The following is a 243,793-nucleotide window of genomic DNA, read 5'->3' as shown; positions in this document are numbered from 1 at the left end:
AGGCGAGCAATGGAGCATACGATCCATCGCTCAGGGGTACTGCACAAGTTTTTGCAATCGTACAACACTGTAAACTCAGAGATTGCTATATAGGATCATACAAAGTAGGTCATTTTAGTTTTAAGCCTTTTCATGAGCTCCCCAATGGCCATGTGACATTATTTTCATGGCACGATGATACCACGTTGCATACCACGACGCCTTTCTGACCCCTTAAGAAATACATACTCTTGATCAGCATCGCTTGCAGATATTACTAAACCCAAGTTGGCTTATTTCTTATTTCTACTTATATGTTGCCATGTGTTGGCCCACCATTTATATTTCCTTGATTCTTTTCAAGCCTCAAGGAAAGGGTCGCGGTGGGAACCAGCAGTAGTTGCAGGTCTGATTACCATGTTGTATGACCTGTCTTTTCTCGAACCTTTTTCCTCCCACCAGCTTTGAGCCACTGAGCCACTGAGTCGCTGAGTCGCTGAGTCGCTGAGCAGTTGGCCACGATTGATCGAGTGGCTTTGGGCCGCGATTCGGAGTTGGTCGAGAGTGGCGGCGCGTTGGCTTCTTGCAATTTCTCGGCCAGGCGTCTCGATCAGTTGGCGGTTTGCATTTGCGCGTTGCGGACGTCTCGCTTTTACTCGCCCGCCCCGATCTCCCTCTCTCTCAAACACTCTCCTTAAGTCTCGTTCCGGAATCGGAATATATATACTTCGATCCGTACACGTAGCGGAATAAAGATGTTGCGGCAGTGTCTGGTGGCCGTGCTGCTAGTTATAGCTGGTGCTAATGGTAAGTTTGGGGCTCGACGACGACCAATCCACCTGGAATTTGTATAATTTCCGCATTCGCCATATATAAGTACAAACATGTATAGATGTATATATGTTTCTGTTTCTGTTTTTCTTTTTTTTTGCAATTTTTGTTACTGTGCTTCGTGCTGCGAGTGAAAGAAATCGGCGAGTTCGAGTTTAGTGCTTTAAATGAAAAAAATGAATAACTGACTGCATCGCTTGGGAGCTTCGCTTCCTGTACGAATTAGGTAACACCGCCAGTGGTTTTCCCACTGGTTTTCACCCTGTCGGCACGCAAGGTCAGCTGTCCTGTCGGGAAACTGGTTGGCGGCTGCTTGGCTGGCTGGGCATCCAGTTTAAGACTCCAAACGACTCCACTCTTCCCAGTTGCGTAATAAAAAGTCTGTCCACTGACAGACGACAACTGTCGAACTGACCTCCAACTTGATTAGCGGCAACTTTGCAGCTCTCTCTTGGCTAGTCGCTTATGCTAATTAGCAATTCAGCAAGTAAGCCAGCCATCGGCATACATTTACATACACAGTCAGAAAAAATACCCCTAGTGCTGAAGCTCTGAGGACCAACTTAAATGAACATCTGAAGAACCGTTCGAACATAGATAGCCATGAATGGAATTTCCGTTGGATTGGCTCTCATTATACCCGTAACTCGTAGAGGGTATACTAGATTCGTTTTTCGCCGTGTAGCTCGCATATCGGAAATATCTGCGAGATGAACTTCATGAATATGCAGATCCCGACGAGTCTTTCCGCACTGATTTCATGGCCAACTTTTGCTTTCATTTCTGTCTCGCACTCTTAAATAAATATTTTTCCTATAGACCAGTCCGTTCATTTTGGCATTACAGCATCGGCGATCATTCGTTAAGTTTCTTCTTTCGATTTCACTTTCTTCAGTGCTCAGCGGTCGGTAAAAAACTTGTTTCGAAATTCAGTGTATATTGGTTGCATTATGTAAACGCCGATGTAAACTTTATGAAATAAGCCGTAAAAACAACGGAATTGGAAATGCCAATCGATTTAGTTTTTTCCACTTTTTGGAAGCTCCGAGCAGATGCTGAGCTTTATTTATGCAACTTGATTGTGACATTGATTTTACTTTTTTTCCTTTATTTGTTGGCCGTTGCCAAGCGCGTTGCATAATTGCTTTTGGTGTGTGATGAAAAATCTGCCAAAAAGCTTATCTAAAAAACAAAATATACTTTCATTTTATCAGCACACTATTGCACAAGTGGAAAAATATATATTACCGCACTTTTGTGCATCGTTTTTCCTGCTATGGCGAAATCCTTTACAAAGAAATGTTTACAACATAATAAAAGTTTTTTAATATAGAAAATGATTTTATTTATAACGCTTTCTATGAGATGCGCATTTGTTAAATGGATGAAGTATTGCTTTTCGTTTTGGGGCTTGGCTTCACAGTTCATCTCCTATTAAGCCGCAGCGGTTTTAAAAACACCACTCCGATAAGTTCAAAATTGCGATATGCCATTTTTGCCAAACAATTTAATAAGCTTCAAGAACGCTGAGACTTAAAAGGCCAAATCTCATTATCCTAAAGAAAAAGCCAATTGGGAGAAAAAGGAATTTATCACTCTGGAGTAAGACGCGCATTTTTCATTTAAGTTATCTGTCAATCTCTTTCTCTTGCGAAGGAAGTAAAGATTGCATTTCATTAAATTTTTTTTTGGCCGCTCACTCAAGAAACGAAATAAACATAATTTAAAAATACATTAAAACGAATGGGTGGGTGGGCGTGGTCTCGGTTGCGGTTAAAAGGGGGGAAGGATGGAGGGCATCGGGCACATGAGCCATTGAAACGCAAATTTGTTGACAAAGGCAAGTGGCTTTGGCCATTACACACTCGAAAAGTGAGCACCGAGGTTTTCCACTCGTCGTCCCTTTCGCACGACGCTGTTGACGTCTCTTTCGCGCTGAGCTAACCAAATCGGCATTATTTACAATTTAAGTGTTGTAAATTCAGGAAAGCAGCAACTGAAACACACGCACACAGCGCGAAAAAAAATGGCAAATGTTGCAAAAGGAAGTGACAAAAACATTTAAGCTGCTTAACACACACACAGACATACTCACACAAACACACACAGAGAATGGACACAGGCACATGGACAGGCGTGAAAAATGAGGCGCAAAGCAGCCACAGAAATGCGTGAAAAATTACTTGGAAATACCAACGGATAAACAACAACAAATAACAATTGAAAGCGTTTCACCAAATAAAATATAAAAACAATTGCAAAAGAAAGGGACAGCCGCTGGAGCGGTGCGAAAGAGACGGAGCGAGGCTGAATGTAAAATGTGTTAAGTGAATCTGCACATCAACAACTGAATGGCACTGTGTCAGCGAAACGAAAACTGGATTAAAGCTCCACTTTCAGGAAAGAAATAATGAACACCGTTGAAGGAAATCCAAGCACTGTTTTTAACCATCCACCTTTCATTGACTTTATTGCAAACACAGAACAAATGTCCATGAATCTGTGTATTCACAAATTAAAATCAACCCAAAGGTAAAGCTGGGCACATTTTAAAAATTTTCCGAACTCCCAATTGTTTTCAGAAACGACTATTTAAACTAATCGTTGTCAGAAAAACTCCTTTCCATAAAATATAGTATATAAAAATATAATAAAATGTAATTTCTCAATGTCGCCATAGTATAAACAACTGAGATGAAAACTAGTAAAAAACTAATTACCGACTGCCATCTATTTGTATGACTCTATTTTCTTGCTTACACCACTTTAATAATTTATTCTTTTCAAAAACGACGGTGGTGAATTGAATGTATGTAGAATAGGACCATAGAAAATGGTAATTGCTTATAATTATTGTAATGTAGAATAACCATTACATTTAATACACAATTGCCAAAAGAAGCAGAACAAACTTTTCACATTGACTTCAAATTATTTTGTATACAAATTGAATTAAATTTGCAAACCGTTCGATATTTACCCTTCTCGCTTTAAGCATTCGCATAAATTTTAAATAAATTATGACCAGAGGGAAAAAAAACCACACAGCAACAACAATGCCAAGGAAAAATCCACGAAAAATAAAAAAATAATAACAGAAAAATGAAACAAGAAAACGAAAAATAATTGCATGATGTGCATAAAATAAAGATTTTTCCAGCTCTTCACCAGGTTTTCCCCGTGTTTGTACTTTAATTTTATTTATTTTCTCGGCCACATTTAATTTCTCCAAAGCGACACCAAGGGGGGGGTGAGTGGAAAATGTATCCTTTTGAACGTTACGGTGCTCGGCTTACTTTTAATTATTATTTTCCGCATTGGCAATTTCTTAATTAAGGGCAAGGAAAAAAAACGATTTCCATGTAATTGGCCTTGTGACTTTTAAATATGAGTGCAATAAATTTATTATTATTATTTTTTCGCCTTTTTCCCTGCAAATGGTTGCAAAGGTCGAATGACACTCGTATTTGTTGAACTTTATCGTCTGGAAAAGTATTTCTAGACGAAAATGTCATAAAAGGCGTGCTTATCATATATGTATATGCCATTTGTTGGCTTTTTAAGTCTTTGCACGAAGCATTTTGTCTGTAGAGTCTTATTAAATAGTGTTATTTTTACTATTAACCAGTTAACACGAAGTGGATGAATAGATACTGGGGGTATGGTAAAATCCCTTTTTTCTTCTAAATGCTGAATCCTTTTAAAGAGATTATGCAATCAAAGAGACAGCTTCCAGATGTATTTGTTCCGCTTCCCCCGACGAAGGATGCGCAATTGCCGCTTTCGGGGGCAATTGGCTGCAAGTAGTTTCGTTTTGCTCAACTTTTAAGTAGCTCCCCCACAGAGTTGAATTGTTCCATTCAGGAATTCAAGAGTTCAAGAATCCCCACTGCCCGTGCTGAAGTAGGAGCTGAGGGGCGGAGCAAAATGGGAGGAGGAGGAGAGGGGCATTAAGCCGCTTAGCAGAGGTCGCATCATTAGCCATGACTTCTGGCCTCCTGCCGGGGAGTGGGCAAGGTTTATGGACATGGATGTGGGCATGGACCGGTTAATAAATATTAATTAGCCATAATAATTATATGAAAATATTTCTGCCTACACTTCTCCACTGGCGTATTATTTTTGCTAGTTTTTTAACACAATATTTTCATTTGATTTAATTCTGGCATTGCTTTGTTATTGTTTATTTTACACATTCCATTTAAATTAACTGCCAATTTTGTTGCTTTTTACGCCGCATTGTGGCCGCTGCTGTTGTTGGATAAATATACACATAAATAACCATAAATTGACCAAACACCAACCCTCAAATATATTAGCAAAATATTTCCATGTTTTTTATTGGAGCATAAAAGCTGCTTTTGTTTGTGCAAATTTAAGTGGTCCCTTTTAAAGTTACTCTCTCATTGTTAATTGTTATCAAAAATCGCACAGAAATAAAAGCAGGTCTGCAGTGCAGGTCTGAATAAAAGCGAAACATTTATGCGAAAAACAAATACCGAATATCCCATTCAACTGCAACATTCAGCAAAAGTTCAAACGGTTGCAAAGCAGGTGCGGTTTTTTAGGCCCAGCCCAATATTACAAATATTTCCAGAGCTTTTTAGTCGCCATGTGGCTCCGACTTCGAAAGCCTACAATAATTCGGGGATGAGGCTAGAGGGCCCCCTATCGCCTGTGTCCTACTTCCAACTGCCCCGAGTATCTACGCCTGAGTATATACATACATACATATGAATTATGTATGTATGTGTACATTATTTGCACTTGCTCACAGCCAACTGGAGGCAACTGTACTTACTTATGAATTGAATCGAACAAATCATTCATCTGAAATCTGCATGGAAAAGAAAATAATAGCAAAATGAGTTTACGCATAATAAAAGCATATAAATCTAATTATTCACGCAAATTTGCTCAAGACCATTTCCCAAACCAATTATCTTCCCGATGGCCTTTTTTGAATTTTAATGAGCTGTGGATGTGGAGGCTTGGATAAAAACAGAAAAACAAGAAGGAACGCTTCAATTGAGTTCCCCGACTATCAGATACCCGTTACTCAGCTAGTGGACGTTCATACAAGATCAGAAATTACTTTTTGGGTCCGGAATATTCCTTCACAGCGATGCACGTTTTTGACTAAATTAACAATACAATACCAATGATATGAATATAGATATACGCCGTAACAAAGCATACCCACTTCATATATTTAAACATTGGAATGCTGACAAGTAAACTTGTTTCACATGCTCAATAAATCTGTTATTTATATTTTCACTGAAGTCCTCTCTTTTCTGAATAAGCCATAATAATAACAAAAAGCAACAACAAGTTCGCATCCGTAGAATTTAATTTCGTTATTTTCGGTTTTTTGGGCTAAGTTATCAATTAATTGCCATTTTCGATATAGCAACAATGAAAAATCATAAAACTGACAAATAATTATAATTATAATAGGAAATATACGCAGACACGCCGCGTGTACGTAATGCAATTGTGTCCAATAAAAGTTTTCATTTAATTAATATTTAGCCTCAAAATGGATATGTTTTATGAATAATTTAAGCAGCAGTCAACCCGGAAAGTGGGCGTCATTATAATCGTCGCTAGATCTCATCGAGTTCCCCTCAAAATAAAGCAAACATTTTGGTCGAAACACGGATTTGGGAAATGAGAACTGTGTTGAACTTCGGCTATTTGTTGGTTTAGGCCTCTGTTAATCTAATGCTGTTGGTCAATTTGTTTTCATTATAGTTCAACTTGTGCCGAACCACAGCTAAATAGGCGTCGGAATTTAAGATTCAAATTGAAAATATTTTTAATTATTTATTTTTTCTCGCTTCTCTTTTTTGCGCATTCGCTTGTCACTTGATCAGAACGCAAATCGACATTTAATTATAACTTATCTGTTATCCCACCCCAAATTGTGGTTTTTTTATACGCCACGCCGCCAAGCCTTTTGAGCTTAGATTTGGCTCATTAAAAAAATGGAAATACATATGTATATATGTATGGAGGTATATTTATGCTGTAAACTCATCATAAATATGCATTAAGCGATTATTATTTGTATTTATCCTGCCGGCCATTCCTACGTGGACATATAAATCTGATGTGTTACATGGAAGTGTACATACTACTTTATGTCTATTATACAATTAATTGCCGGATATTAAATTCCACGCGCAACTGTATAAAGAAGTTTATTCTAGTGGTTTACTGATTCCTCTAATTATACAAAACAGCTTAATGCGCTACGTTGTAACAAGCGCATCCTTTTCGTTTCGTTTCGTTTTATTTTATTTTTTTTTCTTTTCATTTTTTCGAACTCGTTCAGGCCAGGGAAAGGAGAAGGAGGAGTTCCAGTGCCCCTCACACATTGCCAATGGTAACTACGCTGATCCGGCGACATGTCGTCGTTTTTACCAGGTAAGTTCTGCAGCCTCTAATCCCAGATTTTCAAAATTTATTACATTGTAATCCATTTAATGGCACCTACCTCTTTGCACACCCCATTCCAGTGCGTCGATGGATATCCGTATTTGAACCGCTGTCCATCCGGACTTTTCTTCGATGATGTGCAGAAGTTCTGCACTTTCAAGGATGAGGCCAAGTGCGGTCCTCTACCAACAAGTAAGTGATTAGGAAAGTCTGAAAATTGCAGTCAGAACGGGAAAGAAAGTGCAACATAAATCAGGGCAAACACAGAAAATGGGGTAAAAACTGTAAGTGCACTCTAAGTGTGGCCACCATTCCTTTGGCCAGGTTTTTCCCTCCATCTGTCTGTCTGGGCTGCTAAACGATTTGGAGTTTTGAGAGGGACACAAAAACTCCGGACCGAAAAATGCGGCTGGAAAAATAGAAGCGAACTTTATGCCGAAACAATCGCCAAGTTGCACACAAACTATTGGAAGCTCAAAAAAGAATTTGGAATAATATTAAAATAAACATGCTGAATTCATTTTCTGAATTTCTAAACAAACCTTCTAAACAAACCATACATTTTCATATTAGAAGCCCCGTACAATTGTATTCAAATTGTGCCTAAGTGGATTAAGATTCCAAGCCCAATTTTGAAATTTATTTGAACACAAGAATAAATCTTTTGTGCATGTTACATGGTAAACGGTAATTGTTCTGCATTTAAAATTGTATAAAAATATAAACCCTAAATGGTAAACCCGAAGTTCAGTTGTGCACAAATGACAACTGCATTCTTTAGCTCTTTTGGCTACAGTAAAAAGATAGTTTGCGTACCAGTCAGGCAAAAGTTCAAAATGATGTCAGTTCACGATATTTGCAGTTGTCTGTATTTTTGCTCAGTATTCAGGCACACAAAGACAAAAAGGATGACATTTTCAAGCCGGAAGTTGTGCATTAGGAAGCAATTTTGAGTAAATGTCGCATAATTTATTTATGGTTGCAAATTCGGGTGTGTGCATGTGTGTATCTATCTACGGATTGTGTGGCCCGCAACCAAACTGTAACGTAACCGAAATCCGAATCGAAATATACCCCATTACAAATCCAATGAGCAAATGGTGACCACCACTCCGGGGACACAATTCCAAACATTGTCCGCTCTATTGACTTGCCTAACGACGGTGCCCAACAGGCCACCTTGCCGCAGGGAAAAGGGCGGCTGGGAAATGGGGCGACAGCGGCAGCAAAGGGGCGTGGCGGAGGTTAAGCCATTGCCAAGATGAATGCCAAGTACTTTGGCACAGCACCCGACCACCCACAACATTGAGTGCACCTCAAATGGGGCACAAACGCGACCGCTTAAGAATAACCAAGTCTATCTTTCGTTGTCGTTTTATCCTTACACTCGGGGTCATTAGAATGGAACTTGCCATTTAAAACTGAATACTAAGTGACTTGTTGCATTTTTTTGAGACGGCTGGACTGCTTCTCTCTAATTCTTCAGAGGAGTCAAAGAAATATTAATAATTGTTCCAGTCGTATGTAGCATTAAAGCCCAAAAGAATTGTGCCAAACTATTGTGTCTATGTAAACTTACTGGTCAATGGATCCGTTGGTGATTCAATGGTCACAGTTTAGGTTACCCATTTAATTTATTTTCGGTGAAAGCCGTGGAAAGATCTATGATCTTGGCCACATCTATATCTGAGTGTGTGGGCCATTAAAGCTTACATTTACGATTTAGTTTTCAGTTTTACGACAGCCTCAGCTTCAGTCTCGGACTTTTGCATCGCCTCCGTTCACCTCCAGAGCTTGAAACCATTTTCCCCCCCTTTGTTTTTTAATTTTTTTTTTGCATACACTTGGACTTTTTGTGTTGGCCGAATGCAACAGGATTTTTGTTCAATGCCGTGGCGAGCTTAGTTGTATAAGTGTCACATGAAGAGGTGATCTATTAGTTTATACAGAGTCGATGAACTTAGGGTCAGTTTCTTTGATTTTCGGAAACATATATGCATGCAAAGCAAAAACTAAAATATTTAATGGTCTACATCGAAGTTTTGAATTTTCTGGAAGTGTAACCAACGGAAAGGACAAAAATTCAACAGAAACGAGCTCAGAATTTAATGCATTAAGCAGCACAGTGTCGCAATAAGATTTTTATACCCGAAACTCGCAAAGCAAAAAGAGTTTAAATGGGTTCATGTTGAAGTTTGCGTTTTTGACGCTTCAAGGCTTATACCGCATATACATATGTATATTTATTCTTGATCAGGATCACTAGTCGAATCGATCTGGCCATGTCTGTCTGTCCGTCCCTCTGTCCGTATGAACGTCGAAGTGTCAAACAAATTTTCCCCCTCCTGAAGAGACATAATAAAATATTTTCCTTAATTATTCGAACTTCCTTAAGCTTATTTACTTGGTTACTGATAGACCTCTTGTCTAAGCTTAGTTTTGTGTGATTACAATATATTTAATTTTGTATATAAGAGCTTCTGCTCATACCAGATCTTATACAATTTTTAGACCACTTCAGTTATAGGGACAAAAGATATGCCGGTCTTTTAAAAACATTTCGATATCAAATGACTCATTTCTTACGTACGGAATCTGAAAAAATATAGCCAAATACTTAGTTAGTGTGTTTTTAAGCTAACCAATTTTTATGATAAACTTAACAGTCCACTCGCATGTTGCCCACTGTGCCCGACAGAAAGTGGTGGTGAGGAGGAGCTTAGAAGGTTAAGAGTGTTTGACAGGGCCTTGGAAAAGGGTGATAGGGGGTGGGTGGCCGGAGAAGGGGGTTGAGGCACACAGTCACAGCGGCACACACACAGACACACACACGGACACACACACGGACACACACTCTGCCATATGCATAGTGACATATCGCTCACATGCAAACACGCACTTTTGCAGTAGTCGCCATTCCGGTTGCAACTGCGACTACGACGGCTTTTTTGGATACGGATGCGGATACGGAAAAGGGGGCATAATGGCCGGAGGGCCTGGGGTCCACGGGTACGGAAGCTGATCCCGGTCCGTCCGTCCGTCTGTCCGTTCCTCGTTGGTCGGAAGGCAACCGCTTGGAAGAAAGCTGCGACAGCTAAAGCGTTTGGGGATTTGCGTAATACCGACTGGAATGTTGTCTCATATAAATAGCTCTGTGTGTGTGTCGTTTACGTTATTACTTTTCTTCGCACACACACACACACACACACAGATGGACCCGGAGACTTCGAGGCGAAATATTGCAGCAGAGATTAGGTCAAAGCTCTGTGCATAAAAATTTGTTCCAGCGTTTTATTTTTGCAGGGATATATATATATCTGTATATGTATATGTATATGTATATAAAAAGTCATGCAGTCCGAGCCATACAACTGCATACACAGATATAAATATATCTATGTGTTTTTCTGTGGCAATCCAATTCTCCGCGAGGTTTTTCTAACCCCCAAGATAACACTAACTCAATATCCAAATTTCATCTCACTCCAATGTCGTTCTATAAACGAGAAGGTATGGACAAGAACGTAATAGGAGTTTGATAATGAAATAAAAACAATAAAGAACGCCCAAGTTCCTCGAGTATCAGATACCCGAGACGTACTCAAACTAACTCTCTTACGTTGGTAAATAATGTATCAATTTAAATTATAAATTGTAACATATAAATAAGCTAGAAAGAGTAAAATATAAATGCTTTGAATACAAAGATAAACTGGGATAACTGACGCTCTTCTTAAATCAATGTTAAGTTCAACTTATTAATCTGGCAAATGAAGACATTCCATTAAATATTTTCCAATCCAAACCTTGGACACGTTCAGCCAACCAAATCTGCACCCATTTGGGTATTTGGACTTTTGGGCAATTGTGCATGTGCATATGGCCTCGGGCTTATAATTTAAAGCTCTTTCATCGAAATGAGTGGCGCAAACTAACAGATTGCCTATAATCTTCGGGCACTTTAATTTTGCAGCCATCTGCCAACTGCCTAAGCCATCCGAGGATTAAGAACTCTGCCAGCCGAAAGACTTCCTCTCCGACATCCGTAGCTCCTCGGTCCACCGAGCACTTGCCTGAAATCTCAACTGACGAATTGCGTATACGCAACGAGATTCAACTGAATTTAAAATTGTGACAGCCAGTTGTCCCCAAAATAAATAAGCAAAAAGCGGCATGTGTGCGCCCTGAAATATATGTATGCAATACATTGTGCATATAAATGCGAATTCATTTCATTTCATTTCGATTTGATTTGATTTGATCAAACACAAAATTCGAAACACGAATTAAAATATTTAAGCCACTTTTTAAAGGGAAGTGTTGTGTGTTTGGTTTGCAAGGGTTAGAACGCTTGACAGGCAGCGTGTCCAAGGAAATGACAAGCTGATTTTCCACCCACATCCATACGCAGCTGAGCTGATAAAATGCAAAGAAAAATGTTTTGCACTGAATAGTTTTCAATTTCATAATTCAGTGAGCACGCTCAATGACAGCATTTCAATGTTGCTTACACAACAACAAGAGCAGTGGAAGCCGCCCACACGACTAAGAAATAAGGGTTGCGAAAAATAGTATCAAAAACTATGTCGGAAATGCGGTGCTCCGTCGAGAAAGCTGTTCCCATAACTCAATAAATATATTTTAGAACAGTTTCTACACACTGTCTCCCTCAATATTCATTTAAACAAAAAGGAACGCATTATAAGTGATCAATGAACATTTTCCTTTTCCTTTAGGCTTACCAGCACTTTGTAAATATTTCATTTGCCCAATGAGTCCACCGTAACACGTGTTCACTGTACAACTGTACAACAAAAAGCGAGGCGAACTGAAACAACTGCATCTGCTGGATGGAGTAGCAGTAGCCGAATATTACGTATACGCATCGTGTGCGAAGATGTGAATCGTTGTCCGTCCACCGACGACAAAATGCATAAGACAAAGTTACTAAAAGTGTTTATTACATTTTATTCAATAACTCAGCACAAGTTTGGAGCGAGACGGCACTAGTCGGTGTGACAGAGTCAGACAGAGACAGAGACAGAGAGAGGGACAGAATTCTTGAAGTTTCTTTTTGAAATAATAAAATTTTATGCATTTACTTTTTGTTGGTAAGGCAGGGCAGGATGGTTGGCAAAGAGTTTGGTTTCCAGCCCCAGAGAATTTATGTTGATTGCAGTCCGGTCCTCTGTGAGTCCTGTGAATGAGTCTCTGTGTATGTGTGTCCGTGTGTGTCTGTGTGTGTATGCGTTTGTCCTGGCCAATTAATTGCCAAGCATTTCATTTTCATTGCCGTTATTTATGATGTGACCACAAATATTTTTCAAAAGGCATTGATATGCCACAAGCATTTATTTTGTTTTCCTTTCCGGGTTTACTTTTATTTATTTGGCCATTCGGCCAGCAAGTTGATCACGAATGCTATGTTAATATTTAAAAAAAATTGAACGAAACCCATTCATATATATTGTGTTCTAGTTTTAGTTTTTTATTTCAACTTTTTAAACAGATTGAACTTTTAGCTGAGCCACAAAACCGGCAAGCACTTCAAAATCTAAATCAATGCCAGACTCAGGAGACTTTCCCACTACATACAATTCCGTTGTTTTTGTTGCTGGATTAAGCTTTTCATTTGCATAATTGATACATTGAAGCTAAATAATTAAATCGCAGTTAAGCACTGTCGAAGGGCTTAATCGAAACAAAAGCTTCAGGTTCCTTTCAAGTCAGCACAGTTTACTCTCTTCACCTTACAGTGAAATATACTTCAAGGAAAAACTATAACAGCATGGATTTGATTAATGATATGGAGCTGGGAATTATTTCCACAAACCGAATTGGGCTTATTTGCGAATATCTAAGGACTTAATACAATTGAATGATTTGTTTACTAGTTGTAGTAGGTTTGCAGTGAATAGGGGAAGCACACTTTGCACGAATTCCACAGAGGATGTGCACTTTCAGGTAATTTAATATTTCGCCTTGCACACGTCTTACGGACAATATTTGGCAGGGGGCTCTAGGCTCTAATATAGCCGTGGCGGCGGAGGTGAGTTCCTCCTCCATTTGTGACCTCCACCATGGCACTCCACTTCCGTGGGAAATCCCTTGACCCCCGCACGTCAGGCTCCGAGTCAAGCTCGAAAATCAAATCAAATCAACGCCTCCGGCATGAGTTTCGATGGCGCATCCATGGCGAGTGCTAATTCGGTTAGTGCATCTGCCGGATGCTCCGGATATGCATTTAATATTTGCCAAGGAGCAGAGTGCCCGACTTGACCTCACCTTTTGTTTTGCGAACTTTAAGCGAATTTGTTTACTCGATCGCAAAAACAAAACAAACCAAAACAAAACCAAAACAAAACAAAAGCAAGCAACACAAGCCCCAACAACTTATTGCCACTGAGGATGGGGATGAGGCTCTGTGGAGGGAAAAAAGCAATTGAACTCGATTGAGTTTCGGCTCGACTCGCAATCACATACAGATGCCAAGCTCAGCTTCAGCTTCAGCTTCGGCTCCATCTCCAGCGCCGCCCACATATGCAAATAGCTTTCGAGAGAGGAGCGAGCCCAGGATTTGGCTTAAGGTTATTTGACTTTAACCCCGGCCCCCTCTTTTCCTTTCCTTCTCTCGCCCGCCGTTGTTAACTTTCTTTTAACTTGTTTCTTGCACACACTCGCCTTGGATTGCCTGCTTATTGACATTTCGTCCGGCATTGTGTCGGCTGACTTGTTGACTTTTAACTGGAAGGACTGGGACTGGCATTGGAATTGGATCCGCATAACGAAATAGATTTTAAATAATTTTCAAACTGATTTGCACCCCTTTCAGCGCCCGCCCCTGCCACAGAGGCCCCGGCAGACACCGCACAACGGTGCAACACGGAGAACTGCGCCCTGCCCTACTGCTTCTGCTCCAAGGACGGCACCCAGATCCCCGGCGACCTGGAGCCCGAAAAGGTAAGTAAGGGGATGTGGGATGTGGGAAGTGGGTGGGTGCGGTTACACCGCTGAGCACTCGGGCGTTGGCAGGGTATTATGGGTATGGTAGAGCCCAAGCTGCTTTCAAGCAGATGAGGTAAAATCGAAGACTTATACCAGAAGTGGGACAGACTGGAAGTCTGACGATCGCTTGCTAATTACTAATGCGCCTCAGCTCTTCCTTCCTAAATGCAGCTCGTAGTTCCATTATTACATTCTATCAAATATTCCCACAAACACCTGGTAATCTGCTAAACTGGCCGAGAAGAGGACTTCGCCTAGTCGAATGTGGCAGGTTCAAAGTCGGCTACTTGTTGGCCTTCCATTTTTCCATTTTGCATTTAAGTGTTAATTTGCAGGGCGATAAATTTCGAGAGCATTGACAGCTTTTATTTTTACGACACAGAACTGGGGCTATGGCAGCTGTGGATCGCACCGCTTTGGATGGGATATTTGTAGGATTCCTGATTCAGGACTCCAGGGCTCCAGGACTCCAGCTCGTCCTCTGGATTTCAGTGCTCCGTGTCCTGTGACTATAAATCTATGTATTTGCATTCGGTTTGCTCTTATCGTCGCTTTGCATAAGGAAATTGTGCTCTTGTACTTTTTGCCATCTGTTGTTTTTGCTGTTGTCCCTTCCTTATTGTTGCCAGTTATTGTTTTTGTTGCTGCTGCTGGTGTTTCTGTTGTTGCTGTTGCTGTTGCTGCTGCTGTTCCTGTTGATTCGAATATCCTGTTTAATAACTACGCTTTGTTTATTTGGCCAAGAGTTATGCGCTCATGGTGTAAATAGCAATGCGAACAGCAAGCCGGAAAACTCATAAAATTTCCCCACAAAATGTATACATTTATATTTAAAGAGTTGTAAAGAGCCTTGCTGTCCTTTCTTACAAACAGGTCCTCTATTACATGAATTCTTCTTTTCAATAGAGTTGCTTTAAGTCCGCTGACTGCACTAGCACTACTGCTCATAAGCCTCATTTATTTGTTAAACATTTCCTCTGATGTGCTCTGGCCTCTGTTCAAAGTAAAAATCGGTTAATGCACATACATATGGCCCCCTTTCGCCCTCTGACTTGTGGCCTATCTGCCGGCAAATTGACAGTCAGTGTGCTGTGTGCTGTGCACATTAGTTGTGCTTCCTCTTGCGTAATAATAAAAAGATGTTCAGAAAACTGTGTATGCCACCAAAACGGCAAACGGCGAATACACTATGAAAAATTTGCAATCATTGATCTCAAGAAACTTTACCTTAATACATTTTTATCTTTTTTCCAAAATTCTAAGCTGGCTTATCGCATTTGTTTTTAAAGCTGAAGTTGTAGCTCTTTAAATTTAGTTTATATTGAGCAAAAGAATAAAAGATGGATAGCTGTCTACAAATATGCGTAAATTTTATTTATCATAATGGAAAATGCTAACATACCTCTGAAAATGCTATTCGTGAACAGAAACTTTTAAGTTGTTCACAATTATGTTAGGAATGGCCTTTAGCTTGTCGTGACGATGTGAATACATGTTTTTTATATAGAGTCGATAAGAGTATCATATAAAGAATACCATATAAAGAGTATCGGTTGGCGGGAAAAGGAAAAACGGACATGCATACGCTGAAAGCAAAGCGGATATTTATGTGGCGGGACACACATACTAGCAGATACGCAAATCGCAGACTAACAAACAAATCCTCACACACACACAATCTCGCTGGACTATGGGAAATTTTACCCTTTTTTATGGCCAAAAGTCATTTTCTGAAAGTAGGAATATTACAATAATATTAAATGTACGCATTCATAATCAACTAATCTTTAGTGCTGCATACTAGAAATTTTTATAGATGGCACCACAACAAAGAAATCAGCTGTTGCACGTACAAAAAATAACAATTTGCTACGTTTAGTTTTTCTTCTGTTACAACAGTTCTAATAGCTTTGGAACCAAAGCGTTAATTTACATTCTGTACAAAGTATTTTATTCAGTGGGCTTTCTTTTAAGTGTTTGCTACTTCAATAGAAAAAAAAATTAGTGCTGTACCCGTAATTTAATAAAAATGTTAGTTGCCCTACATAAGCATTTTTTTATAATGACCTAACTTTACATAGATATTTAAAGTGAGTAGCTTATTTAATTCTTGTTTAGATTATTGTAATTTAAAATTACACTTTTTACGATTTTGGAAGGAAAAGGATTTTAGGACTTAACCCTACTTTTCCAAATTCTGAGTAATCTCATGCTAAACGGGAGTTAAACAAGGCGGTTTCTGAATTGTTTTGTTATTTTTATTGGTATAGTACTATTTTTGTTAACTTCTGTAAAATAATTTAGTATACAAACACTGCCACAAAATCATTTGTTGTTTGCTTAGATTAGAAAAAGCATACAACATTAGAGGCAGCCTTTACGAAAATAAATAATATAAATATATGGGGGTACGCATAAATATTGTCTAGTGCAAATTAAGGCAAAAAAAATCTAAATATCTTTCTTCGTTTTGAATTTATAAATTACAAAAATAGAAGGGGCGGTGCCACGCTCACAATTTTTGGTAGCATTAAAGATATGGACTATTGTAACCCCATACAAAAAAACAATCTAAATATCTCTCCCCGTTCTGCAGTTATTAATTTAGGCCAGAAAAAGTGGTCAAATTTCCCATAGTGCGCTGTTGCACCACGCACACACACGCAGATAGACAAATACACGCATTCGAATACATACAAGACAAGTGAGCCACTTAATTTCGAAATTGAAATGTTTGTTTGTCCTTGCCATCCGTTTTGTCCTGTTTGTGGGTGTATGGTTGTCTGTGTGTCTGTGTGTGTGTGTGTCTGTGTGTGTGTGAGTGTGTTTGTCGGTGCTTATTTAAGTGTTATTAGCGCTTACATGTGTTCGCAGTAACGCAGCCCCAAAATAATTCCATTTGCTAACTGAATCTTTATCTATGTGTGTGTGCCAGTTTGTGCCTGTGTGTGCGTCGTTTGTGAGTGCGCGGGCATAATTATAATTAATATCATCTCAATTAACCGCAAACAAGCGGTTAATTTGTGCATGCCAAAAAGTTCCTTTGATTTCGGTTCGCACAGGACACATACGCCGCGTGGGCCACGCCTTCTCAGCCGTATCCATTCGGTTGTACCTCCTTACTGTCGTTCTCCCCATTTCCAAAATCACTTACTCCGCCCTTTTGGGTCTTTTTCCGGTCTATAATAATCCATTTCACGGGCAAAGGGGTACGGATTGCGGAAAATTGGGCGAAAAGGTCAACAACACAACCTCCAAATACCCAGGACTTTATTTGAGAATATCAAATGTATGCCCGTGACTATACATTTCAAGTAATCGCGATAGAAATATTTTATTTACGCTTTTCATTCACTCTTCTGTTATAATTCAAATAATCAGTGCAGATTTAAGAGTTTTTTTTTGTATTGTTCAACGAAATTGTTTATTTGGAATAGCGTACTATTACCCTTGTTGGACAACTTAATATAATCTGAGTTACTTAAAACGAATTTTTTTGATATCCAAGTTATTTACAAAGATTACATTTGGTAGTTCTTAAAGGAAATGGAATAATAAGAAATGGTAAAGAATTGAAATATGAATATATGTAGCAGGTTTTATGTCAAGTCCCGGTTAATCAGGTCTTGAGGGTGGTGAGATTTATGGATGCAAAATCCATTACACTTTCCCATAAATCAAGGTAATGCGCCTAAAATGGGGCTAAGGCAAGGCGTTAAGTAAACCGCTCTTGCTCAATTTGAATGCGGATCGAATTTGATTTGGGAAAATGAAAAAGAGATGAAAAGATGGCACAGTGTCAACAAAAAGATTGTGGATGCCCCGATGTCTGGATAAGTGGTGAGTAGTGAGTAGTGAGTGGAGCTGATGGCGAACGGATAATGGCGAATGGCGAAAGGCGAATGGCGAATGGGTGTTGCAATCAATGAGCCGCACAATTGTCGCTGCGATTGAGCAACTGAGCTATGCAAATTTGCAGGGTCCCCCGATCTCCACCAAGCACTTGGCAATCCTCGACGACTGAGAAAGCTGCTGGACCGCCCTGCCCGCCCACTCCTCGCTTATATCCTTGCGTGTTCCCTGCTCCTGCTCCTGCTCCTGCGCCTGCTGCTGCTGCTTTCCAGCTCTTCGGATGCCATATTTGCTGAAAGACTAAAGTGCAAACTTGAGTCGCATTAGGCAAAAATTATCAACGCACACAGAAGTGCAAATGGAAAAATTCCAGCACTTTCGTCTTCTATTTGTCCAGACCACATAGTTGCACTATTCCCAGCTTTAAAATGCGTGTCCCGAAAATAGGGCACAAGCCCCTTAACTGACAGCCGAATATAATGGTTACTATTTTGCCTAAATTTAAATTAAAGAAAAAGACTCAAACCTTCAGATGCAGTAGTTTTGAGTAGTCGGCAACATTTATTCAGCCAAAAGTCAAGCCAATTTCTCGGCCACAAATTCGAGGACACGGAATGCAATTGGGACTGGGACGCTAGGTAATCGGCGATTGAGCAATATGGCAATCGCATAAAGTTCAATCGGCCCACAATTGCACAATGAAGCGCACACTTTCCCTCACTTTGTGGACGAAAACTTGGTCCGAGGCTGAAATTTATGATTTTCTTAAGCTCCTTCCTCGCTCTCCTGTCGCGCCTCACATTCATTATATTTGCAATAATATTTTTACTTCATAATTCAGCGAGAAGGGGAAAAGTTTTGCAGTTGATTTTCACTCATTTTGCGGAAACGCGCCTTTGAAATATGCCTTTCAATAAAGCCGGCGACCAAGCGAAAGGCAATAAGATGACGTTGAAGGATAATGGAAAAGTGCGGAGGGGAGCGGAGGGCTGAAAGGAGGACCCAGGAGGGAGAGGAGGAAGAGCTGTCAAATCGAAGCGCGAATTTCCATTTCAATTTCAATTTCAATTCAATGCCGACTTGTCATCTAAGCCGCACTTAAACTGACCGCCGAGTGTTTCACGCCCCTGCATAATTTAGCCAGCTCAGTTCGGTTAGGTGTTAGGAGGATCATCATCGCCATCATGGCCATCATGGCCATCATGGTTATCATGGCGCAGTCATACTCATAGTCATCTTCTCCATCGCCACCGCATTAATATTGAATTTGTACAATAATCCTTTTTATGTGTCCTACAATGAGCGCTAAGTGCGTTCCAGCTGCCGTGCCAACCGCCTTTGTGGCGAGATCTCGGACCAAAGGCGAAATGCATTTTCGATATTGCTGCAGCCACAAATTTATTCCCCTTTCCATGCTCGCCAAACAAACCCACGATACCGAAGTTTCCTTGCGAGTAAATTGCTCTCACCGTGGCCGTTAAACTTTCGTTTTGGGACCCACTTTAATTCAAGGTGAATAACACCGAATTTGGCAGATGAGGAAGTAAGAAGTGGATTAAAGTACGCTCTGGGGGTTGATCTTTCCTTTTTAAAGGAGTTCCATCCTAAGACCGAGTATAACATAACAGATGAATACTCATGGTGGGACAGCCCATCTATGATTTCCTATGAATTTCTTTTCTAGAGCATCTGAGAGTTCGAAAGGGAGTTCCCCGCTGCTTTCCCTGTTTTTGTGGGGCGTCATTTCTTTAGCATTATTACTGCCTCAAGGAGTGCTTTCCTCGCTCATTCTTTTCGGACTGCACTCCGGTGCCGGTCTTTGATTATGGAATTGCACTCAAAGTGTTGCAAGTGCAACAAAAGCACCCAAATCTACAATTGCAGGGTTTTCGGTCAGGCTCTGGCTTGGGCTTGGGCTTGGGCTGGGTTTTGGTTTTAGTTTTGGTTTTGGTTGATTCCCATTTCGGTGTCCATATTTTTGGGTGGCAATTTTGTAATGGAATTTGCTGTGCGGATGTTGCGTCTGGGTGTTATTGATAGTCGAGCATTATTTGAAATTAATTTGGTTTCGTGAATTGGTTTCCAGTTGCCGGTTGCCGGTTGCAAGTGGCAAGTGGCAAGTGGTAAGTGGCATGTTGCTAGTTTCTAGTTGCTAGTTGCTCTCCTCTCCGCCAGTTGCCCACATGCCCACTAATTATGTTTAATGCTCAAGCTGCAAGTTGGCCCAAAGCCGAAAGTGGGGCTTAGTGGGGTGCTTAGGTGGCTGGGGTGGCACGATGGTTCACGGGGTTCGGGGTGTTTGGGGAGCTGGTTGAGCTGGGGGCTGGGGGTGGTTGGGAATTGCGCAACCAGGCGCAGCGCAGACAGGAAAAACAAACGCAAAATGCGAAACCTTCAATTAGAGCTGCTGCTGCGGCTTCCAATGCCATCGTATGCCCGGCTGATTTTGAGGTCGGCAATCCTCTAATTGGGCACAAATGCCCACCCACTTGCTCATACGAGTATTTGCCCCTCATCACACATACCCCTTCACCCCTTCACCCTGCCCTGCGGCTGCGGCTGCAAGTGCTTATAATTATTTGGAGACAGAGGAAGAGTCAAATCGCATAATTAAGGGATTTGCCTTCGGCGAAAGGCATGGAATTGGTGGGCCGCATTCTTCCCGTATCCCAGATTCCGTAAGCGGTTTTACCCAATATCACTTGGCCATGTGAAAAGCACTTGACAGCTAATGTGGGACTAGTTAACTGAATGCACATTTTATTGAAAACTTCAACTGAAACGATTATTTTGATTATTTCGATTATTTCTGTTCGCAGATCCCCCAAATCATCATGCTGACCTTCGATGGCGCCGTGAATTTAAACAACTACCAGCACTACCTGAAGATATTCGACGGCAAGCGCAAGAATCCCAACGGCTGTCTGATTCGGGGCACTTTCTTCATGTCGCACGAGTACAGGTGAGTTGTCAGCTCAGGTGGCAAATTGTAGTTTAATAAGCCAGCTGGCTGAGCTGACACTTGACAATTGATGTGTGCTGTTGCCTTTGCTTTGCTGTTTCCCTTGCTGCTTCTCGTTTTTGTTCACTTTCCCATTCTCGTTTCTCGTTTCGTTCGGGGTGACAGCAATTTTCCAAATGCACATTATTTTGGCATTACAATATTACGCATACGCCTGCTATGGAAGCAGCCGAATGCGTCTTCTCGAGCTGTTTTCAAAGTTCTCGGGGCCAGAAAGTCAAGTGAGTCGAGCGAGAGTCTCTGTTTGGCAGATAAAGTTTTTGTTCAGAATACTTGTCACATACTTGCCATGCCCCCAATCTCCCAGCCTCCCATCCCCCACACCCACACTCATATTGAATACACGCACACGCACACGCACACAAGCACACTTGTCAGTCAAGTCAGTAGGGTCCGCTCTGCTCTACTAATTGTTGTTGATAAATTGGGGCTGACAAAGTTATGTCAACTGCAAAATGAATTTTCGCCAAAATATATGAACTACATTTTGACAGACTTATAAAAACGGCAGTACACACCACTATGGGAAATTTTACCCTTTTTTCTGGCAAAAACCCATTTTCTGAAATTCGGAATATTACAATTATATTAAATGTACTACCAATATTTAGTGCTGCATACTAGAAATTTTTATAGATGGAGCCACAACAAAGAAATTGCGCGTACAAAAAACAACAATTTGCTACGTTTAGTTTTTCTTCAGTTACAAAAGTTATAATATCTTTGGAACCAAAGTTATTTTCTATTATTTAAAAAGTATTTTAATCAGTGGGCTTTCTTTTAAGTATTTGCCAACTTCAATAGAAAAAAAACTAACGCTGCACCCGTAATTTAATCAAAAAGTAAGTTGCCCTAAATAAGCATTTTTTTATAATGACCTAACTTTGAATAGAGATTTAAAGTGAGTCCAGCAGAGTCCATCAATAAAATGTACCTCATGTTGTAGCTTATTTGAATCTTGCTTGTAATTTAAAGCTACACTTTTTACGATTTTGGGAGAAATTATGGATTTTAAGACCTAACCCTACTTTTCCAAATTCTGAGTAATCTCATGCTAAACGGGAGTTAAACAAGGCGGTTTCTGAATTGTTTCGTTATTTTTATTAGTACTATTGTTGTTAACTTCTGTAAAATAATTTAGTATGTTTGTATACTGGCACAAAATCATTTGTTGTTTGCTAAGATTAGAAAAAGCATACAAAATTAGAGAAAGCCTTTACGAAAAGAAATATTTAATATAAATATAAGGGGGACGCATAAATATGGTCTAGTGAAAATTAAGGCAAAAAAAAATCGAAATATCTTTCTTCGTTTTGAAGTTATAAATTACAAAAAATAGAAGGGGCGGTGCCACGCCCACAATTTTTGGTACCATTAAAGATATGGACTTGTGTAACCCCATACAAAAAACACAAACTAAATATCTCTCCCCGTTCTGGAGTTATTAATTTTGGGCCAGAAAAAGTGGTCAAATTTCCCATAGTGCACACGCACGCACTCGCACACATTCACACTGGCAACAAAGTAAAAGCCCAACAACAAAATGAAGTGAAAGAAAATGATGGAGGGAATGCAGCAGTTGCACAAGTGTACAGCATAGGCCAAGGCATTAGCAACGAAAAGTAAAATAAAAACGATGAGTGCAATGTGAGCTTATAAATTATTTAAAAATTTCGAATAAGAACTTAAGGGTTATGTCGAGTTAGTAAAGCGTATTTAATGAAGCATTTAATAATAACTATTAACTTATTATTTGCGCATATACTTCAAAGTCCATCAGATAATTACTCTTCGCTTTTTGGCGTTTTACTGAAACGAAAAAAATCATGAAAGGGCTTCGGTCAGTACAACTATTATTTTGATCACTTATGCGCTCCGGAGCACACACATACTTATGAGGTGGCTGTCGTAGATAAAGCCAGCTGCAGGAGCAGCAGGAGCAGCAGGATATATGGTAGTATTTCAGAAGAAGAAGATGAACCGAGAGCAAAGGCAGTCGCAGTCAGCATGCATGGGCAGAAATTATGAGAATGTTGAACGGTGGAGGAAATCAACGGAAAAGTGCAGCACAAATTCTCTGGACGGGTGTTGTTAACAAAATAAAGCCATTTCATGCTGCATTCTATCACTTATTGAAAATAAAATATTTGCCTCCAGAATTCTGCAGAAGCAAGGAAACCTACACAATGTTGCACATTGAAATTGGAGAAAATCATTTTGAGCACTTCTTGGGCTAATTAAGATTCTGAAACTTCAAATGCCCACAATGCGAATGTGATAAATTATATTTGGCACTGAGTCGGGACAGAATGTGTTCAAAATGTGCACCGCATTCGGGACATAAAAGCTGTTTAATCCTTGTCTAGGGATTTCTAAACTCTACCAAACACGTTATGCAACTAATTCAGACCTATACATTTGAGGATAATTTTTTGTTCACTTAGAACCTAGCATTTTGATTCTTTTAATGGCAGAAATCGCATTCTCGTTGCCATAGTGCCGCATTCTGGCGGTTGCTGAAAAAAGGGAAAACTAAGTGAGCAGCGACAGTCAAAAAATTTGCGAGCCGAGCGTGAACGGCAAAAATCTTGAGTGAAGTTTAAAAGCTTTTTTCTACTTTGCCACAACACAGGGTGGCAGCGGTGAGGGGAGGGGAGGGGAGGGGCTTTTCCCAGAATTCGGGGGAAGCCCCGGGGAAGGCAGTTTTGAAGTTGAATTGAAATGCGCTGAATGGCAGTAATTGCCTGAATATGTTACACATGCACACACATGAGTGCGCTAATCGGACGAGTGGGTTTGTGTGTGCGAGCACATACATACATACATACGAATATACGCATAGTATATAAGCAGGATACTTTCCTTTTTTCGGCGAATCATTTTTCTGCCAGCGAAATGGAGGGAAATGGAGGAGCGACACAGACACACTTTTCATCTTTTTCCCCCGGCTCCAGACCATAAATAGTGGTAAACTGCAACTGCCTGCAACTTGCGACTTGCTACTTGCTACTTGCTACTTGCTGCTTGCTACTTGCGACTTTACACACAAGAACAAGCCAAAAGAATCTGCCTGCTCGGCAGTGCGGAAATGATTAAATGCGCTCGCAAACTCTTCAGCTTTTAGCTTATTTTGTTAAGATTTTTATTTTCAATTCGCATCGCTGACTGCCGCAAAGTATGCAGCGAATATTCCTTTTTTGTTTACGGCCGCCGAGGCAATTAGTTTTGTCAGTTTCCCCAGAAATCGAGTTTTTCGGCAGTGAGAAAAATGCATATTCTCTGTCATCGGGCTGTGCGGTTCCTTTGCCATTTTCCTTTTTCCCCTCTTGCGTTTCGCCTTTCCATTTTTCCTTTTGCCTCGCGCCAGACTCACACATGAATCATATTTTCCGCAGATTTTTTTGCGTGCGGTTTTGCGGTCAGCAATTGATTTAATTCCGCCGAGAGTGCAGCGGCGGAGAAGTGACACTCGAATGTCGAATCTTATGTCTGCAAATTAAAGCGCCAAGTGCGGATTGTTATTGCGATAATTGCAGCGATGAAATAAAGCCTGGGTCCAGACCCGATCCAAAGGCTCGTTTCTGCTTAAAAATACTATTTGGCGAGTGATATAATATTTCATCTAATATTTTAGGTTATTTTTCAACGGAGAAAACAAAACTATGCAAATTTAGACACTCCGACTAAAAAAATGGATAATATTTGTGTTTATTATGTTTGCATTTTAATAAATAATACTAAAGACAAGAGAGCACGCTTTAGTCGAATGCCTCGACTATCAGATAGTTGTTACTCAGTTAGTATGAGTGCTGCGGCTATGTTCAAAGGGCACAGAACGATTCAGCCATAAATAAATAAAAAAAAAAGATAAAAAGATGGAAATTGACAAGAAAAGTAGAAAACTCAAATGGCATTGGAGGTGAGGCCACCGACCGACAAACCCCGTCGAAATGTACAATATTTATTGCCAGCTCGAGGCAATCCCAATATTCTATTTGCATTCTTTCTATTTACTTAAATTGCCTTCGCAGCACTATTAGTATTTACTCCTTGGGCACTGTGACTCACTTCCTAATTGCTCGACATCGCACTGAGAAAGCGGACGCAGTAGTGGTGTGGAGTTCAGGACTCCGGGTTTCGGATTCGGTTCTTGGGACCCCAAATCTCCGGTCTTCGAGGAGCTTGTGGCCCAGCTGCTTAGAATATTCATTTCAATTGACATTGCCAGCACGTTCGCCACGGCAACTGGGAACTGTTAACTGCTAACTGGGAGCTAGAAGTGCAGAGCGAGAAAAGTAACAAAATTGGGCATTGGGGTTAAAAAATGTGCAAGTAAAATGTATTACTTATATGTACATATGTACATATGTACATATATTCGGTACTGCCTAAAATCAAAAACATCAAATATTTTCAAGAGCATTCGGAACACGTTCTTACACGTTCAGTTAATCAGCAAGAAAGATGTCCCAGCGTTTCCTCCAGTGCAGCCAGTGCTAACTGGAAACGGCTAGCGACCTGGTTAGCGTTTTGCAGGGGAGTTTCGACAGTTTTCGGGGAGCACTCACTGCTCAGTATTTGCTATTTATACGCTAAAATGTCACTGATAACGAACTTTCTTGCCATCGAATGCTGCTCCTTCTGCTGCGGCTAAGAAAACAATCAGACAATTGCCACAGGACTTTGCACACTTTTCCGACTGCAGACCAACTCAGACGCACACTCGCACACTCGCACACACGCACACACACATGGGGGCTGAGACAATAGTTGTTCATTTGTATTTGGCTTCGGCAAACTGCAAAAACCAAGGAAAAAATTAAGAACAATGTTTAAGGAAACTTTTTGCGCAGCATTTTAATTGCACGCAAAAACTTTTAACTAACTAACAAGCCGAAAACTAGGCAACACCTCACTGAACACACTCACACACACACTCGCATTGAAATCACAAAGAAAGCGGTGAAAGTTGCGGGAGCAGAAGATGGAGGGGGATGGGAATAGGAAGGGGGAAAGAAAGCGGGGAAAGGAAAAAGGAAAGGGGAGGAGAGGAGAGCAGAGGAGAGGGGCAAAAGCCAGACTAAAGCCAACTAAACAAAAGCAACTTGGGCCAAAATCTAATTTTCAAACATTTACGTTTTAATTCTCCTTGTTAACACTACACTAGCATTTCGGGAATAAAATTCAGCGCAGTTGCACACAAAAAAGTGGACATGTTAAATACTAAATTTAGTTTATTCTGCAAGCCTCTTTGATAATACAAATTAGTGCAGAAAAAAGCCAATTCTCATTAAAGCACACAAGTATACATTAATAAGCTATGAGAAATCACAGGGTTTGATTTAAAATTTAATTTGTAATATTAACCTTATATTAATATATGTATGTATATGTAACGCTTCAGTCCGCTTCACTGCAATTTTTTGGTGTAGAAAGAACGTCGGGTGCGCAAAAACCCACTGAATAAACATGAGCAAGACTCTTCCCGCAAAAACCAAAAGATTGAAATCGAGTCCGCGTTATGTTCAGTCATAGCTGAGGGATAAACTTTTATTGCCGGCAATGTGGGCGTGGCCACCTGGCAGCCGCCCAGCCAACTTGCAGCAGCAGCTGGTTTAACTATGTAATTATTTATTTTAAATCGTTTTCCCTCTCATCTTTCCACATCAACCGAACGGAGAATTGCCCGGGAAAACTGACAGCGAACGCGAGAAAAGCAGTCAAGTGTTGGCACACGGAGGGCGTGGCTTTCAGATGGAGTTGAAACGCTTCTCTGCCATCCAGGATGGACATTAAGACTGGGACAAGAGATTGGCCAATTGAGATGTCTTGCGTCTTCGCTTAGCTCTCAGAAAAGCAACTCTCTAGAGGCAACTTTACAAATGAAATCATAATTAGGAACACGAAAATGTAAACACTTGATTCGTTTTTGTTTTATTCTCGGATGAACAAACTTATTCACGCTCCACACATTTCTTGGATCAACTAAGAAAAACGCAGGCTATCGCAAATCCAACTAAAGGCCAGGTGAAATATGCCGAGCAGTATTTTTTTTTCGCTCTACGTTTGACACTAGTTTTTGGGAAATTTTACCACTTTTTCTAGCCTAAATTAATAACTCCAGAACGGGGGAGATATTTAGTTTGTGTTTTTTGTATGGGGTTACACAAGTCCATATCTTTAATGGCGTGGCACCGCCCCTTCTATTTTTTGTAATTTATAACTTCAAAACGAAGAAAGATATTTCGATTTTTTTTTGCCTTAATTTTCACTAGACCATATTTATGCGTCCCCTTATATTTATATTATTTTCTCTAATTTTGTATGCTTTTTCTAATCTTAGCAAACAACAAATGATTTTGTGGCAGTATACAAACATACTAAATTATTTACAAAAGTTAACAACAATAGTACTAATAAAAATAACAAAACAATTATTGTAATATTCCGACTTTCAGAAAATGGTTTTTGGCTAGAAAAAGGGGTCAAATATTCCATAGTGCATTCCATTAACTATTGGATTCATTGGCATCGAAATGAAATCGATTAACGGCGATGTGGATGGCACTCAATCAAAAGCGTTTCCTTGCTGCATATTTAATGCTGTCATGTGCCTAATCCCGATTGCCTGCTGCCACATATCGATTAAGTGGCATTTATAATGGAATCAATAAAACACAAGTTTCAGCCGCAAGCCCAACTCGGCCAAGATATTGTGCCAGATTCAAGTTACCCACTCGCTCACTCGCATCTCCGGAATGCACTGTGCAAAATATACAAAAAGCACTATGAAACTATATTATCATATAGCCAAGTGTTAAAGCATAATTGCTGTTTTATTATTGCCAAAGCAAAGAAACTAAAATATATACATCATAGGCTTCTGATGATTTGTGGTGTTCATGTTCTGTGAAAGTTCTAAAGTACAAACGTCAGCTTCGAAATGCTCGAAAAATCTGGCAGTGCAAGGACATATTTGCACAAGGACAAATAATTGCCTTTCGTGCGTCCGAGCCGATGTGCCCTTTGATATTGCATTTCATCAATTGTTTGCCATCGTTTGACCTCAACAACCACACACGCACATGTGCAAAGGACATGCTGTTGAGAGCCGTTGGCAATTACGAAAGGTGAACTTTGACACGCGTAATCAACACCTTGGCCATTCGTTGTGGCATCGACCCGAAAGCAGCCAAGCTAAGCAACTTTGATGTCCTGACTCACCATAGACCATCACCATACTTGCCGCAGGAGCTGGAAGCTCGCTCTCATTTTCATTCCGGTCCCGTTTCAGCGACTTAATATTAATAACATCAAGCGGCGGCTGTTCATCTAACGGCTAACCGAACTGCCACGCCTACTTGGCGTCGCCGCCCTTGACAGTGACCATATTGTAACTGGGAGCTGGGAAACAAAGTGGGGCTCTAACATTAAATGACATTTACCTAGATTATATTTATTATTCAAGTCCTTGTTTTTGTGGCTCACACAAAATAGGATATATCACTATCATTCAGCTCAAAACGCTGGTCGCTGCACAAAAGTGTGCTACTATTTAATTCCAGTACCTCTAGACACATTAACAACAGCGCTTAAATGGCCACGCAAATTAATAAGGGCTGTAGTTTTAAAGCCCATTACTGGTATTTAAATAAGATGTGTATGAACTGCCCACGTTCCCTGAGCACATTGCTCCGAGCAATAAGCCATTTTTAATTCGGCCCACTGTGGCAAACTGCGGCAAACTGTGGGCCCTCTAGTAGGGAGTATGCTCCCCAACTTGTACCTCGACTTCGGCCAGCTGCTTGGGAAATTTCATATGCCTAGCGACGGCGGGCGCAGCGTCGCGGTTTTGCCTGATGTTGATGCTAATGTTGACGTGGCCCTGCCCTTGATGCCAACAACAAGAGCAGCAAAAACATAAGCAGCCTGCTGAAGCAGTCGTCGAAAGCCCACAACAACACGGCAAGCGACAGCGAGCCAACATCCTTAGCTTTAAACTTTCTAAATGACCCGAACAACTTTTGAGCAGCTGTCTGGGGAGGTTTGCAAGTTTTAAGTTGCCATCAAAAAGGCAGCGTAGAACTGAGCCGGCAGAGAACAGCAGAAGTTTGATGGGGGTGTAAATAACTTTCATGTATGCAAATTTCACTTTAATTTGCTTCAACTGTTCGCGACACCGTTTAGTCCTCTGGCCTAGTTAATGCTTCCTTGCAATTCCTTGCAATTGCAGAACAGGATACGTCGATCCCCAAGTTCCCATTTGGCACTGGGTCATTGAGGGGCATTAGTAAATGGAACTTGGCTGCAAGAAGGAAAGTTTCGAGCATCGAAATCCATATACTCGTATTCCTGGCGGTGGCAAGAAATACTAGTCTTTCTCACTTGAATAGAACTCTTGCTAAAAACCAAAAACAAAACAATTCCTTAGCTTGCCGATTATAGCTTAAATAGTACTTCAATGTTGAGGAAAGTTCACTCATGCTGATACCGCTCTTATCGATCGGTAACTATGTACTTAGGATGCCTTTATTTGATGCAAATTAAAATCAATTTGGAGAGCGCCATCTAATCGTATTTCCCTCAGCCCAAACATATCGTTACGTTGTATACCCTGCTGCTGGAAATCGATGCGTTCCGGGGATTTCCGGCAAGTTCAGTGAAGTGGGCATCCAAGTTCCCATCCTTCCTTCCTTGGTTCTTTGGTCCTGGCAATTGGTTTAGATCACTGAGCTGTGCAACGAACGTTCGCTCTCCGTGTTTGCAATTTGGTAGGAAAATATCCGTAACGTTAATATGTAGATGCTGTTCGCTGGCTAATGGTTTCTGCATATGTGTGTGTGTGAGTGTGTGTGTGTATGAGTGTGTGAGTTTGCCTCTGCATCTGTGTGTGACATGTGCACGTGTATTTCTGCGTCAGTATCTGTGTGGGTGTGGTCGCTTTTGGTCGCTTTTCTTGTTTTTCTTACTGCAAATTGTTGATGAAGGCCCAGCCGTTGTTGTTCTTGTTATTGCCGGCATTGTTGTTTGTTGCCAGCTTTGCTGTTGTCGACAATGATGATGAGACTTAAACCAACTCCGGGAACGGGAACGGGAACGGTAAGGGGAACGGTACGGGGAGCGGCTACGGGCAAGGAAACGAATACTGAAAGGGTCCTGGTCCGGGAACTCGGCTCTCGGACTCAGGGATGTCCAGTCCACGTTACGAGATTTGGCTGAAGGCGCTACAAATGAGGACAGGATCGCAAAGTGTATTCGCCAAACGAAATGCATTATTTGTCCATAACCATTTACGCTTTCATCTCACTAAATATTCAAATTTCACATTTCTAGTAAAACATTATAAATGCAAAGAAACCTTCGTTTTAAAGCATTAGTTACCTTCAACTGATAACTGAATTAACTACACAATTACGATAAGTCCATTTCATGTACTAGATTGCTTGAGAACCAGAAGTCAACGACTGTCCGTCCGTGTGAAAAGCGAATTCTCGGAAACTGTTAACAACATTCAGATACTCGTAACGCCTAAAGTTTCAAAACATGGCCACGCTCAAAGCAATACCTAAGCTATTTTCATTTCTTATTAAGTTTCCTTCCTATAGTTTCATATTTATAGTTTTACCTTTGCTATAAATGGGACATCAACTTATTTCGAAGAGGGCCAAAAACTTAGGGCTTTGGCCAGAAACTAGCCAGATGGGCAAATCAGCTCGGACCCTGGCACAGACTGCATCCGAAGAGATTCAAATGAACGACGATGATGATGATGATGACTATGTCGTTGATGTGAAATAAAGATAACGACAACGTTGACAATGACTATGACAACAACCCAATGACACTTTAACAGCTCTTGCAGGTGCTTTGCCTTGCCGTGCGAGTGTGTGCGTGTGCTGTGTGTGTGCTGTGTGTGTGGGGGTTGGTTCGGCTGTCCATCCGTACACATGTGCACGTGTGTGCGGCTGCCCGTATCCTTTTGCAAGCTCCTATGCTGTTGGGGTACATTAACTTTCGGGCCAGATCTTGGGAAGATTGGCGGAACTGAGGGCGGGCAGCCAGATATTAAGACTGGAGTGTTAGGAATTCGGGAAAAATAATCGTGTGGTGGACTTTCAGCTCAAGGAGAAATTCAACTTATTTTTACAGGCCATCTTGAATGATGAATCGAACAGTGTTATAATTTCAGTCGCCTGAATAAAAGCTCTGTAAGCCCAAATATAAATCGAGACAATGTGTGGCTTACCTGTTTTTTCGGTTAATTCTCTTTTTCCGTGTCATAGTCTCTGTTGGCGATAGCACACATGCACATCTGAATTTTTGTGTGTGCGGAAAATACACTACATGTGCACTAGACCTTGCTCCAGTCTGCTGATTTTTCCCTTTCCGCCACCACCGTACAGTAGTACTTCGCTAGACTCGCTAAACACATTTGCATACGAAGGACAAAGGATAATAAGCTCATTCTACCTTATATATATCTACTTAACTTGATTCGTATATACGTAAACTGTTGAAAAGTGTACCCTAACAAAGTTTGGATTGTTCGTATCCAGAGATACCTATGTATACTACTCCTCTCCGGAGATTTCGTGTATGTTTATACGTCGGAGTGTTATTCTGCATTCGCCCTCTGTATTTGGCTTTCTGTTTTTATTAGTTCGCTCTTGTAATCACTAGAGCCACCCACTACACTACCCGCACCCATTCTTCCGCCCGGGGATTTCCCCCCCGTTTTCCAACTGTTATTGCTTAACTGGTGTTGATAATAACGATGATCACGGAAAAGCAAAAGACGCAAGAGACAGGGAAGTCAGCAAGGCAGCCATAATTTTTCCATGTGAACAGAGTCGCCCCCATTTCCCCATTTTCCCGATTTTCCCTTTCTGCATTTTGCATTCTGCTTCCTTTTTCTTGGTTTTCCTTTTTGGCTCTTGTCTGTTTTTGCTTTCTTTTTTCTTTGGCAATTTTCTTTATGAGTGTGTAGAACGCTGTCGAAGAGCTTTATTGAAATCATGGTGGAGGGGGCAGGGGGAACTTATTGTTTTTATGCCTTTACCAAAGTAAGGCCAGCTCGTTAGCCCTGGTGGTGTCACACACACATACATGCAGCACACACTTATTCGACACACAGATACTCCCCCACACATACACAATATGTTCGCCATGCAAATGAAGTTCGTTTTTGGTGCTGGGCGTAGGAAAAACAACAGAAATCTTATTGCTATGAAAAAATTGCCATAGACAAAAAAGCCATGGCCAAGAGAACCTGTAGATTTGGCTTTTAAAAGCACATTAAAAGAAATTGCTCGACTTTGAGACGAGCCCAAATTGAAGAAAAATACGTGTGTGCGTGTGGACCGGATTCGGAACCGAGGATGGGTTATATAGTATTGGGAATAAGTTTCCAGGCTTACAGATATATAATAGATGGTAAATAGAAGTGTAAAAATTATCAAAGAAAACTTCGAAAAATATACACACTTTTTCATTAACTTTGCCATAGCTCTAGTCTCGATATTCATTACTTTGCTTCATTTGCTTCACAGTGAACTCACTAAGGTCCTTCCACCTCTGTATTATTTATTTTAATTCTAATCGATCTGTCAAATCCCTCAGTTTAATTGCAGAAAAAACACGTTTCTCTTTTCCTATATTTGGCTTTTCCTAAGACTTTCCCGCCGCCCTCCCACACAAGTATGTCTGTGTTTAATCTTACAATTTCTAATCGTTCAGATTACATGTGTTTCTGCCTTTTTAAATGCAAATTGAACTTGTTAGCAAACGCAAATTCAAGCACAGAGATGGGGGCTCGGGAATATTCGGTTTTTGCTAGCTGCAAAATTCAAGAGGCGTTGGGATTTTTTAAACGGGTTTGGGTAAAAAGCGTTTGTGAACGCTGGGTGTGGGTTCTTGTGGCTTCTTTTTTTCAAGAAGCTTTCCGCGTGGGTAGATGGCATAAACAATGGCTGCACTTCGTCTTCGGCCACTCGCGACAAGGCCAAAGGAAAATTCATCAAATGTGACTGAGTGTGACGCACTTCCACCACAGACTTGGTCCACTTTAAAGGACCACCCTCAGCCCAGTTTATGCCCAGCCCAGCCACTCAGCCTTGTTTGTCAGTTTTTCTTTGTGGAGTCATTTGACTATTTTTGCTCTGGCTCGGTGGCTCTGTTAATTGCTGCCGACATTTGTCACCTCCACCTCCTTGTCAGCCTCCTCTTGGCCTTCGGCTACCCAGTTGTAACCACTTCTCATGTGCCGCCTGGGAAGCAATTGGGGGCAGTTTCAAGAAGGCTGAAGGATAATTTTGGAAATGACAAGGTAACCAACCGTTATCCGCCGCAAGTGCATCTTTAGTCAGGTTGCTTTTGCAGTAAATAAAACTACTGGGTTATTTTAATGCATTTTTAAAATTGCAAACCTCGCAAATGTTTTATATGGCGATTTGGTCACACTGGAGTTTTGTTGTGTGTATTTTTGTTTCATTGTACAACATCAAACTATACTTGAAAGCCAAAAAATAATGAATAGAAGGTGACTTGGTTTTAAAAATGACAGAACGAACATCCCCCGCGGAATAAATATTTCGAACAGTGCTTGTCACACCCACCACCTGTGTGTCGCACTGTTGGTTAGCAACACTGTTTGTTCGAATGGTTGGCCTTCTTCGGGTTTCGTTCTCCCCTCTGAGCCCGGTATTTCGTATTTCACACATTTTTTCAGTCCTTCTCATTTGGCCTTGGCTTCAAGTGGGGCCGCCCCTCCGTTTGCTTCTAGTTCTTCGTCCAGCTGTTTGTCTAACAATTGAAATGTCATGCAATAAATCTACTCCACACATACGCACCGCAGGATGCACCCACGCACACACACTAACACTCGCACACACTAACACTGGCACACACTCACACTCGCACACACTCACACATCCTGAGGCCCAGGCTTTTCAACAACTTTTCACATTTCTACATTTTTGCATGAACTTTTTGACGATGTCAGATAGTTTTGTGCCCGTGCGCTATTGTTTGAAAGTGCAGCAGAGGCTGAAGGATGGCAAAGGGGGTGGGGGGTGCAGTGGTGGAGGTGGTGGAGGTGTACATGCAGGTCGCCCCAATGCAGTGGGCGTGGCTGCAACGCCTACGGTGCATCAAGTGCGTCAGCAGTACATAGGGCGAAATAGGCCGACAGATCACAGGCATAGCCATGTTCCATTACAAAATTCATTATTAAATTATTTGCACGCTATTGTCATTAGTCATTTTTGTGATTACAACAGTAATGAATGAATAAATTACAATTGAGCAAGCAATAGGAGCAGCAACTATTGAACTGCGGTGGCAACTCATACGACATACCACTAAATATATGTACATTTCATACCCTTTGCATTTTCTCTCAGTGCACAAGTTACAACAAAAATGCATCGCATTCATTATGATTTTTACTTCTCGTTTTCGTTTTTCAATGGGCAGAAGGGGTTTGTTCGGGCTGTTTGGACCAAAAGTTTGACTTTAGGGCGTAATTTCATTGCAAAATATTTGCAGACACACATGCAGGGCGAGAAGAGGCACTGCGAGTGAAATGTTTAATAAATATATACGTACATTCATGCATTCATGCAACTTTCTTGCTTATTGTTGCTGCTGCTGCTGCATGAAACGAGTTAACAGATGAAAAAAGAAGTGCTCACAGAAATAAAAAGACAATGAAAAAACAGTTACATTCATAATTTTATTTCCATTTTTATTTATATCACTTTTTGTCCATCGCTTTCTGCTGCTCGTAACTATTTGTGCTTTACAAGCACCACCGACAACTATGCATTACTTGTTAGCTGTATCTCCGAACTTTGCTCTGCCCCCTTTTTGGATTCCCCCTTTTGGCTCCCTTTTTGGATCCTTTGTTTGGCAACCTTTGGAGGAATAAATTTCACTCATATATTTTAGTACTTCTGCAATGTGTGCTACATTCCTTTGGGACCTAACATTTTCCAAGTGGTTTGCAAGCTTTTTTTAAACAAATTTATCAACAGTTTCCCCAGCATCGACCATCGGTGACGATCGGGGGGTTCAGATTTCAAATTTCCGATTACATTGAAAGTGGTAATAAGTCCAAAGTTACTATTCTTTCCCTGCACAAACACACATGTTTTGTTAGGGCATTTTCGATTCGTAGGCTGGTTTCCAACACCTCCTGAGTTCTATCTGTTTTTTAAGCATCCAGCAAAAATGCTCTTCCCCTTTCCTTTCCCATTGCATTTTAGTTTTGCCGTTGGGAAATTCTTCTAATTGGCAAAAACCAGGAGTTTGAGAGATTCAGTGTGTATGTTTGTCAGTTAGTTTCGAATTTTCACTTTTCCTGATATGTGTTGCTGTGCTGTTCTTTGTGTTTAACCATCGAGTGTGAAAATGATTTGCTAGAAGTGGAATAGAAGAACCACTCGAACTGGTTATTCCTGAGTTAATAACGTACAAAATAAAACGAAGAACTTTTTTTCCGTATTTAAGAGCTATTATCATGCTGGTTATTGTTGCACTTAAATGCACGATTTACTGAAAAGTCCATTAAAATTTAAATCCCTCTAGTGACTATGCACTCCATTAACCTTTAATGTAGTCTTATTATATCCGTTAATGGGTATGATAGATTCGTTAAAAAATCATGTAAAACGTAGAGGGAAGCGTTGACGACCCTCTAATTAGTATTTTGTTAAGCTTATTAGCTTGATATCTAATAGTCGCGGACTATGACGACTATAGCGTTCACTCATGTCTTCTATTATGAATATTCATATCTCTTATTTTATAAACAAATTTACGGACATTGGCTATGCATTCTTCCTATACGCAACGAATTACTTTGGCGTAACAGAAAATACAGCAAAAGACTCTTATTACAGCACACTTATGGCCAATTAATTTTCCTTACTGACTGCCGATTTCCCCCAATGCCATTGCAGCAACTACCAGCAGATCCAGCACCTGGGATACTATGGCCACGAAATCGGAACGGAGAGCATCTCGCAGCAGCAAGGACTGCAGGACAAGGGCTACGAGGAGTGGGTGGGCGAGATGATTGGCATGCGTGAAATCCTGCGACACTTCTCCAATGTGTCCGTCAACGATGTGGTCGGCATGCGAGCTCCGTTCCTCAAACCTGGCCGCAACACCCAATACAAGGTGAGTTTGAGTTGTTATTGCCAAGGGTGGCAGGTGGGTGGCAACTGGGAGGCAGGTGGGTGGCAACTGGGAGGCAGGTGGGTGGCAGGTGGGCGGCAGGTGGGTGGCAGCTGGGTGGCAGGTGAGTCAACCCAGCACAAAAGAAATGCAAACAATGAGAACATCAATTGGCATGCAATTGTCGAGTGCGATTTCTTGAAATCACAACCAGAGGGTGTGGGACTCGGATGGAGCTCCACAGATCGCAAACGGAATCGCGAAAATCGAAAAGTGATTCATTTAAAGCTGCAGTGTCAGTTTCTGCCAACGCAGCCAAACGGAATGGGAAAACGTAACCAATTTGTTCGGCGGCGAACGGAATGCAATCTGAGTTTTCAGTTAAAATTTTCTTTATACAATTTTGAAAACTTAAATTTTGATATTATCCAGTGCTATGTTTGACATCAAATGGTAACTTTTGAAATAAGTACTAACCTTACCACATTACTTGTCTTTACATTTTCGAAAAGTTTGTAGAGAATTATATACACGTCACTTCTATGTACCTTTGTATGTAAAAGATAAAAGAAAGCGTTTCCTACACTATCAAATGTCTTCCTACTGAATCAGGATTACCAGATGAGTCGTCAATTAACCCCTGCAAGTGTATAACAGAAGAGAAACGTTCGCTGCGTCACGAAAATCTACATGCCATGTTCAAACACTATAGCTTTTATATGTAGTTACTGAGATGTCGACGTTTATGCGGACGGACGGACAGACGGACGGACGGACATGGCACTATGGGAAATTTGATACCTTTTTCTGGTTGTAAGCCAATTTCTGAAAGTCGTAATATTACAATAATATTAAGTGTACGCATTCATAATCGACCAATCTTTAGTGCTGCATACTAAAAATTTTTATAAATGGCGCCACAACAAAGAAATAAGCTGTTAAAAACAGCTGTTCTGCGTACAAAAAACAACAATTTTCTACGTTTTTCTTCAGTTACAAAAGTTCTAATATCTTTGGAACCAAAGCGTTAATTTTTATTCTGTACAAAGTATTTTAATCAGTGTAGTCTAGTACAAATTAATGCAAAAGTTCTGAAGTTATAAATTACAAAAAAATAGAAGGGCGGTGCCACGCCCACAATTCTTGGTACCATTAAAGATATGGACTAGAATAAAGACTCGCTTGATCCTGCTTAAAAATATATGTATGCACATATATACTTTATAGTGTTGAAAACGTTCCCTTCTACCTGGTCCATTCTTTTTAACGAATTAGGTAAGCCATTTTAATCGAGAGTATCGGGTATAAATTATAATTCATTTATGAGGACATGTATTGCTTTTAAATTAGCACCTTTGTTTTGCAACAACAGCCCGGTATGTGATATCTTTTTTATTCAAAATGCCGTGGTATTGGCCTTAAATTGAAATCGAGTTTGAAGCTTTAACAGCCTATACGGAACTTTAACACATTTTGACTCCGACGAGTCATGCCTGGTTGACATGACATAACATCAATGTCACAACACATTATGCGACATCTATCCATCCAGGAATCCAGGCATGCCAGCCCACCTCTCTAATCTCGATCAGGCTCGTTGGCACATTCACGCATTTAAAATCATATCCATGGCAAATCTCTTTATGCAGATAATGGGCCCAAATGAAAGAGTGTGAGTGGCATGACCGCCCACCAGAGCTGTATTGTATCGCACTTATGGATTTTGTCTGTGTGAGGCGATGGGATAACGCAGATAGGTTCGTCATCTGTTGCTTTGGTAATTCCATAATTTTTGTACGTACAAACAGAATGATTTTTTCCAAATTGGCTCCTATCAATTTAAATATACTTTTCCGTACCGAAAGCAGAGCACACATTCTTTACATCCTAAAAAGGGAATGTCTATTTTAGGCACCCATTGAAGAAAGAAAATTCTTTGATTTGAAATAAAATCTCCGCCTTCGTTGAAGTCCAAATCGAGCCAATCACCCCGATCTTTTTTCGCATATATTATATATGTATTCGCCTAATTTCTATATGATAAAAAACAAGAAATTTCGGATTCTGATGAAAGAAAATCCGAATTATATGAAATGCTTAATATTGTTTGATAAAATACTAGACAAAATTTTCCAAAAGTCTACTTTTAAATCGCCAACAATGCATATCCAACAGTTAGTTAGGTTTGGTAATTTTTAAACAAAGCGTAAAGACTGCGAGCTCTCCAATTTCAGGGAACAAGCGTGCTCAAGGATTCCGGGGAGTTGAAAATCTACTAAGATTTTTTAAAGGCGGTTTAGTCGAGGGGGAATGGAAGTAAAAATGACCAATATGTCTATAATTTTTATAATATGGCTACGCATCGAACGACACCTCAATACTCCCAGCCGAATATATCCACAATCTAGATAAGGCCAAAAAGATGGATAGATTACAAAGCATATATTACTAATCTATTCCCAGGCAAAATGAGTTTTTCAACAAATATATATATGTACACATTAGCATACTTGTCTGATATACGACAAAAGGCAATAACAGGTCCTTAATCTCAGATATGTGCTCGTAATCTCGTAATCTATCCATGCCTGGATTTTTCGGTCCCCATGAAGTAATTTTGTCAAGTAACACAAATATTATTGAAGTCGGATTTTAAGTGATAGGTATTGAATAGATCGTCACGTAAGCACGGCTTTTGGTCAAGTTATTGAGCTAAATTTGTATCACACTAACAAATCTCATTTCGCAAGAACTCCATTGTGGCGAGACAAAAGTGTCGTCTATCTACTCCACCTTCAACTAAAAAAATGTATTTTTCACCACCAGGTACTAGAGGACTTTGGGTACATCTACGACAGTTCGATCACTGTTCCGCCGGTGCCCGTGCCAGTTTGGCCGTACACCCTCGACTACAAGATCTCGCACGAGTGCAAGAGCGGCACTTGTCCGTCGCGCACCTTCCCCGGCGTCTGGGAGGTTCCCCTGAACACCCACTACGTTGAGGGATACGAGGGCGGTCACTGCCCCTATCTGGACCAGTGCGTCCTGCACAACCTAGACGAGGAGGAGGTCTTCCAGTGGCTGCAGGAGGACTTCTCGCGCTACTACGAGCAGAACAAGGCCCCATACATGATGCCCTTCCACACTAACTGGTTCCAGACCAAGCCGCTGGAGAACGGCCTCCACAAGTTCCTCGACTGGGCCCTCGACCTGTGAGTAACTAATAATATTAAGAGTAAGATTATTAAGATAATAAAAATAGTTCAGAGCAAGTGTTAGAGTTTGCAAACATCCTTATGACCTCAGAGCAAGTCCTAGTCGTTCTAGGCATGTTTGTCCGCAGGCGTGTCCGTATATGTCCGTATTGACGTAGCACCACTTTCATTGGATGTCTGACGGTATCTTATAGTCAAGTAACTCCAATATAGCTCTCTCTCTACTGCTTTTAATTGGATTACTTATGTAAAGCTCAATCTTTGGCTGAATCAATATGTGAATGAACATTTACTAGCTTGTCGTTCCTTGCAATTTTATGCAAGGACACACTCCAATGCTTAAGTGTGCTTTTTACTATAATTTGTAAAAAAAATAACAATATAAACTAGATCTCGTATCGTTATAGAATTGCAAAGTATTAAACCAACTAAATCAAGACCTTACCCTCTCCACCCTTGAAAACCAATCACACACATATTTATTCAAACATTTAATCGTCAATATCAAAATAAATTGTAATTAGTTGAAACTGAAGGCAAGTCTCTCTTTTCCGGATTTCAATGCTTTATCTTATGATTTTGTATATATTTTCAGGGATATTCCTTCTTGATTTCTATATTTTTCCCTACCATTTTTTTTTTTTGTATTTTTACCTCGTTAGAGGTGCTGTGCGGGGTGATTTAACCAATTCTGCTATATGCGCACACTGCTCTCATTTTTTCATAAATTTTTTTTTCAGCTTTTTCCGTTTTTGGCTTTATATATAGTATATTTTTGTTGTTGGTGTTTTCATAATTGAAAGCCAACTTTGGAACCGGCTCCCTCCCTCATGCCGTCTCCTTCTATTCTCACACTCGCACAGACAAACACACATGGGCAGCTGGCGTTTCCTGCCGATTGCCGCTGGCAAGTTTTATATTCAATTAAAAAAAGCCAAGAGAGATGACCGAGATGAGAGCCGGGAGACGGAATAAAGAGAAGCGGGAGAAAGCAGGGAGAAAGTGGGCCGCAAAAAGCCGAGGCAGGAAGCAGCAGCAGCAGCAGCAGCAGCAGCAGCAAAATTGGCAATTGCTATAAAAATTGCTTGTAGAAGCGGCGGCACATATTGCCTGTCCGTCGACAGGTTGAGCAGGGTTCCACGACGCCCACAATCCCTTCACAAACAACACCCCCGTGCGCAGAGTACACTGAGGAAAAGGGGATCTACTCCTGATAGCTTAAAATATAATAAATGCCAAATTATATGCATATGCATAACCCCTATATAATTATAATGAAATATAAATTTCGCCTGATCTCAAATTAAATACAAATTGCCTGATTTCCGGAAAGAAAAGATACTTGTTGAATTTACAAACACTCACAAAAGTGTCTACGAGTATGCAGTAAAAATAAGTAGTATTTCAACTCAAAATACCTTGCTGCATACTTTTAAACACTTCATAGTGATTGATATATCCGTGGTAGTAAATAACTATTGTGCCTCGGCATTTTTGTCCTGTGCATATCGCCAATCCTGCTGGCAGTCACTCAACCATATGCACAACTCTCAGCGGAATCTCAGGCCCTGCTTTCTCCCACATTCCCATTTTCCCACTATCCCACTTTCTCCCATTCCGGCGTCCTTTTGGCCAACCCACAATGGCGACGCTGTGGTCAGCATTTAAAAAAATCATCAGCAGAACACGAGCAGTAGCTTGGATAAGGATAAGAAGGGAAAAAATCGCACGTTTTAATGAGAAAAGTTTAATTTTGTTAAAGTTTCATTTTGAAAATATCAGTGCAGGCGCAGGCCAATGAAAAGGGATACTCGTATACGGAGCGAAAGAGAACGTGGACTACGGGCAACAAGAAAAACAACAAAAAAGGGAAAACAGGACCACGGTATTAGGGGTCGTGGCTAACTAAAAACAATGTTAAAGTGAGCAAAAACAACACTAGTCAGCCTTCACCAAGAAGGCCAAGACGAGCAGAAAGAGACGGCAAGCCGGGGAAAGTGGCAGTAGACTTGTTTAATGATAGAATCGCACTTTGTCATCGACATCAGGTCGGGGATGTGCATGTGTATGTGTGTATAGGAGTGTGTGTGTGTTATCAGCCATCTTTGTTTGCGTGGAGCAGGTTACATGCTGGGCATCTTCGGATAAACTATTTTTTTCAAAACAAGCCTTGGTGTTATGTCAGCTTAAAAGATTTAATTAGCTTTCGTTGCGATTTGGCTATTTAAAACACGTGTTATCCGACATAGAGGCATTACAAATTGCCCGCAAGTGAGTACCAATTAAAAGTTTTCAATAAGCTGCCAAGCACATAAGGCTTAAATAATAAGCACATTAAATTATAAGGCGTATTAAAGACGTATATCTAAAAGTCATACTTTCATTAACCTTTAATAGGTTTTTAAGAATAGTATTGTGGAAACCCACATCAATTAACAACTAGTGTACCAAACTCGAAATGCTTTATGTCGCTGGAAAAATTGTTTCAGCAATCCACATAAAATCTACAAAATTACGATCGTTTGAGTGCTTGCATTTATATGGAAACCGCTGGCAAGAGAATTTCAGGGCGGTAACCTAAGTGAAACTTTTTAGTCTTGCCGTTTTCAAACCTAAGAAATTTCAACTTCATTTTCGCCAAACGGCGGCACGCATCGCGGTCCATCCGCCCACCCTTTCGGTTCACCTGTTTCACACCTCATGCATTAGTTTACGGCAAACTGAGAGGGGGAAGTTAAAACTATAAAGATCTGACCGGGACGATGGATGGGAGGGTGGGTCTACACCGGGGGCAACGGGGGAATCGGGGGACGCGGGGAAAACTGAAAGAGCAGCTGCTGCGAAACTATTTCTAGCACAATTGTACGAAGTTTTTAATTAGTGTGAATGACTTTCAACATTGCGTTGCCGTTAGGACCAGGCTCAAACTGAACCTGAAGCTGGATCTGGATCTGGATCTGAGCTGAAGCTTTGGCTTCACAGGAAATGGAAAAGTGGGCAAGTGGGAAAGTGGGAAACGGGAAAGGGATAATGGCTAAATGTTCAACCGAGAACGGAGGGCGGAGTGTACTGTTTGCATGAGATGCCTGAAAATGCGTACCCCCTCTGTCGGGCATCGCAAAAGAATTCCATAAAGTTTTCTTTGCATCAACTTAGGCTTAGGCCCCCATCACCGCCCCTTCTGCCACGCCCACTGCGGCCCATCATCATTACTCTTTTGTGTGGGCCACAGGTGTACACCGTACAGGTGCTCTGCTTTGTCGTTGGAAAAACATGTGTAAGAGGTGTTGTTCCTTTTATTCGAATATTTTAAATCTATTCTATACAAACAAATTGTATGTATTATATTCACATGTAGTATTTCAAGCACACACTATACCAAACAATATAGAAACCTAAAATAAAATAAATAGTTAATGAAGAATAATAAAACAGAACGAGGCGAGGCAGGGAGGAAAACCTCTTGCGCAGAAAACTTAACTAATTTAACATCAGCCACCCACCCAGCCTAATTGAAAAACCCAACTTGACCCTCTGATAATAATAACCATCGTTTATCTTCCGAATCCTTAGACCTGACGTCTACATCCTGACCGTCACCCAGATGCTCCAGTACATGACCGACCCCAAGGAGCTGCGCGACGTCAGCCAAATCGAGTCGTGGAAGTGCGACAAGAGCGTCTCGGTGGCCCCCAAGCCCTGCAATATCTGGCAGACGTGCGCGCTGCCCTTCAAGATCCCGGAGCAGAATCTGACGGATACGCGCTATATGGAGACCTGTCGGGAATGCCCCAATGTGTACCCCTGGCTGGGCGATGCTGGCGGTACGGGAATCGCGGGTCGGGATAACTATATCTTTGCCGGAGGCGAAAATCCAGAGGAAGAGGAAACTGCCAAGTAGAAACGAGAACTTCCACTTATTCCATCCTCTAAATTTCCCCTCCCCACCCCTTATTTTGTTTTTTTTTTATGTGCCTTGCTTCGTATTTTTGTTGAATTTTTCCCCCAAGTTGAACTACTCTCAGTAATTTCCCACACATGTGCCAGTCATCGTGATGCAATAATGAGCTGCCTTTTTTTTTATAAACATCCCTTTGTTCCCTCTTCGATTTTCCTACCACACCGCCTGTCATTCGTATTCTCCCTTTCCCCAGTAGTTCTTAAGCGAAATTGTGTCAAATTGTCCTTAGTTTTTAAGCGACTAAGTGTTAGCAAGAACATTGTTTTCTGCACGAATAAACTGACCATTTTTCTAAATGCTGTTGTGTTTTAATATTTTTGTTTTGCACACATATGTAGTATTATTACAGTAGTACTTTTACAGGTGTTTCATAAAGGTTTCATTTAAAACCATTCATATTCAAAAAACATATTACTAATTTGTAATCAACGGCTTGACACTTAAAAGGGACTGCAAAACTCCAGACGAAATTCATGTTCAATTCATTTTCGCAGCGCTCCAATAAAAATGTTTGTCCACCACTTGAAACTCGAAACTTTTTCTCCGGACGAAATTATGGCCAGCCCAAAGTTTGCAGGGCGACCGGGAGGACGCCCTAAGCTACGACTCCGGCAATCCCCCAATGAGCCGTTCAGGTGGCTCATAAATGCTAACTGACAATCGATAACTGCCGGGCATAAATCACAGCGGAATCGACGGTCCCGCTGGCGCCATCTGGGGGTCGCGTTAGCCGAGCGCCGAAAGTGTGACCGAGTCCGCTGAAAAACGGAAAATAGAGCGACCACACACAATTCAACTTGCAAATTGCATTTATGCATTATTCAGCGGATCTGCAAGCAGCAGCCAAAAGCGCAATTTGCAACTTTTGCCAACCATATCAACTATGTATTTAAAACAGAAATTAGACACGACACCGGCAATAACAAAAACAGAGAGCTCCACACGTCGAGGACACGGCACTATCAAAGGCAGCGTTACGCACTCGAAAAAATTTCGGAAGTACTTTTCAGTATTTGAATGTGTTATTACTTAAACACGGCTCTCAAGTTACTAAATGCACCCAGCGGAGTTTTGAGCTCAAAGTTTATCCAAATACCTCAAGACTCATGTAAATGCTTTCGAAAGTTGGTTTTCAATAAGTTTTTGAGTGTAGTAGGCAGCCAAACTGCGCTGACAATGCGCGCCCAAAGGGCGCTGGAAAAATCACAAAACTTTTACAATTTCAACGGGTAAAAAATTGGCATAGCGTCAAAGGGAACACGCGCGACGCATGTACATATGTATGTATGTTTATATGTAAATACATGTGCACGGCGGCGCGGGGGCGTAGGCGTGGCTCGTTCACAAAGGGCTGAGGGTGTCGGTCCAGGACAACGCAGGAGGACGAATTTCTTGGAGCTGGAGCGCGACCAGCAATATTTGCCGTCATTGTCGCCGTCGCAAACCGCGGAGCCAGTGTTGAGAACTGCAAAGTGAGTGAAGCACTTAAAACACGTGAGTGGGTGCAAAGTCATAAGATTGCTTATGGATTACAAATTATAGTAATCGTAATATTCAGAAGTATAGTGTGGATAACTACTATGTTTGCAACCTTAAGATACAGAAATTCAGCGTAAATATACTGTTTTTTTTAAATCGAAGAAATTGAAGCAACTTTGCCCCTCGCCAACACTGTTCTTTAAAACAGTTCCTTAACACTGGAAACGCAGACGGAATGGAATTGAGAAGGTGTGACAGAGAAACTAAATTGTAAAGGCACAGGGAGAAGGAGCAGAAAGAGTAAGATATATGTGTAGGTACGAGTATGTAGGCAGTTACATATGAGTGTTTGTTACCTCTGTCCGCCGTGGCGCTCTTTTCCTGCTCGTTTTGCAAAAGTTTTGTTTTTCCGAACAAAGCTACAAACACAAGTAAACATGCGCACAAACACACTCTCGCACACACACCCACAGACAAGGAAACAGGACATGAAAGCGCATTCATTGCTGCTGTTTGCCCGCAGTTGTGCGTGTTTGTGTGTGTGTGTGTTTGTGTGTGTTTGTGTGTGTACGAATCTGTGTGCTCGTGCGCTTCTAGCAACTTCTACCCCAAAATGAATGAATAAAGTTAGTCAGACAAATTGCATTTCCCGAAAATATTATCCCAAAGAAGTAATTGAAAATTTGTTGGTCGTATTTATGCGCCCGTTCCCCACAAAAATGAATGTGTGACTAAGGATCGCCGGAATTATATGGAATTGGCTAAACATTGGTAAATTGATCCGAGGTAAAGGATGACATTTATAATTTTGAGAATTTATACAAGCAAACAAAACAGGTCCCAGCTGCTCAAAATATGAAACTTTTACTATTGTAAAGTGTAAGTCAACTCAGCTCTTTTATTAATTGCATATTTTCTGCAAAATTGCAAAAATCTGAAAAATAAACGGGTATACTAGATTCGTTAAAAAGTTTGTATCTGGTAGAAGGAAGCGTTTTCGACACTATCAAGCGTACATATACATTGTATATTCTTAATCAGGATCACTAACCGAATCGATCTAGCCATGTCCATCTTTCCGTTCGTTTGTTTGTCCGTATAACCGTCAACATCCCGGGAACTATATAAAATAAAAGCTTGATGTTAGACATGCAGATTCTTGAAACGTATACGCAGGCACTATTGTTTCAGAAGATTGTCACGCCCACTCCCACCCTAAATAATAAATCTAATCCAAAAAATTAAAACTTTTGTTTATAGATTCGTTTTTGCATAGTTACATTGATGGGCTATTCGTTAAGATCAATATGAACAGAATTGAACTAATTTCATTTTTTGGAGCCGTAGCTGGAACAGTGTTTTGCAGTTTGTGAGCGATAAGAGACGTGGCGAACGTGCACTGCGTATGAGTCACTACAATCTACATCCGTTTTGTAAACATTTTTTCTTATAGCTCATGAGGTCCCGACGTTCATACGGACAAACAAATGGACAGACGGATAGGCGACCATGAACAGATCGAGTCGGCTATCAATTCTGATCAGGAATAATTATTATACTTTATGGGGTCGCGACCTGGTACATACTTTGCAGCGAATTAAGCATGCCCTTTTGCTAACTGGTATAAACATTAAAGAATTTAATTCAGTGCGTAAATATGGCTTATTGAATTTTCAGCCTGCATTTCTACTACTTCAGTAGTAGTAAATTGTTACACGTTTAATTTTCCAAAAACATCCTAACATTTAATGCATACTTCATTTAACTTTAGCGCATTTACATTTTAGTGACTGCAGCTGTAAAAGCAACGTTTAAAGTTATTCATCCTGACGTGGACTTATTTCCATGACTCATTCTAAGTGGGTTCTTACAACTTTTCCGATCATATGTTTCACCAAGTGTTTGATTTAAAGCGAAGTGCAACTTTGGCAGGCACTGTGGGTGAGCGGAAGTGTTGCCTTCTACACGTACGCACATTTCGCAAACTGCACTAAATTAAGGTAACTTCATGCGGTTCTTCTGCTACCCACTTTAAGCCCAATTTTCACCCTGTAAGCCCCGTTCCTGTTCTCCTTCGTGACCACGTTCACTCTCTGTTTAAAGTGTTGGCCCGGCTAAGCCAAAAAACTAACTTACACCTAACTAAATGACAAAGTTTTGCCAGAACACCCCCCAAACACACATATGCAATTGGGCAAGGGGGTGTAAGTCGGATAAAAGGAAGCGAGGTATAAAAGGTGGCTGGGAGTGCGGGCCGACAGGAACCAAGAGTTGGTTAGACTGCGGACCGGTAATATAAGGTAAACATTTCTTTCTATGCATATGCGAGCAGCCTGAACAAGTGCCTCCGTGTGAGTGTGTGAGTGAGCTACCACACGGACGGCAAAAGGCACGCGCTTTCCCCACTCACCCACACTCACATGCATGCTGCAGCAGCGGAAATACTACACTGCAAGAACACAGTCGCAAGTTCGAGTATTACGGATATTATATTAAGCTCATAAAAACCATACAATAATATTTGTATGCATGTACTTTTGGACCCGCTCGACGTGTCAAACATTTTATAGCTGATTTACAAGAGCCATTAAAGAGTAACCTAGATATATCATTATATCTTATGTTTGCCTTTTGTTATTGCTGTGTTTTTTTCGGTGATTTTTAATATATTTCAATAGTAATAGAGTCCTTTTCTTTGTAATGCTTTCGGAATTGATTTTTTATACTTCTGCATTAGTTTCTGCACTAGCTTGAGCAATTGAATTTCAAGTTTGTTGTGTTATAATTAAGAAAAGAGAAATTTTCAAAATATAACTCATACGACATGAGTGCCAGTTCAAATTTGTGGAACTTTTTAACTCATTAATATATTTTCAATAGAGCAAAAAGGGAAAAGCAATAAACAATTATATAATTAGGAAGAGTTATATTCAGTAAATAAGAAACATATCCAATTCTTTTTGTACAGATCTCGACCAACGGGTCGTATGAGGGATACCATTTAAGAGATAAGGACCTACATCGGTTTTTTTTGCATTTAATGTGCTTTCAATTCTGTGGGTGAATTTCCAGAAAAATTAAACTCCCCAATATGCACCTCCAAATATTTCCAGCGTAGGGCTTGTTGAGGTGCAGAATGCTGGGAATCCTTCTCCATTTTTTCTGGTGGCTACTACTTTAGCCGCATAAACGAATGCTGAGAACGGTGCTGCACGTGTGTGAGTGTGTGAGTGTGCGAGTGTCGGTGTATTGTATCTGTGTTTGTGAAGGGGCGTGGCTGGCCGCCCACGGACGTGGCAGTTACCGTTACAGTTACCATTACCGTTGCCACTCTCACTGTTGCTGTTTTTGCTGCTTGTTTGGTGTCAGCTAACCGGATGGCCATGTTTTGGTTTTTTGTTATTTGCGCGGCACACATACACACACATGCACGCCAACCCAAACACACATGAACACACACACACACACATGCATACTGAGTTGTAGCAGGCATTTTTACACATTTACAAGTTGCCACTTTATATTGCATAATATTACCAAGTCCCTACATGGGCCACCTGACTTTTTGCAGACCTCCCCCGCCCCACAACTATTTCTTTGCCGTGTGTGTGGTGTGTGTGTGGTGTGTGTGTGGTGTGTGTCAAGTAATTCAATAATTACGCTCTTGACATCATATTCGTGTGGCATTTTCCGGCTGTGTGTCTGCGTGCGTGAGCGGCTTGAGAGTTGTGGCTGGAAAAGTCACACGCCGCTTAACAATTAACTTACCGCCTTTTGTTACGCCCACTTTACAAATACACACCCAGCACACAGGCACGTGACATTGTGGTTGAGCTGGAAAAAAGGTGAGAGCAAGCAAAGGAAAGTGGAGGGAAAGTGCGGCAACTTACATTTGTCACTTTGCAGCAGCTGCGCAATTTACGTAGCAATTAAATTGGGTTTTCAACTCAAGGTTTCTTAAGGCAAAATGCAGTGGCTGACAAGAGGATTTAAAATTAGCATAATTATACATAATATTAGGTTTCGCACGGATTCCAATTTCTCAGACCTATTCAAAACTCAGCTTCGAAAGAACTTATCGAAATCGAATTTCACCCCGTTCTTAATTTGAATTCGATATGATTTGATATGAATTCGCAACTTATTGTTTGAAATACTTTGCGATAACTTCACACGTAAATTATATATTAATCACATTGCGTACTAATTACAGTGTAAGTAAAAAACGTCGACATAACTTCTCAGTACTTTCAATAAAATAAAGCAAGTGAGCATGGCGTTTTTCATCACTATCACGTTGGAAACTCTGCAGCATTGCCAAAAGCTGACTGTCTTTTGAATATTTTGAATAATATTGGCTAGGGCTACCCTAATCATACACATGTATAAAAAAATCGATTGCACCGAGAATATATATATGTGTGTACATATCATATATGATATCTTTATATACTCTCTGCAGGACAAGTATGGCAAGTACTTGCGAATTTTAATCAATAATAATAACTATTTAATCAACAGTAGGGCTTTAAGTCTTGGCAAATTCTGGCGAAGCTGGCTTTTAAGAAATACTGATAAGCAGTAACTTGCCTTCAAAATATTAACATATAGGCCAAAGCCTACAAAAGTAGTTTACTCGAATAGATAACGTGATAACCCATGAGCTAACTACCACAGCTAGGTGCTGCGCTTTGGATAAGCAAGATGACTCGGCCATTGTTATTCAAACAATTGCCAACGTAAATCTATGTGTCCTTCCATAAATATAAAAAAATGCTCGGTCAGTTGAGGGCATCTTTAACGAAATAAATTCTAGGGCTATTTGAAAGTAGTAGGGCTATTCTGAAATAGTGTTTGTGCTGCTCATAAGAATTTAAAAAAGTGCGACGTAACAAACTTCAGATAATCGTGTCTTGAGGTTCCTTAATTAAATAAATGTTTTTAAATCAATAATGTTTCTAATGATACTCATTCCATTGGTGACGAAAGCTGCATACTCTTCCATTATGTATGTAGATCATTTCTTGTTAGTGTTCCATGATAACAATTTTGGAAGAATAAAAAATGTAGAACTTGGAAAAAATGCATCTAACAACTTGTGTAATAATAACAATCTTAATTTTAATTAAAACAAGTCAATTACTCATTTCAATTAAAGAAGACTTTTCCCAGCATAATCCATTATACAGCCATCAGATTTGGCAAACCGAGGCTTATATACTTTTGCAGTAGTTATATATTTTACAAAAAAACCACGGTACACCAAACAACAAAAATAAGATATATTTTCTTTTAATTATTATTATTATTAATTATTATTATTTTTATTTATTATTAATATTCTAACGGTAGCTATAAGATATATTTGTCAGATTTTAATTAAATTAAAACCCACATCACACACTTATTATCACACACCTCATTAAAACAAATGTAGTGGGAATAAAGTGTGCTTAATTTCAATAGGCCATTTAAATCTTTTATTTAAAATTTCCTTTGCAGCAACTAAATTTAAATAGATGACCTGGTTGCTTGGCCGAAAATCTGCAACCACTCTGGAAAATAAAGTCCGTTTATACAAAGCTATACTAAATCCCGAGTGGACTTATGGCATAGAGCTCTGGGGTACTGCCAGCAACTCAAATATTGAGATTCTACAACGCTACCAATCACAAATATTAAGACAAATTGTTAATGCTCTATTTATATCTCAAATGCAAGTATCCATAAAGACTTAGGAATCCCTTATATTAAAGAAGAAATAGCAAAACATAGTAAAAAATATATAGACAGACTAAGAATCCATGAAAATAACTTAGCCTTAAGATTGGCAAATAATAATAACAACGTCAGAAGACTTAAATAATTTCACGTGCTAGATCTCCCTGACAGGCATTAAGTATTAAAACATGTTTTGCATAGAGTATGTAGTAGGGCTTAACGGATAACTACTGCCTCTGTTAATTTAAGATTAATTATAAAATTTACTTACTGTCATACTTGTTTAAGACAGATTATAAATAAAAAAAAGAGAAAAAAAATATATATAAATCCTTTGAACGTAGTAGCGGATAAGGCTTCTATTTCGTGGTAGAATACAAAATAGTGAATCATTTTGGTATTTTCGCAAAGACGTAACAAAAAACACGTCAACAAGAGATCCTATGAAACGAGAAACATTGAATACGTTGGCGAAAGTAAAAGTAGGGGATTTTAAATTCCTTTAAAATATTCATGTATAAAAAAGCTTATGACGGATTTTATACTACATATATAAGCAGTAAAAGTGTTAGTGCATTCAACAATAGAATATAAACTCTTATCAACCAATAAACAGATACCACGTAATATGAGAAAAGTTTCATCCAATTTCCACCTGCCTTTAAGCATTGACCTTTTCAAGTCATTTAATGCTCATACATTTAATGCTCGTACTAAGAAAGTTCGATTAAGGAAGGTATTATATTTGAAAGGCCAATTCCGAGTCCTTTGATATCTGCCAAATGAAAGCCTGTTCTATTATCGACCTGTCAGTCATTCGCAGTTCGCTGGCAACCACAAATAGGTGGGCGATACCCAGCTGAACTCGATGAACGTACTTCAGAAACCTCTCATAATCCTATTCCTGTACCAAGCATCTTTCTATGAAACCGACGAGGGTATATTCGTCCGGCAGGACTCAGAGATTATACTTTTAATATGGAACAATCAGGGCGATATCAAGCTCTAGTTACCGGAAAGCTCCTATATAGAAGGCAGTAGAAGGCTGGATTTTGGATTGGGAAGAACTGACTCTCTTTAGCTGTTTTGACTCAAAGATTTTGAAGGCGGCTCAAGAGTGCTTGGTGGAACAACAATTTTGTAAAATGCAGCAAAAGCAAGAAAGTCCATAGCACAGACACGAGAAAGTGCCAAAGCCGAAGTCCGAAAGTTCAGTTTTTGTAGTTTTCTTATTGTTGCGATAATCAGTTGGACCGACGTAAACAAATAACCAATGTATGGAAATCCTGGTTATTAAGAAATATATTTGAGTGTCAAATAGTGGAATTAGGTCCAGAAAGAAGTGGGTCTTAAGTTTATTGCACGCCAGTTGAACGGCGTTCCAAAAATTTATATTTTAAAATAGTTGGCGCTCTCGTGTTAAATGGACTAAGCCACTTAAGCTAGCTTTCGTCAACTCATCGTCAATCATCAGCCTTGAGTTCACTTGTATACCCTTACTTGTGGAAAGAGAAGATTTGGCATGCAGATTGTAAAGAGGATTACCATTCCCACACTTTTGAAAAATTGTTTAATTGTGAGTGGTGGGTGGTAGACTGAGGCTGGCGTGTGGCTGCTGAAAAGGCGCGTGTTGAGCAACAGAATATCGATTAACATGGCTTTAATGGCATCGTCCTTGTCTGCCGTCAGTGTTGCGAATTTTAATATCTACTTTTTTTTTTTGATTTTGTTAGACACAAAAAACACTTTGAATGAAACTTTTCTTTTGTATGGTTTGAAATTGTGAGAACTGGCTTCTTTAAATGGTAAGTAAGCAAAAAACAGGAGGATATACATATTTACGGATGCTTTACATTGGCGACCCCACTATAGCAAAAGTTTGAAATCCATCCAATGAAAGAACCATGTTCAGCTTTTTCCAATCCGGGCCAAGCTGAAGCGGCGAACTTTTTCACATTTTTGAGACAAGTCCGTACCCGTGGCCCCCCCACTTCCGGCGTAAATATGCCAACATCTGGGCCCAGACTTCGTAGGCCCCTTAAATCGTGAATCGTGAGCGAGTTTGGCGGCATTAATTGTGACAGATTGGCGCCATCATCCCCCCAATCGCAGTCACTTTAAGCCTTAAAGTCTGAAATGAGATATTAATGCATTTAAGTTCGGTGCCTTGGGGGGATTGTAATTGACTGGAAATGGCCGGCATCTGCAGCGTACCGCCAGTTGTCGGATAAGCGCTATTTAATTGATTTGAACTTTGGCAAACCCAAGAATGTGCAGTAAGCCTGCCAATTCCATCTATTCCATTTAAATAATTAATGTGAATTGCCCAATTAAATTGCAATTCGTAATTGTACTTGCATAAGACTCCCTCTATAAAATCTATAACTCGACTAATTTTAATTATTATTATCTAGTATTCCAACGCTGTTGAAGTCGCTTTTTACCGTAGACTTCATAATTATTGAGTATACAAATCCATTCTTGAACTCCAGTTAAAATCTATGATCGAGTTCCTAACCTATAGCTACTATTGCGAAAATGTTTTGAACGCCAGAATTTAGTTAAAATGTAGGTTAAGGAATATCAGCATAACCAAAAAATATATTTAATATTTAGACATGACATATACGGACGGACAGACAGACGGACATGGCCTAATTTCTTATTTATGTATATTCCTTGATCATTTTATGCGCCAAATTTTAAAATAATACAAACAAAAAATATTAGAAATTTAAGCTGAAATTTATGCGATTGAAAAATCTCCAGCCATTCTACTGCTTACACTTAATCGATAGCAACACGTCGCTCATTTAGTGTCAGAAAGTTCCTGGAGTTACATGTACAAAGTGAATTAAGTAAAATAAGTGAAGAATAAAGTGTAAATGGATAGTGAAAATGTAGACACATCAGATAGTGAGCTTACAACGGCATTAGAGGAAATGGGCACGGTGTGTTTTCTTTTCTGCAGGGTAAGTACAAATCTCTGTCCCGTCAGTTAACTAAGGACAACGCTAAGAATAAAAAAAACTAGGAGAAATAGTTTTCACGTCTTTATTTCTTTGATGTCAGCTTAAGACTAAATTTTAGTGATAAAAACCTTTCTTGTGCTGCCCATTTGTTATAGCCGTTACTCGTAGAGTAAAAGGGAAGCCTTTCCGACTTTATAAAGTATATATAATATATGCCTAATCAGGATCAATAGCCGAGTCGATCTGGCCATGTCCATCTGTCCGTCCGTCTGTCCGTCTGTCTGTCCGTCCCTATGAACGCTGAGATCTCAGGAACTACAAAAGCTAGAAAGTTGAGATTAAGCATACAGACTCCAGAGTAATAGACGCAGCGAAAGTTTGTCGATTCATGTTGCCACGCCCACTCTTACGCCCACAAACCGCCCAAAACTGCCACGCCCATACTTTTGAAAAATGTTTTGATATTTTTTCATTTTTGTATTGGTCTTGTAAATTTCTATCGATTTGTCAAAAAACTTTTTCCCACGCCCACAAACCGCCCGAAGCTGCCACGCCCACACTTTTGAAAAATGTTTAGATATTTTTTCATTTTTGTATTAGTCTTGTAAATTTCTATCGATTTGTCAAAAAACTTTTTGCCACGCCCACTCTAACGCCCAAAAACCCCCAAAAACTGTCAGTGTTAAAGACTCTCCTTCCCACTTCTACTAGCTGAGTAACGGGTATCAAATAGTCGGGGAACTCGACTATAGCGTTCTCTCTTGTTTTAATATTTATTTTAAGTATTTCTCATACTTAAAGCTGTACATTTATCGTTCTTAAATTAGTACTTTATCGTCCTTAATCCCATCAAATGTTAGAACTTGGATCCAGAACGTTCGTTCGAGTTCGAGTTTACCGTACTTTTGATGCGGTTCGTTCTTAATTTGATATCGAAAAGCGTTAATTTTTCCCTGAGTGCAGTTTCGGATTTGGTTTATATTAAAACACCAAAAAAAAGCGAAATATTGCAGGAACACTACGATTGATCGATTTGATTTTCAGCGGTAATCCGAACGATGCGAGTGCCCCAAAACAAACACGAAGTAATAATAATAATTGAAGAAAATACCCAAATGAAAGTGGAAATGGAAAACAAACTATCGATTGCCGAATCACAAACCAAAATGCTTTAAAAAAATGATTTTTCACAGAACGGCGCATGCAATTAAGGCGTTCGAAATCGAAAGTCATTGTGTAAGCAGGCGGAAATATAAAAAATATTCGTTTCATATGCGATTATATACACAACGGAGTGTAAAACCAAATATATTTAAAAGTCTTCCCCTTCGAAAAAACCATTAGCCGATCAGAGCGATTCCTGGTATAATAAAATTTACCCAATAGTTTTAAAATGCAAATCTTATTGTGGCTATCGATTACTGCGGTCGAAGAGCAGAACAAAACAATTTCTGTGCATTTAACTTGTTCGCCTACATACATACGTACAAACACACAAATGTACTTCTAGCTCTGGATTTGGTTCAATTTAAATTTTGCTTTTTGACAAATTGCCATGTATGTACATACATATGTATGTATGTGGTGCGCCGTGGGTGAGTTCTATTATTTATTGCCAATGCGAAGCGTTGGTGAAGCGCGCAATCAACTCTTAACTGAATTCCGAAGATCCAAAAATTTTGAAAAATATTTAATACACACATGTATGCAGTTAATTTGAAATATTCAAAGACTGCATACTGATACTGGATACTTGGTGCAATAAATAAAAGCCAAGTAACTGGTATATGTTGGTTTTAAATCATATATTATGCAATTTACGTATAGTGAGAGAGGTGCTTCTAATAATTTTTTTGTATAAGTTGGTGTACGTGTAAACTTTAGTACAATTAACCGTTTTAGACATATTGTAGTAAAAAACTGGTTCCCTATCTAACTACTTTCAAGCTGTGCCGCACGTCGAATCTTTGCCTACAGTAAAAAACAATAGAGAATATCAAAAGAAATTGGCAAAAAAAAATAATAAATTTATTATAAAAAAATAAAAAAAGAATAGAATATGTATGCTTAATCAAACATTCTAGCTTTGATAGTTGCTGAGATCTCGACGTTTATACGGACGGGCATGACCAGATTGAGTCGGCTATTGATCCTGATCAAGAATGTATGTATGCATGTATATACATACCTCATGTGGTCAGAAACGTTTTCTTCTACCTTTTACAGACTTTTTAAGGAATATAGTATACCCTTTACTCCATAACGGGTATAAAAATTAAAATGACAGGCTTTGCGAATGTCAACGCGAAATGTTTATGCATCATTGATTTCAGCAACAACACAATCCAGCAACAGAAACAGCAATCACCTAACAATGACCTTTCCCAACTACTAAAATTTTCTCCCCTGCAACGAAAACCACAAAGGAGGATTAAGTGTACCTGCTAATGACAGGATATTCGTGCTATTGCCATTCAATTTATATTAATTTAAGCAAAAACACTTTTATCCACCAGCAATTCTGGCAACATTTAATTAGGATTTTAAAGTAGTTATGCATGGAGCAGCTATGATGGGGTAGATGAAGATAATTAGAAAACATAAATCCCATATTTAGTCTAAATGTAAAAAAAAAAACATATGGGAATAAATAGGGATAGAACCCTAATTTTAAGATTAATTGATTCTGTTTTTCCTAAACCGAACTTGATTTAAGCCAAATACTCCGGTTAATTTCTAATTGATGTGAACCATTTTGGTTCGGAGTGGTTCAGCTCCGGAGCGGTTCACAGTCCTGACTTTAATTTAAGTCGTTAGTCTGTGGACCAAATATTAATTCAGTTGTGCATCTTCGAAGGCTTTCGTCTCGGGTTTCACTCATCCGCCTTCTGTTTATAGTTGCATGGCTCCATGGTAGTGTACGTACACAAGTGTCGCCACTCCCCCGCCCACCATACCTAACCCCCCACCCCTTGCATGGACATCCTGGAGCCTAGAGCCTGGAACCTACCCGAGACCACACTTATCCCCTTGATGTCGGTGTGCGTGACTCAATGCCTGTTTGTAGTCTGATGCAGATTGGCCGACTGCGAAACGTCAACGGAACTTTAACGCATTGCAAGTGACCCATCCAAACGCCCGCCCGCCTGCCACGCCCACAAGCCCCCAGTGTTGAAAGGATACAAAAAAATAAGCTAAAAATCGAAATAATGTAATGCCTTAGTCAGAAATTAGAAAATCATAGTTACAATCGCTTTGAATAAATAACTCTTTCTCTAAAACTGATTTGGTCTACGATTATTAATTCTTAGAGCCTCTTACTTTGGTATAGCCAAAGAAACCCTATTCTCTGCACGCAAATGGCATATAGCTCTTCTATTAACATTTGTCATGTATTCCCTTGCCGAAAAGTGTAAGCTTGAGTGCACATAATAACTGCGGACTTGTTGAAGTATTATATTATTATGGCCAAATCAACGTGCCAATTACAGTGTAGCTAGATAATGGGCGCACTAATTTAACGAGCATACATATCATTTTTGACTAAGATACACAAAGACCATAAAAGCCGGGGTTTCGAGTCCAATGGCAGACATTTGGTATCAAGATGCGCTTCTTTCTGCTGTTCTTGTTGGCACTCAGCTGCTGCCCGACGGTAAGTTTGAAATTGAAAAGAACTATTTAATATTTAAATTGTGTAAAGTACAAATGTAAGCCATACTTCCCAGCGACTGGCCAAAGCGGAATTCAGCTTAGATCAGTTTCACAACTCCTCAAGTTACCCAGACCGCGACCACCGCTCGGCAATCGGCAAATTACTTTATTAGTTTGCCTCAGGGGACATCCATTTCCCTATAATCGATCTATATAAAGCATTCCATTGTTATTGCCGTTGGCGATGAAGATTGGAGATTGGACTTCTGGAAGGTTCGATAGATGGCTAGTAAATGTCCAACTGGGCAGTACTTCGACGTGAAAAGCGCAGTTGGACAGAGCGTCGCCCCGGGCAATGCAAATATATGCACATGTTGACATAAGTACATGCAAGCCGACGACGGCCACCAAATGACGAGGCCAATGGAGTTGATAGAGCCAGCTAAGAAGCCCTTGTTCGCCGCCCATCCCCCATGCCACGCCCACACTGATATGACCTCCCCCCTCAGTCCGCTGAATTAACACCAGGCAGTCCCAATTTGGAGGTCCCCAAACACGAACAACAATAACCACTGGCCGCCCACTCTTTTCACTTGGCGTTTATGCGGAAATACTCGTATCAACAAATGATTTCCTTAATGTGGTTTATATGTTTCAATTAATTATATTAGGTCATTATGTATAACATCCCATTGAAGAAAAGGATGATTTACTGAGCAGCCCATGACAACCCATAGTTGTCCTAGAAGCATTTTTCAAAGTTAGATATATACACCAAACTGAATTACAGCACATTTGTATATTAGCCTCTACCCAAGGTATCATGATCCTTAAAGAACTATAAATTTTAGATACTCTGCGCGCCGTGTAAACATATGCAAAATCAAGACAAAACTGGCGGTTGGGATGTGCAGGAAGCCTTTGAGCCTTGAGGTCGCTGTAAATGCGTGACGCGTGAAAATTCGTGATCAAATGCAGGCCAACTGACATGGGGAGCGACTGCATCCTCCGCATCCTCCGCATCCTTCGCAACCATCGCCACCTGCTCCCCGCCAGATGCTGCTTAAATATGCACAAAGACTCAAGCATGGCCAAAAGCCCAATCCCAACAAGATGTGCCAGGTCCGTGTGTGTGAGTGTGCTGGTGTTGGTGTTGGTGTGCTGGTGTGCTGGTGTTGTTGTACTAGTGTTGGTGGGTTGGTGTGGGTGCTGTTGGTGGGACCTGGGGCGTGGCTCAGTTGGCTGTGAACTGATTAAGCAGCCGAGGAGAAGGCCAAGGACCAAGGACCAAGGCGCCAGCACCCAGGACCAAAGACCAAGGCCCGCGACTCGGGGCATTCATATGGTAACAAGCGATTCACACCACTTGAATTGCAATTAAAAGTCACAGACTGAATCTTTTGCCTGCCCGGAATGAGACCTGTCATGTGGCGGCTGCATTTAAAAGGCTCTCTCGTGGCATTAGGGACTATTACCTCAAAAATCACTTGCAACGAATGGGATAGACCGTTAAAAATATGTTTAATAAAGCGTTATTGTCACCATCAATGGTTACATGCGTCTTGTGTAATGGTGCATCTAGCGCACTGCAACTGTAATATCCACAGCATTTTCCATTTCTTAAGATTGCAAATCAAAATTTCGCAAAAACTTATTCGCTGATACCAATTTCAAGGTTCCAAGTAATTAATCTTCTCGGTAGTTATTTGAGTTTATGCACCTTTTGTGTGTAGGAAATGAGTGCAATACCATGAGCCTTTGAATATTTTATGTTGGATTTGTCGACTGTGAGATCAGTAGAGATTAGTAGGGAAGTGAGAACCGTGAGCCATTGGAAGAGGTGCCAGTGCTCGTAGGTCGCCACTTTCTAAGTCCCTCCTGGAGTCTTCCGCTCGTCCTGTTCATCTGCTGGCACCTCATCCTGTCCCTCTTCTAGCTCCTCCCCCTGCCACTCATCGTGGCCCTCCTCCTGCGCCCCGTCCTCCTCCACCTTGCGCTTCTTGGCAATCGGCAGCTCCCCGCGGTCGTAGTCCTCAATGCGCTGTTCCAGCCTGTCGACCTCTAGCCACATCTGGCTGGCCGAGTTCCAGCGCGGCGGAGGGTCGCCGTTAATCTGGCCCAGCAGCATTTCCAGACGGTTGCGATCCCACAAGTTGGCCTCTTCGCGGCGATTGCTCACCACAGACTTCAGGTAGTTTATCTGCCGTTCGCCGGAGTTGGGGGTGATGACCCGATCCCCCGGGTCGGCGGTCCCGTCGGCCACCGCCTGGCAGGCCTTCTCATTTGGACCGGGCACAAACGATGGCAGTTCATCCGGCTGCCCCTCTACTGTTTCGGGAGAGGCCACTGGCAGTGTCTGTGGATTGCCCGCCGGCATCAGGAGGGTGGCCAAGTGCGGGTCCAGAGGCGTGACCTTGTTCTGGCCCTTCTTGCGTTTCGGTGGACCCGCAGCCTGGACATCGGTTTGGGTGGCAACCGAGCTGCTGTTGCTGATCTCAATCTCCTGCTCCACTGGCGCCGCACTGCGCGATGCAATCCTCGAGATGCGCTTCCTTGGGGCCATCGCTGTGGATATTGCAAGATGCATACGCTTCTGAGAAAATTAGGTTAAAATAGAGGCACAATCTGACAGGGTTTCCCTGATATTTTCCAGCTGACACTGGAAAAGAAAACGAAAACCCTACTAAAACCAATCGGATGGAAACATTTGCACTCGTCTTGAAATGTGTACCCAAATCGCATAGCTTTAAACTATGCAAACTCAAGCAGTATTTTACACAATAAACATTCTGTTCTTTCTTGCTAAGATACATTATACATTACTCGTTCCGGCAATTAGTAGCTCTGCTCATCGATTTTAAAATGTAATTGTGTGTACAAAAAAAAAAACCATTTTAAACAAAAAAATAACAATAATAATTTAAAATAAGGGGAAACGTTTAAGTCAAGTCCTTTGACTATCAGCTACCCGTGCTAGCCTTTTGCAATAATAACTATCAATGTATTATGTAGGTATAGAATACCGACATATGTAAATACATGTGTAACAAAAAAGTCCATATAACAACACCATAATAATAACATCAATGATATTTAAAACACTACACCCAAGTAAAGATTAAATACCAGCTAACTGTTTTCGATTTTTGAACTACAGAAGCTGAATTGCTTTAATTACATGCGAATGATATAAATAAAGCAAATTAGGCATAGTAGACTATACAAATATCTATTTTGACTTGAAAGATGAGAGTATTAACCTTGCAAAACAACAGCTTAATTTACCCATTATGTGCCTCCACTTTGACTGGATTTTGCAGAAAATCGATATTAAACTGATAAGTAATTATACCCGTTACTCGTAGAGTAAAAGTACTAAATTCGTTGAAAAGTATGTAATAGGCAGAAGGAAGCGTTTCCAACCATATAAAGTATATATATTCTTGATCAGGATCAATAGCCGAGTCGATTTAGCCATGTCCGTCTGTCCGTCCGTCTGTCCGTCTGTCTGTCCGTCCGTATGAACGCTGTGATTTCAGGAACTACAAAAGCTAGAAAGTTGAGATTAAGCATACAGACTCCAGAAACATAGACGCAGCGCAAGTTTTTCGATTCATGTTGCCACGCCCACTCTAACGCCCACAAACCGCCCATTACTGCCACTCCAACACTTTTGAAAAATGTTTTGATATTTTTTCATTTTCGTATTGGTCTTGTAAATTTCTATCGATTTGCCAAAAAACTTTCTGCCACGCCCACTGTAACGCCTACAAACCGCCGAAAACTGTGTTTAAGACTCTCCTCCCTTCCACTAGCTGAGTAACGGGTATCAGATAGTCGGGGAACTCGACTATAGCGTTCTCTCTTGTTTTGATTCAAATACTTATTTAACATAATCGACACAATTCAGGGACACAAGTAAAAGGGTATACTAGATTCGGTGAGATTAAGCATACAGACTCCAGAGTAATAGACGCAGCGCAAGTTTGTCGATAACGCCCACAAACCGCCCACAAACCGCCCACAAACCTCCTACGAACCGCCGACAAACCGCCCACAAACCGCCCACAAACCTCCCACAAACCGCCCAAAACTGCCACGCCCACACTTTTGAAAAAAAAAAAATTTGATATTTTTTCATTTTTGTATTGGTCTTGTTCTCTCTTGTTTTCCTTTTTATTTCTGTTGTAGGCGACTACTGCGTACAGTCAAGCTTGCCAATATCTCGATTTATAATTACGAGTATTTCAGTGCAACTTTATTTAAATTGGCAATATACCATTTGTATAAAAACAGTTTTTGTGGATAAAGATAAAATTGTATTTCAAGTTTAGGCAAGCAAAACAAATCTAATCACAAAAGGAAATTAAGTGGCGCTTTTGAGAATTTTAAATGTGCACTTAAGTAAGTTTAATTGTTTAACCCAGGATACAACTTGTATTTCCTCTTGTCTTGAAACGCAGGACGGAAACTGAAAGCTATCGCTGATCAAAGGCGGGCAGTGGCATAAAGAAAGAGATTGAAATTGAGCGGAAATTAGAAAAAATCCTCTCTTTGATTACACGTTCAATTATACAATAATATACACAACAACAATTGGAAATTGTGTGTGCTAAAGGTCAGTTTCAGTGGAGATAGTAGCGCCATCTGTCGGGTAAACTGAGTTTGGAAAAATCCCAAATGTATTTCAATAATTCCTCTTTAGCAACCCCTACATTTCCAATAGAAAGGAAACCGCGCAACCGTTTCCTAGGTGAACATCGTACGACCGACCACAGCAATCGAATGAAAATTAGCCAAGTTTGCAGGGAGACACTGCGAGAAAATCCATAACATGACAGTAATCTGGGCTTATCTAACTAAAAATTAAAATAAGGGATTAAACATTCTAAGAACTAAAACATTTTTAAATCTAAGCGTATATCTTTGTTTTTATTTTCACGTTTATGTATATCTGTTTTTGAGACTAATATGCTTATTTATATTTTTTGTAAAATGTCTCTCTTGTTTTTATTACAATTCCTCACATAAGAATTAAATATGAAAATCTTCCAAATTATATTGTTGACAATAATTGTAATTTTATGTTAATAATCTATTTTAAAAACACATCAATGCTTAAAATTAAAACTTCGCTATCATATTTTCTCACAGTGCACTTTCCGTAACCTGGCAACCTTCAATTTGGAATTCGATGGCCCAAACAAAGGCGCCAACGACCACAACAAATGACGGTGTGGAAAATGCAATTGTCAGCGCAGCCGGCGCGTCGAAAGCAGGTGAACTCGTCGGAATCCAGGAATGTCCTTCAAGGATGTGCGTGGTGCGTACTGACTCCCTCCTCCACCTGCCTTCTCCTAACACGGGCATGCTGACTCTCTTCCAGATTTGGGGGAACATCTTAAGCTATTGGGGTTCCCACGTGTGTTTCCCCTCCAATCCCTGGCCAATCAGCATGGCAGCCTGGCCAGTTTTCACATAGTTGCCGAGCTCCTTCAATGGCTAGCAGGTCTGATGGAACCGGGAGCCACTTTGCCCGGCGGCGTGGAATCGGAGGAGCAGCGGGTTCTCCTCGTCCGTTCGGCGACCGAGTTTTTTGTGACCAAGGCGGCCATTCGTCTTAATCCCCGGAAACTGTATGCAGCTGCTGCGGTTACCGCGGCAGAGCTACAGAAGGTAACCCGACTCTTGACATCCCCGGGACAAAACGAAGCGGACAACGACGAGGACGACCAAAGAGACCAGTATAGGAGCCTAAATCCCGTCGATATTGGCGACAAAACGGAGGAGTTGCGTAAGGCTCGCGAACTGGCCACAGACTTAACTCAGCGAGGCACAACCATATGCGAGATGCTTTCGAAGGAACTGCTCCATAAGGAATCGCGGATGTCCCAAGCCCAACGACCCCTGGAGCTGCTCAATGTGGAGAGGACCCTGAAGAACGCCATTCAAGCTAGCCAGGTTCGCCTCCAATCGAGCAGAGCCCAACTGGAGACCGCCAAGGTGGAGCTCAATGCCCTGGGCTCCAAGCTGCAGCGGCGTCGAGCGGAGCTCGAGCGAACGCGCCAAAGACTAGAGGCACTGCATCGCATTCGACCGGCGCACATGGCCGAGTTTGAGGACTCCGAAAAGGAGTTGCAGGAGCTCTTCCAGCGCTACTTCCTCAGGCTGCATGTACGCGATGCTCTAAAGTCCCAACTGGAGCTGCGTACCAAACGTGCCACACCTGTCGCCTCACCCATCCTGCAAAAGCCCGCAGAAAACTCCATGCCCTTCATCCCGGAGGGACTCATCGAGGACGATGACGACGACGACGACGACGATCTGGATGACGAAGATGAGGGCGACGATGGCGTCGAAGCGGTTTCCGGCCTCGACATGATGGTCAATGGCAGAAGTGTCTTCGGCCTAGACTCGGAGATATCCGACATACGGGACGAGGACAAGCTGATGCAACAGAACAGCCTGGTCTCGGCGCAGGGAAAACGTCCGGGTACTGCCACCTCCAGGATTAGACCCACAACGGGCAGAAGCAGAAAGGCAGTTGGAGGTAAGGAAGTTCTAATTTCGCAAACGAGTGTACAAGTGTGAAACAATGCTTCGCACAATGCGCTGTTAAATGCAGCTGAAAACCCAAATAAGCAATTCCCTCATATTTTACCTGCTCGAATAACGCATATCCTAGGAAGAGGCACCGCCGGCGCCGAAGGAGGTGGTGACGCCAGGGCAGCCCGGGGCTCCAGGAGAGCGGCTGCGGCTGGAGGAGACGCAGGTGGCACCCATCGAAACGGCCGCAACGGACCCGGCAGCAGTATGCTCAACTCCCGGGACGATGACAGCAGCTTCGGGAGCTCCGAAAGCGAACTGGACGTGGGCGAGATCATGGGCAGGAGCGGGATGAGTGGCATGAGCGCCATTAGCGGGATTAGTGGGATGAGCAACATTGCCTTGGGAGCCGGCGATGACGATTGTGAGTCATGTAGCTACGTCCTTTACCTATAACCAAACTTTACCTCATTGATTTACCCCCAGTTGATCTGAACTCGATCGATGACATTAGCATTTCAAAGTTGACTGGCGAACTGCCGCTGCGACCGAAGACCGCCAACAAAGCGGAGAACCACAGCGACGAGGACTTTTAGGGAGAACTATTTATGAACACTTCTATACTAATTCTATAAACTCAGCCAAAGGGCACACAGGATGTCAGAACTAAATAAAATATTCCCATCCTGCAACTGAAAGATTTCTCTTCACGCAACTAGTTCGGTTAACCAACAGAAAAGTCAAAAATGGCTTATCCCAGGTCATCCTCAAAACTGCTGTCCTGCTAAGTAAGTTAAGTGTACATACGTCTTCAGCTGCCTGATCTTTCATTAAGATTACTACAATTTAAGCTTGTTTATGTTGTTACGAGCTTCTCAGTTAATAATTCAATGCACGAGCCGTCAAACATAATTTTCGATTCGTGTGTTAACTACAAATCGTTTAATACCCAAAATTGGGTTTTAAAGGTCATGGTCATCTCAATAGTCGAATTCGTTTGTTTAATATATTTTTATTCGATTCATATTTATGTGTCTTAAAGGCTAAACGCATATGTAAGTACATTGATAGAGTTGAGATATGGGTAGGACTAAAAAACGGGTAATTTATCTGACAACGCCTCACTGTGATGGGACGTCGTCGTCGCTCCGTGGATAGAATATATACAAAAGGCTGGGAAACTAGGTCCTTTAAAGCGGAAGCTCTTCCCGTCACATCACCACATCCCGGCAGACGATCTTCGTTTTGGAGGATGCCCTCTGACCGCCGTACAAGTCCGAGGAGGCGGACGACGAATAGTCGACGTGACTGCCCGCCTGGGACTGTTCCTGCCTGGCCAAGAAGCTATCGGCTATGGCTCGATCAAGACCCGTGTACTGGAAATTAGGAGCACCGTCCAGGACATCAGCCTCAGATTTGCGACGCTGCCGGCGATTGGCATCAGACTTTCCCGCCCGCCGCCGCCTTCGCTGTCCATTGATCTCCGCCGACTTGGTGCTCTTGTGCGTCCGGTACGTCCCGCTTACGCTGACCGGGTGGGCGTAGAGCACAGATTCGGGCCCGGGTCGCATGTAGGGTAGGGTCATCCCACGGTAGTGCGGCGGCAGTGGAGGCACAGGAAGCAGAAGTCCTGCGCCCGGCGGCGGAGGTGGCAAGCGTGTTGGTGGTGGTGGTGCCATCTGAATATAATTATTTCAACAAAAATCGATTTTTAAATTTTCAGTAAATGTATTATTTAAAACGGCATTATTTCAAAGCTATCTATTTCGCCTTGTGTATGAATAGTTAGGAAAATCTGACAAAAACTTAAATCTGAGTTTAAACACCTCCGAAATATTCAATTGGCACAGCCAGAGCTTTGTTTATACTTTTAGAAAACAAATTACTAACCAAGCACTAGCTGAGTACTAGCAACAACATATTTCTAGTTCTAGTGCTACCTATAATTTCGACGGTAATTCAAAATAGCATAATAGCATAAACTAAACTAACTCCTAACATAAATTTAGCTGGGCTAGAGCTGCAGATTACTGGAAACCCATTTACTTTATAGGCTCGAACAAGCCAGCCCACTGCCGCTCCACGCTCTTCAAATGGTCTAGTATACCCCCTACCCTCTGAGTCACGGATTTGGAATCTCAGGATTCAGCTTACCCCAGTGCCGGCGGTGGAGGGAATGAGCATGATCTGCCGCGATGGAGGCGTAAGTTTGCGGACTGTGGGCGGAAGGCTTCCCATCTGGGTGGCATACATCCACATGGCCGCCAGCTTCTCGGTGTTCATCTGCAGGAAATGAAGTCGCATTAAGAAAGGACCCACTTTATTCAACAGAATCCCGCCCACCTTTTCACTGCCATTCAGAGACATCGCCTTGATGTACTGGTCCACCTTTTGCTGGTCCAGAGCGATTCCCGATGCATTCGACTTGATAATCACGTCGCGGAGCTCACTGTGTTCCGTTCTGCAATAAAGTGGAGAAGTGTATTATTCCCTCTAGAATTTTAACTAAGTTACAATAAGTACTTAATTATGCATATTATATTATATTATATATTATGCATTAGGCACTCATTAAAACATTGATGTGGGTTCGCGTTTCATGACGCCAATTTGAAAACCAGCACTCTCCAAGACTCTCCAAGACACTTGACGTCCTCATTGTTCCTTCGAAGCGATAAATATTTTGCGTCATTTATAGCTTTTTTATTTTTCGAAATTAAGGAAAGTTAACAAGATTTACCGCTTTTAAAAATATTACCAGATTTTAGTTACATGGTGAATTTTGGTATTTTTAACTTTACATCTTTGGTATTTTGAAAACGCGCGTGCAAGGCCACACTGTGCGCCAATCGATTTACTTTGTAAAAAAAACACACCATAAATCCGCAAAGTTGTCGCCGAATAGCGCAAAACTCGCGTTTTCCGTAGCCCAGTGCACAAGATCGGAGACCGCACGTCGCCGTATATGTAAAGCAGCAGCCAATATAGCCGATAAGCCGAGTTTTCCAAAGATCAAAGGGAATCAAGTGGAAGAAGAAGCAGCACAACAACAACGCAAGCTCGCCACGTCAGTGGGAGTGAGCGAGAGCGCAAAACACTAGCGCACGGGAGTAAACGAGAGATCGATAGACAAAAAGAACGAAAATGTTTAGTAACTTTAAGGAGCGTATTATTTCGGCCATAGCGCCCGACTTGCCCCCCCTGCCGGGCAGCGGGGAGCGGGCCATTGGCGCTGGAAGCGGGCACCATCACAGCTCGCCGCACCAGCGACTCCGGTTCGGCGGCTCCGGCGGACACCCAATGCCGGACAAGTTCCCCTATGCCCGGCCGCCCTTTCTGCAGCTTCTCACGCCGGACGAACTGCGCGCCTCGGCGGACCACAATGTGCGTCCCATCATCGTGCCGCGTGACATCAACCTCCTGCCCTGGGGCACCGGATACGCCGAGTGCGTCAATTCCGGCAAATCCGAGTGGAACGAGGACCAGGGCGCCTTCTGCCGGTAAGTGGAGCAGTCGATGGTTATATTGATCCCCACATGGTTCTATTGATTTTACTAGGATTTTGATCTGCACCACCAGAGTGCCCATCACACTAGATTAAGATTACCTATCTTTGTCTACAGCATTTATTTATCTCCGAGAATCCATCTTACCTACCCATTTCACATTTGCAGTTATGCATATCTTAAGAGAGAGATTTCTTAATCAAGCAGACCTCAATTCTTACTGTGATCCTACTGAACTGAAAGACACTTCTCTTGCCTCCAAATATGTAGAAATGTAATTCTTAGGACATTCTTGTTTCTACTTACTGAAATTTGTTTCCAGGCTCTTCAGGATTTTCTTTTGCTCTTTACTCATTTTTCTGTGTATATTTCGTGTCTGTTTGCTTACTGGTCTCGCTTTCTAGACAAACAATATTTAATGAAATATAAATTTAGGTTGTAGATATTTGCTGAGGGTTGCGCCACTAGAACTGAACTCGTGATTTTATTCTTGGAGATAGAGGTATTGTTTTAAATGTTTTCTCAGACGCGAGTGTCACATGTCCGCAAAACCAACTAAGAGAATTGTTTACGCATGTTGAAGATAGTGCTTAGAATTAGTGTATGCCACTTTTTGGGCAGTATACATGTTCAAAATCAATAAGGTGCCGCATGTGAAACATATGTACATAACTTGTTTAGCACAGTCACCAACAATTAAGTACAGAATTATGTTAAGCTACATTCATATTTCAATGAATGCTGAATAATTTACCATGTAACTAAGCTCCTGTGCTTTTTCCCTTACGCAGGCAAGTTCTTTCGGATCCGGAGCATAAACACCCAGATCTCCCGTACACATACTTCGGCATTTTCGACGGACACGCCGGATATGGAGCCGCACTAGCTGCCTCGCATCAGTTTCATCACATCCTGCACGAGAAGCTAGTGGACTGCCTGGAGCTGCTCCTTCCACGGGATGCGGACGCCACAAATGGTGGCGGGGATGGCACCAAGCTGAATCCCACATTCCCGCACCCCATTTACTTCCAGCGCCGGGTGACCAAGGACGAGCTGATCATCGGGGCGCTGGAGAGTGCCTTCTTCAACATGGACTCGCTGATAGCGCAGGACAGTGATCGTTATCGAGATGCCGGCGGTTGCACCGCATGCGTTTCATTGTTTATCGATGGCAAGATGTATGTGGCGAATGCCGGAGACTCCAGAGCTGTGCTCTGCCAGCGGCGTGCCACTCCTGAGAGGCCACAAACAAATACTGACTCTGGAATCGAGCCGGATCCCTTGGAAGCTAGCTGTTATCCAGTGCCGTTCTCGGCAGACCACACGCCTGAAACTGAGCGCGAACGTCTGCTGAATGTCGCCAGATTGAAACCGCACCTCATGGGGAACCATTATGTGGCCATGGAGTACGCAAAGCGGCCGCACGTCAAGGACATGGGGCAGCGCATTCTCTGCCGACAGGGCACCATGCGTGGCTGGACATACAAGACCCTGACCATGGGAGATCTCTGCATGCCGGTGGTCAACGGCGAGGGCAAAAGAAGTCGTTTGCTGGGTACGCTAGGAGTCACGCGCGGCTTTGGCGACCACGAGCTTTTGGCTATCAACACAGGTATTCAGATAAAACCATTCCTCACGCCTCACCCCGATGTCAGGCAGCGAGATCTCACACAGGTGGTTTCCATTCCGGATGAGGACAACCGGGATGGCGACTACGGCGTGCTCGTCATGGCCACCGATGGCCTGTGGGATGTGTCCGAAAATGAGTCCGTTTCTCGCACCGTCTTCCAGACGCTCTCAAAATATCCAACGGAAAAACATCGCTATACGATGGTCGCCCAGGAGCTGGTGGCCCGTGCCCGTGGCAAAATCAATGACTCCGGGCATTGGCGACTAGCGGATAGCAAGGCTGCAGCCACTGTTGATGACATCTCGGTGATTGTGATCCCGGTTTGCCAGTATTACAAGGAGCACGTGGAGTGGACGCAAAATTACAAACGAGATCTCGAACATCGTCGCCGCCAGGCTCAGGCCAATATGGCCCAGGAAGCAGTCAACGTGCTCAATGGCGTAATTGCCGAGGAAGCTCACGTAGTCGAAGAGGAAGAGGAAGGCGAGGTGGTTGTTCATGAGCCCAGGACCTCTCACAAGCATGCGGAAGCTCCAAGGCGGGTGGACGGGACGGTCGATGACACCCTGGTGGTAGAGCTGACCCCTTCGCTGGAGCAAGTTCATCTTAAGGACCCGGATACAGCAGGTGAGCAAGACGTCCCAAGCTAACCCTTAAATAATAGTTCTTCAAAAGTCATTAAGGAATCAATCTTAGAAATGAACTCAATCACAGTTGATCACCCGCTATCACTCGCTATTATAGTCTAGTTTCTTTTACGTTTATCAAGAACTAACGTTGACTGAACATTTCTGTATTAAAACTGCAATAAACGAAGAGTTTTGTCTGAGAATTACAATAATCATCATTTTTGTATATAAAAATTTGTACCCTAATGAAAGCAACGCCTAACCAATTCTACTTTTTAGCAGCCGAGTCCAGCAAGGAGAAAACTAATGATAAGGACAAAGAGGCGGGCACGACGCGACAGCAGTCACAACAACAACAGAAGGGTCGCAAGGGCAAAGGCAAGCACTAGGACGAAGGTCCTGCCACACAGGCCTATACATTAGTCGTAATTAGACACAGCAATATTCGAACGGATACAGATGCGTCAGTAATAGGCCCATCTATATTTTTTTACACTCCACACACGAGGACGAACTCAAAACATTCAAAGTTTACATAATTTGCTTATGTACAACCCAAAACAAAACAAAACGGAAACACAAGTCAACTTAATTAAACTGTACAATATTTTGCTGTAATGAAGTGTATTTATTTTACTCGAAAAGATTGATAGATGAACAAAGGATGAACAAAGCCCCACAGTAACGGAGGCGATATTTTCAATTACACAAATCAAAACCTTATGATTCCAAATGAAAACATAAAAATTAATTTAAGCTGCTATAACATAAACAAAACTATTAAAATAAAATAAAAAACAAATATTGTTAACTAGAAACTGGAGAGAATTATTGGGATAACTGATAAGAAACACAGGCGATAAGAGAATGTTGACTTCAGAGGCCTTCAGAAAATATTTATATTCTTCTGTTAACGAAATTGCAGTGCACTGTATTAAATTGAGGTTTAATATGTTATGATCAGCATTAGGAATATCTTTTGACCTGAAGTTTATGTATGGTTGTATACGTTTGTGCATAAATACGTAACTTTTGGTTGCATTGTAAACAGGTAGAAAGACCTTTTAAGCCCATCCACTACCGTTTTGCGATAGGACCTTATCTATAACGATACAAATGAAGCGAAAAAAATGAAAATGATTCACTTGCTGTCTCATACGGCAATACAATAAAAATGTATTATGCGCAATCCCCATTAGATCCAAACCATTTTGAACTGTTTATTTTTATTTCTCTTTCAATAAATTTAATTCACTTTGGTTTGAAAAATTCAACTTTACAATAATTTCGAATCGGTTTAATTTAATTAGCTTATTAATTCACAATTAATAATGGAATTCGTTCATAGGGCTGTCTTAGATCTGGAAGCAGTTAAAATCTATGTACTATGAAAATATATTTACGCATTCATATATATGACTTTGATATAAATGTTCTTGGGAAAATCAGCGAGAGAGTTTGCTTTTATTGTGTGCTTAAACTGTCGGTTGTCTCTGTCTTCTTTGTGCAACCCGAACATTTTTGTTACGAACCGGTCAGAATAATAAATAAACAATTAGTTTTTATCATAGGAGGCCACTTTTGTAAAGGAGTTTTACGATTAAAGTATAAACGAATTTTAAATAAATAATTGTGCGGCAGTCCAGAAATTTTGCTGGAATAGATTTCTCAAAAGCCCGTGCACTGAAATCTTATTTCTGCCTGTAACTATTTCCTTGTTTCATAATTTGTGTATAAATCTATTCAAATATAAAGCAGGAAAATACATTCCTTTCAAATTGGTTGGTTGTCATCATTGCAAAACATAGCATAGCATAGATCATTGCTGTACAACCAACATATTCTGCAAAAGTGTGTCATAACCACTATTAGGCGAAAATGTTCTGCACTTCGCAAGAGCTCTGTGAAATAACTTCTGTTTTTTATGGCAATGTGTATATGTACATTGCTTACACTCCACAGCTAGCTAATTTAATATGTATTTTAGGATAATCATACCATTTACCCCTCTAACCCCTCTGCATAACAGCACGAAAATACGGTTTTATTCTAGGGATGTTATCTATTTTAAAAATTTGCAAGTTTAACTAACCTTGTTTAGGTGGTGTATATTTGTATATGAAGTTATTGTTTTGTTTTTTGGTAGCAGTAAGTTCAGTAGTGGCACAGCGCATTAATCCTTGTAGCACACACACACACACATACGGGAAGCACACACACACCCTCCTATGCACACACAGGCAGCCACATATAAGCCTAGAAATCGTAAGGAAATTTCAGATTTCCAGGTGGCTTACACATGCAGTTTGCAAATGAATTGGTTTCGGATTCACATGGATCTTGTACATAATTTATTCGATTTGTTTCAATTTTCGCTTGTATTTTATTTTGTTTATTTCCTTCCAACACAATTTTAACAAGTTTCCTTGGCAGAAATAAAACAAAAGTTGAATTGCAAACGAAGGTGTAAAGTTCGCTCATAAAATCATAAAATCACATTTCTGTTGTCTTTCAAGAGGAAAACAAGAGGGAACGCTATAGTCGAGTTCCCCGACTATCTGATACCCGTTACTCAGCTAGTGAAAGTGCGAAGGAGAAACTTCAACGCCGACTGTTTTTGGCGGTTTGTGGGCGTTAGAGTGGGCGTGGCAACATGAATCAACAAACTTGCGCAGCGTCTATGTCTCTGGAGTCTGTATGCTTAATCTCAACTTTCTAGCTTTTGTAGTTCCTGAGATAACAGCGTTCATACGGACGGACAGACAGACGGACAGACGGACATGGCCAGATCGACTCGGCTATTGATCCTGGTCAAGAATATATATACTTTATATGGTCGGAAACGCCTCCCTCTGCCTGTTACATACTTTTCAACGAATCTAGTATACACTTTTACTCTACGAGTAACGGGTATAACAAGTTGTTGGGCAGCAAGATCAGTTGCTTGGGAAACTAGCATAGACAAATGAATGTCTGCATAAACCCAAGTTGTTGTTTATTCGACACTATCCTATTTGTATCTGAAATTCAGTACGAGTATGAAGGAACAACTAGCTCGAATAGAGCGGTTTCGGTTCTAAATCGTCTTTCTTTATCTGGTTACAGCGCAAAAGGGAATGCTGAATGGTAAAATGTATGTTGGAAGACTTTAGCAAACGAAATGGGAAACCAATTTGATGTCACAACTGTTGCTCGGCATTTTTACGACTAAACTGTGCATTTCGGGACTTTAAGGCAAGTTAGCAGGATTTACGCTTCTTAATTACAATTAAATAACAATATGAACCCTTGCGCAGTGTTGGAAAGAACTTGGTTTAATTTTATTTTTAAGGGAATTATTGATAAAATACTCTTCTCTGATATCCTTTGCCTTATAAACCCGAAAGCATAGTCTCCGCTTTTATGTACACACTCCGTATAATATGGTAGTTATGTATGTATATCTTTTGCTTAGTTTCTTATATCATTGTGCAAATTGACATTCCAAGTAATAATTGTGGGAAACTCTTGTTGTTTGATTCTCAGCTTCTTTTTTAGACTTATTATCTTATTACACAGTTTTTTTATGTCCTTTATGTTTTTTTTTCTTTATAGTTTGGCGACAAAAGTTGTTATAATAATATAAAAGGAGTGTGGCTTTTATTCTTGTTCTTTTTTTTGTTTTGTTAATACTTTTTTCAGTTTTCTTTTTCTTGTTCATTTTAATTAATTAGTTAAACAACAATAACACGGTGATGTTGAAAAATTTAGCTACGATTAATTTAATTAAAAATATGTATGCATTTTGTTATATGTTGTAAACTTGTTTGTGCGAGAAGCTTAACTTCACTTCAGTTTCCAGTTTGGGATAAATATTGTGGCATCAGGCATCATCTGGGATGATTCTGGCGCCACCTGCACACACGTTCTCTAGGCCCTTGCTTTAGGATTTGTTATATAAATAGCTATATATATAGGTGTATATCCGTATTTGTATAGTTATATATGTATGTGTATATAGATGCCCCGCTTTATGCTTTCATATAAAATAAATAATTAACACTTGTCAAATACTTCAAGTTGGGCCGATTCCTCGACTCCTCCACACTAAACCAGACGCAGTTTGGTGCTGCGGCAGCGTTGGCGAGGATAGCCCAGCGTATTTGGATGTGAACCAAGCTTGTGCACATTGCCCTTGACAAGACGACGATGAATGGCACAGCAGCATTGGATTAGAATACTATAGAGTCGGAAAACTATTCGGATTATCTGCCTCTTGGCCTGGCGCCGCGGACACCATGGAGCCACCCAGGATTAGGAGTGCAGGTTGGCTCGATCTTTGGCCCGCCTCTTGGCCAACATGGAAAGTTCTACGGGTCCCACATTCGCCGCCTGAGGTATGGCAATAGCCCGGAATGTGGCATCAACAGCTCCTCGTAAAGCCATGGAGATGTGATTCTGTTGCTGCTGCTGGGCACCCAGCGAAAGTTGGCACCCGGGCGCCACTGCATACTCCGTAAGCTGTACGCCGCCGGCGAATTGTTCCCGCAGCCAGGCGTGCTCAAGAATTTGCGCCGCCGTTGGCCGATTCTCCGGTACTATGTGTAGCATTTGGCGCAAAAGTTCTTTGGCAGGCACACTGATCAGTGCCCAGCGACTGCTCGTGAAGTCAATGTGTCCCGATCCGATGCGCTTCAGTATCACGTCTGGGGAATCATTTGGAGTGCTGGCGAAAGGAGTCCTGCCGGATAACATGATGTACAGCAGCACACCGAGCGACCAAATGTCGCAAGCCAGATCATAGCCCTGTCTCTTCAGAACCTCAGGAGCCACGAAATTGGCCGTGTAGCAGGGCGTCATCAGGAGTCCGTTGTCCGCGCGCAGCTGCTTTGCGAAACCTAAGTGGAAATCAGTAGGTTACTCCTGCTACCAAGAAGGAATACGCGCACAGAGATATATAGCCTTGCAGAAATAAATCCCAGTTTTTATGAACTCTAACTTAAGCACCAGTTTCGCTGTGTTTTTATATCATGATACTAAATTAATAATTTCAATTTCAATTGCAATAATATTACGCTTTAACTCACGCATCAATGTACATATTCAGTTTGAAATGGATAAATCCTTAGAAGTGGAAACAGTTCAAAATAATATAGAAAATAAATAATGGCATAAGCTTCTAATTACTATAGTTAGGCTGTTAAAGGGAATCACATTTTTCACCAGCTGGAATATTAACTGCAAGGCTATAACCAAATTTGAACTAGCTGCGCTGCCCACTCACCCAAATCGCAGAGCTTCAGTGTCTCGGGAGTTTGCCGCATGCTGGCATATATCATATTCGAGGGCTTGAGATCCCGATGGACCACGCCATGCTCGTGGAGATATGCTACCGCGGATGCAATTGTCCTTAAAACAGCGCCCGCCTCACTCTCGCACATCTGACCCACGGCAAGTATGCGATCGAGTAGCTCGCCACCCTTCAGCAGCTCCATCACGAGATAGGCGGATCCCGCATCTTCGTAAACGGAGTACAGGGTGACGATATTTGGGTGGTTGCCGTACCTCAGCATAATCTCCACCTCCTCCCAACAATCGGCGGATGTGGATGTGGATGCGGCGGCCACAGCTGCCTTTTCGATTATTTTTACTGCATAATGTTTCTTGGAGGCGCGATGCTCGCACAGCCGGCAAACTGAAAAGGTTCCACGTCCCAGTTCTTGCAGCACATTATATTCCGTATGGAAGTTTCCGGGAAGGACACCGGGTAATGTTCGAGGGGCTCCCACGGGAGCAGCAGGAATAGGAGATTTACTGTGCAGCGGACTGGCACTGGTGGAGCAGCTATTCGAGCCGGCACACTGACCTTCTAGGAGGACAGGAGCCACAAAGCTGAACCCGCGGAATATCTCATGGGCAGATGCGGAGATCGGACCACCCGGCGAATCCCTGGGGGACTTTGAGGTGTACTCCACATCAAAGTAAAAGGCATCGTCTCGGCTAACCGCCGGTATAAAAGGCGGACGCACCTGCTTTCGTTCTAATCTCACCCAGTCGATGGTGGCGAAAAAGCAGTGCGCCTTGATGTCCAGAATTCCTTGGGCACCCGCACCCAAACGATTCTGGGGGTTTCTTTTGAAGAGAGCCCGCAGCAGGGACTGTGCCTCCGGCGATAGATTCTCCGGCATGCCCAGCTTACTTCTAAGGATCTGATTCATAGTCTCCTGGCGGGTTTGGCCATGAAAAGGTAAATTCCCTGTTAGCATTTCGTACATGAGCACCCCGAAACTCCACCAATCGGCGGCAAAATCGTGTCCCTTTCGGTTCACAATCTCCGGCGCCATGTATTCCACGGTTCCACAAAAGCTGTAGGTTTTTGAGCCATCCAAAGGCTGCTTGGATAGGCCGAAGTCCGTCAAGGCTATATGGCCGTGCTCGTCAAGTAGAATATTTTCCGGCTTTAGATCCCTGTAGATAATGCCCAGCGTGTGTAGGTGATTCATAGCTAGCGCCAGTTCCGCCAAATAGAACTTGACATCTTCTTCCGTAAACATAACTTCTTTCGACAGACGGGTAAACAGATCACCACCACGAAGAAAATCCAGTATCAAGTAAAGTTTTCCGGGAGTTTGGAAGGCATAGTGAAGACGTACGATAAAGGCATGGCCCACGTCCGCTAGTATTTTTCGTTCGTTGGTGCTCCTTACGCGATCTTTTACTTTAAGGGTGGCCTTTTTGAGCACCTTCATGGCGTAGAGCGTTCCGGCATCTTTGCCTATGATCTTGCGCACTAGGAACACCTTGCCAAAGCTACCTTCGCCCAGGACCCGTAGGAGTTCGAACTGCGAGGGATCGGCCTTATCGTGACCCTCCTTAATTACTTCCTTGAGCTCGAATTCGTTTTCGGTTTCATCTAGGGGCTCGGTGTCTTCCAAATCAAGTGCCCTTCGTCCAGTAGCCCCTCTTCTACTGCCTGTTTCTACGCCTCCCTGGGACTCGGAATCACTCAGCTCCATTAGTTCTGGCGGCGGGCACAGTGTTCGATGCGTCGGTCTTTCCCTGTCGGAATCCAGGACTACTGCTGGTGAGATGTGATGCTGCTCGAGGGCCGCCTGCAAAGCAGATTGCTGTTGCACCTGTTGCAGCTGCTGGCGACGCTGCGATGATTTCACAGTGGTCACCGAGGAGGTGACACCGCTGCTGCCTCCACAACTCTCTTCGTCCTCGGTGGGCGTGTGTTCCATGGGCGTGACCGCCAGGCTGCTGCAGCCGGACGAGGTAATTTGCATGCGCTGGCGTAGCTGCAGGCCCAATCCGCTGCTGCTGCTACATTGCTGCTCCGCATTGTTGTTGCTGCTGGTGGAGGACACATGTTGCTGCTGCTGCTGAGGCTGCTGGCGGAGATCCTTTTGGGAATCGGCCAGCGGCATGACTTCGATGGCTGCTAGCGTTGTGAGGCAGCTGCTCCTGGCGGTTCCTTCGTTTCCAGATCCTGCTGCACAATTTTGGCCAGTTAGAGCCCGAGTCCCACCTGCGTTTCCAACTCCTCCTGCTGCGCCTCCTCCTCCTCCACCGAGCTCTCCCTGCTTCCGATTTCTCTTTTCGTTTTTATTACTTCCGCTGCGTGGGCGTCGCTGTCGACTGCGCTGTTGCTTCTCCGGATTTCTCTGGTTTCCGTGCTGCCCTTACGGCCAACAAGCAGCGCTTTCTTAATGCGCCCTCGTTTCGTACGCCGTCTGCTTTACTATCCGCTTCGCAATCCGCACAGCTGTGTTGCTTCTTATCACTATTATTTACACATTAACAATAAAGTTTTTTTTAGAGCTGCAAAAAAATCGATGTTACCATCGATTACATCGATAGTTTTGGCTTTCTGAAAACATCGATTCACTTTTCGGTGCCGATGTTTTCAAAATGCGTATTTACCAAATATCTGTTTACACTCAAATTCATTTTTTTTGAGTTCAGAAGTCTGTATAACTCAAATAAAAGAAACTTTTAAATATTGTTTTATTTAAGAATGTGTTTGCCCGTGTGACCGTGCTTTGCAAACATACCGAACGTGTAGAAAATACCAACTCGTTATTTGCTAACGATAACTTAAGTCCCTATCTATCTAAAAACCGTTATTCTATCTTCCTATATCCTTATTTTATAGATTTTTGGAGAACATTTTCTGAAGTTTTGCTGTACAAATACGACAGTTGAATTATAAAAATCTTATGGATAACGCACGAGCAAACAATCAAAAAAAATTGTGCTCATAGACTTATTATATTGTTGTTTAAAATAATGAACTACAACATGTCATCCCAATAAATACCCAATTAAACGTTTATATATGTATAGTGGAAAAGCCTACTTACTTGGTGCAAATCTGGAGGGCGCATCGATAGACGGATACAATACTGACCACGAAATGCAGAAACAGGGCAAAAATTAGGCCGCAGGCTGCGGAAACCTCGCTGTTGGCATTGATCAGATCGAACTGGAAAGGATGAAACCATTAAAGAAACACGCCTCAATGCGAAGAGACCTGTTACTCGTACTTGTTCGCCCTTTTGCTCCGCCAGTCTGTTAAGATCCCTGGACAGTCCCACTCCGGAAATGGCCAGAGCCAAGGTGCTGCTGGCGATGCAGACCAAACTGAGGGCCAAGAAGGCTGTCTGGGTCTTGCGCATGCTCACAACTCCGAGGGAGCCCGTAACGGCGGCTATCAATCCCGTCCAGATGCCGCAACCCGCCAGGGAGAGCGCTGCCTCACGGACGATCAAAAGGGATCCCAGGGCCACCAGCGATATGGCCAGGAGCAACTGGAGAGTGCCCAACACTATTTGCAGTGGAAATGCCGAGCAGCATTCATTGCTCGCCTTCCGTTTGCGCCGATCTTTCGAAGACAGCGATGAGGAGGCACTGCCTCCGCCTTCGCTGCCTTCCTTGTACTTAATAAATTCTGGCGGACAGCGCTGTTTACGGCTGATCCTGGAGTCCAAGGTGTTGGCCCCACTCTTGGTGCCATTCACCTGCACAGAAGGAAAAGGTATTTGTTACAATATTTAATTGTGTGAGGTTTCATGTGAGCGTGGTTTCACAGAAATGGAATATTAAAGATTCTAGTTTGGACTAATAACCATTTACTGATTAAAATTAATTGATTGCATTGTGTGACCTACCTGGTTTGGGTTTCGCGGCGCTATCGCTTCCTCCAGCTGTTGCTTGAACTCTTGGTGCGAAATCAACTTGGGCTTATTCTCCTCGTCCTTGTTAGCCTTGGCTTTTTCCGCATCCAAGTCTAAGGCGGCGGATAGGAGTTTCACAGCAGGCGGCTTTTCATCGTAGACGGGACTCGAATAGATGTGACTCTGGGCATCCTGACGCGCCTGATCCTGGTCCTCCTTCTGTTTCCGATCCTCATCCCTTTGGAGCATGCCAATTTGCGAGTTGGTCAGACTTCCTGATCCCGCCATGTTTGTGGTATTCGTGCTCTGCTCGATGGTGGTCACCACCTGATGCAGTCCCTCACGATTCAGGCTGCGATCAACAATGGTGTCCATGCTGCCGGTGGTGGAATCATGCGAGTCAATAGTTCGGGCCGGCGATGCCGAGTGACGGCCACTGAAATCTCCGCCGCCAGGCTGCTGATTACTGGTCTCTATCATGGCTGCTGATTGGCCGAGATGATTGGGTTATGATGATAGGTGATGTCACTGATTCATTGACAAGCTGCAGGCAAAAGAGCAGAACATTTAATTGTTAAAACTGATATGAAAAGTTGTGTTTATTATAGCTTTAAATATTTAAAGACAAATCGTTGGGTATTGTTTTATAAACAATTTGACATAAAAACTTTTTTATAAATGGCATATTGAAAATGCAGATACACATATGTATGCAATGAATATTATTCTTTTAGAAACCCCATGATGGCTAATCTAAGAAATCGGCACTAATCCAGCTTTCATAACCCTGTCGAATGTAGCAAACTTGTACCCTGAACACTCGCCATGCCTTTGGATTAGCGAATCGACAGCGATCACCCCGCGGCATAGCAGGTTCGTTGCCAGAGTCTTTTGTTTGGCGCACACACTTTCGAAAGGCGCTCACTTATCGCTTATTTATCCGCCGATCGATTGCCTTTTGCCATTCATCGATCACTTGATTGATCTTTTCATTCGCAGTTTGGTCGCATAATTGCTGCAATAATCGTTCTCCGCCAATATTAATCCACTTATGATACCTGCTCAGAATCCGATCAGATTCGATCCAATCCGATCCGATACACACTTATCGAGTGTCAACCGGCTGGCAATGCCAGTATTCTGCCTTGGAACACCTTGACATTTGTCTGCCGCTGGTCGGTCGTCATTGTGCTTGGCTTTTGCGAACCGGTTAGCACTTTGTTGGCAATTAAACAAAACCAAAACTGAAACCGAAACCGAACCCCTAACTGAAATCAAAAGCCAAAAAAAAAAATCGAAATAGCTTGACAAAAAACTCAAAGGTACACAAAAAGTACATTCCTTAACTAATAAAAAACTATACTTTTTTTAAGCATTTCCTCCTAAAAATGTATGTTTATATTGTTTCTTAGGTATGATATAATAAAAACTGGTTATCTTATTATTATATCTTAAAAAAGTTATGTACATATATATGAAACAAAATTTGTTTTCTAGTTAGTACAGTAGGTAGTGCTACCTATAAATAAAAAAATTATAAATTGAAAAAATAGGTTATCCCTCCAAATTAGATTTTCAAAAGGTTAGGACCATTTTCCAAGATTTCCAAGCAGACGTTAAACGCTCTTAAAGACGGGGGAGTGGCATGGTTTAGTTGCGAGGGGCGTGAGGTCGCATTGTTTTGGCGGTACCATGCGGCGTATGCGCGATATCGTTTGGAGGTAAACCACTAAAATGGCATCTGATATGGCAAATTGTTTGGTGCAAGTGGCAAATTGGTTGCTAACTAGGGGAGTGGAGCAAGTACAGCCCTGCAGTATGAATCGGCTTAATTACAAAAATTCACAAAGATAAAAAGAATAGTAAAATGCATATTAACCAAATCAAACGAGTGATTACCTGACATCATTAAAGAATAAACATAAATGCTTTTCTCTTAAGTCTCAAAATAAACCACAAAAATATCTGGTTTAATCCGCACCTAACTTATACATACTTCTTTCAGAAAAGCACTTTGTTAATTTCTTCCGATTCATAGCCAATTAAAATATAATCAAATAAATATATCCTATCCTCATATCCCAAATAAAAGACACGCTGAAGACAGAAAGGCATGCTTTTTGATTCCACCTCCGCTTAGAAACTAAAACTGGGTCTCTAAATGCTTAAGGCAAATGCAAAACATGCAGGGAAGCAGTGGAAAAACACGAAGATGTGCTGTGAGCTGTAAGCCCAGGAAAGTTGATATTTAGTTTGGTATATCTCTGTTTGCTGTTGACATTTCGCCACATGCTGTGAGTGAGCAGTCTTTTTTTCCCTGTTTTCCACTGATTTTCCCCGCTTTGGCACCGACGACGACAAAGCTTTCCACTGTCCCAAGTCCGGCTGGTCATTTGTGGCACTTTTCATTTTCACTGTTGTCGCCTTGGCAGCAATTAGGCGTAATTGGCCAGACACACACCGCCATACGTGTACGGCTCACTCTTCAATTAGCACTGGAACATTTACCCGGCTGCCTTCGCTTTGGTTTCGACCAGCCGCCATTCCCCTGCAGCCTTTTAATTTGAAGTGCTGTTTTCCATTTTCCAAACGCAAATACCCCAGAAGCCATTCCCACACTCGCAAGTGCTGCCGACTTTTGAAATCCAAGCTGTTGCACTAAAATGCCGTATTTTTGGTCTAATCAAAAAAGGTATTCATTTGAATACAGCTCAAGATTGTTTTTCTGTTGGAAAATACAAATGTGGCAAAGTAGTTCCTAAAGCATAATACTTGTGGAAATAGCTGTGTTGAATAATTAAGAGAAAGTATCGCGAAAAATAGTCGTAAAAGCCAAAAAGCTTATGGCTTTTAGTATTTTAAATACTTGCTGCAATATTTAGTGGCCAACACTGTTGCCAAACAGCAGCTGTTGCTGCACTCGAAAATCGCCCAAGCGCTTAAACAAGAAAACCGCGACTGCAACATCAAAAAAAATAAAGCAAAAAAATCCAAATTTGCCGATAAATCAGCACAGCAAATGACCGAAAATAACAAAGAGATAAGGATAAACAGTGGGACTTTAACAAGCTAAATTGCGATTTAAGTTTATCTAATTGAGAATGGGTGCGGATGGATAAATAAAAAGTAAAAGTAAAGTTGGCATAATTAGCCAAGAAAAACCAGTCAAAAAATCAGGCATAAAAAAACTCTGAAGAAAATTGACACAAAATTCACAAAAGCAACTGTTGAATATACATACATATGTACATATTTAACATTTAAGCTTCAAGTACTTGTATAGAGAACTAATGAAACAGTGATGGGTTTTTACAAGGCTTAAAACTTCATTTAAAACAAAATATGTACATATGTGTTTAAAATGAATAATTTTTTTGTGGTGTAACGTGCAGGTTTGCAAAATGTGCAAATAATTTGTTTTGTCTCCAAACGTAAATCTCTCTGCTGTTTTTGGCCAAAAGGGCAAATCCAACGGAATTATGACAAGATGAAAATAGAAAATCGAAAAAAAAGAAAGGGGCTGAGGCTAGAAGGAGCTGGTGGCTTGTTAATGGCCATGATAGCCATGACGACCATGACGGCGTGAGGGAAGTGAGATGTCGATAGGTTTTCCTAAAAGCAAAATTGCACCGGTTTGGCAGCAGAAAAAACTCCACGGCTGCGGTCAGCTACGCCGTCTACAGATGTACGAGTATGTATGTACGAGTATATACCTGTATTCAATGTAAATATATCAACACTTTCACTGGCCGGCTTCCCATGTTGGCCATAATTTTGGTGGCCAATTGATTGACATACACCAATTTTCGCCCAACTATTTTTTAATGGGAGTCAGCTTGGATGGAGGATTTCCTCACATTATCGGCATTGCCTTTCCAGCGGAACCAAATAAAAATATCTTTTCGAAACCATTTCTTGCGTGCCAGCCAGCCTGAGGCAATCAATTGGATTTCCTAATTATTCACATATCGCATCGTTGTGCTTCCCATTGCTTTTTCGGCTTAAACGAAATTGAAACTTTGCAAATTCGATTAAAGTTATGACAGCTGCAGCCAAATATGGAATGTTTGCGCAGCGCTGAGCGTGGCTTAAATTATGCATTGAGGCAAACGCCAAGGAGGGGTGCACACTCGCAGTGGGATGGCAAAGATTCAGTTCGAGGAGTAAATGGCAACCCACATGAGTTTCAACATGGAGAACGTTTCTCGATTTCTGCTCAGATCGTAATGCCACACAACAAGCTGTAGACTTTAACTACAGTGTAGAACCAGTGAATCGTGTAACACAAATTGGAGAATCGCTCCATGCAGGCAGGGGAAATACATTGTTTAATAGTGATAATAATGAATTTTTAGACTTAGGTAGGTATCACTCAGGTATTACCAATAAACAAAATGATTATTTCAATTTAGTCATTGAGTAAAGTACAGTAACTTGAGTCCCAAACAGACCACCTTTTCCACTGCAGACACTTCAAGCAGCTGCGGTTCCTTAGACTGAGTTTTAAGTGCAGCTAAATGTTTTTAGATTTCGGGAGCGAACGTGGATTGCGCAAGCAACTTTAAAGCTGTGTTTGGAGCATAGCATTAGTGTGCCTTGTACCTATTCACAATGCACTATAAGACTTTTTATTTGCCAAGAAAAATGGTGGAAGATAACTGAAGTGCATGGAAATCTTTGCTTATTTTGCCATTGAAGAATTCTTTGCAAAATTCCGTACAATCAAGCTATCGCCAATTGGCTAGCCAAAGAAAATCGGTAATAGAAAAGACACCTGCAAAAATAAAAAGATAAAAACAAGCGTTTCGAGTACGAGTATGTGAAAATTCCCACAACATTGACTGACTGACTGACTGATTGACTGCCTGACTCATGGCAAATATAGACAAAGTCAAGACACGAGATGCAGTTGCAGATGACGGAGCTTCCTGCTACCCACGCAATCGTGGCTCGTTGCTGTATCCATGGTATTGTGGCTGATATTATATGATTAGATGTGATGCATGTTTGCGTCGCCGTTGCCTTAGGTAATTAAAACGCCGCCTGCCGTGACAGACGAGCGACAAAGGCAAATTAAAATATCAAAAGAGCACGTGCAACACTAACAAATAACTGTGAAATGTGACACTGCAGCAGCAGCTTGCAACACCTGAGTTGCTGTGCGTTGTATCACCAGCATCATTGTAATTATCATCGTCAGCCACAGACAACAGTCAAGGAAAACAATCTTAAGAACAATCCGATGGCAAATGGAGCAAGTACTTTAAAACGGGGGAGTGGGAGACAGCAATCAAATCAAAGCGCTGACAACTGTTTGACTAAATTGCGCTCCATTTGCTAATAAGATCAAGAACAACAGCGTCGGGAGGCATACCTCTTGCAGCAAGTTCGTTGTCTAAGTCATTCGTTTGCGGGGGTTCTTTATGTGTCCACAATCTGTGTATCTGCTGGAAAAATGAAATTGGACCAGCACGTTCTGCTTATTACATCATATAAAGTTAAGGGAACTAGTATGGGAATGGTGAAAATAAGTTGTCAAATGCTAATATCAAACTGATCGACTTACTTGCGAAAGTGAGATGAATTTAATAAATTAAATTTAAAATTAAAAGAAAACTACTTTGAAATAGAATATAATCATACCAATTGCAATTAAAATGCTATCTACTAGTTTGTTATTTCAAATTTTTGGACTTAAAACCAAAAAACTTCTTAACTCTATGATTTTAAGTGATGCCATTTTATTACGATATCTTGAGCAAACAAAGTAATTAATTATAATTAATTATTATTACAGATATCTAGTGCCTTCTACTTCATCACAGTTGGCAGTTGGCCCACTGTTAGATCTGGAATGCATGTATCTCTTATGCATGCAGCTCAAACCCTCCGCTTGAGGCCTCTTAACCCACCACACCACTCTTAACCCGTCAGTCCGCCAGTCGGTGGTATTTTTCTGGCCTGATATGAGCGGGAGTTAATTTTATGCAGGAATTCGGTCAGACAAATGAATTGGAATGAGAATAATTATCATCATGCTGATGATGGTTGCAACTTCAAGCAAAGGCTGATTGCTAGTCAATGGGCAAGAGGGGGTTAGCACAAACATGGGCTGCATTTGAAATGCAGATAAAGGTTGAAATGTCAAAGTATTTAAGTCACACGATCTGAGAGTTGAGAGTCGCTGGCCAAATGACAATTTTGCATTGTTTACCTTTTCGGTTTTGTTTTCTTTTCATTTGGATTCGGATGTTGGCCAACAATGGGTTAAGAGCAGCCTTCAAAATTGTGGTCAGTCTGCAATGCGTCGTTTTTTTGGTTTTTGTTTATTTTCCTATGGAATTTAGTACCTGACTGTTAATTTTGGCCAATGGCACCGTAGCGTATACTTAACATTTTATGTTTGATGTTCTTGGGTGTATTTCAAGGAGAGTTCAGCCAGTGACAATAAAGTGCCTAGTTTTTGTGTAGTTGATTACAAGCTGTCCGTAATCCGAATGAAATCATTATTTTTTGTCTTCTAATTGGAGGGGAATATTAATCAAGCCCAGGCTCCGCGCAATTAACAATTTTTTAAGGTATTCGTAATTGGTTTGGGTTTACTTAAAAGCTTAAAAACTGGATATAACATCATTAACGACAAGAGCGGTGCTTGCTTCACTGTTTTAAGATTTTGGGCTTTGATCGTTTGATTGGATCTTCGACACATTTTTGCCCTACAGCTCGAATTCGATTTTTGGACAATTAATCTTCGATTCGCACAATGATGAAAGCTCGCCATGTTACATAAGTAAAGAAGATAACTAACTAACTGCAGAAATCAGTATTACCAAGGCGACCTTGATACCTGTATTGAACTTGAACTAATAATGTTTTTATTTTTACAACGAGGTAGGTTTTTAGGATTAGGATTCTAAAATATCATTTTAAGTAAGTTATATATTTAGTTGCTTATGTAAAGAGAAAATTAAATACAACCAATGTATTTAAGTCAATACAAAAGAAGAGAAGACTACTGTCGTCAATAAACGCGCTGCGCTGGAAAATGCATTGGAGACTGCTGCAAATTGCTTGCATGATTCCATGATTGCAAACAATATTTGAGTCACTCGCGGTATTGAAATTTTGAATTTATAAATACCTTCATGGAAAATGTGGAAATTAAAGATTGTTAATTCCATTTGATCCCCGAACTTGCCAGAGTTCGCTGGCTGCCGTTTGTCTTGGGGCTTATTAGCAAAGTCAGGTCAAATCAAAAGACTCCGACTTTGTACTCGTATACACAATACTTATTCCATATATCCATATGGTTGGCTCGCGACGTGCCTGCCTAATCTGGTTTAAACAACAATCGTTGCACGCATTCCAATTTGCAGTCGCATTCGCACATGAGCCACGGTCTCCGCTCCCCGAACTGCGGACAATTAAGGCGGCAAGGTCGTCGTCTTTTGCCGCTGCTGGAATTAGCATTTGAAATGACTTCATAGCAAATTAAGTGCACGAACGGAAAGAGATCAAGCGGTGCGTCTGGCTTGCAAAGTCTGCAAAATGACTTACGCACTTGCCACAAACACTCGAAAACGAGTGCAACGCACGCGGCTAATAGCGGCTGGCCGACAGGCCAACTGGATAACTGGATAACAGCCATAATAATAATAATAATGGATAATAGCCATAAATTGGCTATGGCCGAGCTTATGAAATACCGTAAAGCGACCACAACACAAGATATCTCGGCGGCAATCAAAACGAATCGAATCGAATCGAAATGAAACGAAACACTTGCCCGATCGCGAGGAAATGAAGTGGCGGACCAGGCATATCATTAGATGGAACTGTCGATTTTTGGAGGTTGGGCTTAACACTCGAAGAAGTATTGCAGAAACAGCGAACCCCTACACAGCGTCCAGAAAGACTCTACAATGTACTATAAATATATAGCCTAATATAAAGTATTAAGGAAATGCATTTTTGGTGTAATATGTTCCTTACACACGATCTCTTAAGGAATGTTTAAGCTTCTAGCACGAATACTATTTGTTTTCCTTGAATAAAAAGATTGGCTGTACGACTTCAATATGAACTATTTGACATTTGAGACGCACTACACCTTTTCTGCCTGTGCACGGTGCGTCTGGTTCCCCCTTTCACTTTCAATTAGCCAGTGGGCAGCCACACGGCTTTTTTGGCCTCTTTGCAATTTTCTCGTTTTCGCTTCGCATTTATTATTATTTATAATATGCGCATTTCGAGGAAAAACTTTCGCTGCATGCAACATTTGGTGTGTGGTGTGTTGTGTGTAGTGTGCGCTGCATTTCCTGCAATTATCGCATAAGTACGCGTGCTGAGGGCGGAGAATGAAGTGGATTGTGGGGGTGTTGTAAGGGTGTTTGTAGCCGCCCCAGACGGATTATGAAACCAAGAGTACACATCCATATGGAGGTCCATGTACCAATGTACCAAGCGCCATTATGCAGAGTGAAACCTATGTGCAAATTCCAATCGAATACGGCAGGTGAGATAATCGCAGTCCCCCAAATGGGAGTCTCAAGACCCTTAATCGATGAAATCACTGGCATTACAGTGCTTGAAATTGTAATTACTGCAGATACATACTCATATGAACCTTTGTTGTAATTTTGAGATTGATATCAATTCACACAATTTAGAGAGAATATGGGGGAAACAGTTAAAAATAAATGACGGTGACAAAAAAACTGTTCATATTCAAATGCCATTTTTCTGAAAGCCAGAACTTTGCAAGCGGGTAGAACATTTCGCAGCCCAAAATCCATTTAAGTTGGGACCAAATCAATTACCCCGCATACTTGTGACTCACAAACTGCTTAATTTCAATACTTTAGCCTTTAACATTGTTTCCTCACTGCCAAAAGCCATTGCGACCCCGAACAACAATTCCCATCGAATTTGGGGCACAATCCACGACGAAATCTTAAAAACGAGTGCAGTTTCTTTGCAAAAGTCTTGTCAATTGCCTTTGCTCTTTTGATTATTGTTATTTTGTTGCTGGTCAGGCTGAATAAAACAATTACTTAGAGGATCTACTCCACAAAATAGAAAGTATTTATGAGCAGTTTTTGCTAGTTTGTTGGCTACAGAGGCAGAAAATTGACAACCTCAAGAGCGGAAGTTTGTTAGGTCTGTTAACGACTTTGCCTCGAGACTTTGAAGCACTTAATGTGCGCTGGTCAGCGGGTCGTTTAGAGCCATTAGAATGCAAAAACATCTCGAACAATTACGAAAATGTAGCGCTATACATATTTAAATGAAAATAGTTAAAGGGGCAACCTCTACATTCCTAGACTTCAAAATCTGCAGTTTGTGGCAGCTTATTCCCCCTACGTATCGATGTAAGTCAATTAGCCAAAAAGACATCTTCAACTTAACCCATCTGTACAATTCAAAGAACACGCACTTGTTGCTTTGGGAAATCGTTTGACTTTGTGCAATTTCTCAACTGCTGCACAGACACCATCTGTGGCAAGTTGCCTGGTGATTTTGATGAACTTTTTTTTCCAAATTTCCAAACGGTGGGATGCACCGCCTTTTGCACGTGCTGATAGTGTCATTTGTAATTCATTATTGTTGTTCTCTTTCGTTCGCCACTCTTTTTTTTTCAGTTTCTCTGTGCAAACTTACGCTAATTGAAGCGGCGTCCGTGGCCTTTGTGTGTATTATTTATTTATTATTGTCTATTTATTAGCTATTTTCTCCTGCTGCGCCTCTGCGTTGTGTTGTTGTCTTGTGTTGTGTTTTGATGCGATTATTGTTGCTTTATCTCAGGTTGAATGAAATCTGCCCGCTAGTTTTTCTGTTGTTTTCGCCGGCAGCGTGCTGCGTGCAATTAAAATTCAACAAATTCCATTTCACTTCAACACACAACTGCAAAAAAATACGTGGGGCGATAAAATAATCGAAGCAGGCAATAAAGCGATCGATTAATCGGCGATTCACACACGGTACCGTTACTCGAAGGCAGACGAAAGCAGAAAGAGAGCGCAAAACAGCGAGCATGCGCGTGCGTGTTTCTCGACGGCGCGTTCGTTTCTAACTGAAACCAAGTTGATCGCGCCTTCAACCGCCGCCTTTCTCAGTCGGCGTCGCTGCCCGAAAAGCTGGCAAAGCGGAGCTTTAACTTTTAGTATGCCACCACATTGTTGTTGCAGCGGCTGCCGTCCATGGCTAGGCCCTAAAATAAGTAGCTACACATGTTGTACACACACACACGTGTACGTATGTACAGTAAGAAGAAGAAGTACCGTATGGAAGAAGACTTCCACGAGGGATACCTTACTTTCTTATCCATTGCAGATGAAGGAATACATGTATTGTTAACTATATAGATCGGAAGTACTTGAATTTAAAACACCTCATGTCACGTGTTAATAAAGTCTTCCTTGAAGAGGCTACACATACGTATGTATGTATACATACATATGTATGTTTGTATATAAGATATAAACGTCGATATTCATCATAAGGGTAGGGAAAATATCAAACAAAAACTTTTGTCGAAGTAAAGATTGTATTTTCAACTTTGGTGACGAGAAATGATTTTTCGCTTGACTTTAAACCCTATATAAAATGTTCTCATTAGGCACGCTTAACTGGAAAATAGCCGAGTACAGAAGTAAATATTTTAATAAAGCGTACTGAATGAGTACATTTTTCTGAATACCGCCGCCGGAAAAATTGGAAAACAAACTTTAAATGGAATTTCTTGCAGATATTGCCATAGCCAGATTTGGCAGGAAAACCTAAGAAAAGCCACCGGCATCACTGTTCGGACAGTTTTACAACCTGTTCGCGTAAATCTGCGTTTAAAGAAGTGCCGACAAGAAACAACAAACGGTAATGAGCTTGCGCAGGCGCAGCAACAACAACGAACTTTCGAATATTGAACTTTCTGCCAGCATCTTCAACCTGGTAACCGCCGTTCAATTATAATCAATTTCAATTTGCGCCTTCAACCTGCTCTTCAACTGCAGCTGCAGACAAAAGGAAAATTTTGCTGACGTCACGGAGGCACTCTACGACAGGCGAACAAAATTGAGAGTGATTTCTGAGCGAAAAGTCAGGTAGAAAATCGGATAAGAAAATTATCACCGAAATAATGAGAACGCGGTGAAAATAGTAACCCCACCCATGGATGTACATACATAGATAGTTATATACCGATTAAGCATCGCCAATATAAATCAGTACATTAAAGACATGTCTAGTGATTTGTGACGTAAATTACTAATAAAAAATGCATTATGTATAAAACCAGTCTAGTTCAAATATTTATTCCTAGCGATTATTTATTATTTATTTAATGTACCATTCTCAAATAAAGAAATATAAGATTTCCACTCCCCTTCGATTTTAATACGCATGTTTTTGGGACACTTGCCGCGCTGCAGCTTCTTCAATATCGGAAACGTTGAATGAAAAAGAATAAAGGCAAATGCACTTCTAACACTCTGAAAATCTTCAATTCAGGTACGTACATTGATCTACATTGCTTTTCAATTAGGCCGCACATTAGGGAATGATGATTAATCGAGGCACGAAGTTTTAAACAGAGTTAATGGTGATCGTTGGTGATTGTGATCATGGCCATGTTGATTTGGCGTCTTCATTTGATGATTCTGGGCACACAACCGAAAGTGAAGTTGAAAACTTGTTCTCCGCCATTGTGGTTGCTGTAATGTGTACTTTATGCTAATTGAAATCGCATATAAAAGAATTCAATGCTGTTGCCTTGTGTTGGATTAAAAAATGAGTTTTATTGGTTTTTTTTTACACTTGCCGAGTGAAACGTGACTGGAGAATCTTTTTTGGTTTTGGCTTTGGCTTTTACATACATGTATTTTAGCCTATTGCTGTTACATAACTGCCTTCGCGTTTCTGGAATGGCAAAGAAAAATATACGAGTATACGTTTTGTAAACTGGAAAAGGCGTGTAACGGTTGCATTGCAAGTGCTTAACGGCGGCAGCAGCCCACAAGAAAGGCAACAGATCCATAAACAAAAGGCTACAAAAAATATAATACGAAATTATAGGCCATAAAAAATAAGCCAAAAGAAGAAGCGACTACCATTTGAGTGTGCAAATAAACATTTTGATCACCTTTTGGCGCGCAAAGCAGACAGACACCTCAACTGGTCTTAAGAAAAGTGTCTTATAGTAAATAGAGCGTTCAACTCGCGTTATATGAAAGACAGCAGCAACAACCAGAGTCACAGCATCGGAGTCGCAAAAGAAGATGCCCCAGGATTACCCAGATTGATGGACTACGAGAAGGATTACAAAATAAGCAAGTTATTACTGGAAACATTTTCACAAGTGTGGGCGTGGCAATGTTCTAAGGCAAACAATATTATTAAAATGTTGATATTGCAGAAGAATCCGCTTTTAGTTTTTCATCGGTCAAGATGAAATTATATCAGTGACAACATTTTTTTATTTTGTGTGTTTTAAAATTACAGCTCGTTTACTGAATTTTAAAATGTAACTGAAATATCTTACTGTATATAACTATGTAAATAAGACTTTGCTAACAGTGTTAAATTTTTATCAGTGTGTGGTATTTAAGCAGAAAAATCAAGGATCTGCTAATCAGGTTGACATCAAACCCACCAAAAATAAAAGCAAAAGTAAGCCATTTTTAAGTATCAGACGGAAAAAACGTAAAAGCCGAAAAAAGTCGACTTGACTCCCCCGTCGTTTTAAAGCTGGCGCGAAAGTGCAGTTTTAAAAACTTATTCTTCGCAAGTGGTAAAAGAAAAAGACATGAGACAAGAAATACTTAGTCAATTGCACAAAAACTCCTGGCCGGCAGCTTCATGACTGGTTTTCCACTTGTTTGCTGCTTTTTTCTGATTTTTCTTTATTTTGGCTTTTGTTACTTCTGGCACTTGCTTTATGTAAGTTACAACCTGCTACTGCTTGCTTTTTGCTTGTTGCTGCCTGCTGCAGTTTCAGTTGCAGCCACTGCTGCGACACGTTTGTGTCTTAAGTCTTTCGTTTTCTTTTCCATTTGGCGGCGTGCTCATAAATCGCTGATCACATTGCGAAAGGCAACTTTATGATAAGCAGAATAGATATCCATAAATGCATGCGCATATCGGCGGATTGAGGTGCCTATATATACACATATGTCGACGAACTTTTGGATAACTAAACAGCCAGCACTGAGGAGAATTGAGCTGTGAAAAAGTGCAGTAAATAAAATAGGAATTTATGAATGTTTGTTGAGAAAATAATAATTTGCGGAGGGCGGGTCCCAATTTATGGACCCCCAAAATAGGGCTATTCAACTAAAATTATATTCGGCCATAGAAGAATACTTTTCCAACAACACATAACTGCAGTTACTAACAAATCGCAGTGGGTTAGTGCACACCATAAGCCCACACGATCCGACGAATTCCCCCTACCTGTTAACCAGACATTCAATAAGTCTAGGGCGACTAAAAAACGAGTTCACTACTTTGATTGCCGATCGGGCCAAGCCCAAAAATGAAAACACGCAGCAAGTGTGGTACACACACTGGCACAGCTCAATCCCACACACAGGTGGAAAAAATCACACGGATATGAACATTCAGAGATACGAAAATTACACAGATACAGCGACAGTCAATGATCTTTGGGAGTTGTTCGGATTTTTTATTTGGGGGCTCCGGCGAAAGACCAAACGAAACTCGCACATTTTGCCGGCTGCTTTCACTCTCCATTGGATTTTGGAATTCTTTCAAAAAGATTTTTAAGGCGGCGAAGGGAGAGAGAGGTACATTAATTTCGAAAACGTCGCCAGTTAACGACTTTTTTCCTTCCGTTCGCATCTCGGTATCTTTCACTTGTCAGGTTGTCAGGCGGGGCGTATGCGCGATTGGCAAAGTCCATTCCTCGGCCACCTCCTCCGCCCTGCCCTTTGACCCACCACTGCCACGGTGCGTAATTAGCTTCAGGTGGGATCAAATAATGCACAGCTCCGGCTCATTGGACACATGATTAATGAGTCCCCTTTCGAAAGGCGAATCAAACAAGTGGTCAAGAGGATGGCTGTAGCTCCCTAAACACCACTCATACCTATGACTGCCAGCGAACTTTTTTTAAAAGCATTCGAAGTTGGTCAAATTGTCTTTCAATCTGCACGCGCACATCAATATTTTCCATGCAACACCTCCGTAGACAGTCGTCAGCATCATCTCCCTGCTTTGGCAACTCTGTCCATTTCAAATCGAGAAAGAAAGACAGGAGAAAAAGCATTTCTGGCTGGGTCCGAGGTGAAGTGAAAAAGAAAGTGAACAACATGTCGAACACCGGGTGACTCTTTCCCCGCCGATCTGAGATCGCGTCGATTCTGCCAGCAGCCAAGAAATGAGCCACCAAACGAGCTTAAACATTTTCTATTATGCAAATAATTGGGGGGCTGCCTCCGCCACGCTCGTTTCCATGAATATTCAGTGGTAAATAGATGAAAAAAAAATTCGAAAATTAAATTTAAAGAAATACACCAAGCAACATGGTTGCGGAATGGTGGGCCATGCCAATTTTTGCATTTGCTCGACAAATACATTCGTTAGACAACCAACTAGCTAGTGTACATTTTTTACTCACTGTACATATATTAACTGGGCGTGCAATAATGCTTATTTAATAGGGCTTACTTGGCTATGTAATATTTTGTTGGAATGTTGTGTTGCCCAAAAAGAATCACTAGATAAACCAACTTTTTAACTCATGTTGATTGTATTCCTTTACGTCTCAATGCTCATGCGGACAGATGAGCGGACAGATGAACGGACAGATGAACGGACAGATGAACGGACAGATGAACGGACAGATGAACGGACAGATGAACGGACAGATGCACGGACAGATGGACCGACGGACAGACGTACATATATAGATACATACATATATACAGACCGATGTGTTTTATAAAAATTGTTATACGTGGCTGAATAAATTGCAGTCAGTCGGCCTGTTTATTTGGCTGGGCTTTCTTGGCACTCTATTTGCATTTGCATACATTGGCGAGACCAAAAAATAAAACGTAGAAAAAGGGGTCACACTCTCTAGTCTTTTAGAACTTTCGCTGGGGGCGAAACTTTTGCGGAAAGACGCGGGCGCACCTGTATGTTTACCTTTATTTTTACCTGCCAAGCGCCACTCCCCCGAAACAGTCCCCACCCCCACAAGTGGCCCGCATACTGCGGAATACCAAGCAGCGCACAGCTAATGGCTAGCTATGCGTACACTGAGAGAAACCAATCATGTTAGCAACCGATTAAAGCTTAAGCTGCGCAAGTGAAATCGAATTAGATGCTGATCAAAAAAATATACACTAATAGGCTCGGTTACTTTTTCACTCTAAAAATCTCAAATTGCAAGTGCACACTACTTGGCTAAAATGGAAATAGGAATTGTAAAATGGTGTGTGTAGAAGGGGCACGTCAGTGTTTTCAGTGTATCACCCCTCGGCACCCGCCACTGCATAATTGCTCAGTCGGAGGTGCGCTCGCAAACTTAACCAAAAAACTAAATTGAGTGGAAACGTTTTGGTCTGCCATGATTTTGTTTTCCTATGCTAATTGCTTATTACCATACTAAAAACTAAAGTGGAGTGAAAACTGAAATCAGCACGCAGTGCGTTCTGTCAAGCAGCAACACAAAATAGAGCACTATATTTAACTAGATAAAGCGAGGGATAACTTCGACTACCTATCATGGGTATATTTCTACCACTTTTTCATAGCCATGAAGAAATATTCGAGCCTAAGTAGAAGGGGAAGAACTCGATCGTACTCCAATATTTCAAATAGAAAGTGGCAGGAACTTTTAACAATGCTGGTTAAACTTTAATTGAACTTGCTATTATGTGTTCTATATATGCTTATTATTTGTTGTGATGTAAACAAATGCTGGCGGCCCCACTGGTGGTGCTTTATTTCTCTATTCCAAACATTCGAAACGACTTCTTTTCTTGTTGGCATATTATATCAGCTCATATCAGCTAAGAAGCCAGCTCTGAAGCTCTGACCATCCGATGAAGATGCGGATTACTCAACGAGCGACAACAATCGCCCGCCTATGGGACGCTAACAATGATGATGGTAATGAAGTCGATGAAGCCGGGCTGATGGCTGATTGCTGATGGCCGATGGGTGATGGTGATGGCCTGCAGCTGTAGATGGATGCGATGATGCCATGCTAATGCGCGGGCCAAGTGAAAGTGCGATTGGCTGGCTGTCAATGACCCACATGTTCTACGGATATGGCGACGCGGTTTGGCCAGCGGTTTCACTTGTCAACCTCGATCCACATTCGGTGTGTCATTGCGAATTCTAAATTGCGCATTGCGTATGGCAAGCACGTTGGCATAAGATATACATACATTTGGCTTTTATGTGGCACCCACTGAAAGTGTGGGCCTTCGGATGAGGGCGTTTTCGGGGCATGACTCTGAGTTATGGCTCGCATCGCTTCGCATGCAAGATGTTGCAGAGAGTGCTGAATAACTGCAGAACTACTACTGAGTTATTTGCAGCACCGGAAATTGGAAATGGAGAGACATTCGGATACGGATTTTGCATTAAAACAATTTTCCTATGGACAAAAATAGAGATAAGCCTTTTATTTGTATTTTCTTGGCCCAACAACAACAAACAGTTTGATTAAGAGTAAAGAGTCCGTAAGCGAGTTAATCTATGCGATAACTCGAGTTTTACATGAGCGCGGCTCAAAGAAGCGAGTGCTTTTAGGATCTGAAGTTCGATTGAAATTTAGGCGTGCCTTGGCTTTGAGTTGCTCGGAGCGTCGTCATCGCTGGCCTGATCGATATCGGAACTATCAAAGGATAGCTTGGCGGGCGCCAAGGCCGGCAGCAGCAGAAACTCGTTGAACAGGAAGTCGGCGTCCATGGATTGCGTTTTGCAATGGTATCCGCGCACAACGCCCCGCTTGGGCGGTTCGATGAACCGCTCCTTGACAATCAGCGCTCCCGGCGAAGGAGACGGCGAGGGGGACGGCGAGGCCGAGGCGGAGCAGCATGTGTTCATCATCCGTCCGTAATGGACACGCGGTGGCTCCCGCTCTGCCGGGACTCCACTTGCACCTGCGCCTCCTCCATCGGATCCTGCAGAACATACGTTTACATTTAAATTTACGAAGTATAGGTTATTATAGTATAATTAAAGGACTCCTGGAGCGTATTAATTCTTGAAAGTATTGCTAAATTATATCAGTTGAAATGCGTTGACCGCTAAGGGATTCAGACTTTTACGATATCACATTGTCCTAAAGCTCATTTAACCTTTTTTTACTTATTCTATATTAAAAACCGCCTTGTAAACAACCCGCAATAAAGGAAAGTCTTGAATAGAAATTATAGTCGGCACAACAACTACTTAATACTTATGTGATAATAACAAGCAAAAGCACTATGTATATGGAAAAGATTAAGAATAACCGTAAGATATCGTTAAAGATTAAGTTCCATTAAATAAAATCTTCACAAGAGACTATTAATACACTTTTATAATATAATACTTTTTATGCTTTCTTACCATACCGGTTTAAAAATGCTTCCTACATATGAAAATCAATATCGGTTGGTAGTCTCATGAAAAAGATTCAGTTGAACTTAAAATACCTCTTAGCTAGATAAAATGGTGAAGAATTGGCAATCTTTTAACATACAAAAGTTACGCTATAAAATGGGCCAACAAAAAGGTTGTACATTTGAATAGATCACGTTACTGTCAAAAGGGTTCTTATTTCAGCATTGTTTTTCGTATCAAAATGACACCACCTTTTTACATTTATAAGAGGTATTTGGCTTGGTTTATATGAGTCAAAAGTTGCCTATTATTGGCACCACCTCTCTGACGCTGCGGCGATCCCCCGAGGACTCCACTGCTACCACTTTTGAGGTTTATGCAGCTCTGGGTGTGGCTCACGTTGTCGTAGTCATTGGTGGTCTGCATGGGCACACGCTTAAGGGTGTTGCTTTCGAAGGGAAAGTTCGAGTTCGATGTGGACTGCGTGAGATTCTCGAACTTGCGCAGCCGAGCATCCTGGCGCAGATGAAGCGGTCCCGCCGCCGGCAAGTTGATGGACGCGTGCAGAATTGCTCCGCCCCCAACCGACCCGCTTGACTCGGTCTTCTCCTGACACGTTGCTGGAGCCGCGTTTCCCTCGAACAAGCAAATCTGTTTCTGGATCCTTGGAGAGACGGGATCATGGGCACGGCGCACTGGTCGCGCATGCTCTGGCGAAACTTGGGTGACTCGAACGGACAGCGCAAAGCCAAATCGTGGATCGTCGCTGGAGACCTCCGGGGGACCCTCTGAATGGCTGGGGCAACAGTAGCAACTCTCGAGTCGTGGCTCGTCGGCGGGAAGCGAAGGTGTTGTGGCCGCCGACAAAGTGGCATCTTCATCATCTTCGAACCCCTTGGAGAAACACGAGAGAAGGAAACGTGAATTAGGAGTGGGAATTTTAACTGATAAGAAATATGCTAGAATTTGTAGGCTTCTAAATTTCAAAATCAAAAGGAATGCAATAAATAAAGTATTCGTTTTACTATTTTCTTAACGTGTGTGTGGTTAAAATAGGTAACCTATAAAATGATCGGAAAAATCTCCACTCACTTCCATGGACAGCGTAATGGAGCCCTTGTTAGCCACCATGCTCAGGTCCAGATCCATGCCAAAACTAACCGGTGTGATGCAGGTGCTCCCGCTGCCCTGTTTCTCGCAAACACTCAGAAAGACTCCGTCGCCCATCGTTCCCTCGCCGGACTCCAGGCTGTCCCGATTCATCGGCTGAAAGGAGGCGGGACCCGCGGCACCTTGCTCCATAATTTCCATGGTAAGGTCCAAGCTGATAGAATTGTAAATTTGATAAATAAATTTTAACAAACTTAATTGTTACCTGGGCTTTGTTTCCAATTCGGGTAGTGTTACTTCCTCCTCCTCGGCTGCCTTCAGACTGTCTCGCTGCCAAACTTTTTGTTTAAGGATGTGTGGTTCGAGATCAAGGGGTTAAGATGTTAGTTAAATAATTACATATGACAGGGAGGTAAGGAAACGAGCGAGAATAAGATGACGCATCAACAGAAGTCTTTAAACCAATTGGCAACTAAGAAATTTTTAGCGTAATTACTATACAAAAACAAAAATATAATCACAATATTAAATCAAAATATTAAGCAGTTGGATGTTATACATCTTATATTGGTAATGTGTTATAGTTTAAAATGTTAAACTTTTCGCACGATTCTAATGAATTTAAACACGCATTCTAGTAGAATTTTCGGATCTATAAGATTCAGTCTCTTGAATAGATGAGGTTTACAAACAACGAAACTATACTTATTCGCACTATTACTTCCCCTGAATTTGTAGACCTTCTTTACAAAGTAAAGAAGCATGAACTTTGATTCCATTTTATTAATGATCCCATTTCTTTAAGTGTTTTTTCTAGACGCCCAATTTATCTCCATAAAATATTTTCAAATCTTAAAACAGACAAAGGAAAAAGTACAATATTTAGAAATAGACACATGCAAAAAGAGAGAAGCGAAATAGACCAATAACACTTCAAAAACAAAAGTTAGTACTTTAAAACTTAGTGTGTACAAGAAAGAAGGAAATTGTGAAAACAGACTTATATTGGAGTACTTCTAGCAATATTTATTCCAATTCTGAACAAACGACTTAAAAACTATAGGAATTTAATACACAGTTTTCATGCATATCCATACATACATATATCCATAAATATCAAATTACATTGGTTATAATTATACACAAACTGGTAAAAGAAAGTGATAGCTGCATTTGTTTTAAATGCTGGGCTCTGTTGGAGTTTCTGCAAACGAAAGTAAAATATAAATGAATAAATTGTAAGTAAATAAAAATAATTTTATTTGATTCGCAGTTTTCCTAACTTTGTTCTAAAACAAAAAAGTATTTTTGTCATGTACAATTTTGTCTTTTATTTAAGTAAAACTAAAATGTCTGCATAGAAAATAATGTCATTTGTCATTCCTTAAAAAATTATTAACACATTTGTTCCTAAGCCTTATTTGGCATTTTATATTAAAATAAAAAAAGTGCTTAAAACAGACATTTTATTCACAACAATTCAGCGGAGAGACAGTGAGCATAGATAATTTTAAATTTTCATAACATCAGTGCAAGAATATTATTTGATAAAACTTGTAAGCTCTTACAATTTTGAACAAAAAACAACAAATTTGGTAGGCTTGAAAAGCGTAGGGATTGTATGGTATATAAAAAAGAAAGAGATCTTAGGCCGTTCAGCACTGCCACTCGATCAGGGACTTTTTTCGGCACTTACGCTCCATCTTTCCCGCCAGCGGTTCCCGCACTTCGGCGTTGCTATCGTCCAGATTAGGGCACTGGCTCTCCGAGAGAAGTCGCAGATGGGCATTCGCTGTGGATCCGGACTCGCTGCCACGCCGGTCAAATGTGGTCGTTACGGTCGTTGATATCGGCGGTTGTCTACCAATTTGCGGCTCGTGGCCGATCGCCTCCGCCTGATTTGGGGCGGTTAGAGTCATCGAGGAGACCGCTGGCAAGGTGTTCTTAGAGAAACCCCGGGGCGGAGACCCAGTCGGCGTCTTAAAGATCTGCGCCAGGATCATGTCCTGCAAGAAGCAGTCCAGCTTGCGCAGCGAAAGGGCGTTGTGCAGTGTCTCAAGCGGGCGGATTGGTGGTACATCGCCAAATCCTACAGAAAAAAGTTGTTATATTCACGCAACGAATTTGAGATATTTATATTTAAATGTTTGAAGGAGTACACAACCTTAGAACAGATCGTAAAATTAATGTATATCATAGCGAGGTACACAATAAGTAATTAAAGAAATTCAAAATCGTTAAGTAACAGGTCTACATTTTACAGAAGTTCTTTTCCTACAATATACATCTTTTTAGAAACTACGAATTTCTAGTTAAACACAACACATTTTTGGCTTACGTGTGCCAATACACTGTTAATATACTTTTCGGTGCTCCTTTTTGGGTAACCCACAAATATTTTCATTTATTTTTGATTTTTCGGAATACCAAAAGCACACGGCGTTGATGATAATACCTTTTGATGTAAGTAAAGTAAGGTTCCTAAGTTATTTTGTCGTTGTTTTTTTCCGGAAAAACTTGAAAAATCTATTCCTCCCATCCGAGTGATGAGCAGAATTTCCAAGCGTGTTCGGTTTAAACGCTAATCGCCCTATTTTATGATTGTGCCATTTATTTGGATGGCTATAGGAGGCAAAAAACTGCGAAGCTAATTTCCATAAAAAGATACTAAGAGGTGTACAAATGATGCGCCTTAATGGCCACCATCTTTACTTGTTACCAAAAGTAAATGCAGCTCTATTCATACATCTTATGTCACGGTCAAATAAAAAGGTAGAAGTAATGTCTAAACACCCATAACATGAGTGTTGTCTGTAGTAGAAAAATATTACTTTATTAACGTAGAAGACTTTCTCCCTGCCAATCACATCTTATCATACCATGTATGTGGTGTACTCACCGGATGAGGAGACCGGTATCATGTCGCGAAGATTAGGAGCGGACGAGCTGCCGCTGATGACGGCGGTGCTGAAAAGGCTATTTGCGCTGGTGGCCATCTTTTTGCTAAAACCACCGAAACCCAACATTTTCATATAGGACATCTGGCCGGCAATACTGTGTCTTTGGCGACGCGACGAGGTGGACGAGTTGGCCGATGACACCGATGCCGAGACCGACACCGAGACTTGGCTATCTGTGGCGATGGTATTGGTACAACAAGAAGGGGTCGTGGTAGTGTTGTTTGTAATTGTGGCGGTGGTGTGGTTTTCGTTCAGTGTGTTATTGACGGTGCGTGAATTTCGTTGTTGTTGATCGATGGATGTTGTGGAGTTTTTATGATTTTGGTGTTGATGTTGATGTTTGTGTTGGTGTTGGTGTTGGGTTTGGTGTTGGTGTTGGTGTTGATGTTGGTGTTGATGTTGGTGTTGATGTTGGTGTTGATGTTGATGTTGATGTACATGATGTTGGTGTGGTGCGTCGTTTGAAGTGGGATCGATCGATTGGAATTGGTTAGTAAATGGTCGATTAGAAGACATTGTTGCTGTATTATCAAACAAAGCTGCTGCTGCTCCAGTTGTTGTGGTGGTGGATGGTGTAAATGTTGTTGGGAATGTTTGGGTGGCTGTGGGTGCGAAGTCTCGTATACCTTTTGTAATATCGGTAGTAGTAGTAACTGTTGGTGTAGGCCCTGGTGTACATTTTCCAATACTTATATTTGTTTGTATATCCATTGGTGTATCTTCTGCTGTCTCTGTTGCTGTAACCGTGGTTGGATCTGTTGTTATAGCTGTTTTTGTATCAGTTCGGGTTACTGTTGCATTACTGCAGGGAGTATGTGTGGTTGTAATCCCTATTGTCTCTATTCCTATCTCGTTTAATATACCTATTTCTGAATTTATTTCGGTTTCTATCGGTGTAAGCATTGCAGAATCTGCGTTCGTTACAGTCGTTATATTGCAATTTCTGGTGCTGCTCAATTCTGTACTACTTGCTGTTCCCGTAATGAGCACAGTGGGCAGATTATATACTACTTGAGGAGCTGGCTGCAGGGCTTTTGGATCTATCTCCATTATAGACGTGACCTGCTCTTTTATGGGCTCGAAGCTGCTTACAAAACAGGCGCTATTGGAAGCTGCAGAACCCACGGATGAAACAGTGAAGCGAAATGGATTTTCCGTCACAACAGGAGCAGAAGCTGCCATGGACAGCTGACCACAGGAGCTACTAGTGGCCTTGCGTTGAGCAGAGGACGAAACAGAAGCCGAAACCTTGTCCATGTCTTGGCAGAGCCGTAAAGTAGAGGCAGTGGGCGAAGTGGTGGCATGCACCATTGGCGAAGGAGACGCCACCACGGGCCTTTGACCGAAGTCTGCGCTCATCAGGATAGCCGGTGCTGAGCTGGACAACTGAAAGTCATCATCGAAACTACTGACACTCATATCCGCCGCCGTTGACGGGTCACAACCTTGCTCCTGATTCTGGGCAGTTTCTTGCGGGGAAGACACCACCACCAATTGTGCCAAGTCCATTAGACTTTTTGAGTGCGAGTGCGTCTGGGCCGCTGAGCTACTGCAATTGCAGGAACTTAAGGGTCGCTCATTGGTAGCCATTGGCGAGATCTGTGGCAGATGTCGGAGCTGCTCGAGATCTTCGCCATCGTCGCAACTCTCCATCCGCCGCATGGTCAACACGTGAAGGCGTTTGTGCGACGAGGGACCGCATTGGGGAGTAGCTGGATGCAGCGAAAAATCTATGTCCGACAAAGGCAGCTCGTTTGTCGAAGAGTCAATTTTAAAGAAGGACAGACTATTCGTAACACGAATCTGAAAGGCCGTGCGAAGATGCGCTTTCGGATGAGCTCCTCCATCCGAGTTACTGGCAGCGCCCACTCGAGCATGAGGAATCTCCCCGAATTCAGAAGTACGAGTCCGAGAACTATCCTCATAATTAAGATTAGGATCCTGGGAAATTTCCCCGACATCAGGGAAAGCAACTACTAAATATAAAAGCAAAATTCAGTCCAAGAGCAAAAAATGAAGGGTAATTAGTTTGGCATGATTATGGGTTTGGGTTTTCGGTCCAAAGTCAGCCAAGTTTACAGTGATATATTCGAGATTTGGAGTGTCGGTGCGTTGTGTATGTAATGTTGTGTACAAATAGAAAACTCATTAGCCGAGATAATCAAAACGACGCAGATCGCGCACAGTTTGTAAAAAAGAAAGGTTTGTAAAAACACGGGGATAGAAAAAACCAGGGAAAACAAATTGTAAACCAAAAGGAGAAGATATGGAAAGGCAATAAAATCGGCAAGCCGAATGGAAAATACTCTTGCAAGAATCGTAAGACTTATGAACTTAGCAAATTAAAAGTAATTAAAATTTAAAATGAAATCATTTCACATATATAAGACCGCATCTTTCACTTGTGCTCTTATTTACATTTAAACTTTGCTATCCCAGCAATACATTTTTCCTTACTAAGGATAACGTTAGCCTAACAGTGCCTTAAAGCTATAGTTAGCTTTAGTGTTAGCCTATGAAATACATTTAAACAGCGCATTTTACCACGCGTTCTAAAAATTTTTTAAAAATCTTGTAGACCCCACAAGAGCATTCAAGTACATTGGAAGCTGGCAAACTTGGAAGCTGCGCAGGTAAAGGCCCTTAGTAGAAGCTATTAGTAGTGTATACAAATTGCAAATGGAAAACTTAAGCTTCGGAAAGTAAGTGCGTTTTTGAGTCCGGTTAGGTCCTGTGGTGGAGTCAGTGGTGGTCTGTACTTTGTGTGTTTCCATGTGGTTGTGGGGGTCGTCGTGGATGGGAGGGAAGGGGTCTGGATCTGCAAACAACGACAACGAGCAACGAACAGACACAGACAAGAAAACTCCGCAAAACCAAGCACAATTTTTCTCTTTTTCCGTATTTTCAAATTCTTGCTTTTCATGCACGGAGAGAAAAACAGAGATAGATAGACAGGACAGATAGAGGCAGACAAAACAGGCAGATATATGTATATGTATAGAGATAGAGAAACTAAGAGGAGCCAAAAATGGGATTGAACATTGTGTGACCGTAGGCAGCTGGACACCAGCATAGATTTCTAAAATGCCCTCAAAAACTTCTTTGGGGGCGCAAATCTATCCGGGTGTTCAGCTGCCCCTTTATAAATGAGTGGCAGGTGTGTGGGGGCGTGGCTCGAGTGGCTGTATGTGCGTTTTGTTGTGACTGAGACGATGTGACCAGCATTGCCAAGTACACGGGATTCCGCGGCCAGATGCTTATAGATTTTCAGTTTTTCTCGAAAACACGTTTGTTTGTTTCTTTTTCATTTGATAAGATCGAAATATATACGTATATATAACGAAAAATGCGTGTTTGATGTGTCCCATGTGTGTGTGTGTGTGTGTTATTTCGATTTCTATACAACAGAAAAAATGAAAACCGAAAAATGTTGGGCACAGCTCAAGAGAGGTAGAGATGAAAATTCTTTAAAAGTTGTTCTTGAACAATAGTGAATATGATGTAAAGTCACAACTGAATATTATTCGTTTACCATTCGAAATAGAGAAATCTAGCTAAAGGGTATATATTATCTATTCATATATATATGTATATATAAAAATTAAAATAGGAGTAAAACTCGTTTAAATATCTTGGATGGAAGGGTATGAAACAAAATTTAAGCGATTTCTGGATATTTGGGAGGGCGGGGCATTTCCTTTTTCTTTTTAGTGTTTTCTTGGGGATGTCCCAGTGGTGTTTGCTGGCTGTGCGGACGGGAGACGTGAAAACAGAAAACAAAGGAACGGCATGCAGAAACCCCACAAAAAATGTATCTTAGAAACCATAAAAGAAGACACGAAGTTATACACATTTTACATAAGAGGATGTACTTCGGAGCAGCCGAAGGCTGAAAAATCTGGCAGAGGGATTCGTCTACTTTAAGTATTTAACAAACTTGCCTTACCTACAGAACTTTGTTCTCAAAGATCACTAAAGCCAGCGTTGTAACCAAAATATAGAGAAAACTAGTTCGGAAACGAGCACACTTTTTACCCATTCTGTGAATATAAGTCCGATATAATATAAATTGTTGCAATCATCATTATTCGTTAGACGAATAGCTCCTCTGCCAAATTGTTTTGGAAAACAATGTTTAAGTAGGAAAAACCAAACCGAATCAGAGCGGATTAGTCTAAAACTGGGAATAGCCAATCGGGTGATTGTGAGATGTGTTAGACAAAAGAGGAACGCGCAATTTTTTGGGAAGCTGGAAGAAGGTGGGTTGTGAATTCCCCACCCTGAAGAAAAGGCGGCTGCGAAGGCGGCGGCGGCGGCAAGCTTTGCTCGATCGACCGTCAGGCCCTGCCCAAACATACATACCCGGTTCTTTGGCACAGACGCCAGACGTGGGACGCTGCTCAAAACTCCGGGAGCGTGGCTCGCAGTCAGGACTCACTGCCCTGATATCCGGACTGATTGGTCGAAGCTGCTGGTTTTGCTGCTGCTGCTGCGAGGCCAGCTCCTCGTTCAACCGCTTAGCTAGATCCATGGCTTCATGGCCACTGACCGTGTGATGGGCTCCGATGGGGATGGGTTTCGATTTGAACTGCTTGGACCTAAGCTCCAATCGGTTAAATCCGAAGGCAGGGGAGGCGCGTTCCGCACTGCGATCCGAACTCCTTTGGCCGGAGGTCTGAAGAGAATGGTAAAGACACATAAGATAGACTGCTTGTACAAATGTAACAACTCACCCCTCGCTTTTTGCCCTCCCGCTCCTCTCCTGAGTTCGAGTCGTTCTCCTCCTCGATCCTGGCAGGATTTGACTCGTCCGAGGATTGCATACTTACATTGCAGGCATTGTCGCCGTGCGAATGCGGCCGAAAGCCCGGACCTGGTGGTAAATTCTTTTGCACACAGCAATTTACACCCGGACTAAAGTGCAGTTCAACATGGAAACGTTCCTCAGAAGTTGGATCTTTGGTAGGGTCCTCGTAGAGCATAATGACGATCTGAGACATATAGTTGAGCTCCGATACCATCGAAATATAGTCCATAGCCCGACGCCACTGCTCATCTGTGACCACATTAAGCAAGCCCCCATAACGCAAAACTGTGAGCAGAGAGTGGACATGCGATTCGCTAGTAAAGTAGAGCCTTGTGCGGACATGCCTCTGGGGACTTGCAACACCATGGCTGTAATGTGGATTCAAACGGTTCATAAACTCGTCTTCCACTTCGTCGATGTTTCGCTGCAGATCACCCTTGATCTTTCTTAGTAATGGTGAACAGATACCTTGACCTATTGCCAGTTTCTCCTGCGGCGTCAGGCCATACTCCTGTGGTATGACTATATCAGCCAGGTTCTTCGCGTAGATATACAACTCCTCCGCCTGATCATATTGCAACGTGTGCTGATTATGCTGCAGATCGTACTTGATGCAATCATATATATCTGGAATCTTCGAGATGTCAAACAACTTGGATTTGGTGCTAAAATCCTTCTCAATTTTTTCCCAGCGACAGCGCATCAGGTCCCACGTCTCGCCGTGATATAAGATGGCGTCCTTGGTTTTCGGATCATCCTTTTTGATGCTAATAATGTGAAGAAGCTCACGGATAAGCAGGTGTACGTGGTGACAGCAGTCCACAGGATTTTTCACAAAATCCAGCGCCTGGGTGATCGATTTGCTATTGCAAGGATTAATCAGCTCGCGATCCTCCTTAGAAAACTCTCGGTCGTTTTGCATAAGCTCGTGAAGGCGACCTTTAGCCCTATTGAGATGAAACGAATTTGACAAAATTAATAATTAATAAAAAATAACAGTTTTATAATAATAAAAATTCAATGAATAAAAAATCCAAGTAATATCTGTTTAAAAAAAGGGTATACACATTCGGTACCTACTTAATCTCAGTTTTCTAACAACAAATTTGTTAATGTCAACCGCGTATCAACTTTTTTTCGCAAACAAAAAATGTATTATTTATTTATAAAAAGCCAACTTAAGATGCAATTCTAGCGTAAACTATCTGATATGAGGAATAGCATCTATGGCCATGGCCTACAGCGAAATAATATAAGATTACAAAACGATTCCGTGTCAATCAGTAGAATGTACTATAGCTAAATGTAATTAAAATTTTGTAAACCAGGTATAGATACAACAATAAACAATTGGGACCCTCTATTCATTTCGATTGCAAAGTAATTAGTCTTAGAAAAGCCAGGTAAACAATTCAGCATAAGAATACTATATCACTTATTTATGTCATCTTCGGATATAATGTGCTTAATAAAGCAATAGTTTACATATAGCTGGTGATAAGCCCAATTGAGTGGGTTGAAACAGGCTTGTAAAATGAACTTACAAGTTTTGATACTTGCTGGAGTCGCAATCATTGTCCAGCAGTCCATTTGTATTGGCGCTTTTTACCATCTGGACAAGAATAGGTGTAAGTTCTCCTTCCAAGGCCAGCAAACCCTTGGCAAAAGCGGCAGCCGTCATCTGGACACGACCCTCATCTGAGGCGTAGATCTTCAGGTCATGCCGGAATGTGGAGTGCAATCTGAAAGGAATTATATCCCAATATATTCAATTTTCTCACAGATTTCTCATGTTCTAAGTATAAAAAACAAAATTTATAATACATATAAAGAGAAAATACATTAATTTGAATAAATGAATTAAGTTGAATTAATATTTTAACCAACATCCTAATATAGATAGAATAATAATCGTTAAAAACTAGTGGTGATCTCACCTTAGCAAACCTAGACCTTGGGTGCCCGAGTAATCCGATCTTCCCTGGCCACCTGGATACATGCATCGAAAAATACGGCCCAACTCCTCCGCCTGGATGCGGCCTGCTGGCGTCAGTTCGCCGCCCCACTTAAGGATGAGAACCAGGGAGGGCTCCACCGGCTGATCCGCTGCTAGATTGGCTTCAGTTTGATTAATCGGGGAATTCGGATTCGGGGATATTCGACTGGACTTACTATCATCGGAGCTGGAGCCACGTGGACGACCCTTTGGTTGGTATTTCATTTGAACCTTTCGGTTTATGCCTGAAAAGTGACCGTACATCTCCAGAACGTTCTTCAGCTGCTCCAGCTTGCTCTCCTTTTCCTCGATCTCAGCATGCGCTTTGGTGTGAATCTCACTGAGCAGGAAGCGGGCAATGTCCAGGATCTCTTGAAGCTGCTTCGGGCGCTTAAGCTTAACGTGGCCCAGCTTGTAGCCGTCGTACTTCTCGAAGATCTCGAAAAATCTGGTTAAAAGAGATTTGTTTTTATATGGATTCCTAAGAACTAAACAGAAGTGTACTCACTTGGGATGCCGCACCTCAACCTTCATTTTTTGTTTCGGCGTGCGATCGCCATGTCTAATTACGGCCACCACGCAGCGCAGCTCCATCATTTTGCCGAAAGTGGTGGGCACAATGGGGGGATCGTCTAATTGAAAGGGCACTGACCACGGGATGTGCAGGGTAGGTGTTAGCTCCCTGAGAATCATGTTACCCAGTATCTTGGCGCAGTCATCATAGTACTTGTTCGAGTTCTTAACGAAGCTAAACCCATTAACATCGCAGACATAGCTCTTTCCATTGGCTCGCAACAAATCGAATCCACAGACGGTTTGCTTAAAGGCCAGGCACACCTTTCGTGAGATGAGCTTCTCGGAATGATTGAGGATCACTGGATAGCGGATCTCTTTCCCTTCGCTGTCGCGCTCTACTTTGCCATCCAGAGCGGGACTTTTACGGGCTTCGGCATGGGCGTAGTCCGGTCCCACGGTGTACACCTTGACATCCGTGCCTGAAAAGTATACTAAGTTGTAAAGGTGATGCTGGATTCAGTGCGTTCGACTGGCGGCCACTGGTGTGATTCGGTGTTTTTCTTTTGTTTTTTCTCTATTTACTAGATTTCTGTGAGCTTGGCGATGAGTCGCGCGTGCGGAGCGATACGCAGGACAAGGCACAATGAGCGATGCTTCGTTGAAGGATTAGATTAAGTGGGTCGGTCTACAAGAATGGAGCTAGCCAAAGCCATAACAAGAACAGACAGCCAGAGCGCATAGTGGATTAGGATAGCGATGGAAAAGGTATTGAATATTGGGTATATACTTGTTTTTTATTTGCAAAAAGGTTGTTCTACACAAATCCGGAAATTGCTAAACTTATTGAACGGTATGTTTGATCGATTTAATATAACGTGTTGAGTTTACCCAAATGGCTTTAAATAAATAAATAATTAAATAAATTAGTCAAGAAATTAAATGTAATACTCAATAGTATTAAAATTTAAATAAACATATGATTCATAAAATAGGATTTTACGATTGCAATATTAAAATTTAAATAAACGTATGATTCATAAAATAGGATTTTACGATTACATATGTATATATGTCCACATGATATGCAATTTAAAACCAATTTAGTAACCCATTTCATAAATTAAAAAACAAATATATACGTGGATATGTATCTAGATATGTTTGGCTATCTAGATACTATCCATTTCTTGTGCAGAATGGGCCGGAAGTGGAGGGGTTTTAGGTAGTACCTACAGCTGCATTAAAAATGGGAGCATAGAGAGCAAATTGCATACCATCGGTGGGCATAAAGTCCTCGTAGATAAATGATCCTGTCTTTCGCACCCTTGACTCCGGAGAATATACGCTGCTCCGACTGCCGATCTTTCGGAAAAGTCGCTGACTTCCACCGCCCGCCGACGTCGGGTAGTATATGTATATGTTGTGGTCCTCCGCCGACACAGGCTTCTCAACGAACGGCTTATTAAAGGTAATGCCATTTACCTCCACATGGTCCTCGGATTCAATGAGCTCATGGTCTGTGGGGTGGAAGTTAAAGTTGAGCCACAATTAATTTTGAGTACACTGGGCTGAGTAGCAAAAATAAATAATTTTTTGTATGCATTTATAGTACTCACGTTTGGGATCCGGTGAATCGCGATCGAGGACGGCATAGCGCGGAATCTCAATGCCCTCCTTCTCGAGAATGGCGTACACCCTCCTCCTGTCCTGAATATCGTACTGCATGTGCAGGTTATTCAGCACAAAGGGATTCCTTAGCTGGGCATACTCGATGGCTTTCTCTAGGGGAAACCCCTTCGAGTGAAACGACACCAGGCAGTCGCAGGTGGGCCAATTTTGGACAGGTTCTCGCAGGATCACGTTCTCCTCGAACGTCACCAGTTTGATGAACTCGAACTCCCCAAGCCGTGTCAGGATTTCCTTCATTGGCTTTGACTGTGTCTTCTTGGCCATTGCGCAAATGCCGACGACCACCTGCTTGCTGTTGCTGGAAGAGGTGCTCGTGTCAGAGTCCATTCCGTCATTGCTGTCTCCAAAGTCCGTGTCGCCCTTTGAACAGAAGAACAGAACAGAAATCGGTCATAAATAAGTTATTTACGGTGATTTGCGTAGGCAGGCAGCAGGCAACGGGAATGTCTGTATTCTCGCTTCTCGGATCTTTCGGGTTTTCCTTTTTTTTAAGTTTATTAACGTGTCATTTTTCCCCACTCCCACTGCGCAACTGTGTTTTTGAAAAGGAAAAAACGGACCAGCACACAAGTAAAACGTATGTAAATTATAAAAAAATCTTATTCAAATTTATCAGAAATGAGTTGTGACACTTAGTCAACCATTTTTCAGTTCATTATTATTAGACCAAGTAAAAGGTAGTTAACGGGTGTATTAGATTGGTTGCCAATTATGTAACAGGTAAGAAAACGCCCTTCTAACCCAATACAAAATACTTATTCTAAAATCACTCAATCATTTTGGCCACGCCCATTCCAAGCCCACACATTTCAAATCCCTGAAGAGACATGATAGAAACTTTAGTTGGTTGTAAATACTTATTCAGTCAACATGTAGTAAAACACCGATAGTCAAAAATGATAATGATATATATAGAGAGAATCTCTGAAGGCATTAGGTTTAATTTCGTTTATGTAGATTTGTTAAACAAATAACGATTTTCAGAACGTAATAGAGTCGTAACCTATAAATGTAACTACCGCTAGGTGGCGCTCGTGACCTATATATGTAGATATATCACAGACACCAAACTATTGTAAGTTTTACATTTACTTTTGCCCAATTGTTTAAAGATGATTCATTACATTTTGTTGTTGGGATGTGGAAGTTGGTTTATACAACAGCAAAGTATTGATTGCCAGAAAGTTTTGGCTTGGAAATGTGTTACCTAAGGGAAGATAACCTTTAGAACATGGACCATAAATAATGATCAAACAACGTATTGGAGAGTCCCTGAAATCCAATTGTTCTCTCCGTCACTTAGGAAGACATTTGAAGCCTAATGTGGTTCAGGTGCCACCCGATCCATATATCCACATATCAATTAGCGCTCAATTTGATCCCGACTTCGCAAACTTTCAACGACTCAGGGTCCGATCAATCAATATCATTGATCTAACCAATGAGACCTACATTCATACAGACATCACAGTAGCAGAAATCATCACTCTCCTCGTCGCTGCCAAGACTCGGTCCGTAATCCTCGTAATCGCTGACGTTAAAGGGTCCGTACTCCCCATCGTCGTCGTCCTGGCTTCTATAACGTGCATTTCCTGCACCAGGTTGACTGCGGACTCCGGCACTTTGACTCCGTCGCTGGCGCTGCAGCAAGCGATTCCGGCGCAGGCGATCGCGACCACCACGGCGTCTTCTGGCTATGGTTTCATTAGACGGCACTGCGTCCAAGCTGTGGCGACGATTGGTCTGCGGATCCTTAAAACCACTTTCCTCACAATCAGATCCGGGTAAAACCGCTGCTGCAGTCACCGCAGCTCCAGCGGCCGCCGCGGCTGCTTCGAGTTTTTTCTTATGTCGCTGGTGACGAGATCGGAGCTTCTTGAGACGCCACCAGTCCTTGAACCAAGTCCACTCCATTGTGTCGCCAACTCAGCTGCTTCTGGCCAAATCAGGCTGTTTTCTGAGTTGAAACTCCAAACCAATTGTTTCCCAATATATTGGAAAATTTTATTAATCTTGCGTTTTAAAAGTAAACGATAATTAGTTTTTTTATTTACGCGGGACGGTAGCTTGTTACAGTATTTGAAATGTTTTAGATTACGTTAAGTAAAAACTTTAACATTTGTGGTTCTCACTTAAGAGAAACCAGTTGAGAGCACTTTATTTATAAACATTCAAGTTGTTTATTGAGGCTTATCTACATTTTATATGTGTGGTCTGTGATATTAGCGGGATTTAGCTGCGCTCTTGCAGTCCACTGCAAGACAACACTGATGGATAGTTCGGGGAAGGTAACCGTACGTGCCAATCCGACGGATTCCCCAAAACCAGATGACCTAACCCGAGCAAATACTGAAATCGCCAACCGTCGAGGTCAGCGTATGACGACCGTTCCGTGCAACGCGGCCAACTCACTAACGGAACTGAAAAACGGGTTGCTTGGGATCGCTGGGGATCGTATCGGATTGTTTCAGGGCGTACGCCAATTCGTCTGTGCGCCCACTCACTCAGGGGAGAATCTCACCAGCCAGAGACAAAAGCGCAGACAAAAACAGAAAGAGAAGTGGTCGTACAAAGAGCAAGATAGCGAAATACACTGGGAAGAAATGAATCATTCGAACCAATTGATTCTAACTTTCAACACTATATATACCAAATTCATACGTACGTGAACTCAAATATCACTTCTTTTGGCCACTTCACTTTTGATCAAATGTCATCTGCTTTGCTTTTTTAACAAGGTTATACGAACCTGGCCAAAAGTAAATGTGAACTATATTAAAGTTACAGTTATTTGCTCGAAGCTTTTCAAAGACTCAAATCAATGTTTCAAACGATATTTATCGATATGTGAGAATCACATTTATCACTATAAAAGTGCAGTAAGTGAAAATATTTACGTAAGTTACATTTGCCCGCAGTGCATTTTCAGTAAATTCTGTATGCGTTTCTGTGGTTTAACTAATTTCGTTTTACGGCAAATAAGATGAAAGTAATTTGTTATAATTTTCAGTGCATGAAGAGACCTAGAGCGGGGGAACGACGGAGAGGCGTTCTCTTTGTACTTTGTATAATTGCTTCGACATGCTGAAGGCGTCTTGTTATCATCGTCGCTTTCATTTGTCGACGACACGACTTAACTACAACTTATATAGCGTACACGTCCGGCCGATCGACCAGTGTTAATGAAAGCGACTACAAAGACAACAAGAGCGACACAAAGAGCAGCCACGAAAATCGGTAGCCGGTAACTGCAGCCGCTGAAGCAGATAAGACCTCCAGTGATAGGGGCTCTGCGGCTCTGGAAGCACAGATCTGCCTCAGATATCCGGCCAAGCGCCAATTGGCCGAGTAAATAATTGCTCTATATATAGACCCTGCCATTCGAAACGGTGTCCCCCATCAATTATCACCTTCATGTATCTTTCTGCTGAGATCTCAGTTTTCCCGTACTTAAAGATGAAAATCAGATCAAATACAAAGATACAGGTGTAATTCATCGCGTCGTCAAAACGGCTTGACAAAAGGGGGGTTTTCAAGGCGCGTTCGAGTTGAACTATTTGTATTTTTTTTAAGTTTCGCCTATGAGCAGTGCACTGCTGTAAATTACACTTCTAAACTGGCAAACCCGAACAGCTTATATTGCATTTTTATGAAACTCTCAAGCTCGCCTTTACTATTTGTTTAAAAGAGTTAATACTAGTGCGTAACAGAAAAGCAGAAAAGCAAAATCATGCAACGCTGTGAAAATGACGGTTGGACTCTATTTCTTGGTCAGTCGATATGGCCACACCCGTCCGTCTGTATATAAATTTTCACTGCCATTTTCTTTTAATCACAGAAGATAAAATATTCATTTAAAAACATACAATATTAAATAACTGATAAAAGATGTACAGAATAACAATAGGAAATTTGCAATAATAACTATCTGCAGGTGTACAAAACTAGAAACAACAAAAGAAAACGCTATAGTCGAGTTCCCCGACTATATGATACCCGTTATTCAGCTGGAGGAAGTGCAAAGGAGAAGTTTTCATACTGACAGTTTTTGGCGGTTTGTGGGCGCTAGAGTGGACATGAATCGACAAACTTGCGCTGCGTTTATGTCTCTGGAGTCTGTATGCCTAATCTCAACTTTCTAGCTTCCTGAGATCTCGATCGGCTATTGATCCTGATCAAGAATATATCTACTTTATATGGTCGGAAACGCTTCCTTCTGCCTGTTACATACCTTTCAACGAATCTAGTATACCCTTTTCCTCTACGAGTAACGGGTATAAAAATGTTTAAATGGTCACCTCACAAGCATTTTGTTAACCCCTAGCTTGTGGAGTAAAGGGGTATACTAGATTCGTAGAAATGTATGTAACATATGTATACATATGTTCATATATCCTTGATCAGAATCAAAAGCCAGGTGGAACTGTTTTTTGATATTTTTTAATTTTTTTTGTTAGATATACTTAACATGACAATTCTCTCGATTTGCCAAATAACCTTTTGGAAGCACAGATCTACCCACTCTAGTAGCCTTTTTTTCCAATTTAAGCCATATTTATTCTTTTTCTTGAATGGAGCTAGAATTTACTCGTTGATAAGTCACTTTTTAGTATATATGTACCTACATATGTATATATGGACACCTAAGTTCCTATTTGTACATATATACATATGTATGTATATTCCCAATTTCCATATAGCCACCCAAAAGTATGAAATGGAAAAATAAAGTTTCGCCCAAGTGCAGCCCCTAAGACTGTCTATAAATCTTGGGAAATCTTTGGGAAAAACTTCACTTTGGTTGGGTGTCTTCTGGGATTCCATATGAATTTACTAATATATGCCTCTCTAAGCTATTATGCAACCAAGCAGTTTGATTCTGTTTACCTGAACACAATGGTTTAATGGGAAACCGAGGAAAGAAATGCCGCTCTAAAACCGTTCCGTTCGAAAGTCGGACCTGGACTGCGAATCTGAGGATGCAAGTGGGCCCACATCGGGGGTACCCGAGATACCAGACGGAATCCGAAGCCAAAAGCAAACAAATTGAGTAAACAAATGGCATAACCGGGTAATTAATTATTGCAGCCAAGAAACCAAAAATGTAATTAGAACTTAGCGTGCCCGCCCATTGGGCAAGCAATCAAAACGTAACGGAAACCAAAAAAAGGAGATTCTTAATAAAACAGTTAAATAGCAAGCAAAATAGTGCAACATAACGGAAACGAAAACAAGTGCAAGACCGAAGAATCACCAGATGGGAGAACGATGAGGAGCGCGGCTCCAGGGGCTCCAATTCGCTGACGTCTGTCTCTGGATTTTCGAGGGGGCGGTGGGAACAGCAGCGGATGGGCGGGAGAAAAGGGATAACAGAAAGTGAATGTGGGAGCTGCGCACAGAAATAGACAGTGCACTGAGAGAAAATCGCACTGCCTTTTAAAATGTAGTTATGATTATGATTATGATTATGCTGCTTACTGTTTAAAAAAACTCTTTAAGGGCTCAATATATTTAATTTTTGAACCTAGTCAAATGGAATTAACAATGGAATCTTCATAGTTAGCAATACAAAACATCGTGAAGTGAAACTATAATTATTAAACGATTTTAATCAAATTCAGAATATAATAACACACTAACAAAATATCTGCAAAAATTAAAGCAGTTTATATCTACATTTTTTTAGTCGAACATAAATTTAACTTTCCATGTATTTGCTAAAATAATTTCAGTTATTATGAATTATGGATTTCCTTGTTGCTCGTGTTTTTCTCTCTCAAAGATTTTGTAATTTCTTTACTTTATTTTTAAACAGTTCGGGCACGTTTGCTTATATTATCTGTGTTTTTCCGAGTGTAGAACGTAACGCACCGCCCAGATTCGGAGTGGAGTTTACGTGCGTCAGCCAGCGGCGTCCCCCCGGTGCGCCACGCCCACCGCCTCCGAATTTATCGATGCTGTTTCCCATTTATTTTTTAACTGTTAGGTTATCTTTTCGCCAAAAGGGTACACAACAGATGTAAATTATGTACATATGTTTTTTCCAAGACCACACACACACATTAGAAAAAGAGTAAAGAGTAAAAGAGAGAGTCTAAAGGAGAGCAAAAGCTTTTGGCATTGACATTGAACAGTCAGCTGTTGGGAAGAAGCACAGGAATGACAAGAATTTAGGAGAAGGGAGAGAAAGACGAGGAGGAAAAGAAAAAGCCACCACTGCAAGAAAAGTCAGGGTCAGCTCCCCCGCATGCAAAAATATACAGTCGAGGTCAGCTTGATAATAGCACGAGGTTTGAATATTTTGTCATAACGTTCTCCTACTTTTAAGACTTTTTAATAAAACAATAATATTCAAATTAAAATCACTTTGATTTTTTTTAATAAAAAAACAGTCTGTGCTAAAAAGTCAGGAAAATATAATAAATAAAATTCGACTAAATTAGGTATTTTTTAGATTTTTTTAATTGAAAGGTAATGGCGTGGCGTGGTTTGCGATTTACATAACTCATAAAATGTAATATAATAAAATCGGATGCCGTTTTAAGGAACTCAAAGATTTCATGACCATTTCCCCTCGATGCTATTATTGCGACCTTCAGTATAGACAAATGCTATGTATGTTGCGTATTTATGCACATACGCGCATATATAGCACTTATGTAAACCAGAAAACTTATGCGTTTTAGTTGGTTAGGCTAGATTTTAGTGGTAAAAACGGTGGAGCGCATACGTTGCCATCCTGTAATCCCAAGTAGAACCCGACCCGCTGCTGCGGCTGATTTTGGTGCGGATTTTGCTGCTGATGCTGCTGGGATATATCCTGGTACCCCGATTCCAACTCGGTGTAGGACATGGTTATCCTGTGCGTTGTTGTTAGTGCGGGTTATCCAAACAAAACAAAAAGCAAGCAACAACACTGGGAAACTTTTTTCGATTTTCGTTTTGTTTTTACATTTTTCACTCTCACACATACGCACGCAACTTTGCCGCGTGTTAAAAATAAGAGGGTGCGCTTTTCTTTTCGTTAACAATTCTTTTTCTCTCTGTCCTTCGATTTACGAGTTACGAAATCTTTTTGTTGCTCTGGTTTTATTATTCGTATTATTATTATTTCAATTTGGTGAGTCGTGCTTAATTCACCGCCGGCGGAAAGATAGAAGTCGGCGGGGAAGGCGCGCGGGCAGCTGGGGGAGTGGCAGGGTGGACGGGGAGTCGGCCAGTTGCGGCGGGTTAGGAGCTCAATGGTAATTAATGGTTATAAAATTAGTTTTCTCTCGCTTTTGATTCTTTTTCTGCCTTTGCTGTTTTCTTTCAGAGCCAACACACGAACACACGTCCACTCGCTTCAAAACTTTCATTTGTTTTGGCAATCCGCCTAGGGTTGTTGATAATGTATCAAAATATCAATATATCGATATCGATATTTTCTAGAATATGCATTACGATGTTTTTGCAAAATATGAAGTCTGTGACGAACGAAGCCTAATGACAGACACACATATAACACAACGAGTTTTCCTAAAATCACATTATTCCAAGTACTGGTAGCATTAATATATGAAATTTATACAAACACAACGTATTATTATAATATATATCAATATTTTTTTGAGATATTTTTTATATTATCATTATTTAGTTTTGATAAAAAAAATATCTATACGATATTTTTTTAATATCACGACATCCCTAGTTCCGCCGCAGCTTTCAAGGCGAATTCGTCTACAAAGCTGTGCGCCGTTTCGAAAGCTCGGCTACATAGAAAACCACGCGTGCTTTTGCCAATCAGCTGTACTGCAAATCAAAAAGAAATCAAAGGTATTAGAAACAAATAAAAATAGTTTAGCTGTTCAACAAAAATGGATGTACCTTAAATACTTTTAAACAGTTTACTAAACTTCTGACTAAAACTATTGAATGCCTTAGGAACATTTAGCTTCTCAAGATAGTAACTAGTATGTTTTGTTGTTACCATTGCTTATCAATCGAGGGAGTAAACTTTTATCTAGTGAATAGTTATATCTAGTGACTATACCCCTTGAATTTAAATAAAAATTCCTCACCGCCCCGACTCTTAGTAATAAGATATATTTCCTATCATTTAATTTTCCATTTCAGCTCAAATATAAATATTTTATAATATGATATTAAATAAAAATAATAAAAACGTAGATGTTTGGTAAGAAAGGGGAAGATGAATACCTAAATACAGTTAAGATGTGCCAAGATGGGACAGGAATGCTTCGTTCATCGTTTCCGTTATCAAGCAATCTAACCTACGAATTCCGACTGCGAGTCGGATCAGCGATGTTTGAGGAGCAGTTTGGTCTTGATCCGCTTGCGATCCCGGGCGATGATTTCCATGCGGTCCTTTATGCTGGTCTGGAAGAAGATCAGGTGCAGGGTGCGACTGGCGGAGCAGAGCTGTTCGCAAAAAGAGTCAAAGGAAATAAAGGAAATAGTAGTCAGGTACATTTCTAGCTTTCATATAACTCTTTCCTGAAGCACACATTCCGTCGTCTTTTACAACTTTTACAACTGGACGAGCAAGCTACCCACCTGTTGAAGCAGGCGCGCCTTGAGGCGCAAGTTTGCAGGCTCCTCTGCATCCAGGCCATGTCCACAAGTTTCCAGGTGTAGGTTCAACACGAAGATCAGGGTGTCCCTGATGGTTTGGACAATTCGCTGCACTTGCTCGGTTGCAAAAAGCCGTCGGACCAAGAATCCTCGCACAGCTGCATTAATACGTGTGGCCGCCCACTGGCGCTCTTCCTGCTCCAGGTCGACGTGTTTCTGGCGGGGATCAGAGGCGAAATTAAACAGGGAACGAAGGCACTTGCTGAGTGGGTTAGTAATTCGGTTAGCTACTGGTGCTGGAGGTTTGGTCCCTCAATTTCCTCGCAGTCTTTGTTAAGGCACTCTGATAACTGACCACCTGGTTTGTTAGGGCTTCTTGCGCTGTTTATGTTGGGCAAGAGGAAATAATGGAATGGAGTACAGGACATAGATATTATAGATAACACGGTCAAGGTTTTCACTTTACATGGAATTAAAATACAAATTTAGCTGTTAGATTATTATCAATTGAAAATGTAAACACTAGAAAGCATTTCCTGGCCATGTCTAAACAAGAAAATGCTTTCGTGAATGCTTTAGTGAAATAAATATGTAAAACGAAATTGAAATCAGGTCGTTAAAGCCTAAAGTAAAATAGATTTAAAGAGAAATTCCAATAAGAGTTGCTGCTAAATTAGTATGGCAAACATAAAAACCTTTATGATTCAGAAAGCAAATGAAATATCGCTTAAGTTCGCTTGAAACACTTACATTGCCCTGTCGCTTGGGCGGTGAGGCGCTTTTTGGTGATGCTCTTTTTGGTTGTGGGCTTCCCCTTTTCGCTGTAGTGGAGCTATTTTTCACCGGGGAACTCTTCGGTCGTCCTGCTCCACCATCAGGCTTCGCTGGTGATTTCATCACCACGTGGTCTGCAGGGGGGGTCGTTTTCCGGGGACTACTGCCAACAGTTTGCGATCGTCGCCGGACAGCTTGGCCACTTCGTTTGCTATTGGTTAAGCTGCTGTTCCTGAGGGGCAATAATCGCGGTGTGCTGGGAGCACTGACCTCCTCCAGTGGCTGCGGTTCCGAGTCGTAGTCCTGTGTTAGTTTCGGACTAAACAGCCTCTTCCGAACGGAAGAAGGAGACGCCATTTGGCACATGTCCTCCGCCATCGGCAGAAAGTCATTCACATCCTGGTAGCTGCGCGGCGTGGCATATGAAAAGGGGGACATGGTAGGCGCGGGTGAGAAACGCTGCAGGTCTCCCGTACTGGTGCTTTGCGACATGAGACCGTCTGGATTTTCGGTGCCCGAGGTAACATCGATTTCAGCACACAGTTCCTCTATAAGCTGCCGCTGCTGATTATAGAACTGGGCCTGCATGCGACGACGTTCCTCCTCCTGGTGGATGACCAATTGATTCATCCGCTCCCGATGGCCACGCAGATAGTTACGCACTCCTGCCTTCCGACTGGCTTCCAAAGCGCCGTGCTCGTCTATTGCCCGTTCTATTATACGCTCCACCTCGCGATCCCGCCTGGAGCAGCTGCTACCGGCGGCTGTGGTGCTAGTGACGATGGTCTTCGTTGTGCGGCTAGAGTTGCTATTGTTGCTATTGTTGCTATTGTTACTATTGTTGCTGTTGTTGCTGCTGATGCTTCTAGCACTACGGTTCACCCGCTTGGCCTGAGACTCGATTGTCTGCCTCTGGAAGTTGGCCAAACTCTGGCTGGGCTTCAGAGCCAGTGCCTCCCTCTGCATGTGCTCTACGAGAACCTGGGAGGGCTCCTCCAGCGTGAAACTTCTCGAGCGCTGAAAACTAGCTGGTTCTGCGGTTGGACTTCCGACCTTGTTTGCCCCTGTATCATGATGCTGCTTTCGCTGGTCTTCGGCTAACGCAGGACTTGTGCGCAAGATTCTCTTGTCTGAAACTTTGGGCAGCAGCTTACCCAGACCCGACTGCTCGAACTGCAGGATACGATCGGTAATGCGATTGTGCCGTCTTGGGGAAGTGTTGCCTACTGGGTGCACAAGCGGCTGAGGCGTGGGAGGATCCACGTGTATGGTGGGCAGCTGTATGCCCAAGACCAGAGTCTGCGGCCGAGCCTGGCCCCGTGTGCTGTCATAGATGAGGGTCTCTGTCTGCTGCAGCTGCGACAGACTTCTCCGACTGGCCATGTCGGATCCCGCCGAGTGTCTGGTCAGGCGGTACTGCTCCTCCAGCTTTTCCGCCATCTGGCGGGCCAGCTGCACCTCGCGTCTCTTAGCGCTCGTCATCTGGAACAAAGCAAGAGGGTTACGCCTGAGTACACTGAGTTACGGCCACTCCCCGGCCGAGAATTTAAATCACCAGCGGTGGCAATATGGGCTGCCCGTCCAAGCGGAACCGAAAGGAGACAGGGTCCATGGAACTGGAGCCACTGCCTTGCGAGGGGGCGCTCCAGATCGATATGGTTGTCGTGGCCGTTGGTGTGGTGGCCTCGCTCTGGCTACGACTCAGCTCAACTGCAGCCAGCAGCTGCTCCATTGCCCTGCTGAAATGGAGAAGCCACCAGAATGGGAAAAAGCAGCAATTAAAAGCCCGAAATCAACCGTGATCCATGGTCCACTTACCACGTCGCATCCATTGGTGTTTTGCTACTGGGAATTTTCGTTGGGATGTCTAAATGTCGGGAAGCTTTCTCAAGGGGCAGCTAAACCCTTTTTGTTTTGTTAAAATTTGTTCAGTGTCTGCTATGTTTCAGTTGCCATTAGAGATGACGATGGCACTCTAGAGCCCTTGACTTCCCGCCAAAAATTGGTAAACCTCTAAAGAGAGCACAATACATTAATACAATTAAGCCCCAAATCGTGAAAGCCCTGCAATTTGGTTGTAATTTTTGTTTCGAAAATCGCACTTTCGTTTTAGAGCCAGTTGAAAAGCATTTAATGCAGGGAAATACATATAATTTCAAATGGCGATTCAAAACTCACACGAAGTCCATGCAACCATGACACCAGTTATCGATATCATGCTGTCACCTCCACATTTGAAAGTCGCGTTTCTAGTAAAAATGTAACAAACTCTCAGAGTTTTAAGTAGCAAACCGTTTTAGGAATTTAGATTTGTGTTTTGGAATACATGGGGTATTCCCAAAGTCATTGAATTTCTACCTTAAGTAGTTTATTTCGTAAGATTCATTGAAAGTAAATATCTTCTGCGATTACCAAAAATTATTAAAGCACAACATATTTTATACGCTGCTCAATTGAAATGAGTTGAATCCTTGAACAGCAAATTAACGACATAAAAGTTTTTACTCTAGCGAATTATCATTATTGCTCATCGAAACTCATCTAATTAGAGTTTAAAATTAAAAATTTCTAAGTTCAGAAGACAAGTGCACAGGGCTGAACTACTACTTTAGTGGATCGATTCAACAAAATATTGAACAGCCTTGGTGCTGCTTATGTTGGTTTGTTTTGCTTTTATTGGTTTTATTGGTTTTTAACCAACTAATTTGAAACAGCTGACAAACAGCTGACCGAGCTCAACAGTTTAGTAGATGGTTATTGCAACTGGTGTGGTATTTTGTGGTATTTGCTTTTGCCGGATGGTATTTGCTATCGTTCTGCGCGCGGTCACATTCACTGAATGTGTTTTCCATTGCGCTGGTTGTTGTTGTGGCGCGATCGAATTTGTTTGGAATTTGGGAGTCAGCATAATATTTTCGAAAGTCTCTTTGGATACCACTAGTAAAAGCGAAAAGTATGCGAATTTTGTAAAAGCTTTTATATGTCTGTGCTCGTAACTTCGCTTGCATTTGTAATGTGTGTGTTGTTGTCTAGTTACAAAACGATCGAAAATCGTTTTCGCCGAGAACGTGCAGAAAACTGAGTTGTACTGAAATTATGAATTACTAGCGGTTTAGACTGCTCCAGTTTTATTCCTTCAAAATTGCGTTGTAAATGTGTGTAAAGAGTGCGTGTAGTCGTGTGTGTGTGTGTGTGTGTGAGAGTGAGATAGGGGTGTTATTTTTGTGCAAAAATAGGTTTTATCAGATTTTTCTTTGTTTTTTTAAGTGGAATACCAAGTCATTTTTACCCTTAACCGTTTTCCCGCCCCGTTTCCCTAATAAAAATACGGTAAAAGTGCAGGGAAAACAAAAACAAAATGCGCCAAGTTTCGCACATATGTGGGGTACATATGTATATGTATATACACACGCTGAGTGTGTGGTGTTGTTGTTTTTTTTTTTTTGTATCATTCTGCGACGCAATTGAAAAAGACATCGAAGGCCAAACAACTTTGCTTTTTATACGTTTTTGTATAGCTCTAGTTGTTGTTGCTGCTCTGTTGGGCGTTAGTTTTTGGCTCCGTTTTTGTTATTATTATTATTATTACAAAATTTCCAAGCGCTCCGCTCTCTGCTTCTCTCCCACATGCTTGCTATCGTCCTCTCCCACGCTGCAGTGCCATCTCACTTGCACACAGCCGGTGAGCCAAGCAGTAAACAGCAACAACAATATAACAACAACAGCGGCGACAATAAAAGCAAAACAAGGGAATAAATAATAAAGAAAAACAAGCTACTTCGGAATAAGTTGATAAAATAAGTATTTCGAATTGAGTGGTTAATCACTGATGGAAAAGTCGCAATTCCAATGCCACCTTTTCCATGCTGCACAACGCAGTTTTCTTTGTTTTTAATTGTTTTCCATTTGCGAAAAACAAGTGCGCTGGTGTGGGTGAGACAGGCCCTCAAATGCCAGAAAAACATGCAAAACAGGCAAAAACATTTTGGTAAATTGCCATGTAGCCGAAATATTGCTCATGCAACAGTTATATGTAAATATTGTTATTTTATTTTCTACGCAGCAGTCGCGGATTTTTAACAAAGAGCAAGCATACAGAAGGAACAGAGGAGGGCAAGGACAAAAGGAAAGAGAGCAAAACCCCAAACCGTTACTCTGTCCATGCGCACAGCTGACCTAGAACCTGGCCTAACGGTAGAGCGATTGTCTGGACAACAAGCGGAAATTGGCAGCCAACCAGAACCGGAAGTCGCCTAGAATAGCAGAGCGGAAAGGAAACTAGCCCGCCATCTGCGGGAGCCGAAATTCGAAATCACAGCCCACAAAGGCAATTCGCAAAGTGTTATCTTGCTGCTACGCTCACACAAAATGTTTCAAGTCCTGCCCCGTCCGTCGAGGTCCACGCTCCACTGCGGAGCGGCAGCCGTGGTCACAGTCATCCTAATGGCATGGTAAGTCGAAAGTATGAATCCCCCCAGAAAGTTGTCATTTCTTGTCCCAGCTATTCTTCAAAACTAAGACGTATAAATAACGATAGTATTTGTGTTAAACGTTGACAATTGTCGGCGGGTGTTAATTAGGCCAGTAATCCCTATAAATAGCAAGGATATATGTATGCTTTCACATTAAGGCCTATAAGTGCTTTACGCACTAAAATATTTTCATTTTAATTGGGTCGAGCGAGTCCGAATTTCTTCCCAGCCATTTCAGTCTCATTCCCATTGAAAGAAAGCTGCGCAGCAAAGTGAATAAGTAAAATATATTGTGTAAAATCGTATGGTCGGCGACACCAGCCAAGTTGTGGAGCTGTGGGAAGGAAAGAAAGAACCTCGTCGCGTGGCCAATTCCGAGCTGAAAGTTGCAATGTTTTATTTTCGGAATATATGTACATATGTGCGCACACATAAAGATTGTTCCACATATGTATAAGCGCACCGAAATGAAGCTCATGTGCATGCACATGCCATCCAAACACACCTATGGCCACAAGCGTAGAGCTCGCATTGGAAAAGCTACTGAAATTGGCATCTCAGATTGTGGTGCTTTTGCAATTGATATTTCTGAGAACTGGGTTTAGTGAATCCCAAAATATAAAGGTTTCTGTAATTTCAAAACTGGTTGATGTGCAAAGCAACTAAAAGCGATTACTACATACATTTACATTATTTATCAGACTAAGCAATATTATAACTTGTTTGTTTGCGCACTTGTTCAACTGATAAAAAGTGTACTAATTTCCGTTCATTTCGCTGATTTTAAATCAGTTCTATTGACTTAGGCTCAGTTGTTGGTTGTTGTGTGTGTGCCGGCGATCTTTTGTACGTGCTTACACCTTCGTTTTAGCTGACTGAAAGGCCCCGCCCTTCGCCCCCGTCGCGCCGTCCTTGCTTTATATAAATACTTGTGTATGTATGTATGTATATACATATATGTATAATTTTACATAAAATGTCACTCCATGCCCATGCACACCGACCACTCCTCCGCCCATTTAAAGCGTTCTGTGTGGCGCAATTAACCAAAACAGAATTACAAGAAAAACACAGCATGAATGCACGCAGCCCTTTCGTAGATACAACTCTATGCGATGGACAATGTATTCGCAAGATGCATTTGTATTCTGGAAACCCAATTCGATCGATTCATCAATAGTATTGCTATTTTTATTAAGTCGAGTTCTTGCACAGATTGCATTGGTTACTATTTCCCGTCACTGTTTGGGGAATCCTGTGCTTAAGTATTTCATATAATAACGTATGTTATTGTAGCTGCAAAACCTATCACCATGTCACCGTGCCATTGGGCGGGTGTCCACTGTGCCAGCGAGAACATTTACGGCCATGTAACGCTCTCCGCATCCGTATCTAAACGCTACAATTGCGCCATAGTGGCTTTCTGCTTTTTTAGCCTTTCCACTTGTGCCCCAATAGCTCTCAGCCACAATTAGTAAAAAAAAATATCGCTGCGATCGAAAGGCAACAATGGCAGCAGTGTCATGCCATTCCACTGCGGCACATGCACTAGATCAGTGGAGCGTCCGAGCCGAAAAAAAGCGCTGACCACTCCAAAACTGGCCGCCAACGTCCCCACGCACCGCCCGCCCTCCCATCAACATCAACATCAATCCAAAGTGCGAATTAGCAGCGAAACAGCGAGATAATTAATTAGACGCTTTTCAAGAGCAAAACAAGTCGTCAGCGTTTTGTAGGGCTGGCAAATAAAAAACAAGCAAACAAACAATAGGGCACAGCAAAGTCAAACGAAAACAAAATCACACAATAGAGTCAGGCGGAAAATGATACGATATACACTGGCAAAAATTCGCTAAGATGCTTATTTCGTTCGTTATATGCGAGGCATTATGTTGTAAAGTTCTTTTGCAAGCAGAAACTATAGAAACCATATACAGCTGCAAAAAAAAAAAATAGCAGCACTTTCCCAGTAAAACTTTGAATAAGTCTCCTATCTACAATTAAGTGTTTAAATCGAGTTGAAATACGTTTTAAGAAGATACACGCTAAATATCATAGTGTGATTTGCACACAATCTTTCTTTTTAAATCGCCAATTTTCGTACTTCAAAAGTGGTGCTTTTTATAACGTTGTTGGCTAGGCTTTTTTTCTCAGTGCATGGCAAATAAACAGCACCCGGGCCATAAATCAACCAATCGTAACACCGAAGCCAATAATACCCTCCTAGTTTGGGAGTTCATTTTGAGTTCCTGTTAGTTAGAACCGAGCGGCGCTTGAATAATTTATGAGTCAGCTGGCAGGCAATAGCCCAACTACTGCTGCCCACTACAGTGGGCCCTCTTTCCGGCGGATGGGTGGTGCGTAGTTGTATAGTTCAATAACTTGATGTGCTGAGAGGCAGAATCTAAAGATCCACAGAGGGGAAACCTGATCTATGGGGCGATCGTTGCCTTCGTCAGCTATCTGGAATTTGCTAAACGTTTGTTTTGTGTTTTCACTTTGCACAACTTGTTGGCGGCAGCAGTGCGATTCAGTAGTGTAATCGAGAATCCAAATAAAAATGGCCTTGCCATTAATTTGGTATTTAAAAATAATATAAAGGCATCAAACGATACAATCTTACATCTTAGGGTTGGTAAATAATAATGATTTACAAATACATACTTTAAATCTCCACGGGTTTAAATTTCAAGAAATGCCAGAAGTGACTGTTCAAATTAATTAAAACCAAACCAATGGGATACCACACAGAAAACACATTTTTTCAATAATAAGGCACAGAGCTATGATGTTTGGCCTTAAAGTCGCGATACGCACTGTAGAAGCGTTCTGCCGTTTAATGGAAACGAAATGTCCGAAAATACGCTGCTCGGCCGACCAGGTTTGACCAGCTTTTTGCTTCTTTTTTGGGAGAGGAACTGGGTACTGGGTACGCTTCTGCTTCCTGCTAGAACATGTTTCGCCACTCGCTGGCGGTTATTAATTATTGCCCTAAACATTTGCAAACGTAATAGACTTCATCGAGTTTTCGGGCATCTCTGGCAGTAGCTGGCGAGCCTTTGTCCCCTGTAGTTCGACTTCTTTTAAATATAGCTATAAATATATCATATATCCGCTTAAAATCAACCAACTAGACGTGCGCTGTGATCGTTCCAGGGTCCGACCGCTGGGCGTGCTATTCCTGGGACTACTTGGCTACTGGATTTACTGGACGCGCTGCAGCTTCCGCGTTGTGCCCACGGACGAGCTGCGCGGCAAGATCAACACCTGGCTGCAGAGGATCGACGACTGGCGCCATAGCAGTCCCAGCATGTTCTGCTTGGCCAGCAGCGGTTGCCTGGGCACCATCGCAGTGCTCGGCCATCTCATCTCCGGCTCCACGCTGGTCCTGACCATCCTGGTCATCTCCGCCCTCGTTTCCACCAAGTACAACTTCAAACTACTGAAGATCGAGCACAGGGGTGAGTCGTCCTCCAGAGGCCATGTTGTGGGTGGGTGTTTGTGAGGGAAAAAACTTATCCTCAGAATGCTAATTTTAATTCAGAATTCCATTTTGTTGATCGATTCGGAAATAACTGGTATCGATTAAGGCAATTTTGTTTGAATGATTTTTGGTAATTTTGTATTACCACTTCGTTTTATTGAATTCAAAGTAATCTCCTTCTCACTTCAACCAAAATCCACTTCAACCAAATGCGGCATGATTTCAAATATAACAAAATAATATTATTTTTGTGTATCACAATAGTTTGTAAATTAAAAGTGTGTTTGTTCCGCAGACTTCCAGTGGTCGGAGAAGCTGAACTACAACAACATGGAAGCCGAGGCAGAGGATGAGTTCCTGCCAGACGTGAACGAGTCGAATCTGTTCGTGCTGGAGCGGGCCAGCGATGTGGCCACCATCAGTTCGCCCACCGAAGCGAATGACGAGGATGATGACGAGCGCAGCGACGACATACCGTCGGAGCTCCTCATCCCGGATGTTATACCCGAGATTGATGAGCACTCCACGGACGAGGACGATGAACTAGCCCCACTAGCGGCGAAGAGGCAGGAGAAACCGCAGCAGCAGCAGCAACTGGCCAAGGAGAGCGGGGATATGAACTTCCGAAAAGGCCACTTCAAGCGCGACTCGTCGCTGTCCACAACCTCCTCCTCGTCGGAGGAAAGCCTGTCCAAGGGGCTGCAGTTCCCCGATCACACCACCGTAGATGCCAGTCGCAATCCTCAGTTGCGCCAGATAACCGCCGGACCGGATCCCGCCGGCGAGCTTGTGGCCCTGGCCGTGAAAACCCAGGCTCAGGCGTTGCTGGCCAACAGCGGGAAGCTCCTGCCCAGCCTTGTGTCCGGCCTGGTGCAATGGGGAGCAGGTGGAGCTGCCGCAGCCGGTCCCGTCGGTGATGAAACAGATGCAAGTCGAGATCGCGACCAGCAGCGCATTGTCACCGCCTTGGATTCGTCGGACGAAAGCGATTTTGAGATACTCGAATCGGATGATTTCAAGTAAAGATTGGATCAATCGGCGATCGGTCCGATTTGTCGTATTATAAAGCTATTATCTTAACATACATATGCATACACACATAGAACTTAACAAATCTACAGACAAACAGACAAACGGACAAGAAAACAGATGACGCCAACGATTGGAGCGGTTCTATTTTCCCTGGTGGAGATCAGTTATATATTTTGCTATACAGTAGTGCTATATATACATATATACTAAACTAATCATCCAAAACTATCCTAAAGTTAAGCCAAAAGTTTTCCCTATTTTTGATTTCCTTTATCTTGCTTTGTACATTTTTGTTTATTACTATTTTACTTTATGACTTTAGTTTGTATTTGTCCTTTATGTTTATCTACTGACTACAAGCAGAAGCAACAACGAGCGACGGCACGCAACTTGTACATATATACAGATACACTTACCTATATGTATGGTTTATATTGATGTCGCTGTAAGGGCGCTAAGTTACTTAATCTGAATCCAAATCAAAAGCCTGAAACAGCAATGAGAAAACCAAAAAAAAGTGGCAAATAAGAAACGCAAATAAAAAAACATACAACAATTTTGGTTCGGTGCTATCTTGAAACGCATTCGCCATATAACGTAACGTGCACAAATCATTTCAGCAATATACAAAATCAGAAGACGCTGGCCATCATTGTGCGTTGTAAAACATAAATTAAACATTAAATCCAGTAACACACTTTTTTGTATTCTTAATATTATTTGCGCTATGTATTTTAAGTTATAATTTATTTTGCGAAACAAAACTAAATGTGATTTTGTAAAAACAAAAGAAACTGAAATAAAAATCAAAAAGACCTCGAAATGCGATGTCGACTGTTGTCAACTGTCCAAAGAGTGGGATTCGATTTCAGACTCGATGGCGGTTTCGGTGGGCTTCTTTGACTCAGCATCCGGTTTTTCGTCCTTCTGCTCCAGATCCTGACACGGCTCATCCTTTTGCTCTGTGATTTTCGCCTTGGCTCCCTTGCGCATGGGAATCGTGGTCAGTATGGCCGCAGTCCAGTCCTGGCCGGCAGCCACCTTGGTCAGCAGCTCAAAGACTGGAAGAAATACGGTATTATTAGCAAAATGAACAATGAATTAACACACCACTTACCGTGGTAGGTGCTGAGCACGGCCCTGGTTTTCATGTCCACGTGCTCGCTCAGAGGGAGACGGGCGGTGGTTAAGCCCGCCTCCGTGGCCCTTGAGTGGCACAGGCCCTTGAAGTGATTGTGGTCCACCAGGCCCCCGATGACGTAGGTGCAGCCGGGCTGCAGCTTGTCCAGCACCCGATCCGACTCGCAGGTGAGGTAGACCAGTTGGCTGCGGTCGAAGACATCGGCGTGCCCGCGATCAAAATGGTACTGCACGTGCCAGTTCTCCCAGCCGTCGTTCTTCTTGAACGACTCGTGGATGTGACCGTTGCGCCGGATGCCAGTGAAGTGCAGTTTGCCCGGCTGTGGGCTGCGCCGATTGATGGTGTAGATGCGGAGGCACTGCTTAACGCACTTGGCGATGTCCCGCTCATGCATCAAATCGTCGTAGTCCAGATCAATGGCAACCGAGAGGACGGACTCTCCGACGTCTGTCACCTGGCGTTTCTTGAGCTCCTTGCGGGAGGGGCCCGTCCGGAGGGGCAGACCCAGCTCCTTGGACTCCCGGCGCTTCTGCTTTTTTTTCTCACGCTCCCGTTCGCGACGCAGCTTCCGGAGTTCAGCAAACTCCGCCAGCTTGCGCTGCTTCTTTAGCTGATTTTTGCTCAGGGGCGTTCCGGGCGTCGTGCCCGGGCAATTGCTCAAGCTGAGCACCGCCGGGGTCAGCGACAGGGGGACCTCCTTAGGCCCCTGTTCCGTCGTGTCCATGGAATAAGTTTGCAACTAGATTTAATAGTTCAATTTGAGTGGCATGAAAACGAATATCGCAAACAGCTGATTTGACAGTGTATTCAGCGTGCTCCGCCTAACAGCGCTGCTGTGGGTAACAGCACTCTGTTACGCTAGCAACATGATTGAAAGCCATTTTATCTAGAGTCCCGTTATTCCATTGTAATTGAGCTATTTAAAATTCTGCATAAATGTACATACAACATACATGCATACAAAAATAGTTTATATGTATTAGACAAAACAAAGATTTTGGAAATTCTGTCAATGTCTTACAATTCTCGTACAACCGTGTCGGCGATTTTGGAAAGAAACCCAGAAATCTTAGTGTTGAGATTCGTAGCTTGGATTTTTAATTTTTCAACGGTTATAAATATATATCATTTGGAGTATACCCTTAAATATACGTGTTTCTTCTTTTAGTTCAGATACAACCATTTCGGGTCCATCACCGAATTTCAAGAACTCAGCAATTCGTTAGTTGGCAAACACAAATGCGCGAAATTGTAGTGAAATTGAAGCTTTTAGCTTCTATGCCTACTATCGCCAGGCCTGTTACTTAACATCCAGTGCTTTTTCTGTTATCGAAAGCCGATAACCCGATGACTGCAGCAGGCCAGGTGAAATCAGAAGATATTTAATAAACTTCATTGAGCCGGCTCTGCGTGGGAACGTGCGTGTGAAATAGTCGGAGAAAAGCCCGAAGAATCGGGCGAAGCAACTGGTGAATCTTGAGCCGCTGCTAGCAGTAGAAGCGAACCCTCTGCGAGGTCCAGCCGTGCACGTTGCACATTGCTTAATTTCTGGACTTGATTGGCCAATCCAGTGTCAACCATGGCAACAGTTGCCTTACTGTCGCGGCAGCGGTTGCTCGCCAGCTCCTTGCGGCTATTTGGTGGCGCCCACTCGAGGTGCCTGTCGGCGATGTCCGAGATCAGGACAACCAATCTGGCTAGCGATTCATGGGTTCTCGCGAGTCGCCGAAACCTGCTCCTGCCCACCGTCTCCATCCGCTTCAACCACAAGTCGGCGAACTCGGCGGCGGCGGCACCAGCGCCCGCGGTTAACGACCCGTCCGCCGGCAACAAGGATGTGAGGGCCACCAATAGCACCACCTCCAGCGACCTCTTTGGCGAGGCGGCTAACATGGGTCTGTTCGCCAAGTTCAAGCACATGTACAAACAGTACTGGTACGTGCTCATCCCGGTGCACGTGCTCACGTCGGTGGGTTGGTTTGGAGGCTTCTACTACCTGTCCAAAAGGTGCGTACCCGAACATAGAGGCTGCTCCTTTATATTCCAATATAAATCCCTCCTATTGCAGCGGCGTCGATGTGCCCGCTTTGCTGCAGTACGTTCACTTGAGCGAGAACATCATTGAGAAGGTGCAGGGCTCGGATATGGGCCACTACGCCATCGCCTATCTCTGCTATAAAGTGGCCACGCCCCTGCGCTACGCCCTTACTCTGGGTAAGCTTAAGATTCTCTACAGATTCAAGAATCCTTGCTACGGCAACGTTGATGCAAACTACATGAGGACCTCGTCGATTCCAAAACGTTTTCATTTCACAATATCAATTGAATGTATTGCATACATAACTAAATTGCAACCTACTGAAAAAGTTATTTTTTAATATCTTTATTACAAGAGAAGATAACTAGTTCCTTTCCACTTAATATCATCCTCTTCACCGCTTTTGCAGGTTGCACCACCGTATCCATTAAGTACCTGGTGCAGCACGGCTACATCAAGCCCATGCCCACCAAGAGCGAGCTAATCAAGATGTACGAGGACAAGAAGGCCACTCGAGCCAGCGCTAAGGCAGACAAGGCAGAGAAGGACGAGAGTAAATGATCCTCGGCCACGGGCGAGGACATCTCCACTTCGGCGGTGTCGTTGCCTTTGCCGCAGTCACAAGATCCTAAACCGCCGCCACCGCTGCTGCCACTGTCTATGCCCCAAAGGATCGGCGACCAGCAGCGACCGGCCGCCGGCGAGCGGCGAGCAGTTGACCTGTTGTCTTTTTTGTTAAACTGCCGCCGTTCTTGCTGGCACTGGTGCTCAACGAACATAACTCTTGTCCGGAATCATAGTCGATCGCAGAAGCAGCAGCCGCCGCACTGAGCTACCGATGCATACACGCCCACTACCACAGTCACAGTTAAATACCCGCCATCCCAACCACCCCACCCATCCCACGTATTCAGATACAGATACTCTTGGAGTTGCTTATGTACTTTGCCCATAGTTTCTGCTGCAGTTACGAAACCGCTGGACGTCCTTAACAAGAAACCAAAACATATTTCACAAAGAAACCCAAAACACAGAGCCGCAGGACGTGGAGTTTAGAAGTAGTTATATATAGATATATTTTGTAAATGTGAGAATGTTGTCGCAAACAATAACAACCTAACTTTAAAATTAAAATAAAAATAAAGTGAAGCAGAGCCTTAGTTCTGGGTGCAACCCTAATCGCCTGAGCTGGGTTTCAAATTGTTGACAAATACAAATAATGAAATGTTATTTTTATTTATTTAATTTAGCTACGGAACTTTTAATTATGGGGCTGAATCCGATATCTGAAGGGCGATTGAAACATGTGAAAGATGCTATGACACAAAATACTTAATAATCTATTTTCGGTTTGGCTATGTGTTTGCCCAAATAATAGTATAAACACTATTCAAACTATATATATATATTTATTGCACTCGTGCCCGATGAGATGAATAAAACAGATTTCAAATTAAATTTTTGCGTTTATTTTTCCGTTTCTCTTGGTGTTTTCAATAATTTTTTTGCTTTCCTTTTTAGTTTTTCATTAACGTTAGTAAAATATCCAACAATTATAATCGTAACTAATATTTAAGCCAGAAAAAGGAGTTGCACTTTTTTACAAAGAAATAAATAATCTGTCTTGGTTACTTTTATTATCTTTCGTCCAAATTTCAGAGTGGTTTAGCTGTAGTTTGTAGTTTGTGTAGTTCTTCATGGATCAGTAGGAAACAAGTTACATTATGTACACATCCTGTTTCGCTGAGTGTGAGTGTAGGTGTTTGGGTGTATTTCTCCATATCATTTACATAAATACAATAAATAAATAAATTACATAAGATATATTATATATGTAGGTATATAAAAACAAAACAAGCAACAAAAATATATATAGCCAGTATAAGTAGGATTGCTGGGTTGTGGAAAAACGCTCGACTTAAACTACAAAATACGCACAAAATCAAACAAATAAAAAGTGTATTTCGTAAAGTGGTGGCTCCATACATAACTTTTCTTCTTTGAGACTAGTTTTGGTATCTTCTCGCAAGCCAAACAAAATAAAAACACAAAATATGGTATAACATTAAAACGAACTTCGTAACGGTCTTTTGTACCCTGGGAAAATTCCCTGTTACTGGTTGGTGTCTTATTTTGGAAATCACCCTTTACTACATGGGCTTAATGGTTTTCTTGGTTTGTTGGTTGTTTGGTTGGTAGGTGTCTTGGCCAAAGGATAACAATGGGTTTTTGGTGTTGTTGCTGGTGATCGTTTCTTTTTAAATTTTACTACTAGCAATTATCATAAGTACGTTTTCACAATTTAGATTTCAGCTTTACTTCGCGTCCCCTTTCATTCAATTGGTTGCTCGTTTATCAATTAATTAATATTACAATCCTCTTTAGTAGCTAAAAAGCCATTTCTCTTATCTACGGTGATTTTTGTGGTGCGATTGCGTTTTGGGTTTGAACCGTTTTTAGTTTGCAGTGCTTATTGCAGTTAATTTTGTTTTGTATCTTTATGAAATATATTGCACAAGACGAATTGAAAATATATATTTAGCTTCCTTTCCCACGCTCTATTTTATTTGTTTATTTTTACACACAACCACAGGACACTTTCCTTCGGCAAACCAAAACCAATGGAGTCAATCAATAAGAAAGAGATAGACTGACACGCGAAAAAGAGACAGGGAGAGTACGTCGATGCAAATTGAAAATTTAGTTTTAATAAATAACACTTAGAAAGAGAGAAATATTGAAACATTGTATCGTTGCTGCCGCTGATTGCTTTCAGTATCCTTATAAAAGAATATCCTGTCACTAGTTAGTATTTGCTTCTCTTGCGTTTATCCTGCGGCTTGAGGTTGCTTGGTTTGCCGAAAGTTGTTATTGCACAGATTCATTGTTTTTCGTCGGAGTTATATTCTTGTTCCTTTAGTTGTATAGTTTAGCCATCGAAGTTTGTTTTTATATGTACATTTACTCTCGTTTTGTATGCAATTTTCTTCAGTTTCTTCCGTTTTTGTTTTGGTTTCTGCTTTAAGTTAGGAGTTAGTTTTGTTTTGCTTTTAAGTTGAGTTAAATTAAGTAAATTGTTTGTATGCAATTCTACGAAGCGTTTCTAAGAGTTCGTTTGCTCCTCCTGTTTCCTCCTGCTCTCATCCCGCCTCATGGTCAACTTGATTTCCATCCTATCTGAAGAGTCCGCCGGGACATCTGGAACCCCATTGTTCTCGACACTGCACCTTCCGGTTGCCGTAGAGCACGGATTGGGCTTTACGTACGCTCGTAGAAAAGAATATAGGCACTGGATGAAACGAGATGGTTTTCGGACAAGGCCTCGCTGACTCTGCAAAAGTGAGGGAAAACTCAATTAACAACTTTAAAAGAAATCATTGTCGCAAAGGCAATTGGTTTAGCTGGCGGGCAAAGTGAAGTACAAAGAAAGTATAGTACATTTTCCAAATTAGTGGGTATAAATACGAGGGACATTAGACTTACATATTATCATTAAATTCGTGCCACTTGCGGGAGACTGGATGCTTGCAGAGGGCAACATAATGACCACCAGCCGTTGAGCCTGTTGGATAAATATTGATAAGTGAACCGAAATCACCGCATGTATGTGGCACTCACCCATATGATTCGATATCGCATAGAGCGAGTAATGCACATTTGAGTTGGAGTTGGCGCCATAAGACCCCATGTTTAGCTCGCTGTCTGATGTAGGAAATTCAACGATGTTGGACAGCTTGCTCCAGCGCGTCTCCGAAAAGCGTTTTAAGTCTGTAAGTAAGCGAGTATTTAGAATTTCGTCTTTTAACCTTACTAGAAAGTCATAATTTATCTTTGCCATTAAGGCAAACGAATACTAAAAGCTACGTTTAAGGACGTGAAAACTTACGTATAACCAGATATTTCGGGAAACGCTGGATGGTGAAGCTTTTGGTGCATTTTCGCCGCGTCTTGCATTTGGCGCACGTGGGCATTTCGTCGCCGTCAAGGACCTCTTCGCGAATAAAGAGGTCGAGGCAAGCCTCTAGCTTGCAGCGAGAAGAAGACGGCAACGGTACGCTCAGATCCCAGAACGGATCAAAGGTGACGCTGGTGTTGCCGCAGGTGGTGCACTTCAGTGTGCTCTTGAGCTGACCCACGAAAAGGTCGCGCACCAGAGAGTTCTCGTGCCGCGTATACCACTCCCAGGTCAGGTCCGCCTTCTTATTGTCACTACAGGTTAATCATTAATTGCGTTAGGGGACAGGTTATAGGTACCAATTAATCAAGACCCACCTGAGATTATCGTCAATGTTGAGCGTCTCACCCTTGACGCCCGAGTTGAGGGCCGAATGCAGCGAGTCAAGAAAAAAACGAAGAAACTCCTGCGCATCCTGTTGGTTGTAGTCGCTGTACATGCGGTGTTTGGTGGAGAACGCCCTCTTTAACTCCATGGGCGTTACCGTGTGCACGTTAGAGGTCCACATCTCCTGAATGAGTTTGGCAAATTCTGCAAACGCAAAGGGGGTAAAAGAATAAGAAGACTAATGTGCCAGTCGAACAACAGACTAACCGTGGAGTATCTGCTGATCCTTGGTGGATGACGAACGAGAGCCGTGGTGCGACCGCAAGAAGCGGGTCAGCTCTTGCGTGTGACTCAGGCACTGGATGACCGAGTTCATAAAGCAAGTGTTCCCGATGTTTCGCAGACCGCACAGACCTGTGGATACGCATTTCAGAAAAGGGATTTAGATTAATTTCAATGGTCAGAGGGCTAGCCGGCTAAGCCGAGGTTTCTACTCCCCAATCGGGATGCGTTGGATTGCATTCGCTAATGGTAGAAAATATTATCCTCGCCCGACGCTCAGCCTTCTGTTGACACCTCTGCAATGTGCTATTCCCTGAGATAATATTTCTTTTCAAGTTGATACGAGTTAATATAAGATTTTACTTCGAATTTCAACAGACGTTTTAAGAAAAGGGGGTTTACAGCTACTTAATTTTAGTGTTTTTCACAGTGATCAAGTAAGGCAAATAAAAACGACCTTATGTTTTCATTACTTACTTTGATTGGCAGTTTCAAAACGGAACAAAACTATTTTCCATTTTTCTATGCCAATTTGCTACGGCTAACAACAAATTTGCCAAATGAATCTAAAACATATCCTCAACGCTTCCCCTATAGAGTATTACCCACCTTCGGACTTCTCATCCCGCGATGCGGAGGCGCTCTTGTAGCCATCATCCGAATTGTGTTTCAGGGATGACGAGTTGAGCGCGGAGGAGGTGCTGATGCTGCTGCGGCTGGTGCCGCTGTCCCGATCCCAGTACCGACTTGACGTGGGAGTCATGGGCGGCAGGACGCTCCGGGCACTGCTGCTACTCCCAGTGCCGCTTCTCGCCAACGTCTGCGCAACAGAGAAAATATCGCACGTGAGTATCAATTGAGTTTTATTCAAGTGCCCAAACGCAATAGCAACCTAGTGAATGATTTTCAGCGATGGGGACATTCGATTCTTCCATTAGTTTTTGAAATTGAATTACATTCATATATTCATATTCGATCCAACAAAGCACAATTTCCGACTTGCTAATCACATTCCCATCACTGATTATCTATCGCTGCCTATTGGCTTGGGCGATAGATTGATCGTTAGTATTAAGGGTAAGGTTAAGTTAGTTAATTAAAGCAACTAGCAGGTAAACGGTAAGAGATTAAAGAAAAACAATAATAAGTCGAAGTTAGTACAGGTGTTTTCTGTGTTTCATAATGCGGATGAAGAGTGAGAAGAGACAGCGACAGCGATAATAGACCAGCATGCAAAGGATAACACAAACGAAATAGTGCCTGGCGCGAATTGAAAGCGAGAAAACGAGAGACGATAACAAAGGAAATAGTGTGTGATGAATCCAAAAGATGAATGGAGTAAATACATGTTCTAGCTACAAATTGTTTTCGTAATTTCAGTTGCTTGCTCTTGCCGAGTGCAAGAATTTCAAATATCTTAATATTTATAAGAAGAAAACGGAATGGAGACAGTAAATAAAACTAAACTGAATTGATCGGTGACCTGGCCAAGGACCGACTTACACTATCGCTGGCGGAGTTTGAAGCTGTGGCTGTGGCTGTGGAGACGGAAGACGTGGCTGGTGTGGGTGTTGCTGTGGCTGTGGCAGTGGCAGTGGCGGTGGCAACAGTAGGTGTTTCTGCTGCCGTTGCATCCTTGTTTGCCTTGCCGGTTATGGCCAGGCTATCGCACGCGATTGGCTGCCGGTTGCCGTGAGTACCCCGCACCGTTACCTTGCTCGTGGGCTGAACCATCGCCGTGGCGGCTCCTCCTCCTCCGCTGCCGCCAATAGGGCCGCCTAATCCAGAGGTTCCCGCTACCGGCGCGCTAACACTATTCATTGTGGCTGTAGTCCGATAGGCTGCTCTGGTCAGAGAACTACTATATCCGGCCGCCACGCGGATGTTGTCCAGGTCGCTGCTGTAGCGCTGCTGCAGGTTACTGCTGCTACCACCTGCCTGGGATCCGTGATTGCTACGGATAGCTCCGGACAACGGTCCGCCTCCTGAACTGGACCCTGTAGCACTGGTAGATCCTACTCCCGAGCCAGAGCCCGGAGTTTGCCTCTTCTGACCACTGAGGTTGTTGAACTTCTCTATGGAGGCCTTGATACTCAACGAATCAATGCCGTATTTTCTGGCATTGCTGCTGGTCCTGCTCTCCGCGTTCGTCTCGCCATTGGCCTGCCTATAGAGACCACCACCGAACTTCTCATAGCTGACCGCGAAGTTCGAGTGGGCCGATGCTATAATGGTGGACTTGGGTCGTTGATAGCGATGGCTGGCTGACTTGGAGCTGCTGGGTTGCGGCTGTTGTTCCTGCTGCTGAGCTTGATTTTGCTGATGCCGCAGCTGCAGCGGCGGGGTGATGGGTTTGAAGTAGCAAATGCTCTTCTTGGCTGTCGATACTCCGCCTCCAGGGCCACCAGTTGCCGGCGGATCATCGCTGTCTATGTAGCTAATGTCATCGTGTTGCTGCTCTTGGCGTAGCATGTTGTTGTTGCCGCCGTTGTTGATGTTGCTGCTGGTGCTGGTGTTGTTATTATTATTAGTGGTGTGTCCATTCATCATAGCTGCTTCAGCGGTCGTTTGGTTATTATTGAGCGGTTTCAGCTTGCCGTAGCTCCTGGTAGACGTGGAAGTTGCAGTTGCAGTTGCCGTCGTGGAGCGGACGCTGTACTTGAGCACTCCGTTGCTGGTGTTACTGGTGCTGTTCCTGCTGGTGGTGTTGGTGATGGTGGTGCTACTGGTGGTGGTTTGTTGCTGATTGCCATTGAACATGGACGTGCGTCGCATATTAACCAGCGTTGGTGCCCGGCTAGCGTTGTAGTTGTTGTTCCTGGAATCCTCACCCGCTCGACTCCGCCTGTGCAGCTGGGACGTGGTTTTCACCTTGCTCGTTGTCACATGCGCATGGGCCAACTCGCATTCGGCCTTCAGAAATGTGGGGTCCTTGTAGCTGGACACTAGGAAGAAGCGCTGATTGGCCGCTCGCACCGGATTAGTAGCTCCTACTCTTGATCCTGCCGATCCTCCTGGTGATGGCACTTCGTTTGGACTTTTTCCTGATGTGGCTACTAGCGATGATGCTGCTTTCGTTGTTGACTGTAATTTGGATGCCTGTGGAATCTTGTGGAATCCTCTGGTCTTCTTAATGTCTAACATCATTCGACGGGATGGTCACCGCACTCTCTTTCTTTCTCCCTCTCTCTCTCTCTGCTGCAGATGCTCCTCTTCTGGTAATAGTGTTGTGGCGTTAAATTATATTGCCTGCCTACGGTTGACCGGATACGAGATTTTGTGTAGTGTTTGTTTGTTTCCTCGCCGCCTGCCAGGTATAAACTACTCTCGACTAACAGGATAATCCTGTCCTGCTCGGCACTCTATCCTAATCAAATGGTATTTGGATGATCTTATGATGGTTTTATAGGGGGCTTGATTTTAGTTGGGAGTATTATTAGTTAGCCTGGCGTTTAGTTGGACTTGATTTTGAGTCTAGTTTAAGTTAGAAGGGTCGCAATCTGCAAGAGTTAAGCTAAAAATACATAAAAATGTAGACTTGATTAAATGGCGGCTTTTGTGGGCTGACTGACGAACACACAAAAGGTGGAATTGGAATAAAATGAGGTATGGTGGTGGATGGTCAATAGTTAATGCTGGGGCTGGGTTAGGGGGTAAATGGTTTCTTATTCGATCGCAAACGCCATATAATTGTTCAGGTTGTGGTGGCACATGCAATTAGTTTGGTTTTCGTTTTCGGGGGCAGCTCTTCTAGTCTCCGTTTAAGTTGTGGACAAAGTTTTTACCTTGCTGCTGTCGTTTAGCTTAAATGTGGCCGAGGTGCTCACATCGGCATTGTCCGCACTATCCTGCCCAACACCTGCATCATCGGTGGTGTCTTGATTTCGTTCGTAAATGGCATTTCTCTTGGGCGAAGTGGAGAGCAGCGATAGACCGTTAAGTTTGGCTTCCAGTCCGCCATTTGATTCAGCCGGCCTGTGCCCATTTGTTGGTGGAGGTGGTGGCGGTGGTGGTGGTGGCGTCGGTGGTGGAGCTGCAGCGCCTGCCTGCTCCACTCCCGTGCTCGGGGGGGCCTCCTCCACCTGGCTGCGACGCGTGCGGCTACTTCGGAGTGTAAAGGTGGCCGTGGGCACATCGCCACTGCTGCTGCTGCTGCTAATCGAGTACTTGCCGGAGCCCAGTTTTCCCGTGGAAGCTGTGGAAGCCAAGGAGTCCCCTCCTACATCGCTGCTGTTGCTGTATAGGCGGCTGTATCGACTGGTGCTGCTCCGTGGCCTCTCCAAGGTCACCGTACAGGTGGGCGTCGTCTCCTTAATGCTTCCGTTTTCTAGATCCGCCTCAGAATGCCCCGACCTGGAACGTGACAGTTCACAGTTGGGTTTATAGTTGGCCGGACTGTACTTTTCGTAAATGTCCAATCCGGAGGTGGCCACCAAACGGGCCAGCGATGGGGATGAGGATGAACTGGACAGCCGCTTGTTGCCATCGACGGCTTTGGTGTCTCTACCCGCACTGCTGCTGCTGCTGTTGTGGCCACCACTTCCTCCGCTGATCGGTGGCTTCTTGGCGGTATCGTGGCCACGCCGCAGACCGTATTCCTCCCTTTTGGCCGATCCGGTCAAGCTGTCGCCGTTGGTGGTAATCTTGGACGCCGATTTGCGCGACAGCTTTGGTTTTCGGTTTTGGTTTTTTGTTGGATTTTCGATTTTTGATTGGAAAGTTTGTTTTTTGCGAAACATTTACAGGTGTCAATGAATTTGTGGTGGTGGTGGTTTTTGTTTTTCGAATTGGAGTAACGGTAGGCGGTAACGTTTAACGGTAAACGGCAACGATAAAATAAAGGTTCCATGTTTGTGTTTTCAATGGCAAAAAGAATACGACAAAAACAAAATGTAAAGAAAAGAAACATCAATGATATGGTCAATGGCTGGATTATACACAAATGAAACGCAAATGATACAATCGAAACAGTAATCTCACATACATATGAGGAATCAGGTCCTGATATTGCGACTCCAAAGGCTCTTTTCTCTGATGATTATGATCGGGGAAAACCCTTTAGTTTTGAAAGTTGTAATAGCAAGCTCACTAACAGAACTTGTCGCGCGTGCTGGTTCTTGTCAACAGAGCAAGCTCATCAACTTCGGCACAACTTCATATTTCAGGTGCCAGGTTTTGGCCAAAAGTTACATATGACTAAGTGTGGAATGTGAAATGTGGAATGCCAAGGGGCGCACCTTGCGACTGATTTTGTTTTCCCTACACCCCAAAAAACGGGAGACATAGAAAGCTTCACATGTGGTGTACTCTGCGGCACACACAACTCACACTCACACACCCATGCGCCCACCCATCCACCCACACACGCACGGGCAGGCAGAGACAGACGGAGACGGAGACAGAGACAGCGCTAGCCCCATTGCATTAACCTTGCTGCGAATTCGCAAGGCGGTTGGAGGCGGACGGGGGATGGGGGATGGGGGGTGACACAATTGCTGGTGCTGCGGCCTTTCGCCGTTATATTCCCGTTATTTCGGTGTTGTCATTCGACTGTTGCTTGCTTTATTTGCCATTGGATCTGTGCCAACAAGTGGTTCGCAGCTCTGTTCAGCTCTCTTCAGTTTAGTTCAGTTCAGTTCAGCTCAGTTCGCACACACACGCACTCTGTGCCTGAGACCATTGGAATGTGGCTGTGACTGCGACTGTGAACGTGACCTGAACTGTGACTGCGACTACGAGTGAGACTGTGACTGTGACTGTGCACAGTGCACGAGCAATGACGCACTTGGGCATGTTTGCAGAGAACTAGCTGGACATGTGGAGCCCCGGCCCTGGAGCTGAATGGGTTGGTTTCATAGCAAGTCGACAGTGGTCGCTTTATTGTAGGGAACATGTGTGGAGGGAGATGAAGATTCCCAACTTCTGTTCTATTTTAATCGGATAGAAATGCACAATTGTCAAATATTTATTTACGCGATCTTATCTGCGTGTATTAAGCAGAAAATATAAATTATATATATAAACAGGAAGTGTTTTTAGAAGTTCGAAATTGAGCACCATTAGTCACTATATTACTAATCTTGGTTTAGTCCATCGACTTGAACATAAATTGTTCCCAAAAGGGGAAATAAGTACCGAAAGTCTTTACATATTCACCATCTTAAAGCTCGAATGGAAATCCAGGTATGAGGCGTTTCTTTTGCAAACAGCCGACCAATTGTCATCGCCAAGGAGCGACTACTGTACCGGTGTCCGTCGTAGCAGGTACAGAACCTGGCAGACAAAATACACACACTATTTCCCAGTGCGTGAGTGTTTGTCGACGATTATGTGGGCGTGCATGGGTGATTTTGAATGGGTGTTCGGTGTTTCGTTGTTGCAATGACAAAGTACAACACAAACAAAACAAAATAATCAGCAAAACGAAAATGCCAAAATGAAATATTCTAAATGCCACCAAAAAAGAAACTATCAGGGCTAAGGGACAAAGTAACACTAAAGGAGACGGCGGGTAAACTGGCGGGATTTCGACGGGTTTCGGAATGAGCCCGTGGGGTTCGGGGGCGGGGGCGGTGGCGGGAACAGGATCACCACAAATAGGGGCGTGGTCGCATGAACCATGAGCTATGAGTGAGTGTAGTCTGTTGTGGAGGTTTATTCTCGGGATCGAATGCATATAACCGAAAGCGGATTACCAACTAATATAATATATTTGCGCGGATAAAACTGATAGAACAGATGCAGGCATAATACACGATGCAAATGCCAATGTAAGTTCTTAAAATGGGTGAAGATCGCAAGGATTTGCAAATCGAGTTGTTAGTCTGTACATCCTGAGCTATATGTTATAGCTTTTATTAATACTGAAATTTTTAAATCATTACTTGAAGCTATAAATCTAGTTCATTGGAACCAGTTGCCATACCATATAAAGCACTAAAGTTCTCAAACTCGACTTTATTGAATGTGTGTATATAAAAGTACTTGAAGCAACCATCAAATCGAATCATATTAAGCAATTGCAATCTATATGCAATATTTTTGCATGACCTTTAGTGCAACATTTCTAAATGGCATTGCAAAAGTTCTCTTGACCGAAAATGAACAAGATAACATTAAAATAGTACACCTCATGCTACTGATTAAATGCCTTCACACCAATTTATCGAGCTTTCATATTGAAAATAGAATGAGTCTTCACCAAATATGCAGATTCAAAACGTATGATGATTTCGGGAATAGGACAGTGAGTAGAGTTATACCAGGGGCCCAGCATACAGGATACTTATTCGCATAGAGATATTACTGAAAACCGAGAGATCAGCCACCAAACTTAAGAGTAATCGATCAGGAGTGGGTGTAAATCGAGGTATATCTTATGAAGTAAAGTGTTACTCACTCCGTATCGGCTGTACGTAGGTGAATCATAGCTGGACCCGCTAAGATACGAGGAGGCGCGGTAGGCGGACGAGCTACTACCAGATCCGCCGCTCAGATACGACGATGACGCCGTGGAACCAACGCTGCTCCTCTGCACGCTGGAGCGCGGCGCATACGAGGAGCTGGAGGAGCCGCTGTTGGCTGAGTATGTCGAGTACGAGCTGGGATAGTAGCTGCTGCCGTAGCCCGACGAGTTGGAGCCGCCGGACGAGGTGGGCAGCCACTTGGACAGGCTGCTGCCGCGGTCGTAGCTGCTCGATATGCGGGAGTAACCGTTCGTGGTGACGCCTCCGCTGGTACGATCCACCGCACCGCTGCCGGTGCTGGTGCTGCTGATGTGGTGACTGCCGCTGGTGGAACTGCTGCTGGTGGTGCTACCGCTGGAGGTGCCTGCCGCCGATGTACCGTAGAGACTGCCGCTGCCCGCCGCTGACGTTGACGATCTACGCGGCGCAATTACACGCATATTAATGGCAGCAGCGGCAGTGATCTAACCCCGTGTTCAGGATGAAGTCGAGTGTGTCTTTGGTCTGGTTGCAGCACGTGGTATTGCTGAGCGGCTGATTCCTGTTTTGCTTCCGGCCTTGCTTCCGTTTCTCTGTTTTTTGTGGGCTAGTGGGACAGCGGGATTGAGTTTCATTAATGGAAAAGTTCAGCTGCGACATGCACATGTACCCACCTGCGTCACGGTATTTACATTATCCTTGCATCATATCCCTAGGTTTAGCTTAGTTTTAAACTTAATGGCTGCTTATGTGCTACATCTAAGACCCGTTCTTGTTGCTGCTAAAGTTGTAGGCAAAACTGAAAGGAACGAATTTTAGTTATCATTTAACTCAAACTGAAAAGATGGAATAGATAATCGCAGAAGGGTTGCGTTGAACAACTTTTTAGCCAAAACAATCATTTTGAGGACAACACTCTTGGTAGTGTTGTCTTAAATATTCGTTTGCCATTTTTTTACTTTTTGGCAAAGTTAAGGTTGTTAGGCGCAAGGTTATCTTCAATTCTGGGGGATGCAAAATTATCCTTCGCGAATCTTTTCAAGGGAAACTCGCCCCTCCTCCCCCTTCCCACGATTGATTTTTCGCAAGCGCAACAAACAAACACAGACGCACACAATAATCAATTAATTAAGCTCGATTTTGCACATCTCGGCCATTTGTGGCCTTCGATTTGCCCCTGATGAACAGTTAGGCGGAAAGTGGAAAACCGTTCAGCTGCTGCGTCACTTGTTTACAATTGCAAAATATCAGTAAATAGAGAAAAACCGTTTACAAGTTTGCCATAACAACAATAGTAGTGTGTCGGTGGCAAGGGCGGGGCGCGGGCGGTTGGCCTTATGCGGTAACACTTAAAACGAAGTTACGTTCATGTGTGTGCCGCCAGGCTGTCTACGCTCCCATTCGAGAAAACCGTTGCTTTTCACATACATGCACGAGAGCGTGGCTCTGCGGGCGGCATAATGTTAGTGGGAAAGGGGGTGGTGGGCCTTAACTAACATAAAATGGCCACACTTTCACGAATCGATCTTTCGTTCATAAAATGCTACAACTACACTACAGTCCATTCACACACACGCACTTGAAAAAAAAATTGAATTATCCAAGTTCACACAACCACACGCGCAGTTACTCACAGGTGTAGCTGAACTTATTTCACGGTTACCACGTTTTAGGCACTTTCTTTGGATACAAAATTCATACATCCTTTGCACGTCAAAATCGAAATAATTATGATAAAGGCAAAAACAAAATATAAAAACGAAACGAAATGAGATTCTATTTTTAAAAGGCGCACTCACACACACACGCGCGCACGCTTGGCAGTGAAATGTGAGAGAGAGAGGGGGCGAGCCAGGAGTAGTAGTAAAACAGCGCTGAGATTGTGCGAGCAAGCGAGATAGCACTTTTGGCGACACAGTACACACACACACACACACACAGGTGCCTGGCAGCGTACGAATTACGCAAAGTGAAATATCTTTCTCAAAATGGAAAGTGGAAAAGTGACGACGGCTATTGTGAATTTTTCATACGTCCACCGAGATCAAAAAATTTATAGAAGCAAATGTGTATATAAAGTATATAAATTCATACTAAAAAATGAGACTAAATGGCGAGGGGAGGGGTGGGTAAGGAGAAAATTTGACCGCAAAACGAACATCACGAGGCAAACGAGGTCGCGCTGCCCAAATCTCCGTGTCTTATTGCTTGCTCACAAATTTTGATGCCAGTCATGCGTTAGCCTCGTTTCGCGCCGCAAAAGCGCTTATTTTCGGTCGAATTTAAGCAGTTTTCAGCACAGCACAGAACTCACTTTTTAATAGTATTTTTTTTTATTTTGGCCAGTGTGACCGCATGCCAAAACGAAAGCACCGACACTAGATCTCGAAGGAAAGTTCCCGGTTGTTCGATAACTATCGATATGCCCGATACACGTATGGTGCGTGTACTTACTAACCGAGGGGCATAAAAGGTTTTGCACCAAACGTCAACAGTAATTCATTTGAGAGTGCAAAAAGAGGTCATATATAAACAGCTGGATTCCCCTCTCCAGGGTCAATGTGTGGAAATAAACTCACGTCTCACAATTCTTAAGTAGGGTAAAGCCAAGCCCACGAAATTATATCTTAAAGTTCATAATAGTTTTTGTTGTTAATGATAAGTTTAATAACATTAAATATAGAAAAAGATCACTTAATTTGAATAAATGGTATTTTCACAATCTGGTATATAATAATGATTTTCCACGAGGTATTTCTTATAGCTATCTGCGCGGTCACACTATTTTTGTGTGTGAAAATTCTGGCGAAAAGATTCTCTTAAAAGTTCTCCGAAGACGAATTTCGCGCATCGCCTAAGACCGATTTCGTGCTAATTCACTAAACTGCGATTGGATTGGAAACTTTAGCCGACACATTAGGTAAAGCCGGAGCATATTGCGAATCAAACGACCACACAAACGAATTGTCGCGTCGCATTACGTTTCAGTGTTGCCACCTTATACGGAGTGCCGGGCATAATTCCACTTGCAGGCCAAACGGTAGCATTGCGGCCGCGATGTGCAAGCCGTTGGATTGATTCGCTCGCCCTGTTGATTGGGTACACTTCGAATACTCCGATCGGTGTACGCCAGACCTCAGTTTGGCTGGAAAAGCGCCGGCGAACGGACGGACTCTAGTCGTAAAACGGGCGAGCTGGCAACACTGCCACTGCCAGGGCACAAAATGAAGTGAATCTCGGAAAAAGTGGAAAAGCCACAGAAAGAGCCAAGGAAAAGCAAGCCGGTGAAGTGTGCAAATGCGAGTGGCAAGCAAAGACCTTTGTTTCCCATTTCATGACGTTTTGTTGAGTTGTCCGCTGCTCTGAGTGGTCATTATCAGCCATCATCATCATTGTCATTATCATCGCCAACGGAGGTCGTCGTCATTTAGCCAGCTACCCAATACCACCCACAACCACCCACCAGCTAAACGGCCTTGAGGGAAGTCAGCAGCACCTTGTCATTCACGTCTTGATCTTCGTCTTGGTCTGGATATCCGTATCCAATCATCCAGTTCAGGTGGGTTCTTGATCCCTATAACGAATCCGAGCCCCTGATCCTCATGCAGATCCTTTTCCCAATCTACAGTTATGTCATCGACCGCCGGAAAGCGCAAGGAGATCTACAAATATCTCGCGCCATGGCCACTGTACTCCATGAACTGGAGTGTAAGGCCGGACAAGCGATTCCGGCTCGCACTGGGCAGCTTTATCGAGGAGTACAACAACAAGGTGCAGATCATCAGCCTGGACGAGGACACTAGCGAATTTAGTGCCAAGAGGTATAGCGAATATTTGTTTAGGGGAATCCCGTCTACTTACTGTTTGAATCGCGTCACAATGGTCGGCTTTGCCTTTATCACGTTTTACATTTTGTAAAATTATAAAGGAAATCTTAATTTATTTATATCGTATCTTTATAAATAATGTTATAAAATGATAAGTAGTTCGTTCCACATAATATAAGTATCATTTTAATAATATCTATATTCGGTTATACGAACTATTTTCCTCAATTCCCCTTGCTCAATGTATAATTATTTATTCCTCCAAATAGCACCTTTGACCATCCATATCCAACAACCAAGATCATGTGGATTCCTGACTCCAAGGGTGTCTATCCGGATCTATTGGCCACCAGCGGCGACTACTTGCGGGTGTGGCGTGCCGGCGAACCGGACACGCGGCTCGAGTGCGTACTGAATAACAACAAGAACAGCGACTTTTGCGCCCCCCTCACCTCGTTTGATTGGAACGAGGTCGATCCCAATTTGGTGGGCACCTCCTCGATAGACACTACCTGCACCATCTGGGGACTGGAGACCGGACAGCCGCACGCTCGCGTCTATGTGGCAGGACACGTGAAGACGCAACTGATTGCCCACGACAAGGAAGTATACGACATTGCTTTCTCGCGGGCTGGCGGCGGTCGGGACATGTTTGCCTCGGTGGGAGCGGACGGATCGGTGCGCATGTTTGATCTGCGGCACTTGGAGCACTCGACCATTATATATGAGGTGAGTAGAGCGCACGGAAATATGAGCACATAACCACATATAACTTATAACCACAATTCACCAGGATCCTGCCCACACAGCGCTGCTGCGCTTGGCCTGGAACAAACAGGACCCGAACTACTTAGCCACCGTTGCCATGGACTCGTGCGAAGTAATAATTTTAGATGTTCGTGTTCCTTGTACACCCGTTGCAAGACTGAGCAATCACAGAGCGTGCGTCAATGGTATTGCGTGGGCGCCGCATAGGTAAGTTTTTCCTTAAGCCTGACATGTTCCATCACAAATGGTATTTTATTCTGCAGTTCCTGTCACATCTGCACTGCCGGTGATGATCACCAAGCACTGATCTGGGATATACAACAAATGCCACGTGCAATCGAGGATCCAATTTTAGCCTATACAGCAGCCGAGGGCGAAGTCAATCAGATCCAGTGGGGCGCCACACAGCCCGACTGGATAGCCATTTGCTATAACAAAGCGTGCGAGATCCTGCGGGTCTAAGAGTCAATTTTTTGTTCTGGTCCCTTGCTGAAGCACGTGGCTGCACTTGCTGAACAACGCACAGTCAAAAAAAAAAAGACGTCAGAAAAACACACACCACCCACAAAGAAACACACATTTGCTGTTGGTAACTTGGAGGCGAAGAGCAGTGAGCTTAAGTTGGATCAGTTCTGTCAACCGCTTCCGCAGTTTGTTTAATTTTGCTGTCTGTAGAGAGAAGAGAAAAAAGTGAATGTGAATGAGATGGAGAAAGAAAAAGAGAAAGGGTTTAAAGGAAAAAGAGGGTTTGAGGGAAAAAGAAGAGGACAGAGCACGTATTTTAGAATTCTTAGCTTAGTTGATTTATCAAGTATGTAAGTCAAGTCTATAAGGTATAACCAAAATATGTATTTATAATTATAGTTTATTTCACACTTGACAAGAACCGACACCCCACACCCCCGAAAACTTCAATCAATTAGAGGCGCTTTATCTCATTTAGTTCTTTTTTATACAAACCCAAGTGAAATGCAGAAAAATAAGAAAGAAAAACAATTTAAAAAACAATGTCCTACCTCGTTTTTCCAAACATGAATGTTGTTAACCAAGTTTTTGAGTCTGACCAAAACAGCAACAACCACAGCAATACACAGAGAAAAAATGAGAGGGAAAAAAGTATTCGGCAACAACGCTTTTTCGAAATATTTTTACTTTGTTCGATTTTTGTAAGAGAACCAAAAAACGGAATACAACAAAAACAAGAGATAAAAGAAAGAAAACAAAAGCAAACGCAAAACCATGGACTTAAGCAAATGCAAAACAAACATAATACGAAATGGAATAAATAAATAAGCGAAATACTTACACATATTACAGATTAAAACCAAAACAAGAAACTGAAGACAAACTGCACACAACACAGCTAGAATACAATACTATTTAAAGATACAAATGCAAAGGCAAAAGCAAAAACAAATACCGAAATATATGAGCGAGAGAGAATACAAGATTGTTGCTATATCCATTTAACAAACGAACGAAAATAAACAAACAAACTATGATCATTTCAGATAAGACACGACCCTCCATCAATAATCTCAAGTCCCAGCTACATCCCAAACTTTCCACAGGACAAAGGCGACTTTTCCAGATCAAATCGAATACATTTTTTTATGTATCTTGTAATTTATAGCAATTTCACAACTTATATATAGATATGTATACAGAAAGCGATAGCAGTACCGATAATCCCGATGATCATGTATTGTAAATACAGCATGAAAGGCACATTTTTAACGAAACAACCAACAATCAGCAGCCGTAAAACATTTGAACAAGACTTAGGCCCTGATTTTGTATAACCATTTAAGAGGCCACTCCACTTGAGCGGGAATTAATATCCTCATATCCAAATACTGTTTTGTTTGCTACACAAGAGAAAGAAACTGAAATCAAGTCGATTGGACTTTGAATTTGACTTGTACGATTTTGTACGTTCGTAGATGGCTACCACCGGGCGAAGACATTTTCATTGATTTGGCGAACCACGGTTTCCGTACAAAATAATCGAAAAAAGCAAGTTAGAATATAATGTATAATGTACTCCAGTTTCTTTGTTTTCATTTGTTTTGCATTATCCAACTTACGTTATATTGGCCATGTGACTACATTTATATATGAAATGTGTATGCACACACACTTTTACACACTCACACACACACACACACACACTCAAGCGCGTATATATAAACATCCGATCGTGCTAAAGAGGTTACTAGAAACCTAATGATTGATCGACGGATGGATCAGAAAAAAAAAGAAAAACACAAAAGAACAGAAAAACAGAAGAACAGAAGAACAATGAGGAGTTGGAGAAAACAAACCAAATCAGACAAATATTTAAATAAACCATTTTTAAATAATGAACTCGGTCTCAAATTAAATCGGGCAGATCTTCGGGAGCACAAATGTTACTGATGTCCACCACTCCCCGAAATGCTTCCTCCGGTTTCCCATCACTTTTTCCAGCATCAGAAGGGGCGGAACTGAAAGAGAAGACGGTTAGGACTTGTGGCCTATGACGTTCATATTGGCGGCACTTACCTTTTTGCCGGGCTTTTCTTCACTAGCAGCAGCTCGTTGACTTTCAGTTTCTTCAGCCTGACCATTAGGTGACCTGTGATCTGGGAACGCTGCACCGTGGACTCATCCGGTTTGACCTCCTCGATGTACGCGATCTGGAAGATCTTTTTCTTGACGGTGACTCTAGTGTAAAGGGTCTGAACATCGACGTCAATTAGAGAGGTGTCCAGGTGTCTGTGGGGAGGAGTACGTGCAATATTTCTTTAAAACTCTAAATCATGTTTATATATGATAGCAACGTAGAAACGATCGTGCAAATTGTGGAAACACAATAAAAATATCGAGGTTTTGGTAATCTTGGCCCAGCTCACCTGTACACCTCCAGTTGGAGCAAGTAGTGATCGGCCTCGTCCTGGAAGGTAAAGGGCAGCTTGCCCTGGTTTAGATTGTAGGGTCTGCCGCAAGGAGCGAAGAGGTTGCGCTGCTGCTTCGGAGCATCCAGCGGGGACTTGGTTTCGTGCCGCTCCCGGCCCATTCGGTGTTGCCGGGCAATCTCGGTGCGAATCTCCGGGCAGTGCTCACTCTTCGCCTGCCAGAAGGCCTTAAGGCGCTCTTCTTCGTCCTCTATGCCGGCACAACGTTTAGCCAGGGCGGACTGCTGCTCCGCCACCCGGATACGCTGCTCATCGCGCTCTATGGTGTGATCCGCCTGCTTTTGAACGATGATGGACCGGTTCTTGGTCAATTGCCGCAATGCTTGAAGACGTTCCGAGGGCGTGATCTCCACGCAATCCAAGCTGTTCAGTTGCGGCAGGGTGGCCACCACGTAGTCCCTGTAGTGCGGAAAATCCACGCAAGGATTGCCAATGAGTACCAGTTCGCGGAGATTGTGGTTGCCACATAGCGACTCCACACTGGTTAGCTCTCCTATAAAGTTTAATGTAAGATCCAGCTTACTGAGCGACTCACAGCCCTCCAGATTCTCCACCCGCTCAATGTTGTTGATGGCCACATTGAGGTACTCCAAGCGCTTCAGCTTGTGCAAGTTCTCCAGGCGCGCAATAAGATTGGATTGGAGGAGCAGGATCTTGAGGTCGCGACACCAGTTCTGGATGTGCTCAATGACCTCGATGTCCTCCTGGTGCAGGGAGATCTCCTCCAGCGTGCTGATGAGACATTCGTTGTGCTCTGATTTCTTGCGGACCAGCTCTTCGGTGACTGCGGGATAGTCAGGACTTAAAATCACGTTTATTTTACCTTTCGACAATTTCAACTACTCACTGAGCACCATGATGACGAATGTGTGTTGTAAGAAAAGTTACTAGACTTCCACCAGCCGGAAGGGGCCAGGCCTACTCCGTTGCTAGGCATTTTACAAAGCGATATGGAACTATTGTAATTATTATTCCGCTTTTGTGTTTCCAAATCAAGTTCAAAATCAATAAAACAAAAAAATCAACAATAAAATCATTGCTTTCAAACTTATGTTACCAGCGGTTTCCAATTTTATTCACTATATACATTATTTATAGAACGGTACCTAAATGATAAACAACTTTAGCTTGCGCCCTACGGCCATCGTAGTGACGAAACGCACCGGGCAGCCCAATTTTTGTCCGTCAGTATAAACGTTGAGATCTCTTAGCTGTACTCATAACTGTAGAAGACTGTTTAATTTAAAAAACAATCAGATTCTTCATTGCCACGCCCATTCCAACTCCTTTAAGCATCAAAAAGCTGCCATAGAGCTTGACAATATTTCTCAACAAACTATGTCTTTGTTTGTCACTTGAGAAACTATGCAGATGAGATAGATACATAGGTGTGTACGTATCTATCCGCATCTGAAGAAAATATTCTATTCGCTGAGTACCGGGTATGTGGTAGTCGAGATATGTGAACAGGTATGCAAATGCAGATAATACAGTTGCAGTTCGTTTTTAATTCCGGATGATAACCACAGACAATAAAGGGCGCCCCAGCTGTGCTGTGCTGTGCTGTGCTGCCCGCACTGACTGCATTTCGCCCCTGGACAAACGAGATCTAATCAGCTGAATTACAATTAAGTAGTTGAACTAGCGAATTAACAGCGACGTGTTTACTGCGACCGGCTCTCTAGTCATTTGCCAGCAGGCAGGCGGAAGGCACACACAAACTAAATCCAAATCGAATTGGCGGACAGACAGATACGTATACACAGGCCATAGACCATACATCATAGACCATAGACCGGCGATGAGTAGCGGCGATAAGGACGGTGATATCTTGCGGCCACTTAGCGATAGCGAAGTGGACGAACTGCTCGATCTGTACAAAGCCAAGTTCGGGGTAAAGAACTTCCACTACCTACTGCTGTACAACCAGCGGAAGTGGGACCGCCAGCTAGGCGAGGCTCAGATACCGCGCGACTGTCCGAACTACATATCCCTGAGGAAGCAGTTCTACACCCATCGAAGGGGAAACTTCCGGGAGTGGGGCACCTATGTGAGCCTCCATCGGGACATCGTGCAGAGCGTTTCCTTCTTTAGCTGGCAGTCAGATGGAGCTGCGGAGCTATGGGAGTGCCTGGAGCACACGCAGCTCATCGAGTGGACACAGGGCGCCCTGCTGACCAACGTGGACCTGGGATTTTGTGATCGGGTCAAGGAGTTGGCTGTCAGACGCGGAGTCACCTCGATTCAATCTCGCCAGTGCTTCGGGATGGTTTTGTCGCACGAGGATGCCTTAGGCGCAGAAGTTCCGGAGCTGCTCTCCGAGTTCGACATCCGGCGGCTGCGGGACGAGGATGCGGCCATGGTGCACGATTCCTGGCCCAACAAGGGTGAGGGATCACTCACCTATCTCAGGGCGCTCATCCGCTTCAACAAATCCTTGGGCGTCTGTCGAAGCGACACTGGGGAGCTGATTGCCTGGATATTCCAGAACGACTTTTCCGGACTGGGGTGCGTATGCTTGAAATACATATAAAATGCACGCGATATCATTTCAACTCAAATATGGGGCTTGTGTTCTAGATTTGATCACAAAACTAATGCATTTTAGCAATAGCTTTGAAACCGAAAGTTCAACCAATCCTTTTTGTAAATGTGCTTAGCCAATGTGAAATTGTTCCGTACTCACGGAAAAATTATCATGCAGCCTAGCATGTACGATTTCAATAATATATGTTCTTCATAGGGTTTATGTTGATAAATTGATCCGATTTGCCAGGAAAAGCACATAACCCAATCAGAAAAGTATCTATTTTCAGTGTGAGCGCGGTCGGCGTAGTAACGATGAGTACCGTTGATCAATAGTGTACAAATAGTTCCTCTTAACGACATGACGACTTTTCCAAATGATAAGCAACTACACAATGCAACTACAGAGCCATTCCAAAAAAAAACTTGTTCAAAGGTTTATTTGTTTTTATGCGTTTATGTATTTAACAGCATGCTGCAAGTGCTGCCCAAGGCGGAGCGCAGAGGACTAGGTGGCCTCCTGGCCGCTGCGATGACCCGACAAATTGCCCGGGGTGAGGAGGTCACCCTCACGGCCTGGATTGTGGCTACTAACTGGCGGTCGGAGGCGCTGCTCAAGCGGATCGGGTACCAGAAAGAGCTGGTCAATGAGTGGATCAAGTTGGTGCACAATACTTCATAGACGCACCACCGCTGGAGGGCAATTGCCGCAACTGGTGACGATGGTGGATTCCGTTGGATACCGGTGGATTCCGGTAATTAGGTTGGGTCAAGAAGCACTCTTGGCGATTTGCATTTGCTATGCCTATGTACATGGTCAACAATTTTATTTTGGCATTTAACATGCGCTCACGCTTTCTGAATACACTTTACGGCTTAATCAAATTCAAAAACAAATTCGAAACTAGCGGGCGGGAGGGGATATGGAAATCGGGGACTCGTACTATTTATTTACACACTCGGCTCGCCTCCAAAACAATATCAAAAATACATTTAATTTACAGCATTGCTTTGCATTCTAAGTATACACACATACATATATTACGCACTTTTGACTCAATCGGCCCAACATCCAAACTTTACATTTTCCAGTTGATTAACTAAAGAGTGTCATATGGTTACGCATTTTACACACCTTGCGGAAGAATGTGTCGATTTCTCTCATAGCGAGATTTAAATTGAAAATTTGAGAAACATGTAGAGCTACAATATATTGGAATTAAGACACTCCTTCCGTCCCTTTACATTAACTACTAATCATTAGCCGTATTGTTTAAGCACCATCTACGTCGTGTTTTCTTAATTTCATTCAATGATGTAAAAGAAGCGAACTAAATCTTTCAAAAGTCGGTTGTAATCTTGTCTGGTTGGTTTACAAAGGGAAATATTTTGAAACAACAAAGCCGCTTCCTTTAAATTCGATTGAGAATTAAATGTTTTTGCTTCGTTCAAATTATTAATTTTAGAGTCGCGTCTCAAACGTATTCAATATATACATATATATAAGAGAGAAGGGAGTCGGGATTTGGATGGTGGTCGTCACAGGTTAATACTATTCAGCTAACCCGCTTATTGGATACATTCACTAACTACAAACTAGACAAATAGTAGCCGCGTTGCCGTCCCGCTCGGCATTCCGCTGCCGTTCGCCAGCAGACTGTTTCCGGGCGTTCGGTGCAACCCGTTGGACAGCTTCCCGTTGACCGATCCCCGGTAATAGGGATCCGTCTGCTGCTCCAGCGGCAAGTACTTCACATGGCTGGTCTGCGACAGCGGCAGTGTCGGCTGTTCGCGACCCCGCGTGATCTGTTTGGCGCGATTGTAGCAGAGCACGCCCACAATGGCCAGCGTCATGCCTAGGCAATTGACCCACGTGACTGGATTGCCCAGGATTAGGAGCGATACTGCGATCACAAATATTCGCTTCGATGCGCTGGCCACCGCATAGGTGAGCGGAGTCACCAGAGACAAGACGCTGAAGGCGATGATGTTCTGCAGCCAGTTTAAGACACCGTCGGCGAAAAGCAGGGCAATAACCCGGTAGTCGAGGTTTTTCTGTAAAAGCGCAAATTTTGGTTAATTAAACACCTTGGGCAGGAAATTGTCTACAACTTTGATTTTAGTTATTTGGTTTCTCCTACTAAATATTATCAGTATTGAATACATTTTGTAGTTTTTATTGCTTATGTGCATTGACGAAATATGTTTGGAAAGGACTTGCTTTACACGAAGCTAAAGGTTTTAATTCTGAAATCATATTAACATTGTCATCCCAATTTCCTCGCAAGACAAATGCTAAGAGCGCAGAACGTTTGGCACACACACAAGGATGAAAAGATACGAGGAGTGTTTTTTCATGTCTTCAAAGTACCTGAGAACCTGCGGTGGTTGTGCCAGCTCTAAACCATTTTTTTTACATCCATGTAAAATATATCAGATTCATTTGCACAAGTGTTTCGACCTGCCAATTTACATTCCGGATCGGAAAAAGTCAAGGTAGAAACAACGTCAGGAACTATTAAACTGCGTTCAAGTATAGATACTAAATAGCAAACAAGAAGACAAACACAAGTGTTTTAAACAACGCACTTGCGTGCGTGGACAGAAAATGGTTGAGATAACACTGAACTGATGGACTGGATTGTCTTAAGTAAAGGAAACGACTGGCTGATACTGCGTTATCCGTGATTTGCCCCCTCTTCACCCCACTGCTGTAACGTTACCTAGCGCCCAATTATAAAGCCTACTCTGTAGATAAGATGTCCCCAATTTGGGCAGAATTACGCTCTCTACTCACAATGGCCGTGTGGCGGAATACAGCAAAGCTGTCCATGTAAAGCCAGAGGGGGAGGAAGATGAACAGCGACAGCTTGCCGAGCAAATGTAGCAGCCGTAAATGGTGGATGTTGGTGTCCTTGAGCACCTGTAAACGAAAAATGTAGTTAACAAATTGAATCGAATGGAATTGAACAAGAGACTCCTCGGGTACGTTACCTTCTTTGAGAAAATGTTTTGCATGGAGAAGCCCATTGTGGAAATGAGGGCGCTGATAAGGCCCATCATGTCAAAGGAAATCTCCGTGACGGTGGCTATGCCCACGCCCGTGATGATGGGCAGCAGACTCAGGTACACGAGCGTCGGCTGTTTCTCGCCAAAAAAAAGGCGCGTCAGGACGACGGTGAATAGTGGCATAGTGGCTTTGACTGGTGAAGAATAGAAACATGGTAAAGTTAAGGACTACTCTTCTACCGGAAAATATTGGCTCACTTCAAATCTAAATTCGTTAATTACTGATTTGGCGGTAATCATATACATATATACTTAAATAGTTTTTAGCTTAAGCATTAATTTTTATAATTTTTCGAATTCAGATTTAAATGGTTAATATATATATACTGGTACTTGATATAGTTTTTATATTATTTTAAATCTTTAACACGCGAGAATTAATTGAGATCATTGACTAACTATCAACAGCTTTTGGACACCTGGAATCATTTTTTGAATAGTTTATCAAAATAATGGTTACTGTAAAGAGGAAAACTAAATTGCTTGCCAACATCTAAGTGCATATCAGTAACACGATCTTTATCACATCTTGCCGCTCGGAAATTCCCCCCGAGCACATCATACAGATTCTGCTGACGTGTTGGGGAACCACTAGATTGGCGGGCACTCGACTCACCCGTGTGCGCGTAGGAAACTGGCACTTTCCACAGGGAGATGTGGGAGGTGACGGAGGCCAGGAGCTTGCCCAGCGCCAGCGGCACTATCAGACGGTAGTAGTAGGAGCGGGGTATGTCCTGGTACTTCCGGATGCGCCACAGGTTGAAGAAGGGCCCGCTGTACAGCGTGATGCTGCACAGCTGCACCAGAGTCACGGTCATCGGGAAGGGGAACTCGTTCAGGACCATCTTGCCGATCACGTTGTTGCTGGAGGAGATCACGTACCAGAAGAGGCACATCAGCAGCACGACGGCTATGTGACGCGACCCCGTCCGCTTGCCCAGCATTTTTCGTCCGGGATTGGCCCGTGCTCTCGTGGCTTAAGTTGGTGGCGATGGGCGGGGGCAAGTGACAAGGCCTGGTCCTGGAGCTGCTGGTACTGCTGACAATCCGACACGCGGGGCTTATTGCATTGCGCCTGGTGTTCTTTAAAATTTAAATCGTCGATTAAAACGTCGTCTGTTTTTTGTTTTCGGTCAGTGTTACCAGACTGTTGTATGCCCTTTTGGCCTAAACGCTCGCGATAAGCCGTAAGTTTTTACTAAAAAATCCAACAATTTCGCCAAAATTCAAAAAACTATGCTCAATACTGCATATACTGCATATTTTTATACCCGTTACTCGTGGAGTAAAAGGGTATACTAGATTCGTTGAGAAGTATGTAACAGGCAGAAGGAAGCGTTTCCGACCATATAAGGTATATATATTCTTGATCAGGATCAATAGCCGAGTCGATCTGGCCATGTTCGTCTGTCCGTTCGTATGAACGCTGAGATCTCAGGAACTACAAAAGCTAGAAAGTTGAGATTAAGCATACAGGCTCCAGAGACATAGACGCAGCGCAAGTTTGTCCAATCATGTTGTCACGCCCACTCTAACGCCCACAAACCGCCCAAAACTGCCACGCCTACACTTTTGAAAAATAATTTAATATTTTTGTATTAGTCTTGTAAATTTCTATCGATTTGTAAAAAACTTTTTGCCACGCCCACTCTAACGCTCACAAACCGCCCAAAGATGCCACGCCCACAGTTTTGAAAAATGTTTAGACATTTTTTAATTTTCTATCGATTTGCCAAAAAACTTTTTGCCACGCCCTCTCACGCCCACAAACCTCCAAAAACTGTCAGTGCTGAAGAGCCTCCTTCGCATTTTAACTAGCTGAGTAACGGGTATCAGATAGTCGGGGAACTCGACTATAGCGTTCTCTCTTGTTATAATTATGTACATATAATCGGGTTAAAACCCAATAAAAAAAAAACTCAATTACAAATATACTGTACGATATGGATTAGTATTACATTTCAGTTATATTGTTTCAGGTTTCCATCTAAAATTTGCTTTATATATAGTGTATTTGATAACAGAGTTTTAATTTCTCAGCAAAAGCGTTTGCTTTCTTAAAGTTGTATGGTTGTCTGGTTTTTGATTCGGCGGTTTTTATGTGTAAAAAAAAACGATGCGTAAAGTTGATGCAAAAAGCAAAAAACGCTTTTAAATTGATGTTTTCGAATTTTCAGTTGGTCAGTGCTTCAAAGTTGCCGACGAGATAGTTTTGCGAAACGGTAGTGGACTCGACCGTTATTATTTAAACAATTGTGATGTTAAATCTGTGTTTCCTCCAATATATCTACAAATTAAATCTACTTGAATTTCATTTTCGTGCCTTTGTCAGTGGTCGTTGTCTTTAAATTAATTTATTCTGGCTTAAGATTTTTACGATTTCGATTTAAAATCGTAAAATTGGTGCTTGCATCAAAACGATACCAAAAATTTTATGAAAACCAGAGCACCTAAAATCGAAATCGTACGATTTGGCCCAAATCGAATGCGTAAAAAACTTACGATTACCGGAGCATGCCTGTATAGTCCAATTTTCGAATGGATCTGTCCAAATAAATGATAGATGACAGTATTGGGTAATGGCGTCTTGTTTTTATGTGTTTCCTACATTTTGACACATTACATATGATGATGCCTACAGAGAATGTGGAGCGGAAGAATTTGGATCTTGAATTACATATTTTCAAGCTTAAAATTAAGAATACAAAAATTAAGAAAATAAATATCTAACGATCTAGTTTGGTTACGTATAAGGCTACAAGTGCCTTTAAAAAATCTGGTCCCCACAATTTTCGAGGTTTGCTCCCTTTATTAAGGTTGTACCAATTCGTACAGCAACTTGGGTGAAAATTTCAAGATTTTAAAGCCGTTAGTTGTGCCAAAGACATTAGAATATTACTCTAATTTCTTTTCTTGTACGTTGGCTCGAGTAAATCAAATAAACGAAAGGCCGTTAAATTGTAATTCCTTGTTCCGAGACATAACCCAATATGTAAAATGTTATTTTCTTGACATTTGACCAATGTAAAATATCTTATTTTCCACTCAAATTTAATTTATTACTACAACTTTCACAGCCGTTCTACTAACATGCACGCAACTTTGGGCCGCCAGAGGGAGCGGATTACCATCACCACTCTCTTTTTACATTTTGAATTTAAAAGGTATGACTGCTTTTAAGTCTATTGACTAATTACAAAATTCTTAAATGAAATTTTGTAACCTTTGTTCCGCTCTAAGGTAAACTAGGTATTCTCCCTCTCCCAGACGTCTTTGATTTGGCGTCGTTGATTTCTTTGCAGCTTCTTTTAAGAATGTGTCCACTGGGCACATACAGTGTAATTGTGCATTCATTCGAATTTATTGCTAATGTTTCGTGAGAGAACGTTTTTAGAGTTTTAATCCGATTTTTAATCGACTGGATAGCCTCCAGACGCTATTTCTCAAAAGTTCTTAGATACTGTAAGGGCGCCAGTACCAGCAAATTTATCTGGAAGTTAGTTTCTAGCAACACTGATTGTAATGTAGCGATATGTCCGGGGGCACCCGCAACCTATGTTTCAGCAACATGACGGTTGAGGCAACATGAAAACTCGGTGGCGGTGTGGGGAAGAGATCAGATTGAGTGGCAATATTTCGCGCCTTTCTTGACCAGAATGGCGGAGTGGTGAAATCCCGGATTGAAGGCGTCCAGCGAGGATATACATGGCGGTACCCTGGGCACAGAAACCCACATAGATTCAAAGAAATTTAAAGTGCAATGAAATTAAGTAGGAACTTAGTGTTTTTGAATATCGCGGTGCTGGTTTCTACCCAAAGCAACAATCACCCATCTTCAACCACTGGCGTGGTTACCCTCTAAGTTGTGGTTGGGGTTTTAGGCTTGGTTAGGCTGATCAGACTTTCTTGATAGCAGAGGGACTTGGAGTGCGAATGGTAAAAAGCGCCTTATGATCAAGGCCACTGAGGGTCGCTACTATCTTCGTCGCACCTTGAAAGAAATCGGTCCTTTTAATCACCATCAAAGAGAATTTTGCGCAGGAAACCGTTTGGGCATCCAACCTTTTGCCGGCATTCCGGAGTTGGTACAGGCCGCGCTTGGGCAAGGGCGCAAATACCATCACCAACTACATTAATATTGGCAGCGCGGTAGCCAAGCACCAAGCCCCTGCGCTGCGTCTATGTCTCTGAAGTGTGCATGCTTAAGCTCAATTTTCTAGCTTTTATAGTTGCTGAGATATCGACGTTCATACGGACATGGCCAGATCGACTCGGCTATTGATCCTGATCAAGAATATATATACTTTATATGGTCGGAAACGGTTCCTTCTGCCTGTTACATACTTTTCAACGAATCTAGTATACCCTTTTACCAAAGACATTAGAATAATATTCTAATGTCTTTGCTTTTACTCTACGAGTAACGGGTATAAAAATAAATAAATAAAAATCGATCCAAATATGTATAAATAATTGTTAATAAAAAGTATCCTATTTTTAAAATAAATATGATTTTATTAACGCGTTTAATGAAGAACCCGAGAACCATAACAGTGGTTACTTTTATATATTTTTGCATGTGATTTAAAAAAAATCAACTTGTGTTAGTGACTATTATTAACATTCGAAAACACTAAAATAAATTTATATTTTTTAACTTAGTGGGCAGAGGCAAACATTGTACTCCTGAAAAAGAAATACTATAGTGCAACTAAGAAACCAGGGAAAGTTTTCTTGCAAGGTGATTTGGATGTGAGCCTAGTTTTTCCTTGTATTTTACTTTTTTCTCTGTTATTGTCTCAAGGACAAGTTTTATTTCTAGGTCTTTGTGTATATGCTCGTTCCGAAGATACCATGGAGATCCAGTTATGATTCTCAGAATCCTAGACTGTGCTCGCTGTATGATGTCGATGTTGCTTCTCGATGCATTGCCCCATAGCTCGGAGCCATGTATAAAATTGGACCTAATACACTTCCTTGGGGCACTTCAGCTTTTATAGTACAATCGCTTGAAGTGGTTAAACTACATCTAACCGCGAACACTCTTTTGTATAAGTAAGACTTTAGAAGCTTATGTAAGTTTTGAGGCAGCAGTTTGGTTATTTTAAACATAAGTCCATCCAACCATACTCTATCGAATGCTTGTGCAACGTCTAAGAATAAAGCTGTACAATATTCCCGATGCTCAAAAGCAGTGCGAATTTCCGTTGTGATGCGGTTAACCTGCTCAATAGTTCCATGTTTTGCCCGAAAACCAAATTGGTGCGATGGGTGTGTGTTTAAAGGTGGGGACTGATTCTTAGCAGCAGTACTTTTTCAAATAACTTGGAGAGACAAGTAAGTAGGCTTATTGGCCTGTATGATGATGGCTGTGTTTTGTCTTTCCCAGGCTGATTTCTTCCACTTTTGAGGAAAGTATCTCATTTTGGTAATAGCGTTGAAGAGTAGGCAGATTTGTAGAACTGCACACATTGGAAGCTCGATGATCATTTTCGGTGTTATTAAATCGAAGCCAGGCGATTTTCCAGTCTTCAGTTGCTCTCTAATGACTTTCGTTATTTCGCTTGGCCGGAATTCTATTAAGGGTGGGAGAGTAAATGAGTTAGTGGCTGGATTTGGTTGGAATACCTTTTTGAGATGATCAGCGAAGACTCTTGCTCTGTCTATGTCACTACGAGACCAGTTTCCGGTAGAGTTACGGAGGGGTACGACAGTTTCTGCTGGTGCCTGCAGATTCCTCTGGGCTTTCCACAATGAGTTTTTGTGCTGGTGGGCGTGAGATTCTCGATGTAACGCAGTTGTGCGTCCGCTTCTTTTTTCTTAAGCGCTTTAGTAAGTCTGCGAGAGGCTGCTTTTAGTCTACTCTTTGCGCCAGGTGATCTGTGCTTCTGCCACTCCCTTTGAAGTCGTCGTTTTTCAAGCACAAGGAGTTCGGTATCTCGACTTGCCATGTTGAACTTTTTACTGCATCCGTGGGTATCTTGTGGAGTTGACGCTTTTGCTGCTGCAACTAGTGTTGATTCTAGGCTACCAGCAAACTGGTCGATGTCTTGCTCGGTTTTCAATGAGCTAGAGAAGTCGGTATGTGAACAAACTTTTTTTTTTTTTACCTCTCCCAGTTGGTCCTGTTGCTTGTGAGTCTATACGGCCGCTCGATGTGTTGCAGTTGGTACAAAAGATTAAAGAGCACCGGGCAGTGATCAGATGAAAGTTCTGAAAGTGCCTCAGCTGAAATCATTGATTGGGATATCCTTATGGTGATGGCAAAGTCAATCAAGTCTGGAAGCTTTTTAGGATCTGCTGCTAAAATGATTTATATTGCTTTAAACTTTAAAGAAATGCCCGAAAATCGTGGTATCCGACATAAAATCACGCCTCATGAGGACCGATCTATTGTGCGATATAGCAGGGCGCAGCCTTTTGCATCGTCCAGCAAGATAAAAAATGACTTAAGCTTGAATGTTAGTGGTTTTACTATTCGGCGACGTCTTAAAGAACAAAATCTCAAAGCGTGCCATCCACGAAAAGTTCCAGTGTTCGTCACCAAACATGTCAAAGCTCGTTTGGAGTTCGTCAAAAGTCCCCTTAATTGCCCCATTACAAAGTGGCGAAATATTTTATGGAGTGCCGAAAGTAAAATTGTGTTATTTGGTGGAAAGGGCTCTAGACAATAAGTCAGACGTCCACCTAACACAGAGTACGACCCTAAGTACACTTTAAAGACAGTTTAACACGGCGGATTGAGTATTATGAGCAACACAGCCGCCAGAAACATAGCACCGTCTATTTCAACAGCAGCCAGCAACACGCAGCAGTATATCGCCACAAGAGATCGCCAGCAGCTGGACCAGGCGATAGCAACACACGCCGAGAGAGTGCAACAAAACGACGCCTAGAGAGAGGCAAACACATGACGCCGGCAAAACGCAGTGAGAAAACGAAGTCGCTAAGAAAAACGACGACCGAAAGACAACGAGGCACAAGGCCCAAAAAGCACACGCACTAGAAAAGGAGGGCGATAGTGCGCTCCAAGCGGGGCCTGCTCATAATGCAATCTATAAAATGGTCTCGTTTGCACCCGAAGGTTTCACGTTTCGGCCCTTATTGTCAGTGCTAGAGCTGGGAAACTATCGATAGTTGGAACATTTGATATTTCCAAGGGTTTTCATTGAAATATTGGATACTATCACGATAGTGCTATATTTTCTAAATAGTGTTTATACCAGAGGTCAGCATGAATACTGTCAAACGGCATATGGTACTCTCACTCAAAGTTCTGACTGAATGAGTGAGACATTGATTAAAATGGATTTGGCAAATGTGGTAAAGGCTTGAGTAAAAAATTTACTATAACCGAACGGCAAGGCAGTGCACGAATAACCGAAACGGCTAACTGTGCGCCGCATTGGCGACGTCAAATTTATTGCGTGTTTGTTTTTTCGTTTTCGTTTTGCTTTTGAATTCAAGACATAGAAAAATAGAAAGACATGAAATAATTTTGATGTATAAGTAAATATTTTATTTATTGTATTTTTCAATAACAGAATGGATAAACATTATTTGGTTTACTGTATTAGAATTGTTAGCAATAATGTACCTTTTTCCGAAATTAAATTTCTTGCGTCTGCAAAATGCTCTTTCAGATGCTGAGCTGCTCGCAGGAATACAAAAAATGGTGCAGCTATCTTTATGTATATAATTGGGGAACAATATTTTTGTTTATGTGCCACCATTCAACGCAATTGTAATCATCAGTATAGTTTACTGTTAGGTTCATATAGCTTTCAATTTCAATAGGGGGTCAATATCATTGGGTTGATTTTGGTCTTGAATAAAATACGAAAATACATCGTCACACAGGCTCGAAGAATTATTAGAAAAGGAATTATTAGAGGTTAACGAAAATGTGTTCATAATATTTTTGCACTCTTCTATAATTTCTATTTTTTCGGTTTCTGAGCATTGTACAAGTTTATTTGTTGGTGGAAAAAGGAAAAGGGCTATTTTATGGTAGTTAGTTAGATATGGACTATTGATATTTGATCGGAAAAAATGGGACTTAAGGTGTGTACAGGCATTATTGTTTGAATCTGCAGTGTAACATTTTTCTAATTTTCTAATACATACACAAGGTGGCATAAGTATTTAGACAAGAAATATATTCATTATATTTGTTTGTAACTTATTGTTTACTTACAGGAAAATTGTTTAATAATTTTAGTAAATAGGTAGACTATCGTAGTTAAATTAGGTAATATAAACATAGGGATAACTTCATTGTTGATTTAAGAAAAATTACCCCAAAACATAACAGACCCTCCTGAATGACTTATTCTCGGACATACGGGTGCCACTTTTTTCCGATATTGTTTCGATAATCAAACATACATTTTTTTTTTGAGCAGTGAAACTCAAAAGAGCTTTCATCGCTCCACAATATATTGTTCCAGAATGATGCAGGCTGACCAACATATTTTTTGGCCGAAACAATATCGGAAAAAAGTGGCACCCGTATGTCCGAGAATAAGTCATTCAGGAGGGTCTGTTATGTTTTGGGGATGCGTAGCCTTCACTGGATTGGGAGATTTAGTTCCCGTTGATGGAACCATAAATCAAACAAAATATTTGGATGTCCTAAATAATCATGCATTCCCCTCTGGTGATAAATTGATCGGGGAGTCCTTCATACTCCAGCAGGATAATGCCCCTGTCATAAGGCCAAACTGATTACGCCAACATCTCTCAGAAACTGCGTAAACACATTGGATTGGCCACCTCAAAGTCCAGACCTCAACATAATAGAAAACCTCTGACCTCTGGTCATATATAAAGAAAATAAGATGTGCAAACTTATCTAGAAGTCGCGAAAAAACGATTTTGGAGATTCAAGCCTTATGGAAGGATATTTCAATAGATTATATCCACAGCTTGGTACAGTTGTACCAAAACGTCTCCAAAAAGTGATATACGCTAAAGGGGGATATATTTTTTATTAATTTGTTATAATTTTTTAGTTCACATTTTTCTCTTTTCAATTTATGAAATTTAAATAATTTGTCTAAATACTTATGCCACCGATAATTTATAGAAAAGTAATTTTTCTTAAATCAACAATGAAGTTATCCCTATGTTTATATTACCTAATTTAACTACGATAGTCTAACTATTTACTAAAATTATTAAACAATTTTCCTGTAAGTAAACAATAAGTTACAAACAAATATAATGAATATTTTTCTTGTCTAAATACTTATGCCAACTTGTGTATATGGAATGGTTAAGTGGATGGTTGGATAATTACTGCCTTCCAGTTTTTTTGTGACCTCTTCAAATACAGAAAGCACGCGGACAATTGAGCTCAAGTGATTTAAATTAAATCCATCAATTCTGGGTGCTTGGTGTTTTTTAATTAAAATATTTGTTAGTTCAACCCAATTGACCTCCACTGACTTAAACAAATAGAAAATGGTATTCAACCTAGTTGGGCAAACACTTTTTAAGGTAATTTCTAGGTTGGAATTGCTCCCAGACTTTTTAAAATATTTCACAAGCTAGCTACATTTGATAACAAGATCCGGAACCTCCTGTACACCTTTAACTGCTTTCACCATACAATTGTGATTTAAGTGATTCATGTAGTGAATATGCCGGCTGCTATTATATGGGAGCCACGGTTCGTCACTATGACAGGCTTCTTCTCCTCCAGGCAGCAACCAAGATCATTTAGTATACCACGCATTTTCTTTAGTATAGTGGTACCTTTAAAATAAAATCAAATTGAATTACCAATAAAAAGTTATATATATAGTTTACTTACCAGTGCAGGCTTCACTTTCCATGGATTTTATTGCCAACAGATGATTTACTAGCGCTCCTTCCTTAATATAATGAATTGTTCATGAGATATATGACGATCTTAAATAATTATCTGTCCAAATATCGCTAGCCACCGCATATCCAAAACTTTTAAAACTAGTAACATCTTGCTTTGTTTTCAAAATAAGTTCCGTAGATAGCTGAAATGTTACGCGATATGGTCGTGGGATTCGGCAACAGCTTTTCTACATTCACGTTTGGACCGAATGTTGCACCAACTTTAATAAGGAACGTTGCAAATTGTTTTAGGCCGGAATCCTGAATCATTTTAAAGGAGCGGCAATTTTTAACTGACCATTTTGTTATTAGTTCTATGCTCTCTTGTTTCGTTTTCAAATTCACTTCGACGGGCGTAGCATTATCAAAATCGGCGTTCATAACGAAGCATTTATGCTTTGTTAAGTTTGAAGTGCTTCTAGTAAATTTATACACACTGCAGCACTTTTTGCAGGCAACTACACCAGATATGTCCTCTCCATCCTTTTCTTTTATATTGGCGAATATTTCCAAAACTTTACTACGTCCCTTTTTAAGTTTGAAAATATACTCTCAATTTAAACTTAAAGCTATACACGAAACATGCAGCCAATAATTATAAATTCTAAATATACCAACATAGAAGCTTCATACACTTACGTGATTACAAAGTTTGTTTGTAATACAAACACATGGAAAAAACAGCACGTGGTAGACTAAACATTTTGTTAAAGGAGACAAACACTTCAATTGAGCTTATTAATTTGTTATTCTGTTTACACATATATTATTTTTTTTTACAAATTATAATTACTTAAGTACTTATGCTTTCGTCCGAGCTCTGCATTTTTATTATTATAAAATTTTCTGCTCTGCTGCGTCTGCTCTGCAAGCCATGAATGACGAGAGTGCCAACATTTTATCCGAGTACTCTAAACATTTACTCTGCATCCACTCATTCTATCCATTCCGCTTTGGTTTGAATTTCACTCATTTCACATACAACGAATACAACGCTAGCCAATGCGCAATTAACTCTGTTGAAACCGTTTCGGCACGCCGAATTGCGACTTAAGCTTGTGAGTACTCAATTAACCGAAAATTTTGAGTGCACTCGTGCAGACCTCTGGTCTGGGTATAACATTGTAAATTAAGAATAGATGTATTGTTTTGTTTACTAAACGACTTTTATAAAAACAAACATGTTTGATTAAACTCATACATTTTTTCATAGAATTATATCACATTTGTGGATACAAAATTTTAAAAATAAATTCAGTTATCCTAATTGGAGATCCATTTATTCTTGTTGAGAAACAATAACCGGTCTACTTTGCTTTGCTGAACATCCTCTCCGACTCGGTTGACGTTGCTGGGACACTCAAATATTTCCGCGCATACGACTTCATGTGGGAATCATTTGGTGCACACTAAAAAAAATCAAATCTTATATTATATATCAAAACTCGGTAAAATGAAGTCTGAGGGATTGGCTTCTTTATGTATAGGCGCTCTGTTATATATATATTGGCGCATTTGCGCCAACGCGGGGATTCGTCATTGTGCTAACACCTTCTTCAAGGAAATCGAAGAAATTGTCTTCTCTTAAAGTCGCCAAAGGTGGTGGTGTCGGCTGCACCGAAGGCAATGTGCCTGGGGTTTCAAGTGCTTCTAATTCCCATTCTATTGACATAATGCCATTTAACGGTGACAGAAATGCGAGTCTTTTGAATGCTTTTCAGCAAGAAGTTATGGACCGTCTTGGATTTTTCCAATTTTAAGTTTGGTTTATTTTTTCCAAGTTCCAAAACAAGCCATATACTGTAGTTATTGGACGATATTTGACGTGTGGCCTTATCAAATGGTTGCAGGAATAAAATGAACTCTTTTATGTAAGATAGCTGGTGAATATTTAATGGAGCTGGTGCTTCAGAAGTGCTGAGCAGTACTTTTGTAATGGCATCGTTTATTATGACGATTCTTTCCATCATATGGTAGGCACTGTTCCACCTAGTAGGTACTTCTTGTATGAGGCTGAATTTCATTTTAGTCGTTTGTGCCAACCTTAACTTACTATATGCAATACTGCTTGAATTAAAAAACGTAACGATTCGCTTGCACTTGATCATTATCTCCGAAAGCACATCCAGCGCCAAGCAGTTCTGCACAACTAAATTTATAGTGTGAGCGAAACAAGAAAGATTCTTTTTCTCTAGCAATTCGCACCACTCTAGCTTTGCACTTGAATCAATAAGGACGACGTTAAGCATGGTCAATGTTTGCATGGCTGCCTTCCGCCGCGGGCAAGCAGCACTGGTTGGCGCATTACGTAGCATCGAGTTTGCCCAAGGAGACTCACAACGCTTGGGAGCACCATCAAGGAAGCGGTGCCACCGTTCCTACGTATAAGGATTTAGAATCATTTTTGAATGATCCGCTTGTCATAATGGATGCGATTAAAAACCGAATTTCGTCGTACGACTCCAATTATGGCCCGGATCTACCGACCCGAGCAAACGAGTGCGAGTGCATAATGCACAGGAGCGCTCAAGACGCCCGGATGGCGTCTGTTACCACTGCTGCTTTCTAGCCTTGGATTGTTACAGGAGGAAGGATATAGTCAGCAGGGCGAAATTATGATTTAATTGCTTGAGCAAATCACATGCGCTATCACGATGCACCAGAAATAAGAGCTGCCAAGTTTGTGGGCAGCGCCATCACACGCTGTTGCAATTCCCAGTAGTGGCGAATAATCAATCGTCGAGTCGCATAGCCGCATCTGGATCCGACCTCTAAATGCGCCTGCAACCATGGAGAACGTATCTCAGCAAAGCCTGCAGGCGAGGAAGGACCCAAATCCGCACGCATCTTACAGACAATCTTACCAATAGCGACAATCCACCGGACTGTGCGACAAGAGGGCTGCCTCCGAGCCAGCGGTCTATGGTATGTGTCCGTCGCACTCCTGCCCACTATTGGGAATTTGACCTGTTTTTTTGGCATAAATATATTTTTAAAAGTATTTCAAAGTTTTTTCTAGCTGTAAAGTCAGCTATTGCAAACGAAAAGCACGTGCCATCGGGGAGTTTCGATTTTTAGTGCTTACTAAATTTAATATTTCTTTAACCACAAGGCATAAATCCATCAAATTTTAAATGAATACTCATTCTTCACGTGTGTACTAAGTGTTTTTACTAATATGTTGCTTATTTTGTGCGAGTAAACTAAACAATTTGTTTATTTAACAAGTGATGTTCTCGTCCAACTTTCAAAATAAAACTTCAACTTTAACTGCAGGTGGAAAGTTGATTTCCTAAAAAAAATATTGAATGTTTTTTTTTTTAAGTCAGATTGCATGAATAATAAGTACCAATAATGAGTCTTAATGTAACTTAATTGTACAGTCGAAAAAAGAAATTTGATTTGATTCTATTGACATAATGCCATTTAACGGTGACAGAAATGCGAGTCTTTTGAATGCTTTTCAGCAAGAAGTTATGGACCGTCTTGGATTTTTCCAATTTTAAGTTTGGTTTATTTTTTCCAAGTTCCAAAACAAGCCATATACTGTAGTTATTGGACGATATTTGACGTGTGGCCTTATCAAATGGTTGCAGGAATAAAATGAACTCTTTTATGTAAGATAGCTGGTGAATATTTAATGGAGCTGGTGCTTCAGAAGTGCTGAGCAGTACTTTTGTAATGGCATCGTTTATTATGACGATTCTTTCCATCATATGGTAGGCACTGTTCCACCTAGTAGGTACTTCTTGTATGAGGCTGAATTTCATTTTAGTCGTTTGTGCCAACCTTAACTTACTATATGCAATACTGCTTGAATTAAAAAACGTAACGATTCGCTTGCACTTGATCATTATCTCCGAAAGCACATCCAGCGCCAAGCAGTTCTGCACAACTAAATTTATAGTGTGAGCGAAACAAGAAAGATTCTTTTTCTCTAGCAATTCGCACCACTCTAGCTTTGCACTTGAATCAATAAGGACGACGTTAAGCATGGTCAATGTTTGCATGGCTGCCTTCCGCCGCGGGCAAGCAGCACTGGTTGGCGCATTACGTAGCATCGAGTTTGCCCAAGGAGACTCACAACGCTTGGGAGCACCATCAAGGAAGCGGTGCCACCGTTCCTACGTATAAGGATTTAGAATCATTTTTGAATGATCCGCTTGTCATAATGGATGCGATTAAAAACCGAATTTCGTCGTACGACTCCAATTATGGCCCGGATCTACCGACCCGAGCAAACGAGTGCGAGTGCATAATGCACAGGAGCGCTCAAGACGCCCGGATGGCGTCTGTTACCACTGCTGCTTTCTAGCCTTGGATTGTTACAGGAGGAAGGATATAGTCAGCAGGGCGAAATTATGATTTAATTGCTTGAGCAAATCACATGCGCTATCACGATGCACCAGAAATAAGAGCTGCCAAGTTTGTGGGCAGCGCCATCACACTCTGTTGCAATTCCCAGTAGTGGCGAATAATCAATCGTCGAGTCGCATAGCCGCATCTGGATCCGACCTCTAAATGCGCCTGCAACCATGGAGAACGTATCTCAGCAAAGCCTGCAGGCGAGGAAGGACCCAAATCCGCACGCATCTTACAGACAATCTTACCAATAGCGACAATCCACCGGACTGTGCGACAAGAGGGCTGCCTCCGAGCCAGCGGTCTATGGTATGTGTCCGTCGCACTCCTGCCCACTATTGGGAATTTGACCTGTTTTTTTGGCATAAATATATTTTTAAAAGTATTTCAAAGTTTTTTCTAGCTGTAAAGTCAGCTATTGCAAACGAAAAGCACGTGCCATCGGGGAGTTTCGATTTTTAGTGCTTACTAAATTTAATATTTCTTTAACCACAAGGCATAAATCCATCAAATTTTAAATGAATACTCATTCTTCACGTGTGTACTAAGTGTTTTTACTAATATGTTGCTTATTTTGTGCGAGTAAACTAAACAATTTGTTTATTTAACAAGTGATGTTCTCGTCCAACTTTCAAAATAAAACTTCAACTTTAACTGCAGGTGGAAAGTTGATTTCCTAAAAAAAATATTGAATGTTTTTTTTTTTAAGTCAGATTGCATGAATAATAAGTACCAATAATGAGTCTTAATGTAACTTAATTGTACAGTCGAAAAAAGAAATTTGATTGAAAACATGATCTCTGAAGGTAAAACCTACGCTGAAATTGGTCGCAATGTCGGTTGTTCAAACAAAATGATCCGCAACGCACTGCTGTTTGTCGAAAAGAACGAAACACGTGGAAGAAAGCCCTCAATGTCCAACGTGGAGATCAAGCGCTTGGTTCGGCAAAGCAAGAAGGAGCCTTTAAAGCCGGCGACGGAACTGAAGAAGGAGCTTACGATAGCTGCAAGCGTGGAAACAATACGCAAACGCTTAAGACAATACAACCTTAATGCGTGCAGTCCCAGAAAAGTCCCGATTTTGACTGTGAAGCATGTGGCAAAGCAAATGGAATATGCCGAGATATACAAGGATTGGCCTGTGGAGAAGTGGCGCAACATTTTGTGGTTAGATGAGAGCAAAATTGTGTTGTTTGGTGGAAAAGGATCTCGGTCTTATGTTCGGCGTTCACCACGAACTGAATATAATCCTCGCTTCATCTGTAAGACGGTAAAGCACGGGGGATCAAACATCATGGTATGGGCGTGCTTTTCATACTATGGAGTAGGTCCGTTCCATGGAGTATGGAGTAGGTCCGTTCCATTCAAGGCATCATGGATCAGCACATTTACACAGATATCCTGGAAAATGTGATGCTCCCATAAGCCGAGAATGAAATGCCGTATGTTTGGACATTTCAACAAGATAACGTTCCAAAACACACGAGCAAGAAAGCTCGAAAGTGGTTTGAGTAGAAATCGATCCGAATAATGAAATGGCCTGCTAAGTCACCCGACTTGAATCCAATCGAAAACCTTGGGCGGACGTAAAAAAAATAATAATAACGAGGAACTTTGGGGTGTGGTCAAGGATGTATGGAGCAAAATTCCTCTAAAACGGTGCCAGGACTTGGTGGACTCCATGCCAAGACGATGCGGAGCTGTCATCGCCAACAAAGGTCACGCAACCAAATATTAAGATTCTTTAAACATAGTTCTTAAGTATATCTTATCCATTTGTTGAATTCTTTTTTATTTAGTTTTAGCAAACTACGAGAAACAGTGCTATTATTGAAGGTTTTTTTCGTTTTATTTCGATTGAAAGTCATTGAAGTATTTAAGTTTAGTGAGTAAAAGATGAAAAAGTGTCAGAAAACACAGAAACGCTGGGACAAACACGAAACATTCGCGTTGAAAGGAATATATAATTGGTGTAAAGAAATGGAGGATAGCGAGTGCCGTCGCCAAAAGCATGGTTTCAGAAAGAAAAAAGAACATTCAGCAATTGTTTTGGAAAATGCTATCACTAAGAGTTGACCAACCTAAGCAAGGAGGATTCGAAAGCACAAATGTGGGTAATACTGCTCGCCGAGCCTTCAAATCATTTTAAACATGAGGACAATTTTAATATGCTTGTCATGTCAATTGCCAATAGACCTGAATAAGTACGAACAACTGTGCTTCCAATGACAGCGACCGTTCACAAGATTCTGGTTCTCTCAAAAGAGATTCTTGAAAAACAGTTCTTTCAGTCGGCTATTTTGGCGAAGTGGCTGCAGAATCCAGAAATAAAATTGACAAATTCGACAGACTCCATCATGCCAGAAAGCACAGTCGAATTTCTAACTTTACAGATGTGTGGATTGGAAACTTCGGACCACATAATATCATCAATATATTTAGGCAGGCGCACTAACTACCATAGGCGACTCCCTCTTCCGTCATTTTCCAAAATAATTATAAGACTAGAAAAAAATTATCGTCGTATCTCAAATAGTTTGCGAGATATTAATTTATGCCAAAAACACATTATCCCATAGTGTGCCAGCCCTTAATCGAGTTCTTCGGCCTCCTGAGGACTTAAGGAGTCACAGAAGCCGGGCCTAAACACCGGCAAGTGGGCCGTGGATGAGGATGATGTGGAGCGGCAGGTCCCTCAATTCTGCGACAACATCGTGATAAAGCTCATGTCAATGAGGAAAGTGAAGAATTCATCGCCGAACAATGCTTTAAACTACGTTACTGCTTCTGGCAAATTCGATTCAGTTTTGATTGCTAGGGCGTTTTTGGGTTTTCCAAATTCTTTGTTAATTTATTTTGGCTATTTACTCGAAATAGTAAAATTTTATGAAGTTAGAAAATTAAACATGAAAGAAAGTTGTTAAAAAAAAGATGACGGCTTCGCGCGTAAGTGATTAAACTTTAAACTCTTTATCAATCGCCGAGCCTAATAAAAATAATACATAACTAACTGCCGACGAAATTCATCACCACAAAAACTTACCACTAGGGCTCAGAGCGGCGAATAGCGGTGGCTTTCGTTTTACATCCTTGCTGACTTCCTCTTCTCGCCTCCCACGCAACTTATAGACAATTTATATTGGATTAACAGCACCCGATGATGCCTAGATTTGAAAAGGCCGATTGAAACGTCACACTGCTGAAGCCCAAGCCGAATTCGTGGAAATCTTTAGATTAGGTTGACAGTAACCAATGCTAGGACTGACGCTTCCTTTCTTTTACCCTTTCCGATTTCGCCACCAGACCTAACGGTATTCGGCCAACTAAAAGCTCTACAATTTTTTATGAAAATATGGAAAGCGTAAAACGCATTTGAAGATTACTTTTAAATTTACTTTTATAATACTTTAAAATGAACCTAAAGTATAAACAAATAATTATTTTGCAAACGGTATCCGTGGGTGGAGCTTCTCGCGTCTGGATCCTCCGGCTGTAAACGGCTCCCTCGTGTTGTTATCGGACCCGAAAGTCGGCGGGGAGAACTGTTGTTAGTGTTGGACCCTGAAGTCAGCAGAGACAATTGTTATTGTTGTTGGACCCTGAAGTCAGCAGAGAGAGTTGTTGTTGGACCCCCAAGTCAGCAGAGAGAATTGTTGTTGGACCTTTATGTCAGCAAAGGCAATAGGAATGAACACTTACTATCCTGGTTTGTTATATTTACCACTGGGAGATCCTGCTGTAGAGCTGGCTGGTCGCTGTTGGTTGATGACTTCCATCCGATCGCTGCCGACCACTGACTGAGTTCCCAGAGGCCAGCCGCCCGCTTTATATAGGGATTGGCTGGGTCCATCGATTTTGCTTGTGCTATCGATTTACCCGATTTAGTGTGGCCGGGTTTCTGGTTTAGTGTGGCCCGTGGCTCGTTTGGGCGCGCGCACGCGCCTTGTTCAAATTCGAACTAGGGCTGGTTATGATGTATGATGTATCATGTTTTAGGTATTATTTATTATTTGTTGTTTTATCATTTATTTCTTGTATTATTTTATTGTTTATTATTTATTCCTTTTATTATTTTATTGTTTATTATTTATTCCTTGTGCGCGGCCCGCGTCACAAGTCGTTGGATTCTTAAATTTGTTGGCAATATTTTGCTGTATTTTTTCTTTGGAACGTCGCAATATCCGGTTGAATTATGAAAAATCTCGTCGGTATAAGCGGTTTGTCGCTAAAAGCAGAGACGTACTAACCGGAGGTCCTTTCATATAACTTTGTATGGGGACCAAGGCATCGAGTTTCCGTCGCAATAACCGGACTGACATTATAAGCGGAGTCGTTATAACCGGATTGACCAACAAGGACAAAGATCCGTTATTTTGGAGGAACGTATTGTGGAGCGACGAAACAAAAATAAATAGGATGGGACCCGATGGAAAAACATTTGTGCGTCGTCCAAAAGATCAAGCTCTCAATCCAAAGTACACAATAAAGTCCATAAAGCATGGAGAAGGCAGTATACATTGTTGGGGAGCATTTTCCTGGCACGGTGTGGGTCCGATCTTCCGAATCAATGGAATAATGGATCGATTCCAATATTTAGATATTTTAAAAAACACAATGGAGCCATATGCATTTGAAAACATGCCTGTTAAGTGGACATTTATGCATGATAACGACCCAAAGCATTCCTCAAAGGAGGAGAAAATAAAGGTTTTAGATTGGCCAGCACAAAGTCCAGACTTGAGCCCAATCGAAAACCTTTGGAACGATGTAAAAGTGGCCATTTCTCAAAAAAAATTAAAAAATTTTTATGATTTAAGGGAGGGTGTTCAAGAAGCCTGGAATTCTATCCCCAAGGATCGGCGCAACAAGCTGGTGAAGAGTATGAGCAGCAGATGTAAAGCAGTACTCCGAAATAATGGTTACAGTACCAAGTACTAATACCAAAAACAAATTACCAATTCAAAATAATAATAGTTTTAATTTTATAACAATTTAAATGAATCTATGCCAATTATATGAGCAGGCAACTTTTGATTTTTTTTTTAATATTTTAAAAATATCTTTTGAAATTGTATGTTAATTTGAAATTTTTCTTTCTTAGTTAAGAGCCCACAGCATAGACTTAAAAATGTCATGTTTTTTTCATTTCATCAACATTTAATTAAAAAAAATTTTTTTTTATACGTACATTTTTTTGTGCCAATTATCCGCCCATAGCTGTATATACTTAATTTGCGACTTTTCGCGGAAATTAAATTTTTAGGTAGCAACCTCTCAATAAGCAATGCGGCCCTCTTAGAAGTGTGGCGCACGCAATGGGTAGCTCGTGAAAAACTGAGTGCTATAATCAAATTTATTTGTGGGCATATCGACGAAAGCATTTATGAAATTGATAAAAGTCGCATATGGGAGAAAGCGCGCATGTTTCATGTTAATTTATCGAAGAAATGGAAAATGTGCAATAGAAAGCTGGATAAATTTGCAGCAAAATACCCGGCATGGACGGAAGGCAATCTTAGCTTGAACATACTTGGAAATTCAAGCACAGCTGAGCCTAAATGACATCAAGCTGGTCGTCCAAAAACAACATTTGGGTTGAAAGAAGCAAGAGGGCAGAGAAAGCAACCAAGCAATCAAGACTCAAAAAACATAACCACGGATTATTGTTGCAAGCGTCGAGTATAGCTGCACGGAAGAATGGGGTCAACGATCTGGCTGCAGTACTAAAAATACTAGCCTTTCACCCAGCTAAAGCGAAGATAATTAGGAAGTGAATAAGCAAGCCCGTACAACATTCTGGTGCGCTCTACCGCTAAACAGGCTCTGGACTTAAGTCTGGATCATGGACAAGGTCAATATTCAAGTTACAGATACCGTAGCGAAAGTAAGCCTACAGATCTTTTACATCATATAATAATTTTAAAGGTGTGTATAAGACTAAAAAAAAATTATAGTATCTCAAATAGATTGCGAGATATTAATTTATGCCAAAAAAACATGTCCAATTCTTCATAGTGTGCCAGCCCTTTATCGAGTTCTTCGGCCTCCTGAGGACCTAAGGAGTCGCAGAATCCTCCACCCTAGACTGCAATAATGTGGAGCGGCAGGTCCCTCAGTTCTGCCACAACATCGTTATAGAGTTGTGTGTCAATGAGGAAAGTGGGGAATTCATCGCCGAGCGATGCCTTAAACTACGTTACTGCTTCTGGCAACTTCGATTCAGTTTTGATTGCTAGGACGTTTTTGGGTTTTCCAAATTCTTTGTTAAGGGGGGGGTAGGGTTTTGAGGGTTCAAAAAAAGTGATTTTTTTTAATTGCATATTATGAAAGTATAGTAACTCAAGATTGTTGTCTGTAAATAGGAAGTCAATCGGAGCAAAACTCACAAAGATATAGCTTTGGAAGTAGGCGGGTCTCGAACGACTACCTGAGTAATCCCTCAGCGGGGAAGACAGCAACAAAAACTTTAAACACGTTTTTCTCAAATCGATGTTTTTTGAGTCGGTGCACTCTGTATCTCAAAATCTATTCAACCGATCGTTCTCAAATTTTTTACAGTATTTCCTTACATAATTTATGAGGTAACCCTGTCGAGATTTTTTCGTTTTTGATTTTAATTTTTTTATTATTAACAACAATAGTCATGAACTTTGGCCAAAAATCGGTATTTTCACTTTCAAGTTTTGTAAAAAGTTCAAAAATTATAATAAATGGAAAAACTCGACAGGGATACCTAGAGGGACATGAAAATTGATGGAAAAACTTTGGGTATTTCATATCAGATTATCCAGTGCTGAGGTATGATGTGCACCGCAAAATGTATTTTTTCTGAGGCGCCTGCGAAGAATTGCTGCCATTCGGTCAATTTTCAATATTTTTCAACCAATATTTCATAGAATATAGTTCAAATACTACTCTTTAATGTACAATAATCAGAAATAAATTTACTTTTACCGTACGCCCAAAAAAAAATCTGTAAAAACCTGTTTTTTTCTCCCATTAAAACCCTACCCCCCCCTTAATATTTTTTGGCTATTTACTTGAAATACTAAAGAATTTTATGATGTTAGAAAATTAAACATGAATGAAAGTTGTTAAAAAAAAAGATTGCGGCTTCGCGACAACTGCATTGTTCAGCGAAAAAAACCCAAACGGTGACAGTATATTGAGCTTTTTCTCTTGTCGCTTTTGAAACTCCGTCTCGCTGCAGCTACAACCTCCACTTCAATTCCGTAAGTGCTTAAACTTTAAACTCTTTATTAATCGCCGAGCCTAATAAAAATAATACATAACTAACTGCCGACGAAATTTATCACCCCAAAAATCTACCACTAGGGCTCAGAGCGGCGAATAGCGGTGGCTTTCGTTTTACATCCTTGCTGACTTCCTCTTCTCGCCTCCCACGCAACTTATAGACAATTTATATTGGATTAACAGCACCCGATGATGCCTAGATTTGAAAAGGCCGATTGAAACGTCACACTGCTGAAGCCCAAGCCGAATTCGTGGAAATCTTTAGATTAGGTTGACAGTAACCAATGCTAGGACTGACGCTTCCTTTCTTTTACCCTTTCCGATTTCGCCACCAGACCTAACGGTATTCAGCCAACTAAAAGCTCTAGCATTTTTTATGAAAATATGGAAAGCGTAAAACGCATTTGAAGATTACTTTTAAATTTACTTTTATAATACTTTAAAATGAACCTAAAGTATAAACAAATAATTATTTTGCAAACGGTATCCGTGGGTGGAGCTTCTCGCGTCTGGATCCTCCGGCTGTAAACGGCTCCCTCGTGTTGTTATCGGACCCGAAAGTCGGCGGGGAGAACTGTTGTTAGTGTTGGACCCTGAAGTCAGCAGAGACAATTGTTATTGTTGTTGGACCCTGAAGTCAGCAGAGAGAGTTGTTGTTGGACCCCCAAGTCAGCAGAGAGAATTGTTGTTGGACCTTTATGTCAGCAAAGGCAATAGGAATGAACACTTACTATCCTGGTTTGTTATATTTACCACTGGGAGATCCTGCTGTAGAGCTGGCTGGTCGCTGTTGGTTGATGACTTCCATCCGATCGCTGCCGACCACTGACTGAGTTCCCAGAGGCCAGCCGCCCGCTTTATATAGGGATTGGCTGGGTCCATCGATTTTGCTTGTGCTATCGATTTACCCGATTTAGTGTGGCCGGGTTTCTGGTTTAGTGTGGCCCGTGGCTCGTTTGGGCGCGCGCACGCGCCTTATTCAAATTCGATGTAGGGCTGGTTATAATGTATGATGTAAAAGTTCTTAACGCCCTTACAAATACGAACTCTTTCCAGGCTTGCCCCATTTGCAATGCGACTCCAAAAGATTTTTTGTGCAACAAAAACTTTAAGAGCCTTAAGTTTGTACCGATTTTGGGCAACCTAAAACATGGTGTAAGTCCACTACATTGCTGGGTTAGATTTTTTGAATTTGTACTTCATGCTGGTAATAAAATTGGTGTAAAGAAATGGAGGATAGCGAGTGCCGTCGACAAAAGCATGGTTTCAGAAAGAAAAAAGAACATTCAGCAATTGTTTTGGAAAATGCTATCACTAAGAGTTGACCAACCTAAGCAAGGAGGATTCGGAAGCACAAATGTTAGTAATACCAAAGACATTAGAATAACAAGATACGATTTTTTTGCACACGATTTTTTCGTGCTGGCTTTTCAAGTGGCTCCAGGCTCTCTCGAAATTTTGTTCAAAAGTCAGAGAGCGGAGAGCTCTAGAGCCAGCAGCTCTCTTGTACGCATACAGCGACAGCTGACCACTGTATTGGTGCACACATGCATTGTAAAAATTACAAAATATGTCCTTCATTTTAGAAGTTCTTAGACTTTAAATCTATTTTATTTTTAATAAATTGCCACCACTTAAAAACTCTAGATTTGCATTGCCTTAACATAACAATTATTAAAATTCAACATAGAAATAATAATAGCACAATCTATGTACATAATAATGCATAATAATTTTCAAATATGATGTTATATTAGAATAGTTTTCATTAGAGTATTTAGCGTGCGACGTGTGAAAGACAATGCTTCTTCGGTGCTTATGTCCGCACTTCGTGCATCAATGAAATCAATTTTGCAATAAAGAGTTCCCATATTTTTATTTATTTTATAAATAATATTTTAGTTTATGAATTATTTTTATGAAATATTTTTTTTTTAAATGTAATTTCTTTTTTTTTTGGAAAATTCTTTGTTTTAAATTACAGTAGTTTTAAAAATTTACTTTGTTTATGTTTTTATTATTTATTAAAGTTATTTAGTCAAATTACTAGTATAAAAATTATCCATTTTCAATATTTAAAATGCAAATAAGATTCTGATAAATTATTTTATTTTGATTTTTTTAAAAAAGCGCGCAATTATGGGTGGGAAGAAAAGCGCGCCAATTTTTTTGTTTTTCCTTTTAATACGTTTTCTTTTTCTCTTAATACGTTTGCTTAAAGCTGACTATACGTAGAGCTCCTCGATTTTTTTTTAAATTTCGCAATAAAACTGTGTTTACAATCAATTAATGTTGTTTGGTTGCATTGCTAAAGTACGGAAATATATGTGGGAATTATAAATTGCGATTGGTAGTGATAAATAAGAGAAAATTTAATACTACGTGCTGCTGCTACTGCTGCTTTTTGAAAAAGGTTAGAGTTAAAATGTATTATTTTTAATATACAAATATTTTATTGACCCATTGGAATTGCCTGGCTATGGCCGAAAAGAAAAGGAGAAACATAACTGGGAACAGGTGCAGTTTACACACACACTTAAATTGTTTAGGTTTCCTGAAAAGGATCCAACAATTTTAATGAAATGGGCGGAAAAGTGCCAATTTACGGAGGATTTTGTGGCTGTTTTTATGCCACGATCATTTCTTCCCAGATGAAATTGGGGTAAGATATCTGAAGAAAGGAATAATCCCAGATCGACCCCTGATGAAATATAATAATAATGATAAAATTAATTTTAATGCTGTAAGGTCGCCTGCGCAAAAAAGATACCGCTCACATGTAAAATATGTCGTCAGTGTCATAAAAACACTAAAACATTAAAAATGTTTAAAAAAAATATATATATTTCTTATAAAAAAATGTCTGATGAAAGACAAATTCGAATTAAAATACTCAGGAAAGAAAACTCAAATTTAAAACGAAAGATAATAAGGTTGGAATCTAAGTCCGAAAAAAACCTACTTTCTCAAATAGATAAAATCAATTTAACGGGAAATGAAAATATATTGGCAAAAATGCTTCTGAAAGAAAAAAAGGCACAAATACAAGATAGAATGATTCCGTAAAATGGTTTGCTCAGAGCATTTGTTCCACATATGCGTTTTAAAGGGACTCATTAAAATTAAATTTACCCAGTCCATCATCATTACAAAAGTGGAACAGCATTAAAAAATTATAGCCGGGAGACAACGAATGTTTGTACTCAGCCCTTAGAGAAACCATTAAGGAAATGAATGAATCGGGTAAAGAATGCATATTAACTTGTGATGAAGTAGCAATAAAAAAAACTTAACGTATAATGTATCAGTTGATATAATAGATGGACTAGAGCATTTAATTGATCGCTCTAATAAAATGGGGAGCCACATTTGCGTATTTGTGATTCGGGGTATTTTAAAGAAATGGAAATTTATATTGAACTATTTCGTGCCGGAAACAAATATAAAAGGCGATTGGTTAAAAAAGCTTATTTATAAAAACATTAATATTGCTGAAAATATTGGGTTCAAAGTAAGGGATGTTGTTTATGATCAAGGAGGTAACAACGGAAAATGTACCTCAATACTTGAAGTCACCAATAAGAAACCTTACTTTACCTTAAATAGTGAAAAATATTATATGTTTCATGACATTCCGCATCTTTTCAAGTCTATTAGAAATAATTTTCCAAAAGCTAATTTTGAAACCCCTGACGGACGAGTTGACTTTGATGTCATCCGAGAGGTTAGATCAGGGATCAGTAACGAGAATGGCTAAATTAACAAGGAGTCACGTTAATCCAACTAGATTTGAGCTAATGCGGGTATGTTTGGCAACTCAGACACTTAGTCACACAGTTGCAGCGGCAATCAAAACTTGTAACCAAAACAATCAATTTAATTGAAATAGTCCCGAAGTTGCAGCTTCTACTGCTGCATTTGTCCAAAAAGTTAATGATTACTTTGATTGCCTGAATAGCAGCGTATTAACTGACAAAAACCCCATGAAATGCGCACTTCAAGAAAACAATACTGTTTGGCATAAACTAAAGAAAATGCAGGAATACCTAAAGAGCGTAAAATATCACGGGAATAATATATATTGTCTTGATGGCTTGGTCCAAACTACTGAAGCTATATTTGGACTCGTCAAAGATATATTTAAGGACAACACGGACCACTTTTTTATTTTAACAAGTAGAGTTAACCAGGATCCCCTTGAAAATATATTTGCGTGCGTTCGAGCAAAAGGTGGTAACTGCAGAAATCCTTCAGTTAATGAATTTAATATAATAATTGCCAAGCTTATATCCTTACACATTTTTAAATTTTCCCAGAACTCTAATTGCGAATCAAATGATGATGTGATGTTGCCAATAGAGTTCGATTCGATTATATATCAGCCTTGCATTGAAAAAAAAGAAATACAGCAGCAAGAATACTCTGTATCTTTTTCTGAAATTGTAGAAGGCAATGAGAGGTACTTTGACCAAAATATAGATAATTTTTTGTGCAATGATATACCCATTGAAATAACTAATTAATCCAGTTGCGATAAATGCAGATCGGTAATTTTAAAAGAAACCGAGCATTTAACAGCTCCATCAGAGCTTTTTATATATGGGAAAAACTACTCGACAGAATCGGACTTTGGAAAACTAAAGGCACCATGAGAGTAGTGATTTTTCATTATGGTTTCATGTAGAAAATGAATGTTATGAGCATCAAATAGATCTTTTAAAAAAACTTATAAAAGTTTTGTTTTTAAAACATTGCAAGTGGACTGTTATTGCCGATAGACAAAAAAGTCAAGCTAAACTCAGTATTTTATCTCATAAGTGAAAAAAATTAAAACATTAAAATAATTGACGACCAAAAAAATTAAATTATATAATTAAAAAAAGAGGCAATATATAATAAAAAGCAATAGTTAGAAAACTAGCTTAGTTGGGGAACATGGAAATGTTTTAATGTTGAACATTTAAACATTTCAAGTCGACTCGAAGGTCAAATAAATATAAGACCCCATTACAATTGTAATGGCCTCCCCTGGGTACCGATTATTAAATATATTACATATTATTAATTATCAATATAAGTATAAATATGTAAACGGTAGCTAATTCGAGCGCCGCTTTTATCAAACGAATATTAAAAAAAACTTCTTTCAAGCTGTCGTCGTGCGTCACATGGAGTTGCCTTAAACGGCTACCCCACACATTGGTTCCCGAAAGAAAGGGCAGACTAATCCGTGGTAGTAGAACACGTTTTATTCTGGAAGAATTCAATGTTTCACAATTGCAACTAATTTAACTTATTAGCTCACCGCAGTGTGTCCTCCAACTCTTACACGACAATGAAAAGCTAAATTTTCCCGGCAATTTACAATGGCGAAAAACTATGTGCCCAGACACATATGGGCTTACAAATCCTTCCACATTCGGACTTCTCAAAAATACTAACTAGCCTATCGATAACAATATTCGATCCGCGACATCCCCGACCCCGTGAAGAACCGCTTCACTCAAATCCAAAACTGCAAGTTTAGAGACGGGTCGCATCATTGTCCTAGATAGGCCCTTGTCGTTCACGCGCACCTTAGCGCGTCTGACGACTCTATCAGCTCCGCTGTAGATCTCCTCCACGATGCCCTTGCGCCACTCTCGTCGGGCCAAGGCAGGATCGCAGACGAAGACCATATCACCCTGGTGGATGGGCTCCGTTCGGCGGCACCACTTCTCGCGGCGCACAAGCGTAGGCAGGTACTCCATGACCCACCTCCTCCAGAAACGGTCTCGTAGCAGGCGAGCAATCCTCCACTGCTTCCTCGTAGAACCCTCCTTGGGCAGCTCCGCATCCAATCCAGGCGTATCCGGCAGATTGGCTACTCCCTTGAGTAGATCGTTTGGCGTCAACGGCGCCTCCTGGTCCGCATACACAGGCAAGTGGGTGAGCCACTTGCCGCCTCAATCAGGAAACTCTCCAATACATCGTCCCCCGGCGCAACTTCCTTCAGGGTATGACGCAGTACTCTCTTGACGCACTGCACCATGCGCTCCCAAACTCCGCCCTCAGACGGGTTCGCTGGACAATTAAAAACCCATTCAATGCTTCTGCTTGACAACTCACTCTGAAGCTTCTCCATCTCGAATACGTCACCAAAGCGCTTGGCTTCCCTGTCAGCTCCCACGAAGTTCTTGCCGTTATCGCTGCGCAGTCTATATACTGGCCCTCTACGGCAGACGAAGTTCCTGATCGCAATTACACAGGAATCCGTCGACAGGTCATGCGCCAGCTCCAGGTGAATCGCCCTTGTCGTCAAACACGTAAACAAGGCGACCCAACGCTTCTCCTTGTGACGGGACACAGTCACCAGCAGTGGCCCAAAGTAGTCCAGTCCTGTGTATTTGAATGGCCATCCACCCGCATCCAGTCTGTCTTCCGGATGGGGTCCCATTATCGGCGGCATCGGCCGCTCTCGCTGCAACTTGCACTCGTTGCACGATGAGATGACTCTCCGCATCACACGCCTCATCTTTGTGACCCAGAACTTTGTCCGGATCTCCGCAATCGTAGCATCCACATTTTGATGCTTCATCGTGGCGTGGAAGTCTCTCACAATCAGCTCTGTCAGACTGTGCCTGTGTGACAGTAATACGGGCCTCCTCGCACTGTACGGCATGCATAGTGCGGCATAAATTCTGCCGTAAGCTCGCAGAATCCCGTCCTCGTCTAGGTAGGGCACCAACCCTCGAATGTCGCTCGATCTAGCGACGTCCTGTCCAGTTTCCGCCGACCTCATCTCGTCGGGGAACGACTCCAATTGTGCCTGTCTGACCAACAGGTTCTCCGCGGCCTTACATTCTGCTGCAGTAAGGCCGTATTCCTCGAGCTCGTTTCGCTGTTTGCGGCACCAGCGCGCAAACCGTAGGACCCAGGCTGTGGTCCTCACCAGGCGACTGAAGCTCGAGAATCTCTGAAACGGAATAACAAAATCGTCTGCCGCAACTAATGCAAACTCACTGGGCATCTCTTCTTCATCAGGGGCATCTGGAACACGCTCAGTTCCTTCCTCAGGCCCCGGCCAGCTGGCTGCTGGCTGCCTGCTGCCTCAAAAATGCAGGTCCTCTTAGCCACCTTGATTCCTGGCTAAGGTCGACTCCTTTCTGCGACCGCGTCGCATCATCAGCCGCATTGTCGGCTGTAGGCACCCATCTCCATTGGGAAACCTTCGACGACTCCAAAATATCCGCCACTCGGTTGCCAACAAACTGCTTATACCGGCGGTGGGTGCTGCCGATCCATCTCAGCACCGTCTTAGAGTCCGTCCATAACACCAGGTCCGTGATGACCACACTGTGCTCCTCCTTGACAGTGTTCATCAGCCTGGTTCTAAGAACTGCTGCCTGCAGCTCCAGCCGTGGGATCGTCATCGTTCTCATTGGGGCACACTTCGTCTTCGCACTCACGAAGCTCACCTACACGTCGTCGTCCTCATATGTGACCCTCCAATAGGCCACCACCGCGAATGCTGCCGCGAATGTCGCTTTTATTTCGGAGGAGATATGTCGTTTTGAGAGCGTCATATATCCTCTCGGAGAGGAGAGGAGACATAGCTCCGCGCGGAGATGTGACGCTTTCAAAACGACATATCTCCTCCGAATTCAAAACGACATATCTCCTCCGAGCTCAAAAAAATTTCGGGAGGATATATGACGCTTTCAAAACGACATATCTCCTCCGAACTCAAAACAACATATCTCCTCCGAGCTCAAAAAAATTTCGGGAGGAGATATGACGCTTTCAAAACGACATATCTCCTCCGAGCTTAAAAAAACTTCGGGAGGAGATATGACGCTTTCAAAACGACATATCTCCTCCGAACTCAAAATGACATATCTCCTAGCGGTGATATATATTATGTATATGATATTTTAGTATATATGGTATATATATGTATGTACATATGTACATACAATGTACATATGTATATGATCATTTGCAAAGAAAGACACGCGCCAAAAGTGCGCTTTTCTAAGTACGTACATGTATAAATGCGCATAAATACACGTTAAAATTTTTTTTTTAATTTTACATTTAAGTATGTTATTATATATTATTATTTTATACAAATTCTTGTTTGGTCAGTATGTATATTCTTTAAATAGTTTTTAGGTTGCATTCTGTTGTGGGTTTAAAAATAAGATTATTCTTAATAAATACTTGAAGTTGTATACAAATATTTTTTTCTGTGTAAACGTCAGTATGACTTGGCGCCACTGATCTTCTTTACTTTGCGACTACAGCCATTTGATTTCGGTTTGGCACAGTGTTCAGTCGCTTTTTAAGAAAAAAATAAGAAATGGATATTAAATTTGAATTTAAGGAGGGAAGCCGAGCCGGGTGCTCCACATTATTGTATACGCCAGATGACAATCAGATCTATGTTAAAAATAGACAATTAAAAGAAGGTGACATTGCGTACGTGTGTCGTATCAAAAACTGCAAAGCTCGGGTTTATCTAAGTGCGGATAAGACTCGCGTTTATTCGAAGACGGAGCAAGTGCAGCATTTTCATGGTCCGCAGGGCCAGGAAATGCAGAAAATTGAAGTGCTGTCTGAAGTTAAAAAAAAGTGTCAAAGTAGCTCCAATAATGACAACAAAAAAGTTTTTAATGATGTTTTGGCTGAGTAAGTAAATTCTTTGTGTTGTTCTAAGAACCGTTAGCGCTCTATGTACATGAGCCTTTAGCGCTTCCGTAAATACATACATACTAGAGGTGGGCGCGGCGAACAGGCCTCGGTCTTTTTCTTGGGACTAGGTTTTGTGCACGGGCCACCTCTAATACATACATATGTACATACACGCCAACTTTTGGATGTTATCCCAGCAGACAAAAATTCCGTTTATGATATTAAAAACGATAGTTTTGCGGACTTCAGGCGGACAAAACGTCCGATTTCAGATCCGCGAACGATACTTAAGTTAATCATCTGACAGGGGTTTTGTGGCAGCAAAAGCTATCATTTTCGGAATCTTTTATAATATTATTTACGAAACGGATTTGTATCATTCGCGATACTTTTTTAATATTATTCACGGGACGTATTTGGTATCTTTTGAGATACTTTTATAATATTATAAAAGTGTTCGAATAAATTCGTTTCAGATAATAATAATAATTTCATTTCTTTTTTTACATATATATAAAAAACAATGATTTATTTTACTTTAAATTGTTATTATTTATTTTTATTATAGTTACTAATAATAATAATAATAATATATAATTTATTATTTATATAAAAGTAAAATGATGGAGTAAAATGAATAAATTAAAGTAATGAAATAAACTGAACTTCAAACATAATCATAAAATAAACTTCAAATTTAAACAATACGCGCGCCAGAGCCAAGCAGATGTTGAGTGTGTATATACTCTTGAAAAGTACACAATACAGAAATACACAAGTGCATTCATAATACAAATCCTTTTTTGTTCTCTAATTAGAAAAACGGAAGGACAAGCGGAGATCGAAGTCAATTACGACACTGTCAAACGCACTCTGCAAAGAAAGAGGCAACCCTTTCTACCCAAATCTCCAACTTCCGCAGTGGACGTACTTGAAGCATTTAAAGATGAAAACATCATGAGTCGTTTTGGGATGACCAAGGGAAGTTCTCCGAATGTTTTTTTTAAAAAACTTTACACGTCTGGATCATTTGCATATTGCATATTTTCGTCGGACAAAGTGATTACTCTGATGCAAGCAAATATTGAGGAGCAGAGTCGGCATTTTTTAATTGATGCTACATTCAAAGTATGCCCGTTTGGAGATTTTAAGCAACTACTTATTATTTACATAAAGCATATGCAGAAGGTATGTGTTTTACTTCAGTTTAATTTAATGTCAAAATTAATTTGTTTTTATTATTATGTAGATCACCCCATTCTTATTTGTCTTAATGACGCGCAAAACGGAGCTCTGTTATCAGCATTTATTCACCTATGTAGATTCAAATATTTGTTGCTTAAAAGGGGCATCATTTATTTCCGACTACGAAACAGCGATGCGGAACGCCTTAAAAAACTTGCATCCTTCCATGAATTTTTATTCTTGCTGGTTCCATTTTACTCAAGCATGCAAGAGAAATGCAAGAAAAACATATGGTCTAGAAAAAATGCTTAAATGCAATAAACCGGCTTATCTTCTATTTATGAAATTCTTGTACTTGCCGCTATTACCGGATACCAAAATTGTCGAAGCATTTAATCTTCTCGAAATACAAGCAGCTGCTCTAAGCAAGGAGAACTTTTCGCCCTTTTTAAAATATTATAAAAAACAGTGGCTTATAAAGGTATTTTAAAATACAATAAAATTATTGCTGTATTAATTTTTCGATATATTTTCATCATTTATTATTTGTTTATTTTTTTTGTAGGAAGGACCTAAAAATATTTCAGTTTTTAAACGTTCGACGCGGACCACAGGCTCTGTTGAAGCATACAATTTGAATTTGGGCAACAAAATACGAGCAAAAGGGCACTTTTTTAAATTTGTTGAATGCATCATAGACGCCGAATATGAAAAAAGTCGGGAGTTCGCTCTGCTTTTTCAAAGACGCAACCAAAGCAGCTTCCAGTAAGTAAATATAGAAATAAATTAAATATTAAACAAAAATATTATAACATTAATTTTTTATTATTTGCAGGACCGTGCTCAAAAAATTATGAACTGTATGGAGATGTTCGAGAAAGGCGAAATCGATATTCAGGTGTTCTTGGCACGGACTGTCGGTCTAAATGAAACATTTTCAAAACAAGATCTTTTTTCTGGAATGTGTTCCGCCCTAAACTCTTCCACATCATCGTCATCAAGGTCATCAAATTTAAGCCAACTCTCGGATTCGTTATTTATACAACAAAATCCTTGTAATGTATGCTTAATGAATCCGAAATCTGTAATGCTTCGCCCCTGTAACCATGTCAACATATGTAGTACATGCTGGGACCAACTTGTCGATAACCACGAACAAAATGGAATTGAAACTAATCCCAAATGCCCGACCTGCCAACAGGAAGTCGAAGAGGCTATAAAAAATGTATATATATATAACTAAATAAATTTAAACAATGTAATAGCAATTTGTTTTATTCATCCGCAATCTATCTGAAATTTTTCTGCTGTGTCGTTTTTAAGATGATGTATCTCCAAAAACGACACATCTCCGCCGATAATAAGCTGGATGAGTTGTGTCGTTTTGAAAACGACATATCTCCTCCGAACTCGCTATGCCATCCGGATCTCTCTCGTCGTCGCCATCTCTCCAGAGGAATCGTTGGGAACATCTATCCTCGGGTCGGATCAGCACTTGGTGGAACATCTCCTTGATGTCACCGCAGACTCCGACGGCTCCCTCTCTGAAATGAAAGCTGGCAAAGGCTTATAGTGCTGAGGCCCTTTGTCCAGCTCCGAGTTTAGCGAGGTTCCTTCAACTTTGGCTGCAGCATCAAACACAAGCCGTACCTTGCCGGGCTTGTTTGGGTTTTCGACACCAAAATGTGGCAAATACCATAGGCGATCGCTCCTTACCGCGACCTCCTCTGGCTGCAGCCTCCTCGCGTATCCTTTAGACACGTAATCCTTTATAATCCGATCGTATTCCTGCGCCAACGGCTTGTTGCGCTTCATCTTCTTCTCGACGTTGACCAGCCTCCTGTACGCCATCTCATAGCTCGGTGGCAGCACAACGTGGTCGTCCTTCCAGAGTAATCCCGTCTGGTAGCGACGCCCCACTTTCACCGTGGTGTCTTCGAGTATCCTTTGGGCCCGAACATCGTCGCTGGCTGCGACCGGCGGCGCGGGCTTCACTCCAAAGTTCTCCATGTCGAAGTAGTCCTCCACCATCTTTTCCATCGCGTCATCCACTGACACGGCAAGTAGGCAGGACCTCGGTGACGGCGTGGTCGGTTGCCCACTTACAGGCCCAAACACAACCCAGCCCAGCTCGGTTGCGGTCGCATACGGTCCCTCTCGAGCGAACCGCCTCGTCCTAAGTTGCAACCCCAGATGTCCGTGATCCAGGCCGATGAGCAGCTTCGGCACCACGTTGCTGTAAGGCTTCATCGGCAGACGCGCATCCCTGTGCACGCCCTGGACATCTCGTCGGCTCAATGTCTGCATCGGCAAACTCAAACTCGAAACGGCATAAACGTTTTTCAATACATGGCGAGTGGGCTTTCCAACTCCACTTATCTTCAGACTCACCACGTTGGTAGGCTCTCTGGTTGCCTTACCTCCAAACCATTGGATATTTAGCTGCCGACGCACTCCAAGATCCCTTCGTTGCTCGTCATCGATCATCGTGACGGAGGATCCCTCATCTAGGAGCGCATACGTATCCACCTTTCGCCCCGCTCCGTACAGCGTAACCGGCAGTATACGGAACAGTAGACGGCCTCCTTCGGCGTCAACGCAGCTCAAATTCCTCTGCATGGGCGCTCCCGCTTCACGCGGAGCTCCTCTCTCCAGGCTGTTGCTAGGAACGGCTGGCTGCCGGTTCCTCTCCTGGTCCCTGTGACCATCTCGTAGCGAAGGCCTCCTGGCCGGGCTGCGTCTGGAAACTGCTGGCTGCTGGTTCCCTTCGTGGCGTCTGAAGCCACCTCGCTGCAGCGGGCTTCGCTCCTCGTCCGCACCATGTAGCAGACGGTGATGCTCCCTTCGGCATCCATTAATCTGGCACTCACCTTGCGTATAGCAGGATCTAGCCGTGTGCCCGTTTCGCAGGCAATTGAAGCAGAGCCGATGCCTCTTCACATTGCTCCACCTTTCCTGTGGCGAAGCTCCAATAAATTCTCTGCAGTTCAATATTCCATGCTGTTCTCCACAGATGGGACAACCCCCATCCCGATCATCCTGTTGATCGCAATCATTATGGTCGACGCTTGCATGTAGAAGTCGACGCCTCGGCTCCTTTCCCTCGACGTCCAAAACCGTGCACACCACGTTTGGGTACTCCTGTAGCCACGCGCTGAAGTCGACTACAGTGGGAAAGGGCGCAATCGTTGCAGCATGCTTGGCCCAGTCCACTCGCTTGCTCGTTGGCAGCTTGGCCACAAGCTCCTCCATGAGGGTTGGGTTCCCCAGGTGCTGCTCCGCCTTCGCTGACTGCAAGAAGGCAATAGGAAGGGAATGATCTTCGCCAAATTGTGCTCCGAAATTGGCTGCACCTCTCGCACGTTGTTGAGCTGGCTGCGTATAAGCTGCTCCGGTCGGCCGAACCTAAAGCGCAGCTGCTCCATCACGGCGCTGACATTCCCTGGATGAATCAATAGCGCCTTCACTGCCTCGCGCGCTTCATCCTTCAGCGCCTTCAACAACCTCTGGTTGTTCTTCAGGTCCGTGCAGTTGTACGCTCGGGTCGTCTCCACGAACGCACAGCTGAAGATCGGCCACTCCTCGGGCTGCCCTCCAAATATAGGCAAGTCCGGAAGCTTCCTTGGCCCATATGCTCCCTGGATTCCACTCGGCGTCGTCGCGGCGTAGGATCCGACAAGTGGCGATGCTGTTGCCGCATTGTGGATGCTCACGCCCGGTAGCACGAGTCCATGCGCTGGCTGCGCAGTGCCTGTTGCACACAGTGGCTCAACAAAATAGTTGCTAGTCGTTAGCAATGGCGGTCCACTCGAAGATGGCGGCAGCGTGCAGGCCGCACCGCTCTCACCGTCACCGTTGTATGGCACCGACCCGACCTCGTTATGTAAGGCCTCTACGTTAGATGTGGGTATTGGCTGGCCGCTCCAAAATGCCGGCCGCCCCGACGCTCCACTGTTGGCGCCAACTGCGATTGGCGCGCAATTGGCGGTGCTCACACTTTCCAGGGATCTAGCCTTCTCCAGCTCCCTCTCCAACGCTGTGATCCTCTCCATGAGTTCCAACGCGAGGGGCTGGTTCACCTCCGGTACTGAACTCGCTGCTGTGACAGCAGTACTTCTAGGTTGGGAAGCTACTGTAGTCACCGTAGTGGCCGGGCAAGGAATCGACGCCGCCGTGATGTTCACCCGCGTCCGAGCTCCTGCTCCACTACTGGCTGGCTGCTGACTCACTGTTGTTATAGGGGTGGCTTCCCCTCCGTTCAGCCGGGCACTCTTCCTGGGGGAATGCTGCAGTGTTCGAAAAGCTGCAGTCGAATTAGCAGAAGTCGCAATATTTTTGCTTTTCACTGCTTCTGCTGCGAGCGATATCAGAAAGCGAACAATTGCTTCTGCTTCTGCTTCTGAAAAATCAGAAGTCGCAGTCAAAGCATAAGTAAAAATCCCGCAGCGACGAATATCAAAAATCAGCAGCAGTCGCCGTTTTTCGTTTTTTCGCTTTCTGCTTTGCTGTTGCTTTTCGTCGCTGCTGCAGCTACCGACGACTTTCGGAAGTCGTCGGCAGTCGCAGCAGCATAAGTCGGTGCCTTCGACTGTTTGCTGCTTTTGATTTTCGTTGCTATTGCTGCTGACCAACAGTCGTAGCAGCATAAGTCGGTGCCTTCGACTGTTTGCTGCTTTTGATTTTCGTTGCTATTGCTGCTGACCAACAGTCGCAGCAGCGTAAGTCGGTGCTTTCGACTGTTTGCTGCTTCTGATTTTTGCTGCCGAGCAGCATAAGGCGACAGACGCATGAGGCGACAAATTTCGGAAGTCATCCGCAGCGACCGCAGCTTTCGCAGCGTTTATTTCCTCATATTAATTTTACTTGTAAAACGTTTGCTGCTTGATTGACACGTACGCTCACTTGCATATTTCTGCTAACCATGGCACCAAGTGAAGTTTGGAAATATTTTGAAAATAAGGCAGTCGAGGGCTTAGCTGTATGTAATATATGTAAAAGCTCTCTAAAAAATAACAGAATTTCAAATTTAAAAGCACATTTACAAAAACAACACAAAATTCATGTTAATGTCATTAGTTTAGAAAATCTTGAAACTTCATCAACAAGTTCTTCTAAAATAATAAGAAAAAAAATAAAAATTGAAGTAAATAAAAAACAATTAATAAGATTATATATAGGATTGGTAACCGAAGATAGCATTCCCTTCAATGTTCTAAATTCACAGAATATGAGAAACATACTTGATCCAATTTGTGAAGGTCTAAAAACAGCAGAAGGAAAAATGATGAAATTAAACGCAGTAAACTGTAAAAATACATTGGAAATAGTGGCAAATAATATAAGAACACATATAACAGCTGAACTTAAAAACACGTTATTATCTTTGAAAATAGACAGTGCAACGCGTATGTCCAGAAATATTTTTGGAATAAGTGCACAGTATATAAATTCGGCTCAAATAAAATCTATAATATTAGGAATGATTGAGTTGAAAGGTGCAGGATCAAGTGGAGCCAAAAATCTTGCAGCCGAAGTGATCAAAGTGCTTAATAAATATAATATAAATTTAAATCAAATCGTATCTATTACTTCTGACAACGGGGCAAATATGCTTAAGGCAACTAATATTTTGTCATTTGTGTCTGAACAAAATAATGAAGAGAACGATTACGAGTGCACCAACGACGATTATTTGGATAAAATAGACTTAATAGAAAAAATTCCCAAAGTTTTAATAGGAAATATTGAAGTTTGTCGTTGTGCTGCACACACAGCACAGCTGGTTGCCCTCGATGTAAATAAATCATTGGACATAATTAAATACCTACTTAATTGTAGGAATATGACTAAATATATTAGAAAACCATCGAATGGATACCGCGAAATATTTGAGCTTAAAAAATTAAAAGTGCCACAATTAGACTGTCCAACAAGATGGGGATCCACGTACATAATGTTAAAAAACTTGTTGGAAGCGAAAGATATTTTAAGTAAAATTGAGTCACTTAAAAACAGAACGGATGAAAAGAATTTTGATGTAGATGCCTCGTTTTGGGATTTTATTGAAACATATTGTAATGTTTTTAGTCCCTTGCAAAAATCTATACAAAGATTCCAAGAGGAGCAACTACATTATAGTAATTTTTACGCACAATGGCTTAAACTAAAAATATTGACCGAAAAAATAGTCAATGATTCAAGTCACAATTTAACAAAAACTATTGGAAATAAAATTTTAAATTCAATAGAAACACGAACAAAAACATTGTTAAATAATAAATTTGTTGTTTCATGCTTGTTTTTGGATCCCCGCTTTCAACATATATTGTCTCCGCAACAAAAAACCGACGCAATAAATCATTTAAAATCAATATGGGACAGACTATATAGTCTGAACCCTACTGGCAATATGTGTTCAACTCCCAGCTCTAGCTTCAATCAAATAGACAACTTCTTTTATGACGAGGAAGACGAAATGTTAGAGGCCTATTTATCGCAAGGCGTTCAATCAAAAGTAAATAGTTCAATAGACGTGTACACAAAAATTGAAAATATACAACTTGCATATCAAAGATTTGACATAGACGTGCTATCTTACTGGATGGAAAGGAAAGCAGTATACTGACCAGGAGTTATACGCAGTTAGTAACGTTTGTTATGCCGTACCGCCAACTCAGGTAAATAAAAATGGCATAAATAATTTAGGTTCCTTCTTAGATAGTTTCTTATTTTATAACAGGTGTCGATTGAACGAGCATTCTCCACTCTGAGGCTGGTGCTTACCGACTACCGCAATCGATTAAGCCAGGATGTTCTTGAGAACATATTGCTAGTCAAATTAAATCCAACCTTTTTGGACATGGCCATTGATACTTTGCCACTTTTTGAAAACGAAGAACTTACTGTTAGTGGTTTATAAAATAATAGTTATAACAGAAAGCAATAAAAATTTATTTATGTATCATTTTTCAAAATTCATATACTAATATGTTTTTATTTTTGCTAATTTTGTTTCTATAATTTTTTTAAAATTGATTAGTTGTATTATTTTATAAGCATTATACAAAAAGAAAGTCCAAAAAATAAAAAAGTACAAGAAGTACGCTATAAGTAATTTCCAAAAAATTTAGTCATTCGTAATTAAATAAAAGTCGCGGCTACTGAATGAATTTGTCGCCTCATGCGTCTGTCGCCTTATGCTGCTCGGCAGCAAAAATCAGAAGCAGCAAACAGTCGAAGGCGCCGACTTCTGCTGCTGCGACTGTTGGTCAGCAGCAATAGCAACGAAAATCAAAAGCAGCAAACAGTCAAAGGCACCGACTTATGCTGCTGCGACTGCCGACGACTTCCGAAAGTCGTCGGTAGCTGCAGCAGCGACGAACGTCTACGATGAAAAGCAACAGCAAAGCAGAAAGCGAAAAACGGCGATTGCTGCTGATTTTTGATATTCGTCGCTGCGGGATTTTTACTTATGCTTTGACTGCGACTTCTGATTTTTCAGAAGCAGAAGCAGAAGCAAAATCATGTGAAATTAAACTTACGGCAGTTTTTTAAACGCTGGAATGCTGCATCTTCCCCAGCTCCAAAATGGCGGCGCCTCTGCGCGTCCAAAATGGCGTCTCTGACGCCTCGTGCCGCCGGCTGCGGCCACGGATGCTTGGCGCTCCTTGCGCCTTCTGACCGCTGGCTGCGGTCTCCACAAATGACGCTTCTTGCGTCTCCTTGTCGCTGGCTGCGACCCGTTCGTACCGGCGTTCGACGCTGGCTGCGTCCCTCTATGTCGCTGACTGCGACGCCACTGTCGCTGGCTGCGACTCCTCTGCCGGTACGTAGCGCTGGCTGCGCTCACACAAATCCTCCTCGCTGGCCGTCTAAACCGTCACTCCAGCTCCGGCAACTCTCTAGCTGGCCGTCTAAACAGTTTCTGATGATACATAAAAAAGGCTGGCTACCATAGTAGAGTTGCCCGCAGAAAACCATTCATATCAGAAGTTAATCGGCAAAAGCGAATAACTTTTGCTAATGATTATATTTCCAAGTCACAAGACTTCTGGAATAAAATTATATTTTCCGATGAAAGCAAATTTTGCATTTTCGGGATTAAAGGAAAAGCTTTGGTGTGGAGGAAAAGCGGTGAAGCATTTAATAAAGAAAATTTAGTTGGCACGGTTAAACATGGTGGAAGCGGAATAATGGTGTGGGGGTGTATGGCGGCAAGCGGCGTCGGAAATTTAACATTTATCGATTCAATTATGAATCATAAGGTCTATATAGACATTTTAAAAAACAATTTGATGCAAAGTGCTGCAAAATGAATATTGGTTCCAGCAAGATAACGACCCAAAGCACACTGCAGTGAATACAAAGCTTTGGCTAGCATATAATGTCAAAAATCAACTGCGAACACCTCCCCAGAGTCCTGATCTCAATCCTATTGAGCATTTGTGGGATCTGCTCGAGCGAAAAATTCGCAAACGAACAATAACATCAAAACAAATGCTAAAGGATGTTATTTTTGAGGAATGGGGCAACATAACTGCGGAGGAGACAAAAAACTTGTTCTTTCCATGCCGAAACGCCTTGCAGAAGTTTTGCAAAGAAAAGGATACCCTACAAGCTATTAAAAAGGGTCCACTTTTCCATATAATATATTTACATATACTCTGTACGCAGACTTGCGTACACATTTTTATACCCGTTACTCGTAGAGTAAAAGGGTATACTAGATTCGTTGAAAAGTATGTAACAGGCAGAAGGAAGGGTTTCCGACCATATAAAGTATATATATTCTTGATCAGGACCAATAGCCGAGTCGATATGACCATGTCCGTCTGTCCGTCTGTCTGTCCCTCCGTATGAACGCTGTGATCTCAGGAAATACAAAAGCTAGAAAGTTGAGATTAAGCATACAGACTCCAGAGACATAGAAGCAGCGCAAGTTTGTCGAATCATGTTGCCACGCCCACTCTAACTCCAATGACAGCGACCGTTCACAAGATTCTGGTTCTCTCAAAAGAGATTCTTGAAAAACAGTTCTTTCAGTCGGCTATTTTGGCGAAGTGGCTGCAGAATCCAGAAATAAAATTGACAAATTCGACAGACTCCATCATGCCAGAAAGCACAGTCGAATTTCTAACTTTACAGATGTGTGGATTGGAAACTTCGGACCACATAATATCATCAATATATTTAGGCAGGCGCACTAACTACCATTGGCGACTCCCTCTTCCGTCATTTTCCAAAATAATTGTAAAGGTGTGTATAAGACTAAAAAAAAATTATAGTATCTCAAAAAGTTTACGAGATATTAATTTATGCCAAAAAAACATTACCCCATAGTGTGCCAGACCTTTATCGAGTTCTTCGGCCTCCTGAGGACCTAAGGAGTCGCAGAATCCGGGCCTAAATCGCTCCACCCTAGACTGCAATGATGTGGAGCGGCAGGTCCCTCAGTTCTGTCACAACATCGTAATAGAGTTGTATGTCAGTGAGGAAAGTGGGGAATTCATCGCCGAGCGATGCCTTAAACTACGTTACTGCTTCTGGCAAATTCGATTCAGTTTTGATTGCTAGGACGTTTTTGGGTTTTCCAAATTCTTTGTTAATTTATTTTGGCTATTTACTCGAAATAGTAAAATTTTATGAAGTTAGAAAATTAAACATGAAAGAAAGTTGTTAAAAAAAAGATGGCGGCTTCGCGACAACTGCATTGCTCAGCGAAAAAAACTCCGTCTCGCTGCAGCTACAACCTCCACTTCAATTCCGTAAGTGATTAAACTTTAAACTCTTTATCAATCGCCGAGCCTAATAAAAATAATACATAACTAACTGCCGACGAAATTTATCACCCCAAAAATCTACCACTAGGGCTCAGAGCGGCGAATAGCGGTGGCTTTCGTTTTACATCCTTGCTGACTTCCTCTTCTCGCCTCCCACGCAACTTATAGACAATTTATATTGGATTAACAGCACCCGATGATGCCTAGATTTGAAAAGGCCGATTGAAACGTCACACTGCTGAAGCCCAAGCCGAATTCGTGGAAATCTTTAGATTAGGTTGACAGTAACCAATGCTAGGACTGACGCTTCCTTTCTTTTACCCTTTCCGATTTCGCCACCAGACCTAACGGTATTCGGCCAACTAAAAGCTCTAGCATTTTTTATGAAAATATGGAAAGCGTAAAACGCATTTGAAGATTATTTTTAAAATTACTTTTATAATACTTTAAAAAGAACCTAAAGTATAAACAAATAATTATTTTGCAAACGGTATCCGTGGGTGGAGCTTCTCGCGTCTGGATCCTCCGGCTGTAAACGGCTCCCTCGTGTTGTTATCGGGCCCGAAAGTCGGCGGGGAGAATTGTTGTTAGTGTTGGACCCTGGAGTCAGCAGAGACAATTGTTATTGTTGTTGGACCCTGAAGTCAGCAGAGAGAGTTGTTGTTGGACCCCCAAGTCAGCAAAGAGAATTGTTGTTGGACCTTTAAGTCAGCAAAGGCAATAGGAATGAACACTTACTATCCTGGTTTGTTATTTTTACCACTGGGAGATCCTGCTGTAGAGCTGGCTGGTCGCTGTTGGTTGATGACTTCCATCCGATCGCTGCCGACCACTGACTGAGTTCCCAGAGGATAAGACGGGGAACACGTCATATCCTACGCAAGCAGAAAGCTGAGCCCGGTGGAACGAAAGTACAGCGCAACAGAAAAGGAGTGTCTTGCGATATATTGGGGGATAAACAAGTACAAGATGTAGTGACAGACCAAATGGCTCTAAGTGGTTAAACTCGATAGAAAATGGCACGATGGCACTGGTATAGAAAAGGAAAGTTTAACGCAGTAGCGGATGCGCTGTCCAGGATCCCCAATCCCCAGTTAAAAACAATTGAGACGAAGAGCTGGTGGAAACAAAAGTACAGGGAAGTGGACAATAACCAGGACAACGAAGAGTTCCGGATAGAAGAAGGGAGGCTATATAAACAAAACACGGACCGAGGAGACCAGGAGGTCCAACAGGTGCTCGCGGAGAAACATAACACAGCAGAAGCAGGACACCTGGGAACCTTTAAGACATTGAGAAGGGTGAGTGACCGATTCTTCTGGCCACTCTCGAGAGACGTCAAAAAATTCGTAAAAGGGTGCCTGTGCTGTCAAAGATACAAAGTTTCACAACAGAAAAGAGCAGGAATAATGCTTACGAAGATTGCGAAAGCACCATTCGAGACTACCGATGATCGCACAGCTTTCGCACAGACATGGGACGAACAGGTAACAGAGCTAATGTTAGCATATAATACCAGCGCCTCAGAATCGACGAAAATACAGTCCTGCACAACTCGTGTTTGGTAGGGAGCTCAGACTTCCAAGTGTGCCGTTTGATACGGTAACACGGGGGTCGGAAATGAGGGCGGAAAACGTAGAGGCGAGGTGGAGAAGGCTGAAAGATGTACGAAGACAGGCAACGATACACATGAAAGACGCCGCAGAACAGCAAAAGCGCCACTATAACTTACGGAATTCGAATTCAACACTACGAAAGCTTCATTACAAAACCAACACTAATTCATTTACACCATCACACTAACCAATGTACATCACAGTATACAATACACAACACTAATACGTTGCACAACTCTACACAACAAGAAAAATAACGACGCAATTAAATTCTTTTACAGCGCACAAACAAACATGAGGCAGCGATTCGAAGAAAGCTTAAAAAAGTTTCGGGAAACACACCAGAAAATTAAAGCCGCTACGGACAACCAAGAACACCAGATGCCCCAGCTAGACAACCGTGTGGCAGGCACACCCCAGCCGCAGCCAACTCCGATCACGACGACCCCACGCCACGACGACCGGGTGGCAACCACATCCCGATGGCAGTCAAAATCGCAGACTCCAACCAAACCACCGCAGCCAACTCCAATCACGCCGACCCATTATGCGATATGGAAAACAAATGTCGTGCCTGATAAGGGACGAAGGGAAGACATGGAGAGTAACCATCTCCCGGGCCAACGTCGTCAAGATTAGGGAGCACACCTTTTCCTAAAGGAGGGGGGAGCTGTGACGCTCCGATACATGCACATAGTAGCATACGAGAAAAACATGAAGTACATAGTAGCATAAGAGAAAAACATGAAGTAAACATATTTAGTTAGAACCTATTTTATGTTTGAACGGAAAAACATGAAGTAAATATATTTAATTAAAACATATAAACATGGAATCAAATTATGAAGTAAAACGCACAACCCGCATTCGAGTTCAAACACAATGCGCGCGCGCGCCAAGATCACGCGCGAAGGGTCACACTGGCCCAACATAGATCGGCCACACTAATACAGCATTAAATCGGTTGGGATATGCGGGCACACTATCCGCTGCCAAACCGCTATATAAGGCGCACCCCAGCCCTCTAGAAGTCATTCAGTTCGGCCGGCGATCGGCAAAAAGACCTCCAGGAAGAGGAGCTACCAGGAGCAGGATCAGAGGTAAGGAATCGACAGAGCCACAGGAGGCGGGCAAGGAGGTGGTAACTAACTAACCATAGTAGTCTTTGCATATTACGTCTCGTTCTCCGGCTCGGTTCACCGACCCGCGTGTACCATTAGCAGACCTAATCGGTCTCAAAACTGTTCTCACCGTTGGCAGACCTAACCGGCCTCTAAACTGTTAACTTACCGGAGCGGTCGCTTCCAACTATCTCTCGTTCACAGGCAGTGGGGAAATTATCGGCGACGTGACGCGACGACCGAGTAAGCGGCCATCTCGGGAGTCCAGCACCCACCCGTATCCATCGCAGAGCTATACAACCCCTCCAGGGACGAGACCAGGCACGCCCGAATAAAGACCCAATTATTGTATCATTCTCTCGTCTTATCCTCTGGGACCCGGGTCGGATTCTCTTCCAACAACCCCACCTGAATCAAATAAATATCTGAGACGACTCCTGGCCATCCTTGAGCCATCCGAGCACTGACAAATCGTCCCATAATATTATTAAATATCAATTTAGGCAGGCGCACTAACAACCATACGCGACTCTCTCTTCCGCGAGAAGTCATTTTCCAAAATAATTTTAAAGGTGTGTATAAGACTAAAAAAAAATTGTAGCATCTCAAATAGATTGCGAGATATTAATTTATGCCAAAAAAACATGTCCAATTCCTCATAGTGTACCAGCCCTTCATCGAGTTCTTCGGCCTCCTGAGGACATGAGGAGTCGCAGAACCCGGGCCCAAACACAAGTGGGCCGTGGTCAATCGCTCCACCCTAGACTGCAATGATGTGGAGCGGCAGGTCCCTCAGGTCCCGCAGGTCCACTGTCACAACATCGTAATAGAGTTGTATGTCAGTGAGGAAAGTGGGGAATTCATCGCCGAACGATGCCTTAAACTACGTTACTGCTCCTGGCAACTTCGATTCAGTTTTGATTGCTAGGACGTTTTTGGGTTTTGAACAGCCCAACGTTAAGAGTAACAGCTGTAAAGTCGGGTATTGCAAACATAAAGCACGTGCCATCGGGGAGCTGCGATTTTTAGTGCTTATTAAAACGGATATTTCTTCAACCACAAGGCCTAAATCCATTAAATTTTAAATGAAAACTCATTCTTCAGGTGTATACTATGTGCTCTTACTAATATGTTGCTTATTCTGTGCGTGTAAACTTAACAATTGGTGTATTTGATGTGATGTGATGTTCTCGTCCAACTTCAACTTTGAATAGAGTTTTAAAAAATGGTTGAAATTTCTTGAGTAAGTGTGTTAATCCATGTTGTAGCGTGATTAATTCCCTATTTAGAACATATATACTTAATTTGCGACTTTTCGCGGAAATTAAATTTTTAGGTAGCAACCTCTCAATAAGCAATGCGGCCCTCTTAGAAGTGTGGCGCACGCAATGGGTAGCTCGTGAAAAACTGAGTGCTATCAAATTTATTTGTAGGCATATCGACGAAAGCATTTATGAAATTGATAAAAGTCGCATATGGGAGAAAGCGCGCATGTTTCATGTTAATTTATCGAAGAAATGGAAAATGTGCAATAGAAAGCTGGATAAATTTGCAGTAAAATAGCCAGCATGGACGGAAGGCAATCTTAGCTTGAACATACTTGGAAATTCAAGCACAGCTGAGCCTGAATGACATCAAGCTGGTCGTCCAAAAACAACATTTGGGTTGAAAGAAGCAAGAGGGCAGAGAAAGCAACCAAGCAATCAAGACTCAAAAAACATAACCACGGATTATTGTTGCAAGCGTCGAGTATAGCTGCACGGAAAAATGGGGTCAACGATCTGGCTGCAGTACTAAAAATACTAGCCTTTAACCCAGCTAAAGCGAAGATAATTAGGAAGTGAATAAGCAAGCCCGTACAACATTCTGGTGCGCTCTACCGCTAAACAGGCTCTGGCCTTAAGTCTGGATCATGGACAATGTCAATATTCAAGTTACAGATACCGTTGCGAAAGTAAGCCTACAGATCTTTTAGATCATATAATAATTTTAAAGGTGTGTATAAGACTAGAAAAAATTATAGTATCTCAAATAGATTGCGAGATATTAATTTATGCCAAAAAAACATGTCCAATTCTTCATAGTGTGCCAGCCCTTTATCGAGTTCTTCGGCCTCCTGAGGACCTAAGGAGTCGCAGAATCCGGGCCTAAATCGCTCCACCCTAGACTGCAATGATGTGGAGCGGCAGGTCCCTCAGTTCTGCCACAACATCGTTATACAGTTGTATGTCAGTGAGGAAAGTGGGGAATTCATCGCCGAGCGATGCCTTAAACTACGTTACTGCTTCTGGCAACTTCGATTCAGTTTTGATTGCTAGGACGTTTTTGGGTTTTCCAAATTCTTTGTTAATATATTTTGGCTATTTACTCGAAATAGTAAAATTTTATGAAGTTAGAAAATTAAACATGAAAGAAAGTTGTTAAAAAAAAAGATGGCGGCTTCGCGACAACTGCATTGCTCAGCGAAAAAAACTCCGTCTCGCTGCAGCTACAACCTCCACTTCAATTCCGTAAATGATTAAACTTTAAACTTTTTATCAATCGCCGAGCCTAATAAAAATAATACATAACTAACTGCCGACGAAATTCATAACCCCAAAAACCTACCACTTGGGCTCAGAGCGGCGTATAGCGGTGGCTTACGTTTTACAACCTTGTTGACTTCCTCTTCTCGCCTCCCACGCTACTTATAGACAATTTATATTGGATTGACAGCACCCGATGATGCCTAGATTTGAAAAGGCCGATTGAGACGTCACACTGCTGAAGCCCAAGCCGATTCCGTGGAAATCTTTAGATAAGGTTGACAGTAACCAATGCTAGGACTGACGCTTCCTTTCTTATGCCACATTATCACCCTTTTAGATTTCGCCACCAGACCTAACGGTATTCGGCCAACTACAAGCTCTAGAATTTTTTATGAAAATATGGAAAGCGTAAAACGCATTTGAAGATTACTTTTAAATTTACTTTTATAATTTCTAATATATATAAATCTCGTGTCACAATGTTTGTCCTCAATGGACTCCTAAACCACTCAACCGATTACAATAAAATTCGCACACCATGTGCAGTTCGATCCAACTTGAGAGATAGGATAGTTTAAATCTCAAATTATAGTCACAATTATCTGTTAACTCCAAATGATTCTAAGTTAGAATTTCTAACAGATGTCGACACCTTTCGACTGGGTTGAGTAAGTAATCAATAGATGGCGCTGCTATTGAAATCAGCGAACGTGTCATATAAGCTACATTTTAACAGCATAATTATCACGTATTGTTGACGCTATAAAATTAATTAAATTCAGGCACAAGAATATCAAGAACAGTCTAACGAACGTCTTCAAGAGAATATCATGAGAACATGAGCAGCAGGAGAACGAGACATAGCCACAGTAGGAGTACAGGAACAATAATTTCAATTTATACACGTATAAGAAAATTCAATGAGAAAATGGCACAAAGCTCCCCACACTTTTTCAATAATTGTACAAAAATTGTATATTATTTTTATTTAACCTCCATTGAAAATTATTTTGCACTTATTATTTCAATGTGCTATGATAACCTGTTTTTCAGTTCCTCTTTCTAATATTTAAACGATTAAATTATTATTTTCAGTCAAAAATGCCACCGAAAAGATCTAACCTCAACAACGCGAGCAGCAAAGGGTCACGACGCAAACGTGTTGAAAGAGCTCAGCAAATACCAGAACAAATCGAAACAAGAAATGCAGCTCAAAGAATCAGGACTGCAGAAAGTCGTGCACAAGAATCTCAAGAACGGCGTGACGAACGTCTGCAACAGAATATTACGAGAACAAGAGCGGGACGAGAACGAAACATGGCTACAGTATGAGTACTAGGGCGACAAAGGCAACGAATCAGCCGCTCATTAACACGTGCATCATTCGTTCGGCTTGCCTTTGAATGTGCACCAGATATTAACTACTCAGCGCATTCAAAAATTGACGTCATTTGGGGCAACTAAAATTTGCGATCGTGCATCCGATGGACGTAATTTTGAAACTACATTCAAAATTCAAGGCCAGGTGTACCATAAAATCGGATCCTTGATGCCAATGCCTGATAACAATCCGAAAGTTCTTCAAATTTATTTTATGGGCGATCATGAAGAGCGCGTGACGACTCGGTGCCTGTATAATTTTATTGAACAGGCAGACGGAAGAGCAATTGTGATATTATTGGAAAATTTTTTAGAAGATCACAATCAACTAATTCAATTGATCAAAAGAGTTTCGCCACGACTGCAAATTGACAATTATCAAATCGTCATAAAAGCCGACAAAGTACCATTAGGTGAACATGCTGGTAGATTCAACGCTCCAACTGTTGATGAGGTGCTGTTATCATGGTTGGTGATCCAGTTGACAAAAGATCTATAAAAATTACACGGCGAGACAACACTGTCGGTACGATTTCGGATCTACACCGTTCATATGACGCACTACAGTATCCATTGATATTTTGGCAAGGACAAGATGAATATCACCTTAATATAAAACAGTATGATCCAAATACCGGTAAATCTGACAATTATCTATTTATTTTCTTACTGTATGTATAGATTTTAATTTCGTATTGCATTTTATTTTTTATTTTTTAGGTGATTACAGTAATAAAAAAGTTAGCTCAATGAACTACTACGCACACCGAATAATGGTTAGACAACATCAAGACAATTATATCCTTCGATATCGTCAGCTGTTCCATCAATACATTGTTGATATGTATGCTAAGGTCCAAAGCGAACGCTTGCGATTCCTTCGATTCAACCAGGCAAAACTACGATCGGAAGAATATATTCACTTACGAGATGCTGTTGCTGGAAACATCGATGGAAATGTAAATCCCAATGACATCGGTAATGCTTTCATTTTACCTTCAAGCTACATCGGCAGTCCACGGAACATGCAGGAATACATACAAGATGCGATGACTTACGTACGTTATTACGGCCGACCGGATTTATTTATTACATTCACATGTAATCCAAATTGGGAAGAGATACAAACTTTACTATTGCCAGGATTTAAGGGATTGATTTTATTGTTAAATATTCAATTTCTGGTATCACACGTTGTTGGCTGTATACGATAGAGTGGCAAAAGCGAGGTTTGCCTCATGCCCACATTTTGGTTTGGCTTAAAGATAGAATCCGTCCTGAAGAAATCGATCAAATAATTTCAGCCGAAATTCCAGACCCATTAATTAATCAAGAATTATTTGATATTGTCACCAAACACATGATCCATGGGCCATGCGGAGCTTTCAACATGACGTCACCGTGCATGGAAAATGGAAAATGTAAAAAAAACTTCCCAAAGCCGCATACGAATGACACGATCACGGATATTGATAGTTATCCAATTTATCGCCGCAGAAGTACTGAGAATGGTGGCCACACATTTACAATGCGACTGCCGAACTTTCCAAATCAAGTTGAGCTTGATAAACAGTGGGTGGTACCATACTCACCACTACTTTCAAAAACTTACAAAGCTCATATCAATGTTGAGCTTTGCAGTTCTGTTAAATCAATCAAGTATATTTGTAAATATGTAAACAAAGGCAGTGATTTGGCCATATTTGAAGTACAAAACATAAATAAAAATGACGAAATAGCACGATACCAAATGGGCAGATACATTAGCAGCAATGAAGCTATTTGGCATATTCTCAGCTTTCCCATCCACGAAAGAGATCCTGCTGTCAAACATCTGGCTATACATCTTGAAAACGGTCAACGTGTATACTTCACTGAAGAAAATGTTCTCCAAAGAGCGTTCGAAGCTCCGAAAACGACTCTAACTGAATTTTTTACATTGTGTCAAAAACCTGATGTTTTTGGCCAATTTGCGAACACATTGGTGTATGGTGATGCTCCACGTTATTTCACATGGAACAAATCCAGTAAAAAATGGGAGCCACGGAAACAAGGAAAACCACATCCTTCCATTACAGGCATATTCAAAGCTAAGACATCCAAAGCAACGTGAATGCTTCTATTTACGTTTGTTATTGGTGAATGTTCCCGGACCAACGTCTTTTGAATTTTTGCGAACAGTTAATGGTCGAGTATTCAATACATACCAGGATGCATGTCGTGAACTGCAATTGCTAGAAGACGATAACCATTGGGACTTAACGCTTGCCGATGCTGCGTTGACATCAACACCGAATAACATTCGTCAGTTGTTTGCAATTATTTTGACGACATGTTATCCCTCGCAAGCACAAACTTTGTGGGAAAAATATAAAAATTGTATAACACAAGACATCTTGCACCGGATGAGACAAACAAATCAATGCCAAAACATAGATTATACACCAGAGATGTACAATGAAGCATTGGTCTTTATCGAGGATTTATGTGTTCTTATTTCAAATTTACCGCTTAATCATTATGGTATGCCATCACCTAATCGTCCAGCCACCGACTTAGTCAATACCGATTTGCAACGAGAAAAGCAATATGACCATGGAAGTTTAGCAACAATTATCATGAACAGTGAACCATTACTGACAGCAGAACAAAAAATTATTCATGATCGGATTATGCTGGCTGTTGCTGCTGAACAAGGCGGCTTTTTTTTCTTGGACGCACCCGGTGGAACCGGTAAGACATTTTTAATATCGTTGATTCTTGCCAAAATACGGTCGCAACAAAAAATCGCATTAGCAGTAGCATCGTCAGGCATTGCGGCTACTTTACTGGATGGTGGGCGAACAGCACATTCAACATTCAAGCTGCCACTGGACGTTCATAATAAACTAGATGCAATGTGTAACATCAAAAAGAATAGTGGAATAGCTGCAGTGTTGCGGAAGAGTTCTATAATAATTTGGGATGAGTGCACAATGGCACACAAATATTCACTTGAAGCATTAAACAGAACTATGCAAGATTTAAACAGCAATAATAAACTGTTCGGTGGTGCTATCTTACTTTTGTCTAGTGACTTCCGGCAGACCTTACCGGTTATACCTCGCTTTACTTTCGCGGATGAGATTAATGCATGTTTGAAACAATCATTCTTATGGCGAAGTGTTGAAACACTTCGATTGACAATTAATATGCGAGTACAATTGCAAAATGATCAATCAGCACAAATATTTTCCGAACTACTACTAGATATTGGGAACGGTAAAATAGAACTGCAACCAAATACGCAATGCATTAAACTACCAGACAATTTTTGCACTGTTGTTCAGGATAAAAATGAATTGATTCAGAGTATTTTCCCGGATATACATAATAATTATTTGAATCATGAATGGCTTAGTCAACGGGCGATTTTGGCAGGCAAAAACGATGATGTTGACGAAATTAACTTCCAGATACAACAGTTGTTACCAGGCGATCTGATGTTTTTTAAATCAATCGATACTGTTGTTGATGAAAATGAAAGTGTTAATTTTCCGATCGAATTTTTAAATTCATTAGATATCCCTGGAATGCCACCACATAATCTTCGATTAAAGATTGGTTCCCCTATTATTCTTCTCCGTAATTTGAATCCACCTCATTTATGTAACGGTACGCGTTTGGTCATCAAAAAATTCACCGGAAACATTCTTGAAGCAACCATTTTGGCTGGGAAGTTTAAAGGAAAAGTGGTCCTGCTGCCACGTATTTCGATGATACCATCAGATTCTACCATACCCTTCAAAAGGCTACAGTTTCCAATTCGTTTAGCTTTCGCCATGTCTATCAATAAATCTCAAGGTCAAACAATGTCCATTTGTGATTGGACACATTTGGAAAATCCATGTTTTTCTCATGGCCAACTATATGTTGCGTGTTCACGTGTTGGAAAACCATCGAATCTATCTGTTTTAGCTAAAGACAGGTTAACCAAAAACATTGTGCACCGATTGGTGTTAAATTAAATTGAAATTGAAAGTATTTATATTTTAAAAAATAGATATTAATGTTTAAAAGTTTAAGACTGTCTGCCTACCTCATTCATGAGTTTGAGCGTCACATATTATTTGCTGTATAATACTGTAATATATACTTATTTGTTATAAAATTAAATGGAAATAATCAATCTGATAAATGTTTATTTTGTATTGATTTCTGCTTAATATCAAGTGTAAGAACATTTTAATTAATTGTGTTCAACGTACTTCCCCTTCAAATCTTAATCCAGTGAATTTATATACCAACATCAACATTTTCGTCTTTAATATAACAAAAACTTTAGCCACAGACCGGGTCCGCTTGTATTTTAAAATGAACCTAAAGTATAAATAAATAATTATTTTGCAAACGGTATCCGTGGGTGGAGCTTCTCGCGTCTGGATCCTCCGGCTGTAAACGGCTCCCTCGTGTTGTTATCGGGCCCGAAAGTCGGCGGGGAGAATTGTTGTTAGTGTTAGACCCTGAAGTCAGCAGAGACAATTGTTATTGTTGTTGGACCCTGAAGTCAGCAGAGAGAGTTGTTGTTGGACCCCCAAGTCAGCAAAGAGAATTGTTGTTGGACCTTTAAGTCAGCAAAGGCAATAGGAATGAACACTTACTATCCTGGTTTATTATATTTACCACTGGGAGATCCTGCTGTAGAGCTGGCTGGTCGCTGTTGGTTGATGACTTCCATCCGATCGCTGCCGACCACTGACTGAGTTCCCAGAGGATAAGACGGGGAACACGTCATATCCTACGCAAGCAGAAAGCTGAGCCCGGTGGAACGAAAGTACAGCGCAACAGAAAAGGAGTGTCTTGCGATATATTGGGGGATAAACAAGTACAAGATGTAGTGACAGACCAAATGGCTCTAAGTGGTTAAACTCGATAGAAAATGGCACGATGGCACTGGTATAGAAAAGGAAAGTTTAACGCAGTAGCGGATGCGCTGTACAGGATCCCCAATCCCGAGTTAAAAACAATTGAGACGAAGAGCTGGTGGAAACAAAAGTACAGGGAAGTGGACAATAACCAGGACAACGAAGAGTTCCGGATAGAAGAAGGGAGGCTATATAAACAAAACACGGACCGAGGAGACCAGGAGGTCCAACAGGTGCTCGCGGAGAAACATAACACAGCAGAAGCAGGACACCTGGGAACCTTTAAGACATTGAGAAGGGTGAGTGACCGATTCTTCTGGCCACTCTCGAGAGACGTCAAAAAATTCGTAAAAGGGTGCCTGTGCTGTCAAAGATACAAAGTTTCACAACAGAAAAGAGCAGGAATAATGCTGACGAAGATTGCGAAAGCACCATTCGAGACTACCGATGATCGCACAGCTTTCGCACAGACATGGGACGAACAGGTAACAGAGCTAATGTTAGCATATAATACCAGCGCCTCAGAATCGACGAAAATACAGTCCTGCACAACTCGTGTTTGGTAGGGAGCTCAGACTTCCAAGTGTGCCGTTTGATACGGTAACACGGGGGTCGGAAATGAGGGCGGAAAACGTAGAGGCGAGGTGGAGAAGGCTGAAAGATGTACGAAGACAGGCAACGATACACATGAAAGACGCCGCAGAACAGCAAAAGCGCCACTATAACTTACGGAATTCGAATTCAACACTACGAAAGCTTCATTACAAAACCAACACTAATTCATTTACACCATCACACTAACCAATGTACATCACAGTATACAATACACAACACTAATACGTTGCACAACTCTACACAACAAGAAAAATAACGACGCAATTAAATTCTTTTACAGCGCACAAACAAACATGAGGCAGCGATTCGAAGAAAGCTTAAAAAAGTTTCGGGAAACACACCAGAAAATTAAAGCCGCTACGGACAACCAAGAACACCAGATGCCCCAGCTAGACAACCGTGTGGCAGGCACACCCCAGCCGCAGCCAACTCCGATCACGACGACCCCACGCCACGACGACCGGGTGGCAACCACATCCCGATGGCAGTCAAAATCGCAGACTCCAACCAAACCACCGCAGCCAACTCCAATCACGCCGACCCATTATGCGATATGGAAAACAAATGTCGTGCCTGATAAGGGACGAAGGGAAGACATGGAGAGTAACCATCTCCCGGGCCAACGTCGTCAAGATTAGGGAGCACACCTTTTCCTAAAGGAGGGGGGAGCTGTGACGCTCCGATACATGCACATAGTAGCATACGAGAAAAACATGAAGTACATAGTAGCATAAGAGAAAAACATGAAGTAAACATATTTAGTTAGAACCTATTTTATGTTTGAACGGAAAAACATGAAGTAAATATATTTAATTAAAACATATAAACATGGAATCAAATTATGAAGTAAAACGCACAACCCGCATTCGAGTTCAAACACAATGCGCGCGCGCGCCAAGATCACGCGCGAAGGGTCACACTGGCCCAACATAGATCGGCCACACTAATACAGCATTAAATCGGTTGGGATATGCGGGCACACTATCCGCTGCCAAACCGCTATATAAGGCGCACCCCAGCCCTCTAGAAGTCATTCAGTTCGGCCGGCGATCGGCAAAAAGACCTCCAGGAAGAGGAGCTACCAGGAGCAGGATCAGAGGTAAGGAATCGACAGAGCCACAGGAGGCGGGCAAGGAGGTGGTAACTAACTAACCATAGTAGTCTTTGCATATTACGTCTCGTTCTCCGGCTCGGTTCACCGACCCGCGTGTACCATTAGCAGACCTAATCGGTCTCAAAACTGTTCTCACCGTTGGCAGACCTAACCGGCCTCTAAACTGTTAACTTACCGGAGCGGTCGCTTCCAACTATCTCTCGTTCACAGGCAGTGGGGAAATTATCGGCGACGTGACGCGACGACCGAGTAAGCGGCCATCTCGGGAGTCCAGCACCCACCCGTATCCATCGCAGAGCTATACAACCCCTCCAGGGACGAGACCAGGCACGCCCGAATAAAGACCCAATTATTGTATCATTCTCTCGTCTTATCCTCTGGGACCCGGGTCGGATTCTCTTCCAACAACCCCACCTGAATCAAATAAATATCTGAGACGACTCCTGGCCATCCTTGAGCCATCCGAGCACTGACAAATCGTCCCATAATATTATTAAATATCAATTTAGGCAGGCGCACTAACAACCATACGCGACTCTCTCTTCCGCGAGAAGTCATTTTCCAAAATAATTTTAAAGGTGTGTATAAGACTAAAAAAAAATTGTAGCATCTCAAATAGATTGCGAGATATTAATTTATGCCAAAAAAACATGTCCAATTCCTCATAGTGTACCAGCCCTTCATCGAGTTCTTCGGCCTCCTGAGGACATGAGGAGTCGCAGAACCCGGGCCCAAACACAAGTGGGCCGTGGTCAATCGCTCCACCCTAGACTGCAATGATGTGGAGCGGCAGGTCCCTCAGGTCCCGCAGGTCCACTGTCACAACATCGTAATAGAGTTGTATGTCAGTGAGGAAAGTGGGGAATTCATCGCCGAACGATGCCTTAAACTACGTTACTGCTCCTGGCAACTTCGATTCAGTTTTGATTGCTAGGACGTTTTTGGGTTTTGAACAGCCCAACGTTAAGAGTAACAGCTGTAAAGTCGGGTATTGCAAACATAAAGCACGTGCCATCGGGAGCTGCGATTTTTAGTGCTTATTAAAACGGATATTTCTTCAACCACAAGGCCTAAATCCATTAAATTTTAAATGAAAACTCATTCTTCAGGTGTATACTATGTGCTCTTACTAATATGTTGCTTATTCTGTGCGTGTAAACTTAACAATTGGTGTATTTGATGTGATGTGATGTTCTCGTCCAACTTCAACTTTGAATAGAGTTTTAAAAAATGGTTGAAATTTCTTGAGTAAGTGTGTTAATCCATGTTGTAGCGTGATTAATTCCCTATTTAGAACATATATACTTAATTTGCGACTTTTCGCGGAAATTAAATTTTTAGGTAGCAACCTCTCAATAAGCAATGCGGCCCTCTTAGAAGTGTGGCGCACGCAATGGGTAGCTCGTGAAAAACTGAGTGCTATCAAATTTATTTGTAGGCATATCGACGAAAGCATTTATGAAATTGATAAAAGTCGCATATGGGAGAAAGCGCGCATGTTTCATGTTAATTTATCGAAGAAATGGAAAATGTGCAATAGAAAGCTGGATAAATTTGCAGTAAAATAGCCAGCATGGACGGAAGGCAATGTTAGCTTGAACATACTTGGAAATTCAAGCACAGCTGAGCCTGAATGACATCAAGCTGGTCGTCCAAAAACAACATTTGGGTTGAAAGAAGCAAGAGGGCAGAGAAAGCAACCAAGCAATCAAGACTCAAAAAACATAACCACGGATTATTGTTGCAAGCGTCGAGTATAGCTGCACGGAAAAATGGGGTCAACGATCTGGCTGCAGTACTAAAAATACTAGCCTTTAACCCAGCTAAAGCGAAGATAATTAGGAAGTGAATAAGCAAGCCCGTACAACATTCTGGTGCGCTCTACCGCTAAACAGGCTCTGGCCTTAAGTCTGGATCATGGACAATGTCAATATTCAAGTTACAGATACCGTTGCGAAAGTAAGCCTACAGATCTTTTAGATCATATAATAATTTTAAAGGTGTGTATAAGACTAGAAAAAATTATAGTATCTCAAATAGATTGCGAGATATTAATTTATGCCAAAAAAACATGTCCAATTCTTCATAGTGTGCCAGCCCTTTATCGAGTTCTTCGGCCTCCTGAGGACCTAAGGAGTCGCAGAATCCGGGCCTAAATCGCTCCACCCTAGACTGCAATGATGTGGAGCGGCAGGTCCCTCAGTTCTGCCACAACATCGTTATACAGTTGTATGTCAGTGAGGAAAGTGGGGAATTCATCGCCGAGCGATGCCTTAAACTACGTTACTGCTTCTGGCAACTTCGATTCAGTTTTGATTGCTAGGACGTTTTTGGGTTTTCCAAATTCTTTGTTAATATATTTTGGCTATTTACTCGAAATAGTAAAATTTTATGAAGTTAGAAAATTAAACATGAAAGAAAGTTGTTAAAAAAAAAGATGGCGGCTTCGCGACAACTGCATTGCTCAGCGAAAAAAACTCCGTCTCGCTGCAGCTACAACCTCCACTTCAATTCCGTAAATGATTAAACTTTAAACTTTTTATCAATCGCCGAGCCTAATAAAAATAATACATAACTAACTGCCGACGAAATTCATAACCCCAAAAACCTACCACTTGGGCTCAGAGCGGCGTATAGCGGTGGCTTACGTTTTACAACCTTGTTGACTTCCTCTTCTCGCCTCCCACGAACTTATAGACAATTTATATTGGATTGACAGCACCCGATGATGCCTAGATTTGAAAAGGCCGATTGAGACGTCACACTGCTGAAGCCCAAGCCGAATCCGTGGAAATCTTTAGATAAGGTTGACAGTAACCAATGCTAGGACTGACGCTTCCTTTCTTATGCCACATTATCACCCTTTTAGATTTCGCCACCAGACCTAACGGTATTCGGCCAACTACAAGCTCTAGAATTTTTTATGAAAATATGGAAAGCGTAAAACGCATTTGAAGATTACTTTTAAATTTACTTTTATAATTTCTAATATATATAAATCTCGTGTCACAATGTTTGTCCTCAATGGACTCCTAAACCACTCAACCGATTACAATAAAATTCGCACACCATGTGCAGTTCGATCCAACTTGAGAGATAGGATAGTTTAAATCTCAAATTATAGTCACAATTATCTGTTAACTCCAAATGATTCTAAGTTAGAATTTCTAACAGATGTCGATACCTTTCGACTGGGTTGAGTAAGTAATCAATAGATGGCGCTGCTATTGAAATCAGCGAACGTGTCATATAAGCTACATTTTAACAGCATAATTATCACGTATTGTTGACGCTATAAAATTAATTAAATTCAGGCACAAGAATATCAAGAACAGTCTAACGAACGTCTTCAAGAGAATATCATGAGAACATGAGCAGCAGGAGAACGAGACATAGCCACAGTAGGAGTACAGGAACAATAATTTCAATTTATACACGTATAAGAAAATTCAATGAGAAAATGGCACAAAGCTCCCCACACTTTTTCAATAATTGTACAAAAATTGTATATTATTTTTATTTAACCTCCATTGAAAATTATTTTGCACTTATTATTTCAATGTGCTATGATAACCTGTTTTTCAGTTCCTCTTTCTAATATTTAATCGATTAAATTATTATTTTCAGTCAAAAATGCCACCGAAAAGATCTAACCTCAACAACGCGAGCAGCAAAGGGTCACGACGCAAACGTGTTGAAAGAGCTCAGCAAATACCAGAACAAATCGAAACAAGAAATGCAGCTCAAAGAATCAGGACTGCAGAAAGTCGTGCACAAGAATCTCAAGAACGGCGTGACGAACGTCTGCAACAGAATATTACGAGAACAAGAGCGGGACGAGAACGAAACATAGCTACAGTATGAGTACTAGGTCGACAAAGGCAACGAATCAGCCGCTCATTAACACGTGCATCATTCGTTCGGCTTGCCTTTGAATATGCACCAGATATTAACTACTCAGCGCATTCAAAAATTGACGTCATTTGGGGCAACTAAAATTTGCGATCGTGCATCCGATGGACGTAATTTTGAAACTACATTCAAAATTCAAGGCCAGGTGTACCATAAAATCGGATCCTTGATGCCAATGCCTGATAACAATCCGAAAGTTCTTCAAATTTATTTTATGGGCGATCATGAAGAGCGCGTGACGACTCGGTGCCTGTATAATTTTATTGAACAAGCAGACGGAAGAGCAATTGTGATATTATTGGAAAATTTTTTAGAAGATCACAATCAACTAATTCAATTGATCAAAAGAGTTTCGCCACGACTGCAAAATGACAATTATCAAATCGTCATAAAAGCCGACAAAGTACCATTAGGTGAACATGCTGGTAGATTCAACGCTCCAACTGTTGATGAGGTGCTGTTATCATGGTTGGTGATCCAGTTGACAAAAGATCTATAAAAATTACACGGCGAGACAACACTGTCGGTACGATTTCGGATCTACACCGTTCATATGACGCACTACAGTATCCATTGATATTTTGGCAAGGACAAGATGAATATCACCTTAATATAAAACAGTATGATCCAAATACCGGTAAATCTGACAATTATCTATTTATTTTCTTACTGTATGTATAGATTTTAATTTCGTATTGCATTTTATTTTTTATTTTTTAGGTGATTACAGTAATAAAAAAGTTAGCTCAATGAACTACTACGCACACCGAATAATGTGTAACGGATTGCTACTCGGCTTGGGTGGTGATGGGAGGTATTTGGGACGCACGCGCAATGGTCCAGCTGCTCCTTGTCGGCTATTTGGGGTGGTGGTCTTGTCCCTATACCTCAGCCTGATCTTCCTCTAAATATTCAAATAACTTCGCGTGCAGCGACAAGAATTGGTTGAGGGCTGTAAGAGTTCAACATAAAACAGAAAATCGGACGACAACTACTTTTCCCCATCTTCCTTGCGATCCTCTGATGGCCTCGAGGTCGCTAATGCCCGCCCTGCCTTGGCCGCCTTTCTCCAAAAATCTGCATTGCACAATATACTCGGACGGCCCCTTTTAAGATCACTAACACATATTCACACGGGAGTTATCCTAGCCATAGGCAAACGAAAAGCTTTCTAGCACATTATAAATTTTATTCGTAACACACTAAGAGAATTTTCTTACAGCTAACAAATGGGTAATTCAGCATGGAGGCTAGCAACAAGTGCATGCGCCAGTAACAAAACGTAAACAAAAATGAGTAAAAATCGCATGCGAGAAAAAATGTGGGACCTTAAATAACTATCAGAATTGTATGCGAGTCGAATAATAGAGAAAATTTCGATATTTAGATCTCCACTAATTTCGAGTGTGCCATAGGCACCCAAATGGAACTTAAGAATATTAAAATTAAACAAATCAAATAAAGAGAGCGATTGCTGCTCTGGTGGCAAAAACAACATACATATGTGCGAGAGTTAAAGAGAGACGGACAAACAGAAAAAAATCAGACTCTAATTCCGACATTCCACTCTTGGCCTTGGCCTTGAATTCGCATTCCTCCTCTTCCTTTTCTTCAGAGGCTCTAAAACTTCGACCTAATTTCGCTCGCGGCGGACAGTGGGACAAGGAATCGAAAATTCAGACGTAATTACTTTCTTTCTTTTTCACCAAATTATGTATACCTCATTGATCATTGCCATTGCAATTACGTGATTTAATCACTCACCAACAATCCGGAGTTCCACCGACGAAAGCGCTTCCGTTGGAGTCTGCCGCACCTGTGGGAAACTTAAATATTTTTTCACTCTCTGTATTGGTCTTTGACCCACTGTGCCTTATTGCTTAATCATAGGCTTGCTAAAACTGAACAAAAGAAACAAAAAAAAAAGAAGAAGAAGACGGAGCACATAAGGGACACTAAAAAAAATGATGGACTCTTTTCCTTATCTTTCCCTCTCTCCTTCGCACTGCCACTTTTCATTTACATAATAACTTATTCCACTATACAAAAAAAATCTCTCCACTATTTTCCGGCCTTCTCGCTCACTAAGGGGGTTTTTCCCGCGCCGTCGATCAGCGGATTTTCCTCTGGTCGGATTCACCAAATTACGGCCAGACCGCGCGACAAAACTTTTGCTCGCCCGCCGAACAAGAAACCGCGATTGCAACTGCTGGACTTGGTTATTCTCCCCTCTCCTTTTCGTTCCTCCTCTTCTCGTTCCCTTCTTTAAGTGCGCAAGGGGAACATGGCGACCAAATGGAACGTGGAGATTTCTACGTCATCGATGGCTCTCTAAGAGTAATTAACCAAAAATAAGAGTCCGCCGAAATGGAAAAGAAATTGTGTGCTGCCGCGATTCCTAATTGGGACGTATCTATGCCTGCTTGCAACCCTTTTCTGCCATTCAGAGGCCTAATTCAAAGGTTATTAATTAGTAATCAGCTAAATGCAGCTCCTCGCTACGGGAGTTTCGAGCCGCCGTTTCGTTTCTCCCTGGGCTGAGCGATCCGTCGTTCTCCGAGGAAAATGTCTGCCACCTGGCTCGATGTTAAGCCGTCCGTTTGGCTCGCACTTGCGCTATATATTTAGCGCCAAACCTAGATAAAAAAAATGCACCTTGCACAATCGCAAACTCCACGCTTTTTCCACGGCCTTGCTTACCCTGAAACTGGATTCAGCGCTGCCTGTAGATGTATTCCTTTATAAGATTCTTTCGCCAGTTTTCCCGTATATGCCTGCTCCTGGTTCCGTTTAACTTTGAACTAACCTTGTGGACAGCCAAATTGGAAAAGAAAGCTGGCGTCGAGTTGATCTAGCTGGGAAGCTATCTCCGCTCTCTCCAGCCAAACCTACGGTATTTGCCGAAATTTGACAGCTGCCTATGTTGCCTCTTCCTATGCTAAAGCTCTCCCCCGACTTTCTTCGTCTGCCCCTTGTTTCGACGCGGGAACGACATGTAGATGGAGCCACCGCCTTTCTGGCCTGCCGCCCGATTCGTCTTGCCACAAGCGCTACAAATTGCCCCCTCCACAAGATCGGACTTGGGGGTGACACTCCCAAGGCTGATCACACCAAGCTTGGGGCAATTAATTATTGCCTCAGATCCTTGGCATGGTATCGTCCAACCAAATGTCCCTGCAGATCCTCTATATCGTAATAGGCATTACCTAGCTTTTTCCGCACCCTGGCTTTGAGGTAGCTGGGGCCTAACTTGGCATTATATCCTGCCTGGAAATTACTCTGCTTGTGGTTCTTGTAGAACACTTCCTGGCCAACTTTGTAGGAAACTTCTCTGGACCGAAGATTGTAATTTCGTTCGTCACCTCATCACCTCGATAGCTTTGCTGCGCACTAACTCTAAGGAATCTTCCCTTGAGAACACTGCCGAATGGTCTTGCAGCAAACCCAAGACTTTCAACAACTTATAGGTGGACCCAGATCCGACAAAATGCTGGCCGAACATCATGTAATAGGGCGTAGTACCCAAGCTGGAATGAATCGCCGATCGTAGAGCACAACAAATACTACTTAGCTCTTCGTCCCAGTTTTTTTGATCAGGCCGAACATAGGATCTTATGGCCGCTATCACCGATCTGTTTACCCTTTCAGACGCATTTGATTGCGGGGAATGCACTGCTGTGCGAATATGACTGACTCTGTACTCACGCATAAACTTCTGGAATAGGTCTGACTTAAACTGTGAACCGTTGTCTGAAATAATCGTCTCCGGCACCCCATACGTGTGAAATAGTTCCTGTTGCAGGTATTTTATAACCACCTCGGCTGACAGCTTTTTGACTGCCTTGAGAAAAACGAACTTTGAGTAATGGTCTAAAACGATGAAAATTCCAATATTCCCGCTTCTAGAGCGGGGATACGGGCCCAAGAAATCTATATATAATCTTTGGAAGAATCTTTCCGACTCTGGAGGAACCCCTATTGGCGGTCTCTGAACTGTGTTAGGAGCTTTTGTCATCTTGCAGGTATCACAAGCTAGAACATATGATTTTACGTCTTTTATTAACCCAGGCCAATAACAATGCCTCCGAACTCGCTCTAGCGTTTTGTGAATTCCACCGTGTGAAGCCATAGGATGATCGTGGGCATTCTTTAAAACATCCTGGACCAAATCCTTCGGAATCCACAACTTCCAGATGAACTGATCGTTCAGGGAATCCCCCGTAGCATGCTCTGTTTTCTTATACGCCAAGCCATCGACTACTTTTATATCGGGTAATTTATCCAAATTCGCTTTGAGCCGATCCACAAAATGCACATATTCTGCTGACTTAAACACCTCTGAGTCCAAATCGACCAGAGAACCACTATTACCTTCCAATGCCTCGACCTCCTCATTTACTCTGGAAAGTGCATCTGGCACGACATTTAGTTTGCCACTGCGATGCTCGATTTTAAAGTTAAACCGCTGCAACTTCAGAGCCCAACGAGCCAACCGCGAGTGTAAGTCCGGCTGAGACATCAGCCATTTGAGGGAGGCATGGTCTGTAATGACCGTAAACTCGTGGCCTTCCACATAAGCCCTGAACCTGTTAATACAGACTATCGCCGCCAAACACTCCTGCTCTGTCACAGAGTAATTGCGTTGAGCTTTATTCAGCTTCTTGGATACGAACGCTATCGGATATTCGTCGCCATCGGAAGTTTTCTGCACCAAGACTCCGCCGACACCAGTCTTACTTGCGTCACACTGCACAAAGAAAGGTTTTTCGAAATCCGGACTGCGCAGAACCGGAGCTGAACATAACATTGTTTTTAACTGCTCGAATGCCTGCCTTCCTTCCGCGGTCATAACGAATTTCTGTCTTGGCTTCAACAAATCGGTCAGAGGCGAAGCTACTGACGCAAAATTCTGGATAAATTTTCTGTACCAGCCGACCATGCCCAAGAATCTCCGGAGACTTTTAAGAGAGTTTGGCAGAGGGAAATCGGTCATGGCTGATACTTTGTCGGGATCGGTTTTTATGACCCCTTCTCCGACAATATGTCCAAGATACCTCACGGAGCGCATGCAGAATTTACTCTTTTCTACGTTCAACGTGAGTCCAGCCGCCTTTACATGCCCTGCAACAACCTCTAATACCTTCAAATGCGATTCAAAGCTGTCCGACACGATCAATAAATCGTCCAAATAGACAAAAACCTCATTTCGCAATTCCGCTGGAATGACTTTGTCCATTAGTCGCGTCATTGTTTGCGAAGCATTGGTCAGTCCGAAGGGCATAACTTTGTATTGATACAGTGGCTTTCCAGGTATTGTAAATGCCGTCTTTTCGCGAGAATCTGGGTCGAGCGGTACTTGCCAATAGGCATCTTTAAGGTCTAGGCTGGATATGTACATAGCCTTTGGAAGTCGACCCAAAATTCCATCTATCTGCGGGAGCGGATAAGCATCCTTTTTGGTCACCGCATTGACCTTTCTACTGTCCAGGCAAAGCCGAACCTTTCCGGGCTTTTGCACTAAAACTACTGGGGAGGACCAAGCACTGTCGGACTCCTCAATGACCCCGAGCTTTAGCATGCGATCCACCTCTGCGTACAGGAGTTTTTCTACAGCCGGTGAGACCGGAAAATGCCGTTGCTTTACCGGCTTGGCATCCCCCACATCAATTGAATGCGAGAGAATAGAAGTTCTACCTAAACCGACTTCAGCAAAAGATGGAAACTTGCCTATGACTTTTTGTAAACTCTCGCGCTGCAAAACAGTAAGATCATGTGTTGTAGATTCTATTTCAGAAACTTGCATCTCTGGCGGCAGTAAATCGAATTTAGACCAAAAGTCAATGCCTAAAATTAAATCTTGGCTAAGAGATGGTGCTAGGTGAAGCTCAAGATTTCTTTCCTGAGTTTTATATCGGACCGGAGTATTTATTCGTCCTAACACTTCCTGCTTTTTCCCATCTGCAGTACTTATCGAAAATAATCCGCGCTTAAAAGATACTCGATTACTAATTATCTGCTGTGCTAAACTACCACCTATTACGCTTACTGCTGCTCCTGTATCCAATAAACCCAAGACGATGCGATCTAAAACTCGCACCTCGGCATATGGGCGTTTATCCTTATCTTTGAACCTGATTGCATTAATTGATTTGAGGGCTGCCCAGTAATTTCTCATGCGCTGAGCATTCCTTGAATGAGACTTTTGACGCTCTAGATACGGCTGCATATTTGGGGAATTTGAACTTAAATCTACTAAACTTGGCCACACCATCGTTGAACTGGATTGTGCAGCTGCATTGGAACAATCTATGGGTTTGATTTTGGGCTCGACGAGCGTTGGCGTTGAACACACAACGATGGCCTCGGTTGTGTGTTCCCTTTCGAGTTTTTTTGACATTTAGGGCACGAAGGTTTGTACGTATTTGGTTTCCCACAACCATAACAAAATATTTTGCGCTTCGCTTCACAGTCGTGGTAGCGATGACCCTCCTTGTGGCAATTCCAGCAGAGCAAAGCCATAGCTCCAATTTCTGCTTCGCCCTCCGCCTCGGAAAACTCGGACGCATTATCGGACAATTGCTCTTCCAACAGCTCACAAACTTGTTTTCGGTATGGAACAGCCTTCTGATACCCTTGGGATTTCCGTACGTCTTCTAAAAAGCTTTCCCTACGCCGGCATACTTCCCTCAGTTTTTCCACTGTGCGGATGGGGAGATTAAGAAGTTCATGTCGAATTTCTGGCCTTAAATTTCTTTTTAATATCTCAACCATTTCCATCTCGGTTAACGGCATATCCAAGCTATCACCCATATCCTCTATAGCACTGCAAAAAGAATCGAAGCCTTCCTTATCCCGCTGCTTCCGATCACGAATAGCTTCACGGATATCCAGATCAGTGCGTGCATCTCTGAATTGCTTCCGCAACGCCATACACAAAGATTCCCATCTGAGATTCTGGGTTTGTTTGTGGTATCTCCAGTAGAAATCTCGCGCTTTCCCTTCGAACAAAAGGCTAGCGTTGCTGCTTAGTACTGAGAAATTACCATCCAAAGTTTGGCCAGTCAGCGCCTCTACCCGATAAATAAAATTGTCGACACTAATTCCTTCCGGATTCCCACTAAACCGAAGCTTCCAACTGTTTACGATATGGCCAACCTTATCTGGCCTTTGGCTGAGGTCCGAATGGTTGCTCCTTGGCGTTTCGCGTCTCGAGCCTGCTTGGCCACCCAACTGGTCCAATACTATATCCCCAAAAGAATTATTTCTCAAATCCCTTTCTTGACTCTCGCCCGCAGTGGCCTGAAATTGGGCAGATCGATTTGCCTGAATTAATTCGGACATTTTTTTCGATAACTGCACGAGCAAATCGTTTTGCATGGACTGGACAGCGTTGACCACCGCGCTTTGGATCAACTCTGTTTGAGCCTTTCCCAACCCTGCTGAGTTTGAAGAGCCACTCGGAGTCTGCTCGCTTGCTACTAAAACTTGTGTTTTCTGACCTCTGGTGTTCTGAGATGGTGTGGCCGCTTTTTCAAAACACACCGTGTTGCACGTGGGACAGGTAGTTTTATTTTTTGAATGTGCTACTATGCAAGACTGATGGAACTCGTGTCCACATTTGGTTCGGTAAATTTTCCCACCTTCTAAACTAACTTCACATAGGGGACACCTTGTTGCGGCTGCTCCCTCGGAATCGGCCATTGCTTCCAGTAAAAACAAGGCTTGCACAACTCAAGCTGACCAAAAAGTGTGTTTTCGATAGTCGCCCCTTTTGTGATTTTAAACCATTCATTCCCAATTGTAAAAAAAACAATAAATATGTATCAGAAACAAAGCAAACAAAAAACGCGTTAAGTAATAGCAATAAAAATAAGGATAGATGGAAAATCTCGTCGCCATTCCATTAAAATCCATTAATAATGATACAACATTTGTAATTACATAAGCCTTAGACACGCCCACAATAAAAAACCGAAAGTATATTTTAACATCTGACTCACGTAAATAACTTGAACAAGAGAGAACGCTATAGTCGAGTTCCCCGACTATCTGATACCCGTTACTCAGCTAGTGTAAGTGCGAAGGACAGTTTTTGGCGGTTTGTGGGCGTTAGAGTGGGCGTGGCCAAAAGTTTTTTGGCAAATAGATAAAAATTTACAAGACTAATACAAAAATGAAAAAATATCAAAACATTTTTCAAAAGTGTGGGCGTGGCAGCTTTGGGCGGTTTGTGGGCGTTAGAGTGGGCGTGGCAAAAAGTTTTTTTGCAAATAGATAGAAATTTACAAGACTAATACAAAAATGAAAAACTATCAAAACATTTTTCAAAAGTGTGGGCGTGGCAGCTTTGGGCGGTTTGTGGGCGTAAGAGTGGGCGTGGCAAAAAGATTTTTTGCAAGTCGATAGAAATTTTCAAGACCAATACAAAAATGAAAAAATATTAAAACATTTTTCAAAAGTGTGGGCGTGGCAGTTTTGGGCGGTTTGTGGGCGTTAGAGTGGGCGTGGCAAAAAGTTTTTTTGCAAATCGATAGAAATTTACCATACCAAAACAAAAATGAAAAAATATTAAAACATTTTTCAAAAGTGTGGGCGTCGCAGTTTTGGGCGGTTTGTGGGCGTGGCAACATGAATCGACAAACTTGCGCTGCGTCTATGTCTCTGGAGTCTGTGTGCGTAGTCTCAACTTTCTAGCTTTTGTAGTTCCTGAGATCTCGACGTTCATACGGACAGACGGACAGACGGACAGACGGACGGACAGACGGACATGGCCAAATCGACTCGGCTATTGATCCTGATCAAGAATATATATACTTTATATGGTCGGAAACGCTTCCTTCTGCCTGTTACATACTTTTCAACGAATCTAGTATACCCTTTTACTCTACGAGTAACGGGTATAATGACGAAATAGCACGATACCAAATGGGCAGATACATTAGCAGCAATGAAGCTATTTGGCATATTCTCAGCTTTCCCATCCACGAAAGAGATCCTGCTGTCAAACATCTGGCTATACATCTTGAAAACGGTCAACGTGTATACTTCACTGAAGAAAATGTTCTCCAAAGAGCGTTCGAAGCTCCGAAAACGACTCTAACTGAATTTTTTACATTGTGTCAAAAACCTGATGTTTTTGGCCAATTTGCGAACACATTGGTGTATGGTGATGCTCCACGTTATTTCACATGGAACAAATCCAGTAAAAAATGGGAGCCACGGAAACAAGGAAAACCACATCCTTCCATTACAGGCATATTCAAAGCTAAGACATCCAAAGCAACGTGAATGCTTCTATTTACGTTTGTTATTGGTGAATGTTCCCGGACCAACGTCTTTTGAATTTTTGCGAACAGTTAATGGTCGAGTATTCAATACATACCAGGATGCATGTCGTGAACTGCAATTGCTAGAAGACGATAACCATTGGGACTTAACGCTTGCCGATGCTGCGTTGACATCAACACCGAATAACATTCGTCAGTTGTTTGCAATTATTTTGACGACATGTTATCCCTCGCAAGCACAAACTTTGTGGGAAAAATATAAAAATTGTATAACACAAGACATCTTGCACCGGATGAGACAAACAAATCAATGCCAAAACATAGATTATACACCAGAGATGTACAATGAAGCATTGGTCTTTATCGAGGATTTATGTGTTCTTATTTCAAATTTACCGCTTAATCATTATGGTATGCCATCACCTAATCGTCCAGCCACCGACTTAGTCAATACCGATTTGCAACGAGAAAAGCAATATGACCATGGAAGTTTAGCAACAATTATCATGAACAGTGAACCATTACTGACAGCAGAACAAAAAATTATTCATGATCGGATTATGCTGGCTGTTGCTGCTGAACAAGGCGGCTTTTTTTTCTTGGACGCACCCGGTGGAACCGGTAAGACATTTTTAATATCGTTGATTCTTGCCAAAATACGGTCGCAACAAAAAATCGCATTAGCAGTAGCATCGTCAGGCATTGCGGCTACTTTACTGGATGGTGGGCGAACAGCACATTCAACATTCAAGCTGCCACTGGACGTTCATAATAAACTAGATGCAATGTGTAACATCAAAAAGAATAGTGGAATAGCTGCAGTGTTGCGGAAGAGTTCTATAATAATTTGGGATGAGTGCACAATGGCACACAAATATTCACTTGAAGCATTAAACAGAACTATGCAAGATTTAAACAGCAATAATAAACTGTTCGGTGGTGCTATCTTACTTTTGTCTAGTGACTTCCGGCAGACCTTACCGGTTATACCTCGCTTTACTTTCGCGGATGAGATTAATGCATGTTTGAAACAATCATTCTTATGGCGAAGTGTTGAAACACTTCGATTGACAATTAATATGCGAGTACAATTGCAAAATGATCAATCAGCACAAATATTTTCCGAACTACTACTAGATATTGGGAACGGTAAAATAGAACTGCAACCAAATACGCAATGCATTAAACTACCAGACAATTTTTGCACTGTTGTTCAGGATAAAAATGAATTGATTCAGAGTATTTTCCCGGATATACATAATAATTATTTGAATCATGAATGGCTTAGTCTACGGGCGATTTTGGCAGGCAAAAACGATGATGTTGACGAAATTAACTTCCAGATACAACAGTTGTTACCAGGCGATCTGATGTTTTTTAAATCAATCGATACTGTTGTTGATGAAAATGAAAGTGTTAATTTTCCGATCGAATTTTTAAATTCATTAGATATCCCTGGAATGCCACCACATAATCTTCGATTAAAGATTGGTTCCCCTATTATTCTTCTCCGTAATTTGAATCCACCTCATTTATGTAACGGTACGCGTTTGGTCATCAAAAAATTCACCGGAAACATTCTTGAAGCAACCATTTTGGCTGGGAAGTTTAAAGGAAAAGTGGTCCTGCTGCCACGTATTTCGATGATACCATCAGATTCTACCATACCCTTCAAAAGGCTACAGTTTCCAATTCGTTTAGCTTTCGCCATGTCTATCAATAAATCTCAAGGTCAAACAATGTCCATTTGTGATTGGACACATTTGGAAAATCCATGTTTTTCTCATGGGCAACTATATGTTGCGTGTTCACGTGTTGGAAAACCATCGAATCTATTTGTTTTAGCTAAAGACAGGTTAACCAAAAACATTGTGCACCGATTGGTGTTAAATTAAATTGAAATTGAAAGTATTTATATTTTAAAAAATAGATATTAATGTTTAAAGGTTTAAGACTGTCTGCCTTGCCTACCTCATTCATGAGTTTGAGCGTCACATATTATTTGCTGTATTATACTGTAATATATACTTATTTGTTATAAAATTAAATGGAAATAATCAATCTGATAAATGTTTATTTTGTATTGATTTCTGCTTAATATCAAGTGTAAGAACATTTTAATTAATTGTGTTCAACGTACTTCCCCTTCAAATCTTAATCCAGTGAATTTATATACCAACATCAACATTTTCGTCTTTAATATAACAAAAACTTTAGCCACAGACCGGGTCCGCTTGTATTTTAAAATGAACCTAAAGTATAAACAAATAATTATTTTGCAAACGGTATCCGTGGGTGGAGCTTCTCGCGTCTGGATCCTCCGGCTGTAAACGGCTCCCTCGTGTTGTTATCGGGCCCGAAAGTCGGCGGGGAGAATTGTTGTTAGTGTTAGACCCTGAAGTCAGCAGAGACAATTGTTATTGTTGTTGGACCCTGAAGTCAGCAGAGAGAGTTGTTGTTGGACCCCCAAGTCAGCAAAGAGAATTGTTGTTGGACCTTTAAGTCAGCAAAGGCAATAGGAATGAACACTTACTATCCTGGTTTGTTATTTTTACCACTGGGAGATCCTGCTGTAGAGCTGGCTGGTCGCTGTTGGTTGATGACTTCCATCCGATCGCTGCCGACCACTGACTGATTTCCCAGAGGCCAGCCGCCCGCTTTATATAGGGATTGGCTGGGTCCATCAATTTTGCTTGTGCTATCGATTTACCCGATTTAGTGTGGCCGGGTTTCTGGTTTAGTGTGGCCAGTGGCTCGTTTGGGCGCGCGCACGTTTGAATTCGAAAGTACGGAAATATATGTTGGAATTATAAATTGCGATTGGTAGTGATAAATAAGAGAAAATTTAATACTACGTGCTGCGGCTACTGCTGCTTTTTGAAAAAGGTTAGAGTTAAAATTTATTATTTTTAATATAAAAATTTTTTATTGGCCCATTGGAATTGCCTGGCTATGGCCGAAAAGAAGAAACATAATTGGGAACAAGTGCACTTTACCACACTGCCGGAAATCTAGACGCGATTTCCCCACCCATAAATGATGGAGAAGATGTTTGCTCAGATGACGCAGCTTGTTGCTTCCATCCTCAACAGCAAGTCATGCAAATAAGTCTCAACATTGTCTTCTGGAATGCGAACGGCTTGCAGAGAAGCAAAGCCGAAGTCGAGCACACCATCAAAACCGATAACATCGACGTCCTATTGGTCTCCGAATCCCACTTTTGCCCCAGATCCCACTTCACCATCCCCGGATACGAACTCATCACAGCCAACCACCCATCAGGCAGAGCACGAGGAGGAGCGGCCATGCTCATCAAAAGCGGCATCCAGTTCACTGAACTGCCTGCGATACAGGAGGATTGGGCACAGTGTGCAGTGGCCAGAGTCAACAGCCTACAGGGAGATATTACGGTTGGAGCGGTTTACTTCCCCCCCAGGCACGCGATTACAGAAACTCACCTGCATGAGTTCTTCGAGTCCCTTGGACCTCGCTTCATTGCAGCCGGAGACTTCAATGCAAAGCACTCCTGGTGGGGGTCCCGCACAAATAACCCCAAAGGTAAAACGCTCCACAAGTACCTGATACGCAAAAATCTGGACTGCCACTCTACTGGAGAGCCCACACACTGGCCCTCGGACCCTTCTAAGCCGCCGGATCTGCTGGACATCGCGATCTGCAAAGGCATAGGTCGTGCCAAACTCGTCTGCACCACATACGACAGGCTCGTATCGGACCACAGCGCCGTCAACCTGCTCCTCAACATCCCCGTCCTCAGGAAGACGCCGCTCCGTAGACTCACGGGGAATCGTACCAATGCCCCAAAGTTCACGTTCTGGATGCTCTCCTCACTAAACCCAGACCCAGACCTCTCCACACCAAGCAACATAGACGCGGCCATCGATGACTTAAACAAGGAGATACATAATGCCGCCGAGTTTGCGAACCCTCCTCCCCCTACGACCCCGAGAACTACAGCAAGGGACCTGCATCTGTGGTCCCCAGAAATCGCCGCCCTCGTGGCCGAGAAAAGACGCCTCAGAAGGGTATGGTTCCTCTCGCGTAACCCCAGGGATAAGACAGCGCTCAATCGTGCCTCCAAGGAACTGAAGGAAAAACTGACGACCCTACGCCAAGACTCGTTTCAACGTTTCCTTGAAGACCTGGAACCTGGAGACCCGCAGCACAACCTGTGGAACGTCACGCGGCATATCAAAAGACCTGCCAAGAAAACGGTACCAGCGCGTAAAGCGGACGGCACCTGGTGTCGGTCTGAGGCAGAAAGAGCCGAAGCTTTTGCTGACCACCTCCACACTGCCTTCACACCGTTTGACCGATGCACAGCTGCAGAGCAAGCTGACACCATCAGAGCTGTTGAAAGCCCATGTGCTCCAGGACCAGCAATCCAGCCCGTTGCACCAGAGGAGATCGCGCAGGAAATTGCCTCACTGAAAAACGGCAAGTCCCCAGGCCCCGATCGCATCGACGCTACTGCACTAAAAATGTTACCCACATTTTGCTCACAGCTGCTCGCCAACATATTTAACAGCTGCTTCCGGCTAGGGTACTTCCCGAAACTATGGAAACGCGCCGATGTGATCACCATCCTCAAGCCCGGTAAACCTGAAGCCAATCTCGCCTCCTATCGTCCGATTAGTTTGCTGGCAATCCTCTCCAAAATACTCGAAAGAGTATTTCTGCGCAGAGTGTTGCCAGCACTGGACGAGGCTGGTTTGATCCCCGATCACCAGTTTGGCTTCAGGCGCTCCCACGGAACACCAGAGCAATGCCACCGGCTTGTAGAGCAAATATTGGAGGCCTTCGAAAGGAAGCAATACTGCTGCGCCGTCATGCTGGATGTCAAACAGGCCTTCGACAAAGTCTGGCACCCTGGTCTCCACTACAAGATCAAGTCGCACCTTCCCGGATCCCACTTCGCCTTCCTCAAATCCTTCACCGAGGGTAGAGAGTTCCAAGTTCGCTGCGGAACAGCGACCAGCACGCCTAGGCCGATAAGAGCCGGAGTACCCCCAAGGCAGCGTTCTTGGACCAATACTGTACACACTCTACACAGCAGACCTTCCTATCACACCCTCCCGAAGCCTAACAGTGGCCACATACGCCGATGACACCGCCTTCCTAGCCTCCGCCTCAGACCCCCAAGAAGCATCAGCCATCATTCAAAGCCAGCTGGATGCCCTCGACCCATGGTTGAAGCGATGGAACATTGCCGTGAACGCAGACAAATCCACCCAAACTACTTTCTCCCTGCGCAGAGGAGACTGCCCCCCAGTCACGCTCAACGGGGAAACTATTCCATCTTCAAGCACCCCGAAATACCTCGGATTGACGCTAGACCGGAGGCTCACTTGGCGCCCCCACCTAATCGCCAAACGACACCAGGCCGACCTGCGCCTCAAGCAACTCCATTGGCTCATCGGGAAAAGGTCCAAACTTAGGGAGAACCTAAAACTCCTCCTGTACAAGGCCATCCTGAAGCCAATTTGGACTTATGGGATTCAGTTGTGGGGCACTGCAAGCGTCTCTAACCGAATCCGCATACAACGCTTTCAAAACAAGTGCCTGAGGCTAATCTCTGACGCTCACCCATACCACGAGAACTCGACAATCCATAAGGAGCTAGGAATACCGTGGGTAGCAGAGGAAATCTCCCGATTCAGTGCGAGATACGCCAAGCGTCTAGACAACCACCCAAACCATCTGGCTATCAACCTCCTGGACAATAGTGAAACCATCAGGCGCCTCCAGAGGAAACACCCGCTTGATCTCCCCCACTTATAACCCACTACAATGAACCCCCGACCTATCTACAACTTTGTAATCCCTTAAGTTAATGCCCCCCCACCCAAACATTTAATTATTGTCCACATGGACAGATTTTAAATTAATAAAAAAAAAAAAAAAAAAAAAAATAAATTGTTTAGGTGTCCTGTTGTTGCATTCTGACGGTGATCGAAAGCCGCGGGCAAAAGAAATATCGTCTGGAATGAGCACCTAAGGCGAGGTTGGCAGTCCCAAGAGGAGAAGGGGAAAGTGGGATGGATGTAGAGCGCCCCCTACCGTCCACACCCAAGAAAGGGGAAGTGTGGATGGTATGGGGAGAGAGGAGAACACCGACGAAGTGCATCCACACACACTAAGACGGGAAATGAGCACTGGCATTGGCCTTGAAGTCGGTTCTCGACCTATGTGAAGGGAAAGGAGAAAACAAAAGAATATGAAAGGGAACCGGGAGAGCCGAGCCCATAAATAGGGCGAGGTGACCGCCATGTGGGCCAGAGAAAATTTGGGAATCAGACGACCCGCTGCCGCGAACTAAATCTAACGGCCGTGTTTTCAAATCGGTGGCGCACATAAACGTGTGAGTGCGGTCGGTCTACCGGAGGTGAAAGCTCCGAGGAAACGTTAGTGATGTTTTTTTTTATTGTTGTTATAGGGAAATTAAGATAATTTAACCCGATCCGGAGATCGACGGGAGCAGGACAGAAGCAGAACAGGAAGACCCGGCAGCCGGAAGTGGAAAATAAATGTGAGTCCGTTCCGAGAGGGCATAGATTTTTTAATTATTAATATTTATATATCTGGGTTGCAGAGGGTATACATGCATTTTCTTGACCCCGGGATATCCACAGTTTGGACCCGGGGAGACCTTTTCTGGAACCCGTGGTGGATTCCAACCTCAAATCCCGCCGAGGACCAAGCCAAACCGCCCGGGAGAAGCTCGGCCAGAAAAAAATTTGAATAATTATTTATTTATTTATTTAATCCGCCTTATTTTTTCGCATTTATTTATTTATTTCTATTTATTTATTAATCGTTATTTATTTACTTATTTATGTGCCCGTGTTAAAATTATGTAAAATATTCGTCTGTGTGTAATTATTTATTTATTTATTTTAGTGGCGTTTAGCATGCCATAAACAAACACACGAATATTTGTTTGAAAGACGATAAAACCTAAAGCACGTAAAACGATGATCAAAAAATTATAAATATGATATAAATAACCAGTAACTTATGTACAATTAAATCGCGCCGAGTCCAAGCAAAATTAAATCTAAATCTTGGAATACGACCTCCGAGAAGACCAGGCCGATCCTGTGTAGGAGTATGGACCTTTCGTAAATAACCACCTGACCCGTCTCAGCCCCTGATCCTCCTTGGAGCTCCATGTGGGCAGGAATTCTGAAGTGAAATGAGGGTTTATTAATTTTATTAATTTATATATATTTATATTATTATTAGTTGTCCTCTCCAGCTCTTTCGTCGTTTTTTTTTTTTTTTTTTTGTATCGTCTTTGCTTTGGCCCAGGGCGATGGAAGCCTAAAATTTTGTAAAAATTGAAAATGTTATTTAGTATAATTGAATATTTAAATAAGTAAAGATTATAACGATGAATTGCTAGAGTGTATTAATTAGGGGAGGGGGGGGGGGGGGGAAGACGAACGGATGAGCCGATAACCTGGAGGAAGCGGATGAACCACATGCCAGAGAGATCCTCAAATGGGAAATAGACGGATCCTTGGTAGGGAGGGTGCGTCAGGGTCCTTTCCATCGAAGGCCCAAATCTGCGTCGTGTCGTCCGGTATTAGTCCTTCACTTTGTAAACGCTCGAACTACCTCCGGTGCGACGCTTTGCTTAGTTCAGTTCTTCTTTATTAGCGACTTTATTCTTCAAGAACCAGCGACCGAATGCCGCGCTTTGCTTCTTCGTTTTTCTTATGCTCTCTCATGCGTGAGAGCTAGGTGTATGTACATTGTTATCTCTTAAAGCTAACTTATAAGTAAGAGCGGGACAACAGTATTGTCCTTACTTATAACGGGGATATGATCGCATACTTCTCTCTGCCACCATGGGCTTCATATGTTAACCTAAACTACTACATGATACATACATGGTACTGTGGGCCTAAAGGGTATCTATCCTACTACAACTCGGCCGTCCTGACTAGCTGATCCCCTGATCATGGTTTACAATTTTTTTGTCTGTAGTTACATATATAATGATTTTGTATCTTAAATATTTATGTAATTGCACGTACTATATATGTTTGTTGACCTTGTTAACAGTGTTTAATTGTGTGTTCGTTTATTTTTCTTATTGCCTATCCAATGTTTAATGTTTTGAATGCTCCAGACACCTTGGTACGGGTTACGGGATACCTGGAAACCTTCTACGTCTTTTAATAAGAATCTGTCGTTTCTCAATATTTTGGAAATCATATATGGACCTTTACATTTTGGAATCAATTTTCTAGAAATACCTGCTGTGCTGTCGAAATTTTTTACCATTACATAATCTCCTATTTTGTATTCAGAAGGCTTTTTGGCGGACTTATCATATTGTGTTTTGTTATACTCTTGAGCTTTTCCTTGATTATTTTCTGCTTCGCTCCTAATCTTCTCTAAATCCCTATCTTCTGGAGTGTTATCTAATTCTTCTAGTTTTTCTTTCAATTCGTCTACTATTTTTCCTCTTTGCTCTAAACCAAAAAGAACTTTGCTTGGAGTTTGCTTGATACTGCGGTGTTGTGTATTATTTAGAACGTGCTCCACCTTATCTATTACTGTATCCCAATATATACCTTTCTCTGGTTCTACCAGTTTCGCTATCATTGGACCTAAACTTCTGTTGACTCTTTCAACCTGTCCGTTCGCCTGTGGTGATCCAGTCGCAATCTTCATATGCTTAACATCAAACTCTAACATAAAATCATCAAACTCCTTGGATGTAAAACAACTTCCCCTGTCTGAAATAATGCATCTAGGCTTGCTGTATGCTCTAAAATAGTCTTTTAAAGCTGTTATGACTTCTCTTGTATTGGTGGTCTTTGTAGTGTATAAACGTACGAACTTAGTAAAACCGTCGATGACAACAAAAATATGTTTTTTGGATCTACCCGAGTCGACTGGGCCGTAATGATCGATATGTATTAGTTCAAACGGTTGACTACCTTTTGAAATGCAGTGCAGAAATCCCTTCTTACCCGTCTTAGGGGAGAACGCAACACATTTTAAACAATTTTCTATATGGCTTAAACATTTGTCTTTGGCATTGGGAAACCAATAGGATTTCAAAATTATATCTAACATTTTGTCTCTACCTATGTGTCCAATCTCATTGTGATATTTAAATAGAATATGATCTTCCATGTCTGTGGGAACATAAAATAATACTCTGCCGTCGTTACATTTTCTATAAATTATTCCGTTTCTCATTTCGTATAACTTATGTTCATTTTCCTCTAACAGTTTTCTAATTTCTTGAATTTTTTGATCTTTGGCTTGGCAAATTACTAAATTGTCTTCAAACGTATTCGATTCTACTATCATGATATTCGTACATCTACTAAGAGCATCTACATGCTGCATCCTTTTACCTTCTCTATGTATAAGTTCATAGTCGTAGTTCTGGAGCTCTAACGCCCATCTAGCTATTCGTGGATTAAGTTAAATCTTATTCAGTGTTAAAGTGAGTGAATTACAATCAGTAATAATTTTAAAGCGTTTTCCATATAAGTATATTCTAAATCGTCTCAGTGCGTGAATAATTGCCATCGTCTCCAGTTCGAAACTGTGATATTTTGCCTCAGCGACGGTTGTACGTTTTGAGAAATAAAATATGGGGTGCAATTTTCCATCCTCTTTCTTTTGACATAATACGGCACCGAAGCCAAGAGCGCTTGCATCACAGTGCAGCTCTATCTCGTCTTTGAAATTATAAATGGCTAACACCGGCGCCTGCACTAACTTTTCCTTGAGCGTAGAAAAACAGCTCATTTCTTTTTCTCCAAATTTAAATTTCTCGTCTTTTCTCAAGAGGTCGTATAACGGCTTCGCTATTGTTGAAAAATCTTTTATGAATCTACGAAAGTATGAACATAAACCTAGGAAACTTTGAACGGATTGCATCTTGTCTGGAATTGGAAAATGTTGTATGGCATCTATACCTTTATCATCTGCCCTAATGCCTTCGCCGTTTATAATGAATCCTAAATACTTAATATTTGTTTGAAGAAACTCACATTTATCCATTCTTAATTCTAATTTATTTTGAGCTAATCTGAGAAACACTTCCTTTAAGGTTCTTAAGTGTTCCTCCGTGTCCTTGCTGGCGATCATGATGTCGTCCATGTATACAATTACTTTGTTGTCCCTAATGAGATCCTCGAAAATTTTGTTTACAAATCTTTGAAACACTGCCGATGCAGTTTTTAGCCCCATTGGCATTCTGAGAAACTCGAATTGACCTAACGGTGTAACTAATTTTTTTTTTTTTTTTTTTGCTTATTTTATTATTTATTGAATCTTCCCTTTGTGTTAAGAGACTAACAATAAGTGTTCAAATCTTAATCTAACTTAATTAACTTTCACTTAGTGATAGTTTTTTCATTAATGCCCTAATAAGTTTGTTGCTGGGCTGGGAGGTCGTTGCGGTGCAGCCGGCTTTGACTGCATACTCGGATTAGTTTTCTTGCGAGGGGATTTGTATGGGTGGTCAGCTTTTCGTTATACTTCGTTTTTTTCTCAGCTATTACTTCGATTACTAATTTGATTTTTAGGTCTCTGTGTATGTTTTCGTTCCGAAGGTACCACGGCGCTCCAGTGATAATTCTCAGAATTCTTGACTGTGCTCGCTGAATAATGTCTATGTTACTTCTGGATGCGTTGCCCCACAGCTCGGAGCCATAAGTCCAGATAGGTTTTAAGACGGAGTTGTATAGAAGAGTTTTGAACTCCAGACTAAGTGGAGAGCGAGCATTTATGAGCCAGTGGAGGTTCCTTGCTTTAAGTTTAAGATGTATCGATTTGGCTTCTATATGTTTGCGCCAAGTGAGCCGCCTGTCCAGATGAACACCCAGATATGTTACCTCGTCGGCTTGTGGAATGCATATGTTATTCAAGACCAGTGGTGGGCATGTTTGTTTGTTTAAGGTAAAGGTAACCTGCTTGCATTTTTGAACATTTATTGAAATTCTCCAGTCGGCAAGCCATCGTTCTACAGATGTTAAGTGTCGGGATAGGAGTGCCGTGGCTTTTATTGGGCATTTGGAGCGACTGAGTATCGCGGTATCATCAGCGAACGTGGAGGTTGTTAGATTGTAGTCTATGGGGAAATCCGCCGTATACAGGGTGTATAAGATTGGACCCAGTACACTGCCTTGCGGCACTCCAGCTTCGATTGCGCAATCGCGTGAAGTGCTTGTATCGCATCTTATTGCAAACACTCTGTTATATAGGTATGACTTCAGTAGCTTATGTGTGTTTTGGGGCAACAGCTTGATTATTTTAAACAAAAGTCCATCGAGCCACACTCTGTCAAATGCCTGCGCGACGTCTAGAAAAATGGCTGTGCAGTATTCTCGATGTTCAAAAGCAGTACGAATTTCTGACGTGATTCGATTGACCTGTTCGATGGTTCCATGTTTTTCTCTAAAGCCAAATTGATGTGTTGGAAGTGTGTTGTTTATTCTAAGATGAGGGCTAATCCGAAGGAGTAGCATTTTTTCAAACAGCTTTGAAAGACATGTTAGTAAGCTTATCGGTCTATATGATGATGGCTGCGTTTTATCTTTTCCTGGCTTTGGAATCATTACTATGGTTGACTTTTTCCATTTTTGAGGGAAGTATCCAAGCTTGGCGATTGCGTTGAACAACAGGCAGATGTGAAGAATAGCACACTTTGGGAGTTCAATGAGCATTCTTGGAGTTATTAGGTCGTAGCCAGGCGATTTTCTTGGGTTCAGTTGCTCTTTGATAACCTTTGCTAGTTCACATGGTCGGAATTCAAAGGGTTCTTGAGGATCTAGATTGGCTGCTATTAAAGGAGGGAGAATAAATGTGTTGGTAGAGGGATTTGGTCGGAATACATTTTGTAAATGGTCAGCGAAAGCACTGGCTCTTTCTTCATCACTTCGAAGCCAGGTGCCAGAGGGACTTCGTAGTGGCATAATTGGCGCTATTGGAGTCTTTAGGTTTCTGTGAGCTCTCCAAAGAGGGTACTTAGTGCTGGTGGGAGAGAGTTGCTCGATATATGAACGTTGGCTGTTTTTTTCCTCTTGTTTGAGAGCATTGGTAAGCCTGCGTGTGGCTATCTTAAGCATGTGCTTTGTAATTGGTGATCTATTAGACTGCCAATCCCTTCGTAGGCGTCGTTTATCTAATACCAGCCGCTCGATTTCGCGATTAGTTTTGATGTAGTTTGGTTTTGCATACGTCACTGGCGGGGTTGAAGCCTTTGCAGCCGAAACTAAAATGTTTCCAAGAGTTTCCGTTGACTTGTCTATATCCTCCTTTGTAGATAATGCCGTCGTTAGTTCTATGTGTGAACAGACATACTTTTGATACCTTGGCCAGTTTGTTCTAAAATTTGTGAGTCTATACGGTGGGTCGACGATGTGGGGGCGAGTTAGCATATTTAGAAAAACAGGTGAGTGATCTGATGATAAATCTGCTAGTGCTTCGGCGGTGACCATGTTGCGGGGGACATGTTTAGTAATTGCAAAATCGATCAGGTCTGGGATTTTTCTTGGGTCTGCTGGCCAGTATGTAGGCTTACCCGGGGATACATAGTCTAGCTTGTTTTCTGGCTTCGTAAGCGCATTGTACAATTGCTTACCCTTTGGCGTCACAAGTCGAGATCCCCAATGGGTGTGCTTGGCGTTATAGTCACCCGCTGCGATGAACCTGTCACCTATTGTGTTAAAGAATTCCATGAATTGATCCTCAGAGATTGGAAAGCGCGGTGGGCAGTAGACTGCGGCTAGAGTCGTTGAACCATTGTTGAGTTGTAAGGCTATGGACGTAGATTGTAAGTAGTTTTTGTCAAAATTGTTTAAGTGGTGGTGTTTTATGCGATTTCTGATGAGTATTCCAGTGCCTCCATGAGCTTTACCATCTGGATGATTTGTACCATAGAACAAGTATCCTGGTATATGAAAATTGTTTTTATTTGTGAGGTGCGTTTCTGATAGTAGCATTACGTCGATGTTTTTTTCGTAAATGAACTGTGTGAGCTCTTGTGTATGCCGTGAAACGCCATTTGCGTTCCACAGAGATATCCGTAGGGAAGCCATTATGGGGATTTTGAAGATACAAGAAGTTGAATCAGGATATTTTGGTTTTTCATGAGCTCTTGCAAAGTATTTTGCATGAACGTCATAAAGTCTTTCATGCTTTGCTGTAGGGATAGCATCATAGCTTCGATGCCACTTTGTTGTGTTTGTTGGATGTTTGTCGGAGTATGATCGGAATGAGCAGTTCTTGTCGGTGGGGCGGGCACTTCTAGTCCGGATTTTAGGGCGCTAGCGAAAGAAATTGTTGGAGTAGTGCTTGGGACAGTTAGGGGTGGTTGAAAAATCGGTTGCGGAGAGTAGAAATTGACTTTGTTGTATGTATGTGCTGTGGCAATACGTTTGTTTAGGCGGCTCTTCAATTCTTTGTACACCACACAGCCTCTGTAGTTTGCAGTATGTTTTTCCCCGCAGTTACTGCATTTCTTCACAGACTTATCGTCCTTGTTTTTGGGGCAGTTTGCGGTAGTATGAGGTTCGCTACAGACAACACATACGGACTTAAGGGTGCAGTATGCCTTGGTGTGGCCGTATTCTTGGCAATTAGTACATTGAACTGGATTGATACGTTTGTGCGGCTCCTCCACGGTGATCCTCCGATGTAGCAAGTACTGTAAATTGTATATTGGGTGCACTTCGTTTTTCTTTAGTGCCTGGAGCTCTGGTTCGAGTTCTATTTTGAATAGTGGCTGCGGAACTTTGTCTTTGTTTAAAATATTAATAGCTGTCTTTGCAGAAAAGTTTTTGGCCTTCAGAGCCTCAATTATCTCAGCTGGTGTCACTGTTGCTTCAATGCCCTTAAGTACTACCTGTAGCCCTTTGCAACTTTTTAATTGGTATGTGTAGTAGTTTTTACCAGCATCATTTAGGTATTTAGTCACTATACGGTGGTCTGCTTCTGTTTGGATCTGTAGTTTTATTTCATGAATATTTCCTTTTTTAAGTGGGATAATGTGGAATTTGCTGTCACCAATCAAAGCAACGAGTTTATTTACAAGTGCATTTGTACTTTGTTCTCGTATGAAAATTGGTGGAGGCCTGGTCTTTTTTGGTTCCCCTACCGTTTTTTCGTTGGGTTGTTCGGTCGCAGAATCAGCCAAGATAGCATATCGGTTTGAATTATTTACTGCAGAGTTTTCATTGCCGTTGTTGGTTCGATTGATTTTGGGTTGATTACCTGCCTTATTGTTTTGAGGGCTGAGCTTTCTCTTGATTTGGATGTAGCGATCCATGCCAGTCTGCACAGTCGAAATCGACTTCTGCTTTTGTTTTGATTCTTCTTTGCGTGCATTATTGTTGTTGCAAACGGTCAGTGCTGCTGAATTATTTACAGCTGGCACAGCGATAATTAGTTGGGCCGCTGACGAAGTTGTTGTAGTGGTAGCAGTGACAGTTGCCAGTGAGGTCACTGCACTCGTTATTGCAGTGTTACAGTTACCCGGGACGGTCGTTTGGCGCTGCGAGAGGAGCGGGGTAGGAGAGGCGGTCTCTTCGCTCCACGACTTGTGAGCCGAAGCAGGCAGAGAGGGAGAGCAAGAACGCGGTCTGTCGTTCTCTGAGGGCAAAAGTTTCGAGTTAGTTGAAGGTGAGGGTGCTCGATCACCGATTTGCGGTGAGACGAAAGAAAAGTATGCATTGTTGCGTTGTAAAGAGAGCCGGCGCTCGTCTTGTTCACATTGTCGCTGAGAACGTATGTCGTTTTGATTCATTGTTCTAAGTCCACATATAACAATTACCAGAACAATATGGAATAATTATTTATTTTAGTAAATAATTACTATAGTCAATAATTGTTAGTTGTGCAAACTGCACTTTACACTTTGTGTTTAACTTTCACTATACTGTTGTAGTTTTTAGAACTTTCTATTCGTAGCTTGAAAGAAACACGTCTGCACTCGCCGACGTTCGAGGCCAAGTTGGTGTAACAAATGAGGTGTATTTAACCGAATCCTTATTAACAAATACATGAAAATAACCGTTTTTTAAATCAAGTTTCGAAAAAATTTTCTTGTTAACTAGTTTGTCTAAGAGGTCATCGATAAGCGGTATCGGGTAATTGTCCTTGATTAATATCTTGTTTAGTTTTCTAAAGTCTATGCATAGTCGTATGTCTCCCGTTTTCTTTTTAACTAAAACTATTGGCGAAGCATATTCGGATTCACTAGGTCGTATAATCCCTTCTTTCATATATTCATCTAACAATTTTTGTAATTTCTCCTTTTCTGAGTAGGCAAGTCTTCTTGGTGAGCAGCTAAATGGTTTTGACGTTTCTAAACATAGTTTTATTTCACATCTGACTAGAGGTTCGGTAGATAATCTCTTTCAATTGACAGTTTAAGGCTCGGTCATTTTCTGCGCCGCATATGTAATTCATTTGCTCATCCTCTTGGTAATCAATGCTAAAAATTTCTCTAACTGCTTTTTCATAACTGGGCATAACTGTATTATTAAATTTCTGACTAAGTGCGGAATCCGTTGTAACGCTGCCTAAAGGAATAACTGTTTCGTTCAGTGTTTTACTAACTGCAGGGTTAACTGTTTTACTACTTGTTTCGATATCTGCTATACTAACTGTTCCATAACCTGTTTCACTAACTGTTTTACTAACTGTTTCACTAACTGTTTTACTAACTGTTTCACTAACTGTATCACTAACTGTTAAACTAACTGTCTCATTAACTGTATTACTAACTGTCTCATTGTCTAAGGTACTAACTGTTTCCTCATTTAATGAGTTAACCGTAATCCTTCCCAAAGTATCTGGATCTAGTTTAAGCTGGCAAGCTTCCATAAAATTTCGTCCAAGGATTACATTATGACTCATAGACCCGTCTGGAACTACGTATAAATCAAAATAACATTTTATTCTTTCTTTAGTAATGTAACATAAGGTTTTTCCGAGTATTATTAGTTGGCTTTTATTTAGCCCGAAATAGTATTCAGCAGCAGACTCTAAATTGACTTCACTGGATTTACTGCTTAGTTTTGCAAATGATATTGGGCTCCCGGTGTCTATGAGGCATTCTGTAATTAGTGGGGTTTTATAGCTACTGTGAAAAAAAATCTTAACCTGCCTTACATAATTGTTGATATTGGCGCTCTTGCGCTCCGGGCATTGTCCGACGAAGTGTCCGAACGCTCCACAAGCGTAGCAGGATCCGGGCTCTCTCTTCGGCTTCAGGCACTCCTTGGCGAAGTGTCCTTTTGAGTTGCAGTTGGCGCAACGCAAATCCTTCTTAGTTGGGCCTCCTTCATAGAAGCGTTTTGGCGAACTATTATCCGGCTTGTGCTTTGGCAGACGTACTTCCGAGAAGGCTCTCAAAACCTGCATCGGTTCGGAAAAGCACTGTATGCGGGCCTGATTGCGTAGCGCTGGTGCCGGAATTCCCTCGATAATGTTTTCCAGGAGTTCCTCCAGATCGATGTTGATGTCGTTGGCCAGCATCATCTTGTCCTCGAAATAAGGCGCAAATTTCTCCTCTGAACGCCATTCCCGCTTTCTCCTCCTCAATTCTCCTTTGGACATTTTGACTCCAAATGACACAATTAACTGCTTACACAGCTGATCGGTTGACTCCAGAATTCGCGTGGTGTTTGCGTGCAGCCAGCGTTGTGCACTCCCTTTCAGCTTGGCAATTAGAAGCATATGCAAGCAGCCGTCGTCCAAATTGTAGATCTTGCCGATGTTCTGGAACTGTGTGACCCAATTACGTACACACACGCTGCCGTCATACTCCATGGTGACCTCTTTTGCCAGGGCAAGCGCTGCTGCTGGCGATTCCAAGAGTTTGTTTACATTTGTACTCTGGCGTTGATCATCACTGCTAGCGGTCTCTTTTCCAACACTGGTATCTCCCCCGATCATGTTATCGACAGTGATGGTCACTTTGGTGTTGTTAGCTTTAACATTGGTGCTGTTAGCGCACATGTTAACATTGCCATCATTTTCAATGTTCTTTTCGATGACGTCATGGGCTTGGCCAGCATGAACGGACTTGTTCTTGTTCGCCTCGTCGATTTCTGTGTAAATGCTCTGCAACACGGCCATGTTTGCATCTATTTCGTCACGAATTTTCTGCAGGGTGGCTTTTTCGGCATCCACTAGCGATAACTGCTCCAAATCCAGACTTTCTAGGGTCTCTGACGCCGCCGATTGCGCGTCTAACGGGGTCGCTGGTGTGTCTCCCTCTTGCAGCTCTCGTTGTGCTAGCTGCGATGCAGCTCCATCCGTTGCTTCCGTTGCTGATCCGTTGTTTGACGGTGGATCGCCACGTATTTCCGGAGAAATGGCTTGGAGACGCCCTATCAACTCCGCTTTAGTGCCAGAAGTTTGGCGTCCAAGGGCTCCCAAACATTTTTTTAGTTGTTGCACCGAGAATTGATTTAATATGGTGTCAGGCATAGTGAGTAATGACCACTTCTGATGTTGTAAACGCTCGAACTACCTGCGGTGCGACGCTTTGCTTAGTTCAGTTCTTCTTTATTAGCGACTTTATTCTTCAAGAACCAGCGACCGAATGCCGCGCTTTGCTTCTTCGTTTTTCTTATGCTCTCTCATGCGTGAGAGCTAGGTGTATGTACATTGTTATCTCTTAAAGCTAACTTATAAGTAAGAGCGGGACAACAGTATTGTCCTTACTTATAACGGGGATATGATCGCATACTTCTCTCTGCCACCATGGGCTTCATATGTTAACCTAAACTACTACATGATACATACATGGTACTGTGGGCCTAAAGGGTATCTATCCTACTACAACTTGTAGTTTCTGTTGATGTTTCTTTGTTGTTTTTGTGGATTCCATGCCGAGTGGAATTTATGGTGCGACCTGTGGGCACAGGGGAAGAATCCGCCCTGTTGATGACTGGCTAGCCGGCCTTGCCCCATCGAAATCAGCAGGCCGTAACACTGTGTATATAATGTAAATATTATAAGTTAAAAATAAGGTAACACTGTAACTATCGATAAGAAGGCACTCGATTTATTATAATCGACGGTGCACGATCGAAGGAGTACGGGTGTGAAGATCAAAAAATAAAAGAAAATAAAGATTTTACATACCAGGTGTGGGGTCAAGGCCCGTATAAAATAGAACGCCTTTGTTATGAGATATAGTGAAATATTAAAAAGAACGAGACCTGAGCTGAAAGTTATTCTAGAGCGAGAGAACGTGTTTTTCCAAGAAGACGCCACCATATATGAACTCCGTGCTGCGGCGAAAACCATTATGGACAATATGAAAGCAAACGAACAGGAGATTAAACTGTCAGGCACACACAACATGTCCAATCCAAAGTCCAAAAAGTCTGCGAATAAGGCTAAGAACCCAGCGATTAATCTTATAGGAGGTCCAGACAACATACTCAGTACTCTTGTAGAATCTGATATGAATCTTTTTCATCATGTAGCAGAAGTCCGGAATACGAATGGGATGGAGTGTTCCACCATGCTGGAACCGGACTTGTATAACTTGGGACTGAATGATCCGGTAGAATCAGGTTTAAAAGGTTATGAGTTCTTTAATCCCATTGTAGAGGAGTCTGCAGGACCCTCTGCTGAGATTATGGATGAAATTACTAATAAGGGATTTGAGTTTTTAGACGAGAGAAGGAATGATCTCCCACCATCAAGTCTCTCATCTGAAGCGGGCACGTCCAGCGAGTCATTGGAGTTGAATTTGAATCTTAATCTCGGAGAACCTCTTCCTCAGCCATATCATGCTATAGCTGAAGGTTGGATGCGGGAAGTCTTCAAGAAACTCAACGAGATACCTAAAGAATACTGGTCCTCTCTCAAAGTAGACTGGACTCCACCTCCTCCCCCTAAGGCAGATCAGAACCTGGGAACCAGAGGAACATCAAAAGATCGTGGTCGATCTGTAGTCAGGTCGGCCGAATGTAAATAATGTAAATATTATAAGTTAAAAATAAGGTAACACTGTAACTATCGATAAGAAGGGCACTCGATATATTATAATCGACGGTGCACGATCGAAGGAGTACGGGCACTCTCTCGAGAAGACGCCAGACGAACAGAAGTGTGAAGATCAGAAAATAAAAGAAAATAAAGATTTTACACCTGAAAAGAATCCAACAATTTTAATGAAATGGGCGGAAAAGTGCCAATTTACGGAGGATTTTCTGGCAAGCACTTCATCACTGTTTTTATGCCACGATCATTTCTCCCCAGATGAAATTGGGGTAAGATATCTGAAGAAAGGAATAATCCCAGATCGAAACCTGATGAAATATAATAATAATGATAAAATTAATTTTAATGCTGTAAAGTCGCCTGCGCAAAAAAGATACCGCTCACAGTCCCCTGTTAAAATATGTCGTCAGTGTCATAAAAACACTAAAACATTAAAAATGTTAAAAAAATATATATATTTCTTATAAAAAAATGTCTGATGAAAGACAAATTCGAATTAAAATACTCAGGAAAGAAAACTCAAATTTAAAACGAAAGATAATAAGGTTGGAATCTAAGTCCGAAAAAAACCTACTTTCTCAAATAGATTAAATTGATTTAACGGGAAATGAAAATATATTGGCAAAAATGCTTCTGAAAGAAAAGAAGGCACAAATACAAGATGGAATGATTCCGACAATTTTTTTTGCTCAGAGCATATGTTATGTTAAGGGACTCTTTAAAATTAAATTTACCCAGTCCGTCATCTTTACAAAAGTGGAACAGCATTAAAAAATTATAGCCGGGAGACAACGAATGTTTGTACTCAGCCCTTAGAGAAACCATTAAGGAAATGAATGAATCGGGTAAAGAATGCATATTAACTTGTGATGAAGTAGCAGCAAAAAAAATCAGTTGATATAATAGATGGACTATAGCATTTAATTTATCGCTCTAATAAAATGGGGAGCCATATTTGTGTATTTGTGATTCGGGGTATTTTAAAGAAATGGAAATTTATATTGAACTATTTCGTGCCGGAAAAAAATATAAAAGGCGATTGGTTAAAAAAGCTTAT

At 41.9% G+C, this 243,793-nt stretch overlaps 20 protein-coding genes and 2 long non-coding RNA genes across 65 annotated transcripts; 10 read left to right on the top strand and 12 right to left on the bottom strand.

The window, feature by feature from the left end:
• The first annotated feature begins 586 nt into the window (after window positions 1-586).
• LOC6526224 (chitin deacetylase 1) lies at window positions 587-43,782 on the top strand. The gene is made up of 8 exons (XM_002101997.4): window positions 587-786; window positions 7,151-7,242; window positions 7,335-7,446; window positions 14,087-14,214; window positions 20,931-21,073; window positions 36,094-36,313; window positions 39,137-39,522; window positions 43,099-43,782. Exons 1-8 carry the CDS (start codon window positions 735-737, stop codon window positions 43,424-43,426), a joined length of 1,461 nt encoding a protein of 486 aa, XP_002102033.1. The 5' UTR covers window positions 587-734; the 3' UTR covers window positions 43,427-43,782.
• A 15,032-nt stretch (window positions 43,783-58,814) lies between these two features.
• Window positions 58,815-60,001, bottom strand: LOC6526223. The gene has a single exon (XM_002101996.4). It carries the CDS (start codon window positions 59,897-59,899, stop codon window positions 59,180-59,182), a length of 720 nt encoding a protein of 239 aa, XP_002102032.2. The 5' UTR covers window positions 59,900-60,001; the 3' UTR covers window positions 58,815-59,179.
• A 2,549-nt stretch (window positions 60,002-62,550) lies between these two features.
• LOC6526222 (clusterin-associated protein 1) lies at window positions 62,551-64,672 on the top strand. Its single transcript, XM_002101995.3, has 4 exons — window positions 62,551-62,635; window positions 62,699-63,862; window positions 63,998-64,282; window positions 64,345-64,672. Exons 1-4 carry the CDS (start codon window positions 62,614-62,616, stop codon window positions 64,452-64,454), a joined length of 1,581 nt encoding a protein of 526 aa, XP_002102031.1. The 5' UTR covers window positions 62,551-62,613; the 3' UTR covers window positions 64,455-64,672.
• Window positions 64,673-64,854: 182 nt separating this feature from the next.
• Window positions 64,855-88,849, bottom strand: LOC6526218. Of its 5 annotated transcripts, XM_015191222.2 has the most exons (7): window positions 88,442-88,849; window positions 78,776-79,325; window positions 78,152-78,625; window positions 77,969-78,090; window positions 66,202-66,319; window positions 66,013-66,141; window positions 64,855-65,537 (listed from the first exon to the last, which is right to left on the bottom strand). In XM_015191222.2, exons 2-7 carry the CDS (start codon window positions 79,259-79,261, stop codon window positions 65,070-65,072), a joined length of 1,797 nt encoding a protein of 598 aa, XP_015046708.1. In that variant the 5' UTR covers window positions 79,262-79,325; window positions 88,442-88,849; the 3' UTR covers window positions 64,855-65,069. The 5 variants fall into 5 exon arrangements, with proteins under 5 accessions (XP_015046708.1, XP_039231732.1, XP_039231770.1 ...); XM_039375798.1 differs by having other exon boundaries at window positions 66,013-66,319; XM_039375836.2 differs by lacking the exon at window positions 88,442-88,849 and adding an exon at window positions 79,840-80,035 and having other exon boundaries at window positions 66,013-66,319.
• LOC6526220 (protein phosphatase 1H) lies at window positions 66,679-70,241 on the top strand. 2 transcript variants are annotated; one of them, XM_002101993.4, is made up of 3 exons: window positions 66,679-67,358; window positions 68,156-69,621; window positions 69,903-70,241. In XM_002101993.4, the coding sequence occupies exons 1-3, from the start codon at window positions 67,003-67,005 to the stop codon at window positions 70,010-70,012; spliced, it is 1,932 nt and encodes a 643-aa protein (XP_002102029.1). In that variant the 5' UTR covers window positions 66,679-67,002; the 3' UTR covers window positions 70,013-70,241. The 2 variants fall into 2 exon arrangements, with proteins under 2 accessions (XP_002102029.1, XP_015046710.1); XM_015191224.3 differs by having other exon boundaries at window positions 66,680-67,358; window positions 69,906-70,241.
• Window positions 73,131-77,204, bottom strand: LOC6526219 (ribosomal protein S6 kinase 2 beta). The gene is made up of 2 exons (XM_002101992.4): window positions 74,887-77,204; window positions 73,131-74,500 (listed from the first exon to the last, which is right to left on the bottom strand). The coding sequence occupies exons 1-2, from the start codon at window positions 77,030-77,032 to the stop codon at window positions 73,917-73,919; spliced, it is 2,730 nt and encodes a 909-aa protein (XP_002102028.1). The 5' UTR covers window positions 77,033-77,204; the 3' UTR covers window positions 73,131-73,916.
• Window positions 88,850-95,406: 6,557 nt separating the features above from the next.
• Window positions 95,407-116,784, bottom strand: LOC6526217 (inositol hexakisphosphate and diphosphoinositol-pentakisphosphate kinase). Of its 22 annotated transcripts, XM_039371179.1 has the most exons (16): window positions 115,308-115,419; window positions 114,691-114,749; window positions 109,364-109,796; window positions 109,022-109,264; window positions 107,740-108,238; window positions 107,408-107,679; window positions 107,173-107,353; window positions 106,780-106,977; window positions 105,162-106,182; window positions 104,791-105,103; window positions 100,368-102,404; window positions 99,165-99,557; window positions 97,734-97,806; window positions 97,451-97,682; window positions 96,679-97,252; window positions 95,407-95,934 (listed from the first exon to the last, which is right to left on the bottom strand). In XM_039371179.1, exons 1-16 carry the CDS (start codon window positions 115,402-115,404, stop codon window positions 95,582-95,584), a joined length of 6,978 nt encoding a protein of 2,325 aa, XP_039227113.1. In that variant the 5' UTR covers window positions 115,405-115,419; the 3' UTR covers window positions 95,407-95,581. The 22 variants fall into 22 exon arrangements, 20 of the variants coding, with proteins under 20 accessions (XP_039227113.1, XP_039227117.1, XP_039227120.1 ...); XM_039371183.1 differs by lacking the exons at window positions 114,691-114,749; window positions 115,308-115,419 and adding an exon at window positions 116,167-116,783; XM_039371186.1 differs by lacking the exons at window positions 114,691-114,749; window positions 115,308-115,419 and adding an exon at window positions 116,167-116,782 and having other exon boundaries at window positions 107,740-108,226.
• On the bottom strand, window positions 116,730-121,093 carry LOC6526216 (serine/arginine repetitive matrix protein 1). 3 transcript variants are annotated; one of them, XR_005560264.2, is made up of 7 exons: window positions 120,966-120,981; window positions 120,606-120,800; window positions 120,343-120,526; window positions 118,764-120,269; window positions 117,996-118,229; window positions 117,639-117,860; window positions 116,730-117,230 (listed from the first exon to the last, which is right to left on the bottom strand). XR_005560264.2 is itself a non-coding variant. In XM_002101989.4 (6 exons), exons 2-6 carry the CDS (start codon window positions 120,617-120,619, stop codon window positions 117,738-117,740), a joined length of 2,061 nt encoding a protein of 686 aa, XP_002102025.2. In that variant the 5' UTR covers window positions 120,620-120,800; window positions 120,966-120,981; the 3' UTR covers window positions 117,509-117,737. The 3 variants fall into 3 exon arrangements, 2 of the variants coding, with proteins under 2 accessions (XP_002102025.2, XP_015046699.1); XM_002101989.4 differs by lacking the exon at window positions 116,730-117,230 and having other exon boundaries at window positions 117,509-117,860; XM_015191213.2 differs by lacking the exons at window positions 116,730-117,230; window positions 117,639-117,860 and having other exon boundaries at window positions 118,136-118,394; window positions 120,966-121,093.
• A 492-nt stretch (window positions 121,094-121,585) lies between these two features.
• On the top strand, window positions 121,586-128,472 carry LOC6526215. Of its 5 annotated transcripts, none has more exons than XM_015191212.3 (4): window positions 121,586-121,740; window positions 122,851-123,238; window positions 126,416-126,720; window positions 127,039-128,472. In XM_015191212.3, the coding sequence occupies exons 2-4, from the start codon at window positions 123,156-123,158 to the stop codon at window positions 127,764-127,766; spliced, it is 1,116 nt and encodes a 371-aa protein (XP_015046698.1). In that variant the 5' UTR covers window positions 121,586-121,740; window positions 122,851-123,155; the 3' UTR covers window positions 127,767-128,472. The 5 variants fall into 5 exon arrangements, with proteins under 5 accessions (XP_015046698.1, XP_039227185.1, XP_039227196.1 ...); XM_039371251.2 differs by having other exon boundaries at window positions 126,394-126,720; XM_002101988.4 differs by having other exon boundaries at window positions 121,606-121,740; window positions 122,854-123,238.
• Window positions 128,332-129,758, bottom strand: LOC6526214 (tRNA methyltransferase 10 homolog A). The gene is made up of 2 exons (XM_002101987.3): window positions 128,893-129,758; window positions 128,332-128,836 (listed from the first exon to the last, which is right to left on the bottom strand). Exons 1-2 carry the CDS (start codon window positions 129,638-129,640, stop codon window positions 128,616-128,618), a joined length of 969 nt encoding a protein of 322 aa, XP_002102023.1. The 5' UTR covers window positions 129,641-129,758; the 3' UTR covers window positions 128,332-128,615.
• Window positions 129,759-130,246: 488 nt separating this feature from the next.
• On the top strand, window positions 130,247-132,171 carry LOC6526213 (uncharacterized protein C18orf19 homolog A). Its single transcript, XM_002101986.4, has 3 exons — window positions 130,247-130,923; window positions 130,985-131,130; window positions 131,364-132,171. Exons 1-3 carry the CDS (start codon window positions 130,496-130,498, stop codon window positions 131,513-131,515), a joined length of 726 nt encoding a protein of 241 aa, XP_002102022.1. The 5' UTR covers window positions 130,247-130,495; the 3' UTR covers window positions 131,516-132,171.
• A 241-nt stretch (window positions 132,172-132,412) lies between these two features.
• Window positions 132,413-145,387, bottom strand: LOC6526212 (ubiquitin carboxyl-terminal hydrolase Usp2). 8 transcript variants are annotated; one of them, XM_015191207.2, is made up of 11 exons: window positions 145,278-145,387; window positions 143,638-143,762; window positions 142,918-143,570; window positions 139,304-140,185; window positions 136,128-136,338; window positions 135,504-135,650; window positions 135,227-135,440; window positions 134,841-135,163; window positions 134,573-134,722; window positions 134,438-134,516; window positions 132,413-134,285 (listed from the first exon to the last, which is right to left on the bottom strand). In XM_015191207.2, the coding sequence occupies exons 3-11, from the start codon at window positions 143,422-143,424 to the stop codon at window positions 134,213-134,215; spliced, it is 2,586 nt and encodes an 861-aa protein (XP_015046693.1). In that variant the 5' UTR covers window positions 143,425-143,570; window positions 143,638-143,762; window positions 145,278-145,387; the 3' UTR covers window positions 132,413-134,212. The 8 variants fall into 8 exon arrangements, with proteins under 8 accessions (XP_015046693.1, XP_015046690.1, XP_015046691.1 ...); XM_015191204.2 differs by having other exon boundaries at window positions 145,180-145,304; XM_015191205.2 differs by lacking the exon at window positions 145,278-145,387 and adding an exon at window positions 144,598-144,616.
• Window positions 145,388-145,725: 338 nt separating this feature from the next.
• On the top strand, window positions 145,726-148,496 carry LOC6526211 (DDB1- and CUL4-associated factor 7). 2 transcript variants are annotated; one of them, XM_002101984.3, is made up of 6 exons: window positions 145,726-145,883; window positions 145,952-146,522; window positions 146,592-146,784; window positions 147,060-147,519; window positions 147,584-147,765; window positions 147,822-148,496. In XM_002101984.3, exons 3-6 carry the CDS (start codon window positions 146,594-146,596, stop codon window positions 148,018-148,020), a joined length of 1,032 nt encoding a protein of 343 aa, XP_002102020.1. In that variant the 5' UTR covers window positions 145,726-145,883; window positions 145,952-146,522; window positions 146,592-146,593; the 3' UTR covers window positions 148,021-148,496. The 2 variants fall into 2 exon arrangements, with proteins under 2 accessions (XP_002102020.1, XP_039227203.1); XM_039371269.2 differs by having other exon boundaries at window positions 145,732-146,522.
• A 1,371-nt stretch (window positions 148,497-149,867) lies between these two features.
• LOC6526210 (protein tilB) lies at window positions 149,868-151,444 on the bottom strand. Its single transcript, XM_002101983.4, has 4 exons — window positions 151,363-151,444; window positions 150,453-151,299; window positions 150,103-150,315; window positions 149,868-150,044 (listed from the first exon to the last, which is right to left on the bottom strand). Exons 1-4 carry the CDS (start codon window positions 151,370-151,372, stop codon window positions 149,933-149,935), a joined length of 1,182 nt encoding a protein of 393 aa, XP_002102019.1. The 5' UTR covers window positions 151,373-151,444; the 3' UTR covers window positions 149,868-149,932.
• On the bottom strand, window positions 151,275-157,247 carry LOC6526208 (solute carrier family 35 member E1 homolog). Of its 2 annotated transcripts, none has more exons than XM_015191201.2 (4): window positions 156,727-157,247; window positions 156,036-156,244; window positions 155,839-155,964; window positions 151,275-151,444 (listed from the first exon to the last, which is right to left on the bottom strand). In XM_015191201.2, exons 1-4 carry the CDS (start codon window positions 157,052-157,054, stop codon window positions 151,403-151,405), a joined length of 705 nt encoding a protein of 234 aa, XP_015046687.1. In that variant the 5' UTR covers window positions 157,055-157,247; the 3' UTR covers window positions 151,275-151,402. The 2 variants fall into 2 exon arrangements, with proteins under 2 accessions (XP_015046687.1, XP_002102017.1); XM_002101981.3 differs by lacking the exon at window positions 151,275-151,444 and adding an exon at window positions 153,964-155,096.
• LOC6526209 lies at window positions 152,165-153,934 on the top strand. Its single transcript, XM_002101982.4, has 2 exons — window positions 152,165-153,023; window positions 153,513-153,934. The coding sequence occupies exons 1-2, from the start codon at window positions 152,317-152,319 to the stop codon at window positions 153,721-153,723; spliced, it is 918 nt and encodes a 305-aa protein (XP_002102018.1). The 5' UTR covers window positions 152,165-152,316; the 3' UTR covers window positions 153,724-153,934.
• A 25,793-nt stretch (window positions 157,248-183,040) lies between the features above and the next one.
• Window positions 183,041-184,608, bottom strand: LOC122319604. The gene is made up of 2 exons (XM_043207121.1): window positions 183,568-184,608; window positions 183,041-183,502 (listed from the first exon to the last, which is right to left on the bottom strand). The coding sequence occupies exons 1-2, from the start codon at window positions 184,606-184,608 to the stop codon at window positions 183,041-183,043; spliced, it is 1,503 nt and encodes a 500-aa protein (XP_043063056.1).
• A 13,323-nt stretch (window positions 184,609-197,931) lies between these two features.
• On the top strand, window positions 197,932-201,069 carry LOC26534926. Its single transcript, XR_001453879.2, has 2 exons — window positions 197,932-199,952; window positions 200,178-201,069. It is a non-coding gene; the product is annotated as an uncharacterized LOC26534926 (long non-coding RNA).
• Window positions 201,070-202,365: 1,296 nt separating this feature from the next.
• LOC120321007 (ATP-dependent DNA helicase pif1-like) lies at window positions 202,366-208,029 on the top strand. Of its 2 annotated transcripts, XM_039372178.1 has the most exons (3): window positions 202,366-203,406; window positions 203,597-204,518; window positions 204,602-208,029. In XM_039372178.1, the coding sequence occupies exon 3, from the start codon at window positions 205,837-205,839 to the stop codon at window positions 207,886-207,888; it is 2,052 nt and encodes a 683-aa protein (XP_039228112.1). In that variant the 5' UTR covers window positions 202,366-203,406; window positions 203,597-204,518; window positions 204,602-205,836; the 3' UTR covers window positions 207,889-208,029. The 2 variants fall into 2 exon arrangements, with proteins under 2 accessions (XP_039228112.1, XP_039228110.1); XM_039372176.1 differs by having other exon boundaries at window positions 202,366-204,518.
• A 4,882-nt stretch (window positions 208,030-212,911) lies between these two features.
• On the top strand, window positions 212,912-215,707 carry LOC26536203. Of its 2 annotated transcripts, XR_005560552.1 has the most exons (3): window positions 212,912-213,951; window positions 214,142-215,063; window positions 215,147-215,707. XR_005560552.1 is itself a non-coding variant. In XM_015191200.3 (2 exons), the coding sequence occupies exons 1-2, from the start codon at window positions 214,892-214,894 to the stop codon at window positions 215,332-215,334; spliced, it is 360 nt and encodes a 119-aa protein (XP_015046686.1). In that variant the 5' UTR covers window positions 214,123-214,891; the 3' UTR covers window positions 215,335-215,707. The 2 variants fall into 2 exon arrangements, 1 of the variants encoding a protein (XP_015046686.1); XM_015191200.3 differs by lacking the exon at window positions 212,912-213,951 and having other exon boundaries at window positions 214,123-215,063.
• On the bottom strand, window positions 215,627-217,264 carry LOC120321006. The gene is made up of 2 exons (XR_005560553.2): window positions 217,127-217,264; window positions 215,627-217,062 (listed from the first exon to the last, which is right to left on the bottom strand). It is a non-coding gene; the product is annotated as an uncharacterized LOC120321006 (long non-coding RNA).
• A 22,478-nt stretch (window positions 217,265-239,742) lies between these two features.
• On the bottom strand, window positions 239,743-241,847 carry LOC120321184. Its single transcript, XM_039373027.1, has 2 exons — window positions 239,884-241,847; window positions 239,743-239,828 (listed from the first exon to the last, which is right to left on the bottom strand). The coding sequence occupies exons 1-2, from the start codon at window positions 241,204-241,206 to the stop codon at window positions 239,817-239,819; spliced, it is 1,335 nt and encodes a 444-aa protein (XP_039228961.1). The 5' UTR covers window positions 241,207-241,847; the 3' UTR covers window positions 239,743-239,816.
• Between the last annotated feature and the right edge of the window lie 1,946 nt (window positions 241,848-243,793).

This window comes from Drosophila yakuba, chromosome X, assembly GCF_016746365.2.
Source record: "Drosophila yakuba strain Tai18E2 chromosome X, Prin_Dyak_Tai18E2_2.1, whole genome shotgun sequence".
Taxonomy (NCBI): Eukaryota; Metazoa; Arthropoda; class Insecta; order Diptera; family Drosophilidae; genus Drosophila; species Drosophila yakuba.
The sequence above is the reverse complement of the archived record's forward strand: the minus strand, read 5'-3'. Positions and strand labels throughout refer to the sequence as shown.

Bases quoted from the DNA above. Each gene is read 5' to 3' on its own strand.
- LOC6526213 (XM_002101986.4), top strand. From the start codon at position 130,496: ATGGCAACAGTTGCCTTACTGTCGCGGCAGCGGTTGCTCGCCAGCTCC. The intron at 130,924-130,984 runs GTGCGTACCCGA...CTCCTATTGCAG, and splicing joins TTCTACTACCTGTCCAAAAG to CGGCGTCGATGTGCCCGCTT. The intron at 131,131-131,363 runs GTAAGCTTAAGA...CCGCTTTTGCAG, and splicing joins GCGCTACGCCCTTACTCTGG to GTTGCACCACCGTATCCATT.
- LOC6526223 (XM_002101996.4), bottom strand. From the start codon at position 59,899: ATGCATCTTGCAATATCCACAGCGATGGCCCCAAGGAAGCGCATCTCG.
- LOC6526215 (XM_015191212.3), top strand. From the start codon at position 123,156: ATGTTTCAAGTCCTGCCCCGTCCGTCGAGGTCCACGCTCCACTGCGGA. The intron at 123,239-126,415 runs GTAAGTCGAAAG...TGATCGTTCCAG, and splicing joins ACAGTCATCCTAATGGCATG to GGTCCGACCGCTGGGCGTGC. The intron at 126,721-127,038 runs GTGAGTCGTCCT...TTTGTTCCGCAG, and splicing joins ACTGAAGATCGAGCACAGGG to ACTTCCAGTGGTCGGAGAAG.
- LOC120321184 (XM_039373027.1), bottom strand. From the start codon at position 241,206: ATGCCTGACACCATATTAAATCAATTCTCGGTGCAACAACTAAAAAAA.
- LOC6526216 (XM_002101989.4), bottom strand. The intron at 118,230-118,763 runs GTAAGTGTTTCA...GATCCCCGCCAG, and splicing joins CGCCCAAGCGACAGGGCAAT to AAACACGTCGACCTGGAGCA. The intron at 117,861-117,995 runs GTGGGTAGCTTG...TTTTGCGAACAG, and splicing joins AGGCGCGCCTGCTTCAACAG to CTCTGCTCCGCCAGTCGCAC.
- LOC6526222 (XM_002101995.3), top strand. From the start codon at position 62,614: ATGTCCTTCAAGGATGTGCGTG. The intron at 62,636-62,698 runs GTGCGTACTGAC...ACTCTCTTCCAG, and splicing joins GTCCTTCAAGGATGTGCGTG to ATTTGGGGGAACATCTTAAG. The intron at 63,863-63,997 runs GTAAGGAAGTTC...CGCATATCCTAG, and splicing joins AAGCAGAAAGGCAGTTGGAG to GAAGAGGCACCGCCGGCGCC.
- LOC6526214 (XM_002101987.3), bottom strand. From the start codon at position 129,640: ATGGACACGACGGAACAGGGGCCTAAGGAGGTCCCCCTGTCGCTGACC. The intron at 128,837-128,892 runs GTAAGTGGTGTG...TATTTCTTCCAG, and splicing joins CGTGCTCAGCACCTACCACG to TCTTTGAGCTGCTGACCAAG.
- LOC122319604 (XM_043207121.1), bottom strand. From the start codon at position 184,608: ATGCCCAGTGAGTTTGCATTAGTTGCGGCAGACGATTTTGTTATTCCG. The intron at 183,503-183,567 runs GTATTGGAGAGT...TATGCGGACCAG, and splicing joins AAGTTGCGCCGGGGGACGAT to GAGGCGCCGTTGACGCCAAA.
- LOC6526218 (XM_039375798.1), bottom strand. From the start codon at position 79,261: ATGATAGAGACCAGTAATCAGCAGCCTGGCGGCGGAGATTTCAGTGGC. The intron at 78,626-78,775 runs GTAGGTCACACA...CCTTCTGTGCAG, and splicing joins CGCCGCGAAACCCAAACCAG to GTGAATGGCACCAAGAGTGG. The intron at 66,320-77,968 runs GTAAGTAGGCTT...ACTTTATTGCAG, and splicing joins GCCCTCCAGATTTGCACCAA to AACGGAACACAGTGAGCTCC.
- LOC6526217 (XM_039371169.1), bottom strand. From the start codon at position 111,350: ATGGAGTGGACTTGGTTCAAGGACTGGTGGCGTCTCAAGAAGCTCCGA. The intron at 106,183-106,779 runs GTAAGTTCATTT...TCATCTCAATAG, and splicing joins TCCAGCAAGTATCAAAACTT to GGCTAAAGGTCGCCTTCACG. The intron at 97,253-97,450 runs GTGAGTGGAGAT...TGTTTCTCCAAG, and splicing joins CCATTACGCTGTCCATGGAA to GGGTTCGAAGATGATGAAGA.
- LOC120321007 (XM_039372178.1), top strand. From the start codon at position 205,837: ATGTTTTTGGCCAATTTGCGAACACATTGGTGTATGGTGATGCTCCAC.
- LOC26536203 (XM_015191200.3), top strand. From the start codon at position 214,892: ATGGTTGGTGATCCAGTTGACAAAAGATCTATAAAAATTACACGGCGA. The intron at 215,064-215,146 runs GTAAATCTGACA...TTTATTTTTTAG, and splicing joins ACAGTATGATCCAAATACCG to GTGATTACAGTAATAAAAAA.
- LOC6526208 (XM_002101981.3), bottom strand. From the start codon at position 157,054: ATGCTGGGCAAGCGGACGGGGTCGCGTCACATAGCCGTCGTGCTGCTG. The intron at 155,965-156,035 runs GTAACGTACCCG...TTTCGTTTACAG, and splicing joins AAAACATTTTCTCAAAGAAG to GTGCTCAAGGACACCAACAT. The intron at 155,097-155,838 runs GTGAGTAGAGAG...GCGCTTTTACAG, and splicing joins TATTCCGCCACACGGCCATT to AAAAACCTCGACTACCGGGT.
- LOC6526212 (XM_002101985.4), bottom strand. From the start codon at position 138,665: ATGATGTTAGACATTAAGAAGACCAGAGGATTCCACAAGATTCCACAG. The intron at 136,339-137,021 runs GTAAGTCGGTCC...TCTGTTGCGCAG, and splicing joins CAAACTCCGCCAGCGATAGT to ACGTTGGCGAGAAGCGGCAC. The intron at 135,164-135,226 runs GTGGGTCTTGAT...ATTAACCTGTAG, and splicing joins AACATTGACGATAATCTCAG to TGACAATAAGAAGGCGGACC.
- LOC6526224 (XM_002101997.4), top strand. From the start codon at position 735: ATGTTGCGGCAGTGTCTGGTGGCCGTGCTGCTAGTTATAGCTGGTGCT. The intron at 7,447-14,086 runs GTAAGTGATTAG...CACCCCTTTCAG, and splicing joins GTGCGGTCCTCTACCAACAA to CGCCCGCCCCTGCCACAGAG. The intron at 21,074-36,093 runs GTGAGTTGTCAG...ATGCCATTGCAG, and splicing joins TTCATGTCGCACGAGTACAG to CAACTACCAGCAGATCCAGC.
- LOC6526220 (XM_002101993.4), top strand. From the start codon at position 67,003: ATGTTTAGTAACTTTAAGGAGCGTATTATTTCGGCCATAGCGCCCGAC. The intron at 67,359-68,155 runs GTAAGTGGAGCA...TCCCTTACGCAG, and splicing joins GACCAGGGCGCCTTCTGCCG to GCAAGTTCTTTCGGATCCGG. The intron at 69,622-69,902 runs GTGAGCAAGACG...TCTACTTTTTAG, and splicing joins TAAGGACCCGGATACAGCAG to CAGCCGAGTCCAGCAAGGAG.
- LOC6526211 (XM_002101984.3), top strand. From the start codon at position 146,594: ATGTCATCGACCGCCGGAAAGCGCAAGGAGATCTACAAATATCTCGCG. The intron at 146,785-147,059 runs GTATAGCGAATA...TCCTCCAAATAG, and splicing joins AGCGAATTTAGTGCCAAGAG to CACCTTTGACCATCCATATC. The intron at 147,520-147,583 runs GTGAGTAGAGCG...ACAATTCACCAG, and splicing joins ACTCGACCATTATATATGAG to GATCCTGCCCACACAGCGCT.
- LOC6526209 (XM_002101982.4), top strand. From the start codon at position 152,317: ATGAGTAGCGGCGATAAGGACGGTGATATCTTGCGGCCACTTAGCGAT. The intron at 153,024-153,512 runs GTGCGTATGCTT...TGTATTTAACAG, and splicing joins AACGACTTTTCCGGACTGGG to CATGCTGCAAGTGCTGCCCA.
- LOC6526219 (XM_002101992.4), bottom strand. From the start codon at position 77,032: ATGCCGCTGGCCGATTCCCAAAAGGATCTCCGCCAGCAGCCTCAGCAG. The intron at 74,501-74,886 runs GTGAGTGGGCAG...ATTTCCACTTAG, and splicing joins ACTGAAGCTCTGCGATTTGG to GTTTCGCAAAGCAGCTGCGC.
- LOC6526210 (XM_002101983.4), bottom strand. The intron at 150,316-150,452 runs GTGAGCTGGGCC...TCCTCCCCACAG, and splicing joins CTCCAACTGGAGGTGTACAG to ACACCTGGACACCTCTCTAA. The intron at 150,045-150,102 runs GTAAGTGCCGCC...CTTCTCTTTCAG, and splicing joins AAGAAAAGCCCGGCAAAAAG to TTCCGCCCCTTCTGATGCTG.